This window comes from Callospermophilus lateralis, chromosome 4 (assembly GCF_048772815.1).
Source record: "Callospermophilus lateralis isolate mCalLat2 chromosome 4, mCalLat2.hap1, whole genome shotgun sequence".
Lineage (NCBI taxonomy): Eukaryota > Metazoa > Chordata > Mammalia > Rodentia > Sciuridae > Callospermophilus > Callospermophilus lateralis.
In genome coordinates this window covers 137,687,072-137,975,429 of record NC_135308.1, presented here as the reverse complement: position 1 = coordinate 137,975,429, position 288,358 = coordinate 137,687,072, and the positions used below count along the sequence as shown (strand labels likewise).

Genomic DNA, 288,358 nt, shown 5'->3' with positions numbered 1-288,358 from the left:
ATATAGGGTTCCACTAAATTGTTGAGACTGGCCTTGAACTTCTCATCTTCCTGCCTTAGCCTCCTCCTGTAGCCAGGATTACAGGCATGCATCACTGCACTTGGCCTGTTTCTAACATTTCTTTATGCTAACTAACTACTCTCAGGTGTTGATTTACATAAGAGTATTCCATATGTAAAATAGTCAAGTGTAAGAAGTTGATTTCTATTTTGTCACTTTATACGCTAATTAATTACACCTTGAGTTGTTGATTAGAGTTAATGCCTACCCATTATTTATTTATTTATTTATTGGCTCCAGAAATGTAACCCAGAGGCCCTCAACCACTGAGCCACAGCCCTAGCCCTATCTTTATGGTTTTTGTTGTTTTAATTTTAAGATAGAGTCTTTCTAAGAAGCTGACTTTGAACTTGTGATCTTCCTGCCTCAGCCTCCTGAGCTGCTGAGATTACAGGCGAGGGTCACCGAGCTCAGCAATGCCTACACTTTATAACCAGGTATACTACAGCATTTTAAAATAAATAATCACACAGGTAAAATATGGAATTATTTTTACCAAGGTGGTTTTAGCAGTAATGGTGTGGCACCTTGGCATTACCAGGGCATTACCAGATAGGCAGTGCACGAGGCAGGCCACAGCACATCTGAGGATCACCGAAACCTAATGAAGCCTGCAGCACAGAACACTGAGCAGGTTCATAATGTTGTTTTCTCTAATAGATTTCTCATTCTGCTTATTATAGAAAAATCAAAAAATATAATTAATAGAAAGAATGGACAATCTGTAATTCATCCTGACAAAATCAGCTGTTTTAAACATGTAGATACTTATGAATAAATATAAATGTACATTTTTTTTAACAAACACAGGGACTTTTTCTTCCAAATGTATGACCAATAGCTTTCAATATCAATGTGTATACTAAATACAATGGAAAGGTTGCACTGGTTAATAAATTGATTAGCCAAATGTTTTTAATTCTTGCTTTTACAAAATGTCCTGCCAGTGAACAGGACAAAGTTCCTTAATTATTTCTTTAAGAAAAATTCCCCGATGCTGTGTTGCCAAGTGAAAGTTCTTGCATCTTTTTCTTTCCTTCTTCTTTCCTTGTCTTTAGGTAATACCTGACTCCTTCGGACTTCCCAGTAATCACATCACATTTCCCCAGTGGATTCATTCTTCCATTCTTTCGGACTTCCCACGCTCAGCTGACGGCATTGCTTCATATTTCTGTGAGAAAAATTGACGTCAATGGAAATTTCCACAATCCCCACCAGGGCTCCTGCCCACCTTCCAGTGTCTGCCACTGTACACCCCGCCTCCCTCCTCTGGAGGTGGAAGGAACTGGCTTCCCCCTTCTCCCTGGCTCCAATTCATCTCCCTTGCTTACCCAAGGACATTGCCCCAGCAAGTCTCATTTTCTCTTCTCCAAACTATCACTTTTTTCATCTCTTTCCTGTAGATCCTTCTCACCAGCATACGAACAACTCTTATTTTCCCATCTTTATAAATAAATAGATAGGACCCTTCACTTGGCCCCCTTTCCACTTTGAGCTACAGGTTCATTTCTCTTTTTTTTTTTGGCAACAAAACTAGGAGTCTTCATTTGCTGTTTCCGCTTCCTCCTGCTCTTTGTTACACACATTCCAATCAGATGGTCACCTGTTTTTGTAGAGGTCACCAATGACCTCCTAGTTCCTATAGCTAACAGATGACCTTCAGTTTGATCTTGAAGAGTCAATCAGCTGGGGCTGGGGCTGGGGCTCAGTGGTAGTGTACTTTCCTGCATGTGTGAGGCACTGTTCAATTCTCAGCACTGCATATAAATAAATAAAATAAAGGTCTATCAACAACTAAAGCAATGTTAAAAAAAAAAAAAAAGATGGATTAAAGGAATACAACTGTACATTCAGAATAAAACCCTCACATTTGTTAAAAAAAAAAAAAAGAGTCAATCAGCAGCAGACATAGGGCTTTCAATTCTTCTTCCTTGATTTTTTTTTTTTTTTTTTTCCACTAAGCAGCATAACACCATGAGTTTGTGGTTGTCCTTCTCAGCATTCCTTGCTGGCTCCTCCTCAACTTCATGGTTTAACTCCAGAGCACCCCAGGAGAGGTTTTGACACCATTTCACTGTTTAAGCTATGTACTTTAGTTATCTCCTCTGGATTCATGACTTTAATATCATAGATGTGTTGACATACTCTCCAGGCCAGCCTCCTTCTCTGCCATTCTTTTTCCTACATTCACATGTATTTAGGTGGAACCACTGTATACATTGTTTTAAACCCTATTTACATTTTTTGATACAAACATAATTTAGACTTTGAATCCATACCCCACTCTCCAAATAGCCTTTCAAAAATACCATGTTACTTCTTGCTGACACTGAATGAGAGTAAATTTTTGCATCTTCTTCACAAAACTTGGTCTTATGAGATTTGTTCTGTATATAATCTAACTAATATTATGTTTGAATTTGAACTTGAAATCTTTGTTAGCTGACTTTACTTTCTGGGCATCTTTCCAAATTCCCCTGTCACGTTAATCACTTATCAATATACACATGCATCTCCTTCTCTGCTAACAAAGGCAAGGATTCAAGGAATGAAAAACCTCTCTCTTTCTCAAAAAACTGCCAGTTTCCCAAATTTGAGAAGACAGCTTGTTAAAAATAAGCAATCCTAATGGTTTGAATTAGGATCTGTCAATCGGCCAAATGTGAACACAAGCTAGTATTGGCTGCTAGGTACCTACAGGGCTATCATAAGAGTTGCTGCCACCTGCCATCAACTGGTTGTGTATTCCATGATTCCAAGGGATACTATTTACATAGGCTACCCCCTGGAGTTGTTCAATGTGGCAGTCCCCAAAAATGTCTGACTGGATTAATTCAATTTTAGGAATCTTTTCTAAGATATTTTCTTTCTCTGACTCTGTTCTTCTCCCTCCTGGTTTATTAAGCATTTGTCTAAGGAAAACAGACTATTGTGATAGTCAAATTTTAAAAATTCTCCTTTTTGTTCTCCTCTGTGGTGAACAAAGAGGGGGACACAAGGAAGTCATTTGGTCCAGTAAAATGTCCAAATATATCTCTCAAATGAGTTTGCTGACAGTTCTGCAGAGAAAGCTTGGAAGGAAAGCAAACAGCTGAGCTCTGAAATCTGTCACGTCTTTGGCGGGACAGTCAGCATCAAGTATACCCCTTCAGACATTTATGCCTCGCCTACTCGCCTACTTTATGTAATCATTCTCTCAGCTTGCACACTTGAACTCCATGCTGCGTATGATGGCCTTAAGTATTTGAATCCGATCTTTTCTCATGACTAGAAGAATTTTTCTAATATTTTTTAAAGCTTGAGAACCTCATTCTTGCAAGCAAGGAACATAACAAACCCTTACACAAAGTGTTAACAAATAAGTCAAGGCTGAGCTGCTCTTAGGCCTCTTGGAAACAGAACCTGAAAACCTGGCACCTCTTCCCTTTCCTCCCATCCTCACTCCAGCCTCTGTTAGGTTCTCCTGGAGATGAGAGGGAGGCTCTAGCCTAAGTCGCAAAGTTTTGAGGAGAGGAAACCAAATAAAACAAACAACAACAACAACAACAACAAAAAACCCACCTCAGGTGAAAATAAAGAATACTGCACTATTTTAAGCAATCAGAATGAAATATTAAAATGTTAAATAAAAGGCAGTATTGGAACTAGTATCTTGCTGAGCCAGATGAGAGCCTGAGCCAACAGGAAAATTTCAGTAATGCTGATTTTGCCTTTGTTGGGATAATATTATTTATTTTGATTGTTGAGTTTTTGGTGTCCCTTCAAATTCTGGGCTCCCTGTAGGTGCCTCACCCTCCTTGCCCTAGTCCTGGCCTTCACGGTGTCCTCTACATATATCCATCACCTTACATTGCTATATAAATGATTATTGCTCATTTTTCATTCCTTCTTAGAATGTATGGTTCCTGAGTGAAAGGACCATGTCAGACTCATCTTTATATCTCAAACACACTAAGCATGTAACAGGCGTTTAATACACTCTTTTAAAGAAAATAAATGGATCAGACTAGAAGCCATTAATTGTGGATCCATTCAGTTGACTCAACCTCCACCTAGCCATGTGACCTTTGGCAGATTAAAGTTCTGACTTTTGCTTGCTCATCTGTGAAATGAGACTGGGAAATCTTCAATGCCTTTTTTTCTCTCTATGGAATTCATACATCTATAAAAGTTCCCTGCCTGGTGGTTGATGGTATCAACAAGGCCCGTGCAAGGTGCTGGTATTTTGCAACAGATCAGAGAACTGCATACAACGAAACTATGGAGTTATCTGTAAAATGCACTCTTGGCCAGATAATTGCTTTGAACTTACAGTTTTTGCTGGGACTGTACTTCAAAAGCCATTTAGGGGATAATCTCACTAGTAATCCTGTCCTGATTGAGAAATTCAGGCATTGTCCTTTAATTATCTAAACATATGTTAAGAAATACCATCATTGCTTGGAACTTCATTTGTGTTGGTCTATTGTCTTCAAAGGTGGGAAAAGGCCATTGAAATCTGGGAACGCATTTCAGGCTTTCCCAACATCCCTTGTATATGGAGGAGGGAGAGGAGAAGTCAGACAGGAGTGGAGCATTCCTTGCAGGTACAGAAACAGGTGTCCATGAAGCACCCAAGGTCCACCTGTGTGTGGCTCTCCATGGGAACTGCAGCATAGGAGACAATTTCCGTCATTAGTGAGTTTTCAAGATGCTGCCAGAGGCAAAAAGATGAGTAAAGAGGCACCACAAGTAGGTTATATAGTCAGCTTCCAAGATGGTGGGGATAAGGAAGGAGTAGCATAGGAGAAATGAAATTACCTTCAGGTGTCTACCGTGTGAGGACTTGAGAATCTTCTCTTGAGGGTCCCCCACCCTGGTACCAAGGATTGAACCCAGGGGTGCTTACCTGCTAAGCCACATTCCCAACCCTTCTTTTTTATTTTGAGATAGGGTCTCATTAAGTTGCTTAGGGCCTCACTAAGTTGCTGAAGCTGGCTTTGAACTCACCATCCTTCTGTCTTAGCCTCCTGAGTTACTGAGAATACAGGCATGCCACTGTGCCTGGCTTGCATAATCCTTGTAGTTAATTATTAATATCTCAGACTAAAGAGGACACAGAGGCTTAGAGTACAAGTCACTCAGAAAGTACTATTTGCTTTCCCAAAGTATTTGCATCCAAGTTCTTCTAAGATGTTTGAAACTGATCACTCGACTGGAGCGCTGTGAAACTTAACCAAATAACAAAATATTGCTTGCCCTTTTTCATCCTCAGTGACGCAGACTTGGGTTTAAGTGGCTTTTATTTAACCATCTCATCAGGGTTGTTTGCTTATTAGGATAATGCCGGGGTTTGGCAATACTAGCTGAAGAAATTGAAAACAAGTCAATAATTTCATTTTCACACTAAAATATCATTTAGGCCCTTCCTTTGGGTCATTAGAAGCAAAGCCCCCACATCCTTTATTTGGTAATTCTAAAAGCTTTGGGCCCAAGGACCACAGTTCCCCATGTAGCTTTATGCTCCAAGGGAGGCAGGCTGGAGCCTGGCTGTTTCCATTAAGGAGGGCACAGGTGGAAAGTTGCCTTCTGTTATTTTAAATCCATAACCTTGAAATGACAGCTTTGGAGTAGCAAAGCCGGAAAAACTTGCTCAGTGCTTTTTTTCTGTTTGAATTTACCCTGTTGTTGTTGTTCTATCTCTCCTACCCCCCCCCCCCCCCCCCCGCACCCCTGACCCTAGGCAGTGGGAGATTGGGATTTATCCAGGCATGAAAGATGGCAATTTGGCAGCCTTGGAATGTGGAGGTCTGTTTAACTAGGGGCCAAATATCCACCCTCCACCTCAATCTCAGGGATTCAACCTTCTCATTGTAAAGCATAGGACTTGACAAAACTCTCAAAGTCATGAGGCATTGGCCTCTTGCCCATTAAGTATTTCCCTCTGCAAAGTCAGATAAAAATAAGGAAAGATCACTAATCACCCACCATTGGCAACTTTTGAGGTAACAGCCACATTAATATAAAGGACCAACCACATCTATTTAAAATCTTTTTTTTGTGTACAGGGAATTGAACCCAGGAGCACTTAAACACTGAGCTACATTCCCAGCCCCTTTTATTTTTTATTTGTAGACAGGGTCTCATTGAGTTGCTTATGGTCTCACTAAATTGCTGAGGCTGTCTCAAACTTTTGATCCTCCTGCTTCAGCTTCCCAAATCACTGGTATTATAAGCATGTGCCACGATGCCCAGCTAAAGATCTTAATTTTAAAAAAATACTAATTTGTTTCTTTAAGATGGCTAGAACTTCCATTCCATACTTGCATAGTGACTTCTTGAAATTATTCAATAAATTTATTTATCTATTTATTTATTTATTTATTTGGTGGGGCATGCTGGGGATTGAACTCAGGGGCATTAGACCACAGAGCCATATCCCCAGCCCTATTTGTATTTTATTTGAAGACAAGGTCTCACTGAGTTACTTAGTGCCTTGCTAAGTTGCTGAGGCTAGCTTTGAACTTGCAATCCTCCTGCCTTAGCCTCCTGAGCTGCTGGGATTACAGGCATGTGCCACTGCACTCAGCCCAATGAAATCTTAATGGAAATAGTGGTACAAATTTTTTTTAATACAAAATTTTAAGTTATCACAACAAGGCTAAGAATATGAAATAGTAGAAATATGGTATGTGATGGGGACTTGTGGGATTTCTGAGCGCATGTTTCAAATAACTGCTTCACATAGGTCTTGCATGTTGTCCTGGGTCCATCCTGACAGCTGATAAAAGGTGTGCAGCTGAGAGCATGGCTTCACAGAGTCTCACTGGCATAGGTGGCCAGTGCGGCTAGGAGATGAGCAGTGACGTTGGTAATGCATTTCCCAGGATGATGAAACACACTCTTGTAAAAGTTGCTGAGAACTATAATAGATCCATGGGGAAGAAGGCAAAATAAGTAAAAAAAAAAAAAAAAAAAAAAAAACAAAGGTCCCTGGAAGAGCTTCCAATCCAATCGGAGGAAAAGAACCCAAATTTAGAGAACTTCTCATCAAGAGAAAATTACTCACATGCCCAAGCATAACATGGGACAAAGACCTATCTCATCTGTTTCTAGCCAATAAGACCTACCCCAAGTACCCTCTTTCCCTGCCCAACTTTCCTCTACCTGCCCAACTTTTACTCTTCCCAGAAAATTCAGCTTTTCCAGGAAGCCTCCTGACTCCCCAGAAGATGAATCCATTCCTCTTATCATATTTATTAGGATGTCTTTCCATGTGAACTGTGACCTCCATCAGGGCAGTGACTACAGGTGACTCATTGGTGTGGCCCCAACACCAAGCCCAATGTCAGGCACAAAAGTACAAGCACAGTCATAGTGAACAAATCAATCCACAAATAACTGCGGAGGGTTTGCAATGACAAGAAATGACTGTAAGGTCATCAGGCAAAGCTTCAGTTGAGTGGAGTTTGGAATAAGGTTGGAAGGAAGTGGAATTAATTGGATTGGTAGGAAGAAGATCAAGTACATCATTTATGGGAAATGTAAGTAGCTGTTTGGATCTGGCTTGCACAGAACATCCTACAGGGGATTAATGAGAAATGGAATTAATAAAAGAGGAAGGAGAGTAGCTGAGCACTGAAAGTGTATTGAATTCTGGATTTGATAGGCAGACCATGTAATTCTTTCTACTACTGTAGATGAGATGGTGAGCCCATGCCAGCAGCTCCATGATCCAATTCTCACAGGAGAGTCTATATTCAGCTTATTTAAATCCCACTGTGCTTTCAATTTAACACAGTATTTCCTTCATTCCCTGTCTGAAATCTGTACACATGGATGTGGGTTACTTCCACGAACTACAGTAAACCTCCTCCCACAGAAGTCCAAGCCAACTCTGGATTTTCCTTAAGGCTGCAACTTCCTTATCTCCAAGTGACTTTAATCTCACATTTATTTTGAGTTGAGCATCGTTTTCATGCATTCATGTGTAATGAAAAGCTTTTTCTTGAGTCCTACAAGCACAGCAGCACCATCAGGAAGAGGAAATGAGCAGAGTCCTTAACCAGAACATGCTGTACCTTTTTAAACATTAACCATTGTTCAGGTCTGTGGACCTGGCTGCAAAGGCAATGGTGGGTATTTGGAATGATATGCCAAAAGTCCTACCTATGGAAAATTTTAGAGTTTCCTTCTCTGCACTGTTCCCAAAGTTGTATTTTTAAAAAATATAATAGCTAAATTGACATATCTCTTATCTGAAAATAGCTCTATCTGACCCATCTCATGATCAGAAAAGCAGTCATTCTGTCTGACAGCATTTGAGCTGGGATGATATCACACCATTAGAACATCACTATAGAAGGAGTTTCTGTCCTAGAAGGAACTTTGTGTTACTGATTAGAAGGAAATTGATAGTCTCTTTCCTGGCATAGCCTAGATATATATGAAGTATCACTGATTTTTTAGTTTGTGGCAAAAATTTTGTTGCTCTCTTGATTTTGTTTTTCCATAAATATGAACCATGGAGAATGGATTTAAATAATTCTATCAAAAATTTAATGTCTGCAATCATCATCATTTCTTTATCATATTATTATTATAATGTTATTTTGTTTCTTACTAAAGTGTCAAGTCAAATGACTTTTGTACATTAGCTCATAGGATCTAATACTTACTTCTATTATAGCACTTCTCAAGGTGACTCAAAATACATTGTATAAACATCTGTCTCACAGGGCCTGTATCTCATTCATTTAGTTATCTCAGCACTTTATATCTGTCAGGTGCTCCATAAATATGTTATATAAATAGAAACAACTTGAGATAACAAAATCATAACATTTCCAGGATCTTAAATAAAGTTCACAGTGGTAGAACTATTGACTCAGAGTTATTTCTAATAGCAAAATCTAGACACAAAATAAATTCCAACTATATGGGAACAGTTTGGCATAAGCAACAATATAACTACTCAATGTGATATTAGTTTGAAGTTAACAATAAATGTTTTTAAAGAGAAAATTTGTAACCTTGAAAGACCTTGTAACAATGTTTTCTAATAATATATTGTATATACAGTTTGTTTGCAACCATGTGTGATAGCTTTCTGTGGCTGTGACAAAACATCTGAGAAAAACAACCTAAATGAGAAAAGATTTATTTTAACCCATGGTTTCAGTCTATGGTCACTTGGCCCCATTGCTATAGGCCTATGATGAAGCAGACATCATGACAAGGAGCATCTGGCAAAGGAGAACTATTCAACTCATGGCTGCCAAGAAGCAGAGAGAAAGGATATAGGGGGAGGGGGGAGTAAGAGACTATATAAAAAATATGCCCTTCAAAGGCCTGTCCCCAGTGACCTTCTTCTTTCAAATAGGCCCAACTTCCAAGAGGTTGCACCAGCTCCTACTAGTGCTTCAGGCAGCAACCAAGCCTTTAGCACCTGGAATTTAGAGGATATTACAGATACAAACCATAGCATTCTAACCCTGGCCCTCAAAGGCTCATGTCCACTTTATAATGCAAAATTCATATTTAATACATCTCCAAGAGTCCCCAAAGTGTCAACAGTTCAAGGATTGCCAAAAAATCCAAGTCCAAAGTTTCCTCTAAGACTCAAGGCAAACCCTTAATTGTGATCCTTTATAAAACCAAAAAACCAAGTTATATACTTCCAACATTCAATAGCACAGGGTAAACATTCTTATTTTAAAAGGAAGGAATAGGAGGATACCAAGGAAGGACTGGATAGAAAACAGCAGGGCAAAGATTAAATCTTGTTATTTCCCTGCCCAACATCCAGGGCATATGGTGGTGAGATGTGATCTTCAAAAGTCTTAGGCAGCCCCATCTCCATGGCCTTGCAGGCCACAGCTCACATGGCCACTCTCTTCAGTTGCTTCTTCTCGTTGTCTGCAGTTTTCCTTGGCAGACATTTTGCATTCCAGTCATCTCCAACTTCCTGGGGTCTCCATGGCAGCTTTGACTTCACTTCCACATCTTTTTGTCCTATCCTCTTGGGGGATGCCCACAGAGACTCTAATTCTGCCTACAGAGATTCCAAATCTCCCACACACTGCCTCCTCACCCAGGCCTTCCTTTGAAACTCTGTGTAGAATCTCCTGTAACCCCACAGCTCAAACCGGCCTCATGTGGACAATGCTAAGGTCTGTTACCAATGTGAACAGTATCTAGGTCTTCGTGGACCATCGCTGCAGCAACCTCTGAGTACTTAAGTGGCTGAGCATAGTAAAACAAATCCTGGGGAAACAAATTCCTAGGGAGCTCTGAGGGAGCAGGTAACCTGCAAGTTCTCTTCTCAGAGAATCTCTTTTAAATGAGTTTACACTTTTACTCCCTTGAGACTGCAAAAGGGTGGGTTCTGGAAAATTCCTAGGATGCCCTCAAAGTATTTTTTCTATTGACCCAGTGTAAAGTACTTGGCTTCTTTTTACGGGTGCTAATCTCTTCAGCAACTACATGCTCCTTGACTGCAACTTTAAATATGCTTTTCTTTTCTTTTCTTTTTTTTTTTTTCTTTTTCTGACCAACCTGCAAATTTTTTATCTTTTTGAAGCAAAAATGCTTTTTGCTCATGATTTGCATTGTAAAACTGGTAAAAAGCAGCCAGCAATATCCAGGCCACCTCTTGAATGCTGTGCTGCCTTGAAATGTCATCTGCCCTGTAAACTAGTCCATCACCTTTAAAACCAGTCCTGCACAAAATCTCAGGACATGGACAAAATGTAGACAAGTTCTTTGTCAACATGTAACATATGTGGCCTCTAGTACAGTTCCCAGAAGAGTCCTCCTTTCCCTCTGAAACCTCATCCACACAGTCATTACTGTTTATATTCCTATCAGGCTTGTGATCTTTTGAGTTTCCACCATAATTGCCCATTAAGTTTTGCTTGCAGCATTTTAAACTTTTTCTAGCTTCTAAAAATTTCCAAATTCTTCTGCAAGCCAGTTCCAAAGGCTAATGAACCAGATGGTTACATATATTCATAATAATGGCCCCACACCTTCTCCCATTTTTTTTTTTTTTTTTTTTGGGTAGTCAGCCTTCTGTCACTGCAACAAAATATCTGAGAAGAACAACTTACAGGAGAATTTATTTTTGCTTATAGCTTCAGAGGTCTCAGTTCATGGACGCTTGGCACTCTTGCTGTGGGCCTATGGTGAGGCAGAATCATGGTGGGGAGTATATGGCAGAACAGAATTGCTTACCTCATGACTGTGGGGAAGCAGAGAGAGAAAGAGAGGAAGGGACTGGGGATGAAACTATACCCTTCAAAGGCCCAATCCTCTCAACTTACTTCCTCTAGCCAGACTCACTTCCTAAAGGTTGCTCCATCTCCTAACAGCCCCACAGGCTGGCCACCCAGCCTTCAGCACATGGTCTTTGGGGGACATTTCAGATTCAAACCACAACACTATAAAATAGACTATTATTCATCGAGATGGGAATATAACCTGAGGGGGGAAAATATACCCAAATTTGATAGTGGTTAAAGAGAAGACTTTTTTTTCTTCTTTTTCCTCCTTTCCAAATTTTCTATTATTCTTTTATATTGAAAATGTAAGTGTAATTTCAAAAGAAAACAGCTATGCTAAAAGCCTTATCCTTGGGCTGGGGTTGTGGCTCAAGCGGTAGTGCGCTTGCCTGGCCTGTGTGCGGCCCAGGTTCAATCCTCAGCACCACATACAAACAAAGATGTTGTGTCCGCTGAAAACTAAAAAGTAAATATTAAAAAATTCTCATTCTCTCTCTCTCTCTCTCTCTCTCTCTCTCTCTTTAAAAAAAAAAAAAAAAAAAAAAAGCCTTATCCTTGGTTAATGAGATCATGGGTGATATTTATGTATTTAGCTGGAACTATCTTTCAAAATTTTCCATCACAACATGTATACCTATTTTTTTTCCTAAAGAGAGAGAGAGAGAATTTTTTCAATATTTATTTTTTAGTTCTCGGCGGACACAACCTCTTTGTTGGTATGTGGTGCTGAGGATCGAACCCAGGCCGCACGCATGCCAGGTGAGCATGCTACCGCTTGAGCCACATCCCCAGCCCGTGTATACCTATTTTATTAAAAGGTTTTCAAAAGGGCTGGTAGCTCAGGGGAGGAGTGAATACTTAGCATGCATAGGCCCTAGATTCAATGTGGAGCACTGAAAAAAAAAAAAAAAAGAAGAAAAGAAAAGGAAAAAAACCCAAAATTTTCTAAAATAGCAGAGCAAAGAACACTTGGCAGTAGAACCATTAAAATTCACATCTTAGACTGGGATGTGGCTCAATGGTGGAGCATTAGCCTAGCATGGATGGCATTCTAAGTTCAATCCCCAGCACTATGATAAATAAGTAAATAAATTTAATGTCTTCCCCCCCCACCCCACCCTAATGGTTTAGAAGATCCTTGGAGTCAAATATAGAAAGTTCTCTATGGAATTGCTCAAGACCTTGCTTGGTCCAAATGATGGATTATTTGACAGGTATCATTGTTAGGTTACCAGGCAGACAGACTGTGAATAATTAAAGCAACAATAAAGTATAGTTATTTCATTCTAATGCTGGTTTGGTTTATAGGAGGCAGAAGCTTTCTTACATCTGTTTGTTGTAAGCTGTACAATCCAGGCCACACTGTTAGACCTAACAGCTAAATTTGATCTATTTAGAATTAACAGTAAAACATTTAGCATGAAGGCAGCTGTCAAAAGTCTCCACTCAGGGTTCCCTACGGAACTTTTCTAGCTTGTTCACCTCCTGACCACCTCTGAACTGAAGGGCACTCCTGTTTGCCCTGTCTGGTCACTTGCTTTTCCCCCTGCTTCTGTCTCCCCACCACTTTTAGACCTCATAGGCGCCTTGCTTCTTGCTTGCTTGTTTCCCACAATTCTCCTGAGATCCATTGGCATCCTTTACTGCAGGGCCTCCTGTGAGCAGACAGTTCCTGTCTTGTTTTAAACAATCCTCTTTACGTGTCTACTTTGCATAGCTCCTGGGTTCAATTAACCTTAATTTTTCTGGCAAGAGATCCACCCAGATAATTTCTAGTGGGATAAAATGGAACTTTTCCACTGAATAATAACAGAATAATAAGAAGGATATACCCTAAAAGAGCATTAAGTTCTTGATTCTGCACAAAACAGGGAAGATTATTTGCAAACTTGAGGATTAATAATCAATGAATTAGAAGAATTCCTGATCCTACCAGAAATGCTAATCTCGTGAGAACAGAGAGAACCATTTAGGAAAACAGCTAAGCTGCCAGGCTGTGCCTGGTCCCAGTGTCCTGGCTCTGAGAGCAGGGAAGGGGGAGGGAGGAGATCATTTACTGGGCACCCACTGCATTCCAGACATTGGGCCAGGGGCTCTCACATTCTTCAGGAAGTTAATTCTCCCTGCAATCCCTCAAGGCAGCATTATGATTAGCCCTTGTGTTTCCTGATGGAAAATGTAAAGATCCGTGAGATTAAGTGGACTGACCTGGGCCACACAGGCAGGAAATGGCACACCTGGAAGTGAGGACTTGAACTCGGGACTTTATGAGTCCAAAGTCTTTCATGGTCTTTCATTACAGCAGTTGCTGAGCTTCGTTAGATAGCTGACAGCAACATCTCAGGCTATAAAAGGTCAAAAAATAAGGTCCAGGTTGGTTCCTGCTCTCATAGCCTCCGGATTCCACCCCCTCCCCAACCGTATCTCATACACCTGGGAGGAAAAGGTTTGTCATCCCTGATTGATTCCAGGAAGTCACAAGGTTAAGAATCAGAATTTATGGCCACTGCCTTATTCCTAACTGGCTGAGCCCCTATTGTGTGAGTAGGGACTGGCTTCCTGAGTAGAAGGGGCTTGAGGACCAATGGCACTGTTCTCTATCCCTAACTGTGTCTCTATTGGAAATTCCATCATTAAAAATCATTCCTGAGCACCCACTTTTCCCTCTTCAAAATAGCCTGTTGAAACACATAAACCCTTTAAAAGGCAATATTGGGAACTTCTTTCTCACCCAGCAACTTGGCAGAAGACAGTTGGGTGACCATAGCCCAGGTGTTTGAGTAGGGAACCAGGGGAGTGAGTTCTAGAAGACAGATTCTCCAGGTTACCTTGCCTCTCACCTTGTGTTGAGGCCGAACTTAACGATTCAGTTTTCCTCTTGATAAAATACAATAATAATGAGACATCAGGAACAGGAGCATAAACCGACCATAAATTGAAACCTGAAATGAACCCAAATTATTGGTTTTGTAGAACCATGAGCCAAACCAACTTGGGCACTTATTACTAAATAAACACTTAATTTAGAATACTCAGATTTCACAGAAAAGTTGTGTAGCTGGCACTGAAGGCTTCCATATCTCCACGCCCAATCTGCCTATCGCTAACCTCTTAAGAGTGTATGTGCATTTGACACCACTAAAGAACCCAAACTGACACACTATTAAAGATGACAGCCCATACTTTATTCAGATTTCCTTAGTGTCCTTTTCTGTTCCAGGATCCCATCCAGGATTGCACATTACACTCAATTGTCAGGCCCTTAAAGTGCCTCAGGACTGTGACAGTTTTTCAGACTTCCTTTGTTTTGGGTGACCTTGAGGAACCCCAGTGAGGTAATTGGTAGAATGTTTTTCCATATGGGTTTATCAGATGTTTTTCCTCACAGTTAGACAGGGGTTATAGGTTTTTGGAAGGACAATTACAGAGGAAAAGTGACCTTCTACTCACATCCTATCAAGCGTATATTCTTATCACTGTTGATTTAACATTTATTAAAAAAAAAAAAAAAAAAAATCACGGGAGCAAACCAGTCTGAGCCAGAACTGGATCTGTACATTTTCTCCAATAATTGAACTGGCACAAAATCAGATTGCCCAACTATCTTGAAACAAACCGTGTTTCATTTAGTCCAAGTCCCTGGTTGTAAGGTTGATTCAAACTCCTTTACCGAAAACATTGGGAGTTCCTTAGAGAAAACGGCTGTCTTAAATATAGAATGTAGTTAGGAGGCCATGTATGAAGAATTTTACTGAACCGAGAGGGAACGAATGCTCAGTCATTACACAATACCAGCTGTGGAACCCTGCCTGTTCAACCTACAGGCCCCAAATCCCCGGAAGACAATCTTAGCAATGAACCAGACTTTCACATTTCCTGCCTCCCCTGAATTCATAACATTTCCAAACGGCTGGGCTGCTCCTAGGAGCCTGCACCATTCATTACCTTGTAGGGAAAGCACTGGCAGAATTGCTTTCCATTTGTTGCATAAGAACATCATCTTCATTTCAGTGATTTAACCCTGATTAAATTTAGCTGTCAGCCTTTAAAGTTTTCTAAGAAGCATTCCAACTCAGAGGGAAGAGGCATGCCAGCAGGTTCTCTGAATCCTTTCCCTCCTACCTTCACACAAGTTCCTTTCCAAGCAGCTGGGCCAGACGTCATCGAGAGAGCAGTTCTTAGCCAGGCCTGGAGGTGCCTGGTATGAATGGATCCTCCCACGCTTGCAGCCCCACTGGGGAAAGTGATGGGGGCTCCCTGGACCGCCTGCCACTTTTACACCCTTCTAGTTTAAATTGCTTCCTTTACTTTCTTGTTTCCCAGGTAAATGCAGCCCATGGTATTTTGTCTTGTATTTTATTTTTATGTTTCCATTTCAGGGAGGCTGTTTTCTATTTTTGCTTTTTGGCTAAACCGCCTTGCATTTTTCCTCCCGTCTTCCTATTCTCTCTCGCTCTCCTACCCCCAGTCCTTTCACTGAATGTTCAGTTTTAAACATTGGGACTGAAAGAGCTGTTTCCCTAATGAGTGTCTTTTTGTGTGCTTTCCTCTGTCCTCCAGCCACTGGAATGAGTGCAGGGAAAAAAGGACAGGAGCTGGCATGTGGTTGGGCAGCCTTCCTGGAGAGGGCTGAACAGTCCCATCGAGGGGAGGCACACACAGTTCTGTAGGCCTTCTATCACATCCTTTTGAATTTGTTCTTTTAACAACTCCACGGGACTTATTGATGCAAATTTTGCATTACAGGTTTTTATTATTGTTGTTGTTAACCCAGGTGTGCTTTGCCACTGGAGTCACATCCCCAGCTCTTATTTATTTATTTTTAAATTTTGCGACAGGGTCTCGCTAAATTGATTAGGACTTCTCTATATTGCTGAGGCTGGCCTTGAACTTGAGATCCTCCTATTTCAGTCCCTGGGATTACAGGCATGTGCCACCGTGCCCAGCAAGGTTTTCATCTCATGCTGTCTGTGTGCTCACTTTCTGGAAAATCAAGCTTAACAACTGAATGACCTACACAGAAGTTCCAGGAATCCTTGAAGTGTACTATGGCCATTACAGACAACACTGTCCTCCACTCAATATCCAAAAAGAATTTATAAGATAGCAGTTTGTAATCAGGTCCAGGCTTGGTTGGTTATCAGGGCCTATCTTAGATGTTACACAATCACCAACTACTTTGATCTTCTCTGTCCTAGTCAGGATACCCAGCTGGATAAATAACATTTGTCCAAGCACAGCTTTCTGAACAAATGTTAAAAATTGACAATGTCCTTCGTTTCTAGAAGCATAGGTGCTTCAGATCAATAGGGTTAATCTTGTGGGAAAACCCATACAAGACCTTTTTATAAAACAGAGCTTTTGTGCTTACAAATTCAGATTTGAAAACAAGCAGGAATTTTCTTGGGGCTAAAAATGTTTCCTTCAGAGCTAATGGATTGTTAACATTCAGTGTGGTTTATTGAGCTGTTAAAAAAAGAAGAAAAGGGGGAAAAAAACAATCAAAACAAAAGTAATAAAAACCTGAATTATCCCCATCAGCTTATTACAGCAGTTAACTTCCCGCTTATGAGTTTTTCAACGATGACTCCCCTGAAAGCTTGAGATAAATACACTATTATGAAACAGATAATCGTTCTCCAAGTTTGCTCTTATCAGAACAGGCCCAGGTGGAATTGGAGGCTTCTACTGGAATATGGCCAGTTTTTAGTCCTTTGGAAATGTTTCCTAGGATCAAATAGATAACCTCATAATTGAGTTTGTGAGTACAAGTTGGTCAAGATTCTACTCTACATTCTCTACTCAAATTCTCAGAAAATATTCCTCTGTACATTTACAGGCAAATACCAAAAGACCCATTGTAGCTTCCCTCTGGTTGGGAGAGGTAGTGTAGAAGCCAGTCTTTCTTTGATGATTAAGATATATCATGTGACTTTAAGTAGACCTTTTACCCACTAGCTAGTTCCTCTGCTCTGTAGTGTATAAAATAGGGATTCAAACTAAAGTTTGACCCTACAGAATGGCAATTATCAAGAATACAAATAACAATAAATGTTGGCGAGGATATGGGGCAAAAAGTACAATCATACATTACAAATTGGTGCAACCAATCTGGAAAGCAGTATGAAGATTTCTCAGAAAATTTGGAATGGTACCACCATTTGACCCGGTTATCCCACTCCTTTTAAGTCCCAAAGGACTTAAAATCAGTATACTACAGTGACACAGCCACATCAGTGTTTATAGCAACTCAATTCACAATAGCTAAGCTATGGAACCAACCTAGGTGCGCCCTTCAACAGATATGTGGATAAAGAAAATATGATACGTATACACAATAGAACATTACTCAGCCATAAAGAAGAATAAAATTATGGCATTTTCCAGTAAGTGGATGGAACTGGAGACTAAGTGAAATAAGCCAGTTCCCCAACAAAACGAAGGCCAAATGTTCTCTCTGATGTGCAGAGGCTAACACACAATAAGATGGAGGAGGAAAGGGAGGGAAGAATAGAAATTCAGTGGATTAGACAAAGGAGAATGAAGGAATGGGAATAGAAAAGACAAGACAATAAAATGAATTGGACATAACTTTCCTATGTTCATATATGAATACATGACCAGTGAAACTCCATACCACGTACAACCACAAGAATAGGAAGTTATACTTCATGTACGTATAATATGTCAAAACAGACTCTACTGTCATGTATATCTAAAAATAACAAAGTTTGACTCTAATATGAAAATGAATAGAAAAGAGGATTCTGCAATCAGATAGTCCTGGTTTCAAGCCCCAGTTTCACCAGTAATTTTTCTCTTACAAATAATAATATCTGAAAAATGATGGTAGAAAATGTCAGGCATGTGTAGTTTCTATACGTATGTGTATGTCTATTTGTTTCCTAATCAAAATATTATGGGGACTGGGGATGTAGCTCAGGGTAGAGAACTTGCTTAGTGTGCACAAGGCCCTGGGTTTGATCCCTAACATTGTAAAAAATTACAAAATGCAAAATATGATAACTAATGCCAATCAAATTCATAGCAGCAGAGCACTTAATTATAGATGAAAAAGATGGAGAAGAAGTAAGTGGAAAAGAGCTTCTAGTTATACTAAGGCAGCTGAGTGCATTTGAACCAGTCATTTGAGTCTTTTTTCTCCTCCGTCAAATGAAGAGAATACCTACTCACTCCTTCTCACGGGACCAGATAAGATTATGTGCAGGAAGGGGCCTTCCACAATCATAGAGTATTGCACAAATGCAAGCTATTCATTAAAAATTCCAAGTGAGAAGAGGAAAGAAATACTGAAGTCCACAGAAATGAATGTTTCCATAAAAGATATTCTTTCTGTGAACTTACTTGAAATTCGCAATTTCCTGATTTGATTTTTCCTTGTCTGAAGCATGTGTCTAGTTGCTATTGTATACAAACAAACATTTCTACCTGGAAAGTAAGAACGTCAGAATCCCCTGCCCGTGGGTTAGGCCCAGGGGCTACCTGTGGGATGAGCAGATCTATAATCATGATCTTTCGGTCTCCCTTGCTTGGAATGGAAGCTCCTCGAAGGTGAGGATTTTGCCTGCTTAGGTTACCAGTGCCTGGCACAAGAGATGGTGCCCGCCCTTTAATAAGCATTCAATAAATGTTTGTTGAGTGAAAATACACACAGGTGGCTTCCCCATCAGAAAGCTAGAGTGGTGCTCACAGCAAAAACAAAGAAGAGGAAGAAGAAGGAATGTCAAAGATGGAGGAAAATTCTAACGAATGCTTCGGGGACAACCTCTCCTGTGTGTGCCTTCCCCTTCTCCCATTTATTCCCCAAACTCCATGGGGAGAGGGCTGGAGATTGCTGATTTAGGATACTTTTCAAAGCAAAACTGAAAATAACTTCCAAAGACGGTGACATTCTAGGAATACAAAGTAGTACAACCTTGAGCTGCTGCTTAAAATAAAAGTAAAATACATTCTAATTTTTTTTTTTTTTTGGTTGCTTTGACAAAGACGGTAATTTTAGTTGATTTTAAAAACTGCTGCCCCATTAGAGCAGATTATGCTAAGCGAAGCTAGCCAATCCTTAAAAAACAAATGCCAAATGTCTTCTTTGATATAAAGAGAGCAACTAAGAACAGAACAGGAAGGAAGAGCATGAGGAAAAGACTAACATTAAACAAAGACGAGTGGGGGGAGAGAAAGGGAGAGAGAAGGGAAAGCATATGGAAAAGTTAGGAGACCTTCAATGTTACACAAAATTATAAGAGGTTGTGAGGGGAAAGGAGGAGGGAAAAAAGGGAGAGAATTAAACAACAGCAGAGGAGGTACAGAGGGAAGATGGGAGGGGAGGGGATGGGAGGGGGGATAGTAGGGGGTAGGAAAGGTAGCAGAATACAACAGTTACTAATATGCCATTATGTAAAAATGTGAGTGTATAACCCATGTGATTCTGCAATTTGTATTTGGGGTAAAAATGGGAGTTCTTAACCCAATCGAGTCAAATGTATGAAAGATGATATATCATGAGCTCTGTAATGTTTTGGACAATCAAAAAAAAAAAAAACTGCTGCCCCAAACAAAAACTGCCACCCAAATGAAGGGATGAGGATCTTCAGGAACATGTAGAAACTTAATGGAGGGTTGAGATCTGAAATTTTCTCATGCAATGATTTTTTTTTTTTTTTTTTTTAATGTCTGTTGGTCTGACTGGAATGGTTGATTCTCCATCATAATTGGTTCTATAAATACTGTGCAACTTGGTCACTGCCTCTTACAAGTCTTATTGAAACTTACCTACCTAGGCCAACATCATTGATATTGTTCCAGAATATGGGTCTCATTATAATTGAATTGGCAGAACCAGGAAATCTGGCTTTTACAACCGAATTAATCCCAGGAAAATTAGCTCAGGGGTTCCTTTTTCTTCCCAGGTTTGTGTGGCCACCACTCTGTAAAGGACGCGGTAAAGCCAACATTTGAGAGACAAATGGCTGGAGAAAAATTGAGTCCAGTGCATTAGTTAATGTTTCACTCCTCTCCCCACCCCTGAACTTTGACCTTTAGCCTTGCACCTTGGAGCCAGAAGCATGTGAGAAGAGAGTTCTGGAATGTGAGTAACAGAAGCAGATTCTGGATATGTTAAGCAAACAAAAGTATTGAAAGGTTCTAGAGTGGCTCACAGAGCAGAAGAAGAAGCTAGAGTCTGCTTTATATAGAAGTACAAGAGAGGGGCTGGGATTGTGGCTCAGTGGTAGAGCATTTGGCTAGCAAGTGTGAGGCACTGAGTTCGATTCTCAGCACCACATATAAATATATGAATAAAATCAAGGTCCATCAACGTCTAAGAAATTTTTAAAAAAAAAATGTACAAGAGAAGCTAGGAGTTTGGGTTTGGAGAGCAATGCAGTTCCTTTCCTACCAGAGTAAATGAGTTCCAACCATTCTTAGGTTTGGGTCACTTTGACATGAAAATTCCAGGTCAAGAGTATCTGATAGGCTATCTATAGTTAGGCATCTAGCGTCCCTTTGTCCGAGATAGTGGAAAGCACTGTGATGGACAGTGGCTTTTCCTAGGGGTAAAAGTGGGTCCCTAATGAAAAATCTAGTCTTTCTTTCCCCAGCCTGTTGTGGCATGGTGGCTGCCTTGAGACAGGGGAAGATGAGGCTCTGTGCTGAAGAGAGAGGCATGGAGGTGGGAGATACTGTCTTCCAGTTCTACCTCTTACCTTCCTTCTCCTCCAACTGCTAATGAGCTACCAGGTATTTCACTCTGGGAAGTAGAACCAGAAAAATCTGTCTCATTCTCCCCAAGAACAATCTTGGATGTGTGCACAGCTTAGAATTTTGGAGATGCAGAGGTAGAGGTTAGGGTTAAAGGTGTGGTGTGGGTAATGAGAGAACTTCTGAGCAACACCTGGTTTAAATTTTCACCCAGGACAGCATGCTTTTGACTTAAAGGGAGAGAAACTTGAATTAGATTTCTGCTGATATACCTTGTTTGTGAGTTTTTTTAAGTGTGAAGGTAAAGCAAAGACATGATAAGAGCAGACACTATTTCTTTCATTCCTTTTTCTAGAACTGACTTCTCTAAATTTTTTATTACATCATGTAGTGTAACTAATTTAATATGTTCTTTTATCGACTGCACAAACAAAAGATATACAAAGGCAGCAGAGGAGCAAAGTTGTTGGGCAGACCCTGCTCCCCCGGGCAGTGAACTCATTTGCTCATTTGGGTGCTTCCTGACTTTCAGATCCTGGATTTATTCTGCCCCCCATGTTCCAATATAAATGACATCTCAGGTGATTACAAACCAACAAATCACAACACATCCAGGATTTTCCAAATGCATCTTAGAGTGGAACAAAATGACAACCCTCATTAGGGAAGAAATATCTTCCAATTAAATGTCACACTTGTGCAGATTCTAGTTTAGAAATATCTAATTCTGTTGTTGTTTTAGAATATATATATATGGGTTTGTTTCTCTCTCAAACCTATCTGTAACATTCCTAATTTGGTATGATTTATATAATCAGTAAAAAGTTAATAATTGATTCAGCCTGGTACAGTGGCACACACTTGCCATCCCTTTGGCTCAGGAGGCTGAAGCCGGAGGATCCCAAGTTCAAAGCTAGCCTCAGCAATTTTGCAAGGCCCGAAGCAACTTACTGAGACACTGACTCCAAGAAGAAAAAAAACAAACAACAACAACAAAAAAGGCTGAGAATATAATATTTCTGTGGTAAAGTGCCCCTGGTCTCAATACCTAGTGCCAAAAAAAAAAAAAAAAAAAAAATGAATGATTATGTAAGAGCAACTTAGTATGTTTTTTCTTCTTTTCCTTAAAAAAAAAAAAAAAAAAAAAGTCCCCCTTTCAGTTCCAATCACCTAATCTAGCTTGCAGATATCCCTCATGCCTCTATCTGTAAGCTACCAAAGCAGAATGGACCTGACACTCACCAGACACCTGTCATATGTCAAGCATTATGACAACTGTCTTTGCATATGTTATTTCATTAACACCTGTGGTATCTTCAGTGGACATATGTGTAACCCAAGACTCAGAGAGGTTAAAAAATGTACCCAAGGTCACAAAGCTAGTAATTAGTATGTTCATATTAGGACCCACATCTGTTTTCAAAGCACAATCTATTGCCAAATAAGAAAGATATTAGTTCATCAAGAACTTCTAAACACCCCAGGAACAAATGCACATTAGGAGTCTAAAAAATAGTGCTGGAAGAGAGAGAAGAATGCTATTGTAGGGCTCTTGTGTGTGACTTGAACAGCAAGAGGGAGGAGGCAAAGAAGGCTTCTGGGCTCAGTGTGGGGCAGTTCCAGGGAGACGGAAGGATGACTGAAAGCTGAGGTTGGGGGACCAGAAAGTAGTTCTGAAAGCTTACAGACTGGTCACAACAAAGCGTTCTCTTACGGAACATTGACTCATTCTTTCATACAATGAATATTTATTGTATGTGTCTATGAGTGTCTATGAGAGACCAGGCATACAAAGATGAACAAGGCATCATCTCATGAAGCCTTAGGAAGACCTTCCCTTCTTTGCTATTGAGAAATAAGGGAACCAACAATTGGAATAAATGAGATAAAATATAATGTCTGCTGCACTTAGACGCCCCTTTCATAATCCACATGTTGTGGGCATGTGCTGATTTTTGACAATTCATCATCCACACCACGTTGATTTCTGATGACACTGTTAAATGTAGGTCCCCTCCACATTTCACTCATCAACAAAGAGCCATCTGACCCAAACTGAAGAAACCGTCATTTCTTAAAGGGAGGAAAGAAGAAAAATCGGTAAATGCCAGGTGTGGTGGCCCACGACTGTAATCCCAGAGACTGGGGAGGCTGAGTCAGGAGGATAGAAAGTCTGAGGCCAGGCGGGGGGAGGTGGCTCAAGCGGTAGCACTCGCCTGGCATGCGTGCGGCCTGGGTTCAATCCTCAGCACCACATACAAACAAAGATGTTGTGTCCACCGAGAACTAAAAAATAAATATTAAAAAAAAAAAAAAAAAAAAAAAAAAGAAAGTTCAAGGCCAGTTGCAGCAACTTTCCTGTCTCAAAAAGGATTGGGAGCACTGCTTCTATAGCTCAGTTAAAAAAAAAGAGAAAAAAAGGATTGGGGATTGTAGCTCAGTGGTAAAGCACCCCTGGATTCAATCCCTAGTACCAAAAGACAGAGGGGGGAGATAGAGAGTGGTGGGGGGAGGAAAGAGAGAAACAAACAAACTTAGATTTGGGACAGGAAACTGGCAACACTGTTGAATGGTCCCTGGATCTATCCCATTCCTACTCTACCAGTTTCTCTCTGAGTCTTCTGGTTCATCCTGAGAGCTGATGAAAATATCCCCCCAAATTTCTATGGCTAAACTATGGAAAAATATAAAGATCTCTCTTGGTGAGAAGTACATTGTTGAGGGGAGACTGAACACAAGGAGAGCAGATAGCGGCTATTGCAGTAGTCTGGGTGCATGATGGCATGAGGCTGGACTCCTTGGCTGGACAGATGGAGAAGGTAGGAGACTCCACAGACAGACCAGATGGACCTAGCCAGTCTTGGGGATTACTGGAGGCAGCAAGCCAAGGATCTAGACAAGTAAGGTGAGGAGTTTTTCAGTGAAACAATACTGGACGGCTCCCTCGACCTCCGGACTTTGAGTCGGTCTCAAGGTGCACGCTGACCTGGCCTAGGTTTGGGTGGTGCTTTCTCACTGGCTCATCTGTCTTCTTCCACCTCCACCCTCCCACTTCCTCCTAAAACATTATTTTCATTCCCTAGGAAACTTGGCAGGGACACCAAATTACTCTTTTATCTTGTCTCATAGGGCCCAGGGATACATGTTCAAGTAGATTCTTGGAAGCAGTCTTGACTAGCACATAGCACTCCAACATAAACACGCATGCTCTAATGATGACTGTGTGTCACAAGGATACTTAGTAAATCCATGATCCCATTTATACGCTCACCTTTGTGACCACTGCCCACACAGTTCGCACAGCCTCTTCACGTCTCCATAGGGATTCCCAGGGTGCTCTGTGCTATCAGCTCTGCCACAGAGCAAAGGTGTTCAGGTACTTGTGGTCATGTGGAAAGAATTCAACAGTGCTTGGGCATGCAGAGCTGGACTTGGTGAACTGTGTTTTTCCCACCACAGAATCTCATAGGGCACGAGCAGACAGTAGCCTCTGTGAGTCAGAGCCCACTCTGCCTACTTGCCCTTTGCACCATGTCTTTTGAACCAATAAATACAGTAACACCCATATCTACAGCCTTTTGTCTGCAGGAAAATAATCCTGTAGCCTATCTGTGTTAGTCATTGAACAAGCATCCACAAGAACCCAGGACTCTACCTTTCCTAGAAAGTCCCTAAACCCTGCATTTGAGAGACTCACCTTTGAGATCCAAAAGATCCATTGACCATCTGTTTGGGTCTTTCTCTAGTTTGTTATCTTAGAAGAGACCTTGGAAATTGGGTAAGTTAAAATAAAACACAACAACCAAACATTTCAACAAACACATTAGGGATATTTGGACTATTACATTATTTTGGGGGTGATCTTTTGAAATAAAAGCAAGATGTTAGTGTAGTCTAGTAACTTTCAGAATCACAACATTGTCAAAATCATGCTGTTGAAAATCATATACATGGTTACACAAGTAAACAATATGCTCTGGGTATCCAGGTTGTAAAGGAAATCTTGATGGATGATAGGTGGGGGAGGAAAGAAGCAAAATTTGTGCTCTCACACGATTTTGGTAGATGAGTAGATCATTGTATTCATTCCATTTTAATCACCTGTATTTCATCTTAAATAAACTTTCTTCACTTTCATTGCCAACAGGGCATATTTGCTGAAAATGCCTCAAAATCAATTTATGCTGCTTCACCAGTTTTATGCACTTTAAAATTTAAGGAAACAACAATTAGGATATTTTCAATGATGAAAAGAACTCCATTAAGCTGCCACAAATGTCAAAAGTTCCTGGCTATGCTAACACTTATGTAATTGTTCTGGAAACCCCACACACTGGAATAGACCTACAACACCAAACATGACTCACTGAATATTTCTATGCACAAACTCTCTCTAAAATTCTCTCCAGTTGGGCTTTTTTTTTTTTTTCAAAGAAAAAATTACAAAATATGGTACATCAAATCAAAAGTTCTTTCTGTGATTTTTTGGGAAGTTCTGTTGCCTCACACAAGAGCATTAGAAGATGCTGCTGTTTTCATTAATAAAGCAGCCAGATGGGCTAGCCTTAAAACAGGTTGAAACTTTGAAATTCTTTTCAAAAAAAAAAAATAGAGAACATGTGGGTTCTCAGATTTCCAAATGGTCCTCATTTCCTCTTGTGACTTTATTCTGAAGTTTGTTTTTTAAAAGTTGTGTCTGGTAGCATATGACTGGTGTCCCAATCTCCTGAGCAATTCTAAAGAAAATGATATGCCATAAAAAAAAAAAAAAATGCTGATCAGCACATGCAGGCCTGGACCTACCACACCAAGTCTCATGGGTAGCATGCCCTCTATTAACTTTTATTAAATACCTTCTATATGTCTAAACGCTTGGGCGAGGGCTCACCCAATCATTTTGGCATTCTGATAGCCTGTATTCCCAAATGCATGTTTGGTGCAACCTCCAATTCTAAGGAACTGCATTCTTCATTAGCAATATTCAGAATGGAGCTCAGAAATTCCATCAGTGGTGAGTCAAACCAGGCTTGACAAGGCAGTTCCGACAGGCAGCTGAAACAGGTTATAGATGGGAATTTATGTCTGGGCAGTAATGGAGGAGTTCAGCCATATGGTTGTTATCATGGACTTGCAACAAGAAGTCATCAGCCTGGGCTCCACCTGCAGAAGGGTGAAGAAAAGGAATCTGGCAGGCAGAACCAGCACTGGACAAACCAGTCTTGATGGGGCCCCTGGGACAAGGACTGGGTTCCATGCTGGACCCAGGCTCTAGGAAGGATTGATTAAAAAAAAAAAAAAAAAAAAAAAAAAGGCAGAATTCCAGGCTTAAGGAAACTGAGAGGTAGCATGTAGAGGAAGAAATAATCCTAAATCCCAATTATGGAACCAGAACACAAGGTAGAGCTGTGGGTAGTGCAAGCCTTGAAGCTAGCAATGAAGAGGAGCCTAGAGCAGACCCCAGAGCCTGGCTGACCCAGGACTGAGTGATGTGAGCTGCTGACATTTTCTGGCACCCAGAGAAGCTGGACTAGCACTCAGGGTAGGACTAAGCTGCAGGTAGGTTTACATACCCCCTCCCTGAGGTTGAGCCCTGAGCTCAGGAATTCGGGGGTTGGTTCCCGGAAAAATGGCTAAACACCACCCACACTAAAGTCCTCCTGGTTCCCAGCCCTGTTTGTCACAACTTAATTACTTTTTGCAAACTAGTTTTGTTACTTGGAATTCCCCAGCCCCGTTTTTTTTTGGGGGGGGGCTGCTTATCCTTCAAGATCAAGTTCAAAAAGCACCTTTGTTGGGAGGCACTTCCTGGTTCCTCTGGTTCCAAGAGTTTTTCATACACATCTCTCTGATGACACTTGTATATCTTGTCCTGTCCTGTTTTTCCTCATATATCCCTTTCCCTGCTTGGCCTTGAAGCCTCTTGCCCAAGCAACTTCACTATCTCCCGAGTCTACCTAGCACCAGCATAGAAGAGGATCTCAAAAAATGGCTGATGATTGTCAGGGTTTGGATCTGAAATGTCCCCCAAAGGCTCAGGTCTTGAAGGTTCTGTCTCCAATAAAGCAAGGATCACAGCTGGGGCTCTTGGGAACGAGGGCTGTGACCTCATCAGTGGACTGATCCACTGATAGCTGAATGGACTCCTGGGAGGTGGTGGGAATTGGAGGTGAAACCTAGTTGGAGGGAGTGGTTCCTTGGGGGTCTGCCTTGGCTACTACATCTAGTCCACAGCCCCTTCTTCTTCTCTGTCTGCTTCTTGGGCCCCATGAGATGAGCCACTTTCCTCTGCTCCACCTTTCCACCATGACGTTCTGCCTCACCTCAGGCCCAGAGCCATGGAACCAGCTGACCTGTATTTAAACTTCTAGTAAAAATACACCTTTCCTTTCTTAAATTGTTTTTATCAGGCTTTGTTTTCACAAGGATGAAAAGCTGGCTAATGCAATAGAGTGGCTAAGAAAATAAATGGTCATCATTTATTTTATGCAAATCATTTATTGAAAATCCATTTATTAAATGAAAACCTGTCAATCAGCAGGTCAATCAATACCACATATTGACATAAAGTACAAAGTAATAGCAGTAGACAACAATGTATGAATTAATGACTGCCCTGGGCCCTGGGCTCAGTCCTTTCCACAGATAGGTTCTCTCATTTCATCATCATAACAACCTAAGACCTAGGTGCTATTCTAACACCCATCTCACAGATGAGAAAATGTAGGCATCATACTGGAGTCTGAGGAGCTTGGTCTGATCTGGGATCTGGATGCTCTCCTTAGCAATAAGACCCATCCCTCGCTTTCTGCAAGTGATATGGTCACTATTGGGAGGGATAGTGAGGGTGTTATCTGGCTCTGTTTGTTTCTGTTTTTTCCTTCTCCTCTGTGTCTTGGATTATAAAGGAGTGTATGTCCCATGCAATTCTATTGTCAGGTCCTACACATTTGCCTTTCCTCTGATAATGATAGAAGCCATTCTAGAATGAGACAGACCCCAATTCTCCCTAAAGCACTTTGCTAGGCTCAGGTTGTGGCAGAAACTGAAGTGATAAGGAAATGAAACACACACACACATACACACATAGAAAGAAAGAAAAAGAAGTGCAGGATTGGTGTGTAACTCAGAGGTAGAGCACTTATCTAGCATGTACAAGTCCCTGGGTTCCACCCCAGAACCACCTCCAAAAAAGAAAAAAACTCATATTCACCTGATAGTTGCTTAAGTTGCTTAACTACCTCGTTTAAAGGACCACATGAAGCACTTTACATACATTATCCCCTTTAGTTCACTCCATTAACAGAACAGGTTTCCTTATCTGAGGGCCTACATAAAAGGCATTTGATGTCCCCAGAGATTTTGCAACTTATCTAATATCCTAGAAGCTGGAAGCAGAACCAGGATTTGAACTGAGGCCCATTTGGCCCCAATTCAATGCAATTCAATACCTACCAAAAACCTTCTCATGGATATACTCTTGTTCCTTCCACACAGAATACTGTCACCAATAATCCTTAGTGCCGGAGACTGAGCCAAAATCACCTTTTCTGACTTTTGCTCAGGATTTCCTTTAAAAGCATAATGTTAGTGGCGAATTTTTGGTCTGGTTTTTTTTTTTTTGAAAAAGTCACCAAGACCCCATTAATTGGTTTCAGCATCACTTAGAGAAAGAAGTGAGAAGAACAGCAGTTCCACTTGGAAAATCCAGGATCCTTTTGCCTTGCTCTTTTGCTCTTTAGCAACTCAGGTGCTCGATTTACATGCAGCCATTTTTGGTGACCTGTTCGTGATGGATGCTAACCTGTTGAAATGAGGCACCAGTAGGAGAGACAAGAACCCTGTCTGCATCCTACACTGTTTGCTTTGTGAAATTCCAGACTGTTTAATCTGCTCTACCTCATCCTAATAACTCCAGATTCCTCTTTTCTTAATGACTTTCCCCTCCTTAAATGCCTACACAGTTATCTTTGAAGAAGGAGAAAAAGCATAGATGAATCATGAGCAGGAAATGGGGGGGGGGGAGACATGTGGTTGGAACAGCAGATGGCTGAGCGTGTGGGCACATAGCTGTCTCTGTTGTTCCTTCCACCACCCTCTGGAAACAAGTCCTTTGGAAGTGTATATTCATTCCAGGGTGGGGGCTGCATCCGCTTTCAGGTACTAACATGTAAATCCACATCCTTTCGGATTCATCTTAGACATCCAAACTCCAGACTCCAGCCCAGGTTGGACTATTTATCCTCTCCTTGAAGTTTTGACACTGAGCCTTCAAAAGACAAGGCGATAAACTACTTCAGTGAGTGGTGACAGAATTTCTTATGCTGTCTGTTTTTGTTCCTACAGGATATGAAGTAACTATGTGAATATTCTTCAAGTGCCACAAGCAAGCTTCTTGACCACATAAGGGCTGGGAGGTTCTTAGAGAGAAGCCAAAGGAGAGAGATGGTACATTCAGAGGAAAATATGGTTAAGCAGGAAAACAGATTGTTCTTGCTAGAGCTTTTGGTGATGGGGGTGTGGAAAGGACATAAAGAAAATGTACAACAGTCTTGGGGACAAGTGTCCATGTGTTGTTCCCTAGGTTAGCTTTCTGCTACTGGTTGAAATAAATTTCTAGAATCCAAAAGAACCTGAAGTTCAAAAGACTAACTTCCTCAGATGGTTTCATTCAATTCATTTAGTTTCATTTAAATTTCCAATATTATCTGATTGTATTTGCTAAGAATTTGTTATCTTTCCATGTATGAAACCTGTTTCATTTATTTATTGAAACTTGTTTTATTGACAGTGTTTCATTGTTTTTTTTTTTCTCCCATCATAATCTCTCAAGACTGCTGTCACAGCACACAAATACGCAGAAGCATTGGTGATTTTTATCCTTAGTGCAATAGGTGTTTTAGTGAAATCCGTGTCTAGAAGTTGGGATACACGTCTTGGCACAAGTTATTATATTTGAGTTGGAATAAAGCACTGTGGTTATGAAAATTTTTTTTTATTCATGAACACTCCTTTAAAAATCACTTATAATAATAAACATTGTCTGAAAAAGCTTGCGTAAACTCAGCCCAGAAATCGATCTGAAGAATCGTAAAAAAATATTTGAGCAATCATAAATCTTGTTAATAATACAATTAACACCTGTACCTATTATGAGTTGGGGATTCTTTTCATCTGAAAGTCATTCATGATAAACTCCACAAAACTTCCAATCCTTGGATCTTAAAAGGTTTTAAAATGATTCCTTATAATTTTAAGATAAAACTCTGCCAGACCAATTTTTGTACCTCACAGATTTCCCAACTCCGGGGTCTGGGATATAGCTCAGTTGGTAGAGTGCTTGCTTCACATGCACAAGGCCCTGGGTTCAATCCCCAGCACCACAAAAAAAAAAAAAAAAAAAAAAAGATTTCCTAGCCCCACCTGCCCATGAACCTTAGCCACTTCCTATGTAGACCTCTGCCCTGAAGGAGAGGGTGGGATTTTGATAAGACCACATCTTACCTGCTGCAAAAGGAACCTCAGTGGCTCTAGGCCACAGGCCGACCTGTATCTTCCACTATGGCTGCCTTCTTCCCTGCTCCTGAAGGCAGTTTAGAGGGACATGGAATCTAACTTCTCCACAGACTCCCTTATGAAGTGACTGAGTTACAACCTGAAAGTGCAGGGAAGTTAAATTTTGCATCAAAGAGCTGGTATCCAAGAAGATAAATCCCTCTTTGTTTCTCCATTGCCCCTTCCCATCCAGTGGTTGCTGCAAGGCCACATGCAGGAACCAGCAAGTAGCTGTTTCCTTGTGAAGTTATGACCAGTTCCTTAACACACCACCCAGTATTTGCATTCCTTCCCTCTTGCCTCACCTCTCTTCCTCACTTTTATAGCCTTAAGAGACTACACCCTCCCTACTTAGCCTTAGCACATAATCTTTGCCTCAGGTTTTATTTTCTAGGGAATTTGACTGAGATATATACATATATATTTAAAACCCAGGTTATACCTTCAATTTGGCTTCTGGTCTACAGTCTTTTTTCTTCTTAATCAGACGGATAAATGAAGATCTATACATTTTATGAAGGGTAACAAGAGTGGTTTCAATGAAGTGTCTCTGGGTTAAGAACAAGTTCCCTGATTCTCATCTAATTTTCCTGAATTTAACCTCACTAAAGTATGATTGGATGTTTGCTGGGGGTGTAGGTCAGTGGCAGAGCATGTGCTTAGCAGGCCAAGGCCCTGGGTTCAATTCTCAGCACTAAAACCAAACCAAAACAAGAAGATCAAACATGATTTGATGCTAGCAGTTATTTTCTTGGATTGGTTGCTTTTGTCCAGTCTGGCATGGAAGCCACATCCGACCTGCAGGTGTTCACAAAACTGTCTCCTGATCTCCATCTTGCTGTCTGTGTCACTGTCCTCTGTCTTCTTGGTGTCCTCACCACCCATTTCACACTCTTTGAATTCCAGATAGGTATCTAAGACAAAGCCAGTTCAAACTAATATTCACAAGCCTTTCCACGCAGCATATTCTACTTTGCGTAAAATACATTATCTGTTAGTCACCAGCTGAGAAATATCAGCTGCCAAGAGCAATGTGATATTTAGGGGTTGTAAACAGGCACTTTAAACCATCCCCAGACTGACAAAGCGGCAAAGGGACTTTTCCACTTCTCTCTTTTAATGGGCAAGATAATCTCTCCTAATGGAGGGTGGGGAGTAGGATAAAGGCTTTCAGATATTTAGTAGTATCATTTTCTTTTTTCTGTTCATGAAAAGGCAGAAACTGTGATACCGTGAAGGAATACTAAGGCTACTTTTTTCTATCATAGCTTTTTATTATTCATCAGAGAACCACTTTTTACAGAGATGGCACTTGCACAAAATAGCCTTGGAATTCCACTGAATGAATTTTTGTTTGTCTGTTTGTGGTGCTGGAATTGAACCCAGGGCCTCATGCATGCAAGGCAAGCACTTACAATTGAGCCCAAGGCTTTATTTGTTTTTATTTATTTACTTTATTTTTTTAATACTGGGGATTGAACTCAGGGGCACTTGACCACTGAGTCACATCCCCGGCCCTATTTCGTATTTTATTTAGAGACAGGGTCTCACTGAGTTGCTTAGGATCTTGCTAAATTGCTGTTGCTGGCTTTGAACTTGTGATATTCCTGCCTCAGCCTCCCCAGGACACTGAAGCTACAGGTGAACTATGGGTGTGTGCCAACATGCCTCGCCCAAAGTTTTATTTTAGTCACTCAAAATTCCTCAGAAAATGTGCTTAGATACTCTATTCCAGAAACAGAGTTTACCACAGATAACTCTTCTGGGATTAAAATAAAACAAACAAAACCCACATTCCACCCCCATGAGGACAGTTTTCTTTACAACTTAGAGGTTTAGGATGAGCTGAGAAAGACAATTCGGGCATCAGTACATTTTGTCTGAAGGTGTGCTTTTAGTCAATTGAGTGACTCTACACTTTTTCTATGTGCAACTACTGACAAAGGGTACTTGAGTTCACTGGCTATAATGAAATTAAAGTTATTGTTGAAAAATAAGGTGTGAAAGTAGGATGAACAATCTACTTTAAAAATGGGTCAAGAATGTAAATAGCTCATAGGAAAGGAAACTTGAATAGCCTTTAACCATATGGAAAATGGTCAACTTGACCCCTTACCAATGCTACCAAAATCTTGGTCCTTGTTCCAGATGCCAATCCAATAATGAGGACATGGTTTTGAGTAAAAGGAAGAAGAATGCTTATTGCTTTGCTAGCAAAGGAGAAGCACAGAAGACTGACTCCTGTCCCAGGTGAATAGGGGGCTTTAAAGAGGTGATTCAAAGGCTAAATTCCAGTATTTTCTGTCCAGAGCTGTAATTCGCTTGTTAATTTGGAAGATAATCATTTCTGGGAATCTTCTGGTGCCATGCCCAAATTACTTCATTCCTGTGCTGGGTCTGTGCTCAAGGACAGATAACTCTGCGTGGAATGAGGAAGAAAGGTAATCCTGTTTCCCTGAGATTCAGGGTGGGGGCAGGGGTGGGGGGTGGGGATTAAGGTGGAAAAGAGAAAGCTAGAAAAAGAAACCTGTCCATTTAAAAAATAAGTTGCAGTAGCAGAGCAGCAAGGGCTACTTGCAAAACATAAAGTGGACCACTGTTACAATAAAAGAAATGCAAATTGGAGTTGCCATGAGGTATCAATATTCACCCACCAGATTAGCAAAAGAGTTTTGAACACAGTGTGTCACTAGGGTGCTGGGGAAATACATTACTGGCGGGATGCAAAGGAGCAAGTTCCTGAAGAGGGCTCTTGGATGATACCCGTAGCAATTATAAACTCACATGCTCTGACCAAACAATTCCACATTTTAAGACTTTATCCTAAAGATATACTTACATAAAAAAGTGGATGAACATGGGGCTGGGAATATAGCTCAGTTGATAGAATGCTTCCTTGCATGCACAAGGCCCTGGGTTCTAATCTCCAACACCAAAAAAAAAAAAAAAAAAAAAAAAGTGGATGAATGTGTAAAAATGTTGTTTTTCAGTCATTGTTTGCTGTAGCAAAACAGATTATGAGAAACTTTAGTATCCATCAGTAGGAAGACCGGGTAAGTTTTACCTTTAATTGACACAAAATAATTGTCCAAATTTATGGAGGACAATGTTATGTTTCAATGTTGCCCTGATTAAATCAGGTAATTAGCAAACCTATCACCTTAGACATTTATGATGTCTTTCTGGTGAGAACATTCAAAATCTCCTCTCTTCTAGCTATTTCAAAAATAACATTTTTTTTAAAGAGAAGAAAAAAACCAGCATTATATGTGAAAACATTTGAAAGGGGCCTTCATCTAATTTGTGGGTAAATTATATTCTGTAGTTCCAAATATCCTGGCAGCAGCAAATTAAAAAAAAAAAAAAAAAAAAGGAAATACCTAACTTACCTTTAAAAAAAATGTGCTCTCTCCTTATAACTGATTCTTCTTCTTCGCAGTACCATGTTTTTAGTTTCTTTCTTTCAGCTCTTTGCAGTAAAAAGGAATCTGTTAAGCTCATGGAAGAGTACATGCATATGCAGACCATGATCTGTGATATTCAAACTGTCCGTAAATTAAGAACTGAGTTGTGGAAGGATTAATAAAATGTTTATTTTTCTGTATTTTGTAATCTCTCAATTGGTTTGCAACAAATTTCACCAGTAAGTTTTCCAAGAAATGCATGATAACAAAATAAATGAGAATCAGAATAATTTATTGCCATAGAGCAAATATTTCCATTTGAAAGAACTAATCATTCATCACTCATGGAAATGTACCTCAGAGAGGAACATATATTATCTTCTTTGGATGTGTTTCTGGTACATGTCCTCTTTATATCACTGTAATGCATTTTGTTATATTATTTTATTATTATAATTTTGTGCTGGGCATGGAACCCAGGGTCTTATGCATGCGAGGCTTGTGTTCTACCACTGAGCTATACTCCCAGCCCTGTATCCATATAGTTTATTCATACATAAAATTAATCATCCCATATAGGAAGGAAGGACTCCGTCAGTCATGTCAGTCATCCAACATAACACCCTTGTGGGTTTTGAATATTGATGCTGTTTTAACGTGGCATTGTGTGCTACCCTTATAACTTCTTGCTTAGATACAGTCCTACCTGTTAGTTTCTTGATGGCAGTATCCCCATATGATCTGGATTTTTTATTGTTTTTTTTAATCGCTCAGAATATCTTTCCCCAACTCAGAAAATATATTGAACATTCTTTTTTTTTTTTTTTTTTTTTTGTGGGAGAAAATACTAGGGATTGAACTTGGGCTCACTTGACCACTGAGACACACCCTCCCATCCCTTTTTATGTATTTATATTTGAGATTAGGTCTTGCTAAGTCACCCTGAACTTGTGATCCTTCTGCCTCAGCCTCCTGAGTCACTGTAATTACAGGGATGCACCACAGTGCCTGGCTTGAGCACGGATCTTTTAAAAGGTAGATGACAAAGTCATTTTGGCAAAACTTAAAGCGGTTGCAGTCTGTTGCACCTTTTGCAATAGACACGGATGATACTTTGCCAAAAAGAGGACAGAATTCCAATGCAGTCCATGGCAGTGAAATGGAGGTCTAGTTGTGGGAAATGACAGCAGGGGGCAAAGGCATGACCAGCTGCCCCTGCCTGTCAGAATGGACTCCAACCTTAAGGCCAAAGTGCAGTCTGAAAACATTATGCCCAACTCAGTGGGCGAACCTCCTTCTGATATATCCCCTCAACTCAGCAATAGGAATAACAGAAGCAATATCCCCCATACTGTTTTTTTTTTTCCCCCAACAAGGTCACTTAAAAAATATTTTTAAATATTTTTATTAGCTATAGATGGGCACAATGCCTTTATTTGTTTATTTTTTATGTGGTGCTGAGAATTGAACCCAGTGCCTCACCCATGCTAGGCATGTGCTCTCTACCATTGAGCCACAACCTCAGCCTCCAGCCCCCACACTTTTGTTCATAACGGAAAACAGCCCTTTCTTTTTTCTTTCTTTAATTTAATTACTTTTATTTTATTTTTTACACAAATGGAGCATAACTTTTCATTTCTTTGGTTGCACATGATGTAGAGTCATACCATCGCGCATGCTACAGCGATGCAGCCACCTCAGTGTTTATAGTAGCTCAATTCACAATAGCTAAACTGTGGAAACAGCCTAGATGCCCTTCAACAGATGAATGGATAAAGAAACAGTGGTATATATACACAATGGAATACTACTCAGCCTTAAAAAAAGAATGGAATTATGGTGTTTACAGGTAAATGGACAGAGTTGGAGAATATCAGGCTAAACAGTTCTTTCTTTACAAAAGCTCCCTTTGGAGAGCAGTATTTCTAACCAAACAGACTATACTGGCACTTTCATCCAAAAGGCAATAGTCCCTTGGATTGAAAATGCTACTTCCCAGGTGGTGAGTACTAGGTATTTCTGTTCAAGCTCCTCTGCAGAGTTCCTTTGATGCTTTTACTTCCGTTGAAATTTTTTTCTGTAAGTTTGAAATTTTTATAATAAATATGAGTGGGGAAAGCAGTTTCTTTCCTCTGAGCAGAATTACTGGGACTGGCATTTACAATAACATTTTCCCTCTTTCCTGGCTGTAATTACAAGCATCTCTCAGTACCTCTCTGCATGAGGTAAGATAAGTATTTTGTCATCTCCTATTAATAGGGAGGTATTCTGAGTCACAGAAAGGCTAAGTGACTTTTCTAGCCCCAGAAATAAGAAAACAAAAACTAAGCAGGTTGATTACTAAGTACATTATTTTAGGAGGAGGAGGACAACCGTGCCAAGGTAGCCTCATTTTCCTGGACAATTATAATTGCTTCCTAATTGGCTTTCCTACCCTCAGTTTCTCTCTCCAATCTTCCCACCCCCTCATTACCAGTATTATATTCTGAAATCATGTCACACCCTTGTATAAATATCTTTGATGATTTCTCCCTGCCCAGAAAGAAAAAAAAAAGTAAGGAAGGAAGGAAGAAAGGAAGGAAGGGAAAACTCCCAGCTCTTTCCAGGGCTCTAAACCACCTTGCCCATGCTCAGCTGTACTCCAGCGGTCATGCATGTCCATCACTCCAAACCTTGGCTCATGAAGTCTCTCTTTTTTGTGGAGAGTACATTTCTTCTCTTATCCCTTAGTGTTATGGTTTAGATCCTGAATGTTCCCCTAAAGAGCATGAGTTAAAGGCTTAGCATCCCAGCCTATGGTAGTATTGGGAGATGGTAAAACCTTTCTGGTGGGGTCTAGTGGAAGGGAGTTAAGTCAACAGTGCTTTTGAAGGAGATACTGGGATCCCCACATTGTCCCCCTCTACCCGCTCTCTGATTTCTGGATGTCATGAAATAAGCAGTCTCCTCTGCCACACACTCCCACCACAGTATTCTGCCTCACCACAGACCCAAGAGCAAAGGGGCCAGCTGACCATGATTGGAAACCATGAGCCCAAATAAACCTTCTTTTAGTTGATTTTTCTCAGGTATTTTGTCATAGTGACAGAAAGCTGACTAATACTCAGGGATGGGGAATTGGTATCTGCTTACTAATAGATATTACTCAGATATTGCCTTCTCTGGGTCACTTCCCAATGCTACCCTGATTTCCCCATGGTAGATGAACTACTTCCTCCTCTTGTCTCACAGCACTTCCTTTCTATTGCAATTGCCACATACTATGTTACATTCTAGCTACCTAGGCATGTGTCTAACTTCCCCAATTAGACTTATTTTTTTTGTGTGTGTGACAGCAGGGCCTGAATCTTACTGATTTTCATCTGCTCCAGGAGTCAGTCACTTCAGTCCCAGTCATCCATTTGGTTCTCAATAAACACTTGTTCCTGTTATCTGGAGAGACTTTCTTTCAGTCAAACACCACAGGCAGATCTGGGTTGTTTCAGGCTTCCTGAATGAACTCAGAGCATATGTCAGTTCCTGAGCCATACCTTCAAGGACAAGTGGATGAGATCTGTTTAGCACTGTTTTCCTGTTATGAGGTTCAGGTACTTCTGATTCATTTTTCAGTGAACCTTCAGGAATATTTCTACACTTGCTGACCAGAGCTGATGGGTGAGGAATCCTAATGTTGGGGATATCAAAGCGTGGGCCACCTGTATAAATATTCCTGGCTGCTGGATAGGGGCCCTCCCCAGTTCTTCCGAATCACAACTCTTGTGAGGGAGGCCAGGATGTGGACTGGAAGCAGGTACCTCCAGGTGCTGCTAGATATTTAATTTTGAGCCCCACTTGTCTGACTAGGAAGTCTTATGCTCACTGGAGATGTCCCCCTGGACAATAAATGAATGAAGATGAGTATCATGAATCTGCCTCAGTCAATGGTCTCAGCTCAGGTCACGTAAGCATTCTGCAGCAGCTTCTAAAAAGTACCTATGTCTAAGATCTGCCATAGAACAATTTAATCAGAATTATTGGAGATGAGATTTGGGCATCTTTATTTTTTTAAATGCTTTTCTTCTGAGCTGATTTGGATGTAGGATAAATATGATTCTTCTAATCAAATTCAGGGTCCTTGAACTGAAATGGCTAGAGGTTCCAGATTTAGGTTATGCTCCACACTGTATACTGCCTCACTCTAAAAGTAAATCTCATAACAAATTTAATTGAATTTTTAAAAATTCTATCAGAAAGGTATGGCCATTTAGGTGGCTGGGAAACTGTCCTTCTCTGTGCCTCAGCACTCTGATTAACAGCGCTTTGCACAAAGAGCCCTGCTGAAGCTAACAGAGCAATGTTCCAAAGTCAAAGCTGAAGTCTTTTGGTCTCATTGGGGAAGGAGTCTAGGCTCCAAGGCCAGAGGCTACATTGTTATTAACAGAGCTGGACTTATATCTGGTCATGTCACATGTCATAAGCCCAACCATTTCCAACAATAGAAATGATTCTAACATGTTTTATGTTAAATTCAAAAGCCCTCAGGTCATCAAAGCTGATTCACATTAAAGAATGTCATAGCTGGGCTGGGGTTATAGCTCAGTGGTAGAGTGCTTGCCTAGCACATGTGAGGCACTGGGTTCAGGACCACATAAAATAAATAAATAAAGATATCGTGTCCATCTACAACTAAAATATATATATATATATATATATATATATATATTTTTTTTTTTTAAAAGAATGTCATAGCTAAACCAGGTGTGGTGGCCTATGTCTATAATTCCAGCTACTTAAGAGACTGAGGCAGGTGGATCTCAAGTTCAAGGCCAGCCTGGGCATTCACTGAGATCTTAAAAAACAAAGGTGGGGTCCGGGTAGGGTGTTGGGATGCAGCTCAGTGGTATACTACCACTAGGTTCAATCTCCAGTTACTACAAAAGAAAAAAACAACTTGGAATCACATGAGTAAAACTTATTACAGAAACCACACAAAGCAGGTGGTTTGTGTACTTGAGGTTGGGGAAGCTTTGACATCAAGGCTTCCAGCAGTCTTCTTCACCCACAAATGGAGAATTCCTTCCAGTCATGGGAGAGTGGTTCTCATACCCAGCTCTGAACTACCTCTTCCCTCCCGACCTACACCTGAAAAGCTTCTGAAGAGCATGAAGTCAGAGGGAGGAAGGAAATTCCCAGAGGGTGAGATTACTCATTGGCAGAACTAGAAAAGCTTTGTGTGCTCTCACAAGCAAAGGTGAACCAAGATCACTTAGAGAGGATGGACACTTGGTTCAGGCCACATTTTCAATTTAATGTGGATTGATTTTCTATTCCCAATTATTCCTAAATTGATACTAGGGTTTTTCATGATAGAATCCTTTCCAACAAGGTTTATTAAAATGTATTAAAAGCCATGTGTGGTGTTATCAGTAAAAACAGGTAGCAGTCAACAAGTTACTGTTTTAGGACTGTTCTTACCACTGTACAACTATAACTTATTAACTACCAGTACTTCATGGAATCATATTCCCATTTACAGATGAGAAAACTGAGGCATGGGGAGATTAAATATTTTCCTGTAGGGTCATATAGCTAGAAAGTAGGTGAGCCATGATTAGAAACCAGGTTAGTTTGACCCCAGTTTGGATTAGCAAGTGGAAATTTAATGAATTTTATAGAAGCTGCCATTATATAACAGGTTACATTCATAGTTGGCTGCACAACATGCTCTAGGTCCACTATTGTAGAGGGCAGTATGTACTAAAGAGGCTTTAAAGGGATGGAGGTATGAATTTGGGTTCCAGCATAACTCTCTGACATTTGAGTGCTGGGTTTTCCCACTGTAAAACTATAGTAATATAAACCCACTTTGCAGGGTTATTATGATCGATTTAACATGTATAAGGTGGGGTTGAATAACTCTAACCATCACATTGCTGTGTGCATGATATATCAAGATATAACTTTCATAATTAATCTACCAATAGCCTAAAGCAGTGTTGCTTAGACTTGAGTTCAGGGGTTCCTGGGGTTCCACCACTAAATTCTTGAGGGATATGTGAGTTAAGTTTGAGAAACTGAGCTAAAGTACCCTTCATTTTGCGGCACAGTCATTTCCACTGACTGCTGAGACAGGGTGGCAAGAACACATTACTTAGAAAAATAACGAATTCTCTTACACAATAGCTGTATGTGTGGCTCACGGATGTATAAAAAAAGGAACAGAAAAAAAGTCACTAAACATGATCCCACAAGAAGGCACTAGGCAAATCTTTGGCCTGTAGATGCAGCATGGCTAATGTCCAGGATGCCACACACATGGTCCATGACCAGGGAAGGCTATGCCTGGAAAGCATTATAAGCCATGTTTCCATTAAGGACTATCACTGGGGCTTCAGAAATAGGACAATGGGAAGGAAGGTACTTTTCTAATAAATAAATAAAAGGCAAATAAGTTCAGATGTACTGCAGAAATGTCAACATCCTGATGGTTTCTTATATATGCATTTATATAGGCTTTTACATTTCCTACTTTGTGAAAATAAAGGATGAAAGGAAAGAATCAATAAATGTTTTCCCAGTGGAAGAAATGGAGCTAAGGCATCTGAAACAAGAAATTAACATTATCTTTAAATGAAGTTCCTTGCAAGAGACTGTCCACTTTCAAAAGCTTATTCTGAAAAACAGAAATGTAAGATAGCTGACAATGACTATTACCTTTAAAAAAGCTTAGTCAAATTGGCTCAGGCCTTAATTTCACAATATAAAAGTTTATATTTTCCTTCATGCTGTACCATCCTAGCAAGGTGGGAACGTCCCATCCTGTTTATAGGAAAATTCTCATTACTCCCCTTAGATGTGTCTATGGATGGGTGACTATGGCGCAGCTTAGCAGCTACCTCTTCTTCCCTGCATTTTAACCTAACCTACTTTTCTGCCCGCCACTCCACTGTTTGACTTGACATCCCGAACAGTGCTCAGTAAGTGCTCAGCAGGAGCACAAGAGTAACTTGTGCTCAGTAAGACCCCACAGCTCCTCACCAAGATGCACGGAGCTTTCACATGAGAAGCACTTTGATTGTAAAGCAGGATCTACAGTTCTGAGATGTTCTCCTGGTACTGAGTTAGGGGTTATCTGAAACTGTTTTTACTCTGTGCACAGCCTATCAAATACATATAATCAGTATTTCCTATTGTAGTGCCTCAGGCCTCTTGGGTTCCTCTGTTCAGACTTTTATCTTTTTTGTTTGTTTCTTTGTTTTTAGTACCAGGGATTGAACCTAAGAGAGCTTAACCACTGAGCCACACACCCAGCCTTCCTTCCTTCCTTCCTTTATTTGAGACAGGGCCTTGCTAAGTTGCTGAGGCTGGCTCTGAACTTACCATCCTCCTACTTCAGCCTCCCAAGCTGTTGATATTAGGTAGGAACCACCACTACTGACTCTTGCTATTTTCTTGAGGCATTTGTCAGGAGACCTCAAGGTAAAACTAGTACACCCCGTATACCTTTAAGTCAGACTGTTTCACACTGTATCCTTTCAAATACTGTTAAATTTGGTTCTGAGGTCACTTTGAGGGCCTTCCTGAGACCTCCAACAGTGAATCTTAAATAGGCTACAAAACTACTTTTGAAGTAAGACCTTCCAAAACACCCTCTTATTTGCTGAAAATCTGTTTAACTATTTTCACATGATATGTTAATAAATGTCATTCTATTCAGAGATTACTCCAAGAAGATTAAAGGTCATGCTAACTCATGTGGGTCTTGTAAATCCCAGTGTCCTTAAACTCAGAAAAATTCCTGCAAACTTGGGCAGCTTCCCAGTGGAAATTCATAACCAAAAGAAGTTTTACTAACAACTTTTAAGCTTTCCAGGGAGAAACACCAGGAGGAATGAAAAACCAGGTATACCTTGCATTTTCACGAATGCAACACAAGGAAATTAGGATCCATGAAACTGCACCTCTGTATTTGAGAGAGTGGGTCAAAATGACTTGCTGTATTCTCTAGTCCTTAAAGACAGCCCCCTACACATGAATGACATCCCAGAAGGAAACTGAAGCCTCTGAAATTATGGAGGCCTGTGGGTCTTCCTATCTCTAGCACCATTATCTCCTGAGAAAGCTTTTCCTGGGAGCATGTCCAGAAGGACCTTGATGGTGACATTCAAAGCAGGATAAACAGCAACAGCTTAATGGAGGAATGAAGCAGTGATTTTTAAAAAAAATCATTTTTTTGTACCTACTTAGTAACCTACACTTTTGAGATGTTATTGTGGTTGTTTCTAATCCTTAGTCCTTTAGGGTAAGTATACATATTCCCTAGGTTTACACATTTCTCAGTTCCTTTCCTTGCTTAGTTTTTCTTTGTAGCACTTCCACTTGCTAACATAATTGTATAATGATTTAGTTATTATTTGCCCTTACTAGAAAGTTCAGTTCCAGAAGGCAGCTTATTCTTGTCTGTTCTAGTCACTGCTTCTTTCCTGGATCCCTAGAATAAATGATTGCATGAATGGAATGAAAGTGAAACCTGGAGAGGCTTAGTGACTTTCCCTCTGTCAGACCATTAGCAAGTGACAGGAGAGAACATGTGAACCCAGGTTCATGTGGGTAAAGATAGTTGTGAACTAGATCTAGGACGTATTTACTAATGAACAGATCACTAATAAAGAGCTCTGTGCAGTTGAGAAAAACCACTGGAAGATAAAAGGAATAGGGAAAGAAGCCTAACTTTCTCTTTGACATTTGTGGGGTGGGTGCAACAGGCTACAATGAAGCCTGGCAGTCAAAATTCAAAATGCAGTCCTTGAAATTCTTCACATTTTGGCAGAAACAGCACCTGAAGGTGAGTGAGGAGTCCACACACCTCTATGATCTGTGCACATGGTAATCCTTTATGGTCTACAAAGGGGCTGACTCCAACATTTGCTACTGAGTAACCTCAGGCAAAAATCTCTGTGAATGGGCATAATTTTAGATGGGTTTTCTGAAGACTGGCCAATTTATGCATGTAAATAGAAATAAGGCTGTGCCTACCATGTAGTAATTGTCCCATTCACACTATTTCTATTATACCAGTTTGATGTGGTTAGAAAAAAATATTTAAAAAAGGAGATCAGCAAGAAGTTAGAAACGTAGCTGGGACCACTTTGTTAACTTTGAAATTCTGAGCCCTGGTCTAGGAAAGCTCCTACCTTGCTTTATAGGTAAACTATTATGGATTAAAGTGATTACAGTAGTCCCTTTGGAGAGGTTTCCGGCAGGTGAGTGAGATTCCGCAGGTTGTTAGGCCTCAAAGGGCATATTTGGGATGGAAAGAAACGTCCCAAAGGGCTCAGGCCACTTTGCAAGTGCTTCGTTCAGAATAAAAATTAAATCAACAGTTAATGGCATATCACCACGTCAGAGCATTTCACTGCACCCTATGAAATAAAAACATACAAGTCAATGTGTAAGACTAATTTACACGAGTTAAGATGAAACAAAGGTCGCACGTCTGGGGGGTGGGATTCAAACTGGGGTCGCCTTACTTCCCTGACCCAAAGTCCTTCATGCCACGCTTAGCACCGAATGATCTGAATGTTATTTAATAACATGTGCCTGGAAGGGCCGAGGTTCCCGTTATCACAGGGTTCAGAGGCAGGTAAAACTAAATGTTTCCATCATCCGGTTACCCAGTGTTGCAATTATCCTCCCAAATCCCTGCTCTACTCAGGTAACCGTACTTTAAAAACAGGTAAGCCGAAACCCAACTTCCCTCCTTTCTTGTTGCAGGTCCTGGGTTGAAAGGTGTGCTGTTCTCATCCCGGGGTAGGGCATCCTAGCTCTTAACTCCCTGGACTCAAAGACTGAAAGGATTTGGGGGTGGGAACATAACAGATGTGAAAGAATGTGGAGGGAAGGGCCTAAACTCGCGCAGACCGCCCCCACTGGAAATGGAAGCTACCCAGTGAAATATGGGCGTATTGTTCAAAGGGCTGCCCAAAAAAGGCGCGGAGAGAGGCGGCAACCCCCACCTTTGCCGAACACGCTCCCCTTCGAGCTGCCTGCCTGCAGCGGAGCTCCAAAATTGGCAACTTGGGCCTCGCAGCCGTCTTTTTTAGTCCACATTTCCCAAACCAGGGAAGAGGCGGGTGACTGAAAATGCAAATTGCAGCGGGGGTGTGCGCAGGCAGCTAGTGGGTGCGGGGCGTCGGACTACAGAAGACCCCGTGACCTGAGGCACCCTCTCTGCGTTCGCAGAGGTTGCAATGCGAAGGGAGGGAAGCTCCTGGAGCCGTGGGCTGCAACGCCCGCTTCCGCCTCCCAGGCAGCTTTTGGACAAAGCGTGGCCTCCTTTCCGCCCGGGGTTAGGGAGGGGAGGCCGGATTAGGACTCGCGCCTTCCGGCCACAGCCCTACGGCCCCTCCGCTCCCGCCTGCCCTACACAGGTGGTTTTCCGCTCGGGAGGGGCAGGCCTCGGCACTTTTATATAACAATAGAGCTCTGCGCTCAGGGAATGCGACTCCGGGCCACCGCGGCCCCCGCCTGGCCACACCTCCATCCGGCTCCTAATCGCCCGCTTTGCTCGCCGGCGCCTCCGCTGAGGGCAGCAACATCCCCCTCCGCCCCAAGTTACCTGCGGGCTGTGCAGGGCAGCATCGAAGGTCCCTGCGACTCCCCGCACTACTTGGGAACCAAGGGTTCCCCACAGATTTCTTCCTCCCCTCTCCCCCTCCCCAGTCCCTGGTCTCCATCGAATCCAGAGTTCGGCACTCTGCCCCGCACGCGTCCACCGGGTGGTACAAAGCCCACTCTCCCGCCCCTCCCAACTCGCGGGTGGGAAGGCGGGGGCAGTGGGGCGGTGGCAAGGAGCGCAGCGCGCAAGCGCGACTGGTTCTCCTGTGGCGCTCTCCGCGGGACAGGGGAGGGGGCGGCGACGGGAGCAGAGGAGCGGGCGGTGGGGCAGGGCAGGAAGGCACCTCTTTGACTTGCCCATCTACAGTAACCAATCTCTAAGCCAGCATATTGAGCCCCCGTAGCCTGCGGGCTTTGCTGGAGTATTTCTCAATGCCTCGCCGGTGGCGGGGAAAGGCTGGTTGTGCTCGGCGCATTTTAGCGCACTTAACCCAGGCAGCCCTGCTAGACCGGCTCTTCCGCCAGAAGCCGAACTCCTTGCCCAGAAATGGTTAAAGAGCACGACTCCCTCAACGCGTGGTGGGTCACTGTGGCAGGGCGGGAGTTTGGTGACTTGGGTCCCCAGAACAATAGCTCATAACGCTTCAGCTGCCAGACAGGAATAAAAGCTTCAGACTGCCCAAAGAGCTTTACCCCGCGCTGCACTCCCTACTGTTTAAAACAAAACGCTGGGGGCGGGGAGGAGGCTTTCGATTTTCTGGATAACCAGACGTCCGTTTGGTTGCTTTAAGTTGTTTCAACAAAATCCCGATTTGTTTCTAAAGATGTTGGATTAGCATTTAACACATCGTCGGTCACTAAAGCCCAGGCAGTTCACCAGTCCCAACACAGCCTCAGCTAAAAGAACATCAGAGCAAACAGAGCCGGGCTTTTAAAATTGGCAAACAAATGCCACACACCGCCAAAAAAAGAGGGCGGGGGGTTAAGGCGAACTTGGGTCCAAATGAGTTTGAAGGGAATAAAAAGGAAGAAAGTCGGTACAAGTTTTCCGAAAGCAGGCTGGAGAGCACGAGAGTCGCAAACAGGGGCTTTTGTGCATGCTAATTGCACCATTTGTGTGCAAAAGTTCCGACGCGAAGTGTGAACTCTCAACAGAAGGAAACATGAGACAACTGAAGTGCCCTGGTTTATGTGCCCTGCTCCTCCTCCACCGCCGCCTCCTCTTCTTTCTCCTTCCTCCCGCGGAGCCCGCTGTTGCAGCTTGTTTGCACTGGGGCTTATCCGGAGCGGAAATTCCTTTCCGTTTTTGTGAATGACAAACTCATTAACAATTCATCAACACAACCTGTTCCAGCCGGCCCGTCCCCACGGCAACAGCCCCTTCCGCAGCGCGCTCATTGGCTGGCTGGGAGAATGTATCCATTGAGACGCTCGCTGTTTGTATCCATTGAGGAGCTGCCTCGCGCTGGGGGTGTGCGAGGACTGAGTCCTAGGGACAGTGAGCAAATCGAGTCTTGAATAATCCTGGGAGAAAGACGCCAGGGTGGATTTGAGGTGCAGTCTTGTAGGGAGGGATTAGGAGCCTCTAGACTTTTCCCCTCCTCTCTCAGTAGCGAGGAGTCCGAATTAATTGGATTTCATTCACTGGGGAGGAACAAAACGGTCTGGGCAGCTTCATTCAGAGAGATTCATTGACTCCGAGAGCGAGCGGCTGCAGCCGGCTACAGAGACTGCGGGCTTCACTTCAGTCTCGCTTTCTCCAACCGCAAGCTAGCCTCGGTTTTGGAAAGGTGAGGCTGAATTAAACCCCGCTCCGAGAGCGGCGGCTTTGCTCAGCGCGCTCGGCCTATGCCAGCCCGGAGGGGCGTCTGGTAGGCACCCCGCCCTCTCCCTCAGCTCGACCCCCATGATAGATACGCTCAGACCCGTGCCCTTCGCGTCGGAAATGGCGATCAGCAAGACAGTAGCGTGGCTCAACGAGCAGCTGGAGCTGGGGAACGAGCGGCTGCTGCTGATGGACTGCCGGCCGCAGGAGCTGTACGAATCGTCTCACATCGAGTCGGCCATCAACGTGGCCATCCCGGGCATCATGCTACGGCGCCTGCAGAAGGGCAACCTGCCGGTGCGCGCCCTCTTCACGCGCGGCGAGGACCGGGACCGCTTTACCAGGCGGTGCGGCACCGACACGGTGGTGCTCTACGACGAGAATAGCAGCGATTGGAACGAGAATACGGGCGGCGAGTCTGTCCTCGGGTTGCTGCTCAAGAAGCTCAAGGACGAGGGCTGCCGGGCGTTCTACCTGGAAGGTACGCGTCCCGGGTGTTAAGCGCGTAGGGCAGGGCAGGACAGGGATGCGGGGCTACGGGCTTGTGGGCTGGGCGCACGGGATGAATGCTTTTGCTTCGCTCATTTGGCGTTTGAGTCGCACTGCCCAGCTAAGGGCTCACCGCCGGCAAAGTGGGGGCTGTGAACCGCGCGCGTTCCGCACGGGAGAACTCGGCCAGCCTGCACTTAACGTTTCCGGCCATAGGGACCCGTGTTTTCTTTCTAACGATTTCTGCGTGTTCTTACGGGGAACTTCCTCCACCTTTCCCTGTTTTCTATCATTCCATTTTGAACTAAGATGTGCAGGTTCCTGGGGGTGCATGTTGGCCACCGCCAGCCCTCTCAATATTCGGAAAAGTTGCCATTTTATGCGTTTACCGGTTTAAAAAGATAAGGGTTTTCAGGGGAGACGACCGGGACCCTTCCTTTCATTCCCAAAGGTCCACGCTGAAATGTCTTCTTCTCTTACATTTGACTCTGCACGTAGGTGGTTCGTAGGGTGTTCCTGGTGGTTCCTGCACCCAGCTGCGGTTCTCACAAGCTGTGAAAACTACTACAGCATCTCGGGTTACACTATTGCTTTTCTCGTTCTGGCAGGTGGCTTCAGTAAGTTCCAAGCCGAGTTCGCCCTGCACTGCGAGACCAATCTAGATGGCTCGTGTAGCAGCAGCTCGCCGCCGTTGCCAGTGCTGGGGCTTGGGGGCCTGCGGATCAGCTCCGACTCTTCCTCGGACATTGAATCTGACCTGGACCGAGACCCCAATAGTGCAACGGACTCGGATGGCAGCCCGCTGTCCAACAGCCAGCCTTCCTTCCCTGTGGAGATCTTGCCCTTTCTTTACTTGGGCTGTGCCAAGGACTCTACCAACTTGGACGTGTTAGAGGAGTTCGGCATCAAGTACATCTTGAATGTCACCCCCAATCTGCCCAATCTCTTTGAGAACGCAGGAGAGTTCAAATACAAGCAAATTCCCATCTCGGATCACTGGAGCCAAAACTTGTCCCAGTTTTTCCCCGAGGCCATTTCTTTCATAGGTGAGACTAATTAACTGTCCTGGCTTTTGACTTTTAAATGCAAAACTCGTGGTCATTCATAGAATTTAAGCTGTTAATTGTTCTTGGCTATTTGCTAATTTGTCCCAGGCAGGTATCTAATATTCCTCGGGCGTTCTTAATTCTGGCTTAGTACTTGCTAAGGAGAGAAGTATCTTTTGACAAGTCTTCAGACCTCAGATCCATCTGAAACACTCTTTTGAAAAGCTCATGTTTCTTGAATCTTTCAATTCAGGCATTTAACAGGGAGGCTGTTCATAATCAGACAACAGATTTTGCCCACCCTCTTTTAACTGAGAGTGAGGGTGGAAAAGACTGGATAGAAATATTCACTGTAGATGTGTTGCTTTGTAATTTAAAAAGACCTAGGAGTTGTTTTAGGACACCAAGTTAGTTGTTGGAAAGCTCTATGAATGCTAAATGTTATTCAGTTGAGTGATACTGTGATATGGGGTAACAGTGAGACAGTGTGGGTAACCTGATCCCGGCAGGAAGAACTGTGGGCTGGAAGCCTGGGAGAAGTGAATCTCCAGGCATTGTAGTGCATTTCCTATTACAAAGGAACTCATTTTCAGGCCATGTCGACATCCTGTTCCTCCTAATGGGTTGTCCCCTGTGACTTCCCTCTCTCTTTTAAAATGCCTGAATACCTCCATTGTTAGCTGTACAACAGTTGGGGAATAATTTAATAGACCCTTGCAGTCTGCTTGTCTGTATAAAAGGCATTCATGAACATATTGCAGGGTTTCTGGTATTCACATGCTGAGGCAAAGAATGCACACATTAAGGAATTTTTTGTTGGTAGAAACTTAATACAAAAGCTCTCTTTTCAGAAAATATCTGAAATATGTAATTGTGTTCAGTGTACATGTTTATTTCAGTAATACATTTTCTGCTGCCTGCAGGGCTCAACTGCCACACACGATTGTTTTATAGTCCCCCCCCCCCCCACACACACACATTCAGGTTTTAGACTCATCATTGACAAAAGGTGGTGTTCAGCCTACTGAAATATTGCTTTTCTTTTTGTGTTCACAGATGAAGCCCGGGGCAAAAACTGTGGCGTCTTGGTGCATTGCTTGGCTGGCATTAGCCGCTCAGTCACTGTGACTGTGGCTTACCTTATGCAGAAGCTCAATCTGTCCATGAATGATGCTTATGACATTGTCAAGATGAAGAAATCCAACATCTCTCCTAATTTCAACTTCATGGGTCAGTTACTAGACTTCGAGAGGACGCTGGGACTCAGCAGCCCCTGTGACAACCGGGTTCCAGCACAACAGCTCTATTTTACCACCCCCTCCAACCAGAATGTCTACCAAGTGGACTCCCTGCAATCCACGTGAAAGGCCCCACACATCTTGCTGAGATGTGTCTGTTCCTTCCGCAGTTTCTCTTGGCAGCATCAGCTGGGCTGCTTTCTTTGTGTGTGGCCCCAGGTGTCAAAATGTCACCAGCTGTCTGTATTAGACAAGGTTACCAAGTGTGGAATTGGTTATTACAAAAGGAGAGATTTGTCCATTCTATTTGGAAGGACAGGACTCGCTGTCTACATACAGGCAGTAGGTTTGCTCTGCACCCATGTGTACAGCCTACCCATGCAGGGACTGGAATCCGAGGACTTCCAGGTATATAGGGTAGGACCAAATGGTAGGGTTAGGAGCATGTGTTCTTTAGGGCCTTGTATGGCTGTTTCCTTTTGCATCTGGAACTAACTATATATTGTCTTCAGTGAAGACTGATTCAACTTTGCATATAGAGGAGCCAAAGAGAGATTTCAGCTCTGTATTTGTGGTATCAGTTTGGGGAAAAAAAAATTTGATACTTCATTTGATTATTGTAAATATTTGATCTTAAATCACTTCACAGAATGTTTGGATTGTATTTTTTTTTCTTTGATGGGTTTAAAATGATCCAAAGGGAGAAAGAGCAGTATGCCACTTCTTAAAACAAACAAAAAAAGGAACATTTTGCTCTTTTCTAATCCAAAGGGTATATTTGCAGCATGCTTGACTTTATTGTACCAATTCTGATGACATTTTCATGGACATTATCACTAAGACCTTGTTACGGTGCAGTCTTCAGTCTTTCATATATTTTCCTTGTGATTTTTTTCTATTAATGTAGTTTGACTATGCCTTATCTTTGTAAATATATTGGCTTGTGTTGTCTTAAAAGGGGATATCTTGGACAGACACCAAAATCATGGGCTCACTTTTTTTTTTTAAAGTTCAGCTGTGCTAAACAGTTTATTACCTCTGTACAAAATTCTTCAGGGAGTGTCACCTCAAACGCAATACTTTGGGTTGGTTTATTTCCTTTTTTTTTTTTTTTTTTAATTTGTATAAAACTGGAAGTGTGTGTGAGAGCATGGGTACCCATTCAATAGGTGGAATGCATCTGATTGTGAAGAAGGGAGAATTAAGTTGCTCCATTACGTTCGTGGTGTAAAGTTTTGAGCTGGAATTTATTATAAGAATGTAAAACCTTAAATTATTAATAAATAACTATTTTGGCTATTGAATGTGTTTCTAGTTGTATATGGAGTGACTTAGAAAATTTTCAGCCCGGGCCTGATAGAGCCTGATAATTAATTAATTGGCTTGTAGGAATAGCTGGATAAAGTTTTTGTTTTTAAGCTGTTTCTAGAATGTTTCTTAGGTACAGTTTATGAAATTCATGTTTTGCTTCAAATCAAAATGGCATCATAGAATGGATTGACTATATCATGTTTACATTTTATATTGAATATATTTAGGATTACTTAAAATATTATTGCCCCCAAAGAAAAAGAATGTCATGGCATATACCTTGCTGAGGTATACAATTTGAATATTCATGAACAGCCATAAGAAGGTGTGCCAGAATAAGGTGATAGCCACATGTTAACCTGTCTGATCCATACTGTCAGAAAGATGTATGGGTAATCATTTTTCCAGGCTGTTGTTACTATCTGGCAATTCTACAAGTTATCCTAGCATAGGCACGATGAATCCTGGAATGTGGTCCTCCTTTTTCCCTTATATGCACGTGGCATATACTGTTTTCTCACTGAGCCTGGATGTGACTTTGAATTGCACATTGGCATTTGAGATGAAACTTGGCCATCCTTGTTTTAATGTGCTTTTGTGCTTAACTGGTTTAAAGTGTAGGTCAGAATCCCCTATTGAACCTTTGATAGAGGTGATTTTGAATAGTTTCTTTCCAAGCTAAAGACTTAATATCCTGTCATTGTCCTTGACTTGTCTCCCCACCCTGATTGTAAAACTTACACAAGCCAAAATAAAGGTGAAGGTGAATGTATAGAATCAAAACAACGAGAACATAACATTTTGGGCTTTTTCAATATGAGTTCAGTTCCTTCCTCTGAAGTGAAGAACATGAGCACATGTGACATGTCAGTTGAACTTTTTAGTAGTCTATGTGTTAGGAGGCAAGTGGCCCATACTCTATAGCAAATTGCATCAAGCTGCCCAGCATGATTTTTAAGCAACTCATTATAAAAAGCGAACAGACACTGTGGAAAAATAACCAAGTCAGTCTCTTATTTGGGTGTCCCAAGTCAGCAGGAGCACAGAAAGGAGAAGTGGATTGCAGTTCAACTTGGCTCCTGTTAATCCAGTTCTGAACAGTTTCCGCTCCTGGCATTCCCTAAACTGCCTGTTCAAAGTAGGGATTTGCAAGCAGCGTTAGCAATTTCCTGTCCAGCTGCAGCTCAAGTAGCTAGTTGCTTTCTCTCTCCTTTCTTTTCTCTGATTTCTTTCTTTCTCTCTCTCTCTCTCTCTCTCTCTTTTTTTTTTGAAAATATGGGCTGTGGATAATTTTAGTGCATTTCCTCTTTGTGGATTATCATCTCTTTCCTCCTTGCCTGCATACATTGAGTTCCTACTGCTGGGCTCAAGCCCACAGCTGGCCTCCCCAGCACTTCCTCTCGTTTCACCGTGGGTTTGTTGTTTGTCAGTCCACTTCTGAAATTAATAATGTTTTCTGGCCAAGTGCCACAAGCCATTACCACAAAGGGGAAGTAACACATATGAATAGCAGGAAGCCATGCAGGGTCACAGTGTGAGCTGAACCTGTGGAGGAGCATAATTGAGCCTGGCCCATTCAGCAAGTGTCTGAGGGCAATTTGGGGAGAGGGAGCTCACAGCATTTAAGCAGCTCAAGCTGTGAAAAAAAAAAAAAAAAAAGTTTCCAATAAATTGGGAGCAAATGGTCTTTGTCACCAGTCTGAATAAAGGAGCCGGGAGCAAGGAGAATTTAGGGCTCTCTTAAAGTTGCAATGTTTGGGGTTTCTCCCCTCTCTCCTGGCATATTGTTTCATAAGCTGGTGAACAGAGGGGTGCCTGTTTCCCTCTCTCCCCACAAAAGGACTCGTGTTAATGGGTGGTTTTTATGGTTCACATAGGCCAGAAGATTCAAAGAGCTATTCTCCTTCCTTCCTTTTCTTCTCTGAAAGGTGGTAGGTTGTAACAGACAGCATGGACCCCCACCTCGCCCTGTGTGCGCCTCCCTTTCTCCCCGTCAGACCAGTGCTCCTCTGGCTCTTTTGTGCTGCAGGAGCTGCATGAAGAAGATCATTTTGCATCTTGGAGTTGGGCTGGCTTCCTGAATGGAGCCCCGCTTCGTTACTAGGGCAACCTTTGCTAGCAGCTGCAGCTGCACGGCCTCCCTCCTCACCTGCTGTCCCCATTAGAGGCTTCCACAGGTCTCAGAAGGCGCTACCTTTCTTGGCCTTCTGTAGGGGACTGGGGGGCCCTTGGGGAGAGAACATTATCTGCAGGTTTGTGGGGGATGCAGGAAACTTAGGGCAAGCAGTAATTAATGGCATGAACTGATCTTTGGGTTAAAATTGGAATGAGGAAGGGTTATCTGGGGATAAAAATACCAACACAGTCTTCAAAGGAATGAAAATGGAGTTTTGGCTTGATGGTACAATAAGCAGACCTGAGCTGTAATCTACATTCTTACTAATGAATCAGGTAGGTCTGGGCAAGTCACCCCACCTCACTGAGGTTTTTTTTTTCTTTCTTTCTTTTCTGTAAAATGGGGAAATGTTTATCTCTCATTCTAGGATTCTCTTATAATTCTAACCTTCTGATCATGGATTGGTGGCACTAAATGATAAAATGAGGTGCAGAGTGAGTAAAGCAAATATTTACTATGGGTACCAGATATTGTACTTTGTAGACACTAGCATCTCATTTGATCCTCAAAACAGCTCTGTGAGAGAGGTCCTATTGTTATCCCTTTTTTCCAAAGTGGAAACGGAGCAGAGAAAGGCTAATGCTTAAAGCCCACCCACATGGGACACTGTTAGGGAAGGCATGTCTGTTCACTGTCTACCACTGTTGGGGACTGAACTTTGAACCATTAGTTCTTTCTGTGGCAAACTGCTTATCATCTGTATTTGCTCCTCTTTATAAAGTCCTGTGATGTTGGCTAGGAAGTGGTATCCCCTATTTTACAGATGAGGAAGTGAAGGAAGCAGAGTTATATGGACCTGTCAAATTAAACCTAAATTCGACAGTCAAATCACGAAAAGGCCCCATCCTGGTGTGCCAGGTGTTAGTTCATCTGGAAGATTCTATCCTTCCTCTCCACAGAGAAGTTGCCCATTTTGGAGCTACTAATGGTACTATGCACATTTCAAAACAGATTTCCCTAAGGATCTCTTACCTGGCAAAAAGATACAGGGCCTAGCTCTGACTCTTGCTCACATTGCCTTTTCAAGATTACATAAGAAAGTCTCCCCAAAGGAGTTCACCTCCATACTCTGATCCCTCCAAAAGAAATGTGGGAGAGGGAAATGGGCAAGGGAACGTGGCCGGTGGGCTGGGGAGGTGAGAGTAGACAGAGCGGAGTTGGGAAGACATATGGAGGGCAGATCATATGGTAGCTACCTGTAAGACAAAATCCTTGAAAAGTCCTCCTTAGAAGGTCAGTCTTCAGTGTTAAACTGCTTCCCAAGGATTGTTTTAGGTATAAGTTTACATACAATTCCCCACATGGCCATAATTGTTTCCCAAAAGACCCTGCAATGCTTTCAAATGCCCTTGCTCCCCTATGTCCTCATTACTTATTTTGCAATTGGCTCTGGAGCAGCCAGTTTTGGTGAATGAATCTTCAAACTTCTTTAAAGTTAGTAAATTGATTTCCTAAGAGGATTGAAGGGAACAGAACAAAGTTCAAGCAGTTCACAAATATTTATACAGGCCTTGATGTGTGTTGCACTGGTTCAAAGAAACAAGGTGAAAATAAAGGGCAGCTAAAGACTTCAACAGGATCCCTCAAAGGTGGGGGTCATGTTGTATTTCTAGATATAGCTACTCAATCTATCTGACAGTGCCCCAAATCAAAGAGGGATCCAGAAGGACATGTTCTGTATGTCCTTCTTTGCCTCAACCATCCAAATAACATTTTAGACTCTGCATTTGTATATTTATGTGAGAAAGGATTAATAGCCCACATGTATGCTGTTTAACTCATCCACTTCTCTACTGTGGAAGATACCATTGAAGAAAGTGTGCATATCCATTGCTTATTATTGCTGGGATTGGTGGTACACACCTGTAATCCCAGAGACTGGGAAGGATAAGGCAGGAGGATCTCAATATCAAGGTCAGCCTCAACAACTAGGGAGGCCTTCATAATTTAGCAAAACTTATCTCAAAATAAAAAATCTAAAAGACTGGGGTGTGGCTCAGGGACCTCTGGGTTCAATTCCCAGTGCCAAAACCAACTATCTATCTATCTGTATATGTAAATACGCATATATACATATACATATATATGTATCATATATATGATATATGTGTGCATAAATATATCTCCTATCAATGATGTACTAGGAAAGTTTCGAACCAGCATTTCTCCAAAAACTGAACTCAGACACACAGGAAAAATGAATAATAGTACATTATTTGATAATTATATTTTAAAAGACACAAAAAGGAAAGGAAAAGTTTACTCCTTCACTAGAATTACCCCCTACCTGCTTTTTTTTTTTAAAGAGAGAGAGAGAGAGAGAGAGAGAGAGAGAGAATAATTTTTAATATTTATTTTTTAGTTTTCAGCAGACATAACATCTTTGTTTGTATGTGGTGCTGAGGATTGAACCCGGGACGCATGCATGCCAAGCGATCGCGCTACCGCTTGAGCCACATCCCCAGCCCACCCCTACCTGGTTTTGAAGAACATTTAAGAATTTTGTTTGTTACATTAACTCTGTGTGTTTGTGTGTGTGTGTGTGTGGTCTTCAGAACTGAACCCAAGGCCATGTGCATGCTAAACAAGAGATCTACCAGCTAGTTACATTCTATATTATTGTTTTTTATTAGGTGCAGTTTAAGTTCTATTATAAACACTAACAGGAGAAAAAGGAAAGAAATTAGGACTCCTAAAGAAGGCCCATCTCTGTTCAGTGTAGTGTCATCTGGGGCAGTTCAACTTCAGGCCAGAGGACCCACTTCTAAGATCCCTCTCACACTTCACTGGCAAACTGCTGCTGGCTGGTCACTGGAGCTCAGCAGGGCTGGGGCCCAGGACTTTGGTTATTCTCCATGTGGTCTAAATTTCCTCAGATTACCATGGCTGGATCCCATGGATGCTATCCTAGTGAGGGTGCCAGGTGGAAATCATATTGACTTTTATGACCTGGGCTTAGAAGTCACTTCTGCTGTACTGAAGTTTAAGAAGAGGGGACTTAAAAATACACTTTTAATGGAGGAAAGACAGGACTCTGAAAGCAGTTGGAATAGAAAATGTTCTGTTATATCTTGCACAGAATATGTTTGAATGTAGGACTGTAAGAAGCAGCAGTGCTGGGCACAGTGGTGTGAGATACCAGTGGCTTAGGAGTCTGAGGCAGATAGGGTTGCAATTTCAAAGCCAACCTTAGCAATTTATCAAGGCCTAAGCAATTTAGTGAGATCCAGTCTCAAAAAATAAAAAAAGGGTTGGCAATGTGGTACAATGGTTAAATGTCCCTGAGTTCAATCCCTGGTACAAAGGAGAAGGAGAAGGAGAAGGGGAGGAGAAGGATGGAGTAGGAGAGGGGGAGGAGGAGGGGGAGGGAGAGGAGGAGGAACGGGGAGAGGAGGAGGAAGGGGGAGGGGAGGAGGAGGAGGAGAAGGAGAAGAAGAAATAATGAGGCTAGGCACAGTGGTGTAGTCCTGTAATCCCAGTCAAGGCTGAGTCTGGGGAACTTCCTAAGACCCTGTCTAAAAAAAAAAGGATGGTAGTGGATGGTGGTGCTGGGGGTGTAGCTCAGTAGTAGAGTGCCCCTGGATTCAATTCCCAGAACTGCCAAAAAAAAAAAAAAAAAAAAGTAGTAGGTCCTAATGAGATAAATAAAAAGAAGATTTGCTGTATTGGTCTTATGGTCCCATCTTGAAAGCATCATTTTCAACAACCTCTGTCAATATTCTTTTAATTTTATTTTTCATCTATTTTTGTGTTAACAATAGAGCAATGCCATCAAAACATTTATTAGATTGGCCCATAAGAGTTTTTCATTAAAAAATATTTTGATGGAGAAAATGTTATGTTTGAGATTTTTTCCTCCAAGTTATTGACTCAATAACTTTCTTTTCTGGAGAAAACTCTATTCCCACTATAGGGAATCATATAAGACCCTGGTCAGGCCCCAAAGTGCCTAATTTTCTGATGTCAGTATTAGTTTGGGGGTGGGACATGATTGAAGTCCAGCTGATCATATCGCAGTCTGAATTTACCTATGAAAATGACTTTCTGTTGGGGTTGCTAAGCTACAGACTTACTGAATCAGATGATTGGAAATGAGGCCTAGGAATCTGTTTTTTTTTTTTTTTTTTTTTTTTGGTAAAAGATCCTTGGTGATTCTTTTGATTGTCCATTTTGGGAATTACCAGCTCTGCTATGTATATCAAATCAGCAGTTAATTTATTCTAGCATCTCACCTCTCAGTATTCACAAAGAATAATAAAATGGATCTTGCTAAATATCTCTCATAACACAGACATCAAAAGGTTGAGCATGAAATTTTGAGGTATCTATACCATAAGCTATGATGGACTTCACAAGTATAGACTTTATTCTATTTTATTATTTGACATTTAGAATAATGCTTGAATACATGAATTTTCCTGTAAGCACTTGATTTTAATTTCACCAAGGCTCCTGTGTCTTCGCTAGTACTTGGTGTTACAAGCTCCATAGACTGTTCCAGTGCCCCTTGTGATCTTAGAGACTCTGGTCCACTGCTCATATTTTGTCTTTCCAGGGTAAACCTTTTAAAAATCTCGTTAGTTTCTTTTCAAATCTTAGTCATTTTAAGTGTCTCTGGACAGCTTCTAGTTTCATTGTGGTATTTTTGAGGTTCAGTGACTGGAACTATATGCTATATTTCTGGAACAGATGAATTCTGGTGTTTGTGAGTGCATGTGTGTGCGTGTGTGCGAACACGCCTAAGATTGTACTTTCTATTTTGTTTTTAACATCCTTCCTGATGATGCTTGCTTTTGTGACTGCCACAATACATTGGGCCCACCTCTTCAGGGAATGGTCTACAACGATGCCATCATCCTTTCCTGGATCACGTCTGCACTTGGAGGCCTCCGTTCCCCCAGTGCAAGGTGGGCTCTCTTCTGCAGCCACGACTGTAGCCATGACCCTGCAAGTGACTCCACTGATGTTTATTTTTGTCAGGTTCGTGTTTTAAGTGCCAGAAAGCCTAGTGTCCTCTGCAGATTTGAAGTTTCATTTTACTGACGTTTAAATTGTTTTCGGAAATTTGTAAGCAAGACTGCTCTATGTATGGATCCATTAAATACACTATTTATTTATCTAATGATTTATTTATTTTCGGTGCTTGGGAATGAAGCCAGGGATGCTTTACGACTGAGCTAAATCCCCAGTACTTTTGATATTTTCATTTTAAGACAGGGTCATGCTAATTTGTTGAGTCTCACTAAGTTACTGAGACTGGCCTTAAACTTGCCATCCTCCTTCCTTAATCTCCTGAGGTGTGCAACTGTGCCACTACACCCAGATGAATACACAATTTTTAATATATTCTTAAGGAGAAGAGTGATTATACTATCAATCTACCCTTAAAATATCCATTTAGGGGCTGGGGTTTTAGCTCAGTGGTACAGTGCTTGCCTAGGATGTGTGACGCACTGGGTTCGATTCTTACCACTGCATATAAATAAAATAAAGGTCCATTGACAATGAAAAAAATAAAAAAAAATACTCATCCACATATCATAGTAGTACTAGAGTGCTAGGACTTTATTTAAAAAAACAAACAAATGTACTTTTATGAAAATAGAGCTTTATGATAATTTCAAAATCCTTATCCTTCTCCTCCAATTCCAATAACAGTGCTCTTCCCAAACCTTTCTTATAAGGAAATTCAGAATTGATACAGATCTCTATCCAAGTTTAATATTCTTAAGGACCTTATCATTCCTTGACAAAAACAATTGGAATTAAAATGTTTTCAAAAGAAAGACACTGGGCTAAGGGTGTGGTTCAGTGGTAGAGCTCTTGCCTAGCATGTGTGAGGTCCTGGGTTTGATTCTCCAGCACTACAACCAACAAACAGATCACACAATGAGAGCAATGAGAGAGAGAGAGATGGGGCGGGGGTGGGGGGCGTGGGGAGAGTGGCGGCAGGGGGAAATATGTCTGTGGTTTGCTGAGGCCATCTCCAGTCAGATCTTATTCTCAGCTCTGGAGTCGTGATCAGGTGATGATGACAAGCTGGGTCAGTGGGTTTGGTATTCCCAGATGTGAACTCAGATCCATCAGTTGTGTTTGGCCATGAACAAGTTACTTAGTCTCTCTGAGCCTTGGTTTTCTCTTCTATGCAACGGGAATAATAACAATTGATGGAATCCTGAGGATGCAGTGAGATGATTGATAATAACGCACTTAGAACACTGCAAATACAGCATGAATAATGAGGCTTCAGGAAATGGAAACATGCCGTATAATGACCTATTCGTTAGTTCAATAATATGTAACCCATCGTATTCAGAGAATATTCTGGGAGCTTTAAAAGATAAATTCAATGCAAGTCTTGATCCTTTTTCCTTGATATGAAAACAACAGACACAAATCATTATATGATGTAGAATGACCAGTAGAATAAAATTAAGAACACAGGTTCTAGATTCAGATTCAAACATTAATTTCATTTGTATTTACTGGTGCAACCTTAGACCAGTTGTTTAATCTCATTAAGTTTTTTCTTCTTCTCATCTGTTAGAAAGTGGAGATAATAGCAGTATTTATCTCAAAATGTTGTTCTTGGGATTAAATAGGAAAATCCGTGTAAATTGTTTGGTACTTTGAGTGACACATTGAAAATCATGTTAAGTATTTCCATAAAGCATTCTGAAAAAGTTTTGCAGAAATTCAGAGGAGCAGGGGAATTTCCCCTCTGTTTTGGGGAAGGGAAAAAAAATCATGGAAGACTCCCTGCAAGAGGTTGATAAATTGTAAAGCAAAATTTGAGTTTGCTAAAGAACATACGTTCTTGCATATGCAAGCTGGCCCAACTACCCTCAGCGGTAGGTTTCATGGGAATATTAAGTCTTCATCTTTCAGATGAAAATAGAAATTTAGAGAGTTTAAATTGAGTAACTTGCTGAAGTTTCCCCAGGAACCTTGTGATGAAGCTGGTTTCTATTCTCAGGTCTACTCTAAGGCCGAGGTTCTGAGCATTTGCTTGGTGCCCTCTTGCATATATATGGGGGATGCTCATCTTAAAAGTTCTCAATTCCCTAGGATTTGGATGAGGGTGGCCTGGGACCTGAATTTGTCATCATAAGATTTAGAGTCTGGGGAGTTTGTGGTATATGTTCAGGTTATATCAAGGGGAGACCAATCTTAATGTTCTATGGGAAAATAAAAACCAAACTCATGCCTTTTTTGGGGGGGATGTGGGGGGGTTACTGGGGATTGAACTCAGGGGCACCCAACCACTGAGTCACATCTCTAGCCTTATTTTATATTTTATTTAGAGACAAGAGCTCACTGAGTTGCTTAGTGCCTCGCAGTTGCCGAGGTTGGCTTTGAACTCTCTATTCTCCTGTCTCAGCCTTCAGAGTGGCTGGGATTACAGATGTGTGCCACTGTGCCAGGCTCAAAACCCATGGCTTTTTAATCACTGGAATGTTGATGTGATGCTGGACTCTTCTGACAATAGTCTTTCTGATAATAGTCCTTAAGAGAAACTTTGGGTCTCTTATCCTTGCATTTTTTTTTCTGGAACTCCAACACTTTCCACACTGATTGTTAAGATGCAGCTAATTAAAACACAAATTAGTTATGTTGCTCATAGATTAGATTCCTTGCTTTACCCTAATCCCTAGATCAGAGATGAGAAATATACTAGTTCATCAACCGCAATTGATGGATGATTTTCTAATAGTTAAAATGAAATCTGTTTGTAGAGCCCTTCCTTTGTGCCAGCATAGATGCTGCATGCAGATTATCTCATCTAACCTTTGGAATGCTCAAGTGAGGCAGAATTGCTCTCATGTAATGATTTAGTGCAAGGGCTCTGAAGCCACACTGTTAGGTTCAAATCTGGGCTCTACCACTTCCTCACTGTCTGACATTGAGCAAGTTAACATCTCTATGCCTTAGTTTCTTTACTTCTAAAACAGAGATAATAAAAAGTCACAGAATTAAATGAATTAATACACTCAGGGTGTCTACAACAGTGCCTTGATCACTGTAAGTAAATAATACATGAATCCTGTTGAAGAGGAAAAACCTTTCCTCTACTCTCTTGGGTCCAGTTTGAGGGGTCTACAAATTAATCTGACAAAAGACAAATTAGCAAGAAAAAAAGTTTAGTTCGTATATGTATGTGGAAATTCTCGGAAAAATATGACTCAAGGAAGTGCTTAGAATTTAGGTCTGATAGATGAGGGAGAGAGGGAGAGGGCTAGTCATGGGAAAATAAATGACTTTGAAGAAAGATAAATGGGCACTTGGGAGAACAGATGACAGTCTTGTGACAAAGCTGTTTAGGTTATTTCTTTTCCTTCTACTCTCTGGTGTTAAAAGTCACACTTTCTTGGTTACGAAATTTCTGAGAGGAGATTTATGACATTTGACCTTTTTTTTTTTTTTTTTCCAAACTACTGGGAATTAAACCCAAGGCCTCATATATGCTAAGCTACCACTAAGCTACATCTCCAGCCAGTCCCTTTTATTTTGAGACATAGCGTTGCTAGGTTGCCCAGGCTGTCCTTAAATTTGTGTTCCTCTTGTTGCTGAGGTTACAGGACATGGCACCTAGCTGGACATTTGGATACTCATGGGGGAACTATGCTTTTAAGCAGATCAGAGAAGTTCAGCAAAAAACTCCTCATCCCCTTCAGGGAGACATCCCTTTCCCTGATGGCAAAATGGAGACTGAGAGATAAATTTGCTCACATTGCCAAAGTGGTGAACAGTGAAGCTGAGATTTGAACCCAGGCTGGTCTGATGTCAGAGCCCTTTGATATTTCCACTACAAGAAATCACAGAAGGGGGGCTGGGGATGTGGCTCAAGCGGTAGCGCGCTCGCCTGGCATGCGTGCGGCCCGGGTTCGATCCTCAATACCACATATAAACAAAGATGTTGTGTCTGCCGATAACTAAAAAATAAATATTAAAAAATTAAAAAAAAAAAAAAAAGAAATCACAGAAGGGGTTTGGGGTTGTGGCTCAGCAGTAGAGCACTCGCCTAGCATGTGAGGTTCCTTAGCACCACATAAAAATAAATAAATAAGTAAAATAAAAGTATTGTGTCCAACTACAACTAAAAAAATAAAAATAAAAAAGAAACCACAGAAGGAGTTATTAAATCTAGACTCAAATTTCTGGGGGGAATATCTATTCTTCAGAATAAATTGATACCCGGCCTTAGGCTCCATCATTTTTGTAAAATGAGAATGTTGAACAATTTGAATTTTGAAGGCCTTTCTACTTTCAAAATGATCGTGACAAAGCTGTTTAGGTTATTATTTATTTATTTTTCCTTCTACTCTCTGGTGTTCTAAAGAGTAGTATTTTGGGTGTTCTAGGCATAAATCATCCGTGGAAAAGAATGTATGTTTGGTCATGTTTCAAAGAATATACCAAAGGGACCATTGCTGTCTGGGTGTGTAGACCCACGTCGGTGCCTGCATACCTGCGTATGTGCTTCAGTTGTTCTGAAAAGAGTGATTGTCTTTGGAAGGAAAAGGGAAGATCCAGAGCTGCAGATAGTTAATTGTTTATTTCTGCCTCACATGCTGTTGACCTAGGATTCTGCACGTCCTCAGGGAGTGTCTCTTGCAGGCCTTTTCCAAAAGGTGATTGGCAAGGGAAGTCCTTCTAAAAGAGATAAGTGGTTTTTTAAAGTAAACCCAGAATAAATGGAGTACAGATTCTGTTTACTAAATATTTCCTGGTTGATGGCCACTAACGTGCAGCCTTGCATGGCATGTTCTTTGAGGAATGGAAGATGTGGAGCTGAATCCTGTTTCTGCATCATCACAAAATTCAATTGTAGTTGATTAAGTTTGTAGAATTCTTTGCACAACCACAATTTTTTTTTCTGTGCACTTTACTTCCTTTCTGCCAAATACCCTTTGCGTTTTCAAGGTCACCTTTGAAAATTGTGGTTTTGTTTTGTTTTGTTTTTCTCCTGGTGGTTAATCTTACCAAAAGCTTTTCTCTTATTCTTCCAAGGGTAGTTAGGAAAGATGTGTGCTTGAGCCAGCTGACTTAAACATTCTTTTCTTTTGTTCCTCTTCTTTCTAAAAAAAAAAAAAAATTAATAATAAAATAAATTTAAAAAAACTTTCTTTTTACTTAGTTTGTTCGCGTTGTGTCTTAGCAATGCTAATGCAGTAGTATGATTCTTGTATAGATTCTGGCTTTTCAAAATGAATTCTTCAACCTAAGGATTCTCTGTTGCGGCCAGGCCTATAATTACACTAAAAACAAAGGCTAATCTAGGAAGAGAAGTCAAAAGGATTCGGAAGCATTCCTCAATGACACTGAGCTGTAGTTATAGAAAGAAAACAAAATCTGGCTTCTTACTTCACCATGAGAAAAAACAAAAACAAATAAAAGGAAACCAAACAAAACATAAAGAGAACTGTAAATAAATAAATCACCATTGACCCCTCCCACCCCCAAGAGCCTGCTTGAATGGGGAGGAGAGGTGGGCTGTAGCCCATTAGGCCAGAAAAACAAGAAAGGAAGTGGGTGGGATCACTAAATGAATAAGGTTTGAAGGAGCCCTAAAGAATCCCACTGATGTGTAGATTTGAGGCTTGGAGAGGCCTTGACTAAAGTGGGTGGAACTCACAGGTCATCAGCAGGTCACAGAAGGACAGAGGAAGCTCTGGAAGCCTCAAAACCTTGCCATCCCAGGGAAACTAGGGTGAGGCCAGTCCTTGGCTTAGTTTAAGGAGAGTGAGTAAATAAATCCCTTGAGGGGAGAGGGTGGGAGGGAATGAGTTTAGGGAAAAGAGGATTTTCATTTAAAATTTTTGGAGTCTAATCTTTAATTTGAAGAGATAATCAGCACGTTTAGGGTTTATTATTTTATATTAAGTATCCCTATAGTTACTTTGGTTGGAACAGAGAGGTTCTCCATATGTGCCTAAACCAACGAATTTTCTCCGTTGCTTTCCTGAAGTCGCTCTCCTCTTCAGAACCCCAGACTTTGCACTGGTAAATTAGAAAACTCTAATGGAAGCTACTTGGGCTCGGGAGTAAGGCTGCAGTGCGTGTGCACCCCAGCTTCACCGCTCATGCATAAACTATTGCCCAAACCTAGGCAAGACTCAGGGGCAGTAGTGTTGGTGGTAGAGCTTTCCAAGCCTCAGGTTTGTCATGCAGTCAAAGGCCATGAAGAGCTCAGCACAGATCCTGGTGTGTGCCACAGAGTAACTGTCAGCTCCTGGGCAAGTCCTCTCTTCTCTCTTGACCCCAGTCTTCTCTTCTATTGAAAGAGCCCTAATAGTCACCTCCCCAGGGACATTTTGCAGCCTAAATGCAATGCCTTCTTAGCAAATGTCTCTGTTTCCTTCAAGTCTTAGCTCAAATGCCACTTCTCTTGGGAAGCTTTCTGAATTCTCCAAGCAGATTTAGGAGTTGATTTTTTTTTTTTTAACATGGTCTGGTGACAAATAGTCTTTATTACTATTGTATATACCTCACTTTCTATTATAAATGTTGGTTCAACTGTGTTCCTTCATCTTTGTGGCATAGTTTTTTCATGTAGTGTAGTGGTTAAAAACTAGGCTTTGGCATGGGTTGAAAAATCTTTGCTCAACTCTTTACTCTCGGATGCTGAACTAGTTACTTAACTTCTCAGAATCTCAATTTCTTCAACTCTAAAATAGAAATGATAATCCCTGTCTTATAAGTATATTGTTGTTAACCTGTAACCTAGAAGGGTACGTACCATATGCTCAGTAACTCGTGGTTGAGTGCATGAACAAATAGCAACGTTGTGCATACTTATGAAATACATATATAAAGCACAGTGTCATGGACTTTGCAGACTCAATAAATTTATTTATAAAGTGAATGTTTAAAAAGGTCTAGGTCACTACATTTCATTAGATAGGAAACGTATACTTGCTTATGCTCTGAGGGTATAAACGACATGTCTTGCTTAAGGTTTTGCTTAGGTGAAAGGTGCAAATAAATGAATGTTTGCTAAATATGAATCACCCAGAGATAAGAAGAAAGCCTTTGGGAATTTGATATCCTCAATGTACTTAGAATTACAAAACTTTATGGAAAGAAGGGCACGTTGAGAATCTTTATCCAAGCTTTTTATTATGTTGATTTTTAGTTTGTTACCATTTCTTTGATTTCTGCTTTTATTTGAATGTTTCCTTCTTCAATTTATTTTGGATTTACTTTTCTTTTTTTTTAGCTCATATTTTATTTTATTTAATATTTTTATGGTGTTGGGGATTGAACTCAGGGCCTTGGGAGAAACTCATTGTAGGAAAGCATTCTACCACTGAATTATACTCAGTCCAGATAACAGTGATGTCTCCTTCTTTCAAACTGCATAAATCTGTTTATTTCTCTCTTTATTATTCTTTCCTTTTCTTTTTTTTTTCAGTACTGGAGATTGAACTCAGGGGTGCTTTACCACTGATCTACATCCTCAATCCTTTTTATTTTTTATTTTGAGACACACTCACTAAATTGTGCAGCCTGAACTCAAATTTATGAATTTACAATCTTCCTGCCACCTTCTGAGTTACTGGGATTACAGGCATGTGCCACTGTGCTTGGCTTTTTCTACCTTCTAATGTAGGAAACTTGGATCCTTAACTTTAGTCTCTCTCTCTTCCCCCACATGTGTTTGAAGCTATGATTTTCCCTTTAGACACTGCTTTAGCTGCATCCCATGAAGTTTTTCTTCTTCAACTTACTGCCTTCAAGAAGATGAACTCCCTACCCCATACACTTAGGTTTAATACCTTAAATTTAAAAGAAATATTGCCAAGGGCAAAAGGTGCCCAGGATGGGCAGTGGTAGGAGATAGGATGGGTGTTTATTGAGCACTTGCTTTGTATACTCAAGAGGCATTACATATATTATCTCATTTACTCCCTCACATCAGCCCTGTAAGTCAGGCAGTGGTGTTATCATTCTCTTTAAGAGAATGGGGAAGCTTAAGCTCTCAAAGGGCAAGCACACCCTGACTGAAATGGCTGTGCTCTCTGGTGCCAGATTTGTCTGCACTGAGGAGCATGCTTCTGATCGCTAAGAATATGCCACGGACAGCATGTGGGACAGGCAGGAGCAGCAGGTGGAGCGTGGGACAGACCTCATCCCCTAGGGGACAAGTGCCTTTGTGAGCCTCAAACCTGGGACTATGTTCAGAGATGAAGACTCAGAGCTGTCCTAAACTGCCCTTTGCTTTTGGCAACAGTAGGGCTTATGTTTGATTCCAGAAATCACAGTAGTGATCACAATGAGGCTGTGTTCATACATAATCTGGTTTGACAGAAATTAATATTTAATAAGAGGCTCCATTCAGTCAAACAATTGCCCTTAGGGGCCCATGTCAGGGTCGGTCACCCAGGGCTTGGCACTGGAACAATGTGTGCTCTTGGCTGGGGCTTGGGGAGAGAGTGTGTCTCTGTGTGTGTGCACATGTGTATGTTTTGTGTGTATTTGTGGTGGGTGTTGAGGGGAAGGTTCTGACTGGTCTTAGTCAGATTTTAAGCCAGGATCACAAGTTAGTCTAGGGAGGAGGCAACTGGACCTTTTTTTTTTTGGGGGGGGGGATATCAGGGATTGAATTCAGGGCCACTCAACCACTGAGCCACATCCCCAGCCCTTTTTTGTATTTTATTTAGAGACAGAGTCTCACTGCATTGCTTAGTGCCTTGCTTTTTGCTCAGGCTGGCTTTGAACTCATGATCCTCCTGCTTCAACCTCCGGAGCTGCTAGGATTACAGGCCACCACATCCGGCAACTGGGCCATTTTTGATTGTTAAGAAGAATAAATGAAATGCCCCTTTTGGTTCCTGATTCTAAGTACATTTTCAACTAAGTGGAGGTCTGACAGGTGCCCTTTGCTGTGGATTTAGTAAATGCCATCTACTCTCTGTTTTTATTTAATCCTAACAACAGCCCTTGAAGGTACAATATCATCAACTCAATTTTATACATTACTTATATATTTTTAACTTATTAATTTATTTTTGGTACTGGGCATTAAACCCAGGGATGCTTAGCCACTGAACCACACTCCCAGCCCTTTTTATTTTTTATTTTGATACAGGGTCTAAGTTGCTTAGGGCCCTGCTAAGTTGCTGAGGCTGGCTTTGAACTTGCAGTCATCCTGCCTCAGCTCCCCCCGCCCCCCACCAAGTTGCTGGGATTGCAGGTGTGTGCCACTGTGCCCGACTGTAAACTGCATTTTATACAGAAGGAGAACTGTGGCTCTGAGAGTTTAAAGGATTCAGAGGACACAGGCAACTAGAAAGTTGGAAGGTAGGACTCTATGATGCTTGTGCTGCATTGTCTTGTCTCCTCCCTGTAGAGATGAGCTTCCATCTTTCACTATTCCCCTGAGGGGTAGTTCAAAGGCTCTGTTCAAATTCTGTCTCATTTGCTCTTTCTCTATCAATGGGATTATGTGAAACAACCATATTTATGCCCACTACCAATTTTTCTACATACTATCAAGCTGCACGTCACACATATCTTTTCCTTGTTAGCAAAACCAAGAAGGTAGTTTTTATATCAATTTCAGAAGCTCTGTGGGCTTCTGGGTTTGTTCTTTAGGAGACTGCTTCCACTTTTCTGTGCATTTTCTCGGGAAATACACACTTTTTCTTTTCCTTCTTTTTATTCGGTGAAAAGACAGAATCTTGCAGCTCAGCCTGTTCAGCGTGGGTGTCACTGCCATTTCCAGTACCGCAAACTTATCCTCCAACCGCCCCCGAAGGCTTTATCAGGAGACAGGGTGACTTCTCTCCTAAATTACACAGATTGGTTTAAAAATAGAGTGCAGGGGTTCCCTTGTCAGGAGCGCTGTAAGGCTGCCCACTTTTGACAGTCTTTTCTACCTCCCTTCGTTGGTACACGTCAAACCATTTTTATTTTTATTTTTAAAATGTTCTGCTTAAGTAATCTGGAGGTCTGAAAATACCAAAACAGTTCATTTTAAAGCATCTCAGGGTGCCTCCAGAAATGTTCCCTGGCTTGAAATCATGCACAATGTGATTTTTCTATGCCTTACCATCTTTGCAGGGGCATTGTGAGCATGAAAATGAATTTTAAAAATATATTCTTGCGGAGGCGAGAGGGCTGACTTGCAGAGATCTGATCTATGTCAAGGTAGGCTAAGTTGGGGGCATGAAGTGGCTTTTGTGCTCGGGTATATGTTAGTCTGCATGCCTAGCGAAGCAAAAGGAAATAAAAAATTAAACAAATCAATAGAAGGCAAAGCAAAAACAAAACACATAAAAATACAGCCTGGAAGTAAAATAATGATGATAATGATGATGATGAAGAAGAAGAAAAAAGCCCCATCACACATATGAGATGCTAGGAAAGGGGACAGCCTGCCACTTAAATAAATATTCTTTAGTTAATTCTTTTCCAAAGTTACAGGATTTGCTGAAACATCTCGTCCTTTGTGTGAGGGAATATAAGAACCTCCATTTTTTTCTGTAACCTTTTGCCTCTTCATTCCTCTCCTCTTATCTGCCCTGTCTGTTCCTGCCTTATATGGCTGTCCTCGGAAGTCCAGGAATTTGAATGTTATGTGAAAGGCTAATTCTAATTGGGCTCAGTGACATTCATGTCAAATGGGAGATGTATGGGGGTCACCCAGCAAGAGATCAACAAGGACCCACATCTGCTGTTCTGCATTGCTTCTTTCATTCCTTTCTCTCTAAATACCAGCCTTCGCTCAATGGCCCAACAGTCCTCTGGCCCCTCCAACTAGACCCCCCCTCTTGATCCCACTGTTTTCTTAATTAGCAAGACAAAGACGATTTCCTAGCTGTTCTTTAACGTTTCAGCTTTGCAAAAAAGATGTTTACATTTATGATCTCGGTTTATCACACAGAGAAACCTGTGAGATAAAAGGGGCAGGCACTATGAAAGCATGCTCGTTTTACAGCTGAAGAACTGGAGACTTTAGTAGGTTCTCCTCATTGCTTGTGATTGCACGGCTCATTAAAGGCAGAGTCCACTTCCCCTCGCCCAGCCCCAGGCTCCTTGGCGCCCTGTTTGGGTGGATTTCCTTAAACAGAATGCTTCCTGACTTTGGACATCAGGCACCACTTGTGGATCCAAGGGAGAGATAATTTTGCAATATGAATGCTCATCCAGATGTATGCCTCCACATTCAATAAGCTTTCCTTATCTCAATCTAAATAGCTTCATGCTTTAGGAAGTATATTAGCTTCATTTATTTAACAAATATTTGTACTAGTTCAAGTATATAGCAGTGAATAAAACAGAAATTCTCTGTCTTCATGGAGCTTACATTCCAGTGGAGGACACCAAAAACAACAAGAAAATACACATATGTGTGATAGGTCTGGTGGTGAACAATGCTAAGGAAGAAAATAAAGCAAGGTGAGTGTATCGTTAGTTTTATATGAGGAAATCAAGGAATTCAGGGACCTTTGGTGAGATAACTAAAGATTCAAAGGAGTGGGTGTTTCTGATATTTTTGGGACAAAGCAGTTCTAAGGAAGGGTGTTGGTAATGTATAAAGGCCTTGGGGTGGAGAATGCTTGTAAGGTTAGAAAAAATGCAAATGAGATATGAGGGAAGAGGTCAGATAGGTGGGAGGGGCAGGTGTTGGAGGGACAGAGCCATAGTGAGAATTTTGACTTTAATTTGGAGTGACATAGGACACCCTTGAAGGGGTTTGAGTGAGGGATGTGGGATGTTGGTGTCAAAAAGGGCATTTAGACAAATGTCTGCATCCTGCTGGGCTGTGGCCCAGTTCTGACCCCTTCCAAGCCAGCCTCTATCCAACTCAGTCTCTTTTCATTGCTCGCCAGGGGTGGTGACATAAGTTGCATGTCCTGGTTCAAAAAGAATGTGATGTCTCCTGTTCAAATAGCAGGAAAAAGGGTACAGTTAGAGGTACTAAAATATAATGAATGCTTTTTCCTTTCTTCTGCAGTATCACCTTCAACTTGGTGTTTAAAATTTGCTATGATGTTTTAAATTTGCTATTTCATTAATGCTAAGTAAAGAAACATTAACATTTAAAATTATTAGCATGAATTTTATGGTTCATCTTTATATTGTGTGATGCCAGTTTTCAATGCAAACATAAGCATGAGCATTTTCTGGTATGCAGAATCACCAAAGTGATAGATTTCTTATTTCCTAATTCATTAATGCTTCTGTATTGTGTGTGTGTGTTGTGTGTGTGTGTGTGTGTGTGTGTGTGTGTGTGTGTGTGTTTAAACCAGGACAGTGTGGATGCTATACAAAATGAGCTCAGTTGTTTTTCCTTTCTGATATGCAACATTCTACCAACACCCTACCATTTGCTGGCTGATGAATAAGGGAGGATTAAAAAAAAGAGGAGCTGTTGGTTTCCCGTTTTTCTTTCTTTTTTTTTTTCTAGGTCATTATTTTCAGAGTAAGTGACTAGCTGTCACAGGGAAGGATTAGAGAGCAATGGAGGATGTGAAAGAAGAACAGCTAGAATGTTCTTGTCTTCTTTCTGCATTTGAAGCAAGTTCTGGTTGAAATGGAAAGTGTGGTCCCCAAGTGTGGACAGCACCTCCAGTCACTGAGGTGACATGCTTGCATTGTACTAGCTTTCTGTCTTGCTAAATTCCCAAACATTATAGATCCCTGAATTCTGTGCGAATGGAGCGTTGCAGTCGCTACAGGTAAATGGGCTGGAGATAAATGGCGGATGTGCATGTGTGGGTGGATCTTTGCTCATCATATGCTCCATTGTCCCACCCACTGGATTTTAGAAACAAAAGCTGAAGGACAGAATTAACATTAACCCACATGTCTGTGCTCTTGATGCACAGGTTGCATAACCTTGAAGCTGACCCCGTTGTTCACTCTGCTCTTTCTAGGACTTGAGTGGTCTTCATGTGGGAGATGTTAAAGGCCTGGGTGAAAGAAATAAACCTACTACCAGAGGCAAGTCTCTACAAGTCAGCCTGAGGAAGGTTCGTATGGATTGTAAGAAAGACAGTTCTTAAGAAATTCTGGTTGAGAAAACTGTACTTGCTTAGGATAGAAAGGGTTATATCAGATCCCCCTGAGAAGGGTTCTTCTTAGAGTATTCTAGTGACAAATGGGGTAAGGCACTGAAGATAGCAGGAAACAGTTTTATTTGGCTGCAGCCAGGTTCAGAGGGCACAACTTTGCTGTAATCAATCAATCCTCTGAACCCCAAGTTCAGGTGTTTCAGAATTTTATACCCAGCATGTAAAAGGAGGGGCTCAGAAGTTCATAGTCTGCAGAAGTTCACATAAAAGCAGCTTTTTCTTTCAATGTTTTGGGCAAGTTAACCCTTCAAGGACAACACCTGAGAAGGGGAAAACTTCTCCCCTTTTTTTCCTCCCCCTGCCAGCTGTTACCATGGAGCCCAGTTGGTAACTTTTCTTATCTTAAAAATGTAGACATCTCTGTGAAGCCCAGCTCAAGGCCAGAGGCCTTGTTTGCACATTTCTACAATCTACTATACTGGATATGTTTGTGAAAAACTAGTAAGGAGGTGTCTAGCACCTGGGGTGCTGGTATCTTCCTGGCCAGTGGTCAAGTAAAACGGGGCGACATGAAAATAGGAAGTTTATCTACATTGAACTCTTTTGCAGAGATTCTTGCTGACAGTGCTAAAATCAGCCATGGTGAAGATTTCTGGAGAAGCCCAGTTAAGACTTTTTTTTGTGGAGAAAGGGGGTGCCACTTCAAGAGAAATATGAGAAAAGTGGGTGAAGGAGACAGAATTTAACACGAGTGAAAGGAAAAAAGCAGTGGAGAATGGATGAGGAGAAAATGGCTGATGGTGAAGGCAGCCATATTGAGGGTTCTGCAATAGCATTTTTTTTGCCAAGGACTGAAAAATACCACTGGACTCAGAAAGAGAGGTGTCACAATGGTGACATTGGTAGTTCAGCTGGAGATGATTTCAGTCTTAAGGCTATTGGCTGGCCTAATCTTAAAAAAAAAAAAAAAAAAGAATGTTAATAAAATTAGGAAATAATAGGGCTCAGGGATGAGGAGGCAGTTGGGTTTGAGTTAAAAAGAGGAACAGAGCACTAGTCCCCTGATTTCTTCAGGGAAATGAGGGAGGAGGAGTATTGACTTGAAGATGCTCACTGAGTCTGATACATATCTGTCCTCCCCACTTCCCCTTGGGGGAGGATTAAACAGTAGGATCACCTTGGGGCAGGATGAAATGTCAAGAAAAGACAAGCTTTCTGAATTTGGAGAAAATGAGAAACCCGGCTTTCATTTTCACACTGAAGAATAATGTCAGGAATGAGACATTGGAAAGAAGCTGGCTGCCTGACATTTGTTTGTGACTTATGGGTAAGGTGGTGGGGGTGGAGGCATCACCCAAAAGTAGCGAGAGCACAGGGGACTTCTGCAGAGTCCATGGGTCTGGGTGAGAAGGACCAGATGGCATCTCAAGGTCCCCTGGGGCTAAGGCCTGAGATGATTTAGAAGAGAAGACTGTGGTCTGCTCAGTGTTGTCCTGAGACCTAGGCAAGATGTGCCCTTGCCTTGGGCCCCACAATTGAGAGGCTCCTCTCCTGACTTCCCTGGGATAAGTAGAAAAGGCCTCTAAAGACCAAAGGGGCTGTCTGCAGTCTGTTCTCTTTCGAGGCCATATTCCTGACATCCATGGCCATCGACCCTCCCTAGGCTTGATTACAATTCCACGTACAGATTTTCCTCTTCCCTGAATTTGTCTCCCAATTAGAGGACTATTGTACACCTGTGGGCTTGGGGATTGCCAAAGGCCAACCATCAGGCAGAGTGGAACTGCATGGCTAGGGGGGTGGCCTCTCCAGAGTGCTGCCTGTGGCACAGGGTGGACGTGGGAGGGGGAGGGGTGGGTGGGTGGGAGCAGGGCCAGTGGAATCTCTCCCCGTGTCCCTATGCTCAGGCCAGAACACTGTGAGTTCAAGAAGACCGCATTTGAAAGTGGCTGTCCTGTGTGTTTTCAACATTTCGTCACTGTGATCAAAATACCTGACAAGAACAACTTAAAGGAGGAAAGATTTATTTTGGCTTGTGATTTCAGAGGTTTCAGCTCATGGTCAAGTGGCTCTAAAGCAGAAACATCATGGTAGAATAGCACAGTAGAGGAAAGCTACTCAACTCATAGCAGCCAGGAAGCTGAGAGAGAACACCGAGAGCCAGAGAGAGTGAGTGAGAAGGAGAGAGAGTGTGTAGAACAAGATACAATCCCCAAGGGCATGCCTTCAGTGACTTATTTCCTCCAATCATGTCTCACCTGCCTATAGTTTCCAACTCCCCTGAGTAGCCCATTCAAATGATTAATCCATCAAATGGATTAATCCACTTGATGAAGTCAGAGCACTCATGATTCCCAAAAGCCCCATCTCTAGACATTGTTGTATTTTGGACCAAGTCCTTAATGACCTTGTGGGGGACATTTCAGATCTAAGTCAACACCTTGTAACTAAGTAGGTATAGCCATTAAAGCAGGAGAATCCCATGTTGTTTTTTTTTTTTTTTTATTTTCTCCCAATTGTTCACTTCTTTTTATAACTCTTACTTATTAATTCATTTGATACATGGGCCTTCATTCGTTCCCCACCCTGGTTGTGCTCCACATGAATTCTTTCTTGGGTAGTAAAGTTTAGAAGATGGGAGGGTAATGAGATTCCTCTTCCCCTCCTGCATTATTACTATTGTTATTATTCCTAGTGATTACATTGGAAGCCCTTAAAGACAGAGCAGCATGATATTTTGCCTAAGAAACTCTTAATTACTTCTCATTTTATGAATGGATATAGTTATCTTTAGGTGAAAAATTAAAATATCTCTTTTAGCTATCAGGTGTTTCTTTGATACATTGTACACAAGGGAAAAAGGTGGAAAGACCAGAATTACTGGTTAAACTGATTATCCCCTTTCAGAAGCTTGCAAGACATTCTTTACTTTGGGAGCGGTGGCTAGAGTTCCTCTGTAACTTGGGGAGGAAGTCAAGGTTAGTCCATACAGCTTCTTTTCCCCCACTTTGCTTTAAGCTCAGATCGTGAGTCCTTTTTTTCATTCCTTAGGTTTGGAATTAGGGGTGGGGGGAAAGGAGGGAAGCAGCTTGGGCAGGGTGAGATGTGAATCCAGAAAGTTCTGTTGAGTTGGATGTACAAGTTCTGAGTTGTTTCCAAAATATGCAAGCAGAGTTGGAGTCTAAGCAATTGATAGGGAAGGAGGGAAGCAACGTTGGGATTCCTTTATTGTGTTGGGATTTGAAAAGCATGTCAACCATAAGACATTTCCTGAACACCTCCTACTGTGCAAGCATATGATGGACACATTATGTAATTAATAGACTCTAATATGATTTTGTTCTCATTTTATGGATGAGGAAACCTGCAACTTTGGGAATTTAAGACACCTCCCTCCAATTTTATAGTCAGTTACTGAGCTGGACCTGAAAATAGTTTTTCTGGATAATAAAGATCACATTTTGACCACAATGTGATACTCACTGGCTCTCCAATTGGCATGAGGTTGGGATAGTTTTGTCATTTCATTTGCAGAAGACCAGCATTTAGGGAGGTCCAGCTCATCTGACCTTTCCAATTAATTAGTTGTGAAAGCACAGACCCAGAGGAGTCAGATGATTTGTTTGAGGTCAAACAGCCAGTTAATGGAAACATTCGAATCCAGATGTGCTGTGTTCTAGGTTGGTCCTCTCACTGCTATATTCTGATGAAGGACTAGTTTGGAAAGGCACGTGGAAAAATGGCCATGGGTGAAGTAGAAATGTTTCCTTTTAAAGTTCAAACTTGGTGCAGAGTTGCCAGCCTCTCCTGTTTCCCTGCTTTTTCTTTGCTTTGCAACCTGTTCTGTGAATTCTGAGAGCTTTCATAAGGAAATACTTTGCTTATGGCTTGGCCTCACTATGTCATATTAACAATGAAGGTACAAGGTGTTTTCCGTTACAAAATTAATGAGAAGGGTATTAATTACAAAATTAATGAGGAGAGACATTCCCCAATTTTTAAGTAATATTTATGCTGTGGGAACAACACTTTGTTCTCTATCATGCCTAATAGAAATGGTGGGAAGAAATCACAGGGTGTTGCTAATTTACTTTAACATACTCCAGCACAAAAGAAAAATAAAAGGTGAGTTTTAAAAAAGAAACCTAAGAAATTTGGTATCTTTTGCCTATCATCTGGGGTCAGAAGTTGTTTTAGTTAGTTTGGGCAATAGAACAAATGTTCCCCAAATTTAGTGACCTAAATGATAATAATCATTTATTCATTCACAGTCATGTAAGTCAGAAATTCATGTTGGTCCCAGCTGGCATTGTCACCTCAGTTTTCACCATGGCCAGTGCTATGATGTAGTAGTAGATGGTTTGCAAAGATGGCATGACCATGACTTCCATCTCCGATCACCCTTTTGTAATGTGACTTTGTAACTTCTCTATCAAATAGAAGAGATGATTTCTCATTTCTCCACTGCTTGTATCTACATTTAATCACATGACTTATTTTGTCCCACATATTTGCAAATGTGACACAGAAGATATATGAAAAGTACTTGCACGTTGGGCTTGCTCTCTTGCAGCAGTGACTGGGGGACCACCTTTTGATAAATCCTCAGTTTGCTTTTTTGAAGTAGGAGAAACTATGTTGATATGGTTTGGATGTGAAATGTTCCCCAAGGTTCATGGTTAAAGGCTTGGTCCCCAGTGCAGCAAAGTCCAGAGGTGGGGCTTTTGGGATGTGGGATCATGAGGGCTCTGATCTCATCAGTAGATTAGATCTATTGGGCTCCTTCCATGTTCTTTCTCTTTGCTTGCCAGTTGCTCTGAGATGGACAACTCTGCTTTGCCACTTGTTCTGCATCATGATGTTGTACTTCACTACATGCCCATGGTGATGGGGCTATGCTACTACAGACTGAAACCTCTGAAACCATGAGCTAAAAATAAATCTTTTCTTCCTTGAGTTGATTTTCTCAGGTTTATTGTCACAATTATTGAAAGCTGACTGACACACATGTGGAAAGAGAGATTAAAGATCTCAGCTATTCTGGCTAAGACCTTAGATATGTGAGTGAAGCCACCTCAGACCTTCAGTTTGCATAAAGTTGACACAGACCAGAAGAACTGATGGAAATAATAAATCATTGGCACTAATATTCATTATTATTATCTCCTCCTCCTCCTCCTCCTCCTTCTCCTCCTCCTCCTCTTCCTCCTCTTCTTCTCTTCTTTTTCTTCTTCTCCTTCTTCTTTTTCTTCTTTTACCAGGGATTGACCTAGGGGTGCTTAACCTCGGAGCCACATTCCCAGCCCCTTATATGTATTTTTTTTAGAGACAGGGTCTTGCTGAATTGCTTTGGGCTAAATTGCTGAGGCTAGGCTTGAACTTGATCCTCCTGCCTCAGCCTACAGAGCCACTGGGATTACAGACATGCAGCGTACCATCACACTTGGCACTATGTATTCATTTTTGGCTTGCTTGTTTAAAATATTATATTTATTGCTCTTGATCAAGTCTGATATAAAACAGAGTTTTAAAAAATATTTTTTTGCATGTTTAAAGAGTCTGAATAACCAGCTAGCTATCTAAGACAGTTTCATAAATTTTGCTTCATAAAATAGTGTTATTGATATATCTCATAAAATAGCAGTTGTTCTCACAGGTCATGAAACTGTTGGAATGCAGGAAGTCCTTGCTGGCAAAGAAAATCAATGAAAGGAAAGTCAAGATATTGTTCTGGTACATACATTGTCAAGTAGCTCTAAGTAAACTCACCTCTCTCATGTCAAGAGGATCAAAATCTAAAAATACCTTCAAAAATCAAGTGACATCTGAATATACCCAAGTTTTGTAAGCTAAATTAATGGATCTCATGATTTAGAGAATTAAAAATAAAAATGGAACCTGGTGAATATTTTTACACTTTCCTCTTGAGAGTTTTCTTCAAGTTGGAGCAGGGAAATGCCTTTGTACTCTCACTACAAAGAGTTAGTAGGTAGATTATAATATCAGGTCTAATCACATCAATGTCTTATGAGAAAATAATTCTATTTATTTTCAACAGACATTGTTGCATAATAATCCACTGAGAAACACTCTGCTGATAGGCTGTGGATAGAGACCTAAAGGGAAGTTCTCATTCTGTCCATTTTTTTTTTTTTTTTTAGAATTTTTTTTAATATTTATTTTTCAGTTTTCGGTGGACACAACATTTATGGGGTGCTGAGGATTCTGTCCATGTTTTACAAGTTCTTTGCTATTGATTCTAAGTCCACTGGACAAAGTAGCTCTTAAAATCTGTACTCTTAGAATCAAAGTCAACTGGATCCAGGACCTACCTGAGCACAGCTTGTGTGGCTAGAGACTGAGTAGGTTCTGGGACACAGGATGGCCACCCTTATGGGACATAAGGATTTAGAAGAGCTGTGAGCAGTGCTGAAGCTGGTAGGTCAGAAGCTCCTGGGTCATGAAAAGTCCAATCCATTTAGTTTTGGAGAGGTTTGTTTCTCAATAAGAACTAACCTATACAGCCACATCAATGTTAGCAGCACAATTCACAATAGCTAAACTGGGGAACCAACCTTCAAAAGATGAGTGGATAAAAAAAATGTGACATATATATACAATGAAAGATTTCTCAGCAATAAAAGAGAATAAAATCATGGCATTTGCAGGTAAATTGGATGGGCTTAGAGAAGATAATGCTAAGTGAAGTTAGCCAATCCCAAAGAACCAAATGCCGATTGGTTTTTTTTGATACAAGGAGGCTGCTTCATAGTGGGGTAGTGAGAGAGAGCATGGGAGGAATAGACAAACTCTAGATAGGGCAGAGGGGTGGGAGTGGAAGGGAGGGGGCATGAGGTTAGAAATAATGGTGGAATGTGATGGTCATTATTATCCAAAGTACATGTATAAAGACACAAATTGGTGTGAATATACTTTGTATACAACCAGAGATATGAAAAATTGTGCTATATATGTGTAATAAGAATTATAATGCATCCCACTGTCATATATAAATAAAAAATTAATCAAAAAGATATGAAAAAAGAACTAACCTATATAGAAATAGAGCAACTTTAGAAGCCTGCTCAGATTGGGTACCCTTTGAAAAATAGTGCTAATTATGCTCAACATTTTTATGGAAACAAAGCTTTCCAGAGAAGAATAGCACAAAATTACTGTTATTAACACTAATGATGGTGGTGATAACTCTGACAGCCACAACGTCCCTTACTTCCTATAGCAACGGTCTATATTATGTATTTTGCAGTTATATATTTTGTATTGTTATATATATATATGTGCACACACACACACACATTATATATATATCTATATATATATACACTAGGCAATTTGGGCATATACAATATGTTAGATATGGTATTGCTTTCTGAAAGTTATTTGGTACAATGGGAAATATAAAATTGGTGCACAAAAGTACTATATAAAATAGAGTGGGGTAAGGACCATGTGTTGTGGTTTAGATGTGGTGTCCCCCAAAAGTGCACGTGAGAGACAATGCAAGGTGTGGAGGAGAAATGACTGGGTTATAATCTTAACCTAATCTGTGAATTAATCCCTCATGGGATTAACTTCATGGTAACTGGAGGGAGGTGGGGTGTGGCTGGAGAAAGTGGTTCATTAAGGGTGTGGCTTTGGGGCATATATTTGTACCTACTGAATGGAGATCTCTCTCTCTGCTTCTTGTTCATCATGTGAGCTGATTCCCTCTGCAATACTGTTCTGCCATGATGTTCTGCTTTATCTCAAGCCCCAAGGAATGAAACTGGCCTTTTATGGACGAAGACCTCTGAAACTGTGAGCCCTCAAAATGAACTTCTCCCCTAAAATTGTTCTGATAAGATGTTATAATCACAGCAGTGAAAAAGCTGACTAAAAGACTACATCAGTAGGACGCTTTCACTGGAGGTAACAAAACCCCACTCATAGTGGCTCTAATGATGAGGAAATGATTGGCTCATGTAATCGGAAAGTCCAAAGGTAGATCAGACTTAGACGCTTGCTCTATTGAAGCTCCGTCCATTTCTTCAGTTGTGTTGTCCTCAACTTTATCCTTAAGATGGCTTCCTTTGTGGGAACAAAATATGCCCATGGATGGCATCATGAGCTATATGATCTCTATTTTCCAAATGCAGAGAGGGAGTGTTCCTGCCCATGACCACCAGCTGATAGTCCTAAGATCTGGGCTGATTGAACCTTTCCTGAACCAGAATGTGCGGTCAGGAAAGTGCCAAATGCCTATCAGTCAGGTCTGGACTACCTGGACTAGTGACTCAGTCAGAAGAGAGAGGATTATTCTAACTGTCACAGATCCTATAGGAAATGAGCGTTGGCTCAATCTCATGAAATCCTATGGCTGTTACCACAGGTTAGAGTGGGTAGAACAATCCTGGGGGTGGGGATAACAAAAATGTCTACTAGAGAAGAGCCCTAGGGATCCCCACAGGAGTTCTGTGGATCCCAAGATTGGTGGCACTGGCTGGGAATCTTGGTTGATTTGTGTATGGGCTGGTCATGAAGAGCATGAACTGGCCTTGGATATGAGGGAGAGCAAGGGTAAACGGCATTCCAGGAGAGGGAGCTGCTTGAGTCAAGATGGAAAGGCCAAAGCGCACAGAGCGGGAGTGAAGAGCTATTAGGCAGATGGACCCAACGTGGATTATGGGAAAATGCATTCGGCAGTCCAAACACTTAACAAATGAGGTTTTGAAGCACAACCCATTGATGAACTGGGTTCTCTTAGTGATAGTGGTAGCCCTGATATAATTTATAATGCTTATGTTCTAATCCTAAGTGCAGAGATGGCCTTGCAAAATTGTCATAGAAAAACCATGAACTTGTTTGAAAAAGATGCCAGGTTAATCCAAAGTTAAACAATGACACATTTTCATAGCACAATATTTGTTGACATGTATAAAAGAAGGATTCCTTTCTTCTCTGAGGACCTTTTGTGGACTATATATTAAGGAATAATTTAGATTAGAGATAACATACAATTTTAAAAGTCAGATTTTGAAAAGAATGCTATCAATCTTCCTGTTTTGTTCATCACTTTTTTTTTTTAAGTCACTTTATTTGGAATATTTACAAAGATTATTAGATTCTTAATTTAATATAAACTCCATGACAAAATTTCATTGCTGTTAATAGAGCAAAGTCCATTAACAGTGTGAGAAGAAGATGAAGAAAAGGAGAAGGAGGAGGAGGAGGTGTTAATATGTACCAGGAAACTAGATAAATGGGCACTTATCAGTGGAGGAAGACGAAGTTAGTTACCGGACCACTGAAAGTTCTAGTATCTTTTAAGCTTTTTAAAATGTCTCCCTGACTTTTTTTTTTTTTTTCATTTTTAATTTATACATTTTTTCTTTTCCTTAAAAGCTTAGTCAAGTATTGTACCTAACTTGCTGTGGAACAACAGGAGGACATTTTTCAGGAACCTGTGTCAGTCCTGGTCATTCCCTTGAAGCAGATCCTTGAATCCTTCTCTAAAAGGCTGCAAGCTTTATTAGTGTTCATTGACTTCCCCACTGGTTGAATCTAAATCCATAATGACCTCTTGCTGGAGAGGAGAAGAAGATTAACAGACCTTACCCTAATTGCTTGTTTTTGTAGAGTTGTTAAGAAAGATTTGGGCTCCAGAAACAGAGGGTGTAGCCAGACAGAAGGCAGCCTGGAGTTCAAAAGTCTTGTAATCTTTGGCTCCACAGGCCTATAAAATGGAAGTGTTGACTGAATGTGAACAGCCTGCAGTCTGAGTGGACCAGACCCAAGAAAAGAGAGAGGCCCATCATCAGTTGAAAAGGCAGGGGTTCATAATGACTGCTTAATGGATGGCCCCATTTGATTTCCCTTCCCCATGAATGCCAGATCTGGAGCTGTCTGCCACACAACAAAGCCCTGCTTAGGTCCCCGTGTTCCTGGAATTTTAAGAAGAAATGAGGCCTCTTGCAAAGGCCCCACGTGAAAGCAGTAAATTGGAAATATTAAGAGATGGCGATGCGGTCATAATACACCCTTGTTTCCTGGTGTCCCTCTTGAGGTAATGGTTATAGGCTTGTAATTTGTGAGCAAGATTAAGCTCAATATTAAAACATTATTACAGGCAAGTTGGAGCCAAGGCTCTTCTGGGAAAGTGCTAGTGATCATTCACCTCCTCACCTGGAAGTCTTAAGGTTACCGGAGGTTATAAGGTTTAATGAGTATGGAAAGTTTTGCTGGGAGAGGGCATTTAAAAAATTCAGCTTCCTAAATTGGAAGTTCTTTCAAGTGAGTAACTTCACAGCAAATCCTGCTTCCCTGCTCTCCTTGGGTTTTTTTTTAATGAATTGACTGGATAGCTTTGCAAGGAAAAATCTTGGTTTTAAAAGAGTAAACTACATGTTCTACCTGATTGGTGAGTGGAATAAAGGATAGATATGTGATTTATTTAAGAAGATGCAACATAATATCACATCAATGCTGGTTATAAAAAGATGTTGTTAAAACAATAGAGATAGACTTTTAAAATTCTGCTGTTTTAACTAGGCAGAAACAGGAAAGGACAAATGACAATGACCTTCTTTTATTTCTAAGTTGCATTTTTATCGGTAAGATAACGTTCAACTATTTTGGTAGAGGTCTATTTTATTCGAATTTGAAGAAAATGTAAGTGGGAATAAAAATTTTAAAATGATTTCAATGATTTGATTTTTTTCCCTCTGTCCTCTTCAGAGGAAGAATCTTTAATTTTCGAAAATCCTCATTTTATTTTCATATTTTGCAAAAAAAAAACCCCACATTTTATCTCCGTATTTGTGCTTTATAAAATCAGGAGATTTCCTGTAATCTTATGTCACTAATCCCATTCATGATTATGTTTAAATTTCTCAAAAAAATTTCCAGGGTTTGCTATTTGAGAACATACTTACTTCTTGAACTCATCTGTGATCTTTTAAAACTAAAATAAGTTGAGGTCCAAATTTATGCAAAGAGATACTTGTTATGGGAGCTTTATTACCATGTATTCTCATAAACAAACAATTCTGAATCCATAGTTACTAGGAGGCACTGTCTCTTTGATGCTGTGCATTATTTTGGCAACCCTCTGACTTTATGATCTCTGGAAAAAAAATTTCAACACCTGTGAGTCAATGTGGCCTCAGAAAGTAGTTACTTTGAATTGTCCATTTAGAGGGAACTTCTTAATTACGAATAGAATGGTTTATTACCCTGCAAAGTATTGTGTCAGTCTGTATTTAAAATTTTTTATTTTTTATTTTTTCGGTACTCGGGATAGAACCCTGGATCTTTTATCCCAAGGCAAGTGTCCCACTACTGAACTACATCCCAGCCCTTTTTCACTTTTTATTTTGAGACAGGATCTCACTAAGTTGCCCATGCTGGTCTTGAATTTATGATTCTCCTACTTCAGTCTCCTAATTGCAATTCTACATATTTTGGACTTAAGTCTGGAGCAGTTGTTTCTCCAACCCCAAAACATCAGTCCCATGGGAGGATGGACAAGCCTTGTGGCTTGTGTGGCAGAGTTCAGAACCTGTCTCCTCTAGGAGTTCTTACCTGTTGGTTTGTGGGAAAATGCAAACATATTTCTAATAGGTCTTAAAATTTGTTTAATCTGCTGTGTGTGATGGTGTAGTCTTGTAATCCCAGTGACTCAGGAGGTTGAGGCAGGAGGATCGCAAGTTCAAGGCCAGCCCCAGCAATTTAGCGTGAACTTGTCTCAAAATAAAAAATAAAAAGGGCTGGGGATGTAGCTCAGTGGTTAAGCACCTGTGAATTCATTCCCCAATACAAAATAAACAAACAAACAAACAAACAAACAAATAAATAAATAAATAAAAAACCAAAAAAATTGGTTCCGTCTGATAATTTAAACAATCCTTTAGATTTTACTCCACTTCTCCAGAATAAAAATATTCAGAGTCTCATATGGTTCCCATTGTCTTTTGCCTCTTTCTATAATACTCAGTATATGACTGTAGAGGTGAGTTTGCTTGAGCCTATATAGGCAAAGGTGAGGACTTGTTTTTTTTTTTTTTTTTTAATGGTACTGAGGATTGAACTCAGGGGCACTTGACCACTGGGCAACATCTCCAGCCCTATTTTATATTTTATTTAGAGACAGGGTCTCTCTGAATTGCTTAGCAACCTTTCTTTTGCTGAGGCTGATTTTGAACTCATGATCCTCCTGTCTCAGCCTCCCGAGCTGCTAGGATTATAGAAGTGCAGCACCCTGCCTGGCGACTTGGGGGTCTTTAGATGTGGCATCTCTTGGGCCCCAAGGTCATGGCTATGGTTTTCTTGGTTGCTGAGTTCTCTCTTGGCTTTCAGAGGATACACACCTGTAGATTGTTATTTTGCTCAGGCAATGCTACTACTGTGATCCCTGGCTGTTTTGGATTCAATCACTGAGTCTTTGGCAGGTCTTCAATTTGGCCTTGTGTGGAGGTCCCTCCTCAGATTCAGCTATGGAGTCCGTGTTGCTTTGTTCTGGTGGCTCCGTGGTTGGCTCACTGGATTTCACGCTGAAATTAGGCAACAGAGAAATATGGGTGGTTTAGGAATACGAAATCTCAGCGCTTCTTGGCCTACTCACATATTACTGCTAAGGTTACTCCAAATGGCTCTGCCTCAGATTGGATTCTCTGCTGGGTGGTCTCTTTCAGACTCTAAACTGTCCCTATGTGCAGTGCACTTCATTTATTCTATTTCCTCCTTCACATGATGGAAGTCAAGGTGGGAAAAATTTGGAGCCATATGGTTAGATACTTTTTTTTCCTTCTATTCTTTTTTTAAAAGACTGTCTTGTGTCCAGGAAAGAATAGATTTACTTTTTTGTTGTGATACATTTCTGTCTACCATAGAGATGTCCTGGTTGTCATAGGAGGATGGGCACCTCTTCCACACCATGGTAGAACTTTATACTCTGAAACTTTTCTACTCAGTTCTTGATATGTTGGAGGAAAGAGTAACCTGATCTGAAAAATCTTTTCTCAGTCCAATAATATAGGGTACAAGGCTGTTGTCTTGGTGCATTATCAGAGTTTGTACTTCACAAGCTTTCCTATGCCATTAATTTACAAAACAAAACAAAGAAAAATGTGGACAGTATCACTGACAGCTGCAACATATCTTTGGGAATTTTACAGATTCTTGAGGAATTAAATTGAGACCTGTTGGATCTCTTCCTTCTTTCTTTGGCCCCTTCACTTCAGCAATATTCTTTGTATTTTGTTAATTAAAATGGAAACTAAATGTAACCAGATAGTGTGTGCATGTTTTCTCTTTCTGACACAATCTAGCCTGCCTGAGATGTGTACCACCTATTTTTCCTCCCACTCCATCAATTAATTTGTTTCCATTGCCTTATTGTACTTTATAGCACTTAGTCTTAATGAAATTATATTTTTTCATTTGTTTGCCTGTTTATATTGTCTCTCCCAATAAAATGAAAACAGAATGATAAGACGACTTTATCAGTTTTAACCACTGTGATATTCTAATGCCCAGAATGGGGTACACTTAATAATTACTCAGAAAATACATGTTGAATAAATAAATTTATTAATAAATAGAAGGATTTATGTCTATATTCTATAATCAATTGATTTTTGCTTTTCCTTGTTACTTCAAGGTCTCTACAGAATTTGATCCTGCAATGGTTCGTTGATGATGATGTTACAATGGGTGCCTAAACAATCTTACTCATTGAATTAACTATAAGTAGGGTCTTTCTTTTTTTAAAAAAATTATTCTAGTTAGTTATACATGACAGTAGAATGCATTATAACCCACACTGTACACAAATGGAGCATAACTTCTCATTCCTCTGGCTGTATCTGGTGTTGAATCTCACCAGTAGTATATAGACATGTATATAGGGTAATAATGTCTGTCTCATTCTACTGTCCTTCCCATCCCCACCACTCCCCTCTGCACAATCCAAAGTTTGTGCATTTATTTCAAAATGTTTTTTAGTCTTAACATTGTGTTAGTTCACGGAGAAGTTGTTTTTCTTGGGTTGGAGCAAGAGTATTCTGATTGAGGAATCAATGGAAGATAAACCTTTGCAAAATTTAACTGGAACTATATACTTCTACTAATACCTTGTTCATCATTTTATCTTGGTGCCCAGCCCTGTATTTGACAGCCAACCATGAAAAGGCATTGGTAGAATTAGTGTTCCCTTAAACATCTCTGCCAGTAATTTAATAAATATACCAAGTTCCTTACCACTGTTATTTCAGTCTATGATATTAAAACTATGCTTTTTTTCCAATATACTAGTTGGTCTTGAAGCAGAAGAACAGATCTATTCACAAGCTGATCAGGAAGCCCTGGCATGTTCTTGTGGTTTAGGACTTGCACAACCTTTGTTGGCTGCATGAGATGACAGTTCACTTAGATCCTCTATACTTGGAGGGGTTCGCCACAAGAATTGTCCAGACATTCTGGAATAAGTTGTTCCAGGCCAGTGTCTCTAATGAATACAACACCCCTCTGCTTTCTCATGACTAAGGCTGTGAGTCATTTCAACTTTGTGCCCAAGCCATCTGGATCTCCTGGAAAGACCTCACCTGTGTTCACAGGCTAGGTTCACACTACCATAGCCCCAGGACTGTTGGCACATCCAGACGGTTCTCCAGCTGTTCAGTGAAGTGATTAAATTGACTTATTCTCTCACTGAGAATGGCAGCAGTGCAGTATAGGACACATTTCAGACCCATGGATTTAAACATAGAGCTAGGTTTGTTGTTATTGTCTACTGATATTTTCCTGGCACAAAAAAAAGCACTTTTTTTTTTTTTTGCCCATATAATGTTTAGTTTATTGATAATAGGCCACTTAGAACAAGAAGGGCTGATGGAGAAATCACTCTTTTCAATGAAAAAAATGTGTATTAAATACCATTTTGGTGTAGGCACCATACTAGGTAGGCCTTGAGAAATACAAAGAGAAGCAAGAAGTGATTTTTATCCTCAAGGAGCTTAAAATCTACTGTGAGACATAACTTATACTTTGAAATAAATTATCCCTATTTTGACATAAGAAGATAATTTTTTTCTTTTAGTTCTCATTAAGAAAGGTAATGCGTTGACAGATGTTTGTCTTCTGAGTGATAGTATTTCCTTATATTTCCTTTGCTTACATACCCTAGCCATTAAAAATAGCACTGAAAATTGCATGATCGAAAAAGGTGAGTTTTAATTAAACTTAATAAGAAAACAACCTAACAGTGAAAGGACACGAGTTATTTGAGTTAGAAGTTTATACATTTTTAACATTCTTTGTCCAGTATAGTGGTGCATGCCTGTAATCCCAGTGTCTTGGAAGCCTGAGGCAGGAGGATCTCAAGTTCAAAGCCCACCTCAGCAACAACAAGGTGCTAAGCAACTCAGTGAGACTCTGTCTCTAAATAAAATACAAAATAGGACTGGGAATGTGGCTCAGTGGCTACGTGCAACTGAGTTCAATCTCTGGTACCCCCTCCACCAAAAAAAAAAAAAAAAAATCCTTTGATATTTATTTTCTTTGGATTATTTTCCCCCCATGTTGAAAGTATGTAAAAGAAAATCCTGTGTTGAGATTTATTTTATCCTTTGCCTAAGCCTGTGTGATTTTTCAGAGTTCCTTTCAGTTACCAATTTCTAAAGCATAATATTTTAAACTCAGGCTCTTGGTGATTATTTTTATTTCTCAGGAAAATCCTTCTTTCCAGCCTTCCACCCTGCTCATCAGCAAAGAGAATACAGCACCTTATAAGTCTCTCCTTCCTCCCACGGCATACTTCCCAATGCCAGCGTTCTTCACTTCAGCTCAGCTTCCAAATTTAATTCATTTGTTAGGCCTATTTTTACCTTGAGACATGAAATCTGAATGTGTTGCTAAACTATCAGAGAAAGTACTTTTCTTTGTGCCTTCCATCTAAGGCAATGTGTGCTTTCCTAATGGTATTATTTATAGCTGTGAGCTGTGGAAATGGAGTACAGACAGGCTGCCTACATCCCATGTCACGCTTTTTTTTTTTTTTTTTGAGTAGTTAGTCATTATTATTGAATTGTTTGGTCACGAGCAGATGAGAGTGAAAATGTAAAATCCAATGTGCTTCATTTTCACAGTTGTGGTGTGAAATCTGGTTGGGGGTGGGGGGACTCCTGAGTGAGGTAAGCACCAGTACTCACCTGACACAGGTATAGAGTGTATCTTCAACACTTCTTTCCTCATCCCTTCCACCCACGGAAGCCTGAGTTCACAAATTTATTAGTCAGGACAGACTAGCACAGTTTATGCTGCAGTAACAAATGACCCCCAAATCTCAGTGACTTACAGAATGATTTATCCTCTACATCACATCCTTTCCAGACGGCTTGTCGCTCCCCTCTCTACTATCTAATGGAGCAGTCTCTATCTGGAACACTCAGTCTTTGTGGCAGAAGGGAAACAAAACCAAACCACAGCAAACCACTTGCTGGTTCCCGAAAGCTTGTGTGTGAAAGTGGCACGTATGATTTCTGTCCCTATTTCATTGGCTACAGCAAGCCATTTGGCCACCTCTGAGTTCAACAGGGCAGTGATACACATTTCTCCTTCAGGAGAGACACTACAGGAGGGTACTGGAACATGGGTGGACAGTGGTCTTCACTGATTTGGATTTGATGATGGTCAGCAGCAAGGGAGGCTTGAATCTAGTGACTGAGATTGGCAAAGTACCAGTATCTTCTTTCTTAATACTTTTTTTTTTTTCTCTCTCTCTCTGGATGTGGGGAAGTAGACATAATATAGATGGTCTCATTATCTGGAATACACTTTCTAAAGTGTTCATGTCTGTGTTATGCTTTTTCCTCTGTATTTATTGTTTGTGTTTTCATCTATTCAGTTAAAAAATTAACTTCTGGGCATTTGGACTTCCAGGCCACTATGATTTGGCCCTTTCTTATGTACCTAGGTTTTCCTCTCACCACAGATCTTGCCTTGGACTCCAGGCTCTGGCCACAATTTATCATTTGTTATTCTAGACATTTCCTCTCATCCTTTAAAAGGGCTCGAAGTCAGTATTGCTTTTCCTAGGTCAGGGTAGGTGCTCTGTGTTCCAATAGCAAGTGGCCCTTATCTGTCTTTATCGTAGCACTTACCCTGGGGAAGTAACATTATTCACTTACCAGTCTTTCTCTAAGTTTAACTCATCTTTTCTCTGGGAGGCCCATGACTCTGATGTCATTTCCTATTATTCCTCTCGTTTGTTCACTGATGCTCCAACCAGTGACCCTCTCTCGGTTCTGTCAGCAATCCCACGTTCACTACACCTTAGGGCCTTTCCACTGTCCATGACTGCTGCCTGGAAAGTTTTTCCCTCTCATCTTCAGAGCCCTGGCCTTTTTTGTCATTCATGTCCCAGCCTAAATGTCACTTCCTCAGAGACACCTTCCCTGACTAATCAGTCAAATGTGGCCACCTAGGCTCTGGCTACCATGCTACACTACCCACACACCCTCATCACTACCCAGTACTTTTCTCATTTATTTATTTGTGTATCATCTGCCTCTTTCATTAATATAAACCTCATGAGCAGAACCTTTTCTGCCCTGTTTACTTCTGAGAACAGTTTAGCTATTATTAGTGTTAGGTAGTGTCAAAGTCGGGATTGGAATGTTTCTCAAAGGCTCCTGGGTTCAAGGCTTGTTCCCCAATGCAGCAGTATACAGAAGTAGGGATTTGGAGGAGTGATTGGATCATGAGAGTTCTGATCTCATCAACTGATTAAATTCACAGCTGATGCCGTTGTCGGGAGGTGGTGGAAACTGCTGGAGCTGGGGCCCAGATGGAGGAAGTGGGCCACTGGGTGTGCCCCGGTTGGGTTTATCTTGTCTGTGGCCCACTTTTCTCTGGTCTCGTGGCTGCCATGCCCTTCAACCATGATGTTTCTGCCTTGGAGTTATCCAAGCATGAACTGAAACCTCTGAAACTAGGACCCCAAATAAATCTTTCTTCCTCTAAGTTGATTTTCTCAGGTGTTTATCAGTAATGAAAAGTTGACTAACATAGGGAGTCTGCAAATAGCAGTTCAATTTTGAATGAATGAACAGAGTTACAGCAGTTCTTCTAAATCAAGACTAAACCCTTTATTACTGTTAAGCACCCAGTAAGTATTAGTTGATGATTAAATAATGAAATCTTTGAGGTTCTTCAAAGTCCAGGTAAAAATCTCATTTTTTTTTCTGATAATTTCTACCCATACAAATCTTCCATAGCACTTCTTATTATTTTGTAATATAGTCACAATATAATGTACCATAGTTTCCCCATGACATTTAGCAACATTTTCTATTTTAAAGTAGATTTTTTTTTTCTCTTAGTGGTGCTGTAGTTTGGATCTTAAAGTTTTCATCTTTAATTCTAAAGATTCATGTGTTAGAGCCTTGGTCCCCAGCCCACATATTATTGGGAGATAGTAGAACCTTTAACATGAAGGGCCTAGTAGGAAGAATTTAGGTCATTGGGGACAGGTCTTTGAGGGGGATTTTGAGACCCTGGCCCCTTTCTCTCTCTCTCTTTTGCTTCTTGCCATGAGGTGAATAGTTTTGTTCCCCCTTGTACTCCTGCCATGATGGCAGTTACCATAGGCCCAAAGTCTATAGGACCAAAACTGAGCCAAGATCAACCTTTCCTCCTTTTCAGTTGATGATCTCGGGTATTTTGTTGCAATCACAGAAGGCTAATGCAAGTGGATTGTATAAAACAGCTTCATTGGGCAAATATCATTGCCGTAGATTACTCATACATAAAATAAGTTCTACCAAGATTCAGACTCTTCAAACATCTTGAATCACTCAGACCAAGTTTTCCTGACCTTCTGTGAGTTAAGCATGAAGAATTAATATCCATGAGTCTATGGAAATTGCTTGGCATGAACTTTTAAGAAGATTCAACATGATTTAGTAATTACCAAAGAAGTTTTTCTAAAATTGTCTTGAAGCATAATTTTATTCTCTTGCAAATGGAATATGCATCATATTGTGATTTTAATATAGTTTTATTTCACTTACAAGCTGTGTTAGCTTCAGACAAGTTAGTTGAATTCTTTGTGCCTCAGTTTCAATAGGTGTAGATAGCAGATAATATCGTTGACTTCCCAGGGTTCTTGAGAAGGTTGCTATTTAGCTAGCTAACTTAAAACATTTTCAAAAAAGAAGGTACTACATAATTGTTAGCTATCATCACTATCATTTTTTAATATAGTCATCTGTATTAATCGTGTTTCAGTCAACCATCAACTATATACCTGATGGTGCTCCCTTAAAATTATCTTGCCTAGAGGTATCATAGCCACCTTAGATTGTGTAAGTATGCTTTGTGGTCTTTGTACACCCAAATGGCCTAATATGGGTTTCTGTAATCTGAATTACATGTAACTATAATCTATATTAAAAATTAATGGTGAGTTTTTAAGGAAAGTATAAGTTTTTCACAAGAAAACAATGAAACAAATCCTATAGAAAATAATACCTTGATCCAATTTTCAAGGCTCTTTTAAAATAGTAGCATCTTTACCCTTTCAAGGCCACTGTAAATTTACCTTCAGGGATTCTAAAATATAGCAGCTGAAGTCTAAGCCAGTGGAAACTCAGTTTTATGGGACTCCTTTTGAGGACATAGTGTTTGGAAGGGGAGGAGAATCTGTGGTGTGGGACTCATTACCTCCAAAACCCTGTCTTTATTCCCTATGGTAGTTTAGGACAGCAGCCTTTCCTGATTTTAAATATTAGGCTTTTGTATAATATTTTGGGTCCAGGTCTTCAGACAAAGGATGAGAGGTTTGAATACACTGATTGAAATTATACTTTGAGGAATGAAAAATTAAATGCATGACATCTGAGGACAAAGGAGAGCAGGAAGTTCAGATCCTGTCCTGGTGGTTAGGGTGGCCCAGAACTAAACACAGCAAATCAGTTATGGGTTACCACCCTTGTTCTCATCTACCCTGCCTTTTTTCCTTTTTGTTGTATATGTATGAGAACCTCTGTTAACCCCCCAAAAAGCTGATGTCAAAATACTCAACTGTGATTTTTTTGTGTGTGTGTGGTGTTAGGGATTGAACCAGGGCCTTATGCATGCAAGGCAAACCCTCAACTGAGATATATCCCCAGCCCTATCCAATCATGTTGTTGAGCAACTTTAGACTAATTGGTCAGCATAGTGAGCAAACAAAGTGAGATAGTTCAGCTGGTTGTTATACAATCATGTATAAAGATTCTTAACTGATGTTGCAAACTCATTTTTCTTCTGATGCAGACTGAGATCCAAAGTAAAAAATACAGAAACATTCCAGTGGAGTCTTTACAGAATTATTATCATTATTAAATTATTATTAAGGGAAAGCATTGGCATGATTAAGATAGAAGCTTTATTATGCTATATTTAGGTCTATCCTACCCACGATATTGCCTTAGAAAACCCTGATACATATATTTTCCGGGTACCATGTGATATTTTGATATGTGTATTCATTGTATAATGTTCAAATCAGCATAAACCTATCTACATCCTCAAAAATTTAATGTTTATGGTGAAAACATTAAAAATCCTTTCTTCTAGTTTTTTTAAAATACCTTATTTTTGTCTATAATTATTCTCCTATTCAGTAGAACACTAGACTCTCTCACTCTGATCTATCTATAACTTAGTATGTGTTAATCTACCTCTCCCTTTCTCCTCCCCCATACTCTCCCAGCCTCTGGTAACCACCACATATTAATCCTATTTTTTGACAATTTAGCTATGTTTACCTGTGTATATGTCTCTTTTCCTCGTTCTTTCTTTCCTTCTTTTCATGCATTCATTGCCTCTCCCTCCTTTAATCTCTTCCATTTTCTCTATTAAATTGTTTACTATTTTCACATGGATTAGCTAAGAAATACATATTTTCTTTAAATATCACTGATGTGAACTGTCTCCATGAAATAAATCAATGTCTTAAATTGCACATAGCAAAATTTGTTATTGACTAAATATTAAGTGTTATGTTTTAGATGTGGTATCCCCCAAAAACTCATGTGTGAGACAATGCAAGAAGGTTTGGAGGAGAAATGACTGGGTCATAGCCTTAACTTAATTAGTGAATTAATCCCTGATGGGCTGAGTGGTAACTGGAGGCAGGTGGGTGTGGCTGGAGGAAGTGGTTCATTGGGATCTATGGGGTATATATTTTGTATCTGGTGAGTGGAGTCTCTCTCTGTTTTCTGGTCACCATATGAGCTGCTTCCCCTCCTGCCATGATGTTCAGCCTCACCTTGAGCCCCAAGGAATGGAGCCAGCCTTCTATGGACTAAGACCTCTGAAACCGTGAGCTCTCAAATAAATTTTCCTCCTTCACAATTGTTCTGGTCAGATCCTTTAGTCACAACAGTGAAGAAGTTGACTAAAACATTAAGAATAAGGGCTTCTTTACAATGTTTAGATCTGAAAAATCACATCCAGAATATTTTGTAAGTGAAGTTTGTGAAAATAATAACCACAAAGGAAAACTCACAAGGCTAGCAAAAGTTGATCTGACTTATTGATGAATGAAATTGTATTATTACAGCTTAAATGGAAAATAGCTAAAGCACACACACAAAAATCTCAGTGGAGGAAGAAAATTGAAAAGGAAAAGCTTCACCTAATCAATCTAAAAGTGTTTGTTATTATAAACATCCCCAGAGTTGAAATTTCCTCAGAAACAAAAGTGTTAAAATATGGGGTTGAAATGTCCTGTAGATACTATTTTGCAATCTGCTTTTTTATAACAGTTTATCTTGTAGAATTTTTATGTCATTAGATATTCTTCTGCCATATTTCAATATCTGTGTCGTATTCTACTCTGTGCCAACACAGTAGTATCTTTAACCTTCTTTTATTATACATTACGATTGTTTTAAACATTTTGTTATTTCAACTCCATGAAGAATATCTTTATAGGTGGTGCAGAATTTTTACAAAAGGAACTTTTCTTGAGTCTTTCTATTTTGTATGGTTTTCAGAAGTAGATATTGTGGAAAAACTGCTGTGATGAAAAATAATTAGATTCTGTTTGTCATTCTTATTTCATTCAAGTTTGGTTATCTGGCATTAAGACTATTTATTAAATACAAGTCTTTTGGAACAAATTAAAGCTTTTCTTTAACTTTCAATGTTGCCTGGGACTGTGACAAAATATGAGACAGTGTCTGATCTTGACTTTTAAAATAAGCAAACCCAAAATACCTCAACTCAAATAGCTCAAAAAACAGCACGAAAGGATTGAAATGTCACAGGGAAGCTGCTAGGATTTGATCAGTGGGAATTTATTTGACCTGTGCTTATTCCTGTGCTATTTATAGTCAAAGGCAAATATAATTTTAGGTCTTCTATTGAAACCACAAGCAGAACCAAATGTTGTTTCTGAAGGAGGCTAGAAGAAATGGATTGGGAATCAACTAATTTCATAGTCACTGCTTATCACAGCAAAGACAATTCATGAATATTTATTATATGAAGGAACAAATTGATTAATAAAAAAGGAGTATTAATTTCATACTTGTGACAAGCAAGGTAACTACTAAGTGTACCACCTAGCACCAAGCACAGCAAATTCAGGTATTCAACATGATTTCCTGCCAAATGAATAAGAAAAAAAATTTTTTTCCTGCCACCTTAAACATCATTGAGCTTTTAAAAATATGAGATCAATGTGGTTGCATTTTAGCATTGGTTACATTAAATAGTCACTGGCCTGCATAGGGGAATATGGGGATCTTGAGTGTAATTGGCAATAAACGAATACTACGAATGAATGCTGGGAGATAATTAGTTTGCCTTTCAAAAATAACCACATTGTGTAAAGTTTATACTATGTATCAGGTACTCTCCCATTTTATAGATGAAGAGCTAGAGGCTAGAAAATTTAAAAACAGAACAAAACTGTCTTGAAGTTTCACAGACAATAGATTTAGTTAAATACTTCCCCTCTTCTTCAGTTTCAAAAGCTCAGAAACCCCATTAAGCTTACTTATAAGTATAAACTTAAATCCAAAAATGCATATTAAAATTACTTACAGTCCTACTACATATAAATCTTTGCTGGTATTTTCTAGAAGTTTAGGAACCATACCTATTTGCAAAGAAAGATATTTGGTATTATATATATATATATATATATATATATATATATATTTTTTTTTTTTTATGATATTTCCTTTCCTCTTAGCAATATATTTGAACATTACCTCATAATGTTAAGTAATTTTAGCCATATACTTCAGTGGCTACTCCCCATCCCTAAACCCCCAAGTAAATTATAAAGTCTTTGAGAACAGGGACTCTTAAGAAAGTACCACTCACTACGTTAGTGTTTATAATTATATTGGATATAAAATAGATAATATTTATTATATGACTATAGCTAAATTACATAGTGTTTAATCTTGGGCCAGGCATTAATCCAAAAGCATCATGTGGATTAATTTCATTTAACTTTCAAAAAAGTTCTATGAGGCAGTACTATTATTATCCCACTTTTCCATACGAGGAAAGTGCTTGGGTCAATTGTGGTTAGTAAGTGGTGGAGGCCGCTTTCAAACCTGGGTGGCCTGGCTCTGAAATGCAAGCTCCCAACCGCCCTACTCATCTACCTAAAATAGATATGAAATGAGTACTTGTCAACTCTAGGAAACGGAGAGCAAAGGTAATTATGGGTATGCCTTGACATCTCTCATGTGTAAAAAGCCACACTTCATCCTCATTAGTTACTGCTTGAGTTCAAAATTCCTCTGCTAGGTTTTTTTAATTAAAAAACAACTTCATCCTTTTTTCTTATAATTTCCCCTTGAACTTTTGGTCTAGTGTGAATGAATGCATGAACACCTATATCCATTCTCACTTTTTTTTGGTCTTAACTCCATCCAAATTTTCTCCACCACTGAAGGACTAGCTCAGTTCTGGTGTCTTCTATGAAGCATGCCTTACTCTTGCAGGGCTTGTTGCCTGTCCCTTCTCTTAACTCTTCTAGTCTAATAATTACACTAAGATTCTGTCTTATTCATGTCTATATATCTTACCATCTCAGAAAAATGCTTGATTCATGGCAGATAGGATATTGCCATTCCTTGGTTGAATGCAAAAATAGCAGAGTATATCACTTTTTGAAACATATTGAAATCTTTTTTTTTCCCTCACTGTGTGTGTGTGTATCACATTTTCTTTATCTATTGTCACCTAGGCTGTTTCTATAACTTGGTGTAAATTGTGGTGCTATAAACATTGGTATGCATGTATCCCTATGGTATGCTGACTTTAGTTCTTTTGGATGAATGCTAAAGCATGGTATAGCTACATCATATGGCAATTCCATTCCTAGGGGTATTTTTTTTTCTTGTTTGTTTTTGAGGCACTGACTTTTGTAGTGATCATATTAATTTACAGTCTCACAACAATGTGTAAGTGCTTCTTTTCCCCATATCCTTGCCAGCATTTATTAGTTGTACTCTTGATGACTGCCATTATAACTGGACTGAGACAAAATCTCAGTGTAGTTTTGATTTGTATTTCCCTAATTGCCATAGATGTTAATTTTTTTCATATATTTATTGGTCATTTGTATTTCTTCTTTTGAGAAATGTCCATTTTATTCAACTGCTTATTTATTTATTTATGACAGCGGAATGCATTACAATTCTGATTACACATATAGAGCACAATTTTTCATATCTCTGGTTGTATATTTACATCAATTCATGTCTTCATACATGTACTTTGAATAATAATGATAATCACGTTCCACCATCATTTCTAACGGTATGTCCCCTCCCAACATACTGAAATCTGTACAAATCTTATTGCTGTAAATAAACGATAGGCTTTTGTCATAGAAGGCTCAATTTTTGAACTTTCTCCATCCTCCAGCATGCCTCAGACGACTTGAGTCTCTATGAGATCCTTGGCCAATATTTGTAGTTATTGTGACTTAGTGGGGAAAACATAACTGGTGGAGAAGATGTGATCTGTTTTAATATTTTAATACGTTGACTAATTAGTTTTAGAGAATAAAGCCACATGGCTTTTTTTATTAGATGTGCTTAATTTCTTATTTACTTATATTTCCATTTGCTTATAATAAACATATATTAAGGAATCATTTTGAATAAATCACCAGTTTTTAGGGTTTGATAAGAATACAAAAAAATCTTCACATAGCATGACAGATAAATCTTATTGCTGGAATTTTTCTACTTCCTGTGTAAAGATGAGGTTGCTACCTACCAATGAATTTTTTTTCCCTAGAAAGGTAAGCTAATTACCATTTAAATTGTTTTAAGTGGAATTACTAATGCTTCTTTATTGTGAAATGTAGCCTACACATAGAAAGTAAAAATATATAGCTCAGTGATTTATGTTATGGTTTGGATCTGGAATGTCTCCCAAAAGCTTCTGTGTTGAGGACTTGGTTCCCAATACCGAAATATGCAGAGGTGGGGCTTGGGGGAAGTTATTGAATCATGGGGGCTCTGGCCTCAACAGTGGCTTAATAAATTTGGTGGATTAGTAATCTGAATGGACTACTAGGAGTGGGTACTAGAGTCAGATAAGGAACAAATGGAGAAAGTAGGTCAGTGGGGGATGTGCTCTCGGGGACTGTATCTTGTCCCTGGCCTCTCCTTTTTCCTCTGTGCTTTCTGTCTGTTATGAGTTGAGCAGCTTTCCTCCACTACGCCCTTCTGCTATGAGATTCTGCCTCATCTCAGACCCAAAGCAAGGGGACCAACCAACCATGGACTGAAACCTCTGAAATTGTAAACCAAAATAAATCTTTCCTCTTCTAAGTTGCTCTTGTCAGACATTTTGGTATCAGTGATAAAGAAACTGACTAAACCAGTTTATCACAAAGAAAACACATATATAATCATCAGCCCAAATCAAGAAATAAAATATTTCCAGCACCATGGGTTCCTCTCACACACTTTCCAATCCTTAGTTTCTCCATTCCCGTCAATAATAATTCTGATATTCTGGCTTTTCTGATAATCATGCCTTTCCTTTTCTTTATGGTTATATCCGAAAGCATGCATTTCTATAGTTTGATGGTACTTGCATTTGGACTTCTATAAATAAAATTATTCAGTATGTATTATTTGAGACAGGATTATTATGTTTTTAACATTACCTTTAGAAGATTCATCTCTGTTGTTGTGTCTGGTTGTATTTCATCTATATTCACTGGTGAATAATATTATAGAATTGTATTTGGTAACTACACTTCAACTTATTTATTCATTTTACTGTTGGTAGATATTTTGGTGTGCTCACATTTTGATTCTGAGGGATAATGCCACCATAAGCATTTCCATACATAGTTATTGATGTGTGTAGACATGCATTCCTGTTGGTTACATATGGGAATGGAATTGCTAGTCCATACAGTAGCATTAACATTGTTGGAGTCAACGTGGTGGTGCACACCTGTAATTCCAGGCCCTTGGGAGGCTAAACTTTAGTGAGACCCTGACTCAAAATTAAAAACAAAACAATAACAAAAGGATGGGATCAAGCCCCAATACCAACCAATCAACAAACAAACAAAAAACAACAAAACAAAACACGTTGTCAATTTTTTTAGAAAAGTCTGCTTTCCACAGTGGCTGTATCAATTTATAATTCCCCTATATTGTACATACATACATGGTTGTCAGCATTTTGCTTTATCAGTCTAAGATTTTTGCCATTCTGGTGGATATGTAGTGTTATCTTTTTCTTTTTATACCTTTATTTTATGTGGTGCTGAGGAATCCAGTGCCTCACACTTGCTAGGCAAGGGCTCTACCACTGAGCCACAACCCCAGCCCCATAGTGTTATCTTAATATGGCTTTAATTTGCATTTTTATAACTTCTAATATACTCAGATAACTTCATGTGTTTAATAACCATTTGCATATCTTTTTCTAGTGAAATGTTATTTAGATTTTTTTTTTTTTTTTGCCAATAGTCTATTGGATTTCCTGTGGTTTACTATTATTAATATTTATGGGAATTCAAAAAAACATTTTTAGTTGCAGATAAACACAATACCTTTATTTTATTTATTTATTTTATATTTTATGTGGTGCTGAGGATGAAACCCAGTGCCTCACACCTAGTAGGCAAGCGCTCTACCACTGAGCCACAACTCCATCCCATTTGTAGGAATTTTTAATAATTTTTGGAAATATGACCTTCATGAAGTATGTCTTACAAAAATCTTTTCCTACTCCTCTGCCTGTTTACTCTATTAATGATTATATATCTGTTTTTTTTTTTGGTAGTACTAGGGATTATACCTTGGACATGCTTGGCAAGTTCTGTACTACTCAGCTACATACCCCCCCACTTGTTTTTTTTTTAATTAGAGTATTGTAATTACACAAGTATTTAGGTTCCTTTTGAAAAAATTATGTACACAAGGAATTTTTTTTAATTGTTTTTATTTTTTAAATACATGGCTGTGGAATGCATCACAATTCTTATTACACATATAGAAAACAATTTTTCATATCTCTGTATATAAAGTATGTTTGTATGTTTGTATACAAGGGATTTGATTTCAATCTCTTATCTCTCCCCTACTTTTCCTCCCCCCCTTTCCCCCTCTTCTCCCTCCTCTACTTTACTGATCTTCCTTTCATTCCTTTATTTATTTACTTATTTTTGATGAGTACTTTCTACCATTACAGTGAAATTCCCTTTTTTTTGTGCATTCAAATGCATACATGACATGATTCTGTTGGATTTATTCCATATTTCTTTCCCTTTCCCTTCCTTCCTCCTTCCCTCTCATTCTCCAACTTCTAGTCCACTGATCTTCCCTATATCCGATCCCTTCCCCCACAGCCTTCTTTTCTTTATTTTGCTTTAGTTTCCACATATGAAAAAACATTTAACCCTTGATTTTCTGAGTCTAGCTTATTTCATTTAGCATGATTTTCTCCATTTTCATCTATTTATTGGTAAATGCCTTTATTCCATTCTTCTTTATGGCTGAGAAAACTCTATTGTGTATATATACCACATTTTTTGGATACATTTCATCTATTGATGGGCTTCTGGATTAAGATTGCATAATTTGGCTTTTGTGGATTGTGCACATGACAATCACTGTATTGCTACAGTATGCTGATTTTAGTTTTTTTGAATAAATACCATGAAGTGGGATTGCTAACTTGTCCAGGTTGGCCTCAGACTTGTGATACTCTGGTCTTAGTCTCCTGAGTCCGTAAGATCAGAGGCATGTGCCACCATTACTGACTTAGAAAACTTTTATTGTCACATCATTAAACGAGAGCTCTGAGTCCTTGGTTTAATATTTTCTTTTTTTTAATATTTATTTCTTAGTTCTCGGCGGACACAACATCTTTGTCTGTATGTGGTGCTGAGGATCGAACCCGGGCTGCACGCATGCCAGGCGACCGCGCTACCGCTTGAGCCACATCCCCAGCCCCTTGGTTTAATATTTTCATTCATTATCTTTTAATGTTTTCCTATCCAACTGTCTTTAACTCTCTCCTGAATCCTGTGGTATGTATTAGAATTCTCACTGCATAAGCTGTCTTTTTCTATCTCTTTATGTCTCATTCTATTCTATTTCTTTTGATCTTTCTCCTAATCCATTCATTTTTTCTCTTCATCTTATCTGATCTATAGTTAAAACTCATCGGTTGCATGAAGTTTACCTGCTGTATTTTTTTTTTTTTCATTTAAGTTTTAGAGCTTCCACATGACTTTTTGTTAGTAGTTTACAGTTTTCTGCCCCAAATTCTCGGTGTTGGATTTATGTCCTTCAACAAACAAAATATTAATATTTTAAGCCTGGATCTGGCAATACCTTGAAGTCACTGTGCATGGTTTTGTTGTCTGTTTTCCCACAGTTTTAAATTTATGTCATTTTTCTTTTCTCTCCTGCCTGTTTATTTTCTGTGATAATTAGGACAGGATGCTTAATTGTTTATAGGAATAATATGAGCCATACAATGATGTTACATTCCTCTAAAGAAGGTTATCATTTGATTCTGCCAGATTTTTGATGGCGCTTGTGATGTGGTAAATTTTAAGCATGGAGATGAAGTGAAGGGAAGCTTCACTTGAAAGACCTCTTTCTGGCTCATTCTGAAGTTTTCTTTTTAGGGTCCTGGTAGAAAGTAATAAGGTTTCACCTAGTTTCTCCTCCTTGGTGCACTTTGACCCCAAGCTGTGTCCCCTGAGCTGTGGCACCCCAGACGGGTGCAGTTAATCTTACTGAGTTTCTGCTTCCTCCGGGAGCCTTGTTCTTCACTGACATCTTGGTTCTTCAGTAACTTCAAGTAGAGGTTAATATATATTAAAACTAGTCTGCTTTATAGTCTGCTGTTACTGGAATCAGAATTCCCTGTGTTCTTACTTTTGATTTCTTACTCTTTTTTCTCTTCTTGGTGTGGAGTAAATCTTTTGAATTTTACCCATATTCCACTTCCCTCTCTCTCTCTCTCTCTTTTTTTTTTTTAGCACTGCAAAGTTTTGTAGCTATTTATAATACTAACTATTTAAAGTGAGCCAAATGATGGGGGATTGTTGGAGGAATGAACTGGTCATGTATGTGGCATACAAATGCAGCTGGTAAAACCAGTAATGAGTGCTGAAAAATAGGCTATTAAGAAGAGAAGAATGCTTCCAAATTTGACTTTTGTGTATCATGAAAATATTTAATTTCTCTTAATTACAAATTCAGTATGTCAATGTTGGCTTTTTCATTGGATTGTTATTCTTTGATAACCTTAAAACAACAAATCATAGCTTATCAAAAGAAAAAATTGATTAAGAGAAGTTTGGACTATATCTTTTGGGTTTTTTAAAATAATAGCTAGTACACAAAAACATTTATAAACATTATTTGACAGTTCCACTTTATGATTTTTTTATTAGAAATAACTATAGACAGGATTTATACCAAATAGAAAGGTATTTTATTAATTGACAGATAAGAGAATAAAAACAAATGCTAACTAGTGAAAATAATGGATGGCTTCATTAGAACTGGTAATGCATTTTTTGTTTTTAGTTATAATCAATGAATATGGTGAAAGCTGTATCAAGTACCATTCGTAATACTGTAGTAGCCAGAGTATTTTCTTTCTAAAGCAACACACTTCAAATCAGCCTTACAATGGCTACCAACTGCATCTAGAAAGACATAGTCATTGCATGACTTCCAAGAACCTCCATAACCTATCTAATCTGACCTCCACTCTGTCTTCCTTCTTCATTAGGCTCTAGCGCTACCTGCCTTTCTATGTATTTCTTGAATGAACCGGGATTGTTTCTGCTGTAAGTGTTTGTTCTTGTAGATCCCTTTGCCTGGAAGTCTTTGCCCTCAACTTTTCTCTTGGTTGGCCTCAATTTTACCATTCAGGTTACAATGAGAATGAATCTCACAGTCTGAATTAAGCTCCCCTCATCTCTGCTGCCTCTAGTTCAATACCATTAAACCAGTTCATTGGATTTTCTTCATAGTGTGGATCATTGTCTGAAAGTTTTCTATTTATTTGTTTACTCATTTATATTTCCCCTCTTTAGAAAATAAGGATCTCTCTAACTTTCCAGAGCCTAGAACACTACCTGTCACACAGTAGGTCCTGAAAATGATGCTTGATAAGATCTTCAATATGGCATCTGAGAGACTGTGGTAAAGTATATTGTGGTTATTTTAATAGAGAATTCCATTGCCTAGATGAGCAAATTTTATGTTGGAGAAAATTTGTTAGCATGAGGTTCCCTGGGGTGTAATAATTCTAAAGGGTGTCAAATGTTTAACTTACAATGAAAACCAATCTTCAGCATTCAAACTTGCCTAGAACACACATAAGTACATATACATATACACATATATATATATATATATTTGTTTGGAGAATAAGATCATATTCTCTGAATAAGAAATGTTGAAGTCATTCTTACACAAAAAATGTTATCTAATTAGCATTTGTTGTCTATCAAGCACTTGTATTTTTTTTGATTAATTTTAAATAGCAATCTTTTTACTTAAATAGACAAAGTGCACCTCCTAACCTCAACCCCTAATACTGCATATATACGTGAACACAATTTTTCAAGACTGAGATGATGCTCAGAGGAGAAAAATATTGGTACTAAGACTATAATGAAATTTCCAGTTACCATGGCTACCTTTAATTAAAGTCTACACGTACGGGAGCTCTTAAATCTAGCTAACAATGTGTAATGATGCTCATGTGGCAGAGTATTTGGATTAATAATTAATTCCAGTTATAATTTCAATATTGCAATACAAATCTACTACTGTCTATCAAGTGAAGATAGGCGCTATTCTGCGAGGGCCTCCAAGGTTCCTTTCTTTTGGTGAAAACAACCTGTATAATCCCTGACTCTTGCCCATGGGATGTTCTATGAATATGACAGATTTGACTCCTATGATTAGGCCATTCTATTTATCAAAGGCAAAGGAATTTTTGCAAATGGAATATTGGTGCCACACTAGTTGACTTTGAATTACTCAAAATAGGAGATTATCTTGGGTGGGCCTGGTCTAATCAGATGGGCAGCTCTGCAGGAAGGAATTCATGATGGAAACATGTCCCAGTTCCACAGCAACCATTTCAGGGGTATTGTTAATAGAAGGACGTAATCATTGTAATTTCTCTCTAGGCATATAGTTTAAGTAAAGTAAATCCTTCTAGAGCTATGAAGAATTCTCAATAATTTAATAATTCCTTCCTAATTTTGTTTCTCTAAATTTATATTTAAAAAATAATATTATTTAAAGATAGTTCTGTTAGGTCTATAATTGGCCAATGTCTTTCACCCAGACCAAGGTCTTTGTAAACCTTTATGAAATAAGAACAAAATGATATGGATTCACAGACCCAAGGGCCTGTGAAATAGTAAGTCATAATCAATTGGGTCAAACGATAATTAATGACTATTTATGGACAAGTAAATGTTTTGAAGGCAAGATTCTTGACATGACAAGCTAATACATTCATGTGTTTGTGTAAGAGACAGCAGGAGGTGGATATAGTGCTAACTATTAGGATGTGATATGTTTAAAAGGAACATTAATTCTACTGTTTCTGGTTTAAAAGCAAACTCTATGCACCTCGCATGCTGAGATTCTATCCGATGCTCCACAACACTTGAATTCATTAAGTACTTTATTGCCTTCTATTCATCCCTTTCCCTAGCCAGGGGTTCCCTCCACAGCCACTTCTCAGTTGCTCTGTCTTTAAGAAGGGCCTCATTTCCTTTGGTTTTGTGTGTGTGTGTGTGTGTTTTTTTGTTGTTGTTGATTCCTAATTATTTCACTGCATTCATCTAAGCTGTTAACAAAGAAGCCCCAAGAACAGACTTAATGAGAATGACAGATTTTGACTTTCATATAAAATTATAAACCTGTGTCCATGGAAACAGAAGAAAAAGCAACATCTGAGACTCCCTTCCTTTTCATCTTGCCACGTGACACAGTGAAAAATAACCACAATGCTAATAGCACAATTACATGTTGCAGCAAATCCAATATTCCAGGTGTCAGGAAGGCACAGTCCCTCAACCTACAGACTTTTGTCTAATATGAAGGGGTCACACTTCGCATGAAGGGAAACACGTCTCAGCCACTATAAATCTCAGTATGCAATTCTGATCTATTCTAACCTGAAAGCATTCAGATGCTAGGTTTTAATAAACATTTCTTTGGATAGAACTGCCATGACAGCTACGAAGAGATAATGAAGACGCAGTTATGTGTGAACATTTTTGTATTAGAACCATCTTCCATAACAAAGCACTATAGCCCCAATGGGTTAAACAACAGAAACTTGTTCTCCCACATTTCTAGAGGTTGGAAGTCCAAGATCAAGGGCTGCCCAGGTAGGTTTACTTCTGAGGCCTCTTCTCTTGGCTAGTGGGTAACTGCTTTAAAGAAGGGTCTCTGGTGTCTCATAAGGGAGCTAATCTCACCATGGGGGCCCCACCTTCATGAATCATCTAACCCTCATTACCTCATCTAACCATATTTCTCTCCAATTTATCCCAAATTAACTTTAAATACCATCGTACATTAAGTCTCTAACCTATGAATTTGGGAGGGACACAAACATTCAGCCCATTCTACTTTCTTATTAATTTATTTATATATTGTTGTGATGGACACGGAAATTTGCCATTGACATCTCCTTCAAAAGAAACTGCTGGGAGGGGCCCAGATGATGAAGAGTCTCAGCCACTTCTAGCATCCACCGAAGTGTCCACGCTTTTCATGGCTGCTCCCAGATAATAACTAGACATCAGTGGAAGCTGAAGCTTCTGGAATGACTGACTTTGGCTCAGCAACTCAGCTGCCTGAAAGTACCCTAGGAATGAATGTAGGCTAAGACTCTTCCCAATATTCCTCCCTTCTTCCTTCCTGTCAGAGCCCCTGCATACACCTTCATCTTGGCCTGGGAGCCTCCCCCTGGCCTACTTTGGATCCCTCCTCTTGATCCTTTAAGGGTTTTTCCTCCCATGCATCTGTGCACACCTAGCACAGTTTGGTGTCTGCATCTCCGAGGATCTCAAATGGCACAAATGCCTTTTCAAAAAGAGGGTGTGAAATGGTTTGCATAGATTATGACAATATAACAAGACATTGAAAGTCAGAAAATTTTTTATAGTAAACTTTAAAATTATTTTTCTTAGATTAATTTCAATATTGGTTGATATATAACCTAAATTTCAGTATAAGCAACAGTAGTAGGAAGAGATTCGTGATGGGATTAAACTTTCCCACAGATCACTAACAATTCAAGACTCAGGATATTTATTCATCCCATGTATATTGTGTGCTTCTGGCCCATCTGTCCTCATGGACTCCTCATATAAAATCAAAGTGATCTGCGTCATCTCAATTTAGTCTTATATTATTTATTGTGGAAAAGTAACTTTCTGATAGAGAAGGATCTGGGGTTGGAGCAGATATCAAGTTGCGCCTAAGTCAACTGTAGTTTTATTGAAAACGGTGAAACATGACTCTGGGACATATTAATAGACCTACAGAACTCTGTGTGGATAGAATAATAGTATTATATTGGTAAAATAAAGAGGTCAAATAATAGTGGCTAAATGCAGGAATCTGGAGTTAATATATGTTAGCAGTCATTATCATTTCACTGTGTTAACTTTTATCTATCTGTCATTATCCTTTCATTTTTTTTTTTAAGGAAACATAATTCAGGAAACTTTAGCCAGTTATTTTGATTTAGAAGGCAATCAAGCTCAGTGTATAGTTATTACTCTCATTCCTCCAATACTTATTAAATATAGTAGAGCTTTGATGATTACTTTCTTCATTACATCTCTATTTAAAAGCCATTAGCTTATCACCATATATAATCTTTAAGTTTTAGCACCAAAAACTGTTAGCTTGAGTTGGAAATCTGCTGATATTTCATGATGCTTTGCAATGGATTCAATGCTAGTCAGATCATTCTGATGACAGGTCAAATACTAAGCTGTACAGTTTAGGGAGAATTCAGGAGTAGTTCCAAAGAGAAACCAAGCTTATCAAAGTGCTATTATGGCTTTAAAAACAAAAGCATAATTTACATACTGTGATTTTTTTTTTTTTTTTTTTTTTTTGTGGCATCAGGGATTGAACCCAGGAGCACTTGACCACGGGAACCACATCCCCAGCCCTTTTAAATATCTTACTTAGAGACAGGGTCTTGCTGAGTTGCTTAGGGATTTTCTAAATTGCTGAGGCTGGCTTTAACTCACGACTCTCCTGCCTCAGCCTCCCAAGCCACTGGGATTATAGGCATGCACCACTGCGGCCCACCTGTGATGATTACTTTTTGTGTCAATTTGTACTCAAGGATACTTAGATAGATGGTTGCACATTGCTGGGTGTGTCTCTGAGGGTATTTCTGGAAGAGATTAGCATTTGAATCATTGGACTGAATAAAGCATCTGGTCTTAGTCAAGGAGAGTAGGCATTATCCAGTCCTTGAGGATATAAATAGAACAAAAAAGGTAGAAGGGTGAATTCACTCTCTGTTTTTGAGGTGGAACATCTTATCCTGCTCTCAGACACTGGAGCTCTTGGTTTTCAGGTCTTTGGGTTTGGAGACTTAAACTAGCACCTCTCCTAGGACCCACACGCTACCAACTGTTCTCTAGCTTGTGGATGGTAGACTGTGGCACTGCTTCATCTCCATCTCAGGAGCCAATTTCCATAAGAAATATCATTGTATATATGTGTGTAGGTGTACGTGTATGTGTGTGTGTGTGTGTATCCATTCTATTGGTTTTCTTTTTCTGGAGAATCCTGATTCACACATGTCCATTAATATGTACTGATCTTAAGTTCTATGGATTTTAGAGCATGAACACATCCAGATAACCAACATCTAGGTTAAGATATACTACATTATTCATAACCCAGAAACATCCTTCACATTCTGTTCCAGTCATTCAGTTCTCCTCTACAAATTACATTACTCTTTTTATTGATATAGACTCTATAGGAATTTTTGCCAGATTTTGAAACTTCTCACTTTATAGTACTCTTTTTAAAATTTGTTTCTTTCAGTCAACATTATGGTTGGAATTGTAAGATTTATTCATGTTATGTGCAGCAGTAATTTACTATATTTCAATTTTTCTATGTAGTATTACCTTATATGATTTATTTATCCAATCTACTTTTGATGGACAATTAGACTGTTTCCAGGTTTTTACTATTATGAATAATGCAATTTTGTTTGTATTCTGGTGTACTGGTGTACATTTCTGTTCAATGTCTAAGAGGAAAATCTGGGTCATGGACAATGCGTATATTCAGCTTTAACCATATAGCTGGACAAGTTTCCAAGACCGTTGTACCAACTGCATGAAACCAGAAGTGCATGGTCATTCCAGTTGCTCATATGCTTATGGAACATATGATGTCACTTTTTAATCCTTTTCTGGTTCAGTGTCAACACATATCTTTTTGACCTCTTCCATATGCATGAAGCAAGGTGTTCCGAAGTCAATGAAGAGTACAAAGATAGAGAGAAGAATAAATATTAAAAAGTTTAGGAAGAGAAGAACATCAGGAAGGAAGCAAAGGAAAGAATGAGATATGGTGGGAATACTTACACGTTATTATCTGTCAAGAAACAGAATGAAATTTAATTATTTGGGAGGAAAATTTCATTCCTCTGATTTGAAGCTCCAGTTTTTTGGGTTGTTAATGATGTCTGTCTCCCAACTAGCTTTAATTGAAGCTAGTGTTACTTAGCAGCAATTACACAGGTTACCAATAAGGTGATATGATGTGATGTGGGATCAAAGGTAAGTAAAAAGAAAACACAGAAAAAAGCCGGTAGATTACAGTGTCATCAGAAGACTCTAGAAAGCAAGTTGTAAGTCAGCATTAAATATTTACTCATCTCTGCTCTTTAATATCTTTACTATTTTCACGGTCTGGTCCTGCATCTAATGGATCTACTAATATATTCATGAAAATTTTTATATTAAAAATTTAGACATTTAAAGAGAAGAAAATAAAAGTGATGTTTTATTTCTTTCTGCCTTTTCCTTCTGTACATTCTTCTGTATGATCTAACATATCTTTTCCATGGGAAATTAAGTGAGAGTGACAAGTGATTCACCATCTAAATAATCCCAAAGACCGGAGCTCCTTATCTGATGTGAGGTTACATGGGCCATCTCTTGGAAGAGAAATACTATAAATGGTAGAAAGGGAGGTAATACTAGGTAGCTTCTGAACAAATAACTTTTTTTTAAAATCTGTCTACCAAATATATTTGTTTTGAAGAAAAATAATATCTTCTAGTGTATGGTTTTAAGAAGAAAAGTTCCTAAGAGACTGAATCCTTCTGCATCCTTAAATCTTATTGGTAACCTGTATAATTGCTGCTTAGTAACACTAGCTTCAATTAAAGCTAGTTGGGAGACAGACACCATTGAATATGGAGCAACTGTGTCTCCTTGGCTTTGCTTGCTAATTCTGCCCCCTACTCCCACTCCATGAGCCATATGGAAGAAGGGAACAGGCTTTGAGTTAAATTTGGAGATCTATGAGGCATGAGATGCGTAGTTGCTCTATTCATTTGAATTGAAAATTTGGTCCAATTCTGGAGACTTTTCAGCATCAACCTTCTGGGTTGTGCTGTAAATCTGGAAATGACTTTGTAACATTATTTGCTTTGACTTCACAGGGCTAAGTGCTGTCTCACACCTAGCAGAAAAGCAATAGAGCAATAGCACTTGAACCGCTGTACTTGTCATCTTTCCTTTCAGCTAAGAATACCAAGGAACTTTAAAATAATTCTATGCCTAAATTAACATAAGTTGAACTAGTCCTGTAACCTGGAATCGTTTCCAGGCAACTTCTTAGTGCTTTCTTCATTGTGCTAGCAAGACATTGCTTCTTCTTCTTCTTTTTAATATTTTTTAGTTGTTAATGGACCTTTATTTCATTTATTTATATGTGGTGCTGAGGATCAAACCCAGTGCCTCACACATGCTAGGCAAGCGCTCTGCCACTGAGCCCCAGCCCCAGCCCCAGCCCCAAGACATTGCTTCTTTACTGTCTCAGGTCAGCTGAGGTCAGAGATTACAGACAGAAAATAAGGGGAAGGAGAGGCAAACCACCATGCATCGTTGAAGAGGAAGGACAAAACACATACCTTCCACCGAAACTATGGCTGTCTTGATTTCCTATTAACATATATTTGATACCTACATGGTAGTAAAAGCTAGATAATGCTGATGATAATTTCAGTGAGAGCTAGAAAAATATACCAAAAGTATATTTACTTTGCAAAAATTATATGCTAATCATTGCTTCTCTTTGACTTTCATCGAGAATTCTGATGGGGCTGTTTATTTCCCAGGTAAAATTGATCCAAGAATTAAGAAAATGTATCTAATTTATGAAGAATGGGTCCACATGCCTAGGTGGGCTTAAGTAATGACTGAATGAACAATCTTTTCCTCCTTTTTAAAGATAAGGTAGAAATACGAAATAGGTAGTATGGACACGCCCTATAAGAAATCAATCCCTCTGCCACTCAGAAAGAGTTTAAAAGCTGAGAGGGACAGTAGAGATTTATCTGGCTTAATCTTTTCTTTGTACAGACGAGGCAGTATGTGTTTATAGGAAGTAGGATTGAACCAAATGACCTTTCTGTTCTCTTTCAACAATCACACTCTAGATTTATGAGACTAATTGAACTACACAACAAGCTAACATTGACAGTATGTTTTAAGAGGAAGTTTCATGAAAGAATTGCAGAGATCTTTTCTTTTATTCTAGTCAGTAAAGGTTGTTTCTCTAAGTGCAAAAAAAATATGGATATGTGAATGAGAATCAGACCTTCTCACATATGTTACTGAAACACCAAATATCTTTGTGGCTCTCTTGCCATCCACTCGTTTATTTATTCAATAAATAAATACAAGGAATTTGACAATGTACTGGTTGCTAGTGCTGCAGAAGAAATAATACAGATATGATCTTTCCCTCATGTGTTAACATTTCTAACTGAGGGCACACAGACCCATGTGCATTGTTCTATTGATTCTAAGCACATATTTCCCTCCTCTATTTTAGTATCTGTGACGTCAGGATACATCTTAAAATTGAAGAATATGACAGCTTGACATCTTCTTTTTTTTTTTTCTTTGTGGCATGAAATATAGTGGTTTGTTTAACAATTGCAGGTATTCTCACTTATGTATCAAGAGAATATAATGATTCTATAATATATATATTCTCTATATATAATGTAAGAAATCAATCCCTCTATCACTCAGAAAGAGTTTAAAAGCTGAAAGGGACAGTAGAGATTTATCTAGTTTAATCTTTTCTTTGTACAGATGAGGCAGTATGTGTTTATAGAAACGAGGATTGAACCAAATGACCCCTCTGTTCTCTTTCAACAATCACACTCTAAATTTATGAGACTAATTGAACTACATAACTACATATATAATTATATTTATATTTCTTATTTATAGGCATATATCATTACATACACATATGTATCAAAATACACATCCAATATTCACTATGGCAAGTGCTAGAAAGAAAAAGTGTTATAGAGAAACTAAAAGGAGATCTACTTTGGATTTCTGGTGTGGGAAGACCTTTGGACAAGGTAATGTGTATCTTGAAGAAAGAGAAGCATTCAGTTGAACAGAGGAGACAGGAGCATCACAGGAACAGAGAAGAGACTTTATGGGCCCAGGCGGGGGAGAGTTCGGCCCCTTTGAAGAACAGTTGGAAGACCAAAGTTACTGGACCATAGCAAGCATAGAGCCTTTCAAGAAGCCTGATGCATTTAGCTCCTTGCAAGCGTTTATTCTGGAAAGACCTCTTTGAGATCATTTGTTTTGAAGACCTTTTCCTTTGTGCATTGGTCACTGCAGGATGGAATAAAGACATCATAGCCTCTGCCACCACTTGGGAAAATCAGTCCAAAATGACATTTGTTATAGAATCGTTTTTAACCTAAATGTTGGAAGTATGTGCAATCATATTTGAGTTCAATTATTTGGCTTTTTTTGGAATTATGTATCAAGGTAATTTTTTTTCTCCTCCTTTGGCTTTATTGTTCTTTGATCCCTTGCCATTTAAAACCAAGTACAGTAGACCTTCCTTAACTGAAATTCTTTAGGATGAAGGCTATTGTGGTTCTAATAGAAAAATACCTGGGCTTGAAAGTGCTCATATATAAAAAAATGTTTACTCAATGTGGGATTGCAGAAGCTGTCATTCATAAACTCGATTGTAACGAGCCTTTATAATAGTAAAAGTAAAAATTAACAAAATTAAATATACATAAGTGTAAAAAAAAATACACCAAAGTCTAGAACACACAGTTTGTATTTTTAAATGGGGAAAGTTGTTCTCTGTACCTGATTTATATTTAACTTCATCAGCACTGCTACTTATAGTCAAAGAGGAAAATCCATGTTAATGAAGTTTTATCACAAAATATTTTTTATTCTTCTCCAACATGAGTTACATACTTTTTTTTCTGTATGTGTAACCTAACAACAATTAGCTTATCTCAGGCACACTTAAATAGGTATCTCAAAACCAAAAGAAAATACTTAATCAAGTTTAAGGAACATTTTCAAGAAGAACCACAAAATATTGAATTATTTAATCATTTAAAAAATTGATTACATCACCATCACCATTAACAACATCTCCAAAAATAGGTTCAAAATATCTTGTCATCCTTTGAGTTTTGTTTCTTTTTTCATGATTGTCTTCCAAGCATCTGTTTTGCCTTCCAATTTTATTTTGCTAAAGGAAATTTTGTATAGGCTCTTCTGAATGTTGCATTCACTTTTAAAATCCAGGTGCACATTTGCATGAAAGCATTTACTGAAAATAAAGACAATCCTATGATGAGAAGGAACGAAATCTTTAATGAAAACGGTACGGTTCCTTAAAAGAGTGATTCGCTGCCAAATTAGATAGAGGTGGGGTCATGCCTAACTTGGTGTGCTCTATGCTGAAGCTATTGAGGCGAAATTGTACCCATCAAGCTCCAACAATGTTTAGAAACTAGATGTAAACCCTGCTGTTTCCCAGGAAGTGAAGTCATTTAAATGAAAACTTGTCCATACTGCTGGGATTTAATTGACCACACATGGTGGAGAATGTGAGCGGAAGAACTCAGAGGATTACGTTCAGTTCTTCTAAGTGAAAAGTCATCCAACTTAAACAGGAAGGAACAAAATTTGAATGCTAGAGGATGGAGCAAAATTGCTATAATTTCTAAGGTGGAAATCTCAGATGGCTTTGTATTTTCTGTAAGTTTTCCTATAGGAAAGAAAAAAGCAGCAAAACACAGCTGAAAAGACTTCATTTAAAGCGAAGTAGGGAAAATGTTAAAAATAGAACTATGAAAATTGAAAGGGAAAAATGGTTCCCGGAATTTTTATACTTCATCATTCATACTTAATTCAATTAGCAATGATGGATATATTTTGCTTAGTGTTCATTAACCACCTAAAACCCTCATGTAACCATCGTTTTAGTCTATTATGACTGTACTCTTAGATTTTTGAATCAAATTGTTTGTTTATCTAACTAATATGAGTGCTTTCGTTAGATGCCATTAGGATTTCAAAGTATTGTTAATAGACCTGGAGAAACAAAATGTTTTAAAAAGAACTCCTAATGAGAACAGCAAAAACAAGTAAGGCATTAAGAAAACTACATGCAAGAAATTATCATTCCTAAGATGGAGCTTTTGTGGATGTAAGGATACATATTTATACATATATCTAACACTTCTCCTTTACTTAGATAGAACAAGACTTCACACATAGGAGCAATATAATTAATCGATTTCTGATTTTGTATCTACCTCATTGGTTGTTAGTTTGTGACTGCAGGCAAACGATCTTAACTTGATCCTGAAACTTATTTAAAAAAAATTTTTTTTTTTTTGTAGTTGTAGATAGACAGCATGCCTTTACTTTATTTGTTTATTTTTATGCAGTGCTAAGGATTGAACCCAGTGCCTCACACATGTTAGGTGAGTGCTCTGTCACTGAGCTACAGCCCCGGCCCTTTGTTGTTTTTTTTTTTTTTAAATGGAGAAGCTGGGTGCAGTGACACATGTCTGTAATCACAGAGACTTGGGAGGCTGAGGCAAGAGGATCGCAAGTTCAAAGCTATCCTCAGCAAGTTTGCAAGGCCCTAAGCAACTTAGAGAGACCCTGTCTCTGAATAAAAAATAAATAAGGGCTGGGGATATGGCTCAGTAGGTTAAATTACCCTGGATTCAATGCTTGGTACCAAAAAAAAAAAAAAAAAAAAAAGGAAAAATTGAAGGAATTTACAATATTTTTCATGACAACTTCCTATTGCAACCAGATAAGAGTATGTATGTGTATATATATATTTATATATAAATACAAATATGTATATATGAATATATGTCAGTATATGATAAGAGATTAAGTAAATCAATATTAATTAAGAAACAGTTTATCAGTGCTATTAGTATTATGCTAGAAAGGTACAATTATAGGCAGGAATGTCTTGGTCTACAAGGCTAGTGTCTATTGCTAAAATAATTTTTTGTTTCCTTCCAGGCTTCAGTGAATTACTGAAAACTCTATTGTTCATATTGGCCTTTCCAAAAGGTAATGATCAAATCATTTAAGTTAGACAGCCAAGACTTAGCTCCAGAATTAATTTTGGCTTATTGTACTCAACATGCTTAAAACTGTCAACAGTTTTTGTTCTCTTCAATATTTAATAAGGTCAGAAGTTTAAAAAAAGATTTTCTTGATAGGGTTGTTTCTTCTTTCCCTTCGGAAACATCACTGTGCCTAACTGCTTTAATGCTGAATTTGGCAGGGCTTAGAGGTTGGGAGCAAACAATGAAAAGTCCCTCCCTGAGACAGAGTATGGAATGAATGCCCCAGGGAACATACCACCCTCCTCCCTCCCCCAATCTCAAAGGCCAGATGGGCTCTAGACAGACCCTGGGAGTGGAGGCAGTCTGGGGTGGTGGAGGTTAGCTGTGGTTCTAGGAAATCCCCTTTCTGAAAGACACATGGGAAACCTGTTTGGGTACCCAGAGCAGTGCCAAAATGTTTAGAAATGGGACTAACATGGTGGACTTTTGCAGAGTCTGTATTAGACAGAAGCATCCTGCTTTCTAAGGAGCTGAAACTCAGGATTGCTGATCTGTGGAGTTCGGAGTACAGTAAAGATTAATAGTGGTGTGAGTTCTCATGACTTTGGTTGCATACCTTGGCTTTGCGAAAAAGGTCTTTTCCAGCAAGTTTATTTAATTGGGGGATTATAGCATGACAAGAAATGAAAAAGGATTTTTGTTTGTTGTAAGGGCAAAGGAGCAGGCAAAGAGGATGTGGTGAGAGATATTTTCTATCTATTCAAAGGTGTAAATGGATAGTTCATTTAATAGAAAATTCAATATCTCACATATGATAAACTACAGAGGCTACCTTGCAAATAACAAAATGCTCATTAAAAGAAATTATGGCATCTTTGCAAATCTATTAGAGTCACCAAAATAAATAACAATGAGAAAAACCTCAAATTAAATTATTTTTGGTGAGTAATGTGTTCAGAGTCTGCTATAGTAGAGTGTTATATTTGGAATATGAAGACTTAAATATAACACAAACAGCAAGTTTTTACCTTTGTGAAGTTCAATTTTTTTTTCATCTATAACATGTGGATAATATCTATTAATAAAGTAAATTTTCAAAAGGTAAGACATTGTATACATCTATTTCTCTTCCTGTGTTTATCAATAGATTAATAAGAGATGTGGAAAATTTTAGTTGCTTATTTTTTTCAGAAGCATATGGGATGCAATTTATGAATATACTAACAATGTTTAATAATAAATTAAGGAAACTCTCAAAATAACAGGGAGGGGTTTATTATTAAAAATTACAATTGTGTGGACTTCATCAATATGTTCACATTAAACGCAGATGTAACACATTTCCCTTGTTTTGTTTGTTGATTCCCTTTATGTTAACATAATTTAATCCACGAAATAATCATGACAGGTAGACATTATTCACCCTATCTTAAAGATGGTGAACTAAAAGACACCTAAGTTCATTTAGTTGAATGGACTGATATTAACATAACATATTTATAAGTGAAAAAAACCTGAAAACAAGATAATGCACACATACTCTTTAACATTATATATAAATGTATATGATGACAAAAACTGAAAGACTATTTTAACAAATATAAGTGGTTTAGGACTAAGCATTTAATTTTTTTAAAAAAATTATGATACTTTTTAAAAATTCTAAAACCCTCCCCCTCAAAAAAATACCCCCAAGGGAAGTCTTGTTGGTATTATTAAAATAAAAATACCATCACCCCAAGGGAAAATCAGTTTAAAAATCACTTATACTCTGAAAGATATTATTATGATTTAATAATAAAACCAATTTTACCACAAATCAGAGAAAACATGACCTTTACCAACACATGGGGGGCCATGGGAATTCAGATTATAACCTCACTGAAAATTGCAAGAAAAATGACCCTGGCAGATAATAATTCACTTAACATCCCTTAACAAAGACAAGAACACAATCCTGGAGCATTTTCCTGTGTCAATTAGCAGTTAATATGTTATCTGCTCAATGACATTAAGATATGGTTCCCCAAACCCTTCACAAAGACATTGGCTTTGATGAGTGACAGACAACAGCACAGACAGACTGGTGAAAGGAAATTCAATTACATTGCTTCTAAACCTTATATGCTGTGGGTTGAACTCAGAGATTCAAATACCAAAGAATCACACTGGACCCTAGATTTCCTTTAGGGAATGCTGAGTGATTTCACAGTTTTGTCCCTGCTAGAGAAGGGCATGCTGTAGGGCAGTTCTGGGTAGTACGACCGCAGAATGCCCTTGGATAAAGAGAGTGAGGGTTGGCATTTAATGTTTAAGAAGCATTTCAGAGAGTGGCAGGTCACTCAGGGCCTTGATAATTCTACACATAATAGAAAAAGGGCAGAGATGGCTTTTGTCTAAGAAGTAATTCAAAAAACAGCTGTTCTCTTTGTTTATTCAAGTAGACTGGTTTCCAAGCTAGGGGTTCTTGCATCCCAGGAGTTAGTTACAGAGGATCAGCTGGGGTCTGGAAAGAAAACACTAGAACTATTATTTATTTTTGCCTAATAATGTATGAAGGGAATTAATCTTACCAGGACCTATAGAAAGGATTGGGGCCGGCACTGCTCAGCACCCTTTCTTGGTCTGTGTGTCAGATTGCTTTGTATTTTGAACAGTGTGGAAATTTCCCTGAGAGGAGAATGGAGTTTCACGAAGTGGAGGTGGGGAGGGGACCATTATTTCCACTCTTTTGTTTGCTTCAGACTTTTGAACTAGAGCCTAGTAAGTGGATTTGCAGATTATATTATCTTGTTTTAACTGAATGAATGCTCACTAACTAGACAAGTACCTTGAGAAATGACCCTTGCAGAGAAACTTGAGATTAAAAAAAGCCTAATAACATAAGCCTGAGTGAACAACAATACGATGGCAGAAGTGGCCCTTGGCCTATTTAGTCACATGACAAGGGAAAAACCAATGATTGAGTCAGCTCTATTAAGAAAGTAACTCCCCCCACCCCCTGCCTTTACCAGGAAAATTATTTAAAATACCAATGTGAGTCCTCAGTTGTTAGTGATAGTCCTCACCCCAAGTTTATGTTTATGTCATGTACATGATGCCTTTGCTAGTTACCCTCAGCTGTGATAGCTGTATTAGTTTGCTAGGACTGCTATGACAAGTAGCCCACACTAGGTGGTTCAAACCAAAGACATTTATTTCCTCACAGTTCTGGAGTCTAAAAGTGTAAGCTCAATGTGTCAGCAGGGTTGTTTCTGCTGAGGATTCTCTTCCTGGCTTGTAGCTGGTTACCCTCACTCACCCTTTGTTTTCACATAAGTCTTTTGTCTGTGGGTATGCCAGTCTATGTCCAAATTTCCTCTTCATGAGGACACCTCTGTTTCCTGAGGAACACAATATCATGAAACAATATCATAGTTTACAGTATTGATAGTATGTTATACTATGTAACATTACTTTATATCATATTATAATATTATACTCTATTACAGTTGGCCCTCCCTATTTATGGGTTCCTCATATATGGACTCAAACAACCACAGTGAAAAGTACTTGAGAAAAATTGTATGTTGTCTTTGTCATTATTCCCTGAATAATACAGTATAACAACCCTTTATATTGTTGTAGGTATTATAAGTAATCTAGAGATGACAGAGCATATGGGAGATGTATGTAGCTATATGTAAATAAAGAACTTGAGCATCCGTAAATTCTGGTATCCATGGTACCAATCCCTTGCAGATACAAAGGGTTGACTGTATTTACTATTTGTCTCCCTTATCAGAACACAACCTCCATGAAAGCAAGTGCTTAGTCCACAGCTTCCAGAACACTGCCTGGAGAGTATTAGTGCCCAGTGAATATTTGTCAAATCAGTGAACAGATATGCAAAGAGGAATAAAAGGACTAACTTGAGATGACAAAATTGTGATACTCTCTATGTAGTGTTAGTGCAACATTTAGCATATAATAAGCACTCAGAAACTTTGACATTTATTGTTATGTTCATTTCAAAGATGATTTATCACTCTCCATTTTTTAAAAAGGCGGTCGTTCAACTCTTTTTTTACGTGTTAATTAATCAAACATTTATTGCCAAATAGTGCATTAGGAGCTGGGGGCCATGAAGAGGATAAGAAACATCCCCCGCCCTGAAAGAGAATCCAGTTTATTGGCAGTGTCATAGGAAGCATTTAATTTAGCTACTTCATATTTTTCCATTTAGAAGCTATTTTCTTTTGTATATTCTTTCCTTTCTCATATTCTCCAAGATGCATTCTTCAGCATCTGTTTACAAGTGGCTTTTTTCTTCTTCAATTCTCTGGATTATTCTTGTCAATTGAATAGGTCAACATAAAACATTGGGCAATAAGGGGCTAGGGTTGTGGCTCAGCGGTAGAGTGCTCACCTAGCACAGGTGAGGCCCTGGGTTCGATCCTCAGCACCCCCTAAAAATAAATAAATTAATTAAAGATGTTGTACACAACTACAACTAAAAAAAACCAAAAACAAACAAACAAACAAACAAAAAACACTAAGCAACAACCAACTCACTCTACATTGGAGAAAATGATTGTCATGCTTTAACTGACCTGAACAAATTCTTTCAGTTTTCTAGCTCCTTGTTCTATTGCTGCTACTGCAGCTGCTGCTGCTATCAATTAGGTCATTCAGAAATAATTTTATTTGCTAATATTTTGTGTGAAATCTTTTTTAACTTAAAGATTCCAAATATTTTACTAGAATTTTGCCATCTACTTTTTCTTAAAGATTTTGTTCAGATAGGCCCTCCTCCCAAAGGCTTTCCAAGTTAAATTAGCTACCTGTCCCTCTAGGTCCTATTGTACACAGTCATGGATTAAGCCATTTTGGCACTTAAGACATTTTGCTACAATTCTGCTTTTGGCTGTCTTGTGTACCAGCCTGGAAGCCCCTCTGGAGTCAAGAAACAGGCCTGGCTTATCCTAGTGTCTCCTTTGCCTATCACGATGCCTGGCTATTAGAGTTGTCATCACAGGTAACTCCTGCTATGTAGCAGGCCCTGCTGTGCTTTCTCTACCTTCATGCTGACCTTGTGACGCATGAACTATGACCATCTGCGTTTCCCTGATGGGGGAAGGAGGGTTCAGAGGTCTCCACTAGCTTGGCAAAATCATCCAGCTAATAATGGTCCAAATGGAATTTGAACAGAGACAGTGTGACTTGGGATCCCACATTAACCCTTGCACCCTTCCTACAAATGTACTTTGAGCTGAACTGCACCTGTAAATTGCTTTACATGATGGAAGAATCATGGCAGGAAAGTTTAACCACAATTTAAGCTTAATTCTTTCTTCAGTAGGTACCAGTTTTTTAGAAGTATCGTTGTTTTTTTTTTTTTTTTTTTTCATATTTTCTGGTTTAAAAGTAGAAGGTTCCTTGGGTTACCGAAGTCCTTACTTCTATATTGCTATAATCTTCTGAGAAACTTATGTTTAGCTTTCTGGAGAAAGGATAATTTATGCCAGGCTTTGACTCTTTCTTGGGATGAAATCTATCCTCAGGAAAAAAAAATAATGTGAACCAATGTTTACTGAGCATTCTTGGTATAACTTGGCCAATGACACACATCAGGTAAGTGGTGGGACAGGAATTTGGATCTACTTCACTACTGTGAACCACTAAACCACCCTGCTTCATATAGGACCTTCCCCTGCCCAAGATTTGTAGCCCACTGGCCAGAACTCTGAATGGTGCTCCCTTTCCCTGTCTGGGAACTCCAGTTCTTCTGGGACTAGAGACTTGCTTTTTAGTCCCCATGGTTGGCTAACCAGTACATTTTCTTGCTGGTCACTGATTTTTCTAGAATTCCCAATAACTGGAAATTGTTAGACCACTACCTCTTTCAGTATTCCTATGGCCTACACATCCTTGATGTATGGATAGAGAATCATACATTGCCTTAGGTCTGGGAGCAATCCCAAGCATCACCTATCACACATGACTGATACTTGAGTATAGCTTCTGCAATATTACTGCCAAGGGGTTATATGGATGTTCTTGAAGGAACATCTTCTATATTAGAACATGCTGTGTTTGACGTGTATTCTTGCTCCCGTAACTTCTACTACTTGGTTTGGATCACTGGTTACACAAAACCAAATCCATCTTCTTGGTAACAGACTTTACAACACTGAAAATCAATTTTGTGTTCTTATGAGCGCTCTTAATATCCCCCTGTCATTTTTCTTCTTAAATATTGTTTTTAATCTCCTTCCTCGGAGCGTACAGGAAGGGGAAAAGAAAATCATTTGGAGTCAGACACATCCAGCTTTGAATCCTGGCTCAACCACTTTCTGGCTGTATGTGTTTCAGTTTCAGTTTCCGCATTTGTAACATGTTGATAGTGACACGGAATTTAAAGGGGAGTTGTGAAAATTAGATCAAGTGGCAAAATACAGAACTTGACACAGTGCAAACACTCAAATAAATTGCACTTGTTCATTCTCTGAGCAGTTGTTTCTTTTGGTGCTTTTTGTTATTTTGTTACCATGTTTTTAAAGCGGGGTTTGAAGAATCAAATAAACTCAAGTGTGATTTGACCATCCACAAGCACAATGCGACTCTTATCCTATGATAGTAATAGTTAAGAAGATACTAGTGCTAAAGGAGCGAGCCTTTTTATTTTCTCCCTGTCCAATATGTGCTAAGCACTTGCTGTTCATGTTCTCTTGGGGTCCTCTCAAAACATATAATTTACATTTTACTGATGAGGACACTGAGGCACAGAGGGGATGACATGCCCAAGGTCAAACAACTAGAAAATGACACAGCTCTGACACCAAATACTTCGTTACCTCAAAAATTAGAATTGTACTAATCTTTTTCTGTGTTTTTTTTTTTTTTTTTTTTTTTATCAGGAATTGAACTCAGGGATACTCAACCATTGAGGATTGCCACTGGGATTACTGGCACAGCCATTGCGCCCCAATTTTTTTTTTTTTTTTGTAGTTAAATACACGATGGACTTTTATAGCACATACTGTTAATGGAAGCCTCTCCCTCTCTCTTGTCATCCCCAGTGGCTGAGCATAATATTGTCTATCTTCAACTCAACAGATTTTTTGTTTGTTTGCTTGTGTTTAAAATGCCGACATGTTAGTTTTCTATGGCTGCCATACAAAATACCATGGATTTATACCACAGATTTTTATTCTATCCTGATTTTGGAGGCTGAAGTTCAAGATTAAGGTGTCAACAAGGTTGGTTTCTGCTTGGCTTGTAGGTGGCCACCTTCCTGCTGGGTCCTTCCATGGTCTTTTTTCTGTGTGAGCTCTACATTTGTGCAACCCTCATGCCTGTGTATCCAAATTTCCTCTTCTTATAGTGACACCAATCCGATGACTAAGAGGCCACTCTAATGGCTTCATTTTTAACTGTATCACCTTTCCAAAAACCCTATCTCTAATAAAGTCATATTCAGAGGTACTGAGAATTAAGGTTTCAATGTGTACATTTTTTGGGGGGAGGGGTGCAGGGGATTGAACCCAGGGTCTCACACATGCTCAACATGTGTTCTGTCACTGAAATACTTGCCCAACCCCTTAATATTTGAGTTTTAAAGAGTCACAGTCCAGCTTATAATAGTAGGATGTCATATTTAGCTCACTAAAACTTTTTGTTAGATTTGGCTTAAGACTCACTGGGAATTTTTTAAATGCTGATTTTGTTCCCCAGCATTCTTGCCATTCCTTCCAAATTTGTGCCATCTGTGAACTCAATATGAATTCTGTCTATATCTATTTCCATTGATTAATAAAACTGCAGAAGACAGCAGCAGTGATCTTGGAGCTCAGAGATATGGAGCCTGCCAACTTCATTTGATTCAATGCCTTCTTGCTGCCTTTGGGCCCCTGCGGGCTTCTCTGGTGTCTATGGTAGGCTTACTGTCTGTCTCTAGTTTAGTCCCCACTAGTTTTGATCTAAAAGATGAACTACTATGTTCAGCCCATTCTGATGATAGCTTCTCTTAATTTGGTGAATTGGATAATAGACAAGCCTTCAGAAGAGGAGTCAAACTACTTGAATTCTAGTCCTGGGTTTACAATAATTTGTGTCATGTAATCTCTTGGATCTTCAAGTTTCTCACTTGTAAACATGGAACAATACCTGCCCTAATTCAGGCATTACAGGGTTGGTTTCAGATTCCAGTGAAATGTATAAAGGTGCTAATGAGCAAAATGTTAGCAATCCTTGGGTAATATTTTGTCAGATATTTTAGGATTCACATCTCTTAGCCTATTCTCAGGTCAAGTAGTTTTAGCACCAATCAGAAGATGATAAAAGCATCTACTTTTTTGAGATTGGACTGTTGTTTTATAATTTTTATTTTGTTTAGTATTTTGTTTCAGGACTTTTTGAGGATTGATACAGTACAAATATGCTTTTTAAAACTCAAAGTTAATTAAAATAGAGTTGTCCTCCAAATTTAGAGCTATCCTAAAATATAAATCATTGATTGAAGGGATGGAAATCAGGTTTAGTGTCAGTTTAGTACCTTGTATCTACTATAAGGCATGTCTGCCTGAGAACTGTCCAGTGAAGATATTCTAAGCAAAATAGAAGAAACATTTTAAAATATAGCTTTCCATTACCTGGATAAGCAATGTATGATTAATTATAGCCAAAGCTTTTTGTAAGATGAAATTCTGAATATCTAATCTTATATTCCCATTGCTTTCCTTATAACATATACAGTCTTATGAGAACTGTATGTTAGCATAGCATTATAAATGAGCTTGCTGAGTCATTTATCTATTTGGGACAGAATCTAGGCTTCCTGGATTGTAAGGTGCCACAGATACATAATGGGGAGTCTCGCAGGATATTAGGGTAGAGAAGGCAGGTAAAGAGGAACTTGCGTTTATTGTATGTCTGTGAGTCATATTTTATGTGCTGTTGAAATTCCCATTTAATCTTGACAATTCTGAGGTAGCACAAATGTAGCAGCTGGGATAAGAGTATATATAACAGTTGGAAATGCCAATGTACTCAAAATCAGCTTTCTAAATTGTTAACCACGTCTGTTGATTCTATTTGTAGAAAATAACACTGAAAATTTTTTTTTATTAAGATTAAAAAGAAAAATCTGGTTCTGTGTTCAAGAGGAGGGCTTCTGTAATGTTGGGATAGTTGACCAAGTTCAAAGTCTGGTGGTTAATGCTACTTTCTGCAGGGTTGTTATTAATAATCCCAGTTTTTCAGATGATGAAACTCAAGCCTAGAAAAATTAAATACTTGTTCCATGTCCCAACTGGTATCTACCAGAACTGGGATTCAAGCCATGTTGGCTTCCGAGTATGTGTTTGCTCTATGCCCTAAAAATGCTGGAACAGGATCCAGGGATTGTCCTCTTTGCCCTGGGTTTTTTTTTTTTTGCTAGGAATTTAACCTTTCTAGATTTCACATTCTCTTATTTTTTTTATTTTGTATTTTTTTGTTCATGGACCTTTATTTTCTTTATTTCATTCATTTACTTATATGTGGTGCTGAGAATTGAACCCAGTGCCTCACACATATGAGGCAAGTGCTCTACCACTGAGCCACAAACCCAGCCCTAGATTTCACATTCTTGACCACAGTAGGGGGACAGTTTTATCATGGAGCAGACAATAATCTTTTTTAGTGTTTGAAACATTCATGAAGTGCTATATAAACGCAGTTTTTTTTTTTCCTCCAAAAAATTCTGGAACAAGATTAGATGTTAAATTCCTTTCTTAATTTAGAGTCTTTACAATCCAACAGTGTAGTCCACTAGAATATTCTACAATGATGGAGTGCCCAATACAGTAGCCACTTGCCACATGTAGCCATTGAACCCCTGAAAGGTAGTGACAGAGGAACTAAAATTTTAGCTTTACTGAATTTTTCAAAACTCTAAGTCTAAATTAAATGGCCGTATATTGCTAATGGTTGTTGTAACAGTGCAGAATGTAGGATGATATCATGCTGAAATGTAGATTCTGTGTTACTTGAATGATCCATAATTTAGCTGTAGCTGGTAAACTAAAAAGGGTGTTTTGTGCTTTCTGTAATCCTGGTATCTCAAAGGCATATTAGATTTGTCATTTCAGTTTTAAGCAAGAATGATATTCCAGTGGCCTTAGTCGATTAATTAATATTTACTTGTTGAATGAATGCATGGAGTTGTATGGTATATGTCGATTCCCCTTTCCCTGTCTAGGCCTCTCTTATCTGTGCAATATGGGGAGACACATACATTGCTGTATTTTTTTTTAGTGGTTGTTCAAAACATTACAAAGCTCTTGACATATCATATTTCATACATTAGATTCAAGTGGGTTATGAACTCCCATTTTTTACCCCAATTACAGATTGCAGAATCACATCAGTTACACATCCACATTTTTACATGATACCATGTTAGTGACTGTTGTATTCTGCTACCTTTCCTATCCTCTATTATCCCCCCCTTCCCTCCCCTCCCATCTTCTCTCTCTACCCCATCTACTACAATTCACTTCTCTCCTTGTTTTTTCCCCATTCCCCTCATAACCTCTTATATGTAATTTTGTGTAACAATGAGGGTCTCCTTCCATTTCCATGCAGTTTCCCTTTTCTCTCCCTTTCCCTCCCACCTCATGTCTCTGTTTAATGTTAGTCTTTTCCTCCTGCTCTTCCTCCCTGCTCTGTTCATAGTTGCTCTCATTATATCAAAGAAGACATTTGGCATTTGTTTTTTAGGGATTAGCTAGCTTCACTTAGCATAATCTGCTCTAGTACCATCCATTTCCCTGCAAATTCCATGATTTTGTCATTTTTTAGTGCTGTGTAATACTCCATTTTGTATAAATGCCACATTTTTTTTTTATCCATTCATCTATTGAAGGGCATCTGGGTTGGTTCCACAGTCTAGCTATTGTGAATTGTGCTGCTATGAACATCGATGTGGCAGTATCTCTGTAGTATGCTCTTTTTAAGTTCTTCAGGGAATAGTCCGAGAAGGGCAATAGCTGGGTCAAATGGTGGTTCCATTCCCAGCTTTCCCAGGAATCTCCATACTGCTTTCCAAATTGGCCACACCAATTTGCAGTCCCACCAGCAATGTATAAGAGTACCCTTTTCCCCACATCCTCGCCAGCACTTGTTGTTGTTAGACTTCCAAATGGCTGCCAATCTTACTGGAGTGAGATGGTATCTTGGGGTGGTTTTGATTTGCATTTCTCTGACTGCTAGAGATGGTGAGCATTTTTTCATGTACTTGTTGATTGATTGTATGTCCTCCTCTGAGAAGTGTCTGTTCAGGTCTTTGGCCCATTTGTTGATTGGGTTATTTGTTTTCTTATTGTTTATTTTTTTGAGTTCTTTGTATACACTGGATACTAGGGCTCTATCTGAAGTATGAGGAGTAAAAATTTGTTCCCAGGATGTAGGCTCCCTATTTACCTCTCTTATTGTTTCTCTTGCTGAGAAAAAACTTTTTAGTTTGAGTAAGTCCCATTTGGTGATTCTAGTTATTAACTCTTGTGCTATGGGTGTCCTATTAAGGAATTTGGAGCCCGACCCAACAATATGTAGATTGGAGCCAACTTTTTCTTCTATCAGATGCAGAGTCTCTGATTTGATATCAAGCTCTTTGATCCATTTTGAGTTAACTTTTGTGCATGGCGAGAGAAAGCGATTCAGTTTCATTTTGTTGCATACGGATTTCCAGTTTTCCAAGCACCATTTGTTGAAGATACTATCCTTCCTCCATTGCATGCTTTTAGCCCCTTTACCAAATATAAGAAAGTTGTAATTTTGTGGATTGGTCTCTGTGTCCTCTATTCTGTACCATTGGTCCACCTGCCTGTTTTGGTACCAGTACCATGCTGTTTTTGTTACTATTGCTCTGTAGTATAGTTCGAAATCTGGTATCGCTATACTGCCTGACTCACACTTCCTGCTTAGAATTGCTTTTGCTATTCTGGGTCTTTTGTTTTTCCATATGAATTTCATAATTGCTTTATCTATTTCTACAAGAAATGCCCTTGGGATTTTGATTGGCATTGCATTAAACCTATAGAGAACTTTGGGTAATATCGCCATTTTGATGATGTTAGTTCTTCCTATCCATGAACAGGGTATATTTTTCCACCTTCTAAGGTCTTCTTCTATTTCTCTCTTTAGGGTTCTGTAGTTTTCATTGTATAAATCTTTCACCTCTTTTGTTAGGTTGATTCCCAAGTATTTTATTTTTCTTTGAGGATATTGTGAATGGGGTGGTTGTCCTCATTTCCATTTCAGAAGATTTGTCACTGATATACAGGAATGCCTTTGATTTGTGTGTGTTGATTTTATATCCTGCCACTTTGCTTAATTCATTTATTAACTCTAGTAGTTTCTTTGTAGACCCTTTTGGGTCTGTTAGATATAATATCATATCATCCGCAAATAGTGATAATTTAAGTTCTTCTTTTCCTATTTTTATGCCTTTAATTTCTTTTGTCTGTCTAATTGCTCTGGCTAGTATTTCAAGAACTATATTGAATAGAAGTGGTGAGAGAGGGCATCCCTGTCTTGTTCCAGATTTTAGAGGGAATGCCTTCAGTTTTTCTCCATTCAGAATAATGCTAGCCTGAGGCTTAGCATATATAGCTTTTACGATGTTGAGGTAAGATCCTGTTATCCCTAGTTTTTCTAGTATTTTGAACATAAAGGGATATTGAACTTTGTCGAATGCTTTTTCTACATCTATCGAGATGATCATGTGGTTCTTATCTTTAAGTGTATTGATGTGGTGAATAACATTTATTGATTTCCGTATATTGAACCAGCCTTGCATCCCAGGGATGAATCCTACTTGATCATGGTGCACCATTTTTTTGATATGCTTTTGTATTCGATTTTGCCAGGATTTTATTGAGGATTTTTGCATCTATGTTTATTAGAGATATTGGTCTATAGTTTTCTTTCTTTGAAGTGTCTTTGTCTGGTTTCGGGATCAGGGTAATGTTGGCCTTATAGAATGAATTTGGAAGATCTCCTTCTTTTTCTATTTCTTGAAATCCTTCCTCTAGGTTTTGGTGCACCCCAAATTTGCTGGAAATTCCTAACAAGATAGCTTTTGGCCGTTCTAACTCTTCATTCACCTGCGCAGTGACGCGGTACACGGGGGTGATGCACTCCATTTGCCGCCATCTTCTGAGTCCCCCTACATTGCTGTATTATACCGATGTTCAAAGGTGTCTAGCATGCAGAAAAGCCTCTGGCACAGCAAGTAGGAACCTAACTAAATGTCAGTCCTGGCCTTCCAGATAAATTGTGTCCTGTAAAGGAAAGAGCAAAGTACTCACACAACTGGCCAATGTGTGTGTCAGGGCTTGTTCATCACAGCTGAGTCTCTGTGTCAGTTGTCATTCATTTCTTTGGTTCACAATTTGTAACTTTAGCTCATCATGTGGGATGATCTTTCATTGTGTAGTTCAGTTTGCATTTGTTTGTATGATTTTTTAAAAAATATGAAATCAGAGGGAGTACTTTCTTCGCTCCACAAAACTGACTTCCCCTACCCAATAAATGACTCATTCAAAAATATATTTAATTGGGAGCATCTTAATTTCTGTAAATATAAAGAGTCCAACTGTTCCCACGTTTCTCAAGCAATCATATGATTTTTTTTTTTGTTTCATACATTTTTTTTAGTTAACTGGAAGAGGCGGATACTCCTTTCTCCTCTCCTTATCTCCTCTGTGTGTGGGAAGTTGTGAATCAGTACACGTATAACTTCAAGAAAAATTTTATATTAGGACAGTGACTATAGATGTTCTTAGCTTTTGTGACTCAGTAGGACGTTGTTTTTCAGCAGTATAGTTTTAACTACTTACTTTCTATAAATGAAAAAGAAAACTTTACCCTCGAAGTACTAATGAACTTCTGTAAAGGATTCCTTTGACCTTCTGTTGAAATAGACCATCCTTATCAATTTGTGGAAATTCTTGTCCCACTTATATGGAATGTGAAGCTTTGATTGTATCTGACCAAGTAAAGACCTGCACAAATCAGCTTTATTCTAACTGATGTTTGGGAAGAGAACAAATTCTTCAGAGAACCTGATGCCCTGAAGGGCCATTCTCCCTTTGATCTTATCTCTTGACTTTTCCTTTTTAACTCAAGGCTAATCTTAAATTCAAGCCATCCTTCTTCCTTAGAAAGACCCCATAATAATTTTCAAAGTGGGAGCACAAGCAATGTTTCACAAGGCAATCATTAAGAGATCAACTTTTAAACATATAAAAGCAAACTAAACTTATATCCTTAATAATCTCTCCAGCCTGACAAAATGAGTTTTATTTTGACTCAGACATTATTAATACAATTAGACATAGAAATGCATTGTTACTCTGTTTTTAAAAATACCTTTATTTATTTTTATGTGGTGCTGAGGATTGAACCCAGTACCTCACATATGTGAGGAAAGCACTCTACCACTGAGCCACAATCCCAGCCCCTATTGCTCTGTTTTAAACTAGCGTTTTAGTGAAGAGAAAAAGGAAAGTTATAGTGGTGAGCCACATGGTACTTTCTGCATGAGAATCTTTAGGAAAAGATAAGAATCAGATTAAAATACAATTAGGAAATTAATATTGCCAACATGCAAGATCATTTGAACACACACCTGGCCGAGATGAAACTATGAGTCTAATGAAAGTAACACTGAATATGTTGAGAGAAGTAGATTTTTTTTCTTTTGAGTTTTGATGGTTGGGCTGGGGATGTGGCTCAAGCGGTAGCGCACACGCCTGGCATGCGTGCGGCCCGGGTTCGATCCTCAGCACCACATACAAAAAAAAAAAAAAGTTTTAATAGTAACTAGTAGTGTGACCTAGAGTAAGTAAATGTTTTAGATTCTCCATGTCTCTTTTCTCACCTAGGAAAATGACACATACAAGTTCTAAAATATTATAATAAAAATTCTATATCTTTCTGTAGAAGTACACAGGTAGACTTTTATATACAGAAATAAAATGTGAGGGGCCCTTGTCATGCTTTTGGAATTATGCTGCAATATTGGCAATGTTTTATTCCCATCCATCTACATGTTCTCTTATATGACCCTCATGGCAGACAAGGGCAGGTATTTCTGTCCCCTGCCTGGGAAAAAGCACACTGTGAGCATGTTAACTTTGGTCTCCCTGGCATTATACTTGAAACAATTAGATGAATGATGTAGCAAGTGCAGTTGCCACAGAGTTTATACCCAATAACGGCCCCAAAGGATTATGGATGGCTGTTCCTTGACCCAGTAATAGTCAGTCATAAAAATCCACCAGGCAATCGGAAACTGTCCAAAGTCATTTCTCAATGAGTCATTCGTCACTGGTAACAAGAATGAGTTAGGGATTGCATGGAAAATATTTGTTATGTTTATGGTAACCAGATTTCAACAGATGAACAAAAAGTTATCATTCATCCACTTCTGAGGAACAGGTGGGTTATTTGAAAGCCGTCAATCCTTGTTTCCTTTAGGAGTGCGTGGAAACATCTGTCTTTCAACTTCCTAGTTACTGATTCTCCAGAGTTGCCATTGATTTGCAACTGGAAAATGGGGGACATAGTAAATGAACCTGCAAAAGAGTCTTGCCTGAATTTTGTTCATTTCATAAGAGTTTTAACCTTTCTGGATATTTGCTTCTTAATTTGTAAAACAAAGTTGTTTTTAGATAATCCTTCAAGATCACTTCTGTTCTAAATGTCTGTGACTTATGAACTCAGTGGCTTTAAGTAAGTGGTTAAAAAAAAAATCTCAATATCTTCCTGTTGAACTTGAAAATAGGAGAAAGGGCATGTGTTTTAATATACTTTAATCAACAACCAATGTCTTTATACTATATAATTATGATATTCTTGTTTTTTAAAAACATATTTACTTTATTTATTTTTATGTGGTGCTGAGGATTGAACCCTGTGCCTCACGTGTGCAAGGCAAACACTCTACTGCTGAGCTAGAACCAAGCCCCTTATTTTTGTTTTTTTGATACATGATTTATAAACTCCTGATTTCTCTTTGATAAACATATTAAATTACTCTTAATAAGCAATTTAATTTGAAAAACTTTTACTAGATAGTTGCTCACATTTCAAATCCTTATCTATGGATAGGTTATTGACCTATTATCTATTGGAAAGAAATTTTATATATAAACTTACTGTAATTGTGAGATATAGAGTCTATAGGCATGTAAGTGTTTTCAAGGAGGTACAAGCCCCGTCCTTCCCCAAATTCCTCTTTTATCATACAAATAAAAATATTCTTCCAAGCTCAATATTCTGGAAACCTTGTTTTATTTTCTTTAAAAGACATGGATTGAAGATTCTGAGGAAGCTGCTGGCTGAGTGCCATGGTATCATAACTGTTATTTGTAACATATAGTTCCCTGGTGAGTGGATTGGAGATAATTCCATTATATTTACCAAGGTGGTTTCTTTGTCAGAGTTTGTGTGTGTTTGTGCAGTTATAAAGGAGTTTTCAGCAATGGAATGATGAGTCTAGCAGTTAAAATTATTATAGACAACCTTGTCATATCTACAGTTGACCATGAGCTAGATCCTTTGGGGATGGTGAAACAGTCAAATACTACCAAGCTGGCTGAACAAATGTTTGGTGCTTTCTCAAAGGTGGCTGATTACTCAGAAAGATGGTGATGGCTACATCAACTAAAAGATAAACTGTCGTAAGGGAGTTATCAGGTTGATAAATAAGGGACCCAGATACAGGCCTGAGATGAAAGGTTAAGAGGCAGGACCTAAATAGTAACCTGACTTGTTTATCACACACAGTTCTGTTAAAGAAACCATTCTTGTGCAATACTTAGGATTACAGTTTATACTGAGTAAGGGCTACGCGCTGAAGGTCAGACAACCCCCCCTTTTTTATTGGCATTTTAATTTTTGATTTTGAAAAAGCAGATCATGTATATGGACAAATGTAGACCATAGCTTATCATTTGTAAATGAAATCATGATTTTTGTGAGTACTTCTTTTTTTTTTTTCCCACCAGAAGGGAGGAAAATAGTTTAATGTGCTATCTTAGTTTAATCGTTTTATGTGCTATCTTAGTTTCTGTGTTCAGAAGGCCACAAACCTTCCTAAATACTTCTTGTTTCAAATATCTAGTTAAGATCTGCCCTACTTTAGTAGAAACCTATATATTTTCCCAATTATTTGTATTATTTAATTTTATTTTTTATTGACATAATATTTGCATATATTTATGTGGTAAAGATGGTGTTTTAATTTGTATATCTGATGAATTATTAGATCAGAATAAGTAACAAATCATCATCTTAAATCTTTATTATATCTTTATGGTGAACACATCCTCAAATCTAACTATTTTGAGATCTATAATGTATTATTTTTAATCATCTTCATCCTACTGTGCCATAGAACACCTGAATTTATTTCTATCTACTTATTTTCTCTCTTAAAAGGTCATAAATCAGCTGAGCATGATGGTGTAAACCTGTAATCCCAGCAACTTGGGAGGCTGGGGCAAGAGGATCACAAGTTCAAGGCCAGCCTCAGCAACTTACTACAAGACCCTAAGCAACTTAATGAGACCCTGTCTCAAAGTGAAAAATAAAAAGGAATAAAAAGGGATGGGGATGTGGCTCAGGGGTTAAGCACCACTGGGTTTTAATTCTTGGTACCAAGAAAAAAAAAGAGTGCTTATAAATCTGTAACATCATAACATTATTTTTCCTTTTTTTTGGAAGAGATCTCCTTGTCCTCTTCTTTTCATTTTGTTTTAGGACTATAAATTTTGAAATTATATCTGTGTCTTTCAATATCAAGCTGATGCCTACCATTCAAGTATTTCCCCCAACTTACGAGCACTAAGAATGGGCTATTTGGGATATTGGGTAGGAGCTGGCAACATCTGTGTTTCTTCTTAATCTTCTAACATAGTGTATTATGATCATGCACAGTATTAGTTAAATAAACCAACATTCAACCTTTCTCACCTCAAATATCAGGACAATTCTTGAATCTACTAATTGCTATTTTTCTTTCTTTCTTTTGCCAGGACATCTATCGGTGTGTATTCAATTTAGAAGCCATGGATCACAACAGCTCCAATTTCACAATGAATTTCTGGTATATTAAAGGTTCATTTTTTTTAAAAAGGCCTACTTTATTAAAAAAAATCTAGTGTATTCTAGAATTTAAGAAACTAACCTTTGCAAAAGGATAGGTGTAAGTATTAGTTTGGATTGGCGACCTCTTTATTCCAGAGTTGCTGCTCAGAGTATAATTGATGGGCAACCATTTGTTGAACATCTGCTCTTTGTATAGTTTGGATGGGGCAGGTGGCAGTCCTGATGATAGATGATGAATCCGATAAAAATATGTCAGATGGGTACTCCTTTCCTTTTCCCAGCCTCGCTTGCAGTTAGGTTTCAGCCATATGAATAGCTTTCATTTGACCCATGAAATGTGATCGGAAGTACCACGTGTGTCACCTTTGTGTGAGGATATCTAAGGTTTGGTCAACTTCCTCCGTTTCTTTCTTCCAGCATTCCAAATGGGGTAGGTATGAAATGGGAGAGGCTGGGTGATGTGACACAGAAATACATTTTTCACAGAGATAAGCTACTAAATTGGGACTTGCTATTGTAGTAGCTAACATCAATGATCCTGACATAGTAGATGATATTCCTAATGTTAGAGCTATCAGAAGAGCTGGGCAGTTACCTAGAACAGAGAATCACAATTCTGATTTTTGAATCAAAATCGGCTTTAAAAAAGTTCTCATTTCTAGGACTCATATAATTTTACTAAATAAATATTTGGGGGTAGGACATGTGAATCAGTATTTTTATCAAGTTTCCCACATGATTCTAGATCATTCCCCTTGACTCTAAACTCATGCAGCTGAACATCAAAGTCTATTTTCTGGGATGGTGAAATGAAGGTTAAAAGTGATAGAAGAGTAACAGAGGTTTTAGAGGTAAAAGAGAGATTGGCAAATGATGACCCCCTAGGGTGAAGTTTGGCCTCCTTATCTGTTTTAGTAAAGTTTTATTGGAATACAGCCAGGCTCATTTGTTATCCTCCTACCTGCCTATGGCTGTTTTTACTAAAAGGCAGAGTCAAGTAGTTGCAACAGTGACCTTATTCCCCACAAACCTTAATATAACTACTATCTGTCTTTTACAGAAAGTCTTTAGACTACTGATCTACATATAGTCTCTCTGCTTAAAAAAGGCATGAACTCTTGGTTTGATCTTGCTCATAAATGGCAGACTCAAATTCATAATGCTCTTGATAAGTCCATAAGACCAGCTATGGAAAGTGATTTAACTTTTGGGTCAGCTGTATATTATGGTATCTCCATACTCCATGAAACAGTTTCCCATTAGTGTCTTGTGATTTTGAAACCACCAGAAGCTCAACCACAGTAAGATGATTGTCTCTATAGAATGCAGAAAGAGTCGGACGATGTTTATGAGAACATAAATTACAGTTTCCAAATATATCTGTATTCTTGCAGTTCTTTTACTACAAAGGAAAACTATGGAACAGGATAATATTTGCTAATAAAATTCATGTTCAATTTGTATCAAAGTCTTGGCACAATATAAAATTTAAAAATAATCTATATTTAAATATACTTGTACATTTAAAAATACATATTTAAACACACACATTTAAATATAAAATTTAAAGCTGCTAGATATGGGAAATTCAAATTGCAACTGTGTTCTGGGGAATGGCTATTTAAACCAACTCTAAATGAAGATATAAACCAAAGATCTTTTTAGTTCAATGTATCATCATTGTGTATAGATATTCCCTTCTACCCCCTTTCATCACTCCAAATACTCTTTAATGGGTTATCAATTAGAAACTTTGTGAATCATAACAAAGAAACTGAATACTCTGGTTTTTAAGTAAACAAGAAGACAATTTTGTCTCATAAGCTAAACACTTGTATTATTCTCAGTGAGGAAAAAAGTGAGCCCTGTTTTTATCACAAAAGGTCTCACTTTGTTATTCTTTGTTTTTAATGGTCAAATGAAACATAATCTTTAATTTAAATATTCTAATTTTTATGAAAAATGTATTTTTATACTACTTGTACAATTAAAATTAAATTTAAACTATATTGGTAGCTGGAGTCTCACCTGGTTATTCTTGAGGACCTTAGGTGGAATTCTGATCACTACTGCAGAACAAACACTGAGGTCAGAGGGACTATCATAACTGAAGCATTGAAGGAGCTAACATGCATGCAGTTCTTTCACACATGGAAGGAAAATATTGTTTGAGCTCTGCTCATGTGATAGTTTAATTTATATAACTTCTTGGAACTATAGAAGAAAGAAAACCCAAAGCTCAACATCCAATTTTGTTTTAATCCCTAATGGAAATAATTTGTAACATGTGTATCTAATTTTGATTATTTACTCTTCTATTCACTTGTTGTTGTTTAATTGAGAGTGGCAGTCCCAATTAAATAGCTCCTGGTAGCATGTAATGGCTAATTGTGAGCAGGTTAGAAGACTTCTTTGTCTTTGAAAAAAGGTCTCCTAACTCTCCAGGGCATGTCTGTTTTGGATTGGAGTCAAAGCCTGGTATTGGATGATTTAAATTTAAGAAGGTCCTTCAATATTAAGGTTCAAATAAATGAATTTACACTCCATGTCACATTTTTAACAGGTGACCAAAACCATGTGTTCTTTACCCTATTAAGTGGAGAATTATAATGTGTAAAAGATTTAAAATTACCTGTGACCAGCCTTGCAGCCATGGGGAAAAAATAAATGTCATTAATACAGCAGGAAGAAGTATATTCATTTGGACCAATGGAGTGACTTCTGAATAATTTTTTCTAAAAAGACTTCATGCTTCTCTCTCTCTCTCTCTCTCTCTCTCCCTCTCTCTTTCTCTTAACCAATATCTTTGTAATTTCATATCTGAACACCCATTGATTTATGTAGTTACTATTACCAAATAGCTGGGGCAAACATGCCCTTCAAAATTCTTTTGCTAGTGGGTCTGAGAAAATGATTATGAAAATCTAATATGGTTAAGGGCACATTTTATTTATTGTAACAATTGCTGTTATACTCCAAAAAACAGTTTTTTTCCTTCCTTTTTCTTTTTTTTTTTTTTCTAGATGAGGTTTTAGTTCATGGTTGGTTGACTCCATTGCTTTGAGTCTGTGGTGAGGCAGAACATCATGGAAGGAAGCTACCCATAGCTGGGGGTGAGGTGGGGGAAGAGCACACAAGCATGCACCAGCCCCAAGATAGTTTTCTAGACATTGTATAAGCTAACAGTTCCATTAAAAGATAGAAAATGATGATGGCGGAGGTTTTATCAACACAGTTCCCATTGATAGAAACAGAGAGCACATGGGAAAGAACCACAGTCCTCTTTGTGCTCATGTTTGCACTAAGAGCACTTTCAAACAAGGCACCATTTCCCTCTCCTTTTCCCAGAACTATATTAAAAATTTATGAAAGTCATCATGCTACTTTGAAATCATTTTTGGATAATGATGGACCTGGCTAACTGGGAAAATCAGCGTAGCCCATTTCAGGATGCATATCTGAATTTCTTTACCATCTTTCCTTTGAAAGATGAGGACAGCATTCAGGGAGGTGAGCCGCTCTGGTCTGCCTCTAATCCATTCACACAGTCTTTGTAACTCTCTATCATTTTTGACTTAAACTTCCTACTCTGTTTCTTTTGATTTTTTTTCCTTTAACTTGTTTGCTATATGCATAGAACAGAATGTATGTGACGTATTTCTTAAAGGAGTCAGGAAAATTAGAGTTAAGAATCATTAATAGTTTTTTGTCTTTATTTTTTATCCTTTTTTGGCATGGGATGATCTGCAAACAGAAGGATACATATACATCAGTCCATTAGTTGGAATACAGGTTCTATTGTGAATAACAGGGATTCTAAAATATCATTGCTTATACAAGATGTCTGTTTTGGATTGGAGTCATAGCCCTGGTATTGGATGATTTAAATTTAAGAAGGTCCTTGATTATCTCTTATCTAAAAATATAGCCATGGAGACTGAAATGGTGAGTTCCCAGTCATCTGAGGCACAGGTTGCTTCCAATCTTCCACCTTACCAAGGTTTATAAACTGGGTACATGACCTTCACCCTAATAGATGAAGCACTAGCCGTTATATCCAGACTCCATGAAGGAGGACAGGGAAACAGGAAGGAAGGAAATGTCTTATACAATTAAGAACATATTTCAGATGTTCTATACATCATGCCTGCTTACATCACATTGGTCAGAATTTAATCACTTGGCTATGCTTAGTTTCAGGGAAGACTGAGAATTTAGACAGCCCGTTGAAATTCTGGAGTTCTAATAATGAGGAAATAGTGAAATAAATTTAGAGACAACCAACAGTCTCTATTATGGTCCATTCAGGTGGAAACATTTATGTGTATCTTCCTCCCACACTTAAAATATGCCAAAGGGAGAAGGTTCAAAATCCTCTTCAGTTACTGAAACTAGCCCAGAGTTCAGGATCTCTGGGTGATGCTCCATCCCTTCTATTAGGTTAGAATAGAGTTCTAGTAAGGTCTGTACTTTTCTGGTCCTATCTCACCCAACATACTTCAGTGTAGTTGTAACATAGTAACTGTAGGGAAAAAAAAAAATCCCATTTGGAAAAAGAGGGAATCCAGTCACGAGGCTGTAGAAGTTATCAGGTCCTGTGGACTGAAATTGAGAAGAAGCCTGGTCCTGGTAGAAGAGTAAATGTTGTGCTTAGTACATCTGGCAGTTTCTGATTCTGCTCTCTGGCAGGAGCTGTCTTCTTACATTATCCTCGATGATCTCATCTAAAGTAGGCCTTGGACAACTGCCCCATTTTCCAGCCTCCTTCCCACAAGGTGGAGGATTTGAGTTCAAGGAGTTACTTTAGGGCTGGAATAACCACAAACTTTGAAAGGCCAGGACCGTGGTTTCAATTCCATCTCCAGGTTAGTAAGTGTTTGGCCTATTTGTTTCTGGTTAGTAACCTGTTGAGTAAGCAATGCCGAGGAGTCCTTTACACTGCTTTTTAAAGCTGAAGAATCTGTCTTTCACATATTGACCATTGAGCTTACCATTCTGCTACCTGCATTAGATTTCCATAGCTGTCATAATAAAGGACCACACACTGGGTGGCTTAAACAACAGAAATTTATTTCAGTTCTAGAGATTCCAAAAGTTCAAGATCAAGGAGTCAGCAGGGTTTTTTTTTCTTTTTTTTTTTTTTCTCTGAGACTTTTCATTTTGACTGGTAGATGAGCATTTTTTTTCATTGTGTCTTCATATAGCCTTTCCTCTGTGTGTATCTGTGTCCTGATCTCTCTTCATGAAGACACCAGTCATATTGAATTAGGGCCTACCCTAGTGACCTCGTTTTAACTTAATAACCTCCTTAAGTCCTCGATTTCCGAATTCAATCACATTCTGAGATACAGAGGTTAGAATATCAAAATGAATTTGTGGAAAACATGTTTCAGTTTATAACACTACTCCTTGTGTTATCCAGAAAATAGACTTGGTTGGTAATGTAGTGTGTTGAATATGGGTTTGGATGCTAGGCTGACTCCCAAAACTAGTAGAAAACTTAAATGATGGAAGATGGAAACAGGATTTATCTCCTGCCATGTCTATAATTCTTTTCCAAGAGGATTTGGTGTGAGTACAGACAGAAACAATTTACTCTTTTATTCTTAAAAGGCTTCAAATTCACCCTAATGGCATGTGCCTGTAATCCCAGAGTTTCAGAAGGTTGAGACAGGAGGATCACAAGTTCAAAGCCAGCCTCAGCAAGAGCGAGGCACTAAGCAAGTCAGAGAGACCCTGTCTCTAAATAAAATACTAAATGGGTCTGTGGATGTGGCTCAGTGGTTGAGTGCCCCTGAGTTCAAACCCTTGTACCAAAAAAAAAAAAGGCTTCAAATTTGATAGGCTTCTCCAATAACTTAGGTTGCAAACCCTAGACAGAATTGTATTCACTCCCATTTCTGCAAGTGCTATGCTCTAACTGAAGCTAATATCTTTCATAATTCTTTATTAATGGGATAAGCACTCACCTGAATTTTTCAACCATGTGATTTAGGTCTGCAGAATAGGTTGGGTAGGTATAAAAGGAGATAGTTTTATCAAATGTTATGCCATATTATAACATGGGACTTCAGCTTATTGGTTTGCAGTGTATGCTTTTAAGCTTGTGTTACACATTAAATCTGTTTGGCTATGAGTAAAAGAGATTCAAAATAATTGGCTTAAACAAGACAAAAGTGTTCTTTTTCTCTTCAAGTCCAGCTGCAGGCAGCTCAAAGTTGATAAGGCAGGGCAGCTGTACTACATATATTGGGACCCAGCTTCTTCCAACTTTCTACTGCACTATCTCTTGGGTGTGCTGTGGTCTTAACTAGTGCTCCTGTCAACACATCCATATTCAAAACAGCAGAATGGATAAAGGGCAACAAGGAGGAGCTCCTCTTCCTTAGAAGATGCATCTCAGAAGTGGTACAAAAAAGTTCTGTTTACATTCAAAGTAGTCTGGGAAATATGACTGTATTTGAGATTGCCAAATTTTTAGAGATCCTTATTATGGAAATAGGGAGACTATGTACTAAAGGACAACTAGAATCTCTCACACCAGTAGAAAAAATTGCTTCTTTTATTCTTCTATGTGGAACTTTTTCATACTTTCTTCAACTATAGAACAATAGCTATCGACTTTCATAGGGAGTCTGTTAAGGAACAGTACGTTGATTAATCTTGGTTGTCAATTGGACTGGAAAGAGATGTTTAGAAAATTGGTAAGCATACTTCTGGGTCTCTGAGGATGTTTCTAGAGACAAATGGCATGTGGGTCATGTGAAACTGGTGTTGAGGGGGAGACTTACCCTGAATGTGGCAGGCCCATCCACTAAGTTGGGGGCCTGGAAGAAACAGAAAGCAAAAGAAGAAGGAAGCTACCACATGTGCACAAGCTTGATTCTTCTTCTTCTTCTGGGTACGGGGATTGAACTCAGGGGCCAACCACTGTGCCACATCCCCAGCCCTATTTTATATTTTATTTAGAGACAGGGTCTCACTGAGTTGCTTAGCCCCTCAATTTTGCTGAGGCTGGCTTTGAACTCATGATCCTTCTCCTTCAGCCTCCCAAGCCGCTGGGATTATATAGGCATGTGCCACCGCACCCAGCTTGATTCTTCTTGAATGGGTTTATTTTTGTTGCTATGATCACCACTGACAACAGACTCCAGATTCTTCAGCCTTCGAATATGGACTCACAATACTGATTCTCCAAACACCTCCCAGGCTAAAGAGCCTTGAAATGGAGCTGCGTCATTGGTCTCTCTTATTCTGAAGCTTCCAGCTTCTTGGACTGAGCAGCTACTAGTTTCCCTGGCTCTCTAACCTGCAGATTATTATCACAGAACTATCCAGGCTCTGATCGTGTAAGTCAATCTAGTAAATTCCCTCTTCCAATTATATATACATCCTATTGCTTCTGTTCCTCTAGTGAATCCTAATACAATAGTAAGAGTCTGAAATAGTTCTGAACTCTTGAAAAAAACTAATTGTTCTCAGTGTTAGGGTAGGATGTATTTTGTGGTATTTCAATTCCTGTTCAGTTAGTACTGGATGTCTGTAAAGTTAATGTATGGTAATAACTAACAGAAATAAATAGTAGCTATTAAGTGCTTGCAATATGTAAAATGCTATAATAAGAACTTGATGTACGATTTTCCATTTAGTCTTCACAAGCTTCCTGAAAATGAGATGAAGAAAGTTTTACAGATGAAGAAACTTAAGATCAGAGGGATTAAGTAACTTGTTCAAAGACATGCAGCTCTTCAGAGGTGGAGCTGGTATTTGCTACTTGTCTGACTGGCTCTAAAGCCCATTATATCTATCGTCTGAGTATTTTGAGAGAAGTGGTTTTCAATTGGGTGCAATTTTGTCTCTAGGGGGCTTTTGACAATGTCTAAAGATATCTTTGGTTATTATAACTGAAGGGATGCTACTGGAATCAAGTGGATTGTGGGCAGGGATACTACTAAGTTGCCCAGGATGCATACGGCCCAAAGTGTCACTGGTGTCAGGATTGAGAAACACTGAATTAGGCCTTACTACTTAACATATTTGGTACTCTCCTTGGTTCTTATGGAATGACAGGAGATAATTTGCATCCCATTTAGATTGCTAGTCCCTGGAAATAGGGGACTTCCATTTCTGCATAAAGAGATGAATTTTTCTTAGTCAGTAAGGGTCATTTCTTCATTTTAGAATGTAGTTGATTTAAATTTTATGAGAAAAGAGAGTTTTCTGAAGCCTTGGGAGCAGGGAAATTTATTTTAAAAAGGTTTATAAAACAGTATTTGGAAACCGATTATATATATTGGACCTCTGAAATTTAGCAGAAAATAAAAGTTTCTTCCCAATGATAAAAGAAATGGGGTAAATGATTATTTCACCTTTTTTTATCTTAAGACGATGGGTGCTTGTGTGTATGTAATAGATATATACTTGGAATTTGAGCCAATGTTTGATGCTACTCTTAGGCTTCTGGTGGTATGGATTTCAAATGTTATAACTGTATTAAGATCAACTTTTTAAGACCATTAAGACAAACATTTATTTTTATAACAGGATTTTATTAAGTACTTAAAGTGAATAGGACATGTCCTCAGAAATAACTATGACTTATTTACCTATAAGGAGGTTAAACAACAAATAAGTAAATAGACTTCATGTGAGGGGATGAAGTGATACCATGTTGATTCAACAGTATCAGAATGGAAAATGATAGAGGTGAGTGTGGGAACCATGTGCTCACAGGGGAGAAAACTTCCATGGCTGTGGAGGAGGTGGAGACAGTGAAGGTGAGATTTTTAGTCAACCCTTAAAGATGATCAGAGCATGGAAGGCAGGCAATAAGGGGATAAGGAGGGAGGAAAGGGAGGGAAAAACCCAGGTTGCTTTGTACAACTATGTAGTCTTTGCTGGAAGTCCAGCCCACACTCCAAGGCAGAACTGTGTCCTCTCAATGAAGGTGACAATTTTTTCTTTATGAGAAATTTCCTCCAACTTCTGAGCCTGGCCTCTTGGAGTGCATCCACCCACAAGGGAACTCCATTGAGAGTGTGCATGATACTTTCTTCCTCTGTGAAGAGGACCAGGACTGATGTTCTGGGTGTTGGGTACAGAATGTATGAAGCCATTGAGGAAAGAAGCAAGATGGCAGAGCTTGTTTGGCATGGAATGAACCTCTGGAGTGGCTGAAGCCTTTTAGAGAGATCTCTGGGGTTTGTTTGAAGATTGATGGGCTGATGCTGGCAGAGATGACCGGAGTCAAGGTTCATTGTAATGTACTTCCGGAGCAAATTTAAATTAGCGTATGTGCAATCCAAACCAATACCATCATTAACTTTAATCCTTTGAAACTAAAATTAATGGGGAGATCATCTGCTATAAACATTTTACTGGCAGCAGGATATGAATCATAAAAAATCCAAGTTTGGAGGGAATAGCCATCTTATCCAAATAACCTTTTGGAACAAAGAATCAATAAAATGACACATGCATCTCTAAGTAAAATAAAGATAAAGATGGAGAGTTCTTTAGAAGACAGTATTGTTTTTTCCTTTGTCAATTTTAACTTTACAAGATGACTGTAGAATCTGGTTTTCTTTCTAATTGTTCGGGGGGAATTTATTATCATTTACTAAATTTGGATGTGAAGTAGGAAAAAATTAATATGATTCTGTGACATTTGTGATGTTTGAATTTTAAAGAAATCAGTAAGCAGCAGTTTCATAGACTCATGCACTATTAAAATTGGAAAGATTTTAGACATAATATCTTTCAACTTCCTGATTTTACAAATGAGAAGCTTGTAAGTCCAAAGATACTATGGGATTTATCCAAGTATGTGTAGTTGAGCTACCAGAGAATCTGGAAACTGAATTGAGTTTTATGACTTCTTAGTCTCAGATTTACTCCATCAGAAAAGTAAAATTTTTTCATCCTAAGAATTTTCAAAATTGGCATTGATTTGTTTATTTTAACTTCACAGCAAATTTCCCCAGTTCAGTTCAAGGGCTCTAATTCCTCTAAGTTCTATCAATGATCTTTGGTTTCCTTGTGTTTTGGTGATTTTCTTCTTATTCTTGTAGGATCTAAGAATTCTGGTGTATTTTCTTGTTCTTGCTAGAAAAAGTTGGGGGAAGCTCCCTTTGCTTTGCAGCATGGATATTTCCTCCAGGTGCCTAGTCAGAGAAAAAGCACAATGTCAATGAAAACATTAATGAGATTGGGACAAAATCTTTTAAGTTAATGGGTGAGTACCTCATGATCAAAGAGTTTGGCTTTCTTGCAGGAATAAAGTAAATGTGATGCTCAGACAATGAAATAAAATAAACAAAGTCTTGAAGTCTCTCAAGTAGGTCGGACAAGATTTCCATAAGACTTTGCAAATGGCATCTGGCAGTCTCATTCTTGAATGCAAATAGGAATTTTTCTTTGGCCCCAGAAATAGTTTCTCACAGTCAAATGGGGGTGCTGTCACTTCATCTGACCTGGTGTTTCATAAACCATGAACTCTGTGTCAGAGTGGGGCTCTTTCTTCTTTTGGAGTTCTCCAGACTAGTCCAGGCTTGTTCAGGGTGCCCTCCCCATAGTGTTTGAATTTTTAAAAGATTGAGGCTGAGTGCTGTCACTGTTCCAACACAGCTCTACTCCAACTCTTTTCTGGGTCAGCATATTAAGATTTTCCCAGATGTAGCTTGGCCTCGGTAAGACTGAATGACTCAAGTTTCTGTTACATAAACAAGAAGGTTTGTACTTACTGCCTCAATTTATGTTGCTAGGGTCTTTATTTATTGCATTATACTCAGGACTGTCACATTGAGTTTCATATTAAAAGGTATATTGTAAAAGCCGGGTGTGGTGGTGCACACCTGTAATCCCAGTGGCTTGGGAGGCTGAGACAGGAGGATTACAAATTCAAATCCAGCCTCAGCAATGGTGGGGCACTAAGCAACTCAGGGAGATCCTGTCTCTAAATAAAATACACAGCAGGGCTGGAGATGTGGCTCAGTGGTCGAGTATCCCTGAGTTCAATCCTTGGTACCCCGCCCTCCCCACAAAAAAGGTGAATTGTATATTGTCTATACTTTGAAAAATTTGAAATGGTCTTTTAGTAGAGAACTGAACCATCTAGATAACGTTTCCTCTTTAATTTTGTGAGACAGACACTGGTAAAAAGTCCTGTCCCCATAGTCCCTATTTTTCCACTCTTCCTAAACTTTTGCTTTTTTTTTTGCGGGGGGGGGGGAGAGGGGAACCCCAGCATGGAGCAGTAACAATGGATACTGTGACTTTCTAGGTGCACAACACTGTGCCAAGTGTCATTGTCATGCGTCATCTTATTTAATCCTCACCACTATTCTGTGAGCAGAGACCTATTATTAGCTCTGTTCTATAATGGAGGAAACAGACACTTAAGAGAGATTAAGGACAGTGTTTGCTAAAGAATGGGACGAGATAGTTTCCAGACCTATCCCTCACAAAGAAGTGGGCCATTTTATAGTTCCATCTTTATAAGTCTCTCAAATTCTGGGACACTTCTTCAACTTCTAAAACCACCTATTCCTGACATAGCTTCAGAAGATTCTGGCCTCAAAAGCTTGAAGAAGTCACCTAGAGGTTCTTGTAAAAAGGAGCCAAAGGGATTTGACAGATTCAGACATTATTCTTGGTGGGTGAGGGGTGGGGCAATGACTTCCCAAACGTGCAAAGGAGGAATGTCATCATGAACAGCGCTCACAAGAGGTTTTTCAAAAGCAATACCTCAGCTATTATATTACATTAAGTGAACACAACAGTTCAAATATTCACTCACAGGATGAATGAACAAAGCAATAGTCTTAATGTTCTGAGAACAGGTACTTGTGGTTGGGGATAAAATTTCTCATGACAGTCTCAAACAACCCATGTGGAAATGTCACACAATATACTGTGAAGACCATCAGGTACCCCTCATGTCAATGCTGTGTATTAAAAATCTGAAGAAAACTATTATGTGAAATGAGTAAGAAAATTTTTTAATTACTATGTTGTATGATTTAAAAATATTTAGATGACTAAATTAATAAATTAATTATTATAGACATTTGATTATTGTATTGATATTTCTAAAAGTTTATATAATTCCACTTGGTAAGAAAAGTTTTCAATCTTCTCCTTGGGAAAATGAAGAAATTCCTTATATTCAGGAAAATACAGTAATTTATTCAAGTTCATGTAGCTAAAAGTGGGATAGCTGGGATTTGAGCCCAGTTCTCTCTGACTCATGGGCTCATGGTGACTACACAGAATGACAGATTTCCAGAATACTAGTTCTGAGGGCTGTCATGAAGAACTTGTGTCTGTGATTGTAATTCTTTGTGCTCTCGCTCTCTCGCTCTCTCTCTCTCTCTCTCTCTCTCTCTCTCTCTCTCTCACTAGGAATTGAACCTAAGACCTTGCTCATGATAGGCAAGTGCCCTGGCACTGAGCTACACCCCCTGCCTGCATTCTCCTTTTTAAGTATGTTTAGCAAAGCTGTTAAACTGAATGTATGCATAGCTGTAAGAAATTGTCTATAGGTATAAAATGTTTACTAGGTACAGTGCAATGAAGGTTCCAATGTGTACTCAATAATTATTGATTTTTACTTTTTAAAATTTGGGGCCCTGGGGATTGAACCCAGGACTTTTTCATGCCAGGCAAGGGCTACCAATGAGCTACACCCCTAGTCCTCTTGTTCCTTCCTTTGTCCTTCAAACCAGTAGCTCCTTTTCATATTTAAGAGGAAATTCTTTTTCCAGATTTTTTTTTTCCCTCATGGCTTCATTCTATAGAGGGGAAGATGGATCTGTACTAGGTGATTCTTCTTCCAGGAACACTTCTGACCTATTATAATGGAGACATTACATGAAGAGTCTTAGGTAGGTAGTACAACCACCTGCTCCTGTATGCTTATTTGAAGAACATTGATTCTTTTTAATCACTTCTCCTCTCCTCTTTTACTCTCCCTCCTCCTCTACCAACTGGGAAGATATTTGGAATGATGCTTATGCAGTGACCATCTTGCCCTAGGATGAGCAATTATGCATGATGGAAAACACATGGATGCATCTTGTAAGGCTATTAGCCTCCCCCTCTCCCATCCCCACACTCCTACCATCCACTCCTGCATCTTTTTGCTAAAAGCTAAAAGCAACTGATATAAATTATGTGATAGTACTTCTTGGTTTAATGCACCAAATACTTTATTCCTTTTTTTTTTTTTTTTTTTTTTGCCAGAGGCTGTTGAGGCTCTCCTTTACTCTTTTCTTTACGAAACTGATTTCTTTCCTCCCTTCTATTTGATGGAAGCCAATTTATTAGGCCAGTGGCAGTTACTTGGATGTTCAGACATATGGTTCACAAACTGCTTCATTCTGTTTTAAATCAGTTCCTTCTGATGGCCTCCATTCTCTCTGCCATTTATGCCACAGGTGAAGTAATGAAGATGCTTATTGTGGCTTCCTGTTAATATTCCAAGGCCCGAGGCTCTGAACAGCAGGATGTCTGTTCTCCAGCTGTTTTTCCAACAGGAAGAAGGGATAAAATAAACAAAGCATCCACAGTAGTTCATTTGAAACCACAGGTACTCCACAGCTGCAGTGAAAACAATTCAGGGTTGCCAGACAAGTCCACCAAAGAGACATTCACATCAACAAAAGCACCTTCAAACTCATAAAATCATAAAAAAGTTTCTTTTATGTCCTTTATACCTGGAATGCAGTAAGTCCAGGTTTGGATCAGTGAGACCTAATTCTTCTGCTTTTAAAATTATTTTTAAGTGGAGTTCTAGACAGTGAAAAAAGGGACACTCTTGGAACAAACATGAAAAAAATTAACTACTGTATATTATTTTTGTCTTAAATATAAAATGCATTTATATTTAAATATAAAACAGGATCTTGTGTAACAATACAGCTGATATCTTACTGCACAATATTAGCAACCATTTTGTCCCAAGACTCCTGAATGTAATACAGTCAATTGAAGACACAGAAATTTTATTATGTGCCATTTTTAGTGATATAGAAAACATGGATAGATGTGTAAGCTTCACATAAGAGTATTTATTGAACAAAAATCCAGAATCTGTTCCCAGGGCTAGTTCCATGTAGATATAGATATATAAAGTTTGGACTCCAAAAGTGATTTTTTTGTTTGACATAACCTTGATGACTTAAAACCTAAAGCAATAGATGCCACAGGAGGCCAAAATGCATTGTCAATTCATTGCCAAGCACCTGACTTTGATTCTTAATGTCCATGACAATTAAAAAAATGCTTCCCCAAAGAAAAATTAGCTTACCTCTCAGTCCTCTATAAGATCTAAATCCTGAACTTTTGAAATCCTGCCAATGAATTCCCAAAGTCTCTTTTTTTTCTTTTGAACAACGTGTGCATTTATTCATTTCAATGAGGCAATACTCATTGAGAGCCAAGAATGATTCAGAATGAACTTGAAATTGGATTAAACAAACCATGCCAAGTCGCAGGCTTGAGTGGTCACAGACACTGAGTGTGAACATTGATGATGGTGAATGGCCTTTCCAAGCCAGTCATGCTTACCTGTCTGATGTTGACTCTGAAAACACTCATGTATTAAGTTTTATTATGTTTAGTTATTTACTAGGTTTAGAGATGACTTCCAACCTTCCGGTATTTTTTTTTTAGTATTATTTTCTTTTTCTGTATTCAGCTTTGACTCAGTAAAAATCAAAGTCTGTGAGTAGCATTATCAGAGAAGTCTGATGGATGGTCTCGTTTGACTCAAAGATAAATGAATTTGTTGCATTTACACAACAGGAACAGCAATTCTATGATTTTAAGGAGCCAAGATTTATGACACCAATCTTCATTTATTAATAAAATCAGCAACCACATATTCCTTCAGTTAGAAAACTGATGACTGGAGTAAAGTGACTGCACACTATTCCTGCTAACCTTGAAATATGGTGGAAGCAGCAATGAACTTGGATTTGGCAGGCACAGGGATGAACTCTGCCTTGTGCTGGCTTTTATGAGTCCTTCAACAGTGACCAGAAGCCTGGCTTGTAAGGGATTATTGATCCCTGACTGTATACACAACAGTGTATAAAACAGGAATGAAAGGTATAATTTCCGCACTCAGGGAGTGCATAGACTTTAAGAACACACACAGGAAAAGGAAGTCTTACATAACAGTGAGATGCCTGTAAAGGAGAGCTGCCTAGTCTGCATTTCCTCCTCCATTGTATTCTGATTTCTTTGGAGGAATGATCTCTCCTCTAGTGAATGTCAAGTTGGAGGGTGATTTCTAGTGGGTGATTTCCCACTAGGGAGACTCAAAGGAGGATCTTCCCCACCCAACCTAGTGTAGCCATGAGTTGGTCAGGCTGGTCCTGAAACCTAAGATTGGCCCATTAATCCCTCTTCTAGGACTGTGACACTGGGATGCGGGGGCTACTTTTAGAGCATGCATGACTTCAAGTGAGGTAGAAACATCCAGCTCTGATGTTTTTGGATATGAGACATTTTTGCCCTGTGCTGCTTCGTGTCAGCTCCTTTGGATCTTGGGGATTTCCAAATCTGTTTTCTAGCTACTATTGAGTCCTTGATCTACTTCTCGGAAGTTCTTTTATTAGAGTTACTTTGTGTCAGTTTCTAATACTTGCAGCCAGGAATCATGAAACAGTGTCACAATCTAGAATAGGGAGGAAGAGAGTTGCTTGGGATAATATGGCAGCTCAGAAGGGTAATGATTCTGCCTGTTCTTCAAGGACGAGAAGGAATTTCCTAAGTAAGGAAGTTGGGGAGGGCAGGGCAGGTAGGGGAAGCAACATGCAAAGGCTTGGAGGGTAGAGCAGTGGAAGGGCCTGGTGTCACTCGGAAGAAATGCAAGCAGTTTTTTAGTGGTATGTATATTGTGCATGTGTGAGAGGAATTTTGAGACCTGAGGCCCAACCGTCCTGTAAGGGATATGTAATAATTAACTCTTTTCTCTGTTAGAATAAACTATGCCTTTGTCATGTTATGGTACCTCACCCAGGGATTGTTCTAGAAAAGTGGCTTCATAAATGCTCAATGAAAATAGGTCACTCTTGAGTTCAGTTCCTCTGAGACACTGTCCTTGATATTAAAGTTGGAAGGGCTCTGTCAGATTGTGTATGCCCTGGGTGAAAAAAAAAAAAAAAAAAAAATCTATGTTGGATCTGCAGACTGTCCCTCAAAACTGTATATAATTCCATCCCTGCATTTGGGCAGTATTACTTGGGGAACATTCCAGACAGCTGTTTGTATTATGCTGGAGAAGAAGAAACTAAGACATCATTCCTGTTAGATTCTTGAGTATTTAGTAATGCTTGCTGCCAAGAAAGTTCCTCATTATCTAACCCAAGTCTTCTATGCTGCAACTCACCTCATTTCCTGTTGTTCTCCCCTCAGAGGGAATGGACATCATGAGCTCATCACTCTCCTTGGAAATCACAGCCTTTCACATGCTTGACATTGATTTATAAATTGCCTTTAACTTTTCCCTCCAGTTCTTTTAGTTTGTTTCCAGCCTTTAATCATCTCTGTGGGTCTCCTCTCAATCCCGTCCAATTGCACAAAGTGCCTCCTTTTTTGGTTTCAAAACAAACACCAAAGTTTCCAGTTTTGTTCAAACTGGCAAAAGTGAGATGACTTTCTAAGAAAGAAAATATCTTTTCAAAAAGATATTTCAGGGGTTCCAGGAATATGAAACAATACTCCAACCAATTATGGCAGGAAGAACACTTTCAATATTATTGGTCTTTTCAAGCTGGTGTAGTTTGAAGTTGGTTTCCGAAAGGTGCCAGGAATTTTGAATAGCACCGAGGAGCTGATGAGCGGTGGTTCCTACTATCACACAGTTCATAGTCTAGTGGTTGAGGCAGATAGAAATAGAAGCCATCCGGTCTGCTAGGTACCATAGAACAAGTAAGAGGAGAAGGAAAAGTGGGACAGGAGGGAGGAAGGTGGCAAGTGTAGCTGGTGAAGTCAGGTGTCAGCAGATGCTGAAGAACCAAGACATTTCCAGGTGTGGGAAGTAGGCGAGGAAGGGTGTTCCTTTCCCAGGAAGAGAATGTGTCAAGATAAGAAGTATGAGAACATGAAGCAACATGATGTGCTCATCAGGCAGCTTAGGAGACAGGGAACATGTGGCAAGAAGTGACGCTGGTGGAGATAAGTTCCCAGAGGGGTTCATGTGATGCTCAGAGGAGTTTGGGGTTTACATGGCAATAATGTAGTCATTTAGAAATGGTAGCTGTTAGAATAAGGGCTAAGAGGGGCATATTGGAGGAGAATGGGGTAGAAGTAGGGCTGGCCTAGAGGCAGATATAAGAATTAAAAAGTGGTGTGAAGACATATGAGAAATAATATGGGCCTGGGGAGTGATGGATAGGAAGAGAAGAGATGACTGAATTAAGCTAGGTGAATTTGAGAAAGTTCCATGGAAGTTGGGAATGAGCAAGTCAGGCAATACTATAAGACATAACATAACTATGTATATAAATAAAATATAAGAAAAAAAGATAATTTTCCTTGGTGTTCAGCTGTCTGCCCATGTGGATACCAGTCACCTATGTATGGTTAAGTTCCTTGTGTAAAATGGCATAGTATTTGCATATAACTTTCAAACATCCTCCAGCATACTTTAAAATCTCTGAATTACTTATAATACTGAAGACAATGTAAATGCTCTCAATAGTTTTTAGACTGTATAGTTTAGGGAATAATGACAAATGGGAAAAGAAGTCTGAATATATATATTGAATATGGGCACAGTTTTTTTCCAGTTGTTTTTGATCTATGTTTGGCTGAATTCATGGAGGCAGATATGGAGGGGCCACCATAAGGCTCAACAGCTCTTTCATCTCACTGTTAAGTTTCTGAGGCCAGCTGGCTCCACCACCGGACTTCAGGTGGAGTTGAAAAGCTACAGTGATGACTTTGGAAGCTAATGGAGACAATGTTCTAGAATCGGTGTTATTTGGGGTCTCAGAGAATCAAAGAAAGAGCTCAACACAAAATTGACAATTCATCATCCAGGATGGGCCACGATGGGGCAACAGAACATTCAGTCGTTTGTGTGGTTTAAGTAGATGGGATCTATATCTTAAAGACTCAGGATACAAAATATACCTTACAGAATGTGTATTTCAGAAGCAATCAGAGCCAGGACTCTACCTTTCACTCATTAAAACAATGGGTGACGGTTGAGTAATATGTGGTTGCTGTGATTGCCAAATTACTTGGCATTTTTGGCAGGTGGTGGGTTCTTGGGAAAAAAAGTTTCTTCTTTCACCCCTCCCCCATCTCCCTGGGGCCTATAGTCATGAAATGTATTGAGAATGGGTTTGAGCAGGGGATGAGGATGGAGCAGGGGTTGAGCGAGCTTACAGATGGATGCTAGGTGGTGGTGGTGGAGGGTGAAAGGTGGTAGAAGGATGTGAAGAAGACCAGGAAAACTGCTGAGGAGATGGGGAACTCTTGAGATGGAGAGTCTTGAGGCTCTAGGGAGGAGGAGGAATGAGGTCAAATCAGATGGGTAAGTTCAGAAAACGAATCTGAAAGTTTTTACTGTCAGTTGGGATTGGAAGGCTTACTATCTCCACTTGGCTCATTGTCTTAGAACACTGTCATTAACCCTCAAAGGGATACAATGAGCCATATTCAAGAGAATTGGTCAAGATGAATTCTTAGGATTGTGTTAGGAATGCTGGCTTAATCCCTGTGGTTATTCTCTTTGATCTCTAATCTAATAATAGCTATCATGCCAAGAGCAACATCTAGGCTCCTGGCAATTTACATATATTAGTGTTAATTATTATAACAGTGCCATAAGGCAGGTATTATTTTAGAGATAGCAAATCTGAAGCCCAGGAGGCTGATTCAGTGACCAAGTTCTGCCGCCTGTCAATGGTGGAGCCAGCAGTCAAAACCAGGTCTCTCTAACATGAAGGTTTTGTTTTCCTCTCTCCCTTTTTCCTCACAGCCCATCAGAGCAGGGAATTACAGGAAGAGTAAAGCTGTGTTAGAGTTAGCAAACTGGTGTCTGCCTGCCTGGGGATCCCGCCCGACATCTCCACAGTGATTTTCTGGCTCCAGCTGGGCTAGTGGCGATTTCTCTCAGGATTCTGACTAAGGTGAATGGAGTTGACACTCAGTTCCTGAATCATTCTGCTGGCTGAGCTTTTGGTCAAGTTGTAGATCCTAGGTCCAAGCCAGATGGAAAGGTGCATGTCAGGTGATTGGAAGGTATCTGACAACTGTAGAGAAACCTGTTTGGGTAAGAGCACCCACGGGTATGTGGATGGGCTGTTTCTTTGGGTGCTCTCACTGGGTGGATAGCTGGTGCTTGCTTCCTGTCAATGATGCACAATTCCTCATGAGATGATCAAACCATGCAGAACTTTGGGGTTGCTAATGAGCATATCTTTAAAAACTTGGATTATATGGAGTTTTTCTTGGTTTAAAGGATAATCTTGGATTATAAAGTCATTCAAAAGAGTTTTGTGCACCTAATGTATTTTATGTGTTGTTCTAGGTACTTGGATATATCATTGATTAAAATAGAAAAAATGATCTTCCTTGTCAAATTTGTATGCTTAATGAAAGAATGCTATTCTTCTAGGAACATATCCTTAAAACCAATTCAGCTCATTTTTCAGAGTGTTGCATAAATGAAAAGTACTAGGCTGTAGAGATGAACATGAAGTTAGACATGAAGTTAGAATAAATGAAGATACACACAAGCATATTACTAATATGAGTATGACAAATTCCACAATATAGACATTAAGAAAATGAAGGGCTAGGGATATAACTCAATGGTAGAGCTCTTGCCTAGCATGACTGAGGCCCTGAGTTTGATCCTCAGCAATGCAATCAATCAATCAACAATAAATTAAATTAAATTAAAAAATAAAGAGAAGATGAAGAAATCATGTTTGATTATCAGAGTTAGGTCTCATAGAAGGACTTATGTTCTTAAAGGATGATGTCTTAAAGGATGGTAGAACTTTGTCTAGGGGAGATTATAGGAAAGTCATATCTGGTGGAAAGATCTGCATGGTAAACACATGGGTATGTTCAGGGTAGATTATGAAAGCCAGTTTGGGATATGAAGGATAAGAAAATAGTTTGGTTGATATTGTGAAGGGCAAATAAGTTGCTAGGTATTTTTTTTTTTTTTAATAGAAAAGAAGGAAGTCATTTGAGGTATAGGTGTACGAAAAAGACATGAGCAAAACACTTCTCTAGGGAAAGAGTAATTGATCTTTGAGCAATTATACACTAGGCACTTTAAATTACATCATCTTCTATACTCTTGTAATGAACCACCATATTATGGAGAAAATTGAGGCTTAGAGAGTTTGGGAAAATTGCTTAGGATCACACAACTGGGAAGAGCTAAAACCAGGGTTTGAATACAAATCTGTTGGGTTGTAAAATTCTCTTTTCCCAGTAATGGAGTTTGTCGTAGTCCAAGTGAGAAGATGCAAGAGCTGAGAGAATAGAAGGAAGTGAATATTAAGAAGATTGGGTGGGAATCATATGTTGGAAATAGATCTTAGTGACCTTTGCAATATAATTTAAGAATGGATGGAAGGAAAAGATAAAATAGAGGAAAGGGTCAACAATGATTGAGGTTTCTGTCCAATATAACAGTGGCACCACCAATAGAAGCTGGGAAGTCAAGTGGAAGAACTGGTTTTGTGGAGGAAGAGGATGAGTTTGGTTTTGCACATGTTTGCTTTGTGGTATTGGAGGAATATCCAGATATCCGGTTGGAAGATTACAATGCAGGTCTGAGCTCATGACCAAAAAATTGGAAACAATTTTTTACAGAAGTGATTGCACAATCAGATAATATCATTGGAGGAAAAGCATATTTGAATAAGAGTATAGGGCCAAACCAAGATTAGAAATTGGGTTTCAGGGTAAGCAGACCCAACAAAGGATTCAATTCTTATTTTTCAAAATGTGACTACAGTAAGAAAAGTAAAGAGAAAACAAGCATTTGAGTAGCATCTGATATCCTTGAGACTTTGGGATGTGGACTTTTAAGAGCTCCACAATGAAGGTCCTGTTTTCTTATATGTCTGAGCGAATACTTTTTTGCCACTTGCTCAAATGACCTAGAATGGCTTCCTGATGTCACAGAAGAGTTGTGCCTCAGTGGCTCCTGTGTATGAGACCTGGGGTATTCTGGATTGTGCACCAGTGACTCAAACACTGGCATTCCTGCTTGGGAATGTTTGAGAAATATCTCCTAAATCCCTGCCTTTAAGGGTTTTTGCCCACAGGGGAATGTCCATATAGGTTTTTTCCCTCCATATTTGTTCCCATCTTTTCCAAATGATCCTGGTAGGAGAACTTATTGATGGCAGGGTCCTGAATGGGAAAGGCATATTAGAATAATCCATAGTCAGGGGTTTGACTCCACTGTACCTGGAGTGCTTGGATCTACGTCTCTCTTTCAGTAAAGAGCATGCAAACGAGTGCAATCACCTTTGAGAGCTTATGGAGAAAGGCAAATTCAAGTAAGTGATTCATAGACTACAAGAATGAAAAACAGGAAATGAGGGAGCAAACTGTAATCAATCTTTATAAATGGTTAGTCAATCTTCCCTTCCTACAGGAAAAAAAAAAATCAGCTGTGAGGAGGCATGGTGTCCTTTTTAAACATCAACATTCTTGAATTTATGAAGTGCTAGTTCATAATGCTTTATTTATCTGAAGTCTGCTTTTATTTATTTTTTCCTCCAGATTCTCATGTCCTTTCCTCAATTCATTTGTTCATGGACTTTGTTTTGCTTCTTATCAATTACCAGAGACTGGAAAAGGCTTTGCACATGGTAGACATTCAGTAGATAAGCATTGAGTCCACGTGTCCTATGTCTACTTGTTCATCCATTCATTCATGCATCAAATATTTATTGATTTTTTTTAAAGGTACCAGATTCTGTGCTCTTTCTTCAGGATACAAAGGTAAATCTGTTGTCCCTTTCCTAATTATGCTCATAGCTTAGTGGCATGAGAGTGACATAAACAGAAAGACAGTACCTCTGTATAAGCACAATAGCAGACCTGTGCTTGTTTGTTGCTGGCCATAGTGTGGAGGATGGAGAGGAGGAGGGGCATCAGAGGTCACAGGAAGCTTCCGGAAGAAGGAAACCTCCCTTCCTGTACTTTAGAGATCTTCCAGTATTGATTATCTTTTTGCTCCCTTATCTTAAACCTCTTCCTGTCTACTGTGTCTTTCCCACCAACATTTAGGTGTTTTCAATCCTCCACCATCTTAAGAAAAACAATCCTTCTCAATCCTCTCTCCTCTGAGTGACTCTCCCTCACCTACTATTCCTATCCATTCTCTCTGGATCTTTATTGTAAATCCACTGAAATCAAGCTCTGGTCTTGACCTCTCCTGCAAATTGCACTCAGTCAAGGTTAATAATGACATCTTGGTTGCTAAATACAATGACGACTTTCCAGCCCCTTTCTTCTTTGTCTTTTTGGTTGTGTTTGTGAACACCTCCTTCATGATCAGCCTTTTGCTGTAGTTGCTCTGACTCCCCACTTTTCTGGATTTTTTTTCTACTTCTCTGCCTAAGCTTTCTCACTATCTACAGGCTATTCTATACCTCACAGTTTAAAGATTGGCGAATGTTGAAAATGCTCAGAGACCTCTTATAACTTTGTATTTTCTTCCCGAGAAAACTTACCTATTGTGATTCTAGTGTAACTTTTATCCTGTTGATTCCTCCATGATTTTCTGCTGTCATGATCAATCTTCTGAGCATCAGACTATATGCCTGCCTCCAACTCATCCGTTCAATAAATACAGGCTGGTACCCATGGTGTGTCAAATACTGTTTTAGAGATACAGATTCAGCATTAAACAAAAGCCTTGCCTTTGTGTAAGTTCTATTAAAGAGACAGTAACACACACACACACACACACACACACACACACACCCCTTTCAGATGCTGAAAAGTCCTACAGAGAAAAATAAAGCTGGCAAGAGAGTGCTGGGGTGTGGGTGGGAGATTTTCTTCTTTGTAAAGGGTGATCAGTAGGTCCCCTGTAATCAAATGCCATTTAAGTAGAGACCTGAGTGAAGAGGTGGGGGAGGGAGCCACAGTAGATATCTGGGGTACAGCTTGATTGTCAGAAAAAAGAGCAAGTACGAATGGCATTACTATCCTTCTCTGTTATGCTCAACTGGGCTGAGTAAGAAATTCCAGATACAAAGACTATTCTACCCTGGGATGTGAGGTGGATAATTAAGGGAAGATGTGACCAGTGCCACTTTTATATTTCCCTCCTTGCCCTTCCATTCAACAAATGGACTTCTTTTCTTGCTTAATGTAGTTGAATCATACAGGTGGGCTAGGAAGAATTGAAATAGTCTGTAAATTACTGGCTACCCAGAAGTCATTTGGCAACAATTATCTTCCCCCACAAAACCACTCCTCCACCCATGTCTTGCTGTCAGTGACAGGCACCAGTGTCCACCCTGTTGCCCAAACCTGAAACCATCACCCTTTCTCATCCCCAATATTGTAGGTGGCATCTTCTCTCCAATTCGTCTCCTTCAATCTCTGTTTCCCCTACATAAAATGAGTCACTGTTGTCTCTGACTTCAATGTCTGCTCTGTAGTTTGCTGGTTTCCTTTTCTCTGGTCAGTCCTTCCTCCAATCCATTGTCTGCAGGCCAGTTAGGAGAGAAAATATCTCTAAAACAGAAAATTAATCTTAAACATTTCAGTGTTTTTTCATTGCCCAGGGAAACGATTCTATATTGCATCCAGCACCCTGTACCCTAGTCCGATTGAGATATTTTGAGTTCCTGAGTTCTTTTCAACATTTATATTCTATGTCATTCCATTTGCTCATTAGTATGCTCTTCCATTTGTCTGAAACATTACCCTCTTCTTCCATATACTTCGTTAGTTCCTGCTTATGCTTTGGGTTTTGACTTGTGTCTTAGTCCATTTTCAGTTGCTATAACACAATACTTTAGGCTGTGTGCTTTATAAGTAAAGAGGATTTTATAGCTTATGACTCTGGTGGCTGGATCTAAACACCATCGGGGCCCCCTGGCTATGTCACAACATGGCGGAAAAGAAACTGGCCACATGCAGAATGGGCCAACAAAGTAGAGTGGACTTGCTTTATAACAATCTATTCTCCTAAGAGCCAACCAGGACCCTGAGAGCTACATTTTTTTTCTCTCTCAAGGGCGGTCATTTCCAATGACCCAGTTACTCCAACAAGGTCCTACCTCTTAAAAGTCCACCACCTCTCAATACCACCACACTGGGTACCAGGCCTTTAACACGTGAACCTTTGGGGGAATAAACCACATCCAAACGATAGCAGCTTGGATAGCACGTCTTCCAGAAAACTTTGGACTTGATTAAGTTACTCTTGCAGATACTCAGCCCTCCCCCAGCCATTGTTCTGGACTGTAATCATTCTCTTGCTTGCCTTAGCCCCCAGCTCTCTGAAAGCAGAGACTGTGTGTGTGTGTCTGTTTTATCACTATAACCTACTCTCTGGCATAGAGTGAATATTCAGTAATTGTTATGGGATGAATGAATTTGTAAACCAAGTGATACTTGAGCAAAATTGAAGGATGAAGTTACTTAGACAAAGGGGTAGTGAAAATAGTGTTCCAGGGGGAGAACACTGCTTGGATAAATACACAGCAGGGAGAGACATGGTGGTTCATGGGACAAACTATGAGCAATCTGGTGTTTCTGGGATGGAAAGCATTAGTGTGGAGTTGATGAGAGGTTTGAGAAGCAGTTTTGAGGGGCAGCTGGATCATGGGCAGCTTATGAGTCAGGCTAAGAGATGTCAACTTGATCTTGCAGGCGATTAGGAGCTTGTGGGGTTTGCTTCTAGATACCTGATGCAGGCAGATCTGTGAAGATGGGTTTTGAGGGCACTAAGAATGCACACTGGAAAGCGTGGTTAGAAGGCTGCCCCATCCCTTTCTGGCTCTGCCTTATAATACGATCGTGTTTGTTCAGCTCAACCTCCATTTGTCACATTACGGTCATTAGAGTTCTAAAATGACCCCCATGACCTATGCTTCCTGGTGTTACTCTGTGATTATGACCAGCTATGTGGCAGAGGAGATTTATGCAGATGAAATTGAGGTTGTTAATCCGCTGAAAAGGGAGATTATTTGGGGCTAACCTGATCATACAGCAGAGAGAAGGGAAGCATGAGAGGGATTCAGTGTGAAAGGAATTCTGTGGTTGATTTTGAAGATGGAGGGAGTCACATGAAAGGGAGCAAGGATGGTCTCTAATTGCTGAGAGAGGCCCCTTTGGTGACAGCCACCAAGGAAAAAGAGCTTCAGTCCTATAACCACAGGAAATAAATTAAGTGGATATCCATGTGAGCTTAGAAGCATGATAATGCTCAGTCTTTGAAGAGCTCAGCCCTGCCGACACTGAAAGTCCAGTCCTGCTATACAGCTGTGACCTAATCCGTGTGTATTGTTTCAAGGGGATAAGTGTGCAGAAATGTGTTAGGCAGCAATAAAATAATAATTCAAATTTCTGCAAGGTAACACTTGACTACATTTATTTGGAAGGATGCTATTCTTTTCTTCTTTTGCTTTAAGTAAACTAACATGGGGGCTTCACAGAGGACCAAACACCACACCAAATACTTGACAATCAATATCTCATTTAGTGCCCCAAACCATCTCATGTGAGAGGCTCTATCAACAATCTACAGAAGACTGAAGCTTGGAAAAACTCAGTAACCTGTCTGAAGTCAACCCACCAGCAATTGGCAGAGCTGGAGTTTGAATATAAGCTGTCTTTCTCGGTCACATAGACCAGTCCAAAGGTTTTGTGATTAGTGCTGGTGACATTCAGCTGTTTTCTCCGAGAAGGGTTAGAGGGGCTAGTTTATCCATAGGTTTGGACAATGGGAATAACTTTCAAGTTCAAGTTGTGTGTGGTTTGGGTAGATTTTGTTGGGAACAAGTTAGGGAATCATCTCTGGCATGATGTCATTTTCCTCTCATTTGTGTTTTGTCATAATCTACACAAGGATAAGGAAGAAGAAAATGAAAAGTAATTGGAGGGAAACGGTTTGAACTAATAAAAAAAAAATGGGCTTGATGTGAGTTTAAAAGCAGAGGTTTAGTCACAGATGTATCCAATTTGGCAATTCCCCGTTTCATGTCCATTCAAGCATGAACAGGTGTCCTTTATTCATGTGTTGTAGAAAGCTTGAGGCTGTCTGCCTTGTGCCAAGGTGGGGGGGAGAAGGAGCAATTAAATATTTTAATATTTCCTGCCTATAAACTGTTCCCTGTTTTATTACTTCAAATGTACTGGATTTAAAAGGAGGTGTGAAAAACTCCAGAGCCATTAATAAAAGGCTGCAGCCGCTGGAGCAGAGTGATGCTACATGTTTTGCAAAGGAATGTTTTTTGTCTGAACACCTCGGTCCACAGACTGTTGATTTATGGTCATCCCGAAACTGATACAGAAGCATGAGGCCAACGATTATGGTGCTTCCGGAATATATCTGGGCAGAATGCAGACAATGAGTTCTTTTCCTTGGGGAAAATATAAAGAAATAAAGGGAAGAAATATGAAATGGGTCGTTTAGAACTTATGGTGAAATGCAGAATGAGCACGCACACACACACACACACACACACACACACACACAAAAGCAAATCTTTCCCCAGAGTAAGCCAGAGTCCGTGGCGAATTTCACATGGTTTGTTTGTAAGATTTCTGCTTTGAATGAACAGAATGAACAGTAGGGATTTAGTGATTTATTTGAGTGTCAGAGAGCTTCAAATATACCCCAAAGTTACAAAGGAAAAGTCAAGATCTGTTTCTTTTCTTCTTCTTCTTCTTCTTTTTTTTTCCCCCTTACAACCAACTCAAAGAAACCAAAGTGCTATTTCTCAAAGGTCTTAAAATTTATTTGAAAAGATGTTCATTTTCCCTTCACAGGGGTGGTGTGTAATAGAAGTCAAAAGGCCTGGGGAAGATTCCTTTCCGCCCAGTGAAGCTTTGTTGTGTCTTCCCACAGGCAAGACCATGCTTGGTGCTGGAAAGATTCAAAGAAAGCCACTGCTCTCATCCTGTGTCACGGAGCTGGTTGGCCTTCTGTGCTGACATGCTAAAGTCTTTTTGAACATGCTCTAAGATGTTTCCTAAGCTTCAGTCATTCCCATGCCCCTTTCCCAATTTTGGCTGTGAATCACCTTATTGTATATTTAATTAAAAAAAAAAACAAACATTCATCCCCCAGTATACATAAATAAATTTAGCCTCATCTTAAGCAATGCTATCTGTGAAATCACAGGTTTGCTGTGCTAGTTGGACCTTTTCAAGTGCATCTTCAAATAAATAAAACTTAACAATACCTCTGTCTGAAACTCTTTGGGCCAGATGAATTTTGAAATTTAAAATATTTTTGGATTTTACAAAAGTCATGAAAGTGTGTGTGCTATCTATTTTGTTAGCACCACTATTGGGATGTGGACAGCACCTCACAATCAAAAATGAACATGTTCCCCAGTGGGGCTTCTGAAAATTTCTATTAGCTAGAACGTGGAATAAATACAAATGTCAAAAAGAAACTCATGTCAGTTGGAAAAAATTTGATTTTCAAAGGTTTTTGGATTTCATAACTGCAAATAAGGAGGTTTGGATTTGTAAGTACCATTTTAAAAAAGTCTGTGTACCACAGGAACAGAGCTGCCAGTAACGTTCGATGCATGAATTACTTTTTCTTTCAAATATATAGCTATGCTGAAAGTTTTGAAAAACATTTTTAATAAAGTATAAATATATACTGAGTAAAGATCTTAAAAAGATCTATGTACCTATCCTAATGATTTTGTGTACATATAAACTACACACATGCACACATACATGCACACACACACACACACACACACTCTGAAACTTCCATAGGTCTCTTCCTAGTCATACTTTGTTTGGCTCCCATACTATGATAATCAGTTTTGTATTCTATGAATGAACTCAAATAAATGGAATTGAATAGTATATGCCCCTTTGCAGCTGTGTCTTTTGTTCAGTGTGATGTCTGTGAGAGTCCTCTGTTTTTGTGTGTATCCCTCGTTTGCTCCTTTTTATTGTTGTATAGTATTCCTGTGCTAATTTTTATCACCACAGAGGGTGTGCCAGGTAAATATTTTAACTTAACACCTTCTTGGGATGGAGGAGTCTCTTCCTCTTCAAAAGACAGACAGACACAGGAAGAACACTTTTATCAGGAAATTTAAAAGCAGCTGGCAGGGCTCACCAAGTCTGCAGCCCCTTCAGCTGACTTGGAAAACACAGCTCCTGTTGGGATGCTATATATAAACAGTGGTTAGATTTATTTCCCATCTTGTTTTCACCACTGTGGTGAGTGGCTGCAAGCTGACCGCTTCACCAAATTAAAAAAAAAAAAAAAAAAAAAAAGACCAGGAGATTTTGAAGAAACATTTTGATTTAATTTTTGGACAGTGTAAAATTTTAGAAGAGGAAATTAAAAGCCCATATAGTTATGCCTCTAGATGATGAAAAGACATGAAAGAGACTTCCCCATGATTTTTTTTTTTTTTTTTTTTTTTTTTTTACTAAATCTGGGATGGTGTTTTCTGTTCAGCCCAGCTGTGTGTGGAATGGAGCGAGCAGGGACGATTTAGGAGTAATCATGGGTAGTTTTCTATTTCCTCCCGGGTTCCTTCGTAGCCTAGCTTCATTTAAAATACGTGAGTTGATGTGAATTACTGGAACTTGAGAAGCACTCATTCTCAAAATACAAAAACACATTCCGGAGGCAAATAGAAAGGATTTGCAGACTTTTGCTACTTCACTTGTGTTACTTTACTTGAGAGTTGAATGACCCAAGTTAAGTTGGAAACTAGTTTGCTGGGAGTTTTATGAAGGATTGTATGGGGTCCTGGACTAAAACACTCTGAAGTGGGTATAGAAATTCTCACTAAACCTGAGAAAGAATCAGAAGAGCTTAAAAAAAAAAAATCAAGACCTTTTATCTGCATTGGATCCACATTATCTCATGGAAAGCAAAATAGCAATACAGCATGAGGGTTCTGGGCTGACAAATCCCATCTCTGTCATTATCGAGCTATGCCATCCTACATCCCTGTTCTCAACTTGGATTTTCTTGGTTTTTCTCTATAAGCAGAGCGGACATAAGCAAACCATGGCAGAGAATCAGAAAGTAAGATCCAAAGATGATCAAGAACCTGTCACTTCTTACTTCAAAATATAAGGCCTAACCCTTAGGAAGCTGGCTCAAGTTTAGGGGCTCAAGTTACAAAGTGAACTGTAAATTTCTCTGGATATTTCTTGGGCTGGAAGTTTCCAGTATATTTTCAATTATATTTTGTGAATATGATTTTTCCCAAGAAGGCACCAAAATCACAACAGAGCTAGCCATAGGATCGGGTTTCTTGTTGTTAGTTTTTAGACTGAGTACTAGGATAGGTTGTGGGGAATTAATTGTCCGAGAGGCTGAGTAAGTGGGGACAGATAGGGACAGGGGCAAAGAAACTCAAGGGAGTGTTCATTATGTGTAACGGAAAGCTAATCATCACCTCATGGATAACTACTTTCTAGAAAAAAAAAAAAAAAAAACAAAAAACAACCATACCATTAAGACATCCACAAACTTTGCTGGCCAGTGAGGGCAATAATACTGAAAACATTGCTTCCTGAGTTTATCTGATTACAAACTGTTTCACAGCCCACCTGATGATTAATGCAGGTTCTGATCTGGGTGAGCATTTTTTTCCCCCAGTACTTTCTTTGTTTTTCTGCTCCCTTGCACAAACCTAAGAAGATTCATCACAAGAAGTTTGTACCAAGACCTCAAAAGTACATCACTGGGCCAGGGTAAAAGGAGCTTGACTTGAGTCTTTATTAAAAGTTGCTTAAGGGTCTGGGAGTGTGGCTTAATAGTAGAGCACTTGCCTTGAATGTGGGAAGCATTAGGTTCCAACCTCAGCACCATATAAAAATAAAATAAAGGTATTGTGTCCATCCACAACTAAAAAAAAAAAAGTTGCTGGGAGAGGCAGGTAATAAAATACCAATTTGACTTTAAGGGTATTGATCAGGGACGAAGAAAGAGATAGTCCTTCTATAAAATGTTTTTATTTGTCTTGATACCCAAGATAAAGGTGATTAAAAATCTTTTTTTTTTTTTTTTTGCATACAGGGGGTTGAACCTAAGACCTCACAAGCTCTCTGCTACTGAGCTACACCCCCAGCCCTTTTAAATTTTTATTTCAAAACAGAGTCTCGCTGAGTAAGTGGGGACAGATAGGGACAGGGGCAAAGTGACTTTTTTATTTCAAAACAATGGCCTCAAACTTGTGATCGCCCTGTGTCTTGGGTACACCATCACATCTGGAAAAATAGACTTAAGAAATTTTCTAAAAAATGTGAGATGTAGCAAATTGTTTTCTGGTTTGGACAATAATGACCCCTTGCTCACCCCTAAGATGTTTAGTGACTAACATGTTATTGTATTGTGTGTATTTTACTTTTATTGTAGATCTTTATTTTCCCACATGCAAACCGCTTGATGATAAATTCTACAAATATTTATTGAAAAATTAAATAGGCATTGTTTTAGTGCTTTATGTATAAAGACGAAGGCGATCAAGTGCCCTTCACTGATGACTCTTACATTTCTGAATTTGGCTCTCTTAAAACATTTGCATCATAGCCCAAAACTGTATTCACAAACACAACCAGGGAAGAAGGGATCACCTCATTACTCAGTTTTGATTCCACATCGTATACCACATGGTCCCTTTTGAGATGTTGAAATACCAGAGTATAATTTTGTTTTTACTAAAGGCATATTTTCTTTTCCTTTTAAAGACATATAAAACTTTTGTTTTTGCTGGGGAAAGAATGAGTTGGGTTTTGGACTTTTTATGACCAAGTTAAGTAACTCAGAGCCCTGTGCTAACAATGAAAGTGAGATTCCCTTTCACAGAAGGGCTGGTCCATTGGAAGTCGATGATCCGAGTCTGGCTGATCCAACAGGTTTTTACTTCTTAAGGCTTTGAGCACTGTGAGTCAGAGGGAGAGGAAGAGAGAGGGAGGACATGAGCTCATTGTAGAAGGCTGGTATTAGAGGAGAAGGGAAGGATTGTTTGTTGGACCCAAACCAGAACAAGGAGTGGCTGTTATTGCAGCATGAAAATATGAGCGCTGTGGGGGAGTGGCTGGGCTGTTGGGGAGTCGCCCCCAGGGCCCCAAGGCTAATCTTCCACAGGGAGCTAAGTCATTGGTGACTGGCTGGAGGAGTGAACTGGTTTTGGAATCTTTGCCCTTTTTTGCCTTTCTCTGCCTGGAAACTTGACTGGAGAGGAGGGAGTCTCGCCTCTGCCCTTGATTCACCCCTACCACACTTCCTTTCATCTGAACACTCTGAAGTGAGATCACATTGGCGAACTCATCTGGATTCATCAAGAGCTTTGGCATGTGAAGATGTGCCTGGGTACCCATGGTGCTGGAGGCTGGGTGCTGTGCTGTCTTCTCTATCTCGCTGGCACCCAATTGTCTAATAGGATAGAAGTCCATAGATAGTTTCCCTTTCACCTCTCACCCCCAGCTTCAGTTGGGCAATGGTCCCGAGTCTCCCAGAGCTAAACCTATTGCATTATTAATTTATTTTTACTGGAGTTGCTACACAAATGAAAATGAGCTGGATTGATATTCACCCTTACTTAAAGAATTATGAGACAGTAGATGTTAATCAGGACCTTTTGCATCCAAGTGGCAGAAATGCAATCTGAACTTTGTAAGCAAAAAGGAAGAGCAAAGGATATAATCGAGCTGCAGGGCAACCCAAAACAGAAGCTCCAGAGCCTTCAGGTCTCTTTCACAAGGTCACCTCCTCCTTCCAGCTGTCATTCTTTTAAACATGTTTTCCTACAGGCCTCTTCCACAAGGTCACCTCCTCCACCATGCTTTCATGGCCTTGATATCAGAGAGGGATTGTCCCTTTTCTGGGAGACCCAATCTATACATGCTCAAGAGAGTTCGGTCAGGGCTGGGGATGTGGCTCAAGCGGTAACGCGCTCACCTGGCATGCACGGGGTGCTGAGTTCGATCCTCAGCACCACATAAAATACAATAAAGATGTTGTGTCCACCGAAAACTGAAAAATAAATATTAAAAAAATGCTCTCTCTCTCTCTTAAAAAAAAAAGAGAGAGAGAGAGAGAGAGTCCGGTCAAAGTTATGTGCAGCTTCTCTGACCTGTGAATGGACTGTTGATAGGTAACCCTCACCTGAACCATGTGGTGGTTTGATGAAGGAGGGTTTCCAAAAGGAAATGGAAATAGAAATGGTATGGGGCTGAAGCTGAAAGGGAAAGGCATTGGGAAGATAAAATAATAGACCTTCATGACAGGATATAAAATGAACTACAAGATTGTATCAGGGTTCTCCAGAAAAATGAAACCTGAGTGTGTGTGTGTGTGTGTGTGTGTGTGTGTGGACAAGAAGTCCCATGATTTGCCATCTACAAGCTGGAGAATTAGGAAAGCCACTAATAGAATGTAGTCTACGTGCAAAGACCTGAGAACCCGAGGAACAGGTGATATAAGCCTCAGTTTGATTTGAAGGGCTTAAGAATGGGGTGGCGGGGGAGGAGGGCAATGGCATGAGAGTCTTTCTGAGTCTGAAGGCCTGAGAATCAGGAACACTGATATCTGAAGGAGGAGGCAGTTGTCCCCGTTCAAGCAGAGAGTGAATTCACATTTTCTCTTTTTGTTCTATTGGAGCCCTCCACAAATTGAATGGTGCCAAGCTGCAGTACTAAGATCATCTTCTTGTCTCCGTTTATCAGTTCAAATGCCAATCTCTTTTGGTGACACCCTCACAAATGCCCTAAAAAAAAATAATAATAATGTTTTTCTAATTAGTTTTCTAGGCATCTCTTAGCACAATCAAGTTGATACATAATATTAATCAACACAAAGACAGAAAAAGGAAAATTTTAGCGGAGGCCAGGTTTGGAAAAGTCCTAAAGCACACAATTAAACATTGACTATTATGGAGTTGGCGATGTAAATTTATGACTAGATCTCTCTGTTTAAACTTTTAGCCTTTATGGTGGGAGTGAATATGTAGCTCTGATTGTTCATCTCATGATGAGATGAAAAACAAAAGGAAAAGACTTGTCTTTCCTACATTCATACCTCACATCAGAGTCCTCAATAAAAACAATTTGGCTGCTTCCATTTAAAAGAAAGTGCAGGTCTTTGATGATTCAGTGCAAGCTGTGGGTTAAACCCAGCAGTATCTTAATGCCAGAAAAGGAGTATCTCTAAACTTTGTAGGTCTAAGTTCTCAGAAGATGGTGCTACTCTTGGAGATGTTAATCACTGAGGAATTGTATTAAAATTCAATAGATTGCATAAGTTAGTAGGATGCCTAAAATTATTCCTGCAAATGGACTGTCTTCCCTAAATATTTACTATTTACTGTCCATGTGATCGCAATATGTTTTAGTTGGTATGTTTTGCTTAAAAACATTTTCTAATTAACTGAGCTAAGGATAAAAGATATCAAGTTCAATTTTTTTAATACATCTGTTTTATTTATTTATTTTTATGTGGTGTTGAGGATTGAACCCTAGTGCCTCACATGTGCTAGGCAAGTGCTTTACCAAGGAGCGGCAACCTCAGCCTCTCAAGTTCAGGTTTAAGTGGGAGTAGAAGGCAAAGGCCAGATGGAGATTATTTGAAATGTTAAACTGATTATTGAAAATAGCCAGATGCAGGAATGAGAGTAGTGTTAAGGGCCCTTGGGAAAGATATCTGGGCTTGAAAAAAGGTGGAATGCAGAGGGCATCAGTGTCTGGAGTACTCCAGTAAATCTTCAGCCCCAGGAAGTACTGCAGAATCCTGGCACTGTGTGTTCATCCTGTATGTCCCTAGACCTTGCACCAGGCTTCTGTGGTCCTGACAGTGGCTCCTTGTGACATATCTAATTGAGAAACATGAAAGGGCAAGTTAATCTTTATCTCTTTTTCTTAAGAGAAAATGGGTCTAGTTGTCTGAGTCTTCTTGAGTTCAGGACAAAATAAATATTTGGTAAACTGGAGATGTCTCTGAGTTATAAGATCTTTGGATTTAAAGGTTAAGGATCCATAAATGTGTGCATATTTTAGATATGAGTTGTTCCTTCAATTGGTACTTCTCTGTTTGGTCTGGTCAACATTTCACTCTGTAAGCATTAATTGATTTTTCTAGTTTAAACATGTTTAATAATAACCGAAGAGGTTTTTAAGGCAAAACTATTGACTAAAAAAAACTAATTGAGGAAAAACAGGATGGACATTAACAGTTTCTGTCAGTTAAATATAAATAAATACAATAAAATACAAAGAATTACAGATAGGAATAAAGTTCAAATTGGAGATAATGTCCCATCCCTGTTTCCTTAAATAGGAGTCCAATTGTTAGTTTGCCTAGAATACTGTGTGTTTTCTGACTGGGATTGAACTTTTTCTTGATGACACTAGTTTTGAACCACAATTTTATAATAAACATGCCAATATTTTGCAGGAACTTCTTTGTCTGTAGCTATTTGGGCTTTTCTGCAGTGTTACCATTCTGCGTACTAAAGACTCAACAACTGCATCTCCAGTGCCTGGGAATTTTCTACTTCTGTTCTCAGTTGCAATTACACAAATTAATGCAAAACAAGTTCAAATTACTTAGCACATTACACAAGAGGCTTCACAAGCCAACCCAGCCTTCTTCATTTACAGTCATTTCACTCCATCCACCAGAGGTTCTGGTCACGCTGGGTTACTTAGCATTGCACTGTGAAGTTTCATATTTACATTCCAGCTCTTTGTAGCTCTGTCTTTTTGGTAGTCTCACAGGCTCCTGTGTATCTGTCTAAGCCCTGTTTAATTGATACTTTATCTGCACAATCTCTGTGATTTCTCCCCAAATCCCCCAGACTAAATCAAATTCTGTGTAGATCTTAGAATGTCACACAACATGTTTTTTGATAATTATATATAGAGGAATTGAACTTTGGTTCAAGAACTTATTGTGTGAAAAAAACACATTTATGGCCCCCTCCCATTACAGTTTGGATCTGGAATGTTCTTCAAAGGCTTGTGTGTTGAAATCTTGGTCTCCAGCTGTTGATGCTGCTAGAAGCTGGTGCAAACCTCCGGAGGCAGGCCTAGTTGGAAGAGGCAGGTCACTGGCTGTGTCTTTGAAGGGTATATTATGTCCCTTCCTCACTCTTTGTTCTTACCTCTGCCATGACAAAAAGCTAATAGCTATTTCTTTTTCCTCTTCCTTCATTCTCTCGGCCCTTCCTTCCTTCCATCATTTAACCCTCCCTCCTTTTTTCCTTTCTTCCCTCCCTCCCTCTTCCCTTCCTTCCTGCTTCCTCCTCTTTTTCTCTTCCCTCTCTCCATCCTTCCTTCTTTCCTTTTAAATATTAATTTAAATCACACCATTGGCTTTTATATTTGATTCCTATCCAACGTAGTTTGAATGCTTAATCTCAACGTGTTAAAAATGGAAGGTTGGATCTCTCCAGTCCATCTTCCCAATCTCGCTTCTTCCTTCCTTCCTTCCTTCCTTCCTTCCTTCCTTCCTTCCTTCCTTCCTTCCTTCCTTCCTTCCATAATGGGAATTGAACTGAGGGGCACTGAACCACTGAGCCACATCCCCAGCCCTATTTTGTATTTTATTTAGAGACAGGATCTCACTGAGTTGTTTAGTGCCTCACTAAATTGCTGAGGCTGGCTTTGAATTCGTGATCCTCGTATCTCAGCCTCCTAAGCCGCTGGGATTACAGGCGTGTGCCATCATGCCCAGCCCCGATCTGCTTTCTTATCAGTCTATCCCTGTTCACTCTACAGCAATTTTGTCCTCCCAGTTGCTCCAGTGGAAAAACCTGGGGTTGTCCTTGCTACTCTCCATCCCTCACACCCCACAAGGTATCTGGGAGGAAACAGTGTTGACTTTACCTTCAGAATATATTCAGTATCTAACCCTTGGTTACCACCTCTTCTGCTACTACTCTATGTTCTTGACTAGATGACAACAGCTTTCTAACACTTCTTCTTTATTCCAGAGCATCTTGGACCTTTGAACATACTGACTTACTTTATCATTTTGTTAATTGTTTATTGTTATTGTCTCACCTAGAAGGCAAGTTCCTTGGGGCTGGATATCCTTCTGTTCATCCCTGCTATAGACCCTGTACTTGAAACAGTGCTGGCACATTTTGCTTAAAAAGGGAGATACTTCTTTAAAAAACATTTTTTAAAAAGTATAGATGGACACAGTAACTTTTTTGTATTTATTTATTTTTATGTGGTGCTAAGGATTGAACCCAGTGCCTCACACATGCTAGACAAGCACTCTACCACTGAGCTGCACCCCAGCCCAAGGGGGATACACTCTGAGATAAGTATCTTTAAGTGATTTTGTCATTGTGTGAACCCCACAGAGTGTTCTTACAGAAACTAAGCTGTCCATAACATCACCATGGGCGAAATCTTATGTCATATATTCTATCCTTCATCAACTGAAACATCTCTATGCAGCACCTCTATTTATAAGTAAGGGAAAGCATTTGACCCTCAATGAGTGGACTTCTTCCCCACTCCAGTTCTGGGGAATGACTGTAGCAAATCTTCATGCAATGGTGGTACATTGGAGGCCATTCCTTCCTTGTCCTCAATTCACTCTAAACACTTTGGACTGGCCCAGCTGTCATGCTTCATGTCTCTGCTCCTTTCGTTTCCATGCACAGGAGTCCTAGGTATGGTCAGAGCCCTTTACAGAGAGCCCAACCTCCCTACGTGTTGCTTACCTTCCCAGTCTCCGGCTGTCGCCCTGGAGAAGCACCACTGAGGATATGATATGCTGCTCTCCATTACCTGTGACCTGTTGATGGCCATCTACCTTCTTTCCCATAGGGAGGAACCAGGGACCATTTCTTTGCCTTCAAGGATATTCTCCTTTCCTCTCCTCCTTTGAGGAGGCCGTTATCTTTTCTTCAGTGACTTAAGGCTCTAAATAAAAAAGCAGCAGTTTTATCTCTGAGCAGATTCTGTCATCTCTGAAGAAAACTTGTGAAATAACGTGGTCACCCAGGTCCTGAGAACCACTGTGAAATAGGACAGGAAGTGGCCATCTTCTCCAACTGTTCACACATATACTGGGGTTTTAATTTCACTGCTTTTAGTAAATTACTATATTTTTATTTAGTATATTACAAGTATTCCTGTGTTCTTGGATAAATCCTACTTTTCCATGGTGGTTTGTAACTTTAATACACACTTGAATTTTATTTAGGAGTTCATTACTGATGTTTGTCAATAGCTGTGACATTAGCAATGATTGTGTGTGTGTGTGTGTGTGTGTTTTGTGTGGTTTTAGTGTCATAATTATGCCAGCTTTTCAAATTAAGCAAGGAGGATTTGTGTCTTTTTATATATCCTGGAATTGTTTATATAGGGTGGCAAGGATCTATTTCTTGAAAGAATGCAACCACATAATACGTTAACTCTGAAAAGGGTTAGGATTTGGGGTTATATTTTAGAACAATTTTTTAAATCAATATTTTAGAACAATTTTTTAAATCAATTATTTCAGGATGATTAAATCTATTAGGCTGTTTTTAAGTTTTACCATTTGATTGGAATTGTGTATTTCACTGAAATTTTCAAATGTACAACACTGAGTGGCACATGGAATTGTTCCTGGAGAATGATCTCCTTTGGAATTTTCCAGATGATTTTCTTTTCTCCTACTTAAGCATTAGTTTATATACTTTATTTTCTCTTTATCCATCTCAGAATATAGAGCCTCTTCTCTTTAACTTCATATTTATAATCACACAGGGTTTGTGGGTAGACTTTTGGCTTTCTTTACTGACACTTCTGTTGCTAGATGAATTCTCTCTTCAGACCAAAATGGAAAATAATTGGTTATATTAGTAACTGAGGGGCAGGTCTTCTTGCCCACCTCTTAGGATCAGCCAGGCATTCATCTAGGACAACTTGAAGCACAGAAAAGGGAGCTGGTCTTACCCCTTACTTCTTGCTTCTCTGGACAAGTTTTGTTGGTATGTTTTTGCAAAATACTTGTTATATTGGATATTAAGAGTTATGTGAAAAACTTACTTTCCAGGCAAAAAAGATTTAAGCAATGACAGATACAAATCTAATGATGATTATTTCCTATAGAATATTTCAAAATTGTTACATGCACTGTGAACATCCTGAAATGGGTTCTACATCCTTTCCCCAAATTCTTTGCTCATAAGTTCCCTTTGAAAACCATCTCATGATGTTATTCTTCTGTGAACTTTATTTTGGGAACTCTTCTGTAATAGATCAGAGTACTTGGAAATCTATGCCAAGAACAAATGGCTAGAATGTTTTCTGTACCCATTAATTTCTAGAATATTCAGCTATTTTTTTTTTTCTTTTCTTGGAATTGGTCTTCAAAGGGTGGAGAGCTGATGAATTTTAGCTGCCTCAAAATGCTAAGTAGGACCAGGACCACAGTCTGTGGGTCTCAAAGTCAGAGAAAAGATTGGGAGAAGAACAAAGAGAACTACTAGGGCCTCCTGCTTTGTTCTTGTTCCGTTTTTTAGGTGACTGAGGTACTCTGTTTGAACAGATGAAGCATGGGAGGCTTCTGAATTTTTCAAATCCACCTTGACTGTTCAACTTAATAGAAATACCCAGTGAATTCTTCTGATAGGCTGCCAGTTTTAGTTCATAGAGATATAATATCTTTGGTCTTTTGTCATTTTCTGCGTCATCCTGGGTATTTTGGTGAGTAGTTAGTATATGCTGGAAAAAAAAATTTAAATATATTATCTCCATAAATATTCCCTTAAGTCCTGTGAATTAGTAATAATTATGCATGGCATTTGAAGTCAGAAAACTGAAGGTTGGTTGGGGGAGAGAGAATGAATAAGCGGTAGAGAGCGGTAAACTTCCTGCCATTCCTGATGTAATTCTTGTAGCTTTCACACATCTTGGTCCTACATAAGTGTCTTTAAAAATAGGCCACTGATGCTGCAAACAGGTAGGTCTGCTCTGCTGCCCACTCAGGGGTTCTAAGAAGTCTATTTTTAAAGCCAGTCCCTTGTTAATCTAGCTTTTGCTCTCAGCCTCAGTTAGATTAAATAGAATAAGCTGACCTAGGCAGGAAAGTAGGAACAAATCATCCCCAATTAACTTTCATCACCTTGCCTAGTCCTTGTAGTGAACCTAAAAGACAGAGGAAAAACTCCAAGAGTTTCAGACCAGCAATACCCACAGTGTGATCTGCAGAGTGTCATTGGACTGTTTGTTTTCTGTTTGCATTAAAACAAGAACAGACATGAAGGATTTTTATGGCAATTTGACATTGCCTTGACTGCCAAGTGCGTGGAAGTGGAACTGTCCTTTGAATAGGGTGTAGATCAGTTTGGTTAGGTGTTGTTAGACTCCGGTGGTGGGTGGCATGTGACATGAGCTGTGTCCTGGTCATGTTCTAAATTTTTGGTACAGGACTGAGAAGCAGTCCTTAGAGATTTAGAGAGTACATCCCTCTTTCCCTAATCTCTTCAGTTCTGCTGGAGGCTTTGTGACATTTGTATCTTTCTTGCTTATTTTTAATTGTACAGAGACACTTGCCCAGTCTCCCCAGATCCTTTTTATGAAAATATCCTGTGATTCAAATCCAAATTACTCGGAATCTGCAAAGGACCCAGGAAGATGGAGAAAAGGGCTTTCTTCTCCCAGTTGCTTCACTGAGCCTTCGTTTACATGACAGTGACAGAATACTACATACTCTTGTTTAGCTCACTTGTAGTTCAGGTTGTGCAACAGCAACTGGAGCATAAATTAAAGCCTCTCACTCAATGTCATGGACATGCCAAATACATTTCTGGCTTGCATTTCAATCAGGAGGCCAAGCTGTTTAGCTGCAGCCCAACATAACGAGGCATAAGCCATGTCCTAGGGATGTGTTAAGTTATTTAGCATCATCTGTTAAGATTTCATACTTGTGGCACTATTAAAATGGATTTTTTTTCTCTGAAATAAAAATTTATTTAATTCCTCAGTAGTACATCAGTTGAGTCATATTTGGGTGTGCTATGCCCCAAATAGTGAGTTGATGTATTCCATGTATTCACCTAGGGAGACTTGTAGGGTGTGTGTGTGTGTGTATATATGCATTTGCCACTGTTAGATCAGTATCAAAGATACTGACTGTGCTCAGAAACTGTGCTCACAAAATCAAAGTGCTGAGTTGACAAAGGGCAGGCTTTAACACTCCTAAGGGACTCAGATATTAAATAGAATCCTATTCCCAAGTTCCTAAGACAATGTGAGATGAATAGTCCTTTCTTCCTGTTCACAAATCAAAATCTTTTTTGTTTTAACTAAAACCACTGTTTTCAATATCCAAGATCATTTCCTTTTTAAGGTTGTCTGCCAACACAGCTTCTCAGTAGCTCATTTATTTTTCATTTAAGGAACATTTATAGGGTACCTATTGTGAGTCTAGTATTATGCTACATCCACGTCCCTGCCTTTCTAGGGGATATCCACAATAAGTAGCAATGACTGCAGATCAACATTTATTTTTTTTTGGCACCAGAAATTGAACCCAGGGGTGCTTAACCACTGAGCCACATCCTCCCCCCTGTTTTACTTTTTATTTTGACACAGGGTCTCACTAAGTTGCTCAGAGCCTTGCTAAGTTGCTGAGGCTGGCTTTGAACTTGTGATTCTCCTCATACATATTATATTTTTATAAATGCTTTGATAGAAGCATGAACTGGATATGTGGGAGCACAGGGGCTGGGCATTCAAATTAGAAGCAAAAGGATTAGGAAAGAATTTTCTAGTGTAGGTCTTATTTATATTAAGATGTAAGGAATTAGAAGTAGCTCAACAAAAATGCACTTTGGTGTGTGTCCTTGAGCACACATGTCTGTGGTTTGAGTGTGTAACACTATTCTCAATGGATTGTATATCCTCAGGGGCAACATGTTAGAATGTGCAGAGGCTTGTTAGACACATTGAACCAACTCTGTGTAAGAAGCCCCCTACCTCCCTAATCACAAGTGCTACCAAGAGGGACTCTAATTAAGCAATGTCACCCAGAGCCTGGCATGTAATAGGAGCTCCATAAATATTTGTGCAATAAATAAATGACCTCAAGAATTAACTTAGTAAGTTTGAACCCATCTCTGACATGCAAATGATAGCAGTATTTTAGCAATTGTAATTGGGATTTATAATGTTTTTTTCCCTGACAACCCATATAATAGTAATTCTTATTCCTTTTCTGTCCTTTCCATTAAAATCACCTGTTCTTACTTTACCAATAATTATTGATTGATTTGACAGCTTTCTCTGTTTATGATGGTGACATATAACATTTGTGTCAAACACAAGGTTCTAAGGCTGGCACATGATATTTCAGATAAATCTATTGTGACATACATATATATCATAAGATATATCTTAATATAAGATATAAATAGCACTGAAAATGGATAGCATTAACTAGCTACTAAGGACATTCCTGGTTTTGGGAGGAGGTGACTTTTTCTTTTTGTGGTGCTGGGATTGAACCAAGGATCTTATGCATGCAAGGCAAGCACTCTACCAGCTGAGCTATATCCCCAGCCCAAGGACATGCTTGATTTTGGATTCAAAAACAACAAAATTGGTAAAAAAAAAAAAAAAAAAAATACTTTTACTGATTTTACTGAGTTTCAAAGCAATCTAATAATTTAAAGTCTTCTTTAGATTAGAAAACACAATATTCAAAATGAGATCAATTTGAATTTTTTATTCTTTTTAAAGATCAGGCCGCTTTACCAATTTGTTTTTGAACTCACTTTTCATGGTTTAATTTTTACTGTGTCTTTGCAGATATTTTCTTAGATAAATACGTTTCTTACTGTAGGCATTTCCCTTTTTTTCTAAACTTGATTCAGTTCATTTCTTTTGGGAGAGTTCTTCATTTAACTTCACCCAATTCTGCATACACATCCACTTTATATTTCTCTCAGTCCTCATCCATGTTGTTTTTAGTTTGTTCTTTGACTTTTCTACATTTTTAAAAATTAATATGATTAATGCCCACCTCTTTTGTTTTTGCATTGCTGGGGAAGATGGAATCAAAGGCCCCATGCTGGGCTAGGGGAATACCACTGAGCTCAGACCCTGTCCCTCTTTTTTGGTTTTGCTTTTTTGTATTTATTATATTTAAGCCTTTTTTATTTTCAAGAAATGGATGCCTGAAGAGCTTTCTACTGAAAATAATTTGTTGAAAGGATACTGGGCATCTCTGAAACATTTTCAGGCAGAAAAAAAAAAAAAAGTATAATCAGGCCATAAGAACTGCAAAATCAGCATTTGAATCTACTCTTCTTTCTTAGTGAACTTTTGGCCTCTGGATAGTACTTTTCTCTGCCCATCTACTCGATTGTGTTTTTTTCATGTTTATCACCTTCCTCCAGGTTGCTCTCCTTTGGCTTCTGTTTGGACATAGGTTTTGCTTGAATGAGGCTAGCCCCGGCTTTGGTTCTATACCTATCAATGTCTTCCTGACCCACCAACTTCATCTCACTATCTTAATTGCTAAGCCTAAATCCTACATGCCCGGGTCAGAGAACCTGATTTGCTGAATACGGATGGATTCTCCATAAGGCAGTTTCCCCCATCAAGTTAAGTGGTGGGTATCATTTAGTATAAGCAGTATGGACTCTGAAAATTGGCTGTGGGCAGCAGGCAGTGATTGGCCTCCCAAGTACAGCATTGTCCACAGCATTTTGTACAGCATTGTCCACAGCATTTTATTCAGTGTTCTTGATTATCTGAGAAAGGGCACCTGACAGACTGTGACTAACTTTAGTAAATAAGCACTTCCAGGTTCCAGAAGTCTTTGCAATTTTGTGCCCCCCCCACCTTTAAAATTAAGTATACTACTTTTTTCTTTCTAAATGCCTTCTTTTACAGGCTGCCTCTGAGTGAGGGTGGGGACAGGCACTGATAGTGTTACTTCCGTTGTACAGATATCACTATATAAGTAGCTCTGGCCACTCCATGAGGGACAGGGTTCAAAGCCCAGCCTCCTGACCACCAAAGTATTGCTCTTCCCTCCATAGCTCTTTGTTTTTTTATCATAGATCATGCTTATAAAATAAATAAAACCCAGCCCCAGGAACTAAAGTAAGTTTCAAGTTTTTTAAAAAATACAATTTCCCAGTATATATTTTTTATTTTTATTTTTGTGGTGCTAGGGATTGAACCCTGGGCTTCATACATACCAGGCAAGCACTCCATCACTAAGCTATGGCTACAGCCCAAGTCTGAAGTATTTTGAGCATGCAATATCATAGTATTTAATTTAGTGGACAGAGAACCTTACTTAGCAAAAGCTTATTTCTTGTTTCTAAAGTAATCAGGAACTTCTGTTGTTTTGTTTTTCATTGACAGAGCTTCTGATATAAATGCCGTAGTTTTAATCTTTTTTGGGGAGGTGGGGAGTACTGGGGATTGAACTCAGGGTCACTAGACCACAGAGCCACATCCCCAGCCCTATTTGTATTTTATTTAGAGACAGGTCTCACTGAGTTGCTTAGTGCTTTGCTGTTGCTGAGACTGGCTTTAAATTCTCTATCCATCAGCCTTAGCCTCTAGAACTGTTGGGATTACAGGCATGCGCTACTGTACCTGGCTCTAGTTTTAGTCCTTGATATTAACTATTGAAATTAAAAAGTAAAATTAATTTTAATCTTGTTTGTCTTCAAAATGTGCCTTGGGTTGTTGCTGTTGTCACAGGGAATCTATGGAGAATGGTGTTAAGGGCTGCGTCCTTCCACGTCTGACCTCTTTTCCCAGCTCTTGTGTAGGCAGGGCCTTTTTCGAGTTTCCCCACTGAAGCACATAACCAGATATGATAATCTTGAATTATGGCTTACTAACTTTAGAGATGTAGCAGAGGACGGAGCTTCTCAGTGGGAGTTTGGGCTCTGCTTGTTAATAGCTATGTGACCTTCAGGAAATCCTGTCTACTTACCAAGCCTCCATTTCCTAACCCGTGCGAGGGAACAGTCAGGCCTCAGTACTTAGGAAGAATGTTGTGAAGATAAAATAAAATAATATATGGGAAAGCACTTTGTAAACTGAAAGGCAATTCAGAACTGTAAGTGGATATTATTATTTATTTTATGAGCCAGTAGAAAGCAAAGCCCTGGTTTCATGGCCAGGAGGATTTTCCTTACAGATCTAATTCTTAAAGCTTGGCTTTGCCTAGTTAATGAGTACTTTCCAAATAAAGATCTCTTTTACTGCTTTGATTTTTGTGAACTTCCCTTTACTCTGATTCAAAGTCACATGGGAAGGTGCTCTTGTAAAGCCATTGTTTAATTTAGACTTTTCATACTGCGTGTACGTCCGGCTATTCTCTGGTTTCAGTCTCCAAGGAGCCTTGGAGGGCAGACCTTGCTTCTTTCCCTTACATATAGTTTGGCAGCAAATGAGATGTTTTCAATAGAGATGAAAAAAAAGAAAGACTCTCAGTATGTAACCTGTCACCTCAAGAAGAAGCACATCCTGTTCTAAGAAGTTGCCTCAGAGCCTGCCGAGGACCATACCAGTGTTTTGACTTGTGACTCAGGCAGTAGCCGGGGATGAGGTTTTAAGAGTTGCTTCATGATATTGTGTAATAACAGTGTGAGAAACCACCATACAATGCTTTTTATTTTAGTAACTTTAGACTTCTAGTGAGGGCTCTCATTTTTGTCCACTTGTTTTGAAGTCACTATAACTAAAACTTTTTATATTAATATACATGGAAAATACAAAAATGGTATTTAAAAAATCATTGGGTGTCAGTAGATGTGCTTTTAATTTCAATCTAATATGTGAAGAAGGTACTCAGACAATGGGAAGTTGATTTGTTTTTCTAATGTCCTTTGATGTGGCTTAGATGGAGACAATTGCTCCAAGATTTTGTGTTAATTATGCTTTAATCCTGCTCTTCCTAAGCTTTTTGTCACCCAGACACGAAAGCCAGGGAAAAGAGGAAGACGGATTTTAAAGAAACGAGGGGACTTTATAATCATAATTCTATGATTACAGTCTGAAGTACTATGGAGAATGGGAGAACTGAAAGGATCTAGCATCTCCAATCTCCTGTATCTAGCCTTTTGTACAGTATTGTGTTTTCACCAAGCTCTGGGATAATAGTCTCCTTCCAGGGACCCCAGTGGAGTGTCACAATGCCAGGCCAATAATCAAAACTTCCAAGGCATTCTACCTATTGTGATTTTCTTTCTTCTCCATCCTAGTCCATTCCCCAGGATTGAATTCAAAGCGTCAGACCCATAAAAATAGACAGATTGTCCATAGTGATCATATGCTCTGGTTGGCAGCTACTTCCTGAAACCCACATCTAGGTGGTAATAAATGTAGAACTGAAATTCTAATCTTAGAACTCATAGTTCCATTTTTTTTTTCTGTCCCTCCAATAGTGACTTTCTTCATGAGTTCTAGAGAGAAGAAAAAAACTGATTATAATCTAAAAAAATGTGAAATTTGGTACCTCAAGCCAAGAAATTTTAGCTTTTTAAATGGAAATGGAAGCAGGATTTCGTTGTTGTATTTCATGTCCCAGTTTTCATTAGTACTACATTTATAAATAATGAAAAGGCCTGGCTGATACGCTGTGAATGTTTTTTCCTTGTACCCAGACTTTTAACATGGCCAACTCCTTACAAGATCTGTGGCAAGAATCTCTGGGATTTTCCAGGCAGTGTCTCAGGTTAGCACATGGACAGGTACAGCCAACAATGAATTCTTTGTCACTTGAAAATATTCAGAGACCAAATGATCTATGATCAACCTGGCTGTAGACAAGGCTCCTATTTTGAGGGTCAGATTGGATTTTTTTTTAAAGCCTAAAAGCCTAAGACAGTTGAGAAAATTCAAGAAATATTTAGGCAGTAGAAAGTTAGTTGGTTTGGCCGATAAAGAGAGTTCATGGCATAGAGAAGTAGAGAACAGAGCTGAAAGGACAGTGTTTGTGTTTTTTTTTTTTTGTTATAAATGTTGCATTACCCCCCAAAGTAGGTATTGTCAACAATCTTTGGATATATAGATGCTGATTATTATAAGACATTCACAAAAGGTATATGAGAATGCAAAGTGGCATTGTACTGGGGAAGTTAATAGACTTACACTTGAGCCTACATCGGCCACCTGGTAACTGAGTGATTTTGGGCAAGTTAGCTTAATATCATTAACCTCGGTTTCCTCATCTATAAAGTGGCAACGGTAATACTGACCTCATAGCATTGTGAGGATTAGATAATAGGATATGTAAATATTAAATACATGAAGCAGTTCTTGAGCTGGCTGGAAAACAGAGAACAAGAGACATTATCATCTCTCTCCTGGATGGTTGAAGTGGCTGCCAATCTTCGTGTTGGTTTTAACATTCCACTCAGTTCTCCCTGACCTGACACCCTTTACCTGAGCTTCCTGTTTAATTTGAACTAAATACTTATCACCAGTTAATGCTTCCTGTATTTTACTTGCTTAAAGTGCTTACTGTTTGTCTCCTCCAATGAGAAGACAAGCTCCAAAGCATTTCTTTTTATCTGCTCTGTTCACAGCTCTCTCCGTATGTATGTGGTGCCTAGAACTGAGCCGAGTATGCAAAAGCCCTCAACAAATATTTGTTCAATTAGTTTTTTTAATTATATGTATTTAAAGTGCACAACATAATGCTTGATATACTTAGGTTGAAATACATGTAGATAGTTAAGTGATAACTATAGCCAAGTAAATTAACATTCCTGACATCTCATATAGTTACCTTTCCTGAAAATTCAGGAGTCATTATTAGTGAATTACTGTGATCTCTCATACTAGTATGCATATGTGATTATTTATCCATTTAACAAATACTTATTAAGCACATAATATGAGTCAGAATTACTTTTTTACTCCAATTGTTTGAGAAAGAGCCAGAGATAATATAGACATAGCCCTGCCCTCTTGGAATTTGGGGTCCTTGTGTTATAAGAACTAGAGGGTAGATACCCTAACTATTAAAAAGTAGATTTTTTTCTCATAATGTTTAAGTATGAACTTTGTTTGAGGTTTTTAGAACCTCTAATCTCTGAGAGGTATATTCTAAAAGTTAGAAGGTTATTTTATTTACCACTATTATTTTCAAAAGATATTTAAGGAAGAATTAGGCAATTGTATTTGTGTGTGTGTGTTTGTGTGTGTGCGTGCTGAAGATTGAACCCAAAGGCTTGCACATGCTAAGCAAGTGCTTTACCACTGAGCTTCACACCAAGTCCCCTTATTCTAATTTATTTTAAACCCAAGAAGAAAAAGACATTTCTCTAGTAACTGGTTTCCATGTCTTAAATATTTCTTCCCACTCTATTGATTAAAAACATCATATTTAAAATCACATATGATAACTTTTAGGAATACTGTAATCCATAATGACTTACTAAGATACTACTTGAGCATCTAATTTTAATTCCATATTTCATCCCATGCTAGTTTGATTCATATCTCTTCACAAAGCAATATTTTATCTCAGAGTTTGCAATTTTGTTAACCTCTAGTGATTAAAGAAGCGGCCATTTAAGACTTCCTACTTTATTGCTCTTAGTTCTCCCTCAGATTTTAAAAGTTATTACAGAGTAATTTTAATATTTTTCCTTTTCTGATTATGAGAATAAGCTATTAAGGTATATTCAATCAGTTAAGGCTGTATCATGAAAATTTTAAAGTGATTCTTTTTTTTTTTTAAAGTGATTCTTAATTAACTCATCTTTGTATTTGAATTTGTTCAAAATAATTTCTTAATAGTTTTGATTTTAAAAATCAAAATTCTGCAATGCGTTGCACAGTATGATTTAAATAAAACTCCTTTATGGTATTTTTTCCTGTGAAAGTACTGCATCCGCTTGCATTGGTCACACTGAATTTGCCATGTTAAATACAAGTAACCCAAGCTTAACCCATGCAGAGGAAACAGCTCACAGTAATCAAGTGGAGGCATGAAATGCTCCCTGTCCTAATCACAAGAGGTTAACGAAATGGTAAACTCTAAGATAATGTTACTTTGTGAAGAGACCTGGGTCAAATTATCATGGGTAATTCTCAACTGGAATTAAAATTAGGTAGAAGGAAGTTCCAGTTGATTGTGATCTTGCCAATCTCAAAGCTATAATGATAATATGTTTCACATTTAGTGGGATTATATTTTTTCCTTGCATGGGTATAATTGAAATTGAGGCCTAAATTTGGAAAACATATAGCAGTTCAATGGTATCGTCTGCCTATTTTCTTAAAAAATACTGCATTAAAATGGGAATTAGATGCAGCAAGTACTATTGAATAGAAAAGGAATGAAAAGTCTAATTTGTTAAAAATGACAATGATGAAAATTGAGACAAAGTTTTGAGTGAGAGATAAGAAAAAAATAATCTTTCCGACGGTGGAACGAGATGGACATCATTACCCTAAGTACGTGTATGAAAATACGAATGGTGTGACTCTGTGTTCAACCAGAGACATGAAAAATTGTGCTCTATATGTGTAATATGATTGAATTGCATTCTGCTGTCATATAAAACTAATTAGAAGAAATAAAATAAAATAAATTAAAAAATAATCTTTTCTAAAAGTAAACTGGAAAAGTAAAAGAATGAATAAGACAAATTTCATTTAATTCCCAGATCTAGTCTGTATATAAATTTGATTTTATTCTATTCTTACAGAAACACAACACAGATAATTATCTTTCAAGGGTTATAATGGAAATTGCCACTTCAAAATAAAATTGCCACAAAGAGCAATACTTTCTACAAAGAAGATGGTTAGGTAGAAAATATAAAATTGAAAAGCACAAGAAAAAGTTTTTTTTTTCTGTGATATCTTCTTTAAAAGATCCCAGATAGCTATAAAATAATGTTCCTACATGTAACAGAAAGGAAATCAGAAAACTCTTAAACATCCTTTAGTGACTAGCACTTCAGCTTGCAATCAGCTTCATAATTTCATTGTATTCCACAGCATTTACTGAGTGCTTGGTATGTGGTAGGTACTTAGAACACAAAGATCATCCTGGACTCAGGAACTCAACTTAGTGGAGAAGAGGATAAGCACTGATAGGGAAGAAGTTAAAATTAATCAATTAATTTTGTGCTAGACCTATTTATTGCTAGGTCATTTACACACTTTATTACTTTTAATACTGGCGGAAAACTTATGAGTTAGAGTGTTAGTCAAGTTTTTCTTGCTGTGACTTAAATATCCAACAAGAATGACTTGGAGGAGGAAAGGGTTTTTTTTTGCTGCATGGTTCCAGAGGCTTAGTCTGTGGTGGGCCTAGAGTCTGTTGCTCTGGGCTGAAGTTGAGAACATCAGAACATCATGGCAGAAAGGTATGCTGGAAGAGTACTGCCTCATCCATGGCAGCCAGAAACCAGGAGGAACAGGAGAAAGACAGGGAGGGAGGGAAGGTCACCAGGAAATCCCTTCCAGGGCGCATCTCCAGTGACCCACCTCCTTTACCTATGCCCCACCTGCCTACAGTTACCACCCAATTGATCCATTCAAACTAGAACAGACCATTTAGGTTACAACTCTCATAATCTAATCATTTTATCTCTGAATATTCTTGCACTGAACAGGAGGTTTTTTGGGGGGACACCTCATGTCCAAATCATAGCAGGTAGCTATTATGTGGCATATCTACTATATCACTTAAGAACTTGAAGATCAGCCAGCAGGTAGGGAAACTGGTATTCAGCACTAAGTCAGTCTCCAAAGCTGTGATTCTTTTCACGCCAATATGCTAAAAAAGTGGTATATGTGTGTGTGTGTGTGTGTGTATATATAAATGTATACATATTTATTAAATGTATAAACACACGTGTAAGCACAAATATACATTAGTCACACATAGACATACATAGATATTCTTTCTAATCCAAATCAAATGTATTGTGTAGCAATGTATTATATAGTTTTCAGTAAATAAATCCTATATTTCTTTAAAAGATATTATTTTAAAAGATAAAAAATAGCTGGGCATGGTGGTGCATGCTTGTAATCTCAGTGGTTTGGGAGGCTGAGGCAGGAAGATAGCGAATTTAAAGCCAGCTTTAGCAACTTAGTGAGGCCCTAAGCAACTCAGGGAGACCCTATCTCTAAATAAAATATAAAAAAAAGGACTGGGGATGTGGCTCAGTGGCTTGGCACCCCTGGCTTCAATCCCCAGTACCAAAAAAAAAAAAAAAGGAAAAAATAATGCAATATCTGAAGGGCATTTCATTTGTTCAAATAATGCTATAACAGTTTAAAAAATTATATAGTAATCTCTCAGGGGCTTTGGCATGTTATAAAGTAATTATAAAACCAATAATCTAGTTATATAATAATGCACCCACTAGTGCGTATGTTTGGATGGAGATTGCAATAATAGTGCAGGATCTGATTCTAATGATAATTTCCTTCTGCAATAAATATGCACTGTAATGTAAGCAACAATGCAGTACTATGTTGAAGTTACATAATGGACTCAAAAAACGCTTGGAAAAATAAGTGAGTCAATTTAAAAATATGTAGTGACTTACTGACTGAAGAACTGCTTGAGTAAGGTTGGTGGTAAGATGACAGGAGAAAAATGGAGGTTATCATCACTGTTGCTGTTTTGGTGATGAATGAAGGTGGAGTGAGAATGCCTTGGAGGAGAGTGAGTGGAACAGAAAATGCCTGGGGTTCATCTTTGTTCTGGTTCAAGGGAACCGGTGGACAGGCTCCTCTTCTTGACAGCTGAGACTGTGGATGAGTCTGAGCGGCTGTCTGCACTCATAGATGAAACAATAAGGCAAAGCAACAAACTCAAAATGGACACCTCTTGACATGGCCACTCTGGTAACACTGCAGCGTGCTTGCCCACAGTGTGGGTGTGGGTGTGATGTTCTGTTCCTGCCATGGCGACAGTCACTTAAAATGAGTTATTTTGTTTATATGATCCCAAATTTCCTTTTTTGATATTGAATATTCATGACTCCTTTGCTCCCTTTATCCCCAATCAATAACCATTGACAAATACTGACTGGAATGAATTCCTCAGGTGTAAGGACTATACTTTTGATGCTAACAGTTTCAATATTTTCATGGTCCACTGAATTCATCTTCCTTAGAATGATTTGATAGTTTTTCTCTGTATCACTTCCTTAAAACCTTGCTAGTCAGCATCTAATAGCCAACCATGATTCTTGCAAACTTCACTCATTAATATTGTGATTTTCTTTTCCAAGTCTGATAGCTGTGTCTGAGAGTTTTTGGTATAGTATGCATCTCATGTGGCTTCTGATTCTCTTGGCCCTACCTTCCTCTCACGGGCTGCACTTTCTTCTGCTTGAAGTCGATCAGTCACAAGTCTTGATAAACATCAGGGTGTGGTACACACCATGTTGTAGGGACCTGTCCTTCTATGTGATAGGGACAGGTGATGAAAACCCAGAAGTCCCCTGGGAGGCAGGAGGTGGGGAGGCACTATAACTAAAAGGTAAGTTTCTTCTCCCTTGGTCTTTTTGATGTACTGTCCAGAGCATTGTTTCTCCATTCACCCTGTTCAGAGCCAAGCCACTGGGCCTAAAGGATGCAACTGCCTAGCAACTGCATGTGTCTTCTGGCAGCACATCCCACATCTGTGTCTGGGGGGTCATGCATCACCTGGTATTGCTTCTGATCCTTCACTGTCTGACATCACTTCCTCCTTACTCCTGGTGTTCTGTATTGCACATCCACTAAAAAGAATTCATACTTAGTCTGTGCTGTTGACTTTGTTATCTAGGTAATCCAGATGTGAAAACTCTATCATTTATGGTATCAAAAGATATAGGGAAGATCAGTAGTAGAAGAAGGGATTGAGAGGCAGAGTGGAGGGAGAGTAAAGTGGAGACAGTGTAGAATGAGTTCTTATAAAATCATGTTATGTGAACATATAAATATAACACAGGGAATTTCTCCTTTATGTATAAGTAAAAAGAACCAATTAAATATATATAAATAGATGAGCATAAGAAAGTCTAGCAGAGTAGAGGAAGGAGAATGGGGGGGGGGAGGGATACAGGGAGGGAAAGGGGTGGAAAAGGGGGGGTGTTGGTGAACTGAAATAAAATTCCATGCATTTATGATTTTGTCCAGATGAACCCAACCATTATGTATAACTATAAAGCTCTCATAAAAAACCTAATATAAATTCTCCATCAAAGTGATGTTATCTGTGTGAGCCCTCTGCATATGATCTAGTATGTTGAGATGGTACATGGATCCACCGGTGACACAAATGGCCGGGTATTAAAAGGCAAAAGGGCCTTTGAGATATTGTTACTAAGTTTGGGAAACAATAGCAAATGTGATAGCATCGAATTAAAAAAATTCTGCACAGCAAAGGAAACAGAGCAAAGAGACAACTGACAGAATGGGAGAAAGTCGTTACCAGGAATGACAACATTTCTGAGAAGATGGACCTGGAGAGTATGCAAAGAACTAAAAACTTCATACCAAAGAAGCAAATAACTCAATCCATAAATGGGCAAATGAACTGAACAGAGACTGCTCAAAAGAAAAATTACAAATGGCCCATAGTTATGTGAAAATAAATATGCCCAACATCTTTAGCCATCAGGGAAATGCAAATGAAAACTACATGGAGATTCCATCTCACCCCAATCAGCATGGCCATTACCAAGAATAAAAATAACAATAACTGCTGGTGATGACGTGGGGGAAAAGAAACCCATTTATACACCGTGAGAATGTAAATTCGTACAGGCACTATGGAAAATGGTATGTAGGTTCTCAAAAAGCTAAAAATAGAACTACCATATGATCTAGCTATATCACTCCTTGGTATATACCCAAAGGAATTAAAGTCACCATGCTATAGATATACCTGCATACCTGTGTTTAATGCAGCATAATTCACAGAAGCCAAGTTATAGAATCAGCCCAGTTGCTTGTCAAACAGGGGAACAGATAAAGAAAATATGGCATATTCACAGTGGAGTATTACTCAGCCATAAAGAGGAACAAAAGTATGTCAAATGAATGGAACTAGAGATCATCGTGTGAAGTGACATAAGCAGAGGGCATGAGACTGGAATGTTTGGTGTGTCGTAAAACAGAAAGGAGGAACAAGACAGTTGGAGAGGTAGCCAGGCACCAGATCACCTAGGGCTTTGCAGCCATGAATGAGTGACTGAATTATAGGAAAGGGACACTGCATAAGCAATGCCAGAGGGAAGAAAGTGTGATTTTTTCCCCCCCTGGGATGGTAAGGCTCCAGGAAAGAGTGCATTTGTCTAGAGAATAGAGTTTATCATCTTTAGCATAGGTTCATGGTTCTCCTCAATGTCACTTCAACCAACTGTGAAGCTATGGTATTTTTAAAAAACTAACCAGGCATGGTAGTACATACCTGTAATTCCAGTTACTGTGGAGACACAGGCAGGAGGATTGCAAGTTTAAGGGTAACCAAAGCAATTTAACAAGACCTATCTCCAAATACAATTTTTAAAAAGGGCTGGGGAAGTAACTCAGAGGTAGGGACCCTTCTGGATTCACTCTCCAGAACCTAAAACAAAGACGAAAACAAAAAAACAAAAACTAGATGGATCTGAAATTGGGCAGGACCGTAAACCGTAGGCTAAGGATTTTGAACTCTGTTCTCTAGGAACTGAGTAACCTTTGAAAACTTTTGAACTAGGCTATCAGAATTATGTTTAAAGAGCTGTGATTAAGGGTGCAATCATTTTGCAGGGCAATTGGACAATAGTCTATTAGAATTTAAAATGAACATGTGGGTACTTAATAGTAAATTTGCTTCTAGCAATTTACCTTAAATATTTACCTACATATATTTATACAAGGATTGTCATTGCTTTATGATACATAATAGGGATAATTAGAAATAAATTAAATGTTCAATAATAGGGGACCAATAAAATAATCATGGGACTTCAAACAATGGAATACCACACAGTTGTTAAAGGAAGTATGGGAATTCTAAGTCTACCAATATGGAAAGATGACCAGGACATACTGTTAGGAGGAAAAAATAAAGTTTTAAAAGAATACGCATAGTGCATTTCCAAAAAAGAATATACATATACATGTTTGTATTTACATAGGTAAATATCTAAGAAGAGACAATAACCTTTCTGGTTTCTTGGGAGTTGTGGTGGGTTGCAATGCGTGGGTGGGCCTGGAGAGAAAAGGAAGGAAGCATAGCTTATAACAGTGAACACTTGCCATTTTAAAAAATAATCCTTTTTAGAAGAAAAATGAAAAAAGGATATTTTATCCAGCGAAAAGCTATTGATGACAGCCTACTTAGAACATTAAAACATTTTCTGAAAAAGTAATTTTAATAAAGGACAATTAATTAAAAGCCTATTCATATAAGGCTACCAGAAATACTCATCTCCAGTGAAATTAATCTGTCTAGTTATATGTTCTTGGTTTGAAGACAATAAAAACATTGTTTCAGAGCACTTTCTAAAACTTCATAATATTAAATATAATTTAAATTAGCTCATTGAATATAATTCTTGGTGAACTTCAGTACCAATAACCGATGTTATGAATTGGTTGGAATTAATGTGTTCTCTGCTGATTTAAGATATGTTTCATTTTAGGGTCATTTTGATGCTGGTGGTCAGTGTTTTTGATGGATTTCTGTTCAGATATAACCTAGAAAATATCGTGCACAATATTACCAAATGAATATTTTTGAACTTGGTTTTGTAATAAATTTACATGATATCATTTAAAATATTTTAATAATTCAGGAATATCAAATGCATCCTGATACTTACTGTCCATTTATTTTTTTGGTTCAGCTTCCTATTATCAACCATATTGTTGGTCCGTGTTTTTTTTTTTTTATCTAATTTTACTTCACAAACTAGATATATAATATTTTGGAGTTAAGGAGTGTGCAGTGTTCTTCTCTACAGCTACACCAGCATGGGATGCACCCACAGCTGGATGTGGACCTCATACAGGTTGACATAGAGCTTGCTCAGGGCCCAGTTTTCTTTTTCTTCTTCTTCTTTTTTTTTTTTTTAGTTCACCAACATGTTAAAATTGTGACATATTTAAAATCTGCCATCATTTCAGTGTGTTTCTATATTTCACGATTAACTTCAGACAAATGATCCTTATGTGACCACAAGCCAGTGCCGTACACAGATTTTGAGATTTTCCTCTGTCTTGTAAAGGAAGTCTGTGGCATCACCTCCCTCCTGTGATTGAGCCTTTTGTGGGGCTATAAGCTTCTCTATGTTCCTGCTATTCTCTACTCCTATTCCCCCATTGTTCTTAGCCATTGGGTCAATAAACCCCATTTTTTGATAGTCATAAACATCCCTTTGACTATGCCCTTCTCTCATGTCTTCTGCCTATACTGCATCATGACAGGAGGTCCCAGTTAAATGGTTCTCTCACTACATTGCACAGGAAGTTCTTCCATATTTTCATTTCCATGATAGGCCCTGGAATATTGTAGACATTTAATTAACACTGGAATAAAGCTTGCATTTTAATGAAAAGTTTGATAGTTGTCTCAGATCAAGTCAGCAAACATACATTGAATATCCACGCTGTACGAGCTCTGGGAAAGATGCTCTAGAGAGTGTGTGAGGAGGTCTAAGATCCCAGATTCTTAAAATCTATGAAGCACATAGCAAACAGAGTGGCACAGTAAAGCACAGAAACACAAGCGGTACCACGAGATGCTCTATCACTAATTACTAGATTTGTTACACAAAACATGAGTGCTAACACTTCAAGGGAGAACTTGGCGCCTGTGGCTTACATAGACCACAAGGAAGGAGATGTACCCCTGGTCGGGGAGAGAAACCTGACTTTTTATGAGTGGAGAAGTCTTTTACGGTTGAAGGGAAGAACTGGACAAGGAGCAGAGGAGGGAGAGGGAGTAGTAGCCCAATCTCCTGGATCAGCTTTCTTGCAAAGTGGTGTTCTTAAGTATTTTTAAGAACTGTTCTTAAGGCTACGGATGCCTGAAAAATTGGATAAATATTTTGAATTCTGTTTCAAAAAACCATAAAAACAAATGCAAAATTTGATATGCATTTGTAGGAGTTTATGTACATGCAGCCTTCCCACGAACATCAGAAGGGAATCCTAGTAGCATCCGTAAATCTCTTCACTTTAAACATCTCAACAGAAATTAATAGGAAGAGTATGAACATCTTGAAGCACCTTAGAAGACTAAATAGAAGTAAGGGGAAAAACAGAAAAGCATTCAATTTTGATTCAGAAATTTCTGTTTCTCTTTTGACCCTTTTATATATAGAACGAGGATGATGATGATACTCCCCCAACCCCCAGATTGCTGGAATGAATAATGGTAATGATGATGTACATACACTGTATGGGAAGAATGTTTTTGTTCTATAGGGAAGAAAAGATTCTTGGATATTTTTGATTCATAAAGAACATAATTAAAATGGAATTTTAGAAGGAAAACTTGGAAGGATGGAAGGAAAGAACAAACTAACAGCTGATTATAGAAGAGGGGCAAATTCTGAGGTCCCCATGAGCGGAGGAACCCATAAGTAGCATTCTCAGCGTGAATAAGAGCAAGACTTTTTTTTTTTTTAATAGGAAAGAAATGTTGCCTAAGGAGGAGTTAGCACTTAAGAATAATTCTTCCTTTAAGAGGTCACTTTTCACAGGAACTTGCTCCCACTTAGTAATTTAGAAAGGCACAATTGCAATCATTATAAATGTTCACTTAAAATTTTCAAGAAGTAACTGTAACCAGAGTTGGTAAATAGATGCCTCTTTTGGAGCGCTTCACACTGGAGTACATAGGAAGCAGCCTGCGATGTTCCCAAGAATAATACCATATGCTTGGTTTCTGTCAGGGACAACTGTGACACATCTTTCTGCTCCTCAACTTCTCCCTTTTGCTTCATGATGGAAATTGGTCCCTATTGGTCCACAGGTCCTTAACAAGTGATGGGTCTATCTTCTCCCTGTTTCTGGTATACTTTATTTAGACCTATCTTTATATTTGACTTTTCTAACAGTTTCCTAAAGGGACTTTCTGCCCCTATGCCAAGCTTTCCTCTATTTAATGTGTTCTCTGTAGTGTAGCCAGAATACTATTTCTACAAAACATGACCACATCTCTCTGCTACTTTGAACTCTTTGCCAACCCCTCAAGTCCTATTGCATCAAGTCCAAAGTCATTAGCATAGATTAAAATCCACCATCCTACTTCTCCAGAGTTATTTCCAACCATTCCTGTTGACATGCTTACCTTCTACATAGCTGGCTGCTCCAGAGGCTGCCATCTCTTCTGAGAGGTCAGAACTATTTTTTCCTTGTGTAAAAAGATTTCAGTCATTCTAGTTTAAACTTAATTATAATTTAAAATATGTTAATCATGAAAATAATACTGCAAGGTGTTCTTGCTCTGCCTCTCATGGCAAAGTGTGATATTCCTTAGGAGCAACCAGATTCACCTCCCAGATATTTCCAGTGTTTTTCTTAGTCTATCAGATCTATATCTGTCACCTATCAATCATTTTTCTTATTTTGAAATTTAAAGATACTAGGATTTCCTCCTCTATTGCATTGTTTCTAACAAGTTCATAGCAATTTAATCCTTAATTCTTTGCATGTTATGTTTTTTTAGTGTCTTTAAAAAAATTTCCAACACTTCACATATCATAACATTGGGTCTTGGTGCCAGTATTATTTATCAATAGGGCATCGGGTGTCAATTGTAAATTCAGATCCTTAAGTTCTAAGACATTTTCTTGAATTAGTTCCTTGATAATCTTTTCCTTTCTATTTTCTTGGTTGTTTGATTCATCATTAAACATTTTAATTATGTTGATGTAGGCTTCCAGACTCTGGGGATACAACAGTAGATACAAAGACAAAAAGTACTAACTTTTTGGAGTTTGTACATTTTATTGGTAGAGATACATAGACAGATATATAAAAGTATGTGAAGTAGTGAAAAATGCTAAGGGAAAATAAAAAAAGGTCACAGGCTGGGGATATAGCTCAGTGGTAAAGTGCTTGCCTAGCATGCAAGAAGCCCTGAGTTTGATCCCCAGCACCACAAAAAAAGGGAGTTCAAAAACCACAATGTACCGAAGGAACAGTGAACAAACAAGTGTGACGATAGTAAAGGGTGCAGATGGGGGAGCTGAGAGGGTGAAGCTGAAGGCAACTGAGAATCGGATCACGACAAGACCTCATGGGTAGCAAGGGAGCCTGCAGGGTTTTGAACAGAGGGTAAATGTGGTTTGACTTATGTCTTGATGGGGTGTTGAAAATGGCCTGAAGGAGGACAAAGGTAGAAGGAGGGTGCCACTTAGGGGGCTATTATAAGAAAACACAGAGAGGTAATGTTGGTTCATATCAGTTAGTGCCAGTAAGGCTGTACACGGTGGTGGAGTCCTTTATGTGTCTTGAAGGTAGAGGTGTCATGATTTGTGCACAGACCACATCTAGGGGGTGAGACAAAAGAGAAGCAAGGAGAGCATCAAGGTTTTGACTCAAGCTTGAAAAAAGAAGTTGCTAAAAATTGAAGAGGGAGCAGTTCAGAAGGAGCAGATTTTTATTTTGGTTGGGAGGAAGGGGAAAGATAAGGGCAAGTTGGGAATTGGGCATTGGAAGCATGAGCTTTCCATCATACATTCAAATTTAGATGGAAATTGGCAGTTTGACACTTAGGTCTTCATGTTGGGTTGGGGGACATGTGCTCTGGCCATGTGGATGTGGAAGTCAATAGCCCAGGTGGTTCCTATGCCCACAGAGCTAGACGAGATGGTCTGAGGAACAGGGATGAGGGTGGCTTATAAAGAGTAGAGACCTAAGGAGCACCTGGGACACTGTCCATATGTAGAGATGAGTAGGAGACAACGTAAGAGGCTGAGAGGAAAGGCCAGGTAGGTAGGAGCAAAAGCAAGCATACCTGGAGTTCCATAAGCCAAGAAAAGAAAGATTTCAAAGGAGGAGGGAATGATGTACTTTGTCCAGTGCTACTGATAATGTACAATGATGGATGGGAAATGAACTTCTTATGGCTGATTTTCAAGGTGACCAGCACCATGACAGGGTAAGTTCCTGTTCAGGAAGTGTGAGCTGCCTAGGAAATAAAATGTCTGAAACAATCAGTAAGAAATAAAGACAGAAACCAGAAATTAGATATGGAAAGGGGAGCTTCTGATGGGTCTTCTAGTCCTAATAAAAGCTGGAACTGAACAACTCAAAAAAGGCTCCGATTCTTTATTTAAGGGGGAGTACCTCAAAGGCAGGGATATGGTGTCAGTGGGTGGGGTCTTGGTTCAGTGCTTACTTCTCTGTGTGGCAGGGGTCTTGTAGTAAACAAGTTGATTGGCATTTTGGCAAGCCACACCCATCTCTGAGAGGCTGTGTGGCTCCAGCAGGTCACCCCATCTCTGATGCTGTGCTGAACTTAAGATGGAGCTAGGCAGGATGCTACATGAACCAGACATTCTCAAACCAGCAGCATTGCTAATGGGAGTTCCTGATACCAGGCTTTCCTGCCTAATGGCTTCAACATTGCTTTAGTTCACACACAGTTCACAGATGGCTTCCCACACAATTATTTTGATAAAAACAGTTTTAGTGGAGTGGTAGTGGTGAAAATTAGATGGGAGTGGGTTAAGAGAGGTAAGGGAAGGGTTGTAAATAGCAGATGTGTACAGCTCTTTTAAGGTGTCTTGATAAAAAAGGAAAGAATAGAGATAAGAAGGTAGCTGAGGCTCTATTCTGTATTTTGGGGACTTATATCAGTCATATGTTAAATATTTTGGGTTGCTACTCCTTGGTTTATACCCAAAGGACTTAAAATTAACATACTACAGTGATGCAGCCACATCAATGTTTATAGCAGTTTAATTTACAATAGGTAAACTATTGAACCAACTGAGGTGTCCTTCAAAAGATGAATGGATAAAGAAACTGTGGTATATATACACAATGGAATATTACTCAGCCTTAAGTAAGAATGAAATTATGGCATTTGCTGGTAAATGGATGGAATTGGAGAATATCATGCTAAGCTAAATAAGCCAATTTCAAAGGCTGAATGTTTTCTCTGATATACAGATGCTAATTCACAATAAGGAAGGGAGGAGGCTAGGGAAGAATAGAGGTACTTTGGACTAGACAGAGGGGAGTGAATGGAGGGAAGAAAGTATGAAAGCAGTAATGATAAGAGAATGAATAGGACATTATTACCCTATGTGCATATATAATTACATGATCTTTGTAACTCTACATCTACCAGAATGAGAAGTTATACTCCACTTATGCATGATGTGTCAAAATGCATTCTACTGTCATGTATAACTAATTAGAACAAAAAAAAAATTTAAAAAGAAAAAAAATATTTTGGGTTAATTGGCTTATTTTCTTTTTTTTCCATTTCCCACTTGTTTATCTTCTTCTTCTATTTGCTGGGAGCATTCTTGATTTTTATCTTAAAACCTTTCTGTTGACTTATCCTGCTGTCATTTTAATTTCAAGAACTTTTGATTTTCTGACTGTTCATTTTTCATAGAACTGTGAGCTCTGTTTGTTCTTGTTCTTCATCTATCAAAAGTGTTATTGAAGTATAAGAAAATGAATATCTTTTACTAGTAATAAAGCTTATGATTTCAATCTAGTTATATTTTTTCCTTTTCAAAAAAGTATCAAAGGATATTCAAGGTATTCAAATTTGTATAAAGGATAATACAACATAATCTCTGTGTTTAAGATATAAATTAAAAAAATTTTTTTTGGTCTCTCAGTTTTGTTATATAAATATAGCATCTTCAAGTTTATTTTTTTCTTGAAATTTTCTTACTGATTACTGCCTAGATCTCTATTTCTTATGTCCAATCCATCCACCTACTCCCCGCCAGCCCCCTACCATGTTTCGATATGTCTTTCATGTGAGAGGATGTGTGGAGATTCCTGCCTGTCCAGCATGGTTAAGAGTGTGGCCCTGGAAAACTCAGTGAAGCTTTATATGCCAAGGCAGTACAGACCAGCTACCAGCAGGCAGTGGGCTGCAACTCAAGCTTCTCCTTGTGAGACTCCAAAGGTCAACATCTATAGTTTTCTTCTCTTGGACCATTCTACTTTCTCAGAGAGGAATTTTATAGCTTGCTGCCTAGAGGTGTAATTCCAGGTTTAGGAAAGGGGTTCGAGAACCTCATCATCCAGTGCATAGATTTTCACATCTTCCATCTCTTTTTGGTACCTTGCCCCTACCCTTAGCTATGCCTGGAGTTTGGGTTAAGAACCCCGGAGGTTCCGTTCTTCTTGGCAGTCAGCTTCCTATCTTTTGCCCAGAGTTGTGGGGGGAATTCTTCTGGCACTACAGAATGGAGGACACTTAAAAACTCCAGACAGGTTTTTTTTTTTTTTTAAGCTGCCTTGAGAGGTGCCTTGTGATTCCAGTCTAAGCCATTTTGAGATTCTGCGGAGCAAATACACTCATTGCCCTGGCAGGCCCCAACTCTAGCTTTAAACTTCAGCCCTCTTTCTACTGCTCTCCCACATGACAACCCTTTCACTATAGTAGTCCCCTGTATTACTCAAGGTTTTCATTGCTGTGACCTACGTATCTGGCCAGAACAACTAGAAGGAGGAAAAGTTTATTCTGAGCTCACGATTTCAGAGGTTCAGTCCATGGCTGGCTGACTTCATTGCTCTGGGCCTGAGGTGAGGCAGAACATCACAGCAAAAGGGCATGGCAGGGAAAATCTTCAAAGATCGTGGCAGCTGAGAAGTAGAGACTGGAAAGAGCCAGAGACAAAATACTAGACCTCAAGGTATACCTCCCAGTGACCCATTTCTTCCAGTCATGATCACTATCCAGCAATCCATTCAAATTATTAATCCATTAAATGGATTAATCCATAATTTATTCTATAGATTTCACAGCCTGATCATTTTAACTCCTGCACTAATGCAGAAACTTCTGGGGGACAGCTAATATCCAAACCATAAAACCCCTCTTATCTATAGTTTTGTCTTCACAGTTTCAGCCAACTGTGTTCCAAAAAGATATTTTGAGAGTAAGAGAGCACATCCACATACATATTATTACAGTGTAGTTATATTTTTTTCTATTTTATTATGAGTTATTCTTGTTAATTTCTTATTGTGCCTAATTTAGAAATTAAACTTTATCATAGGAATATATGTATAAGAAAAAGATATATATGGAGAGAGAAAGACAGAGAGACAGAAAGACAGAGACAGAGATAGATAGTTTGGTACTATCAACCACTTGGGCATCCTCTGGGGGTTTTGCAACAGATCCCAAAGGACGAGTGATAATTAATTACTACATTACTTCTTCACTCATTCTTTTTGTTCTGTTGGTTTCTAAAGTTGGGGTTTAAAATTTACTGTGTGTAATTTTAAAGGTGATCACTCAGAGTTAAGGGTGTATGGTCAGGGCTCCTCATTACCTGTGAGACCATGGACATGTCATTACCCAGATCAGATGTGACTTTCCCTGAGAAGATGTTCACAGAGACTCCTGTGGTGAGTCTCTTATACGATCCATTATTTTGTCTCTTTATTGAATTTTAAGCTCTAGGAGGGAAAGAATAATTACTCATTCTTGAAGCTCCTAACCCCAGCACAGGATTGAACGAATCTATCTGGTGCGGTTATCTGATAAGTCTTCTTGTAAATACCTGGTGTAGGTTACAAGGGCAGAATGATGCAAGAGCGGATATGTAACATTTTTATCTCTGAAAAATGACTCTATTGCTTAATAGCTCTGTGAGGCTAAACAAGTTATTTAGCTTCTTTGAGCCTACTTTCCTTAGAACAATGATGGAAACAATTCGTACAACATAGGATTTCTGGGGAAAGAACTGAGCGTTTTACTATATGTAGAACGTTTAGAAAAGTGGCTGACTGATAAGCACTCAGTTCACTATTTTAATTTTTAAGACAATCTTGGGATACATGTTTAGAGAGGATGCATGGTTTTTCCAGTACCTTTGTTCCATGGAACTGTTGCACCTATGAATGTTTTTGGTAAAATATGAAGAGTGAGGTCAGGGAGGAAAGGGTGTGTATTTTAAGTCCTGGGGGTAGGAAACCTGTTTAGGGAGAGGGTTTGATTTCTAAGCTTCTGTTACTTCATTCTCTTCATCTCTGGGAGTCTGAGTTTTCCTTTCTCTCTCTTTTCCCTCTGAGGATTCTGGGAGGTTTATCTTTCTTTCTTCTGGATGTTAAAATTAAAGGTGGAAATATTTCTGAAGTTGTGATTCAGCTTTGCATATTTGGAGTAAGTTTAGAAGCAAAACCAGAAAGAATGAAACAATTTTTTTAAAAAGGACATTCAGAAACTAAAGTGTGAAATAAAGTGCTTTTGGGGTTGTATGAAACATGGAATTTTTTTTCCCCTTTTTTTGTAGTGCTGGGGATAAAATCCAGGGTCTTGTGTATGCTGGGCAGGCATTCTACCACTGAGCTACACTTCCACCCCAGCAGTATGAGACTTTTATTTTATTTTTTTAATTATTCATATTTGGGAGGAAAGGGAGGGGGCTTATAGCATTGATCAATGAGAAGATGTACAAGACGTTGAAAAAACTTGTAGAACTTTTTAAGTTAGATACTTGTTTTGACACTTAACAGTAAACTGTGAAACAGTACTCTTGGGAAAAATAAAAATGAATTTATCTGTTGAAATTGGACAATTTAATTTTTCATTTAATTTTTATTAGGGGATCTAGATAGGAGATATGTAGTAAATAAAATATACATTATTTCTGCTATGGTTCAGACTAGAGACTAATGATAGTCTTATTTATTTATTTATTATTTATATATAACAGTGGAATGTATTACAATTCTTATTACACATATAGAACACAATTTTTCATATCTCTGGTTGTATACACAGCATATTCACACCAATTCGTGTCTTCATACCTGTACTTTGGGTAATAATGATCATCACATTCCACCATCATTAATAACCCTCTGCCCCCTGCCTTCCCCTCCAACCCCTCTTTCCTATCCAGAATTCATCTATTCCTCACATGCTCCCCATCCCTACTCCACTATGAATCAGCCTCCTTATATCATAGAAAATATTTGGCATTTGGGTTTTTGGAGATTGACTAATTTCACTTAGCATTATCTTCTCTAATGCCATCCATTTACCTGAAAATGCCATGATTTTATTCTTTTATTGCTGAGTAATATTCCATTGTGTATATATGCCACATTTTTTTAAATCCATTCATCTATTGAAGGGAAAAATAGTCTTTAAGTAAAACCCTACATATATAACTGTAAAGTACAAGGCATTTTGAGAGAAAATATCAGGAATGGTGGTGGGAGGGTTGGTAATTGAGATTGGTTATGCAAAGCCTTTTCTTCTGCAAGGATGTTTAAGATGGGATATCATAGTTAGATAGAAGCCATCCAAGAAAATGTTGAGTGGGGAGAACTTTAGGCAGGGAATACTTGGTTATTTGAGCAGCTACAGAGTTCAGATAGGTTGCTGTTTGTTACCAGGAGAGAATGGTTGAGTATGAAGCTGTAGAAGCCAATGAGGACGAGAAATTTGCAGAGCCTTGAGGAGACTGTTAAAGGCAATCCATGTTATTTCAAGGGCTAGGACAAGTCACTGAGTGATCTCAGCCAGGAGAGAATCCTATTTGTGTTTAATGGAAGATTGCATTGGCTGCTCTAAAGGAAAAGCTTGGAGAGAAGCAAGAGCAGCCTTATGAAATAGAGGTTAATGCAGAGGTCTTGTGGCTAGGGTGTTAGCAGAGGAAACAGAGAAAAATGGTTGCATTAGAGATTCATTTGCAAGGGAAGTCAAAAGGACTTGATGCATTGGATGCAGGGGAGTGAGGGAGAGGGAGGTATCATAGATGACTTCTAGTTTTGAGAGAGTAACTAAATGGAAGAAGAGATTTAAGAAGAGTATCAGGAGTCAGGGAGAAACACCACACTGTGTAATGTAAGAGCAATTAATAAAATAATTATTGATATTTTTTTCCTCTCAGCCAATCCTCCAAGTTTTAGATCATGTCTCTTCATGAAAGCTTCTCTGGTCACTGGAGGTAAAGGTGTGTTGGCTCTCTCTTCTTGTCTCCTCTTTTACAGCCCTGGTTACTCACCTGAAGTTTGCACATGCTATTCTTATCCTGCTTGTCTTGACGTGTGTTGTTTTCCTTCTCCACCTAGATTTTGAACACAGTTGCAAAGCCTTTTTCTTATATTCCCCTGAATCCTCAAAATCATTTAGCAGAGCTTGGTATTATAACGAATTTCTTTTGGTAGATAGCAAATGTTAGTGTAGGGTTTGGTACATAGCAAATACTTTTTGACAGCTAAATAAGTAGAAATATTATCATTTTCAGAGAAAGTTTGAAAAGGTCATAGTAGCAGTAGTGATTTCTTCTCCTGTAGTCTATTCTTAGAAAATAAAATACAGTAGATTATGTGCATGATTTAATTTCTCAAATCTCTGTAGGATAGTCTATAAAGAACTTATTGAATAATTTATAGTGGATATCATTTATTGCAGCATATAAATTGAATAAAGGGAGATTAAGGGGGTTCAATGTATTTGTTTTTAAGCTTCTGAATTAACTTTCTCATGATTTAGAGATGCATGTTGCATTTTGAAGAACATAGTAATAGCAGGAATTAGAAGCATTGAAAAAGGACCAAAATATATACACAATAGTATGATGCCAATAATAGCACAGCACACACCTGCTACCTTCTTACAGTTTGGATCTTAAATGTCCCCCAAAGGCCTATATGTTAAAAGCTTTGTCCTCAGCATGGCACTATTGGAAGGTGGGGTTAACTTAAAGTGTGTGTGTGGGGGTGCTGGTGGGAGATTTCAGGCTCTATGCAACCAGTCCCTGTCTCTGTCTGTCTCTATATCTCTCTGTTTCTCTTTCTCTTTTTCTTATCTCTCCTCCTCCATCATGCATTCCATCATGCAGGGCCAAAATAACGGAGCTAACTGGTCATAAATTGAAACCTCCAAAATCATGAATCAAAATAAATCTTTTCTCTTTTTAAGTCAATTATCTAGGGTATTTTGTTATAGAAGCAGATAGTTAACATAGCTTACAGGCCACATGGTTAATGGTAAAAGTAGGACAAAGGATGCTGACCCTTGGTTCTTTGGTAAGATTACTTTTCGGACTTCTCTTTCAACACAGACTAATCTCAAAACTGTCTTCTAGTCATCCTGGTGAGTATACTGGTGAGTATTTCTGCCTGTCAAAGCTGTCTTACACAATTAACTTTGCCCCTGATCCTTTGGAGACATTTAAGTGATGGTAGGGACAGAGATCTTTCTGTTGCCACTTGTCTATCAGCTCCTGTTGCTACTTTTATTAGCTACAACCAGCCCCTTGCTAATATGAACATTATACAGAAGTAAAACACATTTATTGGATATGCATACCAGGATTTTTTATGCTTTGACAACTTGGATATGAAAACCACTGCACCACCAACAAAAATCTGTGTTTTCAAGGAGCTCACAGTGATGAAGTCAGTTGTATATACAGGCCTTCAATTTTTCTCCATAGACATTTTCTCCCCTATGGGAAGCTTGGTTATCTTTGCTTAAGGCTTTAGTATCAGGAGGGTCTAGCTTGACAGCTAGGCTTATCCATGTAGTAGCTAGTTAATTAATTGGGCCAGTTAATTAATCTCTTCAATCTTTATTAGCATCAAAATAAAGGTAGAGATGCTTTTATTCTAGGATGGTGGTGAGAATTAAATGAGAAAATGTATTCAATGCTCCTAGAGTAGGGTGTTAGACACAGTGAGTAGAAAACCTTTCCTTTGCAAAGACAAAGTTGAAGAGGATGATCTATTTCCTGGGGCTGACTCAGACCTGTTGGCCCAAGGATCCACTGTTTCTTTACAACCCATGCAGCATCCTTCCACGGTTAGCCTTCCACCCACTCCACCCATCCTCTCCCTCTAAATTGGCTCCCACCCACCATCAGAGGACATGACTTTCCCTTTCTCCCATTCCACATGGTTATGCAAGAGTGAGGCTTCTGTATCCTGGGAGCCCTATACAAGCAAACTTGAGAAGAAGGAGTTATTTCCAGCACCAAATGAAGCAACTTGTCTCTCACTTCATCTGTGAGTCAAGAAATTTATTGGTCATAAGTTTTGATATCATCTTCTTATTTGGAATAAACCCGATAAGTGGTTCACTCTCTCTCTTGGCTTTAGCTTTCTTGTTTGTAGAAGAAATGATTGTGAAATGAGAAAGCTGGGTTGCCTGTGATGACTGGAGCTATAATGGTGAGAAGTTAAACTGGAAAAGCATTTGGCGGAACAATCATTGAGAAATCCAGAGATCTGGACTCAACCTCTCTAAAAGGGTGAACTCAGACTGGAGATTTAAGTGTGGGAAGAAGAGGAAAGAATTTATGTTGTAAAATATCCTGACTTAAATCCACTTTACACTGCAATGTTCCTTTTTTTTTCTCATTTGATCTAAACTTGAAGAGGAGAAAAATAATGACCTGAGAAAGGGATGGGTGGAAGGAATAACAGAATGTCCTGGTGCTTATATTGGGGATGGGTTTGTCAGAGCAACCATCAGTTCTAACCCAGGACTTTCTTTCTTGGATGAGCACCAAAGTCCATTGCTTTCTGGATTTGTCTCCAGGAAGGAAAATATTCAAAAGTTAGAAGCTAAACACTCTAATGATTCACTACAACGATTGTGCAAGAGTTTATCTAAAATCTCTGGAATGTATTTAGGTTTTCAGCCACTACCTTATTTTGGGGCAATGGTTTTCATAAAGTAAAAATTTTCTGATTTTCTTGAAGGAATTAAAAAAAAAATGTAGTCTCTGAGAGGTGGCTGGAATACGATTCCTAAGATTCTTTTTTCTCAACCTTTCCTTCTCACACAAATTTAATTTACTCGATGTCATTATCTTAGATTTCAAAATATGAAAAGTCTCATTATGTTCCTAGCCACTGTCTCCAGGAGATAGTATTCCATTGACTTGCCCGAAGAAAGACAGCACATTACATATAATCATGCATTTCCTTATTCCGGCCCCTTTTCCCACAACAAGAAACCACAGCGCCAGCGTGCCACTTACGCTGTCATTCTGTTCACTTAAAAATAAGTAGGCTTTTTGTCACCACCACTGTGACAGGCTATATATATATATATATATATGTTTTTTTAACCTGTGAAAACCAGAGAAAATATTTCTTAGTATTAAAAATAAGCTAGTCCCTAGGAATTTAGATTTTTCTATAAAATGCTGCTTCTGAGACAAACCTCATTTGCAAGAAGGAAACTGGAAATGTGATGTGACAGAGATTGACAGGTTGGAAAAGGAAGTGTGGCAGGAGAAAATCTGCATTCAATGTTCAGAGGAGACTTCTTTGTGGGGATTTACTGTCCGATAGCTGGCTAGCCATGACAACCAGAATAATAGTGATGTACAATAATTAAGCCTTTAATTACCTTCTAGTCATTTACATGTGTTAATTCACTGTGTCCCAGGATTCAGGATCTCAAGTCTCTGTTTTTACAAAGTTCTTACTCTTATGATCTCATTTTATGTGTGAAATATATACATATATTTCACCTCATAGAAGTCCAGAGTATTTGATTATTATCAGAGGCTGGGAAGAGTGGTGGGGAGAGAAGTGTGGGGAGAGACTGATCGATGAGTATTAAGTTATAGTTACAGAGGAGTAAGAAGCTCTGGGGTGCTCTTGCACAATAGAGTGACTACAGGGCATAAGTATACACTGAATATTTCAAAAAGCTAGGAGAAAGGGTTTTGAATGTTTTCACCTTAAAAAAATGATAAATGTTAAAGGGGACTGTTGTTTGTTCTGATTTACACATTGCATGATATATGCATGTATCAAAACAGTACAAGGTACTCCTCCATAAATATGTATGATTTTTATATTTTTAGGTGTCATTTAAAATAAATTAATTTAAAAAATTCGTCCATTCTTGTGGTTAAGTATTGGGAAGAATTAGGGAAGAACATTCCAGAAAAAGGAATGGCAGGTAGAAATTTTGTAAGCAAGCAGGAAACCAGCTATGTTGAGGAGCAAAAAATAGGTCCAGAGAGGTTTGTACAGAAAGAACTAGGGGAACAATTTCTAAGTTCGGAAAGTGTAATGGAGGCCACAGGAAAGAGTTTTCAACTTATTCTTTAGTCTTATGACTTATCTTATTCATTATTATTACTTTTTAAATATATTTGAAGATAAACTTTCTTTTAATTTGTAACCAGTGAACTAATCTATGCATGTTAGGAAAACAGATATTGAATTTTGTTTTCAACTTATAACATATTATTCTCAATATTATAAAAAAATCATTGAATATAGTAGCTTTTTAGTATTTGTAGTCTCTAAAATATCCAAGTATAAATTATTCACCAGATTCAATAACATCTTATCTGAACTAGGCCTGTTTACGACTCCAGCAGACGGTTCCTATTAGGTGCATTTTTCCTCTTGATCTTAAGATTTTCAAAAAAGTAAAAACATGTAACATCTTTGAGCAATTTGAGCAATCACAGTTTTCTCTGCTAGTAAAGTGGAATGGTGATGGAGAAAAAGTCTTTTTAGCCAAATATAGACCCAGATCTAGATAAATATAACTTTATTGCCCATAACTTCTTTCTCAGGAAAACTTGCCTGTCTTCAACAGGATGGTTTCAGTTTAGGTTTATCCTTTTTTTAAAAAATTTTATTGTTGTTGTTCAAAACATTACATAGCTCTTGACATATCATATTTCACACATTTGATTCAAGTGGGTTATGAACTCCCATTTTTACCCCATATACAGATTGCAGAATCACATCGGTTACACATCCACTGTTTTACATATTGCTATACTAGTGTCTGTTGTATTCTGCTGCCTTTCCTATCCTCTACTATCCCCCTCCCTTCCCCTCCCCTCCCATCTTCTCTCTCTATGCCATCTACTGTAATTCATTTCTCCCCCTTGTTTTTTTCCCCCTTTCTCCTCACTTCCTCTTATATGTAATTTTGTATAACAATGAGGGTCTCCTTCCATTTCCATGCAATTACCCATCTCTCTCCCTTTCCCTCCCACCTCTCGTCCCTGTTTAATGTTAATCTTCTTCTCATGCTCTTCCTCCCTACTCTGTTCTTAGTTGCTCTCCTTATATCAAAGAAGACATTTGGCATTTGTTTTTTAGGGATTGGCTAGCTTGATATCAAATCAGAGACATTGCGTCTGATAGAAGAAAAAGTCGTCTCCGATCTACATATTGTGGGGTCGGGCTCCAAATTCCTTAATAGGACACCCATAGCACAAGAGTTAATAACTAGAATCAACAAATGGGACTTACTCAAACTAAAAAGTTTTTTCTCAGCAAGAGAAACAATGAGAGAGGTAAATAGGGAGCCTACATCCTGGGAACAAATTTTTACTCCTCACACTTCAGATAGAGCCCTAATATCCAGTCTATACAAAGAACTCAAAAAATTAAACAATAAGAAAACAAATAACCCATCAACCAATGGGCCAAGGACCTGAACAGACACTTCTCAGGGGAGGACATACAATCAATCAACAAGTTCATGAAAAAATGCTCACCATCTCTAGCAGTTAGAGAAATGCAAATCAAAACCACCCTAAGATACCATCTCACTCCAGTAAGAGTGGCAGCCATTATGAAGTCAAATAACAAGTGCTGGCAAGGATGTGGGGAAAAGGGTACACTTGTACATTGCTGGTGGGACTGCAAATTGGTGTGGCCAATTTGGAAAGCAGTATGGAGATTTCTTGGAAAGCTGGGAATGGAACCACCATTTGACCCAGCTATTCCCCTTCTTGGTCTATTCCCTAAAGACCTAAAAAGAGCATACTATAGGGATACTGCTTCATCGATGTTCATAGCAGCACAATTCACAATAGCTAGACTGTGGAACCAAACTAGATGCCCTTCAATAGATGAATGGATAGGTTTATCCTTTTAACACATTAAGGCATTCCTTGGTGATCAGAACTATCTCCCCTAGAATATCCATTTACTAGGAAATTGGCTTCCAGATATCATCACCCTTAGTGAGGAATGTCCGCTCTATATACAAGCGCAAAGCATGTGGGTAGGTAGGCACTCAGCTTTTTATCACCATGACCAAAATACATGACATGAATAATTTAAAAGAGGAGAGTTTATTTGGGGCTCATGGTTTTAGAGGTTTCAGTCTATTGTCAATTGACTTTATTGCTTTGGGTCTGAAGTGAAGAAGAACTTCATAGCAGAAGGGCATGTTAGAAGAAAGCTGTTCAAATCATGGCAGCCATGAAGCAGAGAGAGAAAGGGGTCAGGGACAAATCATGAAGGAGATACTTCCTTCAACTGTGCCTAGTTTCTACCACCTCCTAGTAGACCATTCAACTATTAGTGGATTAATCCAAGATGAGGTCAGAGTCCTTGTGATTCAATCAGTCCCTCAAAACCCCACCTTTAGGACATTGCTGCACTGGGGACCAAGTCTTAAACACATGTCTTTTTTGCAAGCGATATTCTATATCCAAACCATAACAAAAGCTGATATTTGATTTTAGAGACTTAATTTTTTAGAGCAATTTTAGATTCACACACACACACAAAAAAAAAAAAAAAATGAGAGGAAGTTACAGTGATTTTCCATATACTCCTCCTTACCTTCTGTGTGCACAGCTTTCCCCAATACAACATCCCCCACTAGGATGGTACATTTGTTAGAATTGATGAGCCTACATTGACACAGTGTAATCATTCAAAGTATGTCTTTCACCCTCAGATCATTCTTCCTGTTGTGCATGGGTTTGCACTAATGTATAATGATACAAATGAACCACTATGCTATTATACAGAATATAATAAAAGTTCTCTGTGTTCTGACTTTTCCTTCCTTCCTCCTTCTTAACTCTGGCAACCACTGATTTTTTAAAAACTCTTCTCATACTTTTGCCTTTTCCAGAATGTCATAAAATTGAAAGCATACAGTATATAACCTTTTCAGATTGGCTTCTTCCACTTAGTAATATGCATTTTAGTTTCCTTCATCTGATTCACGTCTAGATAGTTCATTTCTTTTTAGCACTGAATGAAATTCCATTATCTGTATATGCCAGAATTGATCCATCACCTGCTGAAGGATGTCTTGATTACATCCAAGTTTTGGCAGTTATGAATGGATGCCAAACACTTATAAGCAGGTTCCTGTGTGAACATGAATTTTCAACTCCTTTGGGAAAATACCAAGGAGTGTGATTGCTGGATCATATGGAAAGAAGTTTTAGTTTTATAAGAAACAGCCAACTTATCTTCTATACTGGGTGTACCATTTTGTATTCCCACCAGAGCTCCTGTGCTCTGCATCCTCATCAGTATTTGTTGCTGTCAGTGTCCTGGATTTGGGCCATTCTAAGAGGTGTTTCGTGGCTTGTACACTTGTGTCTCACTATAGCTTCTCACTGCTACTGGAATCTCACTGTTGTTTCAGTTTGCTTTTCCTTGATGACATGTTACGAGGAACAACTATTGAGCTGAAAAAATACCATCATTTTAAAAAAGACTCTAGTTGGGGAAGAAGAGAAATGGCTTTCCTATTCCTGGGCAGAACTAAAGAGCCAAGTTCTCTTAGTGTGATGGATATTTTGGAAGCTATAAATCTTTTGAGTCCTCTGTCAGAAGACAAAAATCAAGGGCTGGGGATGTAGTTCAGTAGTTGGGCACTTGCTTAGCCTGTGAGAGGTTCTGGGTTTAATCCCTAGCACTACAATAAATAAGTGAAGAAAGAAAGAATGAATGAATGAACAAAAGAACAAAAGAAAGAAAGAAATAAGAAAGAGAGAAAGAGAAAAAAATAGATAAGGGTATTAACAACATCTCTTAAAAGGTGGACCCATTTGGACTAAGTGTTGATTATCTGAATCAAGAAACAGATGGGAGTGAGTAAAAGGGGATGTTTCCTCAGTAGGTTGATGTTTTTGGCAAGAGTACAGCCGATGTTGCAAGACGGGAAACAGTCTCAAGATGAAAATCTCTTACAGGTTGGCATTTGCCCAAATCTGAATGTTGACAGGGAAGTGCAGGCACACCCAAAAACATCCTGATTAAATTGCAGGTGTTGTGCAAAACCAAGTGGGAAGAGAAAAAGTTTTTAACTAGTAAGCAAATTCTGGTAGTTGCCTTACATCTGGTGTGCATAACAAGTGATATTATAACATCTCAGGACACAAGATAATTAGGTTTTTGTTGTACAGCAGAATTTTGAGAATCATACACTATTTGATTTGTGTAATATTTTTCAGATTATCTTTTCTAATGAATTTTTTTAGTAGAAATAACTCCCTTCAAATACAATCTTAAATGCTAAGAGCATATTTTATTAGTAACAATAACTTGATGAATTCAAACTGAACTAATTTACTCATTACATAGGCAATAAATGAAACCAGTGGTGTGTTTTCATTTGATTAACACAAAATATGGAATCAGAGCTACTGTGACACTTTTGATTTCATATAATCCTTAAAATCTAATTTATTTTAGTATTTTTTACACTCTGTAAAAATCATAATTAGCCTTGAAACTGAACTATAAACAAGAGTTGTTTAGCAGATTACCTTGTAATCTCAGGATACTCTTGTAGAAGCCTTTATTCTGAGACCCATTAAAAAATGAGTCAAACTGGAAATATAAGTTGGTGGTTTCCAATGTGTTAACATCTAGTACAGGGCTTTTTGGAGTGTTTAAATTACTATGATATTTAAAACATTTTTTAAAAACCCTTGAAATGCAAATTGAGGCTAACATCTGTTGAGATCTTTCCACAAAAGCTCTTCCAAACCCTGAAAAGGACACTATTACTTCCTAGTGTGGTGTTGACCATTAGTTCAAAATTTTCAAGAACTGAAAAGTGTGTGATCCAGCAAAATAAACAAACTTAACCCTGTTAAATAAAGTAATTTACATTCTTACTAGGAAATGTCACAGTCGAGACTGAAATCTGGGCTTCTTGACTTCTTTCCTGTTTGATTTTCACGGAGAATAAATTCAACACAATATATAATGCTTAACTAAATGCCAATTTTATTCATTCAGTGTTAGAATGAACTATATAAAATTGGCCTTTTGGGGTTGGGGTTGGGGCACCACATAAAAATAAAATAAAGATATTGTGTCCACCTAAAACTAAAAAATAAATATTTAAAAAAGTTGGCACTTTTATAGACCAGAAAATTTCAAAAATTGGCAATTTCGTGTGGTTTTGTGTAGTTTATGAATCTTACTCAAATTAATCAGCTGTTTTCTGTCTGAGTCTTATCAAAAGCTCTATGGATAAAACTAATAGTAGAAGTTCAGTTTAAAGAAGTGATCAACAAAGCAAATGTTCATATTTTAATGATATTAAATGAATGTGCATAGCATAAATGATACACTGATTTTCATTCTTAAATTGCTCTTTTAAAAAAATTTCTTTGAGTTTCTAATACGTTTTTTTCTAGTTTGCACTGTCTTTATCGAGGACTTAAACATTTTAAATTACGAAGTATCAAATTTAAGAAATTCTTCTATTTCTTGAGTGCTTCTTTGCTCATCTGTTCTGACTGTTTCTTTGAACTCTTTGTCGATTTCATCTAGTGACTGATAATTCTTATTTTTCTGGCATGAGTTCCCCCATTTCTTGGCTTGAAGTTTCCCTTTCTTGGTTTCCTCCCTTCTTTTCCTGGAAAGCATCCCTAAATAAGTTCCTGAGGAGAGGACATGTGGAAAGTAAACATTCTGAATCTTTCTGTATCTTAAATGTTTTTACTTTACATTATATTTGATTGATAATTTGACTAGGTATAGAACCATAGGTTTCAATTTTTTTTTTCTAACAGTAAAGTCATTTTTTTGGTTACGACTATTTTTTTTTAAAAGAAAGTCTTAATTTACTTCTTAATCTATTTATATTTTATTTACATTTGTAACTTTGAAATGTCTTCAGTATTTAAAAGAAAGATTAAGAATTCATTGATATCATTATTAGGGGAAAATACAAGCAAATCTAAGAAAAGAAGGGAGAAAACAAAGTTGGATATATTTTTATAACTAGATAGACTTTATTGACCGATGAACTGGGTAGTGTTCTCTGATTCACTTTCCTTTCTATATAAATTTTGTTTTTCATGGAGCAACTTTGTATCATTTCCTCCATTTTGTTTAATTTCATGGATACCTATCATAGTTCAACATCAAACATTTTGCCAGAACTGTAAAACTTCTCCCAATGTATCCAAACACATCAACTATCTTACAAGCTCAGTGAAAATTCTCCCTCTTGGAAGGATGGGGTTTGGTGCTGTCTAGTGCAGCAGAGTTGCCATTGTAGTATATATCCCTCACCATCATGGAAAACCCCTTCAACTCTCTCCTGAATTAGAGATTCTGTTTCCTTCTTTCTGCCTCCTTGTTCCTCTTTCTTGTTTACTGTCTCCATCAGTTCCAGAGAAAGGGCACATGACAGACATTTATTTATTTACTTGGAATCTTTCAGGTCTGGAATATTCTTGGTCTGTTCTCACTCTTGATGAATAATTCGGGAATGGGGTTCAATACTGAAAGTCATTTTCTCTTAGAAATTTTTTAAAGCATTACTTCACCACCAAAGCATGACATGGGTCTGATTCTCTGCTGAGGTGTGTAATCTATTTTTCTTTCTGATTTTCACTCTTGGTATTTCAGAAGCTCATGATTTTGTGTCTGGGTGTAGATTGACTGGTCTTCATTGTATGGAGAATCGTGCAAGCTCAGTTCTTATAAATTTTCTTAGATTATTTCTTTGACAAAACTTGCCCAGTGGTTTTTGTTTGTTTGTTTGTTTGTTTGTTTGTTTTTGTTGTTCTTTTCTTCTGAAGCATCTGTTGGTGCTTAAATGTTGGACCTTCTGGCCTGTGGTTCTGGTTCATTCTTTATCTTTTATTTTACTTTCTGGATTACTCTTTTCCTTACCCTCTAATCCTTCTACCACACTTTAACTTTTTTTTATCATATTTTAATATCAAGAGCTGCTCCTTGTCTTAATAGTCTATTAAAAATAATATCTTGCCTTCCGTTCCATAGAAGCAATTATTTATCTCTGCTGGGGTAATAATTTATTTGGGGAAGGGTTTTTCTGTCTCTACTTTCTCATCTCTCCTGGTTTCTTTTAGTGATTGTTTGGTGTGGTTGCTACGGTTTATGTTAAAAGTTCCCTCAAATATCTGTGCTCTCTGGGTCTTCTCTCATACGCAACTTTGATGCACCAGAAGGCTGATTGGGGACTCTGGTAAGCTTCATTCTGGTATGATTGGATTGGATGTTTCACCGAAGAATCTACAACCATCAGTGTCTGTAGTTTTTTCTTACAGGTTGGTTTTCCTAAGATTTCCTACCAAAGGGCCTCACTGGCTGCTGGTACAGAAAATGGAGCCCTACTATGCAGTATGTCAGCCATCATTTCAATGTTTCATTTTCAGTATGTCCCTTCTAATTTGACTTTCATGATCTATGCTCCAATCTCTGCTTCAATCTCTATAAAAAGTAATTTTTCTTGGGTGATGAAAGGGAGGTCCCCAAGCAAGTTCGGATTGCTAGATCTGGGTGCAACTGGTTTTTGCTTGCTTTTAAGTATCTACCTATTTCAGCCCAATTCTTCCCTCCCCGTCCAGAGGTAAAAGAGGTCTTCGATTTTCACACTTTCCAACAATCTTTACAGTTGATAAACTTATTCCTTATCCTACTCCATTATTGGTATGTTTAATTTTTCCCCTTTTTTAGTAAGTTCATCATCCCCACTTGTTGGCTTTATAGATTCTAAAGTTTTGATATTGTCATTTTATTCTCTCTCCTCATATTCTTTGTAGGTTTATGTCTTTTTTTCCATCTCCCTAGTATTATTTTAATGGAGTGTGGTAAGAAAATGATGAAGACATATGTTTAAATTCCCCATGTTTAACAGAAATCTGTTTTATTTTTAATTCAACATGTAATAGCAAATTAAAATTGGGGAGGATTTAAAAATAACAAAAATCACATTAGTTCAACTATTTTGCAAATTCTTTTTTCAAATGTTTACATTTTTTTCTTGGTTTTACTTACATCACACATACTCCTATTTACTTTGCAATTTAATATTTCATCATACACATTTTATATTTTCCTCAGAGTATCCGTAGTTATAGCCTTATAACATTTCATAAGTGTTGATGTCATAATACTAGCTTATCCAGTCTCTGATACTGGGTTCTAATTTTCCTCCATCATTTATAATATTGAAGCAAACATCTCTACTTTTTGCATTTTTTGCTTCCTGCAGGAACATTCCTTGCATTGCAATGGCTGGATCCAAGAGGAAGAACATCTTTATGAGTCCTACTACATATTTCTGTATTGATTTTCCAAAACATGCATTCCAAATTTTAAAATGCAACACAAATTATGTTTATTAACAACTTGGTCCTTCAGAGATTGCTATGGTTTGAATCTGGACTGTTCAGAGGTGAGGTGGCGCTTTTTAGATAATGACTGGATTGTAAGGGCTCTGACCTCATCAGTCCATTTGATGGATTAATTCATTGACAAGTGCATGGACTACTGGGAGGTAGGACCCAGTTAGGGGTAGTAAGTCTAATGGAGTGCCAGGAAAGGGCTTAACTGTCCCCCACCTCAGCCCCAGCACTCTCTCTACTGTAATGTTTGGCCTCACGTTGCAACACTCATAAAATGTTATTGCTCTGGGCCAATGGAGTAGGCTGAACCTGGACTGAAACCTCTGAAACTGTGAGCCAAAATAAACTTTTACTACTCTAAGTTGTTCTTGTCAGGTATTTTGGTCACAGCAATACAAAGCTGACTAACACAGAGATCTTCCCTAAATCACTGATTTTTCTCAAGAGAAATGATTTCCTTAAACCATCTATGGTGTACAGATATGTCTGAGAATCTGATTAAGGCTATGGGCCTCCTTCCCACTAAAGTGAAAAGCCTCAGCTGCATGTTGACACACTCACGAGTGCACTCATATCCCCACCTTGACACATAATTTCAGGCCCCTAATGAATTCCTCTGAATCCCATTCTGTGGACTCTGGGGTAAGACCTCAATGTTTATAGAAAGCAACCTCCAGAGCTATGAGCATCAAAATTTATTATAGTAGAGAAATTCAAATTAATATAAAGTGGAATCGCTGAATCTGAGGATCTGATAGTCTAGAATTCTTGCTCTTTTCCTTGCCATCATGGGGGAAAAATCTAGGGCCTTAGATTTATGAGGTTAAATCTAGTGCCATGGAGAAGGGTGAGGAGCTGATTCTTCTAATCTTGGCCCATTTCCTTCCCCTTAACGTTGTTTTCTTTGCCCTGAAATGATTATCTCGAAACATGATCACCATAGAGGTTGGGCACACAAATGTAAGCCAAAAAAAGAGCAAAAGGGGAAGTTTCAACAGGGATGGGGTGTGAGAAAATTGAAGAAAAAGAATAGAAAGAAGAACATGTGGAACTAAGAGGAGACTATTCTGAAGTATTGTACAATCAAACATGATAAAACGCATATTGAGGAACTGAAATTAGAACTCTCGGTAACCATGGGAACATCACAGTTATGGCTCAACTGTTAGAAAAACAGTACTGGGATTTCTTTGAAATGGAAATGATTGTTTAGATAATGACACATCTCTAGTATGCGGACTGATAGTGAAGTTCCAGTTTAATAGGAAATACTGGGCCAAAATGTGAAGATCTTTTAAAACCCAGTATTCCAAAACATTTCTCTTTATAATAAATGCAATTAAGCTTTATAGGAAATTCTATCATTTGAATTTTTTTGCCACATGATTTCTTCATGATTTTATAGCCACAATATCCCTATATTCCATAGTTTTCCATTTCCCTTCTCTTTATATTTGCTATATTTAGCAGTTTTTCAGTAGCTTGCTCCTGGAAAAATGTCATATGAGGTTTCTATTATTCTAGTCTCCAGATCCCAGAGTTAATTTTAGAAAGAGAATTTAGAAGTTAGATGCAGAGTAATCTTAAAAGAGAAAATTTATCTACTTATAAGGAAGTACTGAGGTCTGTGGTAGTTTTTGCTATGAAGAAACTTTACAATAATAATATAGCAAAATAACATTTATTTCAAACTCAGCCATACACTAGGATCTTTGCTTTTTGATTATAAATATAAACAGTTTTCCTGATTTGTTTTTACCACATTCCATGTTTACAGAAGATTAAACTAAGGCTTAGAGAGAGGTAAAGTAGTTGCTCTAAGGTTATCAAATCAGTAAATGACCTTGGTGATTAGACCCCCCTGAACCCTCAAACTTCATGCTCTTTCTAACTCTGTGTGGTCTAATTCACAGTTGATTTATTTCAGTTTGTTAAGGTTGAGAACATCTGTGTGTTGTTTGTTATTCTCTGCAAAATCAGGAATTCTTACTGCTGATCCTGATGACTCTGGTAAACTCTTTCCCTAAATCATTAACCTCCTGAATCTTCGTGGCTCAATTTAAAATGCTACATACTTGCACTAAATTTTTCCTTTAAATGTTCAGTAGGGCCATCTCTCCTTTCTGGAATTTTCTGTGAAGTTCAATTTTGCATTTTTTTAGAACTTTCTCTTTTATCATATCCACATTTGGTTCAGCTACTTGACAATGTCTTATATACACTAAATGTCCACCGGACACCACCACCTCACTCATCGTATGTAGTTTGTTTTTGTTGAATTACCTGATTGTGTTGTTCTCTGTAGGTCTTCAAGTGATGAGTAGACAGAACAACAGAAGATGAGAATCTGCAGAAATGTGGACAACAATTAAAAAGACTATAATGTTTTAATCTTTTCTCACCTTTTGAGGAAGTTTTTATAGAATAGGTAGAGGATTGTGTGGAAAGGATTTTTTTTGGAAAAAGACAGAAAGAAATTCCATTAGTGTTCAAAAAGACACTGGGGGGAGTGGGAGGAAAAAACAAACAAACAAAAAAGACATCAGGCTAAGGCCTTCATGCAACTGCCTGAAGAGGAGGATTTTCTAATAAAAACGGACTTATTTTCAGCAGCTCAGCACCTCAGGAAAGTACAAGTGTATCAATGTTTATAACATCAATGATAATCACAACCAATATGCACCTCAAACATTTCATTTCTATTGAAGATTTTCCAACTATGCTCAGTGTCAGATTCACTGTTTCCTTCTCTGCATCTGGAATATTGTTTTTGCAGACCTGACTACTTTCAGATAAACCTGATATTTGAAAACTTATTTAAGATAAGACAGTCATATTCAACATGGGTGCATTTTCTCTGAATCAATGATCAAACATCTGAACATCTTTTCTGAAAATTCTAACAATAACAGATGGCTTTAAAAGAATAACAACGATGGGTTGAGGTTGTGGCTCAGTGGTGGAGCACTTGCCTAGCATGTGTGAGGCACTGGGTTCTATCCTCAGCACCACATATAAGTAAAGGTCCATCAACATCTAAAAAAGAATAACAATGATAATTTTTATAGCTTCTATTTAGATAATATTCTTTATCTGAAAAAACAGAAACTCCCTAAACAAAAAGCAAGCCCTCCAACTTAACGAAATTAGCACAAAATGCTCAAGTAATATATACTCATTAATGGTAATAATTGGTACTATTAATTTAGAGTATCCATAATTTAAAGCTGAGGGTGATAATTTGATAAACTCTTCTGTATGACTTAAATGATTGGTGCCTTTAAGAAGTTAAAAAGACGACCACATTTAATGTTGGATCATATGGGTTCATTAAGCTCTCATTGGAGCAAACCAGGGAGATCTAAGTTTCTTCCTCTGCAAGTCTTATCTGTCCATCACCGGTTGCAAAAGTTTCATAGTCTGGATGGAATTCTACATGAAAATGTGTTTTCAGTTAAATATGCATCTGTGGGAGCCCTTGGATTTTTCTTGGGTGATGTTGCTGCCTCAAATTGACATAATCTATGCATTTTTTTCTGAATTTTTAATTCAGTGTTAGTTCGATGAAAGGAATTAGCTATTCTTATAGTATGTGTTGTGTTTGGAAGGTTTATAAATTACAGAATGTGTGGAAAATAAATTATACTTAAATGCTGGTTACTATCATCAGGGTCTCACATTTATTCATTCCAGTAACTGAATTTAAATGAAGCATTTATTTTCTATGACTTTGGTATATGGAGTGTTCTCCCCATCTCTCTGCAAAGATGTCTGTGTTCTCATGCCTCGAGCTTGTGGATAGGCTACCTTCCTTGGCAGGTGGTGGGCGCAACCTAATCACATTGATCCTCAGAAGGGGTGAGCCCTTTCAAGATAGGGAGAGAAAGAGGTTCCAGGGGAGCATGCTAAGAAAGATTCTCATGAGCCAAAGAATGCCAGTCTTCTCTAGAAGTTAAAAAAGGGACATTATTCTCCCTTAAGATCTTTCCTTTCTGGAGAGAAAAGAAGCAGCCCTGATGATTTTATTTCAGTAAGTTCCTGTGAGATTTCTGACCCACAGAATTGTATGAGAATAAATTTGTGTTGTTTGAAGCTACTCTATTTGCAGCAATTTGGGCTCTAGTAGAAAACAAAATGCAGTGACTGAGCTACACTTTGTCCTGAGCCTCCATCCCTTTAGCTGTCAGGGAAAACACTGTACACTTATGAAGTGTAAGTATTTCAATCCTTTCCTGTTTCAAAGGAGGTTGAGGTTGCTCCGTCACTGTTGGGTAAGATGTAGCTCTTCCAGATTTCCTGTCCTTTCTTCTGTTCTTTCAAAGATGGTTCACAGGCAAACAGGGTGGAAGGGGCCCCATGTGTCTTCCTGGAAATGTGGGAAAATTGATTTATTTATGAGCAGCCTCTGGTTATGGATCTGTTTCCATTTATCTTTGTTTGGTGGCCTCTGCTAAATGTGTTGATATTATAGCTGGCCTACCTAACTTTTGTGTCTGCCCTGGGAGAGGGGTGATTTGGGGAAAAGGAAAATAAGAGTCACAGAGGATCCTTTCTAGAGAGGAGAAAGAAGTAAATGTGTAATCTGTCCCTTGAGGCTTAACCTAGACCCTGCCATTGCCTATGGTCATTGAGGCCCAATCCATAATCAGCCTTGGACTCTGCTGTCCAGGTGGATTCCTTAGCACTCTGCCATGGCTCATTCCATGTGAGAGCTAGTAACATCTTCTGCATGCTATGCCCAATCCACGGGAGGCTCTTCTAACAAATATATGCCCTGAGTTTTGGGCCATTTTGTGTCGAGATTCCTGTTCCTATCTGATTGTACCTGAAGCATTTTCCCCCGTCTGTGCACAGTGTTTTCCTATGGTGTGCAAAACCAGGAATCCGAACATCTCATGCAGCTTCCCTTTGTTCTCTTCTTAAACTCTCTTTTATTCAAAACTGTAGATTTCTTCTCCTTCTTGACCTTGGAAGATCCTTTCCCTGCATCTTTCTTTCCTTTCCTCTAGGTACCAGCTTCACTTTTTAAACCTTAGTGGGAGGGCTCTTTTCTTCACACTGGAAAAGAAATGCTATTATCTGAAATGGCTCAATTTCCCTCTTGATGGAAGAGTTGCAGGACAACAACACATTAGAAACTACAAAGACTGAAAAATGCAATGGTTTTGAGCAAGTGTTGGCATATTATAGCCTGCAAGCTGGCTGACTGTTTTCATAAATAAAGTTTTATAGGGACATAGCCATATCTACTCATTTGCATATTGTCTCTTTTTGTATTTGAACTACAGTGGCAGAATCGGAGAGTGCAATAGATACATATGGCCAGAAAAATCTCAGAATATTTACTATCTGGCCCTTTCGGAAAGGAGCTGCTAACCTCGTTTAGCATATTGATTATGTTTTGCTATGTAACAAATAACCCTCGAATCTGGCAGCTTAAAACAACCAACAGTCAGTATCTCATAGTTTCTGTGCATCAGAGGCTTCTGTAGCTGAGTGAGTCTGGTTCAGTCTCTTAGGAGACTGTAGTCAGGTCTGCAGTCCTTTCAAGGATTGTTTTGGCTTGAAGAACCTACCTCCGGCTGGCACAGGAGATTGTTGGCACATCTCAGCTTCTCATGACTAGAAGCTTCTGTCTTGTGCCTGACAGGGCTCACCATGGGGCTGCTCCACATGATGGTTGCTTGCCTGAGAGCAGGTAATCTAAGGGGCAGGGTGGGGTAGAGAGAAGCAGTAGTCTTTTATAACTAAATTTGGATGTGACATCTTTTAACTTTTACCCCCATTCAATGTGTTAGAATTGAGCACGAAGTCCAGCCCATATTCAAGGAGAGGAGATTTCACAAGGGCTTGGATACCAGGAGACTCGTCTTGGAACTAGCTATTACATTTAGTAACTCTTGCTCCCAAATTCGATGTTTTTTTTTTTTTTTTTTTTCTTTTTTTAATGGTCTTTCGTCACTGTAGCTCTTGAATTTAGGACTATGGGTAGTGAAGTCCTGAAGTCACTTTAGTGAACAGCCTGATTCTAAGACAGTCATAAAGATTGCTGGTCTGGTCAGCGTCTGTGAGCCAAAGCCAGGCTGAGAACTTGAAAGTTGAGAAATACTTGAGGAAACCCTTAGGACACACAGGGCAAGGATTCAGAGAGAACAGAGACCAGTGGTCAGGACAAGCCTGGTTTGTGGCAAGGCAGGCAGTTAAAGGAGCACTTCGTCAACAATGAGAACTTTCATTTGTTAATTCTTTAAGATTCCACAAGTATTTATTGGGTTCCTACTAAGGCCCAGGCACCACTGAAGGCTTTGTGGATATAGCAACAAATTGGCAAGGGGAGATGGCCTCAGACAGGAAACTCTTACAGCAGGTGCTTCCTTTGAATGTTGACAGCCAACTAGCGACTTCCCAGGATTTGACCCTTTTCAGTATTTGTGGCAGGAGATATGTACATACAAAGATAATAGGTAGAGTGAAGAGTGTGTTCAGGGAAATAGAGGCAGGTCCTGGAAACGTTTTAATGCATTTGCAGTCTCTCCCAGTTTCAATGGACGTTTTAAGAATGTTCTTTGTGACTCGGGAGGTGGAGGCAGGAGGATCTTGAGTTTGCGGACAGCCTCAGCAACTTAGCAAGGCCCTAAGCAACTTAGGGAGACCCTGTCTCAACAGAAAATATAAAAAGAGTTGGGGATGTGAGCATGTATCTCAGTGGTAAAGCACTTCTGGGGGTCAATCTTCAGTACAAAAAAAAAAAAAAAAAGCTTCCCAAAGAACATGCTCTTTGCTCCAAAGTTAGAGAGTCCCTGCACAGTCTTAAAGGGTCTATGAAAGCTATCAACTGTTGAAAGTATCCATATACTGCTTCATGTTTGTATTAACCTGTTTTATTGAGCCATTTTAAAAAAATATTTTTGACTGGTCTCAAACAATGTTTATTTAATAACTGGATCTCGAATTTAGGTATAGAAGCCTCTACCCAAACTCAAGTATTTCTCTTCCTATTGAGATGGATGCAGAGAGGAATGGTTGAGGGAAGAGGGGGCATTTTCTTGGTTCATCTAGGAGATGTCAGATTGGCGAGGATGAGCTATAAAGGCCTCTTTCCTGTGCTGACTGGGTGGAGAAGTACTCAAGGTGGCCTGCCTCTAGGACAGTGTAAAAGTTTTTGATCTGTAAACTTAATTTCCTCTATCTGTGTAATTGAAAGTCAGTTTTAGGATCTCATTAGGCCCAAATAGTCCATCACCTCTACTTGCAGCAGTGGTTTATTGGTGTGGAATTTTTTAATGGATCTCTGGAAGAGACACTCTGGATTCTATGAAGCTTATAAGAATGTTCATTTCAGTGGTCTGCACATCAACAAGGAGAGATTTGGTGAAAAACAGAAAACCTTGGAAATTTATTGTTTTGAATGTGCATCTGTAAGAAAAATGGAAATGGGTTTTGTTTTTTTTTGGAAACTGACTCATTTATTTTTAATTCACAAAACTGCAAGAATTTCTATTCATTGTTACTCTACATAAATATTTTACAATGTATAAACTTTCAGAGAGTAGATAAGGAGGGGGAAAATTCTGGCTCTGTAGTGGCCTGGCTAAAATATCCTTTACCTCTTTATCCCTTTTTACTTCTCTTTCTCTTTTTTTGTAAATTAAAAAAATTATTTGTTCTTTCTAGTTATACATGACAGTAGATTGTATTTTGACATATCATACATACATGAAGTATTGGAAATGTAATTTAAATGGTATATTGGCTAAGCAAAATATTGAGGTATACTAGATAGCCACAGCTGTCTCTAGCTTCGAGTGCTTTTTCTTGGAGATTATTCTATTCAATGCCAGTGGTATTAGCACCAAAACAGACATGAAGACCATTGATACAGAATAGAAAACACAGAGACAAACCCACATAAATATAGTTATTCATACTAGACAAAAGTGCCAAAACATAAATTGGAGAAAAGATAACCTCTTCAACAAATGGTTCTGGGAAAAGTTGGAAATCCATATGCAGCAAAATGAAATTAAACCTCTATCTCTCAACCTGCACAAAACTCAACTTAAAGTGGATCAAGAACCTATGCATAAACCTGAGACCTTGCACCTACTTAGAAAAAGTAGGCCTGAATTTCCATTACTTCAGCTTAGGAACTGAATCCCTCAATAAGACTCCTAAAGCGTGAGAAGTAAAATGATGAATCAATAAATGGTATGGTCTAAAAAGCTTCCTCACTGCAAATAAAACAATCAAGAACATGAAGAGAGAGCCTATAGAATGGGAGAAAACTTTTGTCACCTGCACCTCAGATAGAACATCAATCTTTAAGATATATAAAGAACTAAAAAAACTTCACACCAGAAAACAAACAAACAAAAAATCAAATAACTCAATGAATAAATGGGCAAAGGAACTGAACAGACACTTCACAGAAGAAGAAATATGATCAATCAACAAGCATAAAAAAAGTTCAACATCTCTAGCAAATTAAAATGAAATGCAAATTAAAACTATACTGAGATTTCATCTCACTCTTGGAATGGCAATTATCAAGAATACAAGTAATAATAAATGTTGTGAGAATGTGGGGAAAAAGGGTACACTTCTACCTTGCTGGTGGAACTGCAAACTGTCACAATCACTCTGGAAAGCAGTATGGAGATTCCTCAGAAAACTTGGAATGGAACCACCATTTGACCCAATTGTACCATTCCTCAGGGCATAATCAAAGGACTTAAAGTCAGCATACTGTAGTGATTCGGCCACATCAATATTTATAGAGACTCAATTCATAATAGCTAAGATATGGAACCAGCCTAGGTGCTCTTCAACAGATGAATGGATAAAAAATGTTGTATATAGAACCATACACAAGAGAGTATTACTCAGCCATAAAGAAGAATGAAATTATGGCATTTGCCAGTAAATAGATGGAACAGGAGACTATCATGCTAATAAGCCAATCCCCCAAAAAACCAAAGGCCAAATGTTCTCTCTAATATGCAGATGCTGACTCATAATGATGGGGGAGAGGTGGTTCACTGGATTGGATAGGGGGAGTGGGTGGGGGCATGGAAATGGGAAAGGCAGTAGAAAGAATCAGACATAACTTTCCTATGTTCATGTATGAATACAGTGTAACTCCACATCAGGTACAACCACAAAAATGGGAAGTTATACTCCATGTATATATGATATGTCAAATACATTCTACTGTCATGTATAACTCAAAAGAACAAATAAAAATAAGAAGTAACTTTAAAAAGAATATTACTAGTAAAAACAATTGAGATAAAATTAAATATTTATAAAATAACTATGCACATAAAAATATTAATACTATCTGATGCCAGACACACAAAAGTCTCACACTTATTTGGCATTTAAAGGTGAAAGGTTGTGAAACTCCAAATAAACCAGAAGAAAATAGGCAAAGGGCTGAGTTTGAGTGAGTAAAGGAAGATAAATCAGATGAGATTGCACACTGATGACACTCACCAGGCTTGCTCAACAGCAGAATCAGGCAAACAGCAGGAGAAAAAGGAAACATTTTGGCCGAGTCAGCCACCCTCAGCATCGCTCTTCAAACCCTCACTAAGAAATCCCCAGCACTGGATGAGTTATTTCCTCTTTCTGCATTATGAGTACAATGGGAAAAAACAGGCCCTAGGGCTGAAATATTGAAGTTAGGAAAGAGTGGCATGAGTAATAACACAATAATGAATTAGACAGAAAGGCCTAGAGGCACACATCTCCCATTTAGACAGCTTGGATCGAGTAAAGTCCATTTTGGTAAAGTAGATATTGGACTGGCTTTCCCACCCTGTCCCTCCCCCAATTTTTTTTTTTTTTTTTTTTTTTTTGTTGTTGGTGCATTATAGTTGTACATATTGATGGGATTTGTTGTTACATATTTGGACATGCACACAATGTAATAATATAATTTGGCCAATATCACTCCCCAGCACTTCCCTCTTCCTTCCCTACCCTCCCACCCTACCCCTTAGTCCCTTTCCTTCATGATCTCCCTTTAATTTTTAGGAGATACACCCTCATTTTTGTTTTCCTTCTAATTCTCCAGTTTCCATATAAAAGAGAAAACATATGATACTTAATCTTCCGAGTTTGACTTATTTTGCTTAACACGATGATCTCTAGTTCCAGTGAGTTGTCATTTTTCTTTATGACTGAATAAAACACAATTTTTATGTGTATCACATTTTCTTTATCCATTCATCTGTTGATGGACATCTAGGCTGGTTCCATACTTTGGCTACTGTGAATTGTGCTACTATAAACATGGGTATGCATGCATCATTGTAGTAAGATGACTTTAATTCTTCAGTCAAGAAGTCATGCAGTTGGGTTACATGGTAGTTCCAATTGTTAATGATATTAAACATTATTAATGTATTTATCAGCCATTTGCATTTCTTCTTTTGAAAAGTGTCTATTTAGTTAATTTGGCCATTTATTAATGGGATTATTTGATTTTTTTTTTGGTGTACATTTTTTGAGCTCTTTATATATCTTAGATATTAGTCCTCTGTCAGAAGAGTAGCTAGCAAAGATTTTTCTTGCATTCCATGGGTCCTCTCTTCATATTCTTAATTGTTTCCTTTGCTGTACAGAAGCTTTTTAATTTGATGCTGTCCCATTTATTAATTCTTGGCATTATTTCCTGAACTTTAGGGGTCCTATTGAGAAAGTCGTTGCCTGTGCCTAAAAGCTGGAGTGCTGACTCTATGTTTACTTCTGGGAGTTTCATAGTTTCTGGTATAGTTTTGAGGTCTTTGATCCATTTTGAGTTGATTTTTGTGCAGGGTGAGAGATAGGGTCTAGTTCTATTCTTCTACACGTGGATAACAAGTTGTTCCAGCATCATTTGTTAAAAGACTGTCTTTCTCTAATGTGTGTTTTTGGCACTTTTGTCAAGGATCTGATGATTGTACCTGTGTCGGTTTGTCTCTGTCTTCTATTCTGTGACTTTGATCTATGTGTCTGTTTTGATGCCAGCTCGTTGCTGTAGCTCTGTAGTACAATTTGAAGTCAGATATTGCCCTTTTTGGCTTAAAATCGCTTTGGTTATTCTTAATTGTTTACTCTTCCAAATGAATTTTAGGACTGTTTTTTTTTTCTATGAAATTCTATGAAGAATGTCAATAGTACTTTGATGAGAATTGCATTGAAACTGTAAATTGCTTTTGGTAGTATGAACATTTTAACAATATTCATTCTGCCTATTTATGACCATGAGAGGTCTTTCCATCTTCTGAAGTCTTCTTCCATGTTTTGTAGTTTTCACTGTAGAAGTTCACCTTCTTGGTTAGATTTATCCTTACATATTTTATTGATTATTTTTTAAAGATTATTGTGAATGGGATTGTTTTCCTGATTTCTTTCTCAGCAGATTTGTTGTTGGCACATAGGAAAGCTATTGACTTTTATATGTTGATTTTATAACCTGCTACTTTGCCAAATTTGTTTATTAGCTGTAGCAGTCTTTGGTGGAGTTTTTGGATCTTTTAGGTATAAGGATCAAATCATCTGCAAACAGTGATAATTTGACTTCCTCCTTTCCTATTTATATCTCTTTTATTTCCTTCTCTTGCCTAATTGCTCTGGCTAGAATTTCTATCATTATATTAAATAGGGGTAATTAGAGTGGACATCCTTGTCTTGTCCCAAATTTAAAGGAAATTCTTTCAGTTTTTCTCCATTTACTATGAGGTTGGTTTTGAGGTTTTTATATACTGCCTTTATGATGTAGTTTTCTTTATCCCTAGTTTCTTCCGTGTTATTTTTTTTTTTAATCATGAAAGAGTGCTGAATTTTGTCAAAGGCCTTCTCTGCATCTATTGAAATTACTAAGTGATTTTTGTCCTTAATTCTGTTAATGTGATGAGTTACAGTTATTGATTTGCATTATTAAACCATCTTCGAGTCTCTGCAACAAACCAGCTAGGTCTTGGTGCACAGTCTTTTTAATATGTTATTAAACACAAGTTGCTAATATTTTATTGAGTATTTTTACATCTAAGTTCATCAAGGATATTGGTCTGTAGTTTCCTTTCCTTGATGTAAGATATTGGACTATTTTTAAAGTTGTTTTCATCTCTTGTTCAGGATGCTCCTTTCCCCTTGGCTTTTCTCATTAGCACCTCCTGGCTGGGTTCAAAAGCCAGGGCACCTCCTTCCTCCCAGTCTATAGCCCAGCCACATTTTCTTTAGATAAAAATTGTGCTTTTTTCAAAGCCCAACTTAATATCCATTTCCTCTAAGAAAACTTCTGAATTCCTCCAGTCCAGTTCAAAAGGATTTTCTCTTTTTTTTTTCTTCTTAATGAATATCTTTAGCCCTTTATTAAATAGGTCACACTGGCCTCTGTAAGTGACCTTTACATACAAGTTATTTTTTACATTTTGTCTTCATTATTAAGTTAAAAATGTGAGGGCAAAAGGCTTGCCATGAACATCTTTATATTTTCTGTAAATATTACAGAAATATTTTAATATTTAAAATATTTTAATAAATAATTAATATTTACTCAGCAATACGAGGGGTATAATAAGCCAATAAAAGGAGTCACTGTTTATTGATTTGAAGTGTAAACTCTTAATAATTTGTGAGAGGAATTAGGAATTAAGGTAAAAGTACCCTGTTTCTTCTGGATAAAACGAATCAGATTCTATTTTGTTTTGCTTCTTTGTAGAATTGTGATGAAATCAAGAAATCTATTTGTTGTTTTTAAAAACCTTAGGAAGCTATTTTATTTTATTTAGAATTGTTTGACTTAACAAAACAAAACAAAACAAAAGGTAATTGATTCAACCTATCTTTGAGTTCCTTGGAGGCATGGGGCCATGTGGTTGCTGTGTTGACTGCAGCTTATCCTTGTGATAGGTTCTGGAATATTTAAAATTTTCCCCCTCTGCAGAGAAATATCCTATTTAAACAGAGCCTGGGGGAAAAAAAAATAAGCAGAACGACCTCGGTTTTTTTTTTTTTTTGCCCTTCCTGCTCCCTCCCAAGCCTCTCACACCGTACTCTCTAGGCCTATAGGCAACACTTGCGAGATTGTGTCTTCCTTTCCTGACTCTTTGCAATTAAGTGGCTTTGATCTTCATCACATTTGAGAAACAGTTTTTGAAAAGGTCAGTAGTGACTTCCTTTTTGTCAAAATCTCTGCAGCATTTGCAGTTGATCGCCTCCTCCTTGTGACTCTCCGCAGCCTTGACTTTGACCTTGTTCCTCTCTAGTTTTGTTGTAGGGGGAGGGAGAATTAATTTGTTAAACACACATCCCGGTGCTGGGAGTTTTCTCTGTGCCGTTGTAGTTGAGCCTACGCCAGCCCTTGGAGGCAGGGGACATTCTAGTACACCATCACTGCAGTATGAATTTGTTTTGTTTCCTTGGTTAATTATTCCATACAGGTGGGGCTCGTGGGGCTCAGCTGGTTACGTTTATTGACAGTGGATTCTACCTACGAACTCCACTGCCTCTCTGTTGCCCACAGTCCCTGACACAGCAAGTCTTCCCCGGCTTAATAAATATTTGTTGACTGATTGTAGATGAAAGTGCTCCGACCTTGAAAAGGAAGACCAACAGGAACATGGATCAGGGTTTGGTTGAATATCTTTTTGTTTCTCAAAGTGCTTGTAGAGAGCAGGGAGCAGTGCTGTCCGTCATGTATCACCTTAAAAGAAGAAGTAACTCATTCATAAGAAAATCACATGGGACATTAATCTAGAAAACCATTAGCCACCATCACGTGTAGGCCAGAGCAGACTTCCTTCTGACCATAGGAGAACCCTCATCAGGAAGTGACTGAACGAACCCTGAGGTCTCTGAATTAGATCAGGGCGATTATATTTATTATAGACTCTGGGCAACTTTGCCCAGTTTCTGTTGTCAGATGAGCTGAATTTGTACCTTCTATCTGACACACAGAGACTTTATCTCTCATTTCCATGTGAGATTAAGGCTGGCCGTGGTGAGATGGGAGCGTGGGGACAGTGCTGGTGAAGATAGTCTGTTGTCACCCTCTCTGTTTCCTCTTATAGTCCCTTTATCCTCTTTCAGTTCCTCCTTTCCCACCAGGTGCAGCTGGGTTTTTGCTTCCTCATTGACTCTCTCTGGCGCAGGGGAAGTGATGGGAACTAACTTTTGCGTGTGTGCCTCCTGCAAAGCATGCTCAGGATTGGACATTCTGGAGTCACTGCTGCATCTAGAGTCTCTTGGTAACTCTGTAAGGCAGTTTTTGCTATTTCTATATCACAGATTGAAACTGAGGTTTTGAGAGGGTAGGAAATTTGTTCAAGTCTCACAGCTTATATAGACAAAGGTGGGATTTGAAGCTTGACCTGACTTCCAAACATCTGGATTCCCCATGTTGTATAAGCCTGTCTTCTCAGAAGGGAAGAAATGAGATAAAATGGTTTAACAGCTTTGTAGCTTATGATAGGGAGAGCAATGCTCTTCCAATAAAACCCCAGCAAATTTTTTGCCATGGTTAGCAGGCTGAAGCATTCAGGGTGGATGGGGCAGTATTTTGTCTGTTGGTACATGTGACTGATTAGGGGATAGGATCCTCTTGTGCTTACATGTGCCCCACAGCATTGTAGCTGACCTCTTTGGCCACTTGTGCTCCATTACCTAGCCTTCAGCACTTAGAGACTTTTTTTTTTTTTTTTTCTTTGATGGATGTTCTTTCATTAGTCCTGGGAAAATGAATTTAGTGAGCTAAGCCTTCCCTTTTAATCAAAGGAAATGCCTACTTTAAAATAAGGAGCAACTAAGTTCATTGATCATGGGGCTGTGTCCAGGATCCAGATGAATGCCTTTGAGTCATGTCACATGACTCAACTGTGAACTTGCTTGATGCTGCCTGTTAGGAGTTTAGGAGCTTCTGTGGGGCAAGGATCGTGGCAGGAGCAGTACATGGTTGAAAATGAGCACACTTACAATATTCTAAAAATAATTTAAAGAACTGTGATTAAGGTCTGGATCCTCAAAATAAACCTAAGTTTCGTGGTGATGATTTGTTTATTCTTACATTTAAATACATTTAGGTTAACTTACTGTAGTTAGCACTTTCAGAAAACAAACAAATCAAATGTTGATCAGTCATTTTTAGCCCTAATTTCCATAATAAAAAATCATATAATTGAATAATTGACATTTAAATTTATGTATGACTTTTATAATTTTATCATAAGATGGGTGATTGGGAGGGGAGGGGGATAGGAAGGGGATGAGAAGGGCAGCAGAATACAACAGACACTAGTATGGCAGTATGTATAAATGTGGCTGTATAACCAATGTGATCCTGCAATTTGTACACGTGGGAAAAATAAGAATTCATACCCCATTTGAATCAAATGTATGATATATGATATGTCAAGATCATTGTAATGTTTTGAGCAACTAATAAAAAAATAGTTAAGAATAGATTTCACAAATGTTTCCTTTTAATACAATCAAGATTTAAAAAGGAAGTTATTTTAAATTTAGATATGGATATCAGGTTAGTATAGGTTTTTGTCATGATTAAAATATCTAGCTCCACAGTCTTTTGAATACTTACTCTTATTTGATTTTATACATGCATATTTTAAAAATTATTTTGTAAAAATTTTAAAAGGTAATAAAATTATATTATCTGTGAAAAAAAAATAAGATGGGTGATTTTTGCATTAAGGACTTTGTCAGTTTTCCTAAGGGCTTCTTTTAATTATTATTTTTTTTATTAAATTCTCTTTTTCTTTCTTTCTTTTTTTTTTTTTTTGCTATGCCTGTTATATCAGCATTTTTACTGATTTCCTACTCACTAATTTATTAATATTAATCTATCTCTGTCTGCTCCTATTTGGTGTGTTGGGGTGTGTGTGTGAGAGAGAGAGAGAGTGAGAGGGAGGGGATCTAAGAAAGATTCTCAACATCACTTTCATCAACCAGTGGAATCAAAAATTTTAAATCCAGAGTTCTGCTGGAAGACTTCTAATTATCTCTATTATGACGCCTTTTAAGAGATCTGAGAGGTGGTACAATTTTGATTCGTGGTGGGATAAGGAGATGGTAAGATCCAATGGCACTTAAGTTCCAGGCCTGTCATATTCTTGTATTATGCTTCTCGTAAAAGCAGGGGGTTCATTTAGCTTCCATTGACTTCACCACTGATATTTTTGTTTCTTTAAGCCTTATTTATAATTATATTCTATATAAATTTAATTAATAAGAATCAGTTTGTGTCCTAGCCTTTAGACAAAGAGAACAGGTTATTTAAACAAATAAAACAGGTTATTGGGAAAGGATAGGCCTGCTTATTCATTGCTCCTTTCTCCCCTACTGAAATAGGTATGTCCACATATTTGAATAACAACATTATTTGCAAAGTATAGAGGAATTTCAGAAAGAGGACAATACTTGCTTTTTCCTGTTGTTGCTTTAACATGATGTAAACTATGTAAAACAAGATTTTTTTTTTCTTTCTCTTATTAAAGCTGGATGAGGGAATTTGGTTAATTCTGTCTTTCTTTCCACTAGATTGCCAACTCCTTGACAAAACTCGTCTTATTTTGTTCTGTGTCCCCAGGATCTCACTTAGGAACTCCATTGATGTCTGTTATATTTTTCTTTAATTGATGTAGAAATGAAGAACCTCACTTAGAAGGAAGGAAATGGTAAATGGTTGTGATGGGAGTGAAGCAAGCTGTACTGACTCAGTGAGGACAGGAAATAAAACACGGTTGACTGGCAAAAAGAAGCCAGGACAGAGGGTAGGTTCCCTGCAGTGTGTTTTGAAAGGGGCAGAGGCCAGAGTGGATGGCTACTCCCCTGGAAAATCGAGCAAGCTAGAACATGCTGGCCTGAGCACATGCATGCTTGTAAACAGACTGCTAGTGACAGGCCACAACCAGCCTCTATAGTCACTTTCCATAGTGTGTCCTAATAGGAAATGACACTCTCTCAGCAAGTGTCAATATGACATTTAGCTGTGATTAATACAAGGCGATGGCATCTCCTTAAAATGGAGATTTCCAATGACCGTATCAGAAGCTTCCAGTCACTAACAGAAGAAGGAGACATTTTTTGGAAAACATGTTTCTGTTGAATGCACTCACATAGCTGAGAAGGAAAGTTAATTAAACAGATGAGAAACTTCCTGAGAGGCATTGGATCAAACCTCATTTCCTCCAAAAGAAGCATGAAAACCGTAATAACTGGCATGCACTGTTTGGGGACTTGGCCATCCTTGGTTTGCTTTTACTTGGTGGAAAGAGAAGAAGGTGATACCCCTGCTTTTGTGTTGGGTTCACTGAGTCACCAACTTTGGTTTTCTCTTATGCAGAACGTGTCTTAAATTGAGCTCCAGGTGGTCTGAGTGGAGTCTGCCTTGATGCAGACACTGTGCCCAAAAGGACATTCTCAGCCATCTCCCTCTGCTTGTAGTAGCTCAGGAAACAGAAACAAATTTTTGATTTCAGTGAATCCAAACTTTATTAGCAAAGGAGATAGGAAGCATGAAGGAGATGAAAGCATGAAGCTCCTTCCAAGGCCACACACATCTGTTAACATTCTTTTGATTGCTTCCCATTTGGTTTATTCTTGCCACCTCTGTCTCTCCATCTCAGAGTACGTAAGTAAGATTTCATTACACTGGAACTTTGTGCATTATCTTGTCATTATTAGAGAGCTAACACTGACTTAGGAAATCAGAGAGTTGAAAGCTCTCTCTGAAGGGTATGAACCTTCGCTTCCATTTCTCAGTGTTTCTGCTTCTCTGAAATAGGGAAGAGTGTAGGTCTTCGTTTCCTAGTGCCCCACTTGTCTTATCATTATTATTATTTGTACTTTACAAAACTGAGTCACTGAAACCCTTCCTATTTCACCACCCTACAGACATGGTGTCATTATTAAGAAAAGAAACCTTTTTATTCTTCGTGGGTTATCAGGAATATCTAAGTTGTACATCTCTATCACAGGACATTAGTTTGTGATATAATAGCTGTTCTTAAGAGTTGCCCTTTCAGTCTTCAAAGTTAGTAACTATTGGGCCAACTGAAGTTCATAAAAGGTAAATCAAGTACCAGGTTTCACTTAAATATATATGAAAGGTGAATAAAGAGAAATTGTAACCATGCTCCTTTTCAATTGGAAATTATTGGAGGATTTAAAAAATATAGAGTGCTGAAAGCAAAATATCAATGAAAACGAGATTTGGATAGCTACTACATAACGCACTGCAGGCTGATGCAGGAAATAGCAAACCCCCTGGTTTGAACACAGAATCAGCTTGATCTGCAATATTTTTTTTGAATTCACAAAGGAACTCCTTTAACTAACTAAGCAATTAAGCTTGACACCAGGATCCAAATACATGAAAGCAAATTTATAACATACTGAGAAGTTTAACTCACTGAAATTATCTTTAATATCAAGTACAAATTTATGAAATTTACCATGATAGATTTTATAAGGAGGTGAATTTACTATAGGAATTCCACATAATCTCAATTAATTTATAATTAAAGGCTAAAAAGAAACAAGAAGTCATGTGAATTTGAATTTTAGAAGAACCAAATTTTAATATTCTTCTCTGCTTTTTCTTCATTCTATATAACATTATGCAATTGATTTCTTCACCCTACTGACCCCTAACCTCATCAAATTACTAGAGGGTAAATGTTTAGTGGAGGTACAAACAGGAGTACACAAGTCATGTCTGCCATGAGATATGTTTTGTTTGCTTCTAGTGTGCTTTAAAAATTTTCAATTTATTGTCAACCCTACAGCAAAAATCTAAGTTTCTGAACTCTTGAAAAGTAAAGCAAGTTTTTGTCATTAGGCCAGTGATTTTTGTTGGTTTGCTTGCTGGTTTCATTTGCAATACTGGAGATTGAAATTGGGGCCTCTTGCACACTAGTTAAACACTCCATTACTGAGTTACATCCTCAGCCCTTTTTATGTTTATTTTGAGACACTATCTTGCTAAGTTGCCCAGGCTGTCCTTGAACTTGCCATCTCCCTATCTCCCAAGTAGCTTGTATTAAATATGTGCCTTACTATGCCCAGCAGGCCTATAGTTTCTGTATGGCTTCAAGAGAATGAAGTTGTGTAGAGACCCTCTCATCCCATGTCCAAGAGCCATAAAGTATAGAATTGGACACAGTTCCCGCCACCCTAGTTTTCTTGTCATTGGGTGTGAGTTGCCATTTATGATTAAGGACATGCTGTTGTTTTTTACAGTGAAGGTAAGATAAAATTTCAATTTTTTTAAAAAAAAACTACATCCTTTTTCAAAAGCAGGCAAATACATAGATTGAGAAGAGCATATGTAGTTTCATGAAAAAGAAAAGTGAGCATATTACTCGGAGAGACAAACACTATTTTTAAATGTTTAGTTTTAATCAAAATGCCTGTCTCACTAATGTTCCCTGCTTAGTCTACCTTGAGTTAATGTACTTATGGCCCTTTTGGGAATTTGAGGATAATGTAAAACAATACTTCTGTGAATAAAAAATATTTAGTTTTTTCATTAAATATATTTATGGCACAAAATTATATCTTCAGGGATAATAATGATTCAGGAGAAGTTGAACTTTTTTATTCACTTTTTTTTTTCCTTCTTGATGAGCCTTCTACATGGGGCTCCTATTCTTTGGGTACATATTTCCATATTTATCTGGGTAATTCTTCTGTCATTTTCACAGAGGACCACTGCCTCTAGTACTGGGGCTCTGACTTCCTAATTTTTGCTTCTGGGGGAGCATACCTCTGTGTGTGTGTGTGTGTGTGTGTGTGTGTGTGTGTGTGTGTTGGGGATATTGGATTGGGAGTAGTACAGAAGGGAGGAGCTGTAGGAGTTGGCCCATTCTTCACCATGATTCCAGATCAAAACTAGATGTTAGAGGCATGAAACCAACAGAGCTGTGCTTTCCCAAATACTGATACTGCCATTGTACTCTTCCCACTGAGAAGACTGAATCGCCAACCTTCTTTATGTCTCGTTACTATTGTAAAAAAAAAAAAAAAATGCTTGGTTCACCAAAGATTTATTAAGCAGTGTATAAGTGTATATTCATGTTCAAGATTTTTTTCTTTTTACATGTAGATCAACTCTAGATCTTGATTATTTTTTTATTTTTTGGTGGTGCTGGGAATTGAACCCAGGCCTTATGCATGTAAGACAAGCACTCTACCAATTGAGCTATATCCACAGCCCTAGAGTTTTTAATTAAGTAAAAAATTTGGAAGTGGATTAAGAGGTCTCATAGGAACAGTCCAGGCTCCTAAGGACCAAAGTCTGGGATTTTAGAATGGGCCATCATTCTGGAACAGTGAGCTTGCAAACATTATTGTATAGATGCCCACGGTATCCATGAATAGAGATTTTTGTCAAATTATTTTATTTTATTTTTTGCCAGATTTGATATGCAGTGAGAAAGCAGAGGACAAAGACCTGAAAATTTAGATGGGACTGCTACACATGTAAATATAAAATAGTTTGATAAGACATAAACATTGCAGCATCAAAAGATTGTGTCCACTGGAGGGGCAATGGTAGAGAATGACAGATTCTATTCAATGATGGAGAAAATTTGGAGATAATTCCTCTTACATCAGGTAGTCTGGATGAATTAACGTCTTTCCTCGGAGAAACTTAGACTCTCATTACATCAGGTTGAGCCATCAGGGGCAGGATAATAGAACACACACTGCAATGGCATACACTGTTCATGCAGGACCAGAGCAATCACTGATAAATGAGAAAAATGAACTATTTTTCCATTTTTTGTATCATCCAAAATTTTTCTGTCATATTAAAAAAAAAGCGTGAGCAAGTACAGGCAGAGTACAAGTTCTCTCTCATTCTTTCTCACTCTCTATGTAGAGGAGTGTGTGTACGTGTGTGTGTGTGTGTGTGTGTGTGTGTGTGTGTGTGTATGTGTGTTATGGTTTGGATTTTTAATGTGTGATAGGCATTGCCAGCCTATAGTACTACTGGGAAATGGTGGTGGAGCCTTTAGGCAGTTGGGCCCAGTGGAGGGATGTTAGGTCAATGGAAATGTGCCCTTGAAGGGGACATTTAGACCCTGGACCCCTATTTCCTTTCTTTGCTTCCAGTTTCCATGAGGTGAGCAACTCCCCTGCCATGCCATCTCACCATTATGTACTGCATTGCCATAGGCCCAAAGGCCACAGAGCCAAGAAGCCATGGACTTGATCCACTTCAACTTTGAGCCAAAAGAAATATTTTTCTCCTTTTAAGTTGTTTACATCAGGTGTTTTGTCATGGTAATAGAAATTTGACTAACATGATATTTATTTGTATCCTTATCTTTATATATCTGTGTAATATAAATAAATTAATACAGACATATAATAACACACCAAACAATGTAAACTAGAATATGCCCACCCCCTTTCTCGGGCTCATAATCAATTGATCTTAATAATAATTTTCTACTAGTAGATTGATTAATATATTCTAAGCTCCCTTTCTAGACATATGGTAAACACATGAGCAGATATATATGATTTTTGCATAAATTGAAATGAAATGTTTACTTTGTTTTATCATTTACTGTTTTAAAATGGTTTTACAATTTAATTTTTATTCACAGTACATTTTGGGGCACATTTTCATGTCATACACATGTATTCATATAATTTTAAGAAATGATCATGTCACATTATATCTGTTTTAAAGCTTAATCATTTTTTTGAAGGTAGAGGAGTACCAGGAATTGAACCCAGAGGGGCTTAACCACCACCCACATTCCCAGTTGGTTTTATTTTTTATTTAGAGACAGGGTCTCACTAAATTGCTTAGGGCCTCGCTAAGTTGCTGAGGTTGGCTTTGAACTTATGATCTTCTTGTCTCAGGCTTCTGAGCTGCTGGGGTACAGGCGTGAGCCACGGTGCCCAGCTATGGTTTTTTTATTTTAAAAAACTATATTCCTAAGGACATTTATACTATTTCCAGCTTTTCTGACTCTCAAAAATGTTCTTGCTGGGTATGGTGGTGCACGCCTATGTTCCCAGCTACTTGGGAGACTAAGGCAAGAAGATTGCACGTATGAGGTCAGCCCGGGCAACTTAATGAAACCCTGACTCAAAATAAAAAATGAAAGGGCTGAAGATATAGCTCAGTGGTAGAGTGCTTGCCAACCATATGCAAGGTCCTGGGTTTAATCCCCTAGTACTGAAATAAACAAACAAAAAAACAAGAAAAAGAAAAAAATTCTATAAGAAATAGTTATTAACAGTGTATAGATTTGTAGACTTACTTTTATAAGCAGAATTCCCAGAAGTAGAATTGCTTGACCAAAGCATCTATATATACATTTAAAATATTTGTAGGTATTGTCAACTTGTTCTCCATAAATTTAAGATGTATTTATATTTCTAGATACATTCTAAGAATTTTTATTTACAAATACCCTCAGCAGAAATGGTATTTTTAATCTAATATGGATAACTTTGTTATCTTAATGCTTGAAATTGTATTTCTTTATTAGTGAGACTTTTGTATTATTGATCACATAGAATTTTCCTGTGAATGACTTATTAAAATTTTTTTATCATTTTTTTTCTTTAGATTATCCCCATTTTACTTCTTTTTTATTGATTTTAAAGAAATAAATGACAGTGGAATGCATTACAATTCTTATTAGACATATACAGCACAATTTTTCAAGTCTCTGGTTATATATAAAGTATTTTGACACCAATTCATGTCTTCATACATGTACTTTGGATAATGATGTCCATCACATTCCACCATCCTTGCTAACCCCCTGCCCCCTCTCATTCCCTCCCATCCCTCTGATCTATCTAGAGTTCTCTATTCCTCCCATGCTCCCCCTCCCTACCCCACTATGAATCAGCCTCCTTATATCAGAGAAAACATTTGGCATTTTTTGGGGGAGGGATTTGCTAACTTCACTTAGCATTATTTTCTCCACTGTCATCCATTTACCTGCAAATGCCCTGATTTTATTCTCTTTTATTGCTGAGTAAAATTCCATTGTGTATATATGCCACATTTTTTTTTTATCCATTCATCTACTGAAGGGGATCTTCATCATGTGGGATTAGGTGCCACTTCCTTAATAAGACTCCTACATCACAAGAATTAAAACCAAGAATCAATAAATGGGATGGATTCAAACTAAAAGGTTTCTTCTCAGCAAAGGAAACAATCTATGAGGTGAACAGAGAGCCTACATTCTGGAAGCAAATTCTTACCCTTCACACATCAGATAAAGCACTAATCTCTAGGGTACATAAATAACTCAAAAAGCTAAGTACCAAAAACAAAACATAACAAAACAAAACAAAAAAAAAAACAAATAACCCAATCAATAAATGGGCCAAGGACCTGAACATATACTTCTCAGAAGAGGATATAAAATCAGTCAACAAATATATGAAAAAATGTTCAACATCTCTAGCAATTAGAGAAATGCAAATCAAAACTACTCTAAGATATCATCTCACTCCAGTCAGAATGGCAGTTATTACGAAGACAAAGAACAATAAGTGTTGGCGAGGATGTGGGGGAAAAAGTACACTCATACACTGCTGGTAGGACTGCAAATTGGTGCAGCCAATATGGAAAGCAGTATGGAGATTCCTTGGAAATCTGGGAATGGAACCACCATTTGACCCAACTATCCCTCTCCTTGATCTATACCCAAAGGACTTAAAATCAGCATGCTACAGGGACACAGCCTCATCAATTTTTATAGCAGCACAATTCACAATGACTAAACTGTGGAACCCATTTTACTTTTTTCTTCTTTTTCTTTTTCTTTTTGGTACTGGGGTTGGAACTCAGGGGCTTTTAACCACTGAGTCACATTCCCAGCCCTTTTTATTTTTCTTTTGGGAACAGGGTCTTATTAAGTTACTTTAGGGCCTCACTAAGTTGCTGAGGCTGGCTTTGAACTTGTGATCCTCCCGAGCCACCACACCCAGCTCCCTTTTACTTCTTACCTCCTTATATTTTGCAAATGTTAACCTTAGTATTTTATACACTTGGCAAATATTTTATCCAGTTTTCCATTGGGTCACTTGTCATTCTTCAACCTTCTGTATTTTTCCCTCTGAGCATGTCAAGTTGAAGAGATAGATTTATTTTCACTAACATTTGTGTTAAATGAATAGTAGAGAAAATACAACTTAATGACTCAGGTTAATTAAAAGAAGACCTTGACTTTTATATTGAATTCACTGATTTTTAGACTAACTTCTTTTACAGTTTTCATCACAAAACTAATAGAGTTGATAAAAATCATTAATAGCTTTTTTGTTTCTCTGTCCCATTTTCTTTCTGGTTATTTTTTTTCCCCACATCCAGAGGACTACTTTGGCATTTTTGTTTCACTTCCATGGTGACAAAGCGATAAGTCATTATAGGTAGTTTAGTTAATAAAAGACAGAATACGTAGGTAATAGATTTGTTCTGTAAATTCAGTTCTTTTATAAAAAATGTAGATAATATTGCCTGTTCCTTGATTTAGAGGAATCTGGAAATAATAATTTGTATCATGAATATGCAACTCTCTTGGCCTTCATCATATCTTGCTGGAGGTGGCTGGTTGTTTGCAGGTAAAGGGTGAGCCCCTGAGATGTCCTGGTCTATATGGTTCAGTCACTATGTACACACTGCCACATTTCATCCTTCTAATGACCTCCTGAGAAATGGATAAGAAAGTCCTTATTTTTACAGGCAATAAAACAGGTTTTGGCACATGAAGCAGTATGCACACAGTCATAATACAGTGAAAGTGAGATATGAACCTGGGGCTGAATGGAGTGACCTTGAAGAAATGTAGGATTGACAACAAGGCTGAATTTTGTTTTTCTTTTTTTCTATTCTGTCTTATCTATCTATCTATCTATTTATCTATCTATCTACCTACCTATCTATCTATCTATCTATCTATCTATGTTGTGATGCTGGAGATAAAACCCAGGACCTTGTACATGTGAGGCAAGAACTCTACCAACTGAGCTATAACCCCAGCCCTATTCTCTTCATTTTTGACAGAGTCCTTGACGTAGGTTTCAATATCTATTGACTGCATTTAACTGTCTGTGTTCTTTTTGATGTTCCATGTTGTATCTGGAGAAAGGATGATAGTTTGTCTTCCTCTTAACATTATTATAAAGTTTATCTTTCATTCTCAAATGAGAGTGACAGCTTCATTCTTTATTTTTGTAATTTATAACTTATTGATTGGTTTATTCAAGCTCACGCAGGCTCCTGGAGAGGAAGAATGATGAATTATCTAGCACTGCTTTTAGACTAATTTTGGATGAAAAGCCTCAACCTGACTAAACTGGAAATTTTATGTCTTTATTGAAGAATTATGTGTCTATCCTCTTTTCCAAATTAATTTTTCAAACCAAAGTAAATTATAGGCCACAGAAAGGTTTTGTGCAATTCATTAAAGAAACTTTTGAGTGTTTACCAAGTACTTAACACTGTGTTATATATTAGGGATATTATATTGAATAAAATGTCTCCTATAAATATAAAATGTATGTCAATACAAAGAGAATATCATAACATGATATACAATCAAAAAACATTTTCCTCATTAAAAATGCTTGCTAGAAATCTAGAAATAATAAGTTACCCACTTAGGAAAATTTCCCCATGCATATACCCCTGATAAGGTGCAAATATTTTAACATATTTGAGGCAATTAATCCTTCCTATTGTGCTTCTCAAAGAGAATAAAGCTATGTCCCAAGGAAGCGATTGTTCTAAATTTATTATTCAATTCAGCTAAACAATTGGTTTTATTTTTCTCCTGAGTAAAAATTGGTTAGCTGTTCTTTTATCACATTTCAGACAAATTATTTTTTCTTCATATACTGAATTTGTAATTTTCTGGTATTCATTATGAAAACAACAATAGCAAAAAGTGAAATATACCAAAAAGCCCCAAGAAGATACATGCTTTTGAATACTTTGTTTACTATAGTCAAGTATGCATCCAGATAATTTCATATTAATGTACATCTTCTGTAGTTCTTCATTTAAAGAAGTATATTTATTCTGTGGATAAGTCTTAAACATACTTTTTTTTTTCTTAAAAGAGAAATACATGGTGTATATATTATGTTCATAGGATCTGAGAAAGAAAAACAGTTTCGTGTAAATTTATCTTACCAAAGTCAGTAATCTATATGACCCTTATAAAATATCTTCCAGCACATGATGAAAAGATTTTCTCTTTGATTAGTAACACAAAGACAATGAAAACAGGTAGATTAGGACAAGAAGCCAAATGACCTAAGAGGATTAAAAGATTAATGCCAAGCAGAGGGAGACTGTCTGCTCTGCACACCCCACCAGGCTATACAGAGCAGGCTATATATCTGCAAAATAGAGGCTCTTTCAGAAAGTGTCCTTTATCAGTAAGAGTTTAGCTTGCCCTTGACCATTTGGGGCACATGAGATAAATAGTTAATGAAGGTCTTTATGAAAAACACAATAGCACATTACATTTCTTACTCTGAAATTCTAGGCTCTTTCAGTTAGAAGAAGAGAGGATCCTAGTGTTACCCTAAATATCAAAGTCCGTAATTTTACTCAGAAAATAGAAACCAATTCAACAAGCTACTATCATAATGCTGTGCATTGATGAATCTTAGATCCTCAATTTCTGTGCTAAACAGCCTCCTTTCTGTGGCAAAAATGAGTTCAATTTTCACTTTTATCCTGACAAAACTTTACCATGATTCTCCTAAGGCCTAATTAGAGACTGGGATTTTAAAAATGTTTCTTTAAAATATTAAGCAGTAGATTTAACAGAAAAGTGTCCCATCCTTTGTAGACTGTTCCAATGACAGATAAGAATTGAAGCACAACTGATATGATAGTTTTATCATCAGCAACACAATGAGGTTTTTCTAAATCCACCAGAAAAAGGTCAGGCTACTGGCTGCATGAATGTGGCATACCCAGGAACCCAGGTAGGGGGAAGCTGACTATTCAGTTAAGAAATAGTAGAGACCAGCAGATATAAAAAAAGATGCTCAACCTCATGAACAATTAGGAAAATGAAAACTAGAATGACAATAGTACACTGACCAGATTGGCTAAAATCAGGTTGCAAAATCACATCCAAAGGAAGCTTGGTATTTCTGAGGGAAGCTGGAGATGTACATAACACATGACCTGGCAATTTTGGGAATGTACCCAGGAGAAATGTTTGCAAATGGGCCCTGGACCTATGTATAATGGAAAAATAAATTGCAATACTAAAAGTAACATAAATGAACAAATGACAATTACAGGCAACATCGATGGAAATGATCATGATTGAAGGGTTCAACAAAGGAATCAAAGGATCGCGTGCATTATGTTTCTGTTCCTAGGAAATTCAGAACAGACTAACCAAACTCTATTGCTTAGGGATGCATGCATAACTAGTAGCACTGAAAAGAAAACACAAGTAAGGATAATGGTTTTCTCTAGGAGAGAGGAACACATAGGCGGCTTCTGGGTTGTTAATAACATTCTATGTCTTGACCTGGATTGGACTATTTGTTGAAATAATTATCAAAAAGTTCAGAGATACTTTATGCACTTTTCTATGTGCATGTTATATAGTGCAACAAAAATAAACACATACTCATAAACACACACAGGTACTGAGACTATTGTGCACAGCATGTGATTACACTGTGCCTAATACACTAGATTGGGCTTAGGTGTCTGGAAAGCAGTTCAGGACTGACATCTAAGAAGAAAATGTGCACTGAACTCGAGGTGCATTCTCTTTTATGTAACATCATTGCTTGACCATGATCCAGGATTGGGTTATTATCACACAAAATCCTGTTCAATTCAACCAACTTCATTCATTCTTGTGACTGTTCACTTAGGCTTTTTGCATTGGGGTATTAATCATAGGTATTAATATTTTAAATTAGAATTGGTTGGGAATTTCTAAGAATTGCTCAAGACTTTTGTTTTCATTCCAGTGCTGCTTTCTTTATAAATGACGTGCAAATTTGTTTCTGTTAGCCTCTTTCTACCTCAAGTGGCACAGGCTGTGTTCCATAGATAGGAAAGGAGAAAATATGTTCAATGATTTTTTTTTTTTTTATCATCTCCAAACACACGAGCAGGGACTGAAAGATGTTTTCATCTGACTAATTAGGTTAGAAATCTCAGGAGAAGAGTCCTATTTGCTATATTTTAATGGAAATGCTTGTTTCTGCTTGAGAATCTTGCAAGAACAGATTTCTCCTTTGGCACTTCCTGCTGAACTTCAAGTAGGAATTAAAAAAAAAGAACCTTTTCTTTCTCATCATTTGGGGAACTTAAACTTGGGCTGCAAGCAACTCATGTGCAAAGACTGTGACTTCTTAATTTTGCTAAATACATATTGTATAACATGGAGCTGTGTAGAATGCCAGAAATTAATGCTTTTTTGCCTTCCAGAATTATGCTACTTCAGTGCTGTATTCCTAAGGGCCTGATTTTAGTACAGGCAAGTCAAAGGATGGAGTGTAAAACACTCCTATCTTTATTTGAAACTGGTTTTATTTTATTTTATTTTCATTTTAAGGTCTATGAATGGGAATAGTTGGAATGAATTGTTCTTTCATTTTCTCGTTACCTTATATTTGCCTGTCTTACCTTCTTAACTAGTGGTGAGTTCTCTAATCTCCTTTTCCTTTGTGTGCTCCATGACATTTATACACATTGCTGAGGACACCTTAGGTGCTTAGTAAATCTTACCATTTTTGATTCCCTCCCTTTTAAAAGTAGAGTCGCTCTTGAAATATATTTTAAACCAAGTGTCAAGACTGTTGCTTAGTATGGACAGGGCCAGATTATGTAAGTTGTGGAAAATGACTGAATTTTTGGAGTCATTTTACAATAGTTTGTAATGGTTACTGAAAATGGATATAAATGGTCATTATTAAATAAAGGACTTCTAGCCAACTTGAATATGAATGACAAAGAAACACTGGGAATGGAATAATATACGTAATGATGTTTTAGTTTTCTCACTGCTGTGACCAAAGTACTTGACAAGAACAATCAGAAGAGGAAAAGTTTATTTTGGGGCTCATGATTTCAGGGGTCTCAGTTCATAGATGGCCAGCTCCACTGCTCTGGGTCCAAGGTAGGGCAGAATATCATGGTGGAAGAGTGTAGTCAGGAAAGCAGCTCAGGACATGGCCACCAAGAAGCAGAGAGAGCTCTGTTCACCAAGAACAAAATACATACCCACAAAGGCATAACCCCAATGACTCATCTCTTTTAGCCGCACCGTCCCTGCCAACAATTACCACCCAGTTAATCTCTATTAGGGGATCAATGCATTGATTAGGTTAAAACTCTCATAACCCAGTCATTTTACCTGTAAACTTTTTTGCATTTCTCATACTTGAGCTTTTGGGGGACACCTCATATCTAAACCACAACAAATGACAAATGGAAAAAAAGGAGAGTGACCAAGAGTCTGAGACCATGAAAATAAGGTAATCATAATTTCAGTCTACTCAGTTCTTTCTCCCATTGTCCACTGCCATCTGTGTCTTATTACAAGTTGTAGAACTAGTCAAGGAATCCAAGATCAGTATGTGTGACTGTTAAAAAGAACAGCTCATTTAGGGCCTCTCCAAAATTTTGTTTTCAATTTTCAATGTCACTACAGTCCTCAAATAGAACAGAATGGGGACATGGTATACCGAACACAGACTAGAAATTCTAGTAGGGAGTCCATGCAAGGGATTCAAATGCCATGGGGCCCCTTGGTGCTGTGTATACATTTGGATCTGTGTATGCACATTCTTGGCTGAGGTTTCATCTGGGACTCAGAACTGCCTTTCCCCACTAAGTATCCCTGTTTAGAGGTAATGCTCTGTGTTTATTCCATGGCCTAAGATCAGCTGGGCGAGCCTGACTGGACAGGTGAAATTCGAGAAAGATCCTTTTGCAGAAAGACTCTATTGGCATTTTGCATGAAGACCATTTCACCATGGCTGGATTTAGGAATGTTCAGGGGATCCCTTTCTAGAATTCAAGCATCACGCTGGAAACACCAGAGACTATTAATACTGCATGTATTTTTACACTCATCGCTTGGCCAGAGTGTGAGTTGCGACATCCAGTCTTTGCAGAGCGGATGCTGTGACGGTTGGCTAGCAGCAGGCAGATGTCTGGGGTTTGGCAGGAATGTGCTCTTCTCCTCCTTGGAGCTGCAGAATGGGCCAGACAATGCATTCGTATTTCCAATTTCTGGAGCTCTAGTCTCTTCTACTAAAACAAATAACAAATCTTTATTGAGATATAATAGATATACTATAAATTTCACCTTTTAAAAGTGTTGTGCAATTTGGTGATTTTTAGTACAATCACTGAACAGTACAGTCATAACCACTATTAATTTTGAACTTATTTTTGGAATCTTTTTAAATTGGTTTTGTCTAATAGCTCTAGAACAATGCTAAGTCTCTTTTATTAAAATACATGTATACATTATCTATCTATCTATGTATCTATTTATCATCTATCTATAATATGAAATTACCTTTAATTAAAATGGGCTTAAAACATGTTTGAAGGGAAGTCTTGAGAACATATGCTGAATCCATCTCTTCTAGTGCCAGGAGTATCTCTTTGTGATTCAGCGTTCATGAAGAGAGTATTAATTAGTTTTTTCAATGGAGATGATATTTACTAGACCAAAGAAAATACCAGATTGATCCATTTAACTTGGCCATTTTTGTAGGCCTATAGCAGTGATTATAAGATTCAACATAATAAAATTTGCATGAAATGTTCATGCACACTCCACTAGTATTCAGAAGTAGGAAGTAGAAGCTATATTATAGGCTTATTTAAAGTAAATCAAGCCTGTAATCCCAATGGTTTGGGAGGCTGAGACAGGAAGATGGTGAGTTCAAAGCCGGCCTCAGAGAAGCCCTAAGCATCTCAGTGAGGCCCTGTCTCTAAATAAAATACAAAATACATACATGCATACATACATAAAACAAAAAAAAAAAAACACACAAAAAAGTCAAGTAACTTGCTCCTGCTCAAAACATACAACTACAGTATTATGTTTCTTTGTGATTTTATTCAAACAGTGTTCTCATTGTAAACTTAATTCATTTATTTAATCCCAGATATATACTAAGCACCTACTACCTGCCAACACAGGTGGGAGGAAAGAGAGAATGATATAGTCTCAGCCTGCAGGGGTGAGACTCTTTTCTTCTTCTTTCCCTAAAATTCCCCAACTGAGTGAACACATCTCCTGTTAGCATTGCAGCATTTCCACGTGGTGAAGAGATAATTTTGTGATTTTTCCAAATGTAATGACTACCTGCCTCAGTCTTGGCTAAATGTCAATGAGTCTCAATTCTTAAATATTGCAAGAAGATTAAAGCATTTGATTCAACACACACACACACACACACACACACAAGGGATCCTGATGTGTTCATATCTAGTACTGAACATTCAAGTCACATGTTTGAGCATAATCATTAATGAGAGACACGTGTGGAATTTGTGCATAATTCCAGGACACTGATAATTCCCAATTTTAAATGTCACTTTGGGCCTTTCTCATATTCAGTGGAATTTACCAGATCTGAACCGAGGTGGAGTGCTCTATTGGACTATTGACTTGGGTGGAGAATTACAAGTATCTTTTGGCAATTTTCCACCAGGCATAGCCCCTAAGTAGAGAAATAGAATACTGGGAAATTCTAATCCAAAGTTGATACTGGAAAAGGCATGGTATACAGAAAGCAGTGCGATGTTAATCAAGGATAATGGTGTTCATTTCATCCAGAATTGAGAGCAAACAGAATTTGTGAGTGTGGGAGAACATTTATCCCATTCCTTCACTCTAAAAATAAGGAGAGAGTTTGGTATGGTGGTGCACACCTATAATCCTACTTATTCAAGAGGCTGAGGCAGGAGGATTGAAAGTTGGAGGCCAGCCTCAACAGCTTAGTGACACTCTGTCTCAAAACAAAAATAAAAAAGGGGCTGAGGATGTGGCTCAAGGATACAGCACTCCTGGGTTCAATTCTCAGCCCCCTAAACAAACAAAACAAGAAAAAACAACAACAGATAAAGGAGGAGACAAAAAGTCCAGAAAAGTAGAAAAGTTAAATGACTCCTTTAAAGTTGTTTAATTATTAGTTTTAAAAAATTCCAACTTTCAAGTTCAATTATTCAGATTCTTAACACAATGCTCTTTTTACTAAATCTTTTCCCCCAATTTTTATATGTGAAAGATTAAATTTATAGGCTTTCTACTTCTGAAATGAGCTTCTTTTAAATTAAAGAGTTTTTCTTCAATTCTTTTCTTGCCCAGCCACTATTTTTAGGCTTCACTTAACCTCAGTTAGGGGTTAGATCATTACATTAGTGGCCCCAAACCTAAGTCTGCAGCAGTTACTTGGAGGCCTGGCTACAATGTGGATTCCTGGACCCAATCCCCATAGCTTTTGATTCAGCAGATTTGAAGCATGTATATATGTGTAAGAGTTTGTATGTCTAAGGAGGTCCCAGGTGCTGCTGCTGTTCCTAATGGTTGGGGACTATATTTTGAGAGTTAGAAACCTACATGAAGCAGGCTTAATGACCTCGTATCAGCAAGGTTTCTAATGGCTGTATTTCTTGTTGCTCAATTTTTTTGGCCTCCAAAATGTTGTAAGTTATCAGATAAATCCTGATCCAGGAGCTAGTTGCCCTGTACAGTCATCCAGCATTGGCTGCTACATGGAAATCAGTGTGAAAAAGATTTTGTGCCTGTGCAGATGGCTAATGAGTCAGTCTGGAATAAGGGAGTAGCTCTTTAGCATGTCTGATTAGCACTCACAGCTCCTAAGACCTAGCCTTCCTCTTCTCTTTCCCTCAACAAAATAACATTAAAAGTGCCAAATGCTAAGAAAACAGTCATAAAAAATGTTTTATGAGCCTCTACATGTCTTTAATTCTTAAAGAGGCAAGGAGTTAAAATATTATTCTAGCAGTCAGGATTCTTAGTTGCAGCAATAAAATTCAGGTTAGCCAATGTAAACAGAAAAAAGATGTAATGTAAAATGTATCAGGGAGTTTTCAGAATGTGAGTGAACTTAGAAGAATTTGGGTCCCATTCAGAATCCTCTGGGGAATGTGGGATTTAGCTTTCCAATCTGAATTCTACAGAAAGGTGTGCTAGGAGATTGCACTGGTGGTTGAATGAACCAGTCTGAGTGTCTTTCACAATTATCATGACTTATTCTTTAATCTCAAGGTGAATGCTCGTAAAACATTACGTCTTGGCTTTACATACTCACATACACACATAATGATTTATAATGATTTATGAACTTGGCTAGGGTTGAAGAAAAGATGTGACGGCAAACTGTAAAGTGAAAAATTTGTAAATAGTTCTGTTGGTACAAAAAGCTTAGTGGTACCTGGTCCTGGGATTTCAAGATTCACATAGATCTTCCATTTGAAGATATACTTGTATAAAGACAAGCTGACAACTATTACAACCCAATACAGATTGTTTTGTTACCAGGGATCCTAGAGTTTTTACTTAAAACACTGTTTCTGGGGGCTGGGGTTGTGGCTCAGTGGTAGAGCATGCGCCTAGTGCGTGTGAGGCCCTAGGTTTGATCTTCAGCACCACATAATACACACACACACACACACACACACACACACATACTATATATATATATATCCCACTATGTATGGCAAAATTTATTGGTGTTAGAATTTTGGAGAAGAAATATTTTACTACGATATGCTAATTATAAAGACTCATTCTATTATTAATAATTTTGTAAGCATATGTTGGGTTAAAAACATCCTTGGGCCTCAGTGTTTGGCAAGTCTTCTTATGAAACTTGAGGTACCTTAGTTTATGATCAAAACTATTTCCCTATAAATAGAACTGGAATCCTGTGGGCTAGGTGATTCTGAATAGAATCTGGCTGGAGCATCCTGCTTGAATTCTTCATTTTTGTTCCATACAGCATTCATTGATGGCCATACCACTGTGGGATCCATCTGAGCTGTCAAAACACAAAGACTCCCAATGCAGTGGCTTAAACAAAAGGAGAGTTTATTTCTCAAAAGCAGGCAATACAGGGGTGGCTTCTTAGCTCTGTTGTATTTAACGGTTTCCAGCTCTGTGATCAGGTTGATTATAGACAGTCAGAAGGGGAAAAGAGGAAGTACAGGACACATCCCTGCTAGTAAAGAGAAACCTAGAAGCTATGCACATCCTTTCTGGCTCAGATGTTACTAGTCAGAAGCTAGTCACAGAGCCACACCTATTTGCAAAGGAGGGCAGGGATTGTCATCTATAATCAGGAAACCTCAAGTCTAGTGGAAATTTGTGTAGGCGATACTATTACTGAAAGAGGAAGTGGATAGATATTGTTGGAAGGCTAATAGTGTTTGCTACAATGGCTTATCAGAAATTGTTGGGTTTCTTTTTTTTTTTTTTTTGATTCAGAGCTGCTATGTGGGTGGACTCCACTCTGGCCATCTGTGCTGGAAATGAAGCTCCTCAGAAGGGTCAGTAAGGCGAGTCTCAGTTAATTCCTGGTAAACAGATGACAAAAATGATAGAACTGCAGTATTGGAAAGGATCTATCTTTAGGAGTGGTGGTGCACACCTGTCATCCCAGCTACTCAGTAGGCTGAGGCAGAAGGATCATAAATTTGAGGTCCTCCTGAGCAACCTGGTGATACTCTGTTTCAAAATAAAATAAAAACGTCTGGGAATGTAGTGCAGAGTTAGAACACTGCTGAGTTTAATTCCCAGTAACTGCAAAGAAAAAAAAAAAAAGATAAAAGAACATTAATTGTCTCCCAGTCACCCAATCCAACAAACACCTGAGAATCTTAACCAAAGCATCTCTTTTAGACTTGCTGGGTTTTGCATGTGAAATCTAAGGACTTGATCAAAGTCAAAGAATTATTTGTGACCATCAGGACTAGAATCCACAGAACTGGGTAAATTTTATTTTCCAGCTATTCTTCCTGAATTAACCCTTTGAACCTTCATGTGTGTTTATCATAAGCCATAATAGTCTATGTACTTTTAGAGTACTGTTGAGTCTCCCTTTCACTTATCGAAACAGTGGAGTTTTGTTAAAGAAAAGTTAATGGTTACAGATACTTGGATGATCAGATATATTAGTGAAAAGAGTATTGAAGTAGAATTCAAATGACCTGACCTAATCTTGGCGATCTCCTTCTTATTCATCTATATTACTTACGGAAAAATCATTCAGCTTCTCTGAGACTTGAGTTGTTTTTGAAATAGTAAATTGAACTAGATGGTAAACTACTCAACCATGGGCATAGAGACCACAGATCCCAGCCAAATAAAACAATACCAATCTCAAAAAAATCAGCTGGTGCATGAATTGGTGCATCCTAGGAGAATGTCCCCCAACTTTTAGCATTCTAACCTTTCTCTTGAAGTTGAATTGTTTGCAATAAAAAGTCATAACTTTAGCCTGTATGTTAGAATGCATCCTTACTTAACCTTGGTACTTAAAGGATAAAAGCTTACATCGATGCTGTCATCTGAGGATTATGTGTTAGTTTCAAACTTACATTTCAAATATATTTGTTCCAGATCATTCTGGAACAAAGTGAAAGCATTGTCTATTTAGAAAAGAGACTTTCTTAGGGTCCTTCTATAAAATAAATTATAAGCAATGTACACAGTGGCTTCTAAAGTGGCAAGGAATCCATTTGGTCATAAAAGGAACAGTATCTGGAGCCTAATTCAAAAGCCTGTCACATTTCATTATGTTTCTAAAGACTTCGGCCTTGAAGAGAGGACAATTGTGGGCTTGTAGGTGAGGCTGAATATTATCTTTAGTGAGGTCTAGAGATAAACGCTGCAATGAGAACAGAATCCATTTAGGATGCATTGGACAGAATAATTCTAAATTATGGCATTGAAATTCCCACTTCACTTATAGGAAAGAGATAAGGCCCAACACTCCAGTTAATGGAACACGAGCTACTAATTTCCTGAGGAAGACAAAAGGAGGGGGTGTGTGCTGCTCTTACATGGAATGAACAATTTTCTCCAGTCCCAAGGTTGACAATGAGGGATTGTGACAAGGGAGAAAGTGATAGAAGAGGCAGCCTTAGATCCAAACAAAGGACAATGGGAAGTCAAACAAGGACTTATCAGTCCCACAGGTGAGTTCACCTTCCTGGCTTTAAGGATCTTATTCATTAACTGGCTGACATGGGCCCTAGGACCAGGGCTCTCTCTGCTGTCTGTGTTGGTGTGTGCAGACACACGTGTGCCGCTCAGTCTTGTATGAATAGTATCCTTTATGACTACTGAAAAAACAGTGCTTTTCTTCCAAATGGATGAACAAGGGTTTGTCACCACAACTTCACCTTATTTACATGAGAACATGGGAACTGAACGTATGAAGAGCACTGGGCACTTTGGAACTGAAAACAAGATTTCCAAGTTGGGAAAACATTCAAGTTCAGGTGATCTGCAGACAGGGGAAGGCACTCCATCCTAGAATCCCATTGATCAGGGTAGCGTTCGGGGAGATGGGGTCTTCTCACCCTTCAACTCATCTTCTGACTTCCCTAGCAAACTTTTTCCCATGCCCTCTTGAGGCTGTCCCCAGGCCTGTGCTTCCACAGCCATGGAAGAAGTGGAACATTTGTGTTAGACAAAGGAGAATGAGGCCATGTCCCACCATAACCTCTGGGAAGACTTTATTAACCTTCCTTCTAAGACATATGGATAGTGTACTCCCAGTTCTTCTTCTAAGAGTCCCGAGTTTTCTGAAGCTTTCTCACTCTGTGCTGAATAAAGAACACAGGAGAAGGAAGAATATTTGATATTATATTGTCAGGCTAGTTGAACTTGTCCACCCTCTGGCTTCCTGAACCAGTCATTTTATTCACAATATTCTTTAATATACCCCACAAATATATAAGGTCTTGCATTTTCTTTGCAAGTCTTTTGGGATGAAATGAAATATTTCTCTCTTTCTTTCCCAACATCCTTCTTTCCCTCCTTCCATGCATCCTTCCCTCCCTTCTTTCTTTCCTTCGTCTCTTTACGAAGATTTTCCCTCTAAGATTTTCTTTTGTCTTTCTCCTGCAAACGCAACCAGGAAAATGTCTGATTATCTTGTCGGTTTGCTTCCCTATTCAGATTAATCTTGGGAAAGTGTTTTTATGGAGTAACTCCAGAACCTAAACTGTCTACAAGACCTTCCCTCCTCCACAGTATTCCTTGAATTCCACAATCAAGACAGCTTTGGACTTTCTCCTGTATATTCTGATGTGTCAGGGCCCCTGCTACATTGAGACCATTACTCTAGAAAAGGCCTGACACCATTAATTAGGCTGACCTTTAGGAGGCAGGATAATGATTCTGTAGTGCAACTAGAAAGAGTTCTTCAAAATACGGTAGAAAAAGAGGACTTTGGTATTATTCCACCCTTGGTTCAAATTTCAAGTTTGACACTTACTGGGTGAGAGAATGATGTCAAAGTCATGGTGGGGAATCACATCCCTCTGTTTTGTCCAATGCAGAGGTTTTCTACTTCTTTATGTCTGTAGAAGCCCTAGGAAGGGGTGTGGGGAGGGTGCTGAGAAGTTCACTAAGAATACCAGAAGGTGAGCTGGAGTGCCAGGAACCCATTTCCCAAGAGCAGGGAAGGTTACTGTAACTTCTATGAGCATCAACATCCTTATTTGAAAACTTGAGATAATAATTATGCTTCGTATTATAGCATTGCTAACAGCCATAGTCCAGAATTGAGAAGATGTACAATCAATATGAATACCTCTTTTTTGTTGTTGTTGTTGACAAGAAAACCTCCAATTCTTGTAGACTTTTTTCCTTTTAATGGCACCTCCAATTTTTGAAGGGATGACTTTTCCAAGCCACCATTCTGAGCATTTTGTTTAATTTAATTTTCAAAATCCTATAAGTTAATGTGCGAGTCACACTTCCAAGTGACTAGTAAAAAAACAGTGACTTTAAGGGGTTAAGTAGCTTGCTTGAAGACACCCAGCTGGTAAGCAGCTCAGCGGGAGAGCTGGATTTGGCTGCCTTCTGGCAGGCAGGAATCCAGGACATTTCCACTGAGCCATCATGCACACTACCTCCCTGTAGCATATATCTGCATTTCCTTTGGAACTCAAAAGCAGAATGTCAAATGGATCAACATACCTTTCACATAGACATAGAAATTAAAATAATTGCTGTGGTCAGTGGGAAAAGTAGATGTTCCACTGAGAGCTGCGGTTGAATTGAACAAGGGCTCTCTACTTGTCGCACCATTGTATTCAGCTGATGCTCAGTGTCTGCTGGTTCTAGATCAGTCATCAGAGGTGGAAGGCATGATTTTCAGTGCTGCTACATTAAAGCTGAACAGTGCTCAGGGCCAGAGACTTGTGAAAACTCTTCCATGTTTTGAGGCCTAAGAGGTCTATGAAAGTCAGGGGGTAATATGAATATCTTAGGAATGGCTTTATTTAATACAGATGGCTCAATATTCAGAAATTAAGAGATATTTGTTTTTAAAAAAACCCTGATATTTATAGGGAAAAACAAAACAAAACAGGCTTCTGGGGGCTGGGATTGTGGCTCAGCGGTAGAGCACTGGCCTAGCATGCTTGGGGACCTGGGTTCCATCCTCAGCACCACATAAAAATAAATGAATGGAATAAAGGTATTGTGTCCAACTACAACTAAAAAAATTAAATAAATATTAAAAAAAAAAAAAAAAAAGAACAGGCTTCTGAGCGGTAAAATGCTTTCCTAAACTTCCTTTGCTGGGGCATTATGTCAACATAGGAATCAATGAAGCAAGAACTCCAAGCCTCGTAGTTGCTGGTATGTTTTGGCAACATGGAAAATGTTCAGGGATCTGATTACTAAACTGCTGCCTACATGGGTGAAATCAACAGAGATGACCTGTAAGCAGCAATTAATATGGTTTCTGAAGCCAGAGTGATGAAATTCATGCTGAAATAAGCTATAATGAGATGCCTCAAAGTTTTAATTCTATCCTGTAATTTCCTCCAGAACCTTGGAAAAGGATGATGAATTTGTATGGTGCCTGTGTGTGTGTGTGTGTGTGTGTGTATTATATGTGTGCACATGGGTGTGCAAGAGAGAGAAGGAGGATGTTTGATATAGCTATGAATAACCATTTAGCCATTAATGTCCCAAATGCATTGAGAGACTATGCAAAATCCAACTAGTTCTTTCTTAAGTAAGCTAAATCCAGTGGTATCCTAGAAATAACTCCAATCCAAAGTTATGACAAGTTGAGGACAGGCATGACTAGCCAGTTCATTCTAATTGGCTTTCTTGGCCCTTTTTATCCTCCAGAGAGCTGGTTTATGTTGCAAGAAAGTAGAAGAAGGAGAGGGCATTGTGGAAGAGTTTAAAAATGTAGTTATTCATTGACTTGTCTGTGTGTTACAACACAATTTAGCGACATCATTACATTTGCATTAGCAAATAGCCCTTCTTCAAAGTGGACTAATACAAATTGGGTTTTCAAAATTGAGTATTGTCTTATTTTTCAATTTGCAAACAAAGTTGTCTATTCATAAATGATATGCTATGAGAAAAAAAATCCAATAAATAAATAAACAAACAGACAAATAAATAAATAAAACAAGTCCAAAGTCTCCTCGGAGGCTTCCTCATGTTGGTATTTGAAAATTTTAAAAAAAATGTTTTCTGGCAGTTAGAAATTCCTGCTTTACATTTTTAATATCATTGTTATTGGACTTCTGAAAAATAAACCTGTCACAGACCTGAGACAGAATGTGAATACAAATACCACTTGCTGATCATCGGTGTCATTTGTCCCTACATGCACTCTGCTCAAAGAGCTAGTCTAAAATGCAATTTTGACACTGAAACAACAAACCTTTTCTCAGAAGCCTCTGGCAGAGAAGCTGAGGTAGCACCAGTAAGAAGTGCGCCAAAGCCTAATTACTCCCCCGAGAGCCGATCATTCTGTGCAAACCTGCATAATGTTCCATCTCCTGTGAGATACAGACGTTGACATATTTCTTGTCTTGTTTCCTGCCATTTGGAGATGTTGCTATTTGTCACAAACTAAACAGAGGAGAAGACAGCAAAGTGCATTTCAGTTACCTGGGCAATTTTTATAAATAATCAATAAGTGCAGCTGTTTTGAAAGCTTTCTTCTTATGTGCCAATGCCTTATGAGGCTGCTTGACATTCTTAGGGCTGGAGTCCAACCAACAGTGGCTGCTTAGAAGGGCCTCCACAGCTGTACCAGAGCACAAGGAAGTGAATTGGTCAGGACTTGACCCCTACCTCCTCAAACCCTTGTCCTTTTGTAGAACAGCATCCTTAAAACAATAGCCTTTTATACTAGGGTTCTGTATTGCATTTCATTCAGGAATGAAGAGTAAATAAATCAACTGTATCTTGGATGGCATATAGACCCTGTGATGAACAAAAAGTCAACTTAGGGCTTACTTTATTTGTGAGAATGGTCAGTGGCCAACTTGCAAACTGTCATTAACAGTTCCCAAGCTACCTTGATCCAGCAGAAATAGCCATTGGCATATGGGAGTGATCTCTGACTCAAAACCTCATCACTGCTTCCTTTTGTCAATATTAGAGGCATGATTCTCTCATGATTAAGCTGGAAACATATGAAGGAGGTAGACAATGAAGGGGTTTAGTAAGGCAGGTTAGAAGAATTAACTTCAAGAGCCATAAAGTCCCTTTGGTATGATTTCAGCAGACTTGAGTTTTAGAAAGATCACTGTGGCTGCTGGGAGAGTGGCAAGACTGGAGATGAAGAGACTGAACGTGAAATTTATTTTCTCTCCCTTTGTCACCCAAGATATATGCACATAGAATGAATGATAAGAGCGTGCAAGAATGGTGCCTCCAGAACACTTGTGAAAGGAGAGAGTCATTTATAGAGCTGGGTGCAGTGGCACACGCTTATCATCCCAGCAACTTGGGAGGCTGAGGCAGGAGGGCTGAAAGGTCAAGGCCAGCATTGGCAACTTAGCAAGACCCATAGCAATTCAGTGAGACACTGACTCAAAACAAGAAAATAAAAACTATATCAGTGGGAAAGCACCCCTGGGTTCAATTCCCAGTACCCAATTTTTTTTAATTAAAAAAAAAATTGAAAAAAATGTAATTTATTTTTCATTCAGGTATTTGTTTCCTTGCTTTATTCAATTTGTTTGACAAATATTTGAGAGCCTACTCTATGCGTGGCAGTGTTCTAAGTATAGGGGACAAGAGCCGCTGCCCTGTGAGAATGCTTTATAGGATGGGAGAGACAGAGAATTGGTTATAGTATGTTAAATGATGATAATGAGCAGGGGGGGGCACAAACAAAGGAGAGATGGGGATTTTTCTTCTTCTTCTTCTTCTTCTTTTTTTTTTTTTTTTGGTATTGAATTCAGGGGCACTCAACCACTGAGCCACATTGCCAGCCCCATCTTGTATTTTATTTAGAGACAGGGTCTCACTGAGTTGCTAAGCACCTCGCCATTGCTGAGACTGGCTTTGAACTCATGATCCTCCTGTCTCAACCTTCGGAGAGGATGGCGTGCGCCACCATGCTGGGAACAATGATTCTTAAAAGCCTAAGGAGGTGAGCTTTCAGCAGACCCAGTGTTGGTGGGTTGGGCAAGATATTTGTATGAGCCCTGGAGGTATGAGCACTTTGGATGGTGGGAAAAACAGGAACAAAGACTGTAAGAGTCTTAGAACTGGAATGCTCAAGGAAAAATGAAAATAGCAGTGAGGCAGGGCTGTAAGAAGTAGGGAAAGGTAGTGGGAATGAGCTCAGAGAGGTTGAGTGAGGGCACAGAGCAGGGAGCCTCACAGGGCAATGGGAACATTTTGGCATTACTCTGAATGAGGTGGGACCAGTTGGAGAGTTTTGAGTGGTGGAGAGATTTGACCTAACTTATGATTCAAAGAATTTCTGCCTGCTATGATGAGAATTGACTTCTGGGGGCAATGTTAAGAAAGGGAGATCAGGAGGAAGTTGCAATAAGAGTATTATGCCTTCGATGTTTATAGCAGCACAATTCACAATAACCAAATTTTGGAACCAGCCCAGTTGCATGTCAATAGATAAGCATCAAGAAAATGTGGTATATATACACAATGGAGTTTTAGTCAGCCATAAAGAAGAATGAAATTATGCCATTTGCCAGGAACCGGATGGAATTAGGGAACATTGTACTAAGTGAAAAAGCCAGACTCAGAAAATCAGGGGTAGAATGTTTTCTCTCATATGCAGAAGGTAGAGCAAAATAAGGGGGAAAGGTAGTGGGTTGGATATCATAAATATAGAGGGAAGATCAGTGGATAGAAGAAGGACCTCTTGAGGGAGAAAGGAGAGGTAGGAAAAGGGAGGAAATGGGGAATGAATTTAACAATATCATACTATGTGCATATATATAATATATATAACATATAAAATATATATTATATAATTATTATATGTTATATAATATATAACACACATGTATTTATATATAATATACCATAGGAATTTCACTCTTAAGTATATGTATAAAGCACGAATCATAAATAAATAAATAAATAGAAGGAATATCAGTAGAGAAAGGAGAATTGGGGAGAATTAAGGAAAAGGCAGGGGGTGCAGATTATAATGCCTTGGACTAGAGCAACAGGAGCAAAGTATAGGATTTTGAAGGTAAAAAGGTGGAGCTGAAATGATATGATAATGGTTTGGATTTACAGTGTGAGAGAAAAGAGGAGTCAGAAATGAAAGGAGAGAGTTACCATGAACTGAGGTAGGGAGCAAGGTACAGGAAGGCAAATCAGGAATTCATGTGAAGTTTGAGAGGTCTATGAGACAAGAGGGCATGGGGTCTGCTTGCCGGGTGCTCAGTGGAGAGGATTGAGCTAGAGTTTGAGATTTGGGAAATCTCAGAATACAGGTGGGATTTAAAGCCACAAAGTGAGTTGGATCCTCAAGGAAGAGGGTGTAGCTAGAGAAGAAAGATGTGAAAGTGGACCTAAATTAAGATCTGGCGCCATCCATATCCAAGCCCCTTGATATATCCTAAAAGCCCTTTAGTACGAGAGTCATAAAATTATTTCTTTCAATTATCTCATCTTCCTATAACTCATTCTTATTCCAGTGCAAATGGTTTAACTCTCTACTGATTCAAAGTACAAATTAATATTATTTTAGCTGCATATTGGTATGAACAGAATTCACGGGTAACATATGAACTCAATGAATCTTTTTCAGTCATGTTTCTATGGGAACATATATTGTGAACTACAAATAATTGTCTTTCAGATTACCTTGGAAATATCCAAGTTTTTTAGGTGATGCCTACTAATTTTCATAGAGTAATAGACATATATCCACTTCCTCCCATCACATGGCTTATTTCCCTCAAATTAATTCCAGAGCAGACTTGATTTGTGCAGTTCTCAGGGTGATGTCTTTTTTCCCTCTTGTGTCAGGGGAATCCAGCTCATTCAGGACGGTAGTGGAAGGAAAGAGGATGAGTAGCCATTGAGTTGATGGAAATGGAATGAAACAGCAGGGAAATCCATGTTTCTAATTCTTGGTTTAATTTTCTGGAAGCCTCTAAAGACACCCTCTCATTTCCTCTGGCTAAACATTATTTATGCAAGGATTAAATTGTGTTATTCGCTATTGTCTTTAGAAGAACTAATTTCCTTTTGACACTCTTCTCCATTGCATGATTCTTTTCTGACTACCACTGTGATATTTTTTCACATTTGGCCTATTGAATCAAGAGGATCTCTCAGACTAGAATCATTTTGTTAATCAGCATCACGTTTTATTCTTGTGCAGTTAGAATTAATCTCTTGCTCTCCTTTTTTGAGGTGATATTTCACTGTGGTTTTCTTTTTTCTTTGTTCTTTTTAGCTATATACGACAGTAGAATGTATTTTGACCTATCATATGTACATGGAGTATAACTCCCCATTATTGTGGGAATTAATCTCTTGGAAAAGCAATGCATTTCACCATTCGTAAGGCATGTCTTCAAGTCCTATTCTTTTAGTTTCGCCATGCACTGAGCTAATCTTTGGATGGGGTAAAATGTCATCATTATCACCAGAGGGTTTCACAACCTCTTTCATTTGTTTCAGCCCAACAGTACTCTCCTGACTGGGGCAAATGATCATTACCTTGCAATCAAATTCTTTGGTGCTACTGAACTGGAAAGCTTTGATTTCTCTTTGGATTTCTGCTTCATGTTTTCTTTTCCATGATTCTTTCATATTTTCCTCAAGTAATTGGAAAATATTGCTTGAAGGTGTTATTCTGGTGCAGTAAAAGGAACACATGTCCAAGCACCTGGGATGGAGCCTCGTGGGCCAATGGACAAATCTCCTCTTTATGTTTTCAGTTTAAATAGAGTTTGCATTGCCTTTTCTACTCCCTTCACTGGAGGCAATATAGTCTCAGAACTGGATGATCCCAAAGGGGCCCTTTATTGAAATCTCTACAGTAAGATCCATTTAAAAACATTTTTCATTAGTGGTTGTCCTTTTAAATTGAGCATCTTCAGGCATGTTAAATTTCCTTTCAGTTAATGAAAATCATTAAATTTTAATTACACATGATTTTAAGGAAAAAAAAATCCCAAGATTGTTCTTCATAATGTACTTAGAAAGTCTTTGAGCAGCTTACCACCAATGTATCAAAATTATTATTTTTTTCATGGATTGAAGGTCATCACAGCAGGTGGTAATTTGTGAAGTATCTGAGTGCCTCTCTTTCCAGACAAAGGTCAATTTGCTGCCATTTGAGGAATCAGGGCTTATCAGCTTTTTCTTTTTATTGTATTTTTTCATTATTTGACAAACTTGCAGTTTTATGAATCTGTGGACATTGTAAAGAGATGGCAGGGGGCTGGGATTGTGGCTCAGTGGTAGAGTGCACATGTGCAAGGTCCTGGGTTCTATCCTCAACACCACATAAAAATAAATAAATAAAATAAAGGTATTGTGTAAAACTAAAAAATAAATATTTTTTAAAAAAGGAGATGGCAGTGTCCCTTCCACAGGCTAAAATTCACAGGTGGCATTAAAGGAAAAAATTTTTAAAAGAGGAAAGAAATAGAAGGGAAAAAAAAAGGATAATAAAGGAGAAATGAAGAGAAATAAGAGAAATAAACCAAGATATGCAAAGGAAAAATTTGGGGGAAAAAATCAGGAATAGGAAAATTCAGTAAAATTTCTGTTCTATGCCCCTTCCATCAGTGTTGGAATGAAATGCACACAGAGGGGCAGTTCTCTGTTGGACTCTGTGGTTTGAATGGGCCAAGCCTTCCAGATCAAATAAGCAGAAAAACTTTCTTTCCAGGCTACTAAACCTCTATTTCATGAATGAAAACAGGGAAGGGGGCCAAGGGATGCTAGCTTCACTTTCTAAAGTCTACTGCATTGAAGATGTTAACCTTGGGTGAACATACAGCAAGGATGGTGGCTAGGCAATGAAAACTGGGCACACTTTATGTGATAAAAATGATCCAGCAATTTATTAGAAAATTCATTAAATAAGCTCTGGGGAATTCTGTATGTTTTAATCAGTTCTATTAGTAGACAGAATTACCAAATTCTACCACTGTCTTTAAAGTAATTGGCAGTTTTCTAAAAGCACATTGATGGGCATATTTTTTGGTATGGGTAGTTTCTAATTTATTGACCTCTTCACTCTTCTCTGTAAACATTTTGGGTGGAAGGGCTACTGAATACCTTCTTGTAGATTACTTTTCTTGAAAATTCTCAGGCAGTAACTACCTTTCCTTCATAGAATTATTCAGTTATGATTTAAGTATCTGATATTATGTCTATCTATCCATCTATCCATTCACTAATCCCCCCATCCATCATATATATTTATTTCTCATTTATTTTTATAAAGGACTATGAGTTTTTGATGTCCTGAGCTTATTGATATTTGACTCTTGTGTGTTTTATCTAGTGAAACAATTAGGATAGTTTTCTACTTTTCTTTTTTTATCATAAATCATCACATTATAGTCCAAACTTCTTTTAGAAAGCAAAGTTCTTCTTGACTAGTTAAAAATTATAACTTTATATAAGAGGATCATTATGAAAATACATAACAAGGAAAAATATGTCTTGATTTATCTCATTGGGCCCATGAGATAGAATAAATTTTATGCTTACTTAGCAAGCACAGCTTGTGGGCTGTGTGTTCTAAGACTTCAAGAAAGAATGAGGACATAGAGAGTTTATAGAACTGTTATTATAGGTGCTAGATACCTGTAAGAATAAATACAATTGATACTTGTTATAGTCTCATGAGGCACACTTATTTTTCAACTCCTAGCAATTGAGTAGGGGTAAAACTCCAAATGTAAAATGTAGTTAAGGACTTATCTCATGCCTACCGGATTCCAAAGCTGGGGACCTCTTTTCTCTGCTGTTCCCTGTGATCTAACTTTATGTTCCTATCCTCTGCAGATATCATACCTTTATGCAAATCCTAACGAGGAGTTTAGATGATTCCTTTTCAAACAGATTAAAAATGAAATCAGAATGGAAAACTGAATAAGGTTTTAGAAATAGAGGTCTTTATTATTGCTCAATAGGAAATGACAAGAAATAATGGGTGAAAGATATACTGGAGAGAACATGGGCTTTGAAATGAGCATTCTAGTGTTCGAAGTCCAAATCACTGTGAGATAGTGGAAGAAATTAACCCACGTTCTCTTAATGGAAAGTTAACAAGGCCTGAGGTGTATGTTTAGTGTGAAGATTAAATATGGTATGTGTGGGTGGAAGTGGATGTGTCAATAAATTATTTCTTTCCTTCTCTGTCAATTACTTCCCTAAATTGACAATTCATGGGACTGAATTAAGTTTTATGTAAGTCACTTGTCATTTCTAATAGTCTCTGAAATGGCACGTAAACATCACCTATGTAATTCAGGTTGCTATGTAGATGTAAGTAGGCAAAATTCTTGAGAAAATGTATAGTTTGCTCAGGCTTAAAGATACGAATTCTACTTAATTCACTAACTTACTATGTATTCATGACCCACACACTGGTGAGATACAAAAATGCCAAACGTGATGGCTTTTATGCTGCAAGAACTCACAATTTCATAGTGTAGTGGTATGGAAATGGCTAATCATGAAACAATACAGTAAGAACCATCTTTGAGAGTGAGTACATGGTGCTACAGAATATGGAAGAGCATTTAACATGTCCTAAGAATGGAGATCTTACAAACGAGGTGATATTGAACCTGGGATTTGAAAGATGGTATATTTTACCTGCTGGGTCTAAGAGCATCCCAAGCACCATATTTAAAGATCCAGAGACAAAAGAGAACACAGCATTTGGAGAAGGACAAGAAGAGGTGATCAGAGTGCTGCACATGATGCAGATGAAAAATGAAACCTGACCTTTTATGCCCTCCTGAAAACTGTAATTCTTATCCTGTAAGTAATGGGGGACCATAGAGTAATTTGTACAAAACAATGTCCTTATTATGTCTGTGTTTTAAAAAAAATAGATATTTGATAGTGTGGAAATGCAATGATAAGAGGAGAGGCAGAATGACTGGTTCATTAGATATTATGTTATTAGTTATTATTATTGTCACTTTCCTTTTATATTTGGAGACCATTAAATTTTAGCTGACAATCATTCTCATAGGCCCTTGGAAAGTTCATAGGGCCACACCACAGTGCTCCGGTTCTGGCCAGCTAATGGCCCTGCCCTGCATTCCTTTTCTCCTTCATTCTGTTTGCATCCCTGAATGTCACTTTTCCCTGGGAACAAGAGTCCACCTCCCCAGCTTTGCTTTAGAGGACAGTCATGTGTCCTTCTTCCACTTGCATTCTTCCTTTTCTCTCAGGGGCATTATGGGCTGAGCTGTGACTCTCCATATTTGTAGGTTGAAGTCCCATCCCTCAGGATCCCAGAAAGTGGCTACATTTGGAGATAGGGTCTTTGGAGGGGAATTAAAGTTAAATGAAGTCCTCAGGATGGATCCGCATCCCCTTCTAATAAGAGGAAATTTAGATGCAGACACACATAGAGAAAAAACCACAAGAAGACAGAAATAAGGTTACGAGCCTCCTTCTTGTGAGGAGGCCCTCAGGAGAAAACATCTTGGATTTCGCCTTATCTTGGATTCCCAGCCTCTAAAATGTGAAGAAATAAATTTCTGCTTTTCAAGTCTCTCAGTCCGTGATCCTATTAAGGGAGCCCTAGCAAACTAATGCAGGGGAGGACGAGAGAAGAGGGTGCTCATATGTTAATGCATATGGCATGTGCATGTGGAATAAGTGTGTGTTGAGGTAGATCTAATGGAGGAGTGTGTGTACTCTTGAACACGTGGACTAGATTCACTTTTATTGAGTTAATGCTTCTATATAGCCTATAGACATGAGGATGAACACAGATGAAATGAAGGAAAGAAACCATTGAGTCCTCTGGACTAAATAGGTGTGTGTGTGTGTGTGTGTAAAAATAAAATGATCTTATGTTATAGTACCTTTCCATTCTTTTTAAACCATTTTGTTTAATTAAGTCAGAAAGGACAGATTGAAAAAACTTTTACAGAGTCTCAGGCTTCTATCAGTAACAGAAGGAAGTATTCTGTTTTATTTAAAATGAAATATAATACTTAGGAGGCAGAGAAAAACAATAGAAAAAAAAGTATCTCTAGTACTATAAATGACAGCTTTCTACCCCTCTTATGATCAGATATGTACAAATATTCAAAACAAAGTTTCCTCCTTTCTACTGAGAGTATGTAAGAGTAATAAAGGAAAAATAGAACACATAGCTCGTTGCCCTTACCTAGTTCTAACTATCCAGGCTCTTGCGGAGTTTATACCATACTCCAATCTGGTTACAAGGTGGCAAAGCCCTCAACCATCAGAAGGTAGACTTGAAAGACTGAGGTTAATAGCTTTGAACTGGGAGACAAGATTGAGATTGTCCCTAGGAAGAAAATACGTAACTACAGACTCTCCAAGTGCACTGTAACCTTGAGTTTCAGCTGGGTGGTTAACATCCATCTGGCTGTGTGCTCTGGGAATATACTGAGGATGAATTAATTTCCCCAAACAAGTCAATGAAAACCAGCAAAAGGGCAGGGCACTGATATTCCACAGAAAGTGTGACCTTTAGAGCATCTGTGCTATTTCCAATGTGAGCAGATGCTTTGATCATTATATCATCAATTTGGAAGGAAGGGCATTATTATTTTCAAAATCTGAATGGCTAAAGTGTCTTCACTGAGACAGCTAATAAAGCATGTATCTTGTCAACCACCTACCAAATGGAAACTGATAGATGTTTTAATCTTTTCTATGCATTTATTTACGAGTGCCTTGGCTTTAATTTGAGGAGGTGGTACGAACACTCAAGGAAGGCTTTCTGTTCCCTTTCCCATTCCTCTCCTTTCTTCCTCTTCCCCCATAAATTGGTCTCCATATTTTTTCTTTTAAGATCTCAAAGATTATAAGGTGCGTTTAGCCTAATCATCTGGGTTCAACATTACTCATCTAGTTAACATAGATTGGCTAGAAGGTATATTTCTTTTTTCCTGGGCCATTTCTGGTAACGCGGCCTATTGCACCATATTTATTGACAAACCCAGCACAGCAAGAAAAACATGAGACTCAAAATCTGCACTGACTCCAGCCAGGAGGCTTGGTTTTGTGTTCATGGCTTGCTTTAGAATTATTGTTGAGCCCTGTGCTCATTTCCATTTTAGAAGTCAGTTATTTTACAAGCATCATAGAACTGTAGCCAAGTAGCTGGAAGAAAAGAACAAGAGAAGAAGGGAGTAAGCCTAAGCCTGAAAGAGGCAGCAGGTAGCAGTAAATCCAGTTACTCTTGGTTCAGAGTTGTGCACAGGCAAACATTTATAAGTCAACTAGTGTTACCTCGATTGCCTGACTTGTAGAAGAAAAACAACTACTCGTTTTCCTGCAAGAAAAGTGAACTGGTAACACTCTCTTCATTTAACAATACAGTTCCTTCCTTGTGAATGTGTGCGTGAGATAGGTTAGGTGTTTGCTATCGATCATTATTGGGTATATCTATAGATGATATATCTCATAATCCTTTTACTTGTTTCTGAGTTCAGAAACTCTAATTGGGTTTGTTTTAGAGCATTAGGGTAAAGAAAAGGAAATAAATGAATATTTATTGAGATTTCACATGCCATACTCTTGTTGAAATTTTTTTCCTACGTTTGTTGCCAAAAGCTCGGTCCTTGTCCCCAGTGCCAATCCAATAATGAGAACACAGCTTTGAGAAAAAGTAAAAAGACAGTATATTGCTTTGCTAGCAAAGGAAAAACACTGTCCCAAAGGCTGTGATTCATGTCCATCAGCAGGGACAGGGTTTCTGTTTTATTTTAAATTTTTTTAAGTTCTAGATGGACATAATGCTTTTATTTTATTTATTTATTTTTATGTGGTGCCGGGGATGGAACGCAGTACCTCACACATGCCACCACCCCAGCCCAGGAACAGTTTTTTTTTTTTTTTTTTTTTTTAAATAGAGGTAATTTAGAGAAAATGAAATTAGGGAGGAGATATGAGGAACGGGAAGTTTAGAGAAAAGAAGATCTGGGAGGAGAAATTTAGGGAAAAGAAGATTGAGAAAAAGAAAAAAAGATACAAGTTTTAAAGCTACAAGGTTTATAGTCAAAGCATCAAGTGAACCTCTATTACACATTGATGATCTTATAACAGTAACGTGTTAGTTTTAGGCTGAATTATATAGCCTACTGGCAATATCATATGGTGCACTGATCTTTATGTTCGAGTTTTTGTGATGAAAACACACCATCATACATTTGCTCTGTCCCTATCTATTTTTCTCATGACTATCCCAACGGAGTTTTATACAGTATAGCATCAAGCAGTTGGTCTCAACTTCAAGGGCCAGGGTCTTAACTAAATAGACAGTGTCTCTCCAACCTCAGAGTTTCTGATTAAGTAGTTTATGTAAGACAGAATTTCTGATTGTCTAACAAATATTTGTTGGTGTGTTACTGCTCCTGGCTTGGAACCTCACCTTGGAGATCACTGACACAGAGGGACGATGTCCCCAAGGATAAGCCTTTAGCACTTCTTTTCCCCTTTTGACTAGAAAGCAACGTTCAAGATCTAGATTTCCTTTAAAAGTATTTTATATATCTAGTGTTATCATTTTTCACTTATCCCTGATTTATGTTTCTGTGTATGTAATGCATAAACTAGAAAGTGAATAGCTTTAATTTTTAAATGTTGTGCTCGAATTCGGGACCCCCAAAAAACCACCAGAGACCAAGATCGATGTAAGCAGCAAAGAGGTGTTTATTGCGAGCTAGCTCAGCCCTCTGCGCACGCACACACAGCAACTGGTGACGCTGAGAGGCCCAGAGCCCAGGGTTTGCAGCAGTTTTATACATTCTTTGGAGAAGGCAGGGACCCCCACATACATCATAGCATCTCTTAGCAAATCATCACACACCGTGGGAAAATAAAATAACAACTCTAAAAGATGATTAGCACATTCACTGGCGGGAAACAAGTTGGGTAGAGGTGATTGGTCAGTACAAAAGGGGTATTCATTTAAACTGATTGGTTTAAGCCAAGAGGGGTGTACATGCTGAACAACATGGTTTCCCAACATGTTATCAACCACCATAAACCACTGGGAGGGTCATCTGGCATCCCAGGTATTTCCCTGTCTCATGCTGATTGGTGGCTGCTAGGGGGTTGCTATGGGTCCCCACCTAGCCTGACTGAGTCAGGGACACCTGGCGCAGCAGATCTCTCCTGTTATTTGTAGCTAAACAACTTAGCAGGGTGGGAATGTGCCTAGGAGTGCTCTGTGGGTCTTTCCAAGGACAAAGGTGATGTCCCTTCCTTGGACAGGCTTTGATCTGAGGTAGAGGCTGGTTTTTCATAAAGAGCTCAGAATCTTTCCAATCATGCAATACAATCATAAGATAGTGTCAGAAAAACAATTTTACAGAATAAGTGATTATAAAAATCTAAAATTTGAAGTACTGGAATTGAGGGATAAATGGTCGTAGGTGAATTAGATAAAGTACTCAGTACTAGAAATTTTCCCTTCAAGTCCTTCCCACTTCTGTGAGATTATCTGAAACAGTACACTGAGAAAAACAGCCTGGGATGCTAATCTCCACTTTAATAGAGAAGGAATCATATTTAGAAGAGTACCATGGTCTGCCCATGGCTAGTTTGTGGAAGAACCCCATTCTGCTGCCAGAAGAGGAACAGAAATATAGGAGGAGGTGACATAGCAGACACTTTGGCTTTAGACAGAGAAAAAAATTCAATTCCTTTACTTTCTTTTAACTTTCACCCATATTGAGAACAAAGGCATTAGGGGCAAATAGAAAATGTTATTTTAATTCAGATTGGCCAAACTGTTCTAAAAGTCTTAACACAAGCAAACTATGTGATCATCAGATGCTCTTGTTATTTGCTAATACATTCACATATGCTCAGCCCATTGGTTATGTTCAAAGCTAAAACAGCTTAATTCTCCATGTGTACTCTCCTGGGCTGTTCCAAGGACTTGAAAAGTTTGTTTTTCTTTCTTTATTTTCCTGTGCCCTTGTACTTATCTCTTTTTCTCTTTCTTTCATTATCTCTTCCATTCTCTTTGTTCCTGCCTTTATCACACCAACTTCCTTTTTCTACCTAATTTGCTTTAATTCACCCAGTTCCTTTCTCTCTGTGTTTTCCATTTCAATGAATGTGACATGCTTTTTAATTTATCAAGACTTCCCCTGAAGGCTTATTGTGTTTTGCCCTGAATAGGGACTGGTGGTAACTGTTTTTGGTCACCAAAAAGAACTCCTTGGAAATGTCAAAAGATATTAACACTACTTACATTTACAAAGTACAAAGCAGCTGGTGAAATTTATTAGTAGGTAATTACTTGTTTTATAAAATGTGGAGTGACCACAATGATCACTCTTCACTTCCTGTAAGAGCCAACTTTAAAATAAAATAGAGGCAGCATTGCTTAGTGAAGCCTAGCTGGGTTACATATCAGCTTTGTCCTATGCCACCTTGAAAACATAACCTCACTTCTGTGAACTCTGACTTCCTTGTCTGTTGTATAGAAATAGTAATATCTTCTTGCAAGTTGTTATGTGGATGAAATGAAAATATGTTGTCATCCTCCAAACTACCAGAGTAACATTAATTCATTCTTTCACTCATTCATTCATTTGAGGATGTGTGTTAGGCATTGTGAGCACAACAACGAACAGGGTTTTGTGAATCACAGTAAAGATTTTTGCCTTTTGTCCCCAAAGCATTTAGAAGACTATAAAAAGAACTAAACTAGGGAATAATTTTCTCTTTGGATTTTCTCGGTTAAAATATCTGGAGAAATGCAAGAATGGAATTAGTGTATCTGTTAGGAGGCTTTTAGAGTTATGTATATGTGATCCCAGTGTTTGGAGGAAGTACAAGTAGAGTCATAAGATACTTGACAGAATTGTTGAGTTTTATGACTCAACTAGTGGGTATAAGATGGAAAGGTGGGGATGATCTTCCACCTTTGTTTTGGGCTTTGTTTAGAATATTTGGATATGATGCTGCCATTTACCCCTAGAAGGAACAGATTTGAAGGGGATGCTCATTTGTTCTTGCTTGGCTGTGTTGGATCATATATTGGATATGATGCCTTTAAAACCTCCAACTAAAACTTTGTGGTGGGCAATTCAATATAGAAATCTGGACTAATCAAAAATTGTGAGAGTAGATATTAAAATATGTAGGCTTGACAAATGCACAGCAAAGCACTTAGCCCAGACAGATAATGGTACAGAGCTTAGTCAATGCGAGCATGGAGATTAAGGGTAAAAGTGGGAGTGATATAACTGACCATCTGGAGGGTTGAATGCATCTGTATTGGCAGAAGTTTTAAAGCCACAGTGTCCAAGTTCCCCCCAGGATTCCTTGGGTAGCTTATTTAGGGCAATGTATTAGCTTTCCGTTATTGAGACAACAGACCTCAGACAATCAACTTATAAAAAGGAAGACTGTGTTTTGGCTCATGGTTTCAGAGGTTTGGGTCCATGATCTGCTGGCTCTGTTGCTTTGGGCATGCAGTGGGTAGAACATCAGGGTGGCAAGCAAGTGGTGGAGGAGATGGATATTTCATGGTAATTGGGAAGAAAGAGAGAGAAAGAGAGAGAGAGAGAGAGAGAGAGAGAGAGAGACAGAGAGAGACACCAGGGTCCCAAAATCACCTTCAAGAGCATGCCCCCAATAACCTAACTTCTTTCCATGAAACCCCACCTCCTAAATATTCTATTACCTCCCAATAGGACCATAGGCTAGTTGACCAAGCCTTTAACACATGTTGTTTGGGGACATTTAATATTTAAACCATAGCAAGTAGGGTTCAAAAATACTTGAACCTTGATGGAACCAGACCTTGGGCATAGTTACTTCTCAGAGAAATTGAAAAAAAGGAAAATACAATCCCTTCCTATTATTGCCTATTTATCGATCTATCCATTTAACTCCCCATAAACAAATATTGCATAAATATTTGCATATCTTTTAAATTTTTTTTTATTTGTTTTAATTAGTTATACATGACAGTAGAATGTACTTTGATACATCATATATAGATGGAGTATAGTTTCTCATTCTTCTGGTTGTACAGGACATAGAATCCCACCAGTCGTATAGTTATATGTGTACATGGGGTAATAATGCCTGATTTATTCTACGATCTTTCCCACCTCCATACTCCCTCTCTTCCCTTCACTCCCCTCAACCTAATTTAAAGTAACTTATTTCTTTCCTAGCCCTCCCTCCTTATTGTGAAATTAGCATCTGCATATCAGAGAAAACATTCAGCCTTTGGTTTTTGGGGATGGGCTTATTTCATTTAGCATAATATTCTTCAGCTCCCTCCACTTACCAGCCAATGCCATAATTTCATTCTTCTTTAAGGCTGAGTAATATTCCATTAGTGTATCTGTTATGTATATATGTATATATGTATATACCACATTTTCTTTTTCCATTTATCAGTTGAAGGGTATCTAGGTTTGTTTCACAGTATAGCTATTGTGAGATGAAGCGTTATAAACACTTTGATCGTATCACTATAATATCTGTAATATGCTGCTTTTAAGTTCTTTAGGTATAAACTGAGGAGTGGGATAGTTGGGTCAGAGGTGGTTCCATTCCAAGTTTTCTGAGGAATCTCCATACTGCTTTCCATAATGGTTGCACCTATTTGCATTCACACTAGCAATGTGTGAGTGTACTTCCCCCCCACATCATCACCAAGATTTATTGTTGTTTGTATTCTTGATAATTGCCATTCTAACCAGAGATGAAATTTTAGAGTAGTTTGATTTGCATTTCTGTAATTGCTAAAGATGTTGAACATTTTTTTTCATATATTTGTTGATTGATTGTATTTCTTCTTGTGTGAAGTGTCTGTTCAGTTCCTTAGCCCATTTATTGATTGGGTTATTTGTGTTTTGGGTGTTAAGTTTTTTTATTTTTTAGTTCTTTATATATCCCAGAGACTAATGCTGTATCTGAGGTACATGTGGTAAAGATTTTCTCCCATTCTGTAGCAGGTTATAAAATCAACGCTCATAAATCAAATGCACTCCTATATATCAGTGATGAATCTACTGAAAGAGAAATTAGAAAAAACTATCACTTTCACAATATCACCCCCTCCCCAAATGAAATACTTGAGAATCAAACTAACAAAAGAAGTGAAAGACCTCCAAAATGAATACTACAGATTTTAAAGAAAGAAATTGAAGAAGATTTTAGAAGTTAGAAAGATCTCCCATGTTCTTGTGTAGGCAGAATTAATATTGACAAATTGGCCATACTACCAAAAGCATTATACAGAGTAATGTAATTCCTATTAAAATCCCAATCTCTTCATAAAACTAGAAAACACATTCATGAAATTCGTTTGCAAAAATAAAAGACCCAGAATAGCCAAAGCAATCCTTAGCAAGAAAAATCAAGCAGGAGGCATCACAATACCAGACCTTAAGCTATACTACAGAGCAACAATAACAAAAACAGCATAGTATTGGCACCAAAACAGACATGTAGACCAATGGTACAAAACAGAAGACACAGAAAAACTCATGTAAATATAGTTATCTCATACTAGACAAAGGCACCAGAAATATTCACTGGAGAAAAGAAAGCCTCTTCAACAAATGGTTCTGGGAAAATTGGAAATCCATATGTAGCAAAATGAAATTAAACCTCTGTCTCTCACTCTGCACAAAAATCAACTCAAAGTGGATCAAAGACTTAGGCACTAGAAAAGAGACTCTGTGCCTAATAGAAGAAAAAGTTGACCTAAATCTTCACCATGTCAGCCTAGGATCTAATTTCCTCAACAAGACTCCTAAAGTGCAAAAGTAAAATCAAGAATCAATAAATGGGATGGATTCAAACTAAAAAGCTTCTTCTCAGCAAAGGAAACAATCAATAATGTGAAGAGAGACTCTACAGAATGGGAGAAAATATTTCCATATCTTTAAAACACACTTTCATAGTACATTTAAGAACAGAGAAAAAGCACAGAAAATGGTATATTTAAATAAAGCCAATAATTGCTACTTATAGGTACAAAATTAAATAATTTTTATTGTTTGAAATTTTGAAAAAAGTGTTGGTTAGCTAATTATCCAGGTTCTAATTCCCACTGAAATTATTTGTACATTGAGTAGAGAATTTTATTCTGCTAATCCATGAATATTTCATTACAACCTGCTTTTTTTACATTATAGTCTTATCTGCGACCAGAATAAATAATAAGTGGAACAACATATGCAACCACTCACCCACCTGCTCATGCAATCAAGGTCATGTAGTGCAGTAATTGACATTGTGGACCCTGTAACCAGGCTGTCTGGGCTTAAGTCCCAGCTCTGTCACTCACTGGCTGTGTGTGCTGGGGAAGGTCATTTAACCTCTTCATGCCTACTTTTCCACAGTTATAAAATGGATGTAATAGTGGTTTCTAGGTCATAGGATGTCATGAAGATTAAGTGAGTTAATGAAGCCTGTTGTATACCAAGTGCTATATCTATTATCAGCACATGCAGAGACCCTTGTAGGAGCCACATGGCTCTGCTCTCAAGGAGTTTGTAGTCTTAGTGGGAAGTTTAAACTAGGAGATACTAGAATAAGGCAGGATAAGCCTGGTGAAGGCACACAGGAGGAGAAGTAAAAATTTCAAGTCGACCTCTGATTTGAGACCTGCGCTATAAAGGGATGATAGCATGAACTTTTTGGGAAATACGTTCTGTGTATAAAAATTTTTAACATATAACTCTCATAAAAATGAGAACATACTTATACACTGACTTATAATTTTCAGTGTAATGAAAATGCCTCAATTTTTTGACTATTTTTTTATCTGCATTATGAAATCAATATTTTGAAATATTTCTCTAGGACATTTGTTGGAGAAGAATCTCATAAAAATTAAACATTCTGCAACCTCAAAAAAAAAATAGGTAGACTGTTTTTTTGGGTCCAAATTTTATATATGTTGAAATTGAGGTTTGAAAGAATTAAAGTACTTGCCTAAAGTCACACAGCTGGTGCTACAAAAAAATCAACAGGAATGCCAGCCTCTGAATTGTGTATGGTTTTTAATTCTTTCATCACATATATAATGATACTGGAACTAGGTGAAACTATCTAGTCATAGGTACAGACCACCTGAGTTTCTCTCCTCAAAATAAAATTTGAAAATTACATGCTTTGGCATGAAAGGCTCGACACACCAAGGTTGTGCAGGTGAAGTATAAACAGAGCTCTCTGCATGTGGCTTCTATGGGTTTGCAATTCCATAGCATATCACTTGCCTCCAGGTTGTATAAAAAACATCTGAGCCTCCTTATTCAATAGCTTCCCTTGGCTAGGATGCCAAGGCCTGTCACAGGGACATAAAGGGAAAGGGTTGGGAGATGTCTGCCCTTGGGTATGAGTGACTGAAGTCAGTGTGCAGGGTTTGGAGCCAAGGACAACTGTCCAAAGTCAAAGACAAGCTAAGGTAGAAGGCAGCTGGGGCAGGTTGGGGTGAGTCACTGAGCTGACTTAGAAATCTACTGCCATTAGAGAGGGTCAGTTCAAGGGTATGCAATGTCAATGAGTTAGAATCAAGATAAGGCCACAGGGAGTGGGAGAATTAAAAGTGGGTGGGGGGTCAGGCAGGCAGTGCAGAGGACAGATCTGTATCAAGGAAACTGGATCTCTGAATAGGCTTCCTGTTCCTGCTTCTGAGGTTTGCTTCAGCAATGCCTTGGCAGAGTCTGCCACAGCAGGGCAGCAGGCCTGGTCTAGACTGCACAGGTGAGAACCAGCAATGTATTTATTTGGCTGAAGTGAGGCAGGCCAGGATGGAAGGCCAGCTGGTGCCCAGTGAGTTTTCGGAAGACAACCTTAGAGATGATAACAAATCCCCTTCAGTCCTAGGAGACCGGCCTCATCAACATGAATATACTAACAAAGATTTGTACTTATCCAAGCACCATGACTACTTTAAGGGGGAGAAAACACTTTAAAAGTATTTAATTTCCTTAAAGTTTCAGAGTAGACTTGGGTAGTTACTGGCTTTCAGTGGGAAGAGGAGGAAAACATAACAAAGGAAATATCATTTTCAGTGAATCAAAAACATATATTTTGCTGTCTTTGAAAATTGGGGATCTAAAAATAAGGGAAGAAAGCTAAAACCTTTGGAAAACCTCAAGTATTTGGATTACTATACCATTCTTCCAATTGCAAACCAGTGTAAAATGTTGAAATAAAAGTAGATTTGAATGCCAACCTGAATTATGAAGTATCTGAAGATGTTGGGAACCTTCATTTATTAGTTTCCTATTACTATAGCAAAGTGCTTGAAAAAATTATCTTATGAAGACAAGAGGTTTATTTTGGCTCATGATTTTGGAGGTTTCAGTCCAAGATCAAGTGGTTCCCTTGCTTTAGGCCTCTGACAAGGCATTTAGTAAGTGCTAAATTACTAAATGCCTGCTCTAATGCATTAACAATGTGGGAAGAAATTATGAACCTATGAGCTGATGTATCATGCACAATTCATATGCACAGAATCCAGCAAAAGGCGGTTGTGGTGAAATATCACAAACCTACCTATGATCTTCTTTGTTTGCAATCATGTGGCCAGACACATTTTGGGAACCCAGGAGCATTTTGTTACAACTCCAAGTTTGTGCTTCTGTGTAATGAGGAAGCTATGTTTTCCACATTACAGTTGGCCCCAAATATAGGTTCACTTCCTGGTTAAAGCAATGATTGCTGTGCTGAACAGTGAAACGTATAAAATACTTTAGACTTTGGTGTCAAATGCAGATATGTAACTGTCAGAGAGAACATCATTATTTGGGTCCATAGTTTCTTCCCACATTGTTAATGGATTAGAGCAGGGCTTAAGGATAAAGATTAATTCTGATTGCTGGGGTTAATTTAGCTGACCTTACTAACTATGCAACTTGTAAAGTACTTTCTCTTCCAGGGACTTATGTTTCCTTTTCTACACAGTGGGGATAATGATACATTTGGCTCTCCCTATCAGAACAGTGAAGATAATAACATAGTTGGCCCTCTCTGGTGGGAGCTTCTATATCCATGGATTCAATCAAGATCAGATGAGAAATAATTTTTAACAAATTGCTTCCGTACTTGGCATGTACAGATGTTATACCTTGTCATTATTTCTTAAACAATGCAGTAAAATAACTATTTACATGGGATCTACATTGTAGTAGGTGTTATAAGTAATCTAGAGATGATTTAAAGCATAGGAGGATATGTATATCATAGGCAAATGCTATGCCATTGTACATATGAGGAACTAGAGAATCCACAGATTTTTATATCCAAAGGGGGTCTTGAAACCAATGTCCTGGAGATGCCAAGGGATGGCTTTTGTCCCTACCATTCTGCGGCAGTCCAGCTGCAGCAAAATAAGGGGGGGTGGTAACGAACAACTTGTGTAGATTGATACAGCAGGAGAGGGAGCCGTTTATTGTAGGACAGGAGCGGTATTTATACATTTCACACAGCTTATCTTAATTAACATAAACTAGATACAGCAGTCAACCAATAAGGAATCTCTACACTTAATGGCTTGCTGGTGTTACTTCACAAACCACTCCCTCTGGCATTTTGCCAGGCGCCATCCAGACTTGTTTACAGACTCTAATACCATTCAGAGTTATTGGGCACTTAAGTCTAACAAACACAAAGTGCTTCACATAGGGCTTGGCTACTTCTCTGCAGATAAAACTAGAGGAAATTAGTGGAAATGGATCATTAAGCTTATCTTTATTTCTGGTGGTCCCCCCCCCCTTTTAAGACCTCCACTAATTGTAAACAGCATTTAAACACTGTTAGGATGGGAAAGAGCAAGGTACTTTTTCTGTTCTGTTTTGCCCATGTAAATAAATGACTAGTTCTTACTGGATTAATGTGACCACTGATTTTTGAGAGAAAATAAGAAGAAATGATGAATACAAGGGACATACAACTGAGATTAAACATTAGAGTTATTTTAATAAGATGTATTTAAGACTTGGGAAGGCTGAAGTAGCTCAGTGTTAGAGCACTCACCTAGTATGTGTAAGGCCCCAGGTTTTAACCCCAGAACAAAAAAAAAATTTAAAAAGGGGGCAGAGACTGATTAGGGTAAAAGAAAGAAAGCAATGAGAAAAATGATTTGTTTTAGAAACTTAGAAAAGCTGTGGGAGGGGTGGTGTGGTGGATGGAAGTTGGTATCAGATAACTTTATAGGTGATAACATCTACATTAAAATGGCACATTTTTGGAAACTTGTACCCTGAAAGTATTTAATAGAGACTCATTTTTATATTGAACTGCTATGTAACACTTATTTTAGGATATCTTCATGAATTCTCCACAGGTAATTAATCTTGTGGAATATTGTTAGTTGGCCTGCTTCTTTCAGTCTTTTCCACCAGTACTGATAATATCAGGAAATTTTTAAAAGCTCATTAAGACATTTACTAGAAAATTCTATGTAGCTGGGCATGGTGGCACATGCCTGTAATCCCAGTGACTCAGGAGACAGAGGCAGAAACACTGCAAGTTCAAAACCAGCCTCAGGAACTTAGGAAGGCTCTAAGCAACTTAGCAAGATCCAGTCTCAAAATAAAAAATAAAAAGGGCTGGAGTTATTGCTCAGTGGTTAAGCACCCCTGGGTTCAATCTCCCAAAAGAAAAGAAAATTCTATGTAGAAACAAAACAAAGCTCTTTACTTATACCTAGTTCTACCTCATTAGAAAATATAATGGAAAGAAAAGAACCTATTTAAAAATTAAAATAACAAAGAGTATTTTAATAAGAAATATTTAAGACTTGGGATTTTAGTGGAAAGACTTTTGTGGGAAAAATGGCAGAACTTCACTGAAGTATGCAAAAGAGACGCACACACATACACACACCAAAAAAAAAAAAAAAAAAAAGGCAAGATTAACCACATCCATGGATAGAAATACTCAATATTTTAAAAAATGCAAATTCTTTTCTACATAATCTACAAATTCAATGCAATACTAATTGCAATCAAAATATAATTTAAAATTGGAACTTAACAGGAAAATTCTGAAAATTTTTATAATAAAGATAAAATAAAGATAGAAGAACAGCAATGCCGCAGTCTGGCTGGGCACAAAATCACGAGCCACTCACAGCCTTGTAGATTCAAACAGCAATTCTTTATTCCCCATCTCACACCGGCCCTCTACAAACACGTTCTGGGGAAATCCACGTTCTCTGCCCAAATACTCTCTGAATCCCGGGAGAACTCAAGGGGAACTCAGGCAGCAGGATACGCCCTATTCCCAGCAGGAATAATCTTAAACCTGGAACCGCCCTAAACTCGGATTGTCCTAAACCGGGAACGCCCTAAATCCAAGGAGAGCCTAAAACCCTGATCCGCCCTAAACCCGGATCCGCCCTGGTCCTTGAGCAAGGTCACCTTACATGCAATGTCACTGCAAAATGTCTAAGGCAAGTTCATTTTACCCCATTTAAGCAACATGGGGTACGCTGGCAAGGAAATTGTCATACCTACTTGGCTAATGGCTCTCAGCACAGCAAGGAAATTTTGAAAAGAAAGGTCAGAACAAAGGCATGCTAATAGCACTTGCAAGGAAATAAAATGAAGTTGTGATTAATTAAAACAATGTGTTGTGGATATACAAACAGGTGAGTAGGTCAGTGAACCAGAGCAAAGGTTAGAAATAAATATTCTCCTACATACAAATTTGCTGGTAATGGCTCTTGTGTCTAGATCACAGTTGAAGAATCCTATTTAGCCCATATCTGGTCTCCAAAGGGTAAGAGTAGGCAAACTCAGAATTTTTCAAGTCTGTTTTTATCAACTCATTGTCCAGTGCAAGTCACACAGGTAAGCATAGTCAGAGTAGCAGGAACTGTAGTGTTGTATGGCAGGAACTGTAGTGTTGTAGGGAGAGGTCTTGAATTTGGGACCATTATTACAAGAAATTATCATAGGTATGAATTAATCCTAAACTGGGAGTTTGGCAGGTCTGGGTCCAGTGTCAGCCACCACTTACAATATATGAATTTTGATGCAGTCATTTGGCTTTTTAGTTCATGAGGACTGTAAAAATAATAATATCTATAACATGAAATAACTGTTGGAGATCAATTTCGATTATGCATATAGCTTAGCCTTCTAGTGTTTAAACCAAAGTAAATGCTCAATAAAGGCTATTTATTATTGTAATGGAAATTACCCAAGAAGACACAGTTGAACATAGCAAAAATGTCTGGGATAGCTTCTGTTTTCAAGGACAAAATATAAACCCAAATGATATACCCTCAGTGACCTACTTAATCCAGCCACACCCTACCTGCCTATAGTTACCACAGAGTTAATCCATATTGGTGGATTAACCCACTGACGGGTCACACCTCTCATAATCTAATATTTCACCTCTGAAAATCCTTGCATTTTCTCACACATGAGCTTTTGGAGGACACCTTGTATCTAAATCGTAGCAGGGGCATAGCATGATAGGTAGTGTCAGAATTGAATCAGATTGTAGGACAGCCAGTCAGTGTTCCCCAGAGAACTGAACTGAATTTATTTTGGGGGTAAAAACCATTGCACATTTTGTATTAGAGTTCTTGGGAATATAAGAAACAGTTTTTATCAGAATGGGTTATGAGTTCTATTAGTTTATTTTCTGTGTTGGAGACTTAGGCTTAGGATCAACATTAAGGTGTTCTTTTGTTTGTTTATGGCCTGGAGTTTTGGCAAAATGGATACTAAACATATGTTTAAAATCTTCTGTAATAGTCTAGGTATTCAATATCTGTTCCATTATAAGATCTGATATCAATGAATGTTACCTGATACCTTCAATGTTGGGTCAGAGAAACCTCATCATGATAGGCATGGAAAATAACTAAATTAGTTAGATTTAAAAAAAAATTAGCAAATTGTCTCTTCTCCATGAATAAGATGATGTGCATTAGCATCCAGACATGACTGTCATGTGAGCAATTATAATATTGTAAATAGAGGCCAGGCTTCTCAGTCTGGACATGTATGGTGTGAAGTTCATGTGTCATCACATGGTCAGGAGCACCGGCTGCGATCTGAGGGTTGCTGAGGCAGAATGACAGAACATTGACTTGTATGTGGCCTCTCACGTTTTCTCTTCTTATGTTTGTCTCCTCCCTTTATTGATTCCTGCTTGCGTCTTTCAAATAACAAATCTCTGTTGCTCTATGCCTCTATTGGATGGTTAAAAAGTTGGCAGGTCCTGCCCCTTATCCATGCTAGGTCCAATGGAATCAGAGGCCTTATGACAAGACTGTTATGCCTACCTGTGATCCTAATTTCATCCTCTTGGAAGGGAACTCTTGGGAAATATGGGTAATTTTCTACTTGCTACCCTGTGAGTTCAGCTTCTTATCACCTTAAACCTTAAAAACTGAAAGAAGCTCATTCACGTATTCCTTAACTACTTAATGACAGCTGGTAATGAAGAGATATTTATAACAACAACATAGTCCTTGGCTTAATGGAAATCACATTCTAGTTGTGTAGAAACAAACTGCACAGTGGTCAGTGCTCCAGGATCCAAAAGCATCCCTCCTGGCTCAGGTTCATGGGGCACATAACTGCCAAATAATAAAATGCTGGCATCCACCCATGAGCCGTGCAGCCACAGGTTTCTATGTTGCCCGGACATTTCCTATAGAATGGGTGTTGCAGTTTCACTGATGTTCTGCAATAACCGTGGGCTCCACAGTTAAACTGGAGACCAATCCAGTGTCTGCTTCTGCTGAGTATCCAGGGACTGCCCTGGAGAGAGCAGGAGGAGAAAGATGATACATTTTTCCTGTAATGTGACTATTTCATGTCTGTTTTCTCTTTCAGGGAGAAATTGGTAATAAAATAGAGAAGATATACAAACCTCTGGGTGTTTAGAGGAATTGAAATTCTCAAAAGCATTATTCAAGTTAAATCTATTTCTGTTCATATTCTGTTTTGGCTGCTCTCAATGATTATTCCTGGCATTTTGATTATAGGCAGTAATCCCTTCTGTTTTCTCTACACATCCCTGCTCCCTCCCAGGCTAATCTTTTTGAGCTAAACATTTTAGAAGGTTTGTGAAAGAATCATTAGCCATCATTAGATTATTTTTTTTTTTTTTAACTTGGTCACTACAGCAGCTTCTGCCAAAATGCCTTTTTCCTTTCTTTGTATTTGTAGTGTGCCTGTGAATGTGATGGTTGTATTAGAAGATGCTGAAATATTGCAAAATTTTTGTTGCCCTGCAGAGATGGCTGTTCTGTGTTTGCCAATTGTGGTTTCAGCTGGAGAGCTTTTAAATGCAAAGATGAGGATGTTTGTTTTTGATTGTTGAAGAAACACATACATGTCAAAAGGAGTGTGCGTGCGTGTGTGTGTGTGTGTGTGTGTGTGTGTGTGTGTGTTATGTGTTGGGTCAGGAGGGATTGAAAAGAACTTTTAAAAAGAAAAATAGAGGGCTGGGGATGTGGCTCAAGCGGTAGCGCGCTCGCCTGGCATGCGTGCGGCCCGGGTTCGATCCTCAAAGATGTTGTGTCCACCAAATACTAAAAAAATAATAAATATTGAAATTCTCTCTCTCTCTCTCCCTCTTTCTCTCTCACTCTTTCTTAAAAAAAAAATAGAAAAAAATCCTTCAGGATAGTAGCACTCTACTCTGCAACAATTTGTTTTTTATACCAAATAAGGAACAGATACAAGGGTCCTTGCAATTTTGATAAGAGCGTCTATGCAAGTACGTATGTACTAAGTGAAATATAACTGTGTTGGCAGCCAGGGGTTATGTACAAGTCCATTAAGGTCATGAGGATTACTTAAGAGAGTTAGGACAAACGAATTTGCCACGGCTGTGGACACGGATTCTGAGAGGGATCCCTCAGTTGGAATCCTTAGCTTACGTAAATCAGGTACAACACTCAGGCAAAACTCAGCATGTACATTCACTTTCTTAGTTCTCTACCATTGAATTTATTTTCAACAAAATCCCCTATTTAGTAAATAGTAGCAACTTAAGCTTAGTAAATTCAAAGTAAACTCAGTAAATGTGTTCTTTTAGGCTTCCTGTTTTCTTATTGACGTTGCATTCACATTTTAGAATATCGAGGCATTATGGAGCAGCTGTCATGCCCCTGCTATTGATTGAATGTGTGTCCCTCCAAAACCCCTGTTGAAATTTAACTTCCACTGCAACAGTATGAAGAGGTGGGGCCTGTATGAGGTGATCAGGCTATGAGTAAAGAGTTCAGCTCCTTTTTTCTGTCTCTTCTGTCATGTGAGGACATAATGTTTGTCCTCTCTGGAAGATGCAGCAACTAAATACTGCAATAACTAAGTTCTGCAGCACCTAAGTACTGGGAGCAGAGAGCCATCCTCACCAGCCTTGATCTTGGACTTCCCATCCTACAGCATTGGGAGAAAATATTTTATTATTTACAGAAGGCTGGATCTGTGGTATTTTGTTATAGCAGCACATATGGACTAAGACATCTCCTGATCCCAGCTGCAGGGTTTGTTTTCTTGGAGCCCATAGCAACCCAATGTCACATCCATCCATGTGACTTTTGCCTGTTTGCCATGCTGTTATGCTGTGCAGGGCTGTGTAAAAAGCTGTCCTAGGTCCCTTTGCTTACATGTCTCTTGCAACTGTTGACATCCTACTGTTTCCATGCTGGGCTGGGGAAGCAAGGAACATGATGTACTGTTCTGAAAATCCCAAACTGACCAAGAGTTTTTATTTTGTTCCATTACTACCCTGACCTAGACTGGGGAAAAGGCCAGATGCATAGTGTTTCTCAGAAGACCTGACCAACATTGGAATTTCTTTTTTTTTTCTTCAATTATTACTTTCTTTCCTTGATTTTCTTTTACCTTTAATACTATTGTCTCTGCTGTGCATATTGAAAAAAATTTTGAGGGTAAAAATGCAGAATTGGCTGCTTTTTTGTTGTTGAGCATCATCTGGACACAAGCTCAGAATACTTTGACTGCTGTCTGATAAGCAGTGGCAGAAATTGCTGGGAATGAACAACACATCCATGAGTATCCCACATGCCAGTTTACCACACAGGTATGTGTGTGTGTGTGTGTGTGTGTGTGTGTGTGTGTGTACCTGCACACCTAAAGATCACAGTTAATGGTCTCAGGTCTCTTAGTAAGTTAGACTTTATGCTTCCCAAACTCCCAAGTTTAAGAATTCATACACTGATTACAAATCAGTCATACTTGAATTTAGGAAATTAATGGCCTGGTCATCATCTTATTGCATGGCATGGCCATACTGAAATGCCAGGCTCAGTTTAATATAGATTGGAGAGGCCAGTCTGATGGTAGCTCTGGCATGAATGCCCCCAGATCATTCTCAGCTGCCTCTAGAAAGAGACCACCTTCACTGACCTGCTCTGATGTACTCAGCAGTGTGACTATCTATGTATATACTGGACGAGGAAACTCATCCTCCTGTGATTTGGTTAAGATAGCTTTATTATGTGTTCTGAATATATAGTAAGATGTTCACATTGCAAAAAATTTTTTTAAAAAATCAGAAAATACAGGTAAGTGTTTGGATATAAAAGAGCACAGTAGTCTGTGGTTTTGCTGTCCAAGATTTTGGTTACTTTTGGTCAACTATGGTTTAAAAATATTAAATAAAAAGTTTTAGAATAAAAAAAAATAAGTTTTAAATTGTATGCCATTCTTGTGCCTTTGTTTTAGTTTACTAGTGATGATTGTTGTTCATCTCTTACTTTGCTTCACTTATAAATTAGACTTTATCATAGGTATGTACATATAGAAAAACAGTGTATGTAAATTTTGGTACTCTTCATGGTTTCCTGCATCCATTGGAGGTCTTGAAATATATCTCAAATGGATAAGGGAGACTACTGATTAAGTATATTCACATCCAGATGTAATTCTATTAATGGGTTGTAGATATTTTAATTTCTAACAAGGATGTAGAGATATATACATATACTTACATTACAATATTGTGTATGATTTCCATTTTCCCCTTAAATTATATACTTGAACATCTTTACACATCAACATGAATGATCTATATTATGTTTTTTATGAGAATAATAAATTACTTAACCAATATCCTATTGATGGACATTAAGGTTGTTTTCACTGTAAAAGTAGTGCTACTACAAAAATCTTCATTCTAAAAGTGGAATCTTGGGGACAAAAGGAGCAGACAGTTAATAATATCATCAAACTGCCAACTAATAGTTTGCATCAATTTAGATTTTTACAATGTGTCTCAATATCCATGGTCCACATTATGCAATTTGAAAACCAAGACAAATCTATGTAAATGTCACCAAAAGTATAGTCTGCTACAACCATCTTCCCCATTGGCCTGGCATTACAAATTCACTACTAAGGACATTCTTAGGAATTAAGCTTTTGCATTATCTATATCATCTATGATCTGGATAAGTGTTTTTGAAAAAAAAAAAAAAACAAAACAGTGTGTGTGTGTGTGTGTGTGTGTGTGTGTGTGTGTATGTTTGATTGCACCCGCGTGTAGGTATACCTTCTTTCCAGGTGTACACCTGAAAGAAGAGCAGCAATTGCAGCTATAGGTACAACACATTTATGTTCCAGATTTTTCTAGGAAAGAATTGTGTTATTTTCTAATAAAATGATTTAATTTCCTCATAGATACATTCATTTGTGTGCTGTCTTATGTATTTATGTAACGGCATTTGCCACTTCCTAAAGTCTGCTCATTTGTTTTGCTTTTCTATCCCAGGAAGTACCACCACTGGTATGGCTTCTACCCTGAGTAAATGCATGCCACATGTCGGGCAGTTTGGCCAGTCCATAAAATGAAATCTTTAGTTCTAGGCCATCAGGCAGTTTTATAGCCACAGGCTCTTGCACCTGGCTTCTTGTCCTACTCTCTATCTGTGTAAAACAGTAGATACCACCCTATGAGCCTGGGTTCATCTTCCTCTGAGATACCCTGTCCCCATCTGCTCTCAAAGCATCCTGTTTTTATTTCTGCCTTTTCGAGGTGAAGTGTGGGAGTAAAGAATCAGAAAATGTACATTTTTTTTTTCTGAAGGTTGAGTGGAGGCTTGAGGATATTTTTGTTAAAACCTCACTAACCTATTTCAAACAGGTAACCTTAGACCTTCCCTCCCACATCCCTATCCTACCCTGTCCTGTTTGTGTTTTTGCCTCAAATTTGCTTGGCTTCTTTCTTTTCCTTTCTTCATCTAAAAAAAAAAAAAAAAAAAAAAAAAGATATCCTTGCCCCAAAAAGAAAGGAACTGGGAAAATGCTATTGTAGATTTGGAAGGTGTGGATAGAGTCTCGCGATATCTTCTTATTTGAGATATACCAGAAAACAATGAAAACATAACATGGGGGATATCTGTGATAACAAAAAAAAAAAAAAAAAAAGAAAGAAAGAAAGAAAGAAAGAAAAAGGGTGGGGGGAGGGAGGGAAGAGCAGCAGAGGCAGAGGGAGGGAGAGATGCATCCCAGAGGTTGCCACACATGTTAATGCCTGCAGGATGGAAGAGCAAAGACTGCTGGTCTCTCAGTATTGATTTTCAGGAGAATGCAATGACTGTTCGGGAGGGAATAAGGAGCTCAATGAAGAAACAAAGGTCAAACTTGTTCCCCAGAGACAAACTCAGGGGAAAACAAAACAAAAAAATACATCAATCCTCTTTGGCTGTAATCATTTCCAGAAGTTTGTATAGTCCCTCCCCACCCTACCCTCCTTTTCAATTTCCTTTACAAAAAAAAAAAAAAAAGTAGCAAATGAACCTGAAGCAAATGAGCCCATGACAGTTTAACTTTGTGTGCCTTCATTTCTGATTATGATCTGGGTGGATGGGGATGCCTGGGACCCTTCCCCACTCTAGCCTCTTCTGTACAATCCGGAGCCATGTTTTTTTTTTTTCTCTTTTCTTTCTTTCTTTCTTTTTTTTTTTTTAATTCCATATCCAGATGAAGTAGCAGTGGGCATTTTTTTCTCTCCTTTGTAGGCTGCCTGTGTCAAGGAAAAGAGAGAACAAGTTTATGATTTAGAGCTGACTTTTGACACTGAAATAAACAGGATGTGATCTTTCCCCAAACTGGGCCAGACAGGAGAGCTGAGGGTAGGAGAAGGGACCAGGTGGGAGTTGTAGTGGGAACCTACCTGGAGATTTCTAGAGGAAGGGAGAAATAGTAACTTTTCCTAAGAGTTCTTCTGCTACTTCACAGAAGCTCTATTTGTTTTACTCCCTTCACCTTTGATACCGCCATCTCTTTCCCTTGGACATGCAGGGTTGATGAAAGTGGCAGATGGAGACAGCAAAGAGCATCTTCACATGCCTCCCCCTATTTAAGTTTAGAATAATGCTACATATGGGTGCGCATTATGGTTTTCTCTATTTTGTTGATGTGGAAAGTAAAACTCAGAGAGTTAAATGACTTAGTTGGGGTCACTCAGCAGGGAGTAGAGGCAGTACTAAAATCCACGCTTCTGACTTGAAGTCTAATGGTTTACAGGATATTACCCTGGTGTACCAGTTTTGTATACGATTTTGCCAAGTTTATTGGCTATTTAGAACATATTTTTGTTGTTGTTGTTGTTGTTTTTATGTTTTTCAACAGTGGTAAGAAAAGTCTCAAGAAACAAAGAAAAGTTAAAAGGGTAAAAGAACTAAAAACTACAGATTGATTCCCTTAACACATATTCTCATCTCTAGGTAGCAGAGACACATGGCTTATCATTCATTATAGTCAAATCACAAAGTGGTTCAAATTGAAAAAAGAAGTGAATTGGTCATGAATTGGTGAAGTGAGGACCTATAGAGTAGAGGGAAGGGGCCTCCAGGAGGGTGGAGGGAGGGAAAGGAGAAATACTGGGAATGATATTGACCAAATTGTATTATTATATCATATGCATATATGAATAAATAATAATAAATCCCACTATTATGTATAATTACAGTGCACTAACTAAAATGTGGAAAAATAAATAAAACAAATATGAGAGGTTAGTATGACAAAATAAATAAATATATTGGAAAGAGAGCATATAAATTGATAAAAGAGGTTGGTGTGGAAATAGGGAAATTTGAGTGTTCTGGTTCTGGAACTGGATTACCTGAGTTCCAGTGCCAGTCTCATCGCTTTCTAGTTACCCAGCCTCAGTCAGGGTGGCTCACCTGGGTAAGTCTCAGTGTCCTCATCTGTAAAGTGGTGGTAATCATATTTTTCTCATGGATGATTCTTATAGGTTAACCTTGTGGAATAAGAGCTTTTACTATGGTTTTAATACAAAGGCATAGGCAGGGTGCGGTGTGAAGAGGCAGTCTGAATCCTCCATCTGGGGCACATTTGGGGTCCCATAGGCAAGTTCAAAGCCTTCTTTCTTGAATGTGGAGGATGTCGCAGTGGAAGGAATTCCTTCTTCTTTAATGGAAATAGTAAAGAAACCATAAATCAGGTGGATATATGTCCCTCATTTGTGCTGCTGCCAAACAGGTGATGTCTGCAATGCACAGATAGAAAGAAGGTTCTTCTATGATTCTCTGGCCCAGTTAGCCCCTGTTCTTCCCAGAGGAGGGAGGCTTCTGGCTACCACTGCGATGAGATTCCTCTGGGGCAGTAACCTGGGATTCCAAGACCCCCGTCCCTAGCCCACTGTGAGGCTCACTTGAGAAAAATCCCTGCTACCCCACAGTCCTTCTGTTTTGAGGTCCATACATCTATTTAAAGGGATGCCCAGAAAGCAGCTGGAACCCCAGAGATGGGTGGGGGGTGCTGATTGGGAATGGAGGACAGAGGCCTCCCAACAGTCTTTCTGAGCCAAGATAGGTAGGGTCTGGGGGGAAGGTCTGGGCTCAGGCTTAAGCAGGTTGAGGGAACCCACACCTCCCTCCCTCCCTCTGTCACTCCCAGGCATCTACTTCTGCTAGAAAGCCACTGGCATGCTTGACAAAGTGGGGGTCTGAAAAGCACACACCTCAGTGTTTCTTCTTCTGAGCAGTGGAAAGGAAAGCACCCCAGGGAGCTGATGAATTATCCATTAAGCCTCGTGGGGTGGTCACAAGGGAGCATTGCTGAGATGCAATTAAGTGGTGCTTTAATTTGAGAAATGTTTATTGGGTTGTAGCGTAAGACGTTTATTCCTATCTTTGTGAAAACCACAAGTTGATGGTAGATCAGGGAAGGAAAATCTGGAGTGGTTTGTAGAAGTTGATTCCCTGAATAACTTTCCTGTGTCTCTGCTGGTCCCTGTCTAGCATCCTATGTGCAAGATCAATTTGATTTTTAACGTAACAATAAGTAACACTTGTTGAGGATAAGCTCTAACATGGAACTGTATTAAGAACCTTTTGCTCATCTGTTATTAAATAGGCACCTCAGTGTCACATGCTGTCTAATCCAGCACACTGGTTCATTTTATTGAGGATAGTATGTGGAATGGATCTGATGAGCACAAAGTAACCCTGACCCCTGTGGAAAGACATTTGCCTGCCAGAGGGTGGGAAATAAATTCTACAAAATTTGGGGTCTCCCATCTAATTAAAATTTCTGTGTCCAATGGTGCAAGACATGTCAGGATATCCCTAGTAAGCTAAAGGGTAAATTGTTAAATATAGTCCATTTTAAAACCAAAAAGGAGACTCAGCATAGTCCTCTTTAGATTTTAGAGGCAACATTTTTATCCTTTGGGTGAATTTTCCAGCTCATTTACCAACTGACCCAAAAAAGCTGCTAGTTTTGAGCAAAAGAATATTCTACAATAGTTTCAGGCTGTGTTGCAAGTCACTGTGCACTGTGTCTGAAACTGGAATATAAATTTCACAAGGGCAGAGGTTTTTTCTGCTTTTTTTTACAGCTGTATTCCCCAAAAGATTTTTCCTTTTCTTAAGTACCTTGAACTTAGGCCAGCACAAAATAAGCACTAGAATAAGTATTTGTTGAATGAATAAACACCCTTTGAGGTAAAAGTTATTTAACCTCATTTTAGTTATAGGAAGATGGAGAACTTGAACTTAAGTTGCTCAAGGTCATGTATAGTAAATGGCAGAACCAGGAACCAACCCTAGATCAATTGGGTGACTGAGCCTTTTATATCTCTGATCAGGTGGGTTCATCAGAACTCTCAGTTATAGCTGGGGAGCAAAGGGAAGCCCACATATTTTCCCAGAGTTCATTTACTCAGGTCAAGTTTAGAGTTCATGTCTTCCATGGTTCTTATATGGTCCCTCCCTCCCAGAACCATGGAGCTCCTGGATAAAAGGCGCACAAACTGAGCAAAATCTGGGATTTCTCCATAACTGGTGTTTCCTGAAGAGGGCACTCTAGGCAAAGCTGGAAACTGGATGACATCACCCCTGAATCACTTTATATCCACTTCCTTTCATTTGTAGGTAAATGGATGGAGTTAGAGAAGATAATGCTAAGTGAAGTTAGCCAATCCCCCAAAACGAAATGCCGAATGTTTTCTCTGATATAAAGAGGCTGATTCATAGTGGGGTAGGAAGGGGGAGGATGAGAGGAATAGATGAACTCTGGATAGGGCAGAGGGGGTGGAGGAGGGGGGGCATGGGGTTAGAAATGATGGTGGAATGTGATGGACATTATTACCCAAAGTACATATGTGAAGACCAAAGGGGTGTGAATATACTTTGTATACAACCAGAGATATGAAAAATTGACAAAAATGAAAAATTGTGTTCTCTATGTGTAATAAGAATTGTAATGCATTCCACTGTCATATATAAATAAAAAATATTTTGTGTTACTTGATGAAGAAATTTTGTTGTTGCCTATTTTTCTTCAGAATTGGTTAACTTTTACTGAATATTCTTCATGTATTTTCTTGCGTAATCCAAGAGAATCCAGATAGCTCCCAATATTTGGGAGAATTTGTAATAATTTGCTAATTGTCATGTGATGAATCCAGGGCTCTGCTGTGGCTCAAGAAATCTAGATATTAAGGAAATTTATGAATATTTACCTATTTGTTACCCAGACACATCTTGTATCTAAATGAATGGTAAGAACACAGTGGTTTCCTGACTAAAAAAAAACAACCCTCAGTCTTTCTTGCTCCTTGATCACCATTATTTTTACTTTTTATAAAATGTACGTTTAGTGCACAAGTTACCAGTGGTGATTGTCTATGTATGTAATCATATTCTTAAGAAGGGCTTATTTTCCTACTCCCTCTCCTTGGGTAGTTACTGTAATAATCTTGAAAATTTCTAGTCTGTGATAATAAAAAGTTCAATTTTACTTGTCTTTATGAGAACTCATTTCTCCCCAAAAGATTTTTCCTTTTCTTAATCTCCACTTTCTTACTAGAATTCCTTAAAATATATTTAACAATAATATTATTATTACAGGCTAAGTATACCTTATTCAAAATGCTTGGGACCAGAAGTGTTTTGATTTTCTGATTTTTTTTCCTTTTTGATTTTGAAATGTTTGCATATATATATAATGAGATATCTTGGGGGTTGGACCCAAGTTTAAATATGAAATTTGTTAATGTTTCGTATATAACTTATAGCTTTAAAGAAATTTTATACAGTACTTTTCTGTGTGCTGAATATGACTCTACATGTCACACAAGGTCAGATGTGGAATTTTCCACTTGTGGCATCATATTGGCATCATGTTACCCCTCAAAAAAAAATTGGATTTTAGACATTACAGTTTTTCAGGTAAGGTATGCTAATCTGTATTAGTAGCAACAGTAGTTGTGATCCTCTAAGTGATTTGAAATCATGCTAAAGATAGAGAGAAATTGACCTGCCTTATTTACTACCAAGCCATGCATTTGGAAATATGTTAGTTCACTAGTGTTTCATAACACAGGACTATGAATTGGGTGGCTTAAACAACAGAACTTTATTGTCTCATAGCTTTTGAGGCTAGAAGTCCAAGGTCAAGTATTAGCACAGTTGGTTCCTTCTGATAGCTATGAAAGAGTCTATTTCATACTTTCCTCAACTTCTGGTGGTTTGCTAACAATCTTTGGCATTCCTTGGCATGTAAAAGTGTCATCCAGATCTCAACCTTCATCTTAATATGGTATGTTCTTCCTGTGTGTATCTCTGGCCCAGTTTTCCCTTTTTATAAAGCTTACCAGTTTTATTGGGTTAGAGCCTCTCTACATTAGTACAAGCTCATCTTAATCTGACTAAGCACATGGGCAACAGGTATTTTCAAATAAGGTCACTGGAGTACTAGGTGTTCAGTCCTCACAATGAGTTTTGAGGGTCACAATTCAACCCTTATCAATCATTTTTACTGATAAATATTTCGTCCTATTGATACGGTCACTATTCTCTTTCCTGGTAAATGATTTCAGCTCAGTTTTCAGACATCCTGACACCATATAGCACTATACTTGATTCCATTGAGTTTTATAGATAGTCAATTTTTACTGTAAACATAGTGTACCATTTAAAAAACTCTTTTAAAAGCAAATATGCTGTCAAACATGGCTTATTTCCTGGTTTAAGAATCTGATGACAATCGATGATGATAATAACTAACATTGTTGAGAACTGCTTATGTTTTAAGAAGTATATGAAGTACTTTATGTGCATTATGTTATTTTTCCATACAACAACTTTATGATGCTATTATACTAATTTAGAAAAGAGGACACCAAGGCATGATTTGCTCAAATAGCTTGCACAAACTAGAAAAGGGCATTTATGAAAGGTCGACTAAGTTGGTCTATTAGCTGTTTGTCTGATCACTGTTGTAGAAGCCAGCCACTGTGAATAGCATAAGAACATGAAAAGTGTCTCTTACCAAAATGTTTTTTGGCTTTTAACATTTTATGTGTATGCAGATAGCTTATATTTGAGGTAAATTGACCCTGTGTTGTGAATTGGAATGGCAAGTGAACAGCTTGTACCTAGCCACTGGAAAAGAGTCTCTAGAGGCCAGCATAACATCTTAGCAATGCAGAATTACACTTTTAAAAAAAGTACCTTAACTGCTGTAGATATGATAAAACATGTGAAATGAGTGACAGATTGTGAAAGGAAAGTCACAATTTTTTTTTGTGACAGTGTAAAATCACATCTTTATTTTTTTTTTCATGGAGACAAAAGGCCAGCCAAAATTGAGGAAAGAGACTTAAGTTATATGTCAGATTGTACAACTGTTCACCTTTCTCCCCACTCTGATTACCTATACCAACCTCTCTGCCTCTGCTCTGATTGACTATGGGGTTAAGAGTCTTCTTCTCTCCACTAGCTTCCAAAACACCTTCATGTTCTCCAGGGAGATTCTAGCAACAGCATTTGAAACTCCTGTTATACCAAGGAGATTTACTTATGAAGGTTTCCACTTTGGGATTTTCTCCAAGATTGTTTTGATAAATTTTTCTACAGTTGAATGTACCATTAATGTTTGCTAGCATGCTAATCCAGTTTAGGCAGTAAGAAGCCCCAAGTCTGTAGTTTGAGTATCTAGTACTGAGTAGATATGTTCTGAGAAGGCTCTAAATAAGACCTTAGAGTGGTGCTTCTCAAACTTTAATGTGCACACCCATCACCCTGGGTTTTTGTTAATATGTAAAATCTCATCCATCTCAGCTCTGAGATACTGCATTTCCAACAAGCTCTCAGGGATGCTGCCACTGCTGGCTCATGGTCCATGCTTTGAGTAGCAAGGACTTGAAACAGTGGTTTATTAAACCTATCTGCACATCAAAATTACCTGTGAAGCTTTTTTAAAAAAATTACAGCTTAAATAAATAGAATTCATATGTCATACAATCCACTCTTTAAATTATACAATTTAATGGCTTTAGCACACTCACAGAGTTGTGCAAACATCACTGTAACCAATGGTAGAATATTTTAATCACCCCCATGAAAAAACTTGTACCACTTAGCAGTATATTCTTTTATTCCTTCCAACCTCCCTTCCCCCTATCCCTCAAGCTTAGGCAACCACTAATTCACTTTATATCTCTATAGATTTGCCCAATCTGGCAATTTCATGTAAATAAAAATCTGATATTTTTGTAACTGGATTTTTATTTTTACTTAAACAATGTTTTCATTCATTTTATATATCAGTACTTCATTACTTTTCATGGACAAATACTGTTTCATTGTATTTTGTTTATCCAGTAGACATTGGGTTGTTTTTACTTTTTTGGGGGGGGGTGCTATTATGAGGAATGCTATTGTGAATATTTGTATATGTGCCTTTGTTTGGATATGTGTTTTCAGTTTTCTTGTGCATGACCCTAAGAGTGGAATCTGATGGAAACTCTATGTTTATCTTTCCAAGGAGCTACCAGATTGTCTTCCAAAGACGCTGTACCATCTTACATTCCCACTAGCAATATATGAGGATTCCAGCTTCACTATATCCTCACCAACACTTGTCCTTTAGATCATAGCTCTCCTAATGGATATAAAGTTCTATCTCATTGTGACTTTGATCTGTATTTCTCTGGTTGCTAATGGACAGTTTTTTAAAAAATATTTATTCCTTAGACCCCCCGCTCCAGACTTATTGGATCAGCATCTTCAAGAACTTGTAGATGGAGAAATGGATAATTTTTACTAAACTGTTCAGATGATTTTGATAATCAATTGACCATTATAGTAGTTTCCCATTCTAGTAGTTTCCCCAAAGGAAATGTTTGAACCTCATGGAGAAGGGATCTCTGGTTGTAAATTTCAAATTTCCATAAATCATGTGACTTGATGGGGTAGATGATAAAATGTATTTCTTTTAATACACATAGATTAGTGGATTGTAGATCTTCCGAATGAAAATAACTCCTAAAGTCATATTGACAAATTTTTCTATCGACAATAGATTTTTTCTGTAGTGTATATTCTTAATAGAAATTTGATTTAGGAGTCTTCCTTGAACATGATTACATGACTTTATGGTTTATTTATTTGAATGGCTAGTCTGTCTCAGACGTGATTTGGATGCCTCCAGAATCTGGGAGCAATCAATTGGGTAGCAGTTTAAAAAATACATGATATCCAAGAGACTTGGGTGATTTAGTGGATGTGTTCAGGGACTTGGGAAATGAGAATTCTTGTTCTAACTCTAATTTATCTTGGCTATTAGGCAAGTCACTTTCTCTTTCATCTGAGTTGTCTCACCAAGTGAGACAGAAGTAAATTACAGATAATAAAATACTGACTCGGATAATTGTTGGTGTGTTGGTGCCCACTCTTGGAAGCTACCACTAAAAATAGATAACCATTTATTTACTGAGAGTTTTCTACTTGCCAAACATTGCGTTAATGCTTCCTGGATCTCTCATTTAATCTTTGTACCTTCCTCTGTAGTAAATATTGTTGTACACACTTTGTAAACCAGGAAATTAGCATTAATGTCAGCTAAGAAACTTGGTGAAGGCTGTACCACTATTAAGGCATAGGACTGAAATTTGGACACTGTTTTTTTTTTTCCTAACCTGATTTTAAAGTCCACAATTTTCCTTCTGTAAGATAAAACAAAAGGCCCCAATAACATAAAAAACCAAAACTACTTCCCAGAAGTGTGTGAAGAAACAAAACCTGTGCATTTCCACCAACCATGGTTCTGCCTAGTCTCACGTCTGTGCCTGTGCTGTTGTAGCATGAACCCCAACGTGGATGCACATCCCGCCATTGATGGACAAGTGATGTTAATGTAGCTGAATGAAGTCAGTGTAGAGGAGAGGGTCCTGCTGACTGTGGCTTGAAGCCAGGCTTAGTCCTATGATTCTGGGCAGATTGACTTTTTGAGGCAAATTTTGTTTATTAAGTTCTGATCACAATACCTGTTTGATGGGCTGATCTAAGTATTAGAAATAATGGCTAAAACATACATAGTTCATTGGTATTTAATATGTGATAATAATAATGCCTTATTTACTGGGATGTAATAGAAACACTAGCTCACCCAGGTTATCTGACATCCCATTGTTTAGGCCCAAAATCTAGCAGTAATTCTTGATTCTTCGCTTTGCCTTATAATTTATATTTAATCCATCATCGAAAATTCCCAACTCTACCTTCAGAATATGTTCCTGCTCCAGTGACTTCTCTTTGCCCTCACTTCTACCACTCCAGGGTGAGGCTCTCTCACCTCTCACCTGGAATCCCCAGGCGAAAGCTTCGAGCTTCTGGTCTGTTTTTTCCTCCAGGTTTTTCTTCTCATTGCAAAGGGAGACATCTTTTAAGAACATAAATCAGCATTTGTTACTACCTTGATCAAAGTCCTCCAAAGCTTTCCAGTGCACTTAGAATGAAACCCAACTCCTTAACCAGATAATATGGACCCCAGCATCTGCCACTGGCTTCCTTTCTGAACTCATCATTATGACTTTCTCTATTCTGTTCTATTTTCCTTTTTGCTGCTGACCTACCGGCTGGTTTCCTGTTGGGCCTTTTTCACTTGGGGGCTAGAATTCTCCTCATTCCCTCTTCTGAGCCCTTTGTCAGATTGGCTTCTTTGTTCATTTCAAAGATATCCACCCAGATCCCCCATCTGTAATTTCCCTCCCACCTTTGTCTGCCTCGGTCCATTAACATGATTTATTTTTTTCAGACCACTATAATACTTTTAATTTGGCATACATATTTGTTTACAAATATGTAGGGAAACAATTTGTTGGTTGATGTTAACAATTAGGGAATGGAATAGTTTGAAGGGCCAATTAATTGCATGCAAGAGAGAGCACAATAGAACTCAGAGAAAAGAGAATCCAGAGGTCCAATTCTAAGCAGCTCAAGGAGCTAGGTTCTTTGAAAGGGGTTCAAATCCTAAAGTTCAAATCAAGAACAGCCAAGGGGGCAGTAAGTTCATGCTGAATAGGAGGCCAGAGGCAGTTTGACATGACTAGATGAGAATA

General features: G+C 38.5%; 1 protein-coding gene across 1 annotated transcript; it reads left to right on the top strand.

Moving 5' to 3' along the window:
• The first annotated feature begins 46,027 nt into the window (after positions 1–46,027).
• Positions 46,028–50,492, top strand: Dusp6 (dual specificity phosphatase 6). The gene is made up of 3 exons (XM_076854927.1): positions 46,028–46,896; positions 47,513–47,950; positions 49,007–50,492. The coding sequence occupies exons 1-3, from the start codon at positions 46,497–46,499 to the stop codon at positions 49,312–49,314; spliced, it is 1,146 nt and encodes a 381-aa protein (XP_076711042.1). The 5' UTR covers positions 46,028–46,496; the 3' UTR covers positions 49,315–50,492.
• The last annotated feature ends 237,866 nt before the right edge of the window (positions 50,493–288,358 follow it).

Excerpts from the sequence above, each read along its gene's own strand:
- Dusp6 (XM_076854927.1), top strand. The coding sequence starts at position 46,497 with ATGATAGATACGCTCAGACCCGTGCCCTTCGCGTCGGAAATGGCGATC. Across the intron at positions 46,897-47,512 it reads CCGGGCGTTCTACCTGGAAG|GTGGCTTCAGTAAGTTCCAA; the intron begins GTACGCGTCCCG and ends TCGTTCTGGCAG. Across the intron at positions 47,951-49,006 it reads CGAGGCCATTTCTTTCATAG|ATGAAGCCCGGGGCAAAAAC; the intron begins GTGAGACTAATT and ends TTGTGTTCACAG.